The 233,204-nt window shown below is 38.4% G+C and overlaps 3 protein-coding genes across 12 annotated transcripts; 2 read left to right on the top strand and 1 right to left on the bottom strand.

Annotated features, from left to right (window-relative positions):
* Positions 1-2,304: 2,304 nt before the first annotated feature.
* On the top strand, positions 2,305-72,006 carry FYB1 (FYN binding protein 1). 4 transcript variants are annotated; one of them, XM_075020197.1, is made up of 19 exons: positions 2,305-2,384; positions 27,469-28,618; positions 44,810-44,990; positions 46,898-46,947; positions 48,070-48,089; positions 48,873-48,919; positions 50,388-50,505; positions 52,769-52,925; positions 55,108-55,252; positions 58,126-58,154; positions 59,337-59,406; positions 59,971-60,111; positions 60,779-60,810; positions 61,887-61,995; positions 63,376-63,481; positions 63,793-63,955; positions 68,454-68,487; positions 69,145-69,176; positions 69,292-72,006. In XM_075020197.1, exons 1-19 carry the CDS (start codon positions 2,382-2,384, stop codon positions 69,312-69,314), a joined length of 2,610 nt encoding a protein of 869 aa, XP_074876298.1. In that variant the 5' UTR covers positions 2,305-2,381; the 3' UTR covers positions 69,315-72,006. The 4 variants fall into 4 exon arrangements, with proteins under 4 accessions (XP_074876298.1, XP_074876297.1, XP_074876300.1 ...); XM_075020196.1 differs by lacking the exon at positions 2,305-2,384 and adding an exon at positions 2,619-2,720; XM_075020198.1 differs by lacking the exon at positions 2,305-2,384 and adding an exon at positions 21,621-21,750.
* Positions 72,007-81,637: 9,631 nt separating this feature from the next.
* RICTOR (RPTOR independent companion of MTOR complex 2) lies at positions 81,638-169,907 on the top strand. The gene is made up of 38 exons (XM_075021884.1): positions 81,638-81,776; positions 81,938-81,985; positions 100,563-100,660; positions 109,174-109,238; positions 114,792-114,923; positions 115,939-116,002; positions 120,308-120,434; positions 121,383-121,552; positions 121,802-121,869; positions 122,759-122,826; positions 125,294-125,376; positions 126,030-126,117; positions 127,087-127,177; positions 127,313-127,379; positions 127,485-127,565; positions 129,430-129,530; positions 131,998-132,160; positions 132,568-132,669; positions 135,135-135,181; positions 137,530-137,665; positions 138,241-138,440; positions 139,510-139,636; positions 146,459-146,623; positions 147,082-147,158; positions 147,274-147,352; positions 148,217-148,326; positions 151,070-151,157; positions 151,856-151,948; positions 152,841-152,947; positions 153,611-153,840; positions 154,586-155,615; positions 159,199-159,376; positions 160,524-160,608; positions 161,984-162,217; positions 163,653-163,805; positions 164,502-164,625; positions 165,543-165,681; positions 165,851-169,907. Exons 1-38 carry the CDS (start codon positions 81,728-81,730, stop codon positions 165,923-165,925), a joined length of 5,142 nt encoding a protein of 1,713 aa, XP_074877985.1. The 5' UTR covers positions 81,638-81,727; the 3' UTR covers positions 165,926-169,907.
* Positions 169,908-170,633: 726 nt separating this feature from the next.
* Positions 170,634-208,166, bottom strand: LOC142027529 (oncostatin-M-specific receptor subunit beta-like). 7 transcript variants are annotated; one of them, XM_075021887.1, is made up of 20 exons: positions 208,019-208,166; positions 205,228-205,324; positions 201,543-201,886; positions 200,785-200,881; positions 197,167-197,330; positions 194,308-194,467; positions 192,494-192,772; positions 191,742-191,871; positions 190,176-190,333; positions 187,939-188,075; positions 186,469-186,628; positions 182,181-182,257; positions 181,539-181,755; positions 180,749-180,931; positions 179,469-179,570; positions 178,841-179,020; positions 176,951-177,115; positions 175,312-175,390; positions 174,962-175,034; positions 170,634-173,952 (listed from the first exon to the last, which is right to left on the bottom strand). In XM_075021887.1, the coding sequence occupies exons 4-20, from the start codon at positions 200,855-200,857 to the stop codon at positions 173,515-173,517; spliced, it is 2,775 nt and encodes a 924-aa protein (XP_074877988.1). In that variant the 5' UTR covers positions 200,858-200,881; positions 201,543-201,886; positions 205,228-205,324; positions 208,019-208,166; the 3' UTR covers positions 170,634-173,514. The 7 variants fall into 7 exon arrangements, with proteins under 7 accessions (XP_074877988.1, XP_074877986.1, XP_074877989.1 ...); XM_075021885.1 differs by having other exon boundaries at positions 205,228-205,320; positions 208,019-208,153; XM_075021888.1 differs by having other exon boundaries at positions 201,641-201,886; positions 205,228-205,320; positions 208,019-208,153.
* Positions 208,167-233,204: the final 25,038 nt, after the last annotated feature.

The raw sequence follows: 233,204 nt of genomic DNA, 5'->3' as shown, positions 1-233,204 counted from the left end.
CCAGACATGCTGACCAAGCATCTTTCCAGTACAGTTAGTATTCTCCATCTGACAAACATCAGAATCCTTCCCATCCTGTCATTAAGTCTCTTTCATAAATTGTTCATGTAGCATATGGAAGCCTTACTGATCTCCTTCCTCCTCTATCTACTTTGGAAGATCATTATTGAATATGAATGAATATAAATTAATATAAAATTTTGTCTAATTCCCATTTTAAATGTAATCACAACCTGTTTATACCCATTTGATTTCAATCTTTTATTTTTTAGTATAAATAATCATTATTTCCTTGATAGTTACAGACCTTGTCATAGCCTCTTTCATCTCCACTTTCTTAAGTTAAGCAAGGCAAGCTTTTTTAGTGTCCTTTCAGAAGCCAGGAAGTCCTTCTACTCATACAAGAAGACTTCACCTCTATCTGTGTCAGTTTAAATTCATGGTCACTCAACATAGTTGACTAGAACTGCACACAATACTCTAAATAAGCTCTCATCGGTGCTCTGCACAAATTCTTTTGCTGCATCTCCTAAAAATTGTTTGTCTACTGTGCACTCGAATCACATGCTCTTTTCACATGTGCACGTCACGCTAGGGACTCATACTTACTGTCTCCCTGGCTCAGAGCAAAAATCCATGTTCTTAGCGCTAAGTATATGACTTTATCATTAAACTTTGGTTGACTTCTATCACTCCAATACACAAAGTCTTCTCATTCTTCCTGTGTAATGACCTGATTCTCCCCAGTATTAGGAGAACCATTCAGCTTAGTACATCTTCACATAACATTGGTATAGGCCCGGCTTTCGAACCAGGCTCCTGACCCAAGTAATGAGCAGGGTCAGTCCCATGACCTACGCCTGCAGAACACTGCTAGTAATCCCAGTAAAACTCAGGAATTCCCCTTTCACTTCTAAACTGATGTTGCTTTAGCCAGCTCCTTGTCTACCTTGCAGCCTTCTGACAGGTCGCATTCTCTCCCTATTCCATCACTTAAAATTCAAAAAAAGACATTATATGAAATACTCTGCTTAAATCTAGATAGATCAAGTTAATTATACTACCTTTGCCTAAAATGCCAGTTAAACTTTGTAAAACAGATACTAAGTCATTCAGATGTAATCCATCTTTAATGAAACCTACCTTTAATGTAGCTACGTACACCTAATAATTTCTCTTTCAAATTGTAAAAATCTATTCTTAGAGTTGCATAATATTGTGCTCAGACAAATAAGTCTGTAGCTTGCCTAGTAATTTTCTACTTTTTAGAAAACAGGTAATATGTTTGTTAATTGCCACTAGAGGTATCTGTAGTGGTAGTTGCTATTATCTATGTAATAGATAAAATTGATATATTGTATTGAAAGTTTAATTGAAAACCAGTGGTTTGGGACTTAGAGCAATGCAGCAACCCTTTCAGTGCTCTAGTAGTGAGATTATAGGGAAATGCTGATTTCACCAGAGAATGCAGTTTAAATCTTGCTTGTGGCACAGATGCTGTATTTTCTGTTACTTTACTATCATTTTTATTTGTCCCCCACTACTTCATACAGAGAAGCTTGCTTGTTGCAGACTCAACTGATTTTTTATTACATAGTTGGACATCACCCAAAATACATCAGTGGTGCCCCTCCCCTGCATTTAGCATGTAGTTCACTCCTCTTCTTCCTTCCTTCATCTCTTTTCATTAAGCCCTCTGTCTTAGCTTTTTTTGCTAGAACTAGCTCAGTGAGGTTTATGGCCATATGCCATTTCTTCCTTCAATTTTTGTGCATAGGAAGTCTGCAGCAGTGCAGAACTTTAATATCCTGTCAGACCAGGACAACCCTATTTTTTTATAATATCAGCTATGAAGAGCTGAATAGTCAAAGGTTAATTGACAGAAATATAGTTCAGCTTATTAAAGGAAGAAAATTACTTCAGATTTTAAACATCCATGAAAATCTGAGCTGGAAGGAGACGTTCATGGGGCTAATAGTGAACCCTGAATACACAAAAATTCAGGAACCCTGCGTATGAAAGACAAAAATAAAATACATTTGCCTTTTTAATTCAGTCAAAGATTAGTGAAAACAGAGCTGTATAATTTTCTTATCAGCATAGACTTGTTTTTCATTATAATCTTGGAGGTCATAAAATGAATGAATGCTCATAGGCTGTAATTTGTCTTTCACAGTGGTACAGTGTATCCCAAACAAATGTTAGGTCTCTGATAATATGCAAAACAAGGATTTTGCTGGTATCTTTTCCTATGAAGGCTGGATAGACCACATACACTTTCAAAAAAGGAAGTGCACAGTGAAGGACAAAGAACATTTTTTACTCTCTCTAGTACAGTACATACTCTTTAGCAGTCTTGTGGAGACAGAGAGCATGAAACTATGGTAAGTACAGAGCTCTATTAATTTACTTTTTATTACATGGAAGTATAAGATTTAGTACTAAAACTGCAGTGGATGTGACTGTAAAACTTTAAATGTATTTCTAATAGTTTTCAATTCAGTTCCTTGCAACTGACTTCCTGCTTTTGAGGGTACGAAGAAACTTTTTAGTTTTTTTAGCTCCTTCATCATGTGAACTGGTTTGTGCCTTACTGATTCTGGCATTCAAAATTAAGGAAGAGAAAACAGCTTCTTTCAAGGCTAAGCTGACAAATTAGTTTGTGTATCTAGAGGAATTCTGCAGTCAAGCGTCAATGAGACACCAAGCAAGAAATGGGAGTAGGTCAAGCATTTTAATTAGATTTCCAGAAAGGAATTGCAGTATCTTATTTTGATTCAGAAGTACTTTGTAACTAAAAAAAAGGGGGGGAAAAAACCACTCAAGATTTATGCATTTATATGTAAATCTTCAGTATAGTTGGGGCTTATTTACTAAACTCTAGAATTTGTTTCCTTAAAAAGACAGTTTCTTTAAAATTCCAAACTCTATATATGCATCTGGTTTGATAAGTATTTTATTAATAAACCAAATCAATAATTTCAAAAGAAGTGATTTCACAGACAAATGTTGAGAAGCATGAAATCTGAATAGCTTTTCAGGCCATCTTTGCTCTGCAAAATAGTTCAGAACTCCTGGAGTAGCTTGTATACTTTCATCATGGTATATGTGCCCAAATAAAGCAATCTTTCCCTGAAGGTAGTATTACTAAAGAGGTATTCTTTATTTGAAGCTGTCAATCTTATATCAAGAGAATAAAGGTATCTCATGAAACTTATAGAGGGACCTAAGCTATAGAATTCAGTATGCTTATGGGGAAAAAGGTCTGACTTTGCCCATTGCAAGTAGCACTTGAAAAATGGCAATGTGAAATACGGTTGAATGCAGAATACAGTTCACATTTTACAATGTTTCACAAAGTTCAGAGGGTTTTAGTTGAGTTTGTCTCTGTTTTACACAACGATCAAATTCTTCCTAAATCTGAAGCAATGGCCTCAAAGTGTTTACATAAGTAATATTTTTTTATATTTAAAATATAAAACAGATATTTCTTTCTCTATTTATTTCTATTGTAATTAATCCCACTCTGTAGAATCAAGTACTAAAGGGCAAAATACTATGTTTGTTTATGCCAATAATTCAGCTCAAGTCATTTGACTTACTCTGGATTTACATATGGATAAATGGGATCTGAATAGGGCCAATGGTTCTACCAAGCTAGCATCTCGCTGTGCTGTTGCCTGCTGATTTCTGTTTGCTGTAGAGATGCTTTAACTTGAGCTAGTTATTCAAGAGCCCAAATATACATAGGGCCTTTGTATTTGCAAAACCCTACATTAAAATTTGCAAGGCAAACGCACAGTTACTCTTCTGGCATGATTCAAATATCTAGCTGCTTTCACAAAAGGGTTTGTTTGGAAACAGTATGTAAATATGCAAATAAGTTGAACACAGGGCTTCGGCTGTTGCCAAATGCAGCTTGAAAATAAGCAACAATTAACAGTTTCACTTTTTTGTTTAAATCTTTTCAAAGCTCCAGGTTGTTTTCTCTAATCCAAATATGAATGACAATTCAAAGTAATGCAAACCATGAATTCATATGCTTACTATATTTCCTTGACAATGTTATATAGCACTATGGGGAAAAAAGTGCTTTCATCTTTGCATCACAGGCAACCCAGAAGCCTCACCAAGGAAGCAGGTCACATTCTTTGGTCTTTGCTTTGATGCTGTATGGGGCAAAATTAATATTATAGCAATATGAGAAGACAGGAAAAAAAATTAGGAGGAGAGCAAACCAAGTAACTGAAGAAGGTGATGTGAGGTGTAATGTAGGAAAGTTTGTTTTCTGGCAGTTTTACCGTAGACAGAGGTTAGAGTGGTTGGGAAGACAAACTTATTCCTACAAAAAAAGCCAATGAACCTTTTGAACATAAGAGTGGGCATAATCTGGCTGAGGCTGGCTCCAGTTTTAGTGCATACAGGAAGAGTTGAAAGGGCCAGAGGTAAGTCTGTAGAATCCAGAGATGCAAAGGAGGACTAAAACAGAGAATTCACTATTTCATTTCTGACCATCATAATGGAGCCAAGTTTAAAACAAAACACTTAGACATAATACCAGATGAAAAAACTACTAGATCTACAATAATAGCTGCTGGCAAGTGTAGCTTCATGTGATATTGAAGCTGATGAACATGAAGGAAAATGGTTGCATTTTCCTTTGACTTCAAGCCAAGCCAAGCTGTGTTGATTTCTGACCTAGAGAAACAGCCCTTAACATGCCTGTCTTCTTGCAGTGATACTGGTGATTCTCAGGTATACTATAAGAAGCAAAAGAACTTTTGAGACAAGAATTCAGATAAATCTTCTGAGGCAGATATGCAACCAAGGAATTTGGTTGATCTATTTGGATCTACTATTTGGTTTTTTTTAAAAAAAGGTGGGGGGGGGAGAAGAAAGAAAAGGAAAAGAAAAGGACTTAAACAAAATCTGGAAAAGCAGAGAGGACTGCTGGGATCTATTTAGCCATAACATCCTGTCCTGGTTTCAGCTGGGATAGAGTTAATTTTCTTTCTAATAGCTGGTATAGTGTTATGTTTTGGATTTAATATGAGAATAATGGTGATAACACACTGACTTTGCAGTTGTTGCTAAGTAGTGTTTGTACTAAGTCAAGGATTTTTCAGCTTCTTATGCCCAGCCAGCAAGAAGGCTGGAGGGGCACTAGAAGTTAGGAGGGGACACAGCCAGGACAGCTGACCCAAACTGGCCAAAGGGATATTCCATACCATGTGACATTATGCCCAGTATATAAAATGGGGGGAGTTCACTGGGGGGAACAGATTGTTGCTCAGGAACTAACTGGGCATTGGTTGGCAAGTGGTAAGCAATTGCATTGTGCATCACTTGTTTTGTGCATTCCAATTCTTTTATTATTATTGTTGTTTTTGTTGTATTTTTATTATTGTTATCATTATTATTTTCTTCATTTCTGTCCTATGAAACTATTATTATCTTCACCCACAAGTTTTACTTTTTTTCCCCCAATTCTGTCCCCCACTCCACTGGTGGGGGTGAGGGCTGAGCAAGTGGCTGCATAGTGCTTACTTGCTGACTGGGGTTGAATCCTGTCACATCCAGATGGAGCTAGAACAGCAGTTAAAAGTGAGGTACAGCACATTTTCCAGGTGTCTCAGTTTGGAAGGCATTCACGTTGCCTCATCAGTGTTACTATCTTTGCATCTGAGTTGTGACAAACTCTGTCACTCACCTCATATGACTATAAACAAAAAGTCTCCATGCAGGCACTTCCTGGAGAACAGCTATTGTACCATAACTTGCCATGAAATAACTCAGTGAGGGCTCAGTGCTGTAGTTCTGTAGCATTCATCTTGGAAAGGGTTTTGTGTTCTTCCAGGATAGTGAAAATACATTAATTCTTTGGGACCAAATTTTTCTCACACAAAAAATACGGCTACTTAGTGAAGGGGTCTACTTTAATGGATAGTCAGAAAAAGCTTCTTCCTATTCACAAGTAGTTACATTGTACATTATGTAGCAATTCTGGGAACTGACACTGAAGCCCATACTCCTAGCTGCTAGGAAGGGACTCACAGCCCTCTCCATCTGTTCTTTAACTGAAGAATTGCTTCCTTGGGCTATTCTTTTGAAAGAGGGGACCTAAGCATGCACAGCCAAAAGTGGAATAAGGCACTTATCCTTAGACAGGATTCAGGTATATGAAGTGACAGAGAGGAATGAGAAATCTATTAAGGGTTAATCTCAGAGCTAGGATGTTCGTTTCTTGATATGCTTGCTAAGATTGTCTGCTGTGATATTTTTGTGCACTATGTAACTATTAGCATTTTGAATGTTTCCTTTGTCAACCAAGTCTGTTATTCTATCCTGAAAGGTGCCTCCTTCAGCACCTATGTCTATCATTTATGCACCTAGGCTCACCATTTGGGAAGAATTTTCAAAGTTAATATTTATCTGCCACCTAATTCTGCATGCCTCAAGGGAATGTCCATACTGCACAATGCAAAGCTATTCAGAGGTACCCAAGGAGTTATACCAGATCAAAATCTCCTTAAACTGGAAATATAACCTTAACCAGGACTTGGGCCAACAGGTTCATGAAACATGAGGAATGGAGAAATGCCTCTAAAGAGGAGAGGTTTCTACATCTAGCACAGTGTGGACAAGCATATTAGCCTTCAGTGAGAACATGCTTTTTCTTAAAAACTTTCCCAGTACTAACTCACTTGCCCAAGTTAGGTGGCCCAGCTGAGATGCTGGTTTCTAAGAATCATTCTTTGTCTTTCTGCTTGTATTGTAGGCAAGGCCTAGAGTGAAAAAAAATCCATTATAAGATAGGGAGCAAAGGGTTTGGATACCTCCATGAGGAGCAGCATAAATCTTTGTATGTTTAAGAATACAGTGTCTAGTGTAGCCCATGTTCTGCAATGAACCTAATTAGATTTTAAAATCATAGCATTTCATCAGTATGCCATTCCCCATTTAAAAGGGCTTCTGCCTCATTCCATCAGGTTCACAAATAAGGCAATCTTCTCTGTCTCATCAGATTTAGCAGGCCCATTTGCAAAGGACTGCTGCATTACCTTCATACCAATGGTTCAATGGTTCAGTGACCAAAGCAGACATGTTGGAAAGACGTATCTCTGGTCCAGTCATAAAAAAACACCTAAGCAGTGTTTGCAGCAGTGCATTGAAACTAAGTCTACCCAATTCTAAGCGAGTGCTGTAATTACTAAGCTAGAGAGATGCTTAACCTTTCTCTGAACTGAAGAATCCTCACATCTTTCACGCAAAACAAATCACCATCAAAACACAAATGGGAAGTTCTACCATCAACCATAAATCAGCTTTGGTCTGGTGCTTAGGGAACTCTCAGGAGAGCTGTGGGTTTCAAACACCTTGGGCCCTGTTTTCTGAAAACTACATACAAATAAATGAAAGCAAAAGGCAGCTGACAATTTTTAAAAAGAAGGGACTCCATTTCTCCATGCACAGGGATGCCTCTAATTCTCTGCTGGCATGGGCAAAAGCAGGCACATGAGGGATATAAGGCCGTCATAATACATTTTAAGATCATTATTTCACCAGACCAAAAAAAAAAAAAAAAAAAGTCCTTGTCTTTCAATGTAATATGTTACAGCCAACTTTTGTGTCTCAATGGAGTCCTACTGATTCTGCACAGGAACACATGATAGTTGATTACATGACAGGCTGAAGGCCTAACCACACTCAGAAGGACCAGTCTCACAAGGAACCCTGGGTGAAGAGACCTCTACCTTCCTGCAAAGATCACTGAGGTCACTGGACCTCAGATAGCCACAGAAGACCAGCAGGTCCAGGTGTCTTGCATAACTGGGAACACAGCAGATTTTGAAATTAATTTGTGCAAAACACTACTCGCAGGGCTAAGACTAACAAAATGTTCAGAATACTCTTTGTGAGACAGACACAGTTTTCTGTTTGTCAGGCCCAAGTGGAGCATAAGAAGTAGAGAAACACTGAGGGAGAGAAAATTTTTCCTGATATTTAGGCTACTTTCAAAAACATTGTAAATGGACAACTGTCCCAATGAAATAAAAAAAAAATGCTCTTCTGCTCACTGTATAAGACACCAGGGAAAATATTGTAATGGTAAAACTACTCAAGCAGTGCAACAGTAGTGGATTGTCTACAGTACTAAATGACAGTTATGCTCTATGCACACATAATGCCCAGTGATGTTTCTGTATTGGCACAGAGGACAAAAGTGCACTCAGAACATCCCAAACTCTAGCATCCTAGTTATCCTACAGTGTCTTGCTGCCAACTTGAGAGCCCCATGACATTATTGCAACATATTAACGAGAGCCCCATGACATCACTAAGGAAAACTATTGGCAAACCAGGACTTGCTACATCCAGCCATGTCTGAGCTCAGCCCATTGACACTGAAATCAGGCAATGTCTTGGTCTATTTAAGAGGAGTGGAATGAACTCCAACCTTCCCCACCACTGTACTTTGCAACTTGAACAAAACACATTCTTGCAGAGACCTCTTAAATTCAGAACAACAATACCTTTGCTGAACTTTCATACAACCTTCATCCCTTGGGGCTTTTCCTATTCCAGGGCGGGGGCATGGGAGTGGGGGTGGGGAGTAAAGGCTAAGATAGGAAAATTTATTAGGTATATAAATTAGACAAAGATAAATCACATTCATAAATAAATGTAAATGTGAAGCTGATATAGAACATACCATGCTTGTTTATTTCACTCTAAGATACAAAAGTACCCCAATCTTTTTTTTTGCCACCTGAACTATAACATGAAAAATGTTGGATTTTATGTGTCAGCTTCTGCTACTCTAACAAAGAGGATTTGCACAAGTTAATGCAGGGCTCCCAGCTCTTCTTCTCCATTGCTGCCAAGCTATCTGCTTTTTTAAAAGCACCAAAGGTGTTTGAAGTAATTGGGGGGAAAAAAAAAATCCCAAAACACTTTGCTTTCAAGAAAAAGCTTCCACACCTTGGTTCCTTTCCTTGAAACTCTGTTTCGTCACCATCTGTTAAAGCTACTGCTGCTCTCTACAGTCACACTCTAAGGAAGGAATTAGCAACATTTGCTCTAATATACTTTTTCTTCTGATAAGAGACTCTCATTTGAATATTTATATTGATATGACACCTTTTTGTAGTCATTTATTCCAGACCTGTCTCACGTAAGTGTATTGTGAATGTCTCCTGATAGCTTAAGACAGATAACACAAGGATATCTACAGGTGCACTTTTTTTTTTTTTTTTTTTTGGTAAGTTGTAAGTGCAAAGTTTTAATATTTATCAGTGAGTCATCCATGCTTGAATCAACAGTCTGGGATTAAGAACCTGATGGGATTTGTGTGATCATTTCAATAAAAAGTCATATTTTTTAGCTATTTTTTCTTACAAAGACAACATTCATACTGTTTTGTATTCTCATTAAGAGAATCAAACAAACTAAAAAAAAAAAAAAGTAATTGCCCATCAGACTTCAGGACTCTTAACATGAAAAATCTGAAATGAACAGAAACAGCAGCTGCCTTCAGTAGCATCCCTCAAAGCACAAGTTGGAGTATATAGAAAATTAAGAATAGAAAAAATGCACAGAAATGTACAAAAAGAAAGCTTCACCCATGTTCTTGCACTGAAGTTGTGAAGAATGGCCCCTAAGTTGTAATGTCATCACTGAAAGGTGTGGAAAATTCATGAGAACAATTTATTACACGTTTGAATTTGGGGCACGTAAGGAATTTGCCAAATCCAATCCATAAATATTGGCCAAAAATTTTTTTAACCATTTTGGGGGGCTTACATTTTCACAGAATGAAATGGGGATTAGAGGATCTTGTGCAACTTGGATTTACAGCCATGGCTGGGTGTTCCTTTCACTTCTGCTGACACATCTCTAACAGCTTGTCTTCCCCTTAGTCACTTGTGTAACAAAGTTTTGGAGAAGTGTCACAACCTCTACAATACCATGACCCTTCTCTAAACCTCTGAGGGCATCTGCATTTTGATCCTGAAGATAAGTCACAGGGAGATTGGTTTTCTTATTCTCCTTAGAGAAGGAAAAATGTTTGGAAATCATGTCCCCAGGCTCACACTCATTTCTTTTGTACAAAGCCTCTCAAAACAACAGTTTAGCCACAACCATTGATCTGCTCCATCTCTTAGTAATTTTTAAAACTATTTTCCAAATCCTTTTGATAATCTTTTTTATCCCTTAAAGTGTTTACAGCCCCTGCAGTTTATCCTGAAATGGTCCAGTCCCTATGACTGGTCCCACGTTATCCTTTTTTGGACCTCAGACTCTAATTCATTCATTATTCCACAACTAGGTTTCCATTGATCTGAATGTTTTCCTTACATGACATGAGTTTTCCACCAAATCTCTTTTCCTCAGCCTCCAAGAGCAGCTGTTAGGGCTCAGATTTATGCAGTAGCCCACAAGAATGAACAGTCAATATATGGACCTCCTTTAGCCAACCACTGGTGCCTTTCTGCTTCCTGCTGCTCTCATCCCCACCATAGTCTGTAGCTGTCCTATCCTCCACAATAAAAGTATCCTGTGCAACTGATGATCTACCCAATGGCCCATCCTCTAATGGATGCCTAGCAGACTGGCCTTACCTTTCAATCTAGCCAGTGCTCAGCAACAAATTTTGCAGTGTAGACCTGCACAACAACAAAATGGAAAATTTTATTTTCCCTGTACACTTTAGCCCTTGGAGCAGAAAGGCTGGTACATGCTGCCTCCTTATCTTTATGGCCTGTAGCCTCTGTGAGGAGACAGGAAAACTGAAAGAGACCCAGATGAATTTCCCCCTTTCATTCCCACATACTCTGTAGACAGCAGATTCAAGTGTCTGCAAATAACAGACCTGATAAGCAACCAAATTTGCCTGACTAAAGTTAAGAAAGCAGCCATAACAACTGCGCTTCTAAGGCAGCAGGCAGGCACTGAGCAGACATAACAGCAACAACCCAATTCATTGTGCTCACAGTAGGTAATCAGGGAACTAGGACACATGATAGACAAGAAGCTGAGAGAACTGGGTCTCTTCAGCCTGGAGATAAGAATACAAAGCAGAAACTTTTGCTGTTTTCATATATCTAATGGGAGGGTGTCAGACTCATCTCAGAGATGCACAAGGATAGAATGAGAGGCAATGGAAACAAGAAGCATTTGGAAGCAAGATGCAAAAAAGGAAAATGCCAATTAATTTCTTCCCCCACCTCCTTTTTTTTTCCTTTTTCATTTAAGTGAGGAAAACCATATGCTGGGACTAGAGGGGCTGCAGATTCTTCATCCTTGCATTTAGCCAAAACCCAACTGAAGAATGCTCTGATCAATCTGAGGACTTTGTCCCTGCTCTGAGCAAACAGTTGGACCACATGACTTCCAGAGCTCCCTCCTCCCTACCTAAATTAATGATGTGAGGCTATGATTTGTGACGGGAGTGGCTCCTCCATTAGAGGTCACTGTTGTGCAAGCACCCGGGAACGACACCACAGGAAAAATATGAACACAGTAATTTTACAGGGAATGTGCTGCATGAATTAGGGTTCCCTTCTGCTCAATAGCTGCAAGGTGAGATCCATCTGGCTGCCGGGACGGTGTATGATGGAAGAGGGGACACATGGCCCATTCATCTCTCGTTTCCCAAGTAGCACATTCCAAGTATGGGATAAAAAAGGGGAAAAGTGAGGTTAGCAGAAGAGAGGGGCATCTTGGAAAAAGACAGGCGAGTAGGGCAGGACGGAGGAAGTATTCTTTTTGAAAGAAGAAACTCTGAGTGTACCAACAAGACTTCAGAATATGGGGTTTGTGTACACTCTCTGCATAAGCTGACTTTACCAGAAGGACTCTCAGCAGATGGAAAACTGATCCTGGTTTTCTGCTGTCATTGTCAGAGGCACAGATGAATGCATTCTTATTTTACATAACTTTCACTTTGTTTTGTTTATGGGTTTATATCACAGGTTAACCAGTCAATTTAAAGCCAGCAGGTTTAGTGACCAACCTGCTATCACCTGCTAAGGATCAGGGATCAGAATTCTCTGATAGTCAAAATAAACTTTTTTAAAAGTCTAAAGGATCAGACTATGGAAAGGATGTCAGGCATTATGCAAATCCTAGGCAGAAGTGCTTAGGAAAACTTTCATTGAAAAATTCTTTTTAAAGATGTTTCGATTAAACGGTGTTTTCATTTTTAAACTTTATCGACTTCCATTAAAACTCCCATGGGAACATTTCTGAAGTTATTTTGTGTTTTGAAAGCTTTATGCTGTGGGAGCATGCTCTTTGTTGTTATTTAGGCCACATCATTGTCTTTGATACTGATGTCAGCAATTGTACTAAATTAAGAAATCAATATAAAGGGCTGCATTTATTTTTAATTAAACATTAATATTCTGGATTGAACATTTTCCCAGATGTCTGATTTCATGTCTGACAATCCTTGAAAATGTGCTGCTGACACGAGGAAATTCACACTAGAGAATGTGAGATTGCTTACATGAGAGCAATTATGAGTTTTGAGCAGTTCTGTGACTGGCCAGATAGTCCAGGAAGAAAAGTATACAAAATAACAGAAGGTTTATATGGGACACCTAGCAGTACTGCACTGGGTGGGAGATGGGAACAATAAGGATTCTGCTTACGTGTAGCATACAAACTTCACTATGTTTGTATTATTTTGCTTGTTCCTGTCTAACCAACCAAGCTGTCCTGAAGCTACACTCGAAGGATGTGTTCCTACCTTCCTTTTACTCCACTACAACAGTAGTTTAGGGACTTCTCACCCAAGCAGTTACTCTAATCCTGTGTTTCTTTGTATTGCTGATATGAATTCTGTGTCCTGTAACCTCAGCCAGTGAAATGATCTGGATTGAAAAGCACCTCTCCACCCATGCCCCAGTCCCTTTCCTTTTCTCTCATTTTCTTTCCTTTCCTTGAATATTTTTAATCTGTATTTTTTTCAGTGACATGTGACACAGAACAGTCTTCAACTTCCATAGCGGCAAACCTGAGGGGACGTGGGTGAGGCACCTTTACAAACCACAGTGAAAAACAGTAGAGGTCATTATGCAGGCTTCTAGCCTTCTGGGGAAAGAGTTTAAAAGTGCAATTGTTAAGTATCCCATGCCCCACATCAACACTGAGAATGTAGTACTTCCTCAGAAGGTACATCTGAACAGTATGGTGGCTGAACACCATGACAGCATAGGCTTATTCTTTTTGTTGTGAATTTTCCACTGATGTGGTTAAACTGTTGACTTACAGGAGGAGTTGCAGAAACGGTTCATAGGATGTGTGGCAAACGGATGAACGATGATTTGTAAATAAGTAGAATGAGTCTGCAGCAAGAAAGAATGCATGCCAGGCCTACACAGGGGATTCCTAAAGTCTGTTTGCACAGTGGCAGTAGCTGGACACAAAATGCGTTCTTGTCTTCCTTTTCCCACACTTCTGTCATATATCTTCCCTTCCACAACCCAGACCATTATTCTACATCCTTATCCTCCTACCTGATACTACACACTAACTGGGATCCCAGTCTGTTCCCTACCTCCTTACAACACAGCTTTAGGTCTACAAAAAAGAACCCTAACTGCATCCTGTCACAGAGACCTGTTTCACTCTGCTTTGGCCACTGCTCAGAGTCTGCAGTGACTGAACTCATGGAACAGACTGTGGAACAGGGAGCTGGTAGTCCAGCTGCAGAGTCCAGCAAGCTATAGCTGATCGGCTGATGGGTAGTAACTGCCTGTGTGAAGGCTCTTTTCAGCCATGTGCTAAGAACAATATTTGCTTGCATGTAGACACTTTATCCTGCAGTTCAGGTAGGGAGGAGGTAGTGTTTCAACAAAACCAAACTGCAAGCAAAGCTGAGAGTCACTGCTATCACAGAATCACAGAACAGTCCAGGTTGGAAGGAGCCTTGAAAGATCATCTGGTCCAACTCTTAGTGCTACATCTAACATCTTTGAGCAACACTGAGCAACCTGCAAGGTGTCCCTGCCCATGGCAGGAGGGTTGGAACTAGATGATCTTTAAGGTCCCTTCCAACCCAAACCATTCTATTATTCTATGATCTCATTTTGAAGTAGTTTACAAACTGCTAATAGTACATGTCACTTTCCATCAACTGCTCTGTATGGGTTTGCACTGCTTATAAACCCTGAGAAGCTGCCTGGCAGAAAAAGACCTGGGGGTGCTGGTTGACAGCCAGCTGAATAGGAGCCAGCAGTTTGTGCCCAGGTGGCCAAGAAGGCCAACGGCATCCTGGCCTGTATCAGAAATGGTGTGGCCAGCAGGAGCAGGGAGGTGATTGTTCCCCTGTACTCGGCACTGGCGAGGCTGCACCTCGAGTCCTGTGTTCAGTTTTGGGCCCCTCACTGCAGGAAAGACATGGAGGTGCTGGAGCGTGTCCAGAGAAGGGCAATGAAGCTGATGAAGGGTCTAGAGAACAAGACTTATGAGGAGCAGCTGAGGGAACTGAGGCTGTTTAGTCTGGAGAAAAGGAGGCTGAGGGGAGACCTTATCGCTCTCTACAACTGCCTGAAGGGGGGTTGTAGCGAGATGGGTACTGGTCTCTTCTATGAAGTAACTAGTAATAGGCTGAGAGGAAATGGCCTCAAGTTATGCCAGTGGAGATTTAGGTTGGATATCAGAAAAAATTTCTTTACTGAAAGGGTTGTCAGGCATTGGACCAGGCTGCCCAGGGAAGTGGTGGAATCACAGTCCGTGGAGGTATTCAAAAAGCGCGTAGACAAGGCATTTCAGGGCATGGTTTAGCGGGCATGGTTGATGTTTGGACAAGATGATCTTAAAGGTCTTTCCCAACCTAAACGATTCTATGATTCTATGAATAGAGAATCTATAGAGAGGTCATTAAATGCTACTAAAGGACAAAATCCATGAAAGTGCTTAGCACCTTTACTTTTCCGGCCTTTGCAAATCAGCTGGATCTACCAGAGTCAGCAGTATTTTTCAAGAAATTTCCCAATGCAAAGGCCAAGAGATAGACAAAAATATCTGATGCTGGATTAACTGTAATTGAAATTGTGAAGCCTTGCTAAAATTAGTTCCTGTTGTGTGCATTTCTCATCTGTTGAAGTTTGCCGTTAAAAGATTCAGGATGTAATAGACATTTTTTGTAAATATTCCCAGGTGCCAAGTACTACATTAGTTACAAAAAACAACAACAACAAAAAGACATTACAGAATGATATCAGAGATCAGTGTTACATTGTGTCTTACTGAGGTGAACATAGTGTTTGTGAGCTCTACAGTGTAGTACCTTGTTGGACACTTCTTGTGTTATTCCTGGCACAAAAGCAGAAGAAGAGGAGCTCGAGCCTGGAAAGAAGAGTTTTCCTTCCTTATCCAGCTCTTCTGTGAGTCAACAGGACTTGCATGAGAAAGTAATCATCTATTTGCTGAAACCTGTTGATGATACACAGACAAAAATATACACTCTTTAGCTGTGTAACTGTCTGAGAAAACTGATTTGACAAAATAAGCCAAGAAGGTTTTGTTGCAACATAAATAAAATTTCTACTACATAAATAAGGCTAAACTGTAAAGCACTAATTTTTTATTTTTTTTTAACTTGGCCTTTCCCCTTTCATGTTTTAGAATATAGAAATACTTGTAATACAGCATATATGGTAACTAAAAAGTTAAAATTTGGGACCACAAGAAGAGACTCTAGAATTATTAGCTGCAGTTATACTAAATAATACTAATCATCCCAGAAGAACTGTGAAAGGGTGTAGAGGCCAAATGGTGAAAGATTCATGGCAACTGAGAATTTAACTTGAGCCTTCATTTTCTCTGTTTCAGATGTTTTCAAATTTGGCCCTACTTGTGACAGATACTTTCTTGAGAGTACATAAAGTACAGAAAGATGTCAACTGCATGTCATTAAAGCTCTTTTTTTGTCTTAACATTATCAGGGATTTCTTGACTTACCAAAATTGACCATGAGAATCCATTTTTGAAATTTTTTTTCTTTTTTTTTTAAGCAAACATCTATTTAAAGCAAAAGCAGCCTGACAACCTCTGGTATGATTTGAGCAATAGCTGCCAAACATAGGTCTGATCTTCCACTTTTTAAAAGGAAAACACTGAGGAGCTGTTGGTTAGAAATCACATGAAATTAACAGAGCCTAAATTGCTCTCATTGAAACCTTTTCTTCAGAGGTTTAAGGAGGAGATTTTGAAGGGTAAAGTCCCTTTGCTCCCCACTTCCCAGAGAAAGCTCATGATAACTGAGCTAGGTGAGAGCTGAAAAGGCTCAGACATCAGCTGTGAGACCTCTGTGCCCCCATAAGCTAGTGCAGAAGGGCAAACAGTGAGAGCATGGCCTTGCCTGGAGCTGGGATTCTTTTTAGGAAACATGGGTTTCTGTCTTGCTTCTCTGCACTAAAAGTAGATGAGACTTGAAGAGCTGATGGGTTTTTAACACACGAGGGGCCAGGAGATGAAGTTGTTAAGTTTGAGTGCGAAATCATGGAGTGTCCAGAGTTCCCTCTCTCCCTCCCACAGGGTTTGCACAACTCCTGGCGAAGTATTTGCACATTATTGCACATTTGTTTGCCTCCCAGGCAGTGGCAGGGAAGGACATGTTGAGGAGAAAGGGAAGTCAGGGGTGTTTTGCTGAAGCTGTCTGTTCCTCTTGCTTTTCCACTTCCTCTTCTTCCTGGTATCAGCAGCTGGGGGGCATGCTGAGGGGGAAGCTAGGCCAGTGGATAATCCCCTGCCCAACCGTTTACACGAGGGTATACAGGGAGGAAACTGAAGTGACTTCTTCCTTGAGAAGGTTGTTTCCTCCCTCTCTTCCCACACAATCTCCCCTTCCCCCAATGCAGGGTCTCTCTCTTCTCCCTCCCCCTGGGTGCCACAACGCTGCTGACAGCAGCTGCCAAGATGGCCGCCCCCAGGCTCTCAGGCTGAGCCCCAGCAGGGAGGCACAGAGCTAGTCATGGCGGGGGAAGGCACGGCACAGGCACGGCCAATACTGAGGGGCAAGAGGGAGGGGGCCCGAGGAAGCACAGCATTATGAGGGCAGGCAAAAGGCTGCCCACCCTCTACAGCTGCCAGCGCTCCTTTCCCCACACAAACTGCTTATGCCCAGCTCCCATTAGCCCTGCTGTCCTCCTCCGTCTTCTCTCTCACCCCAATCTCTACTGATTTCCCCTCATACGCAGCTTCTAGCAACTTCCCAGGCAGCCTGCTTGCTTGCTTCCTTCCTTGCTTGCTTGCTTGCCTGCCTGCCTGCCTGCCCACCTTACCAAGATGGCCACCACATCCCCTCCACGTCCCCCTTACCTCAGGCCAGGAGTTGGTGTCTACAAAATCAGCCATTATAGCTATGCACACATCACCTGCAACTTAGCTCATTAAATCACTTCATCAAGCTACCACTAGTAATCACCTTTGGCCCTCATTGAGGGCTACGCTGTGGGATGTGAGGGGTGATGGTGCTGTGGCAAGCTCTGCGAGTCCTTCCAGCTGATGCTTCATGGGTCTACGTTTGTATGCATGTGGGCTCTTGACCACCATGGTGAACTCTGCATTTTCAAGAGGGTTTTCTGGTGCCTGCAGAGGGTTTAGTGAAGGCCTGGTGTTACTGTATAGCCTGTGTTTTTTGCTGTCACACTGCTTTCAATTCCCCCTGAACTCCTCCTGCTGAACCCAGGCAGACAGAACACAGGAGCACCAACATTGGCAAGAACCACACAGCTTGCAGGGCAAAAAAAAAGCCTAATTCAAAAGCTGCTTAATCTGAGTCTCCTGCATGAGTGAGCTTTGCAGAAAAAGTGGCAGGGAAGAGCCTGTGACATGGCAGGGGGCACTGAGGGAGAGCCCAGGGGCAGAGCACAGAGTGGGGAGTGAGTGCAGGGCAGTGAAGATGAGCAATTTGGTGGAACATGACAGCTAATACCTGAACACAAGCTTTGTATTCAAAGAAGAATTGCTTAAAATCTGAGCCAACAGAGTGGTTCTAAGGTCAAATCACGAAAAAAGAAAGACTTCTGGCTTTTTGCGTGTGAGATTTTTTTACAGCAGGTGCTTTGCATCGGCTTTAGATGTCCACAGGAAGGACTGTGCTCTGGAAGGACTGATTTATTATCCCAGGGCCTACACCCAAGCAGAAAACCAGCAGCTTAACATGCACCTGACTGTGGTGCACTGGAGCACACTGGGCTTTCCTTCATAACAGAAATACATCCTTGGCAAAGCATAGTCGGGGTAAGGAGACTGTCAGCATCATTTGACTTCTTTCTTGAATTTGCCAATTCTGCCTTTCTCTAGTATAGAAAAATATAAATAGTGGAAACAGATTTCTGCACTCCTTGTTCAAGTAAATACAAATATAGTAACACTAGCCAATGGTTGTAAGATTATAGGGATTGAATTATGACAATTTAAAAGAGCCACAGCACTGACTTGAGGAGCTTTCAGGGAATCCTGTGTGTCAGCTGTCCACAAATAGTATCTGGAAAGCCCAGTTGTTCCTATATGCATGACAGTGCATGTGGACACCAGAGAATGCTGCTAATTTGCTCATGAGAACATCAAACTTCTGTCAGAAATACTAAAACCACCTTCAAATGGCAACCCAATGGAAATGCAACAGCACATTTTTCAGGAAGTCTCACCCCATCTGCAGACACAAAGATAACATACACTGACACTACAAGAAACGTTTGTTCCCATAGTGTGCTGTAGCAGGCAGAAGGTCCTGCCGGTGTTCAGGAATATCAAGTTTTTACTGAAAATCAGGTACTTTCCAAAGTAATCCTGTAACAGGATTGCCACTGCAGCAGGGTGGCACTTTTCCCCAGACCTCCTGACTCTGGGGAGTGGCACAGCATTGCCAAGCAGGACTGCTAACTCTTTGCCTTGCCCTCAGACTAAGCTCACATACTTGAAATGTTATCCCCCAGGAGCAGCATGAAACCACATAGACTGTAACTCTCTCAGTACAACTATGTACAAGAGATTATCAATGGAGAAACACGTCATTTCTGCTGCTGCTCCTAGTCTGCCACTAGGAGGCAAAAGCCCCATGAGAGTGAAGAGGAGGCAAGAAAAGAGGTTTCAGTGAAAAACTGGGCTAACATTGACTTTCTCTAGCTGAGCACTCTGCTTATTTGCATGTGTCATACACTACAGATATACAGAGCAACACTATTCTGACTTAGAAAAGAGATTGTCAAACTTGCTTTAGTGATATTAATGCACCTGTCCAAAGGTCTCCCATGTACCTTTTTTTCCCTATACATACATGGTTTAAGGGTTAGCTGCCCCAGCCAATCATTTCTGTCTTTTTCTTCTCCCACCCTCACTCACCACTAATTCTGTTATGCTGTCTCCCCTGTTTGGGATCATTTAATAGACTAAGATCAGTGAAATGAAGCAGGTTAAAAACACCATGGAAAGAAAAAAAGATATTTTTATTTTGTTTCATGCCACTTCAGTTTACACCACCTCCAAAAATGCTACTGACACAGCTGCAGGGGTAACAAGATCCCAACTATGATATACTTTGTGAGCATTGAATTGGGAAGCCAGAGGTGTTCAGATGGGAGTGCCCAAACTTTCAAACCATTTCAGAGCACAGGACAACATCAGTAGATGAAACATACCTTAAAAAGATGGCAGAGAAACTCACTGAGGCTCTTTTTCTCCCTTTTTTTCTTTTTTCTACTTCTGACAATTTTAATTCTCAAGCAGCTACTTTTCCTGGAGTTGCATGGAAACAGAAATTTGAATAAATGCTCTGATAAAAAAAAATACTTAAGGCTGCAGCCATAAAAGTTGCACACGGGAACAGTAACACATCATTGCTATGCTAGGATTTAGATGCTTGTTTTGGTCTACACAGAGTCTAGAATGGCATGCTTATACAGGAGAAGACATTATCATTATTGATATTCTTGTATTGCTTGAATATAATCTTGTGATTTTGTTGCTGCTGCTGTTGTTTTTATGAAAAATAAAAAAGGCAAAATATCTATATGCTGCTTTTAGGCTTGCGGGTCCTGTTCCTTAAAATATTAATTCCTTCAGATTCTTTATTCACCTAATAATAGCTAATTCCCCCAAATCACAGAAATAAGTGGGAAAAAACAGAGAAGGTCCAGGAAGGTGTTGCACCTGCAAGTGTAAAATGAAGCATATGGTAGACATTGCAGATGGGCAACTTTCAGAGCAGTTTCACTCCATAAATGGTTATTTTCATTGTGTTTGTTGCAATCTATATTCTCAGCAGCATTCTATCAGTTAGGGTTGTATTTATTTCTGTGTATTGGATGAAAGAGAAGATGACAGGAACTGCCTAATATTCAGAGTTGCAAAGATGAGCTCGCTCTTTGATCATTGCATGATTTGTCTAGCACTGATACTATGTGCAAACCCTTGCAGGGGTGTTTACCCATGCAAAATGACTATATTGCTACAGTTAGCACCTTAAAACAGTCATGAAGACTGCCAGCTAGAAAGAAACAGTCACAAAGTCTAATCTGCCTTAATCTTAATAATAAATGCTTCATTATCTGTGATGATTGTTTATTTTCACAAATAAATGTGATTCTTAAAATAAAATACAGTGTTTATGAGAATTAATAGAATAAAGAAATGCATTTCTCCCACTAAGAAAAAATGACATTGTGTTATGTAACAAAAAAGAGTTATCACTGTCAAGTGGCAAAAAAAAAAGCATGTGGCAGTGTTTTTAACTCAAATAAGCTCCATCCAGCATTCTAATAAGCTTCTGAACTAGGTGAGATAGGAATTCTTGTAAAATTAAGCTGGAAATATCAAGCACTTCCAGTGCTTTATTTTGACAGCCAAAAATATTTTGAAAAATACTAAGAAAGTTGTGTGGAGGAGAAGTGATAGACAATGAGGAAGAGTCAAACAACCTTATTTGAAGCTCAAAGACAATTTTTCTCCTGCAATCTCATCCTTGTGCAGAGCTGCAGCAACTTCCCTGAGCTCTATTTAGTAGAGGGTTCCACCTTCGTGGTTTGGGTTTACCTTCAGCACAAACATAAGTTTAGTATTTCATGTGAAGCTTACTTCTCAATATCATTTTTCCTATCAATAATGAATTCATAGGCAGAAGGGCAGACGAAATGTATGATCATAGTTTTTTAAAAAAATACCTCCATACAGCAAAAGCTTTAAAAAAGTGGCCAGCAGAATCTCTTGAGATCCTACTGGCAAAGGTGGGAGCAAGAAAACACGTTAACTGATACCTGATGAGTGGGAATGTATACAGTGGTTCTCAATGGTAGCAGGGGACTAGACTTGATGGCTCAAGAGGTTGGACCACTCTTGTCTTTGTGCTTGTCATTACCACACATATTTCATTAGCCATTATTCTGTAGCAACTCCAGCTTGTATGCACAAATACAGCTTCACAGGACTCTGAAATATGGGGTAAATGCAATACTTTTAGGTATCACATGGTGAATACTGCTGATGGCAGCAGTCAGTCTGAACACATTTTAGTTCCCTTTCCCCCCACCATTTCTTGCCTAATATCCTGAGGAGAGCAGTTTTCTCTACTGATCATGATACTGAAACCCACAAGCAGCATTCTTATGCAAACCCTCTCTGAGAAGCAGAACTCAGCAAACAGAACAGGCTGTTAAGGTGATAGACCCGTCGATTGTCTCATTGAGGAGGCCAGTTTTTCTGCCTGTATCAAAATATTGGAGAGCTTTGGGAATCCAGGTAAATTGTTGTACATGTTTGTCTTAGAAATAAACCTGCAAAGTTCCAGGAGAAATACGATCAGTACAAGGTATTACATATAACCTCATATAACCGGAAACTTTAATTGTAGATTTTACTTACTATCAGTTGTGGAGCTGAAAAGATGCCAAGCTGATGAAAAGGACTTTTCTCTCTCAAAGTTTTGTGTTTAGTTCCCTGAATTTTAACTAAGAGCAGTCCTAATTTAAGTGATTTTTGAATTTTGAATAATAACAGAAATGGTATCACTTAAAGGCAATTATTTTCTAGTAATTCCTTTTGCATTATTTGTGGCTGGTTGGTTTATGGGTGGGATATTTTTTAATATACCATACTCTGGATTGAGATATCAGTATATGTATTTTGTCTGTAGTAGGTCATGGAAAATATTTTTCTTTCCAGTGGTGAGTCAGAATGGTAGTCAATGTCTTAAAACTGCACAAAATTTCCTTTAAATCTTGTAATTCTGGAAATAATGGTAGGAACTTTTCAGTGGCAGGAACTCAAGTTTTTCTTCCTTGAGACTTGGAGACATTACATTAGCTTTAGTGGAATAATCAGAGTCAAATCAAAGACATCCATATGGCAGTCACTGTATACACTGTATATAAATAGGTTTCTGAGGGAAGAGGGATCTGTCTGCTTCATTTCTGGGCAGACTTACTAGAAAAGTTACATTATTCTGAAAGCTGTTGATTAGTATATGAGACAAATAGTTTCAAACCCCCAAATTAATTATGAAGAGTCATGAAACTCTGTGCTTATATAAAGCCATGTTTAAAAAAATCATAATCCTTTTTCAGGAAGGATAGAAGTTCTTGGTGGAAAATTGAAGCTGCCAGGCTTCTGTTGTTGAAGACTGAATTGCCAATGGTTGATAGTTTTTCTGATTTTGACATAGACAGGTACAAAAAAGAAGCAAGAAAATAAACATGAATCTTTGTGTTGAACTTATCAGGACATAGGATGAAGAGATGACCATGCATGGATAGATGCTTTAGCCTCATGCATAGGCTGTGACAGCAATAGTCTGGGACTCAGCTGGGATATCATCTGGCTGTTCTGGTCAAGCCCTATGCCTTCACTAGTCCTGGTCTCACACTGACCCGAAGTGGATGAACTATATTGTCCTGTCATGTTCCTGCAGTATGATATAGTTGGTCTTACGACTAGGTAAAAGATGAGAAAAAGTGACAAGAGAATGCACGATGGAAAAGATACAGAATACAGCATGATCAGGCTGGGACACTGTCTTGTTTAATTTTCACAGCCTCATGTCCTCATGAATGTGCTGGTTTTGTCTTGCTGGTCTTAGAGGGATGTTTGAAACGATGCTCTCAGGCTAACATAAAGGCTGTCAGCCCCTTACTGGGGAATCCCTTATATTTCTGTTTATCCTCTCCATCCTAGAGGTCTGCCTTTCAAAAAAATCCCAGACAGCAGAATAGCCTGCCTCTTCGTTATTTAGTATCTGATAACGGCTCATTTCTCTTGTATACCAATCATTGTATTAGCAAATCTATTTGTTTGGGCAGATGCTGTCCTTCTGCCTTCTTTTCATATTTCTGCTACCTACATTCATAGTATTGCAATTTCTTAACCCCAATTTCCAAATACTGCACTCACTATTAGAGGGAGTTTTCTTTAACTAGTAATTATAACTAGACTCAGGGGGGAAGAAAACCAACTTGAAAATGATTTATCTCTTCTGGAAACAACAAAGTTGCATAATGATAATTCTGAAGTCTCTCTGTCTGGAAAAGGAAATAGTCATGCAATAATTTATCACAAATTCAGAATGGCACTAGCATCTTGTGCAAGCAGCTAAACTCCCTTAAATCCATTAACTTCAGTAGAAGTTAAATCAGGCCTTTACAAAGTTGCCAAATAATTTTCAGATCTGCATTTCTCTATAACTTTCATATGTCATTTTCCTTGCCTTTCCTGTCCAGTTCCTTTTTCTTTATATCCTGTCCATGGGTTAGAGCTCAATTCCCTTAGTAGTTATCAGCTTCTCTGGTTATTTCACTGTCACAGAATTCATGAGTATACACACTTTTCTTCTTAAAGGAATAGCTTTATAATCTTTATTTCATTACTTTCTAGCAAACTCATCAAGATCTGATTCTGTTAAAAGATTATGAGGTTTTTAAAGGCCTGGTTAGATCCCATCACTTTGGAACAGAAAGGAAAAAGTTATAGGTAAGAAGTGAAAATATGGGGGGTTTCCATTTATAAATCAGATCTGCATGTATTTTGAAGAATTGCATAATTCCTTGTGCAATCAACAGTTACATATATTTCATTTGTTTAATTAAGGATCATATGCATGCACATCTCCTATTCCTTTCATTGATCTGGTGTTGCTGTTTGAAGAAAGAGCAACCACAAAGGGAAGTTGAAGTGAAATGATCTTTTGGCTTCACCAAGACTGGAAAGTAAATAATGAGAGCATATTTATGCCAAAGCAAAACAAATGGGTTTTGATCAGGCTGCTAGTTGAGTAAATTCAGGAAGAATACAGTTGGAACCTTTGTATTTCTTGTGTTCTCATTACACTGTACTTCTATACAGAAATGTGCAGTTATATTGTAAGCAACGAAGAATTGCACTTGTTTACACTGAGGTGTAATTAAGATCTAGTTGTGGAAGAATTCTTTACTGGTGTATGTTGGTATCTGTATGAGTCTGCTGAAGGCAGTGGGAGGGTGGGAAAGCACTGCACATACAAATCTTGATGAATCCATGGTATGGGAACTAAAACCTGGGTATTGTTCTAGATTTGAGCAAACACATTTGAATAATGCAACCAACTCATATCAAAGCAAATGTCACAGTGCACATTATGTGTTGCTTCCAGTTCAGATCAGAAGCTGAAAAGCCAAAATATTTTGCATTGAGCTTCCCAACAGAGTGCAAAGAGAAAGTTCAGAAAATAACCAAAGTACTTCTTGCATGAGACTCTTCTGTCCCACATGCACTTTGCACTTGAGAGGGGAAGGTTAGGGTGAACTTAATCTCACTTCAGAATCTTTTCAAGTTCCCATTTCATGATTTACAACCTATTGTATGTACTAATGGAATAGGTAATTGCTGTCGTTTCTGGGAAGGGAAACAGAAACTGCAGGAATTACTCTATAAGCAGAGCCACAAATAAAAGATTCTGTCTTTTTCCCAGTTCCCCATCTGTCTACCTGGCCAGTCAGGTTGTGCAATAGAATCCACAATATGGCTTCTAGTATAACGTAGCTTATGAAAGCAGGAACTGGTGACGTAGATTAAAGAGAAGCAGAAAAACTTCACAGAGTTTCTTACTCTCTTCTGATTCTTAGCATTACCTTTACAACTTACTACTCACTGTAACTAAATGAGAGAGGCTACACTGCTGATTGCAAACCCTTCCACATGCCCAGGAGCTTTTTACTGTTGAAGAGCTTGTAAATCTGCATGACTGGCAAAGTTTGTTCACGGTACTGGGAAGAAATCTATGAAAAGAAATCCACTGACAGTCCTAACATGGCAGTAGTGAATGGTTCAGTGCTTTTGAAAGAATGTATAAATGTAATTGATCTTGCTATTGCAAAGATGTAGAAAACTTCTCAGAAACCATATATCATAACAAGAAAAGTTTCTTCAAAGACACATTTCCAGCTTCCAAAAGGTCTACATGCTGAATGTCTCTTGTCCAGAACGTTCACATTACTGTAGTTTGACACAGTACTTTTTCTTAAATTTCAAATGGAAGAGGTAGCAGAAGAATCAATTTATTGCTATAACTTTCAAAAGAAATGAATAGCTGAGATGGCCAAGCAGCTGATTAGATTGTAATTTAAAAGTTCTGAAGACTTCAGACACTGACTTAAAGTTACAGTACCTCTGATGGTTTAGATTTTGTTACAGAAGTTTAAAAAAAAGTACACGTTAGTACAAAGTCAAAACAGATCAGAGACAAGAGGCTTTGTTATACTCTCTGGCATCGTGATTAGCTTAACTTTCTGTTTAAGTGGGTAAAATCAGTGCCTTGTGAGGCATTGTGGGAGAAATCTTGAATGATTAGTGATTTATATACGTATCTCCGCAGCGTAATTTTGTATGTGTGTGAGGGCATATGCGTCAACCTGCAGTAGATGACTTAAACCTGATAATCTCCATAGTAAATGTGTACTTCCTCCCTTCCTTATATGTGCAAAAAAGATAACAATATGGTGCTCTGGGGATAAGTTTCATATACATCTATCTTGTTTTAGCTGCATTTATTGTAAGTAACTTTGTAGTATAATACAAACAGTTTGGGAAGACTGAACTTCTTGGTGATACTGAAAGACTGGGAAAGTTACTTGAAGTTGCAGAAGTCACAGGTAAAACTATTCCAACATAACAGGCAATTCATGTAATCTGATAAAATCAAACAGAAGGCAAAAGGAGCAAACCCCTATTTAGAAGCTCTTGTTAATGAAGCAGAAAAAATTACTGAACACCCACTGAACTGTACTGAGTAAAGACAGTTCATTCTTCAACCTCTTTCTAAAATTTTTTTCAGACCTCTATTTATTTGCTTTATAGTGATATTCTTTTACTTCCAAATGATTCAGAGCCCTTCCTAGTTATAACATCCCTGCTTTATACCATTAGTCTTACATTTTAACTTCCACACACAAAACAGATCCTGCTTAAACAAGTTGTGAATCAGATACACCAGCGTATCTGCCCTAGCTGCACCCCTGCTGCCACTGTTGTCTGGGAAAGGGTTCCCTGTGGCAGAGGGCTCCTGGAATCCAAAAGTGGCCCCAGAGTAGTGCAGTGGGACCAGCTCGCATTGCCCCCATCCTTCACTGCACTGTGTTTTAATTGTACTGAATTCAAATGTATTGAGCTTTTGCGCTCAATTCATATTAAAGATGGGTCCTGAAAGGTATTGAATAGGTCTCACCAATTAACACAATTTTGAATGAAGTTGGGTTTTATCCACTATCCACTTGGAATTGTTCTTTTTTTTTTTTTTTTTTTTCCCCAAAGAAGTTAAGTATCTTTGACAGTATCTGGGTGTATTGATTGTAATTTCTTCCTATTTTGCTCCACATATTTTCATTTTCCATCCACACACGCACAGTTTTGTTCAGATACAAAATGGAGAAGATAAACAAGGACAAAGCAAGGGCAGGGGGAGCAGCAGGGAAGAAAACTGCTGAGAAGGGAAAGAAAAACTGACACACACACCCCAAACCAGAAGAATTTCTGTTTTCACAAAGGAACTTGCATTTGTCCAAAGAGTTGGCAGGAATAAAGCTAGTCTAGTACATAATCCAGGTTCTAGTACAGTCTATGCTTCTCACTGCAAGATACTTGTGGGTTTAGGGTTATATTACATTAATTTTAAAGTAGTATGTATTTTCTTATATTTATGAGGTGTTCTGATCCCAGTCACAGAAACAAACAGAAATTATAGCATGCCCAAAAGGACCTGCATAACCACTACCTGCACTGAAAAATGTAAAAGATTGTATAACCACAGCAAGGATATAACAATATGCTCAGCTTGTTTAACCCTACAGGAAGATGTGCTACAATATCTCCACAGCCAATCAGCAGTACTACAAGCCTCAGACCAGGAAACTCTTTAAAGTACAGTATGTGTGAACATTGCAACAGGGACTTTCTCATTGCTGCTCTTTCTTTTTCTCTTCTTTATGCTTATAGGATGTCAAGGCAGATGTGAAGGCACTCATGGCGAAATTTAACACAGGTAACAGCCCCACAGAGGATGTTTCTGGTAACAGTCGACCCTTCAAAGTCCCAGGACAACCTATTGGTACGGGATTACAGACAAGGAAAGCAGCACTTGAGAAATTTGCAAGTCAAGGGAATACATCTTCTCCTTCAGGACCCAGTACCTTTCACAAACCTGTTCATCCTAAGCCTCCTCTGGGTGTCAAGCCTTCACCTGATGATAAAACAGAGAAGGATCCAAAGCCCCCATATTTGAAACCAGTGGCACAAAAGTTTGGGGTTCAGCTTCAGGCAACTAACAGAGAAAATGATGGAAAAGCTGGATGCACTAAACCCCTTACAAAAACCAGTGACTTGGCAAAAGAAGAGCCAAAGCCTCTGTACCCAAAACCTGCAGGGAACAAGTTCCTTAACTCTGCTCCTCATGAGAAAGAAAAAAATCCTCTGGGAACAAAACCAAATTCAAATTTTGCACCACAGGAGAGTGAGGCAAAACCAGCATTTTCAAAAGTAATTGGAGTTAAGGAAAAGTTCATGTCTGCAACACAAGAAAATGAGCCCAAGCCTCCTTTCTCTAAACCACCTCTGGCACAGAAACCTTCTCTAAACCATGACATCTCCCACAATGAAGACACTTCTAATAAAAATGTTTTTCTGCAAAAAGGACCGTCGGGCCCTAGACCAAATATACACTCATTTAAAGCAACAAAGGAAATGGATGAAAATAGTAACTGTGCTGCAGAAGCTGCAGGCAGTCATTTTTCTAACGTAGCTCTGAAGCCTGCGGGCCACTGGCCCAGCTCTTCTCAAGGCAACCCCAAAAACATGGAGGAAAAGAATGAAGAAAAGGGGATTAGTGCTGCCAAGAACATCTTCCTCAATAAAATCATCCAGGAAGAATCAGGTTCTTCTTCTCCTAAGTTCCATAAGATGAACACAGCGCTTGCTGCAGGAAGGCCATCAGGTGGACCACAAGAGAAAGAGGATGGGGACAGGAGGTCAGGAACCCCCAAGCGAAAAGCCTTGCCGCCGCTGTTCAAACTAGGCCAGCCCCCGCAGAAGCCCAGCAGACCCCCCAGCGTGGACCTGGAAAGGTTCCGGAAGAGCAGCCCAAAAGACAGTGAGTCCTCTCTGTTCTTGCTTTCCTGGGTATTGGCTTTTTAGTGCATTTAGTAAGCAATTCATTTCAGGTGGAATCCCCTTATCTGTTCCAAAATGAGACTTGTGCATCAGACAGCCCCTTAAAGCTTTAACCTATGCTTCCATACAGGGCAGAAACATAAATTATATTATCCATCCCTGAGCAATAAAGTGTAGGATGAATGCTTTCTCTACTGGTTTTATTTGTTTTTCAAAACTACTTAGGTGTAGCTATAACTTGTGTCAGGGAGTTTAAGTATTTTTCTCAACAGATACTGAAGTCCTGACTTCCTATAAATGAGATCTTGATGTTGTGTGTCCTGTTCTCTACAGTAACTTCTTGAGCACAGCTTGAGGGCCACCAAAATGATATACTACAACCTCTAGTAACCACACTTTTTTCTTTTTTTTTTTTTTTGCTTTTCACAATGACTAATCACAGCATGACCCCATAAGTTGCTGTATTTTAAAGTTTGTTTAGAAAGTTGAACACTATGCAAAATTACAGAATCAAATGCTCCCACAGGGAACTGCATCAGTTTTATACCCAAATCTGAATCCAGATTCCAAAAGTGTCTCCTAGACTTAGTGTTTTCTGTTAGGTTTACGTGACTTCAGTAGTGTGGCAGTTAGAAACACCTGAGGCTCTGCCTCACTATTTTGCTGAAGAACCAAGCCTCCAAGCTTTCTGATGGTCATAATCCAGGCATGTATATCAAGGCTTGTGACTAGGTTTTTGTAAGATTTGAGATGGTTTTGTGTGTGATGAGAGCTTCTGTAAATACATTTGAAATATCTGGGAGGACAAAAATCCCTGTGGAAAAAAAAGAAATTGCTGTGACTCTACAGCAAAGAGTTCTGCTTCAACAGCTTCTGTTCACCGCATAAGACATGTTGCAACAATGATATAAGCAGTTTCTGAGGCACCCAAAATATGCCCTTGAAAATCTCATGCAAAAGTGTAGTTTCCTAAAGTTAGACCCACATATCCACTGTCATCTCCTTGAAAGAGAGATCAGTTTTGCAGAGGTTCTGCATGTCTTTAATTCTCCCTTAACTCATCTGTATTTCAAACTTTTGCATTCAGTTTTTCCTCCAAAGCTTTTAGGCACTCTTTGAGAATTCTAAAAAGTTCAAATCAGCCACTTCAGTTGGAATCGGTGTTGCCAACTGACACATTTCTATTAAAAGTTTTATAGTAACCGAAGGAGGCTTTCTCTTTTATCTTACAGCACCAGGTGCTAGAAACTGTGTTTGCATGAGAAATTCTGATCACATTTTAAAATCAAAGTTTTAAGTTGTATGGGTCCAGAGGAAAGCTGGTCTTGATCTTGGTGCATGAGAGAAACAAGGACAGAAATAAAAATTTATTATTGTGCTGGATTTCTATGCTGTTTTTTTCTTTTTTTTTCTTTCTTTTTTTTTTTTTCTTTCTTAACGTACTGCTGTCTGCATTGAGCTCAGGAAGCAAAGAATATATTTAATCCTCACACACATTATTTTAGCTCAAATAATTTTAAACAGTTATGTCCTGCAACTAATTGTGTCAGGTGATACACACAGCTAAGTAATTTCTGATAATGAGGAGCATTTCACCTACATTAGTCTGCCTTAACTGTCTGTCTTAGATTTAATTAAACAAATCAAACTTAGACTTTTAAATTTTTAGTGTAGTTAGTGGAAAAGGAGATGCCCAATGGTGTGATACAAAGCGCTAAAGTTAGATGTTTAATGTAGCTGACAATAGATGCTCTGAATAACTCCACACTGTGCATGTGCAGTACATCAGGTACATTCATGCAATTTAATTGATACAAAATTTGTTCTTGTGCCTTCCATATTTAGGATACAGTATAGCTTGTGCTTCAGCAGTTTTGAATGCACATAAGACTGGTGTTCCTGAAACAGAAGACATTCAGAGGGTTACACTGGATGAAAAAGCTCAGAGCTGACTTTCTCTAAAGACAAAAAGCCACACTAAAAACACAGAGTGTGCATGCAACTATACATTCTGTTATTATTTCCATTCAGAAATTAGGAGCATATCAATAAAATAAAATGTACATTCTTGTCAGCTACTACATTCTTATTTTCCTGTGTTACCCTACAGTTAGGGAAATGTTCTCACAAATCCATCATCAGGGCCAGATTCTCAAATGGTGTAAATTTGTGTACCTTTTTAAAAGAAATATGCCAATATACAACAGTCTGAGCAGCTGCCCCTTCTCCATAGAGGACTATTCAGCATGACTGGCTTTATTCAAGTGCCCAGAACAGTCTCAAAATGGAAAGGCAGCATTTTCAGCAAATGACACCAGCAAATGTTTTGATTAAACAAAACCAAGACCTTTACTAGCTAGAATTGTGAGAAGTCCTGATGAAGGCTGGAAACACCCAAACCTGAAATTAATTTTTTAAAATACACTTTTTAGTTTATTTTTAAGTAATTAATGGAGGAATGCTTTTATTTGTTCATTTGTTGTTTATTCAGTTATTTAAATTTTTTTTTCTGGTCCTCATGCAGTTACAGACACACAGCATTTTTTCATCCTCTTTTTAAAACTGGGGGTTAGAAATATTTAACCTATGCATTTAAAATGAATACTGTGAACAGGGCTGAAAGGGTAATACCAGAACTTTTGCTAGAAGGAGGATCTCCTGTTGTCACTAGCCAGCACTAGTAGAGCCACCAGCCTGAATGAGTCACACTGGGAACATGAGGTAAGTATGGAGCTGCCCAGTGTGGTGGCACAGATTGTTCTCCAAACATGTTGCAAAATACACACCCAACTAAGTAGAACTGCAGGGTCAGACATGGTCTTCTCTACTTCACAATCTTTGGGTCAGGGCAAGACTGAAAGATTTAGAAACCACATCAATATGAAGCTGTTCTTAGTGGCCCTGAACTTCAGCCTTCCCCTGTAGAGCTGGCATGTAGACCTTGATGTTCTGTTTGGCTTTAATTAATACAGCTCATTTCTTTGTGGCCAGAATTCTCTGTAGCACGGTTCTGGTGGAGAGACCGGATGTTCTAGAGTAAATCCTGAACAAACTCATTTTCAGCTCAACAAAGTTATTCATTGCTGCTGGGTTTCTTGGAACATTAAACTAGAATGACAAAACCTACCTGCTTTGGAAGGGCAATTAAATGGAATTCTTTTCTTTTCTTTTCTTTTCTTTTTTTTTTGTCATTTCAAGAATCAAAGTCATGTCAGGAAGATGCCACCCCCACAGCACAAATTCTTCCTGCTCATTAGTTTGTCCTGATAAATAGCAGCTTGCCATACTTGCTTAATTTGCTGCTGTGATTCAGGTGATGAGTAAAAAGAAGAACAAGCAAATGGAAATGGTTTTCCCATCCAACAAAGCTTTCTGAGATCTAACCTTTGGGGGTTTTGTGCTGTGCTAGGGCAAAAGTTAGGCTTTGTGTTGTCCTTTGAGAAGAGAAAAGCTCCACACATTGTTATAGTTGTTATACTTGTGTTAGGGACATGCGCCTGGGGTGCAGAAAACCTCGTATTGCCTGATTTACAGCAAGTGTTTGAGCTCGGCTTTCTCAGAAGTATCAATTCACCCCTTTTTCTTTGGTTGTTACCCTTTCTCATGGAAGCTGCTTTACTGTTTTTTCATAGTCAAGTATTCACTGGGCATGAAATGACTTTTAACATTAGAGGCTGAAGGATTTACCTTCAATGCAGCAGTCTTAGTCACGTGTGGGAGAAGGATTTAAACTGTCCACAATGCTTGCATGAATACTAAGGGATGCTGGCTTGGTGTTGGCCTTGCTTTGGATTAGAAATTTTCACCTGGTCCTGAAAAGCTTTTAGTGATAAAACTTCTGTAGATACAAGTGTCTTGCGGAGGAAAGTTTGACAATTGATGCATTACTATTTTCCAGTGAAAGCAGGCATTAAGGAATTCCTGTCTGGGCCTGTCTGGGCCTGTGAATACATGGCACTCTGGTAAATTCCTGTGCTATTTCCCATTTCAGCAATTTTCCCTGAAAGCAGATCATATTCACGTCAGCTCAGAATCAATGAGATGCATGTGCTTTCTAGATTCAGAAAATAATACTGATGATAGTGTTTTCTAATAAACACCCAAAGTGCAAACAGGGATTTGTTAGAAAAAAGAAGAGAAACAAAGTCGTTCTGCTGACAGTTTTCCACGTGAGGCCACAGCCATACCATTACTTTCAGAGAAGAACTGCACCTGGGCTGACCTCAGTGGGATTGTGCACATACAGATGGCCACCCACATAAAGTCAGTTGAAGGCTCAGAGTCCCTAGCACCCTAAACACCTCTGAACGCCTCGTGAACGATCAACACTGGGGCTTCAGGTAGGGAGAATATTTTGAGCTGTACTGGGAGAAACAAAAGGAAACTGTACTGAATCTAAGAGAAAAGAAGACCTGTAAGAAAATTCTCACGATTTATAATTTGGGTTATGGTTGTGTCTGCAGTACATATTGAGGTTCTGTTCTGTGATGGATTGCGTACCCACACAGTGGCATGGCTATGTGAGTTGAGAGAGACAGGAGGAATTAGAATTCAAGGTGCATTGTCAAAGTTAACACAACACTTTGTTGGCAGTGATTAACAATCAAGCACCACTCCCGAGGACAGTCAATGTCTTAACTGTCTTTGCAAAGCCCCTTAGAACCAGTCAGTTATTGCTCTTACTTGATGTGAAGATGAAACAGCAGCTTCCAAAGTTACAAAGAAGAGGGGATTTTTTTATCACAGGATGTCACGGCTCTTTACTGCAGAATCTGGACTTAAAAGGTCAATGTTGATTATCTTTTTTTACCTCAGTGCTAGACTGGATAAAGTTATGCAACAGCTCAGTATTAAGGTGTAAGTGGATAAAAAGAATTTTAACTTGATCCAAATCACCTGTTTCTAAGATAGATGAAACTAAAAGTAGGTGACGATATCAAACAACACTGTTCAGGGTGGGGTGAGGGTAGCTGCATGTAATGATGTCATGCCTCTGCACAGGTGAACTGCAGCACACCATAAAAACCTGTAAAGCTCAAAAAAGTGTCAAAATGATAATTTCAGAATAGCATGACGATTATGTACAACATAATGCCTTGACTTTGCTATACATAGCTAAAATGTTGAATTTTAAGTGACACCAAAAATGTACTGAAGTGAGACTATTTGTGGGAATTTGAAGACCTTCAAGGCTTTTTACCTACAGTTTTACTAGATTTCATGATGTTGATGTCTATTATTATTGGTGACTCAGACATTTGCTTGAAAACTGTGGAAGTTCAAATTATGATTACACAGATCTGCCAAGAACTTAACTTTGCTGGATCTGCTTGAAAGCAACTACAAAATCTGGATGAGTAGTTATATGTTGTTTTTAGTGGAAACAAATGTAAAAGCTCTTCAGCTTTCCTCTAAGGATGTTCCTCTCCCTCCTTCTCCTAAAGTGAGAGAACCCAAATGATTCTTGTTTCAGCAAGTACAGCAGTACAGCAGCTCTGTACTGAAATATTTTACATCTCTAAGAAAAAGGAGAATCCATTTTTGAAGTTCTAGAACTGAAGAACAATGCCTAGCTGAAATATAGTCAAAGTTGTGCATTTATCATGAAAATCAGGCTGCAGCATATGAAATCCCACACAATGTACATGGTTTGGTACAAGTGCAATGACATCACCTATGTGGGTATGACTCCAAAGGAGTTGTCTCACTCATGGGATTGGTATAAGGTCAGTTTCAAAAAAGAAGTTTTAATTCCTTTCTAATTTCAGTATTATATCTTCAGCTGTCTTTCAATTGTTCAACCTGTAAGTTCCAAAAGCCCAGTTGAATTAAATTTCCCTCACTCTTTTTGCTCACATCTTCATTCTCCAGCTATAATTACATGCACCATAATTATAGAATATGCATGTAAGACTAAACTTTTCAATAAGCAAAGAGTGGATACATGCTTTCTGTCTGCTTCAGTCAGAGAGCAAATTTTTCACATTTTTTTAAGAGCCTCCACAGCAAAGAATCTTAATGCCATGGAGGAAACCCTGCCACACTGAAGTTTTTGAAGCATTACCTTTAATTGATCAAGTGTTCGCAATATAATTCTGCTAAAATATGTGGACAAAACTACAAATTAAACTGCTAATATGGCACTGAAAAAGATAAATGCCTGCAATTTAAAATGAGTGTAACCATCCTGATAGAAATATGAATGAGACAAGTTATTTATCTGCCTAAGGAAATAGATAAATCTAATCCAAGTTATAGATAAAATGAGTCTTGAGGGAAACCAACATTTAGTATTTTCCTGGAGAAGATTGTTCTGGGTACAACTTGCTGCTGTTGTGCATTAGGAAGCAAAAGTACACAAAACTTACTGGAAATAAGTATTTAAACTCATTGCCCTTGATTATTTCCTTAGCTACAACAGTCTGCAATATCTTTCAAATAATATAATGTACGTTTTTAATTAAAAAAGAATAAAATGTATCCATCAATAAACCACCAGAGGACAGTCCCCATTTGAGAATTGTCGTAGGTTCTGCAATTGGCACATTCATAGATTTTCCCCTAAATATCTCTGCATTTGTTTGTTAGGCCTTATGTGGCACTCTTGCTCCCTTCAAGTTCATTTGATTCTAGTAAAATTAACAGTAAGATATGGGTTGTTTATATCATATTATGGAGGCATATAAATTTATTTTTCTAATATATACACTTGTCATAGTCTGCATATGAATTCTAGAGTCATTCCTGCAGTCGACTATGCTAAATCCCCTTGAGTCAGCTATAATCATTCCTGAGCAGAGACTTCAGAATCTAAGATGCAGAATTTAGGACTCAGAAGATAAACCATGTGAATGCACCTGTTAATTCTGTTGAGTAAGCCTAAATGATCACTTACTAGCAATTCCAAATACACGTTGACATGCAGTTTGAATTGTTTTTAGGCCAATTCTCTTTTGAGTCAAAGTATATGCCTAACATATTCTCTCAATAGGTCTGGACTTCTGCAAAGGACTGAATGAAACACATGACGTGTTATGTTGTATTAGAAGCCAGCACCCACCCTCCAGCAGGGTCACTGCTGGATGGGTTTAACACAATGTCTTTGGGATTACATCACGTATGAAAGTAGTCTTTAGGAAGGAGTGTTGAGAGCACTAGTTAGAAAGGAGAATTTATAAGGAGGAAAAAAAAAAAGACAGCTATGACTTTATCATGGAAGGTGACAAAAAGGAAACTACTAGAGAAAACCAGCAAAACTGAGGGAACTGAGTAATTCTCTCTGCTTAATTATGTTTCCTTATTTTAGTTTTTGAAACATTATTTCTTACATCTAATTTGATTCACATGAAGAAACACTTTCGATGAACCTGCATCATTTGGTTGCATTACATGGGTCACAGTACGCAAGTAGCTCTGCTGTACCAGAGCTGCAAGTATTCTGAAACCTGTCTGTATCCCAGAAAATAATGTGAATACAAATCATATTAATAATTTTAATTTACAACTCAATAAGAATGATACGAACTAGCTGAAAGTTTCCCATTCTTTAAGGTGATGCATATTTTGCTGAAAATGTACTTTGCTACTAATTGTAGCACGGAAGTGTATCCGGCACATCAAATTACTTTATGGACAGCTTTATGGTAAAGCTGGAAAAAAACCCCACTTTCTCCAGATATGTAAAAATATTGTGGTGATGAAGTTCTGGACATGTTGCTGGTACTGTTTTGGAAAATGCATCTTGAACCCTAAAGGTCTCGTGTTTAGCTAGCTCCAAAAAAATACTCTGTAGTCTGTTTACTCATAATTACAAGAATGCTTGGCATATATTTCTCATAAATTTGAAGTTTGATACATACTGTAGTTTCCCTTTGAGCTTGGAAGTCTGAATTTCTCTGTACGGTTTAAATAATATTTCCTTAGTGGCTCACAGATGTAAAACCCACACAGCATGCATAATGTTTGAAATGGAGACAATGCGTACAATAATGGAACAAGTATTTCCAAGACCTATCTTGGTTCACAATAGGAAATACTTTTAATGAATCTTCATCATTTGGTTGCATTACATGGATAACAACACACAAGTTAGTAAATTGACTAATTAAGTTAGCATCCAAATAGTTCATTATAGGAAACAGACGGTCATTCCTGAAAGCTTTGATCTTAATTATTAAATACTAAAGTAATTATGCAAAACTAATAGAGACAAACAAAACATTAAGCATTTCATAGTAAAGATATTAGGAAGCTTTTGAAGCAGTATACTAACAAATAATTTTATGCTGAAAATTTCATTTTGTTAATGAACATATCTGAGGTCATTGGTTTCACTCAAAACTGAACCCTCCTAAAATGTGTGCATTTGGAACAATGATGTTCCTTGTTAGCAGATCCTGAAGAGAAAATGTGCAAAACCCCACTATTTGAATGCAAGACTTTGTTGCATGAGAATTTTTTATGGAACTGATATTTTTTATATCAATGTTTATAATCCTATGATTAATTTTTAACTAGAATTGCATGCTATGCATGATGTAATTATTTTTCAGATTGAACAATAGGTTTATGAAATGATAACCCTTTCATCAATTTGTTGGTTTGGGAAATAAATAGTCACATTTTAAGTAAATTTCTTCCAGTACATTCTCTTTTGTTTGCCTCTGCATCATTGTACACATTTTTATTGCCTTCTCTTTCAACTATAAATTATTTACCAAAGATTTATTTTAAACTATTGCTATCTTACATGTCTTCCATCTCTGAATACTTCCAATTGCTGTTCTTTTTTCTTGCATATGAAATTATGCCATGCAATATAAAATTAACTGGCTTAAGTTTATAAATATTTCTTATAAAAAAAAAAGAAATAATCATTAAGGCTTTTTATCAGACAATTAAAAGTTTCGCCTGTAGTTCAACTGGGAATTAATTTTGGGTTCCCCTTTAGATAAGGATAGGCTTCTGGGTATGCTTACACATCTGTAGTTTAAATCACTTTCCTCATGCCAGTCAGCACTGCCCAGATGAAGCTTTCTGAGTATCTAACCTCATATTTAGTCACCATAAGGCTCAGTTCTTCAAGCTTTTACATATCGAATGACTTTGAAAACTGTGGGTTTTCTTTTGGAAGTAAGGTTACGTGCATGCTTAATATTTTTCAGCTGTCAACCTTAAATGTAGATTTAGATTCTCACTTTCAGGTGTTGTTTATCCTTCAACTGTTTGTCTCTACATTCTCAAATAGAATGGGAAAAACCCTCTACCATGTATGTGGTCTGGGACTTAATATGTCAACTCTGTGTCATTTTGAGAAAATAGGGCATTGAATAGGTGTTAAGTGCTATGTGAAATACCCTTGAGGTAGTCTGTGCATCTGCTCTGGAAACAAGATTTCCCAGTTGAGATCAATGAGAACTTCTGCTTAAAAAAGGACAAATTCTCCCTCTGCTCTGGTCATGTTTTTCATGATGTATGAGCAATGATCAGCAAAGTACTCTTAAACTGGATGGGGACCTGTACTAGGTCTCCATTTTACCCTTTCCCCTTCCTCCAAAATTCCCCCTTTTTTGAAGGTGATTTCCTTTGTACAAAGCTGAAAAGGCAGCTTTACCATCTAACTGGAAGCAGAATCAGGAGAGGTGAGGAGAATAACTGAAAAGAAAATGAAGAAAAGATTGTATGCAGGCATTTCTTGAAGTGGGGTCTGGACTCAAGGAGGGCAATAATCAAAAACTTTCTATGGTCTTTGTTTTCAAGGTGTGAGCAGCGTCTCAAATAATCTTTGTGTCTCTGTTACGGTATGTCTGACAACAGCATAATCAAAAGCACTGAGCTTCAGTAATGTTGTAAGTTTACGTGCTTACTTTGAGCAGCTCCAAAGCAGCATAATTGTGAAACATGAAACCATGGCTTGTATCTAAATGAATATACAGGTTAGGGAAGCGAAGCAGAAAACAGCTCTCTGCACATGATGAATAAAGTAGGAAGTGGGTGATCAGCTGCTGCAGATGTTGTTGCAGGTTCTTAGCAAAACCTTTGTAAAACCCAGAAAGCTTCCCAGATCTTGCATGTAGAATATTTTGCAGTAAAACTGAAAACTGATATTGCATTTGCAGAGTAGCTCAAAAGCATTTTGTTTTATAAAAGGATGCTTCCTTCAAAATGCAAAACTTTTGACTGTGTAACTGCTTGAAAAATCCTGATGATTTTTTTATGGTCCTTTTTTATGAAAACTGAAGAAATCCATCAAGAAATTTAAAATTCCTGGCATTTTTTTTCCTGCAGAATGTTTGCAGTCTCCTTGCAGTAGCTGATTATTGTCAGGTTTTCTTTATATTAAAAAAAGCAGAAGAAGTCAACACCTTATCAGTGAATCACTCCATCAGGAGTCAAAGGGAATAAGGTCTTGCCAAAGGCCATACTCTAGGCAAAAGAAAGAGAGGGATGGCCTGCTTTTTAGGATATGAAGTGAAGAAACAGTTTTTCCCCTGTATGTGCAAGAGACTGCCCTGTTATGGAAGGAATTTTTTTACATGTGTCTGTTGCTATGTATTTATGGTGAAGTAGGTGCAATGACAGTGAACTTGAAATGGAAAGTAGTGTGATATACATTGCTCTTCAGTTCCAGTTTTGTTTAGTATTCAATCTTTGACTAGAAATTTCTGGGTCAAGGCAATGGATGGCTTAGATGCTACAGTCTGATACCTTGAACATATTTAAGAGTTAAGTCTTTGCAGTTAAGTCTGGACTGTGTAGAGGCTGAAGCCCAGGCTAATGCATTTGCATGTGAGTGTGTTGCTGATAAGATGCAATACAGCTGTTCTGAGATAATTGGAATTTTTTAAGCACTCTTGACTTTGAGAGCAGGTATATATTATTGCTGCAGTCCAGTCAAGGTATGAGAAATAGATGGATAGCTGAAGCCAGACCACCCTCTGCCAGGATGGGGTAGTTTCCTACTTCAAGGGAGATTATAAAAATCATTATTTATCATTGTTGTCCATTAAAAGCTTTGTGCCAAGAAATCACATTCTATTCCAATACATGTTGAATTGATCATCAGGGTTTGTATCTTCAGCCAATGGATGTTGAACTGCAGGTGTGAGTGCTAAAAATGTTTTTCGTTTGACTGCTTCTGTTCTTCTCTGGTTGATAATTAGATATTGTTCTTCATCTATGTGCCAGTCTCTCATCCAAGCAGGAAGATACCCTGGTATTTAGGGAGGGATAAATAGAGACATGTCATTTCAGCTTTGTCAGTACTGGAGCCCATATCACCCTTGCACATGAGTGCAATTTATTTTACGATTTTGAAAAGGGCTGGGGAGAACTGGCCCTAGCCAAAGTACTGGTTCCCATAAGATTTCACTTCAGTTTGCCACATATTTCTGATATTAGCATCTCAGGACAGAGTAATACAGTATCTCAGCATAGCACTGATGATTTTAGCAAGATAAGAATGGGTATCTTTTTCTCATCCTGCCCTGAAACTTGCTTTTGAATACATAGAGTACATGGGTTCCAAAAAGATGGACTTATTTTGGGTTTTTTACTAGTTCCTTTTTGAGTTCACACAGGAGAGGCATGGAAATTACAGAGTACTGTTATATGGACTTTGATTTCTCCTGAGGTTGTTGAACACAGAATATCTGGACATGAAAGGAAGATGGGATCTTCCTCTTAGATGTTATGTTAGCTACCAAAGAGGTATCAGTATTTCCCTTTCACAAGCTAGGAAAGGCAAGGGTCAAAGTCATGAATTTTACATCAAGACAACTTCAGTGTCCTGAACTTCCTGACAAATAAACATTCTCAAAGAATGTAGGTGACCTTTTTGTCACTTCATGTATGGAAGTTGTTTGAGAAGGTTCCCCAAGAACACAAAAGAAGTGTTTGCAGTGTTCTATGCACAGTTCTGCTCTAAGTGCTGAAGCTCTGGGCATGATTAAAGAAGGTTAATACCACAAGCAGCAGTTTAATGGGATGTTTGGTACTTTCTATGGACAGTTTCTATGGCAAGTTTCTCTTAGCTGCTATACAGCTGCACAGGTTTTGAGGAACTCATTCCTTTTCATACATTCTTTCCTTTCTTCGTGAAGAGCTTCGATCTCTGCATGTTTCTTCAGTGCAGCACAGTGTGTGAAACATCTGGGAGTCCCAAGAAGAGAGGAGGCTATTTGGAAACTGAGATGTTAGTGGTCAAGGTACCACACAGTGATGGTCCTTAACACTGTTTCCTGTGGTGAGAGTGTTTTGGGTGCATGTGAAGCCAGGATGTAGTTTCAGTTTGATTTCTTGTTCTGAGTGTCTGAAGCTGACTTCAGTTCGACTACCCACACATAGCCTTTCTGTGTCTTCAGAGTATGAAGTGTCTTAGAGACACAAAAAGATGGAACTGGATTCAAAGTGAAATGCTCCATAAAAATAGGAAATGAAACACCACGGAAACATTATGATAGCTTTGGCTCTGTGGGCCTGATTATAACAGGTTTTTCATACTGAGTGTCACCATCCTAACTAACTCATCCCCTTATTTTCAGTATTAGAATTAAAGAATTTTACACCCACATCAGTCTCAGCCATAAGTGTTGGTAATTACAACTCTAAAGGCAGGGAAGAGTCAGTTCTAATTGTTAGAAAACAAAAAACAAACAAACAAAAAAGCAGTGATTCTATTAATATGGTGATCATTTAGTTATTGCTAGATTCCAGCAATGTACATAAATTAAAAAGGACAGGTTGTTCAGCCTTTATACTTAAAAATAAACACTTAATCTAAAATGCATGTGGTGTCCTTTCCTGGCTCAGTTTCATATTGCCTGGATTTGGCTCTCAAGAGACATCAGATGAAAGAAGTATTATGCACAAAGACTTGGGGAGAATTTTTACCTTAGTCCTACAAAGTAATCATAATGAAGTAACACTGTATGATGACATAAGGCATGTATGCATGTTGTGCATATACACAACACTGTATTATGGCAACATAAATATAACCACAAAAAAGCTGATTTAGGATTCTCTGTTAAAACACAAAAATTTTAGAGTATAATTAATACCGATTAACATGGCTTTTATGAAAAAAAACTTCCTGGCTTCTTTCTTTGGTTAGAATCTGCCTAAAAGAATTCAACTGCAGATGCATCCTTAGTTTGCCAGCGCTATTCATCTTTATCAGGGATTTTAGAAAAACAAGGGATTATAGCTGATAAAGTCTGTGGATTAATAAAGACTGTGAAGAGTTAAATACAAACACACAGTCCTCAGAGACTCAGATACAACAAGAGCGCAATCACGTGTAATCTTGGCTCACTTAAACAAAGTTTTTCTTTACTCAAATGCAAATATACTTGTAGAATGGAGAAATGTAAACCATACCTGCAAAATGAGGTAGTGTAATGACTTAGGAAAAAATCAAGACATAATAAACATTACAGTTGAGTAAGCACAATGATGTGACAGAAAAGTGTAATGCATAATGGTTGTTAGCCTGTAACCCTAAAGCCTTGGAGTTTTACCCTTAAGGAATCTTCATATAGTTACAAAGTTTTCGAATAAAAGCTTTTTGCTAATGGGCCTTAGTTTGATATTCAAGTGTCTGCACTTCCAAAACAGGAGGAGGGATGACAACTGGAGAAAGTACTGAAACCGCCTGGATGCAATCAGTAGAAATATGGTCAGATGAAGAATGACTCGTAATTTTAATCACTGCATGTGGCAGACAAGTGCATGCTGCATAGAATTCCGGTGCCAGATTTTTCACAATGCTGGAAAAGTTGGAGAGATTACAGAAATAGCTACAAATTAATTGTTAGATGAGAAAAGAAAAAAAAAAAGGCCTTGAGATTAGATTAAAAATGTTGGGTCTTAAATTCAGTGGTATCAATACCTTATGGGTAGAAAAGAGGGGTTATAAAAAGGCTTTTGATCTAGTAATTAAAGGTAGAAATAAAAGTAATAGAACCTGAAGTGTGGTGAACTTTGAAAACAATAAGATGCAGATTTTAACAGTGAGCAAACCTAACCAAACTCTGTAGTGGTACATTCTTCCTCTCATCTTCAAACAAGTGCGGCATCTTTCTGGAAGACAAATTTTAGCCAAAATGATATTTTAGTAGATCTTTAGCTGTTGGACTTAATATAGGGGCAAGTATTTTAAATGTAGTGCCTTATAAAATATAGCACAACAAACAGAGGATGTCATCATTGACTTGGAAGAGACGTAAAGGAGTTGTTTGGTCCATCCCTATGTGTAGGGCAAGAACAACTGTGCCATAAGTTTATCCTACTTCTTCAGCCTGGACTTCAAGACATGGAAATTTCACCTTCACTATTAGAAAGTGCCTCCTAAGAAATGTTGCTGGCCTGTAAACACATTACTTCTTGCCTTCTCCACCAGGGAAAAGAAAGAAAAAAAAAAATTATCCCTTTCTTCTTTGCCAGAGACTTAGGTATTCATTTTGTTCTCCCTCAGTCTTATCATATTTCCCTAAACAACCACAATTTGTTCAATATCTCCAGGAACTCATGTTTTCTAGACCTCTTATCATTCTCAGTCTTCTCCTTTGGGCTCTCTTCAGCTGGCACACATTAACCCTGCTGTAGCCTCCTCAGTACTAAGGATTATTTCACTTAACTTTTGGGCTACACTTTTGAATAAAGTGATAAAAAGGTATGTCAATAAAAAGATATGTGATACCATACAACTTTAATCTTGGCATATCTTAAATTGTAAGTGTCTGCTTTTGCCAGATTAATGTTCCTTAACAAAACAACAAAGAATTCATCTTTGTAATCAGCAGTGTTGGGACCATTAGTACTTTGCTATTTAAGTAATGGAAGAACTTAACAGGTTTCAAATGCACTGTTGTGATCACATATGTTGACAAGTTGCTCCAAGCAGCCATGAAGCCAAATCTATCCAGAAATTTTTGAGTTCTTTGTTAGTAAGCAGAAAAACTGTCAAGCCTTGGTAATTTCACTTTGACTTCCATGTGACACAAGAGGTCCTTCTAATAGTTATAGAATCCCCTTCTCTTGTCTATCCCAAGGACAGAGTTTCAGACTCCCAAGCAGCTAAAGAAAGCTCTTTCAGTAGTTTTTGTAAGGTTCAGTCTTGATATTAAGCATTACTAAATATTTGTCTTTGTTCTGTGTTTAAGCCACTTTTTTCCAACATGGTGAAAGTTTCTTTTTCTTGACAAGATTTTAATCTCCACTATACAGGTATGAATTTGAAGAAAATCTCAGGAGGACAAGGGGCTTCTTGTCGACTGTAATTGGTTTTAACTGAACTGTGAATTTGCTTCTTCCTTCTGCTCTACTCCTCCTTACATTTTGTTGGACTTTCCTCCATACAGCTGGGGACGATTCTTTCTGGGTAGCTTTTAAGCCACTTATGATACTTGAAAAAAAAAAATTCTAGGTTTAAAATCATGGTATCCAATCATTGATTTTGTTTGGTTGGGTTTGGTTGTGGCTTGTACATGGAGCATTAATTCAGTGCAGCACACATGCACACCAGCCCACTCTTGTAATTATGGCTTCTATGCCCGGTGTACTGCATCATCTTGTTTTGAAGGCTGCACCTGTTTTTTGAGGGTGTAGCTTCTGTGCAGCTTCTCAGACTGTAACTTTTCTAGTATGGGCTTGCTAGAAAATTAAGAAGTCCAGCCTTTTACAACTTAGGTTACAAATGTATTTGAAGATGTACAGAGACCTGTACACCTTTTAATGCCAAAATATCTTTTCATCTCTCATTCCATCCCTTGAAACTCTGTCTCTGAGCAAGGAACACTCCAGCAAGATTGCATCAGTGCTCATGTGAAACTCTGCAGCTGGGCTTTTCAGTCAAATTGTAGAATTCAGTGATAATTTAGTTTCAAAGCACAACAGCTTATATACTGGGTGAACTGGTGGGTTTGTGTCTTGTTCATGTCTTGGCAAAGACATTTTCAAGGCCTTCCACAGGCAGTACATTCTTCTAGGCAGACCCTCTCTACTCTGGTAAGATAAGGTACCAAATATATCTAAGAAGCAGGTTCAACAAAATATATTTGCTCTGGGGTGGGTGCAGTGCTGATATTTTGTGCCAGTACTTCATGTAAACAGTGAGGTTCCTTCCTCAGCTGTTTGCTTGATAAATTCAGTCTGTTCTGCTTTTTTACAGGCCCTAAAAATGAAGGTTTGAAACAGACAGCACCTTCCTCAGCAGCACTCTCCCCACCTGTACCTCCACCACATTCTGCTATGCAGTTGCCACCTACTCCACCAGCCTCTCACCCATCTCTGCAGTCCCCAGCAGCTCCCAGCCTGCCTCCCAGAAACACCAAGCCCAGCTCTGAAACAATGTAAGTGAACACAAATCCCAAGGTCTTTATTTTCTCACCTTTTCCTGCCTGTTCCTTTGCTCATGCAGCAGCAGATTAAGACTGCAGGTGCCCCACATTTCACATGGGAGTGAGGTCCCACACCACTTTCCTTGTCCTACCCTGTCCCTGGCCTCTTTGGAATTAGTCTTTATTAGCTTGAACCCCCCATCTATTCAGTTGTTTCCCTAAATTGTCTTATCTGTAACAACTTTTTTTTCTGCTCTGTTGGTACGGGGAGGGAGGGGTGGGAACAGACAGCTTGCTGTGTTTTTTTACTCCAGAACGGTTCAAAAACTTCATATGCTGGCAGAAAATGAGTTGTATCAACAACTGCAGCTTTCCCCTGCATTTTTCTGGGGGAAGAGGGCCAGGAGAGTCAGGCCTGTCTGTCGATACCCCAGGAAGCAGCTCTGCAAGCCGGAGGTACTGAGCTCAGTGCCGGTCGTGAAACTGCACCAGGAGCCGCGTCGCGGCCTGTTGCGATAACACTGAGAAGCCTCTGTCGCATGTGCTCTTTTCTCTACCCTTCTTCCAAAAGCTGTGTACGAAAGGGGAACCTCCCAGCGATGAAGAGTTAAAAGCACTTCGGTCTCGTGTCAAAGCTGACCGGGAACAAGCTGAGCCTGAACGACTAGCCGGCAGTTACTGCAAACAGCAGCAGGGAGAATATAGGAGGCATTAGAGAGGTTGTGTGTTAGCACGCATACTGTATTTCGGTACGGATGGTGTGACAACATCCGTCTAGCGCTGCTGCTGCTGCTGCTGCTGCTGCTGCTGCGGGTCCCGGTCCCGGCGGTGGTGGTGGTGCTGCTCCCGCTGCTTTGCTGGTGCTGCTGCCGGGGCCGCTGCCTGCTGCCGGGGCCGCTGCCGCGCTCGGGGCCGCGGGAGACGCCGGCCCAGCCCGGCCGGCGGCGGCCCCGGGGAGCTGCCATCACCGCCCCATCTAGCGGCCGGAGCGCCGACAGGCGGCAGCCGCTCCGCGGCCCCTGCAGAAGCTCTCCTGGAGACCCTCCTTGCCAAATGCTGGAGCGCCGAGGGTGTCCTGTTGGCCTTGAGGGACCTGCGAAGTCGACCTCCAGACTGCCCTTCTGCTCTCCCGCTCCTGCGTGCCCTCTGGACTCTTCCCTCCGCTGAAAATGTGTGCCTGGGTGCTGACGTACCTTTTCTTTCACCCTGCCTCGGTGCTTTCGCCATCAAGCCAGTTTTAAAACATCACATTCTGCTTTCAAGTCCTTTCTTTGGTTACACTTCTTTGATGACGACTGTCAGCCCTAGTTTTCTTTCAACCGTTAGAATGTATTATAAATTTAAGAGTCCCTGATGTTATTACTAGTTATATTCTCAATTTCTTGATTCTCTCAGTTTGACGGCACTCTTAAATCTAACATCAGAGGCTGTTTACCTGGCCTAACCTTATACCACTGTGCCTCTTGTCCCTTGTTTAGACTTTAAGCCCTACAAGTCAAGGAACAAGTCTTGGAGCTATTTTTAACATTGAGCAGAAGTCTGGCATACTGCTTGTGCATTGTGTATGAAGGCTGCACCTGCAAAGGTGGTTAAAAATCCCAACAGATTCTTTCCATTCAGTCAGCCCATCTGCCTATTATATTTGTCATACCACACTCATCTCCATGGTATGTGAGTGCCTTTGGCTCATTTTCTCCTTTTATACTTAGGACCAAGGTGTCCCCATGTGAAAAAATGAGTTGCAGTCAGGAAGAACAATTTAGGGAATCTCATGGGTACTTAAGTAGCATATAGGGCTCAACAGACTGTCCAGCCATTGTATAAAATAGCTGAAAAAAGCACCAGAACAATGGTGAATAAAAATGCCATCATAAAACCATCTTCATAGGTTTCACATGTCCACTTTTTCCTATTTACAGAAGTCCAGACAATGAAGAAAATTATGATGATGTTGAATTTGTTTCACAGGGTAAGATGCGTACGTTTTAATTAATGGCAGCTATAAGAAGCTGTAAGCATATTGTATTTATAAGATAAGCAAAAGCATATTGTATTCATGAATGACTTATGTAACTAATTATAATTATGCTGGTTCTGCAGTTTTATGGGTGAAGACGGTTGTCTCATAACACTAACTGTTCTATAATCAATATGACAGACTCTCAGGAGCTGCTTTAAATATATCCCCTCTCTTCCCACTTTTTTTGGTTACAAATATGCTGGGACCATAAATTCCCAGATTTTCAAATCTGAACCAAAATGAATGCTTCTGTTTCAGAGTTGAAGTTGTGTGCACTGGTGAAGCAGGCATTGTTTTATACTTGATAAAAAAAAATAAAATTGTCGACTGTGCTTCTAGTGTCGCTTTGTATTCTGCCTTCAGTAAGAGGCAGTGAGTCGCTGTGTTGTACCAGGAGCAGCCAGAGAAGCAGATTGTGACGCAAAGAATTTCAATCTGCCTTCTGATCTCTCCTCTGGAGGAGCTGGTCTGTGCCAGGCACAGTATGCAACTTTTAGTGTGCTAGCCACCCCTGTCATACAGCAATGTGGGCTGTAGACGTGAAACTGAGCCCAAGCTCCTTTCTTACCTAACTATCTGCAGAGTAGGGAGGAAGCAGGAGATTCACAGAGTTTCTTATCCTGCAGTCCAGGGTAGAAGCTGGCTTAGCAAAAGAGCCTTTGGCCTCTTTATTCAGCTGTTGGGCTGGTCCAAGCAAGTCCTTTGAGGTCTGTTTGGATTTATTAGGTTTTTAACAATTACTTTCTTACATAAACAGGCATTTTCGTAAACAAATAGCATAGGTAAATTCATCAATGTCACTAAAGAATCTTTAAAACAAATCTTCCACTTTTAATAATACGCAGTGAAATATGCTATTTCGTAGATATTTCTAGTTTACAGTGTACTACAAAAGTAACCTGGAAAAACTCTGATGTTTGCTTTCATACCCTCATTAAAAGCCAGGAGCCTGCACATATTTCTAGTTCTTATCACTGGTATTATTAGCAGTTTGTAAATAGTTAATGCTAGAATGAATTGTTTTCTGTACAGCAAAAAATAAATACCCTGTTTTTATTTTTTGTCATACAGGTCATGGAAATACAGAGGGGGTAAGTGTTATCCTCCATGATAAACCTATCCTTCTTAGCACAAACTTAAAAATTTAGTAAAATCCCTTCAATGCCTTAGAAAATTAATTGCAGAATGAATCCAGTATATTGACAGTAAATTGTAGAAGCACTTACTGTGAAGGACAGAACTAAAACGGGTAAGCAGAGCAAACTGGAACTAATTATCAAAACTAGCTAGACAACAAAAATTGATTTAAAAAAAAGCAAACACACCCTTTCTATTTCCACTGACATTTCATTTTGCTGAAATTTTCCAGAAACAAAGGCCCTGTTCTATTCTAGTAATAAACCACTTGTTTCAGTTAAGCACAGGTTCATATCCGTGTCTTAAAGTACCTGGCTGTATTAGGACTAAAACAGTCTCTGGGACCCTAATCTGAGTCCCATTTAGATCCCTAGCTTTCTAGTTTATCTACTGCTAAACCTGGCACCTTCATCATGGCAGTGCAATCATCAACACACATAAAGGCTTTCCAGGACTAACATTGCAATTAAAACATCCACTTTGGACTAAGCAATGTGCTAGTGTGATAGTAACAATCCAGGACTTTATAGTTGTGGTATTATAAAAACAAAGTCAGAAAAAAAGAATAGTGGGTTTGAATAATGTAGTAACTTGGTGTGGGAAGATTAAATTAATTTATATTTACATTTTGCTGTAAATGTTTTTATATAGTATGTATGCAGCTCACATAACAGGTCCAGTTTCTTCATGTCTTTCCAAATGTATCTAGGCCATTGAAAACTGAATTTTTCTTACAGGGCCAAGAAAGTGATGGAGAAACATATGAAGACATAAATGACATCAGGTAGTAATTTTATACTCTATAATCTGTTGTACCTTTATTACTAAAAGCTTGCTAACAAAGATACTTCATCTGGCACAAAAGTGTGATGCCACTGCAGTCCATGTCAGGCATTATTGTGTTCATTCGTTTCACTCAGAGAAAGTCAGGTTGTTCACAGGTTCTTTCCTACTTAGATCTGCTGTGCCCTGGGCTGGAAAAACTCCTGTAATAAAATCATGTGGTTACTGTGATTGAGATAACAGAAGTCTGATTTCTGATCTAAGGAACATGTCTGAATCACTGTTTGGAATTACAGCCTAGGAGGAAAAATAAGTTCATCCCCTAGGTACTATGGTCCCAGACAGATCTTTCACTGTGGTTATTTTTCTTGCTTTCTAGATAAATGTAGTTAAAACTCGTATGAGAGGCTGGATTTGAAGTTCTCATGGCCTGAGTCTCCTAGCATAGCTACAGAGCCAGAATTGGAGCTCTACTCATTCTTCTGCCATTTAGCCCTTTACTTTAAGGAGTCTTTTGCCCTGCTATGTCTAAATGTATGGAATTCACTGTATGACAATAACCAAAGAAAAGCTCTAATTCCCTTGGAATATGTAACAGTCTAAACTTCCTACACAAAAATACCTTGTTTCAGATGTGGAATGACTTTCAGCAAAAATTTATTGTTGAATTCGCTTTGAAAACAGATAATTTTAAAACTATTTAACCAAAACAAGGGCTTCTCATTCAGTTTTTCTTTTAATATAATTTGAGCATATCAAATTAATTACTTTAGCAAAAGTACCAAAAAAGGAAGAGGAGGGAGCCTTATTCAGTCAGTTCCATAAGGTTTGTAAAGCACAGCTCATCCATCTGAACCGTTGACAGCAAATGGCAGAGCTGTAGCTATCGTTCTAATTACATCCCAGGGCCCAGATCTCGGTACCATCCAGTACATGAGGCGCAGCAGGCAAGGACCCTGGTGTGATAGGCACATTTATGATGCAGTGCCAAAGACTGACTGTCATTTGTGTTGACTGCTGGAATAGGTTGCAATTAGGTTTAAAACCGCAGTCCAGTGGTAGCTCAGGCTTCAGTTCAGGCTGCATCAACCACTGATGCCCTAGGTAAATATTTAATAGCTGCAGCCAGTGCCACAACACCTAGACTGCTACTAGTTTCTGAGCTTGCTTGCCAAAATTAGCTCAGAGATGTTTGGACATGCACATGCAGAGCCAATCTCTTACCTTCAGACAACGTTTTCTGGCATACTGTCCTCTTGAGGACAGCTACTTTAAATTATATATGTCATGTAAAAGAAAGGGCTGCTTCCTCTATCTGTTGCAGCCACACTAGGGTTTAGAATCTGTAGCTTTGATTTCACTGGCAGAAGTCTTCTTCCATCACATGTAGTTCTTCGTTAACCTTGGGTAAGAAAGCTCTAGTGAGATCTGTGTCACTGCTACATTCAGTCCTGGCAATGCACTTTCAGATCACCAAAGGGAAGAGAGAAGAAGCGAGACAAGGAAGAAAAGAGAAGAATGGACCAAGAGAAGAAAGAACAGAAGGAAAAAGAAAAGAAAGAGCAGGAAATAAGGAAGAGGTTCAAAGTAAGCTTTTTGCTTTGTAATCTGGCCAAAGACATGTAAGAAGCTTTATTTAGCATTGTTGAGTTCAAAACACATTTTTCAGCTGGCTACAAAACTATTTGTTATGGTAAGTAGATCAAGCACCTGGATAAATTCTGAACAAAGGTTTAAACTACCCTTTTAAGTTTGGCAGATGCTTGACTTCAGACTCTGTACTGAGGGCAAAGACATTTTTTCAGTGCTAACATAGTTTCGTTAAATTCCTTTCTCACATTCTTTCTATGTAAATAGTCCTTAAAAACATTTCCTTTCACTTTTTTATTTAAAAAGCATTTACATTACTAGGATAGCATCAGAAGACCTTAATAAAACTGGGAATTGGATCCCATATATTTAGTGGGTTTTGCTTCACTGGAGTCAAATAGAACAGTATCCAGCCCTTAAGAGATTTCAACAACATATTGCAAGAGATTGCCCTTGCCTTGGTCTAAGGGGTCCTAGAGGGACTTCCAGCCTAAATGGGGAGGAAGGGAATAGGGCACGTGTAGGGGAGCTACAGTCACTGTCAAAGTCTAGGGGCTAAATAATGAGAAAGTTCTTTCTTTTTATATCATTTTTATACAGCTGGTGATCAGCATACTACCACAGTTTACAAATCTGCCAGTCATTTTTTGTTAACTAATGCCTGTTCACAATGCTCCGCTGTGCTTCCTTCAGTGTTATTGAACATAATGGGAAGCTTTGTTTTTCTTCCTATTATGCTCTGTACACAGTAAAGCCATGGTGATTCTCTCACATCTTGTTCTGCTGTGGAGAGACTAACATGAGTTGAGAAGCAATATTAAAGGAAAATACTAATAGTTAATAATAGTGGGTTAGTTGGCATTTGTCGGGCCCCAAGTCTGTTTTTCAGACTACTCCTGTGAAATGTAGGCATTAGTCCACACAGAATGCTTTCAGACTGCAGACTGCTCTCTTGCGGCCATTAAAGTATGTTATTATTCTTAAATGCAAACAAATATATTTTAGTGCACATTTTCTTTCCCATTTCTTCACCACATATACAGGATAGATACTCCTGAGCTAGTCTGTAAGTGTCAACATCCACATGCCTCTGCAAGATCACATATATCTTAAAGGCACAGATACTAAAATCCAAAGTGTTTTCTTCATAACATATACTAAAGATCTCCTAAAGAGAACCCAGAATTCCAGTAAACAGTGTGATCATCTCTTATGAGTACTTTGGGATCATTTATAGAGTAGAAATGCAAACACAGAACATTATGTGGTAGACTTATTTATGTTAATGAACATTTACTCATCAGTTTTGTATCAGAAACAGTGTGGCCAGCAGGAGCAGGGAAGTGATCATCCCCCTGTACTCAGCAGTGGTGAGGCCACACATCAAATACCGTGTTCAGTTTGGGGTCTCTCGCTACAAGAAAGACATTGAGGTACTGGAGTGTGTCCAGAGAAGGGCAACCAAGCTGGTGAAGGGCCTGGAGCACAAGTCTTATGAGGAACAGTTGAGGGAACTGGGGTTGTTTAGCCTGGAGAAAAGGAGGCTGAGGGGAGACCTTATCGCTTTCTACAACTACCTGAAAGGAGGTTGTAATGAGGCAGGTACTGGTCTCTTTTATCAAGTAACTAGTGATAGGCTGAGAGGAAATGGCCTCAAATTGCACCAGGGGAGGCTTAGATCAGATATGATGGAAAATTTCTTCACCAAAAGGGTTATCAAGCATTGGACCAGGCTGCCCAGGGAAGTGGTCATCACCATCCCTGGAGGTATTCCAAAGACGTGTAGATATGGCACTTAGGGACATGGTTTAGAGGTGGACTTGGCAGTGCTAGGTTAATGGTTGGACTTCATGATCTTAAAGGTCTTTTCCAACCTAAATGATTCTATCATTCTATCATTCTATGAGTAGTTCAGCTGGAACTACATGGAGGTAGCCACAGGAATTAAATACGTGTTTGTTTTGTGAAACTGTGTAAGGCTCCATAGGTTAGCCTGTTGGTTTTAGTCTTTGTATTTCTGTGATATTGCCAGTCACTCCTTCAGCTGCTCTACTGCTATGCTGTTGCCCTCTCTTTTCATTCCTGGTTATTAATTTAAACTGGGTAGTTGGGAACAGGAGTGATGCCTTTCTATTTATTTGCCTAGGCTATTTTAAATGTCAATGAAACAAATAATCATCATTACAGTTATTTTCTGTTTTGTCTGAATGTTTGGGAAAGAACTTCCATCTGTGATTTCTTTTGTTGTTCTTCTCTGCAGTTAACAGGACCCATCCAAGTCCTCCATCACGCACGAGCTTGTGTTGACCACAAGGGAGGGAAGAATGAGCTGACTGTCAAACAGGGGGATGAGATCGAAATTATTCGCCTCACAGACAACCCAGAAGGAAAGTGGCTGGGCAGGATAAAAGGATGTTGTGAGTTCTATTTCTTCACTATGCTCCTGAATGTTTTCACTGTATGACAGCAAATGTGTGCACTACACCAAGCAGTAGCCTTACCACGGCTGAGTCACTGGCCATCAAAGTAAATAATTACCACAACTCACCCTCCTGTCCTTAGCTGGCATGCAAGGCTTAGTTCATAGTTGGAAGTTATTGTACAACATAATGTAACATCTACAGGCACTAGAATAAGTTAGGAACAACATGTTGGGATCTTCAGGGGCCTATTGAGAGGTAATTCCATGTCGGCCTTCAAATAACATCAGAACTTGGCTCCGTGCAAGTAACAAGGATCACATTTTTTCATGTTTTTGTATTAAAAATAACACGGGTGTTCCTAAAAGAGAAGCAGAGAATATAAGGTCCTGTTTTAAGTGTTTGTCTTGTTCCTATTCCTATGGAAAGTTTCTAACTGATCTCTAGATTTTATTTTGTCTGAAATCCAAGATGTTTCTCTAATTGTATAAATATCATCAGTGGATCTATGAGTATGATAAGGGGTTGATGATCTGGCTCCTGGGTTATAGCAAAGACCTTAAAAGACTGATCCACAAAATCAATGGAAACTATTAAAAGCACTTGCTTGATTTTTAAGGAGACTAAAATGACAGTAAGTTCACTAAGAGAGTTCACACATGTAGAACTGGACAATACCAGCTAAGCACTTTGTAGTGCTGGATGTAAAAAGACATTAAGGAACTGGAACATGTCTCATGTGAAGAGAGGCTAAGAAAGCTGGGGCTGTTCAGCCTGGTGAATGGAAGGCTTGGGGGGATGGATCTTATAATTGTTCATAAATATCTAATGAGAGGGTGTAAAGAAGATGGAGCCAGGCTCTTTCCAGTAGTGCCCAGTGACAGTGCAAGAGGCAACAGGCACAGATTGAAACATATAAAGTTCTGTCTGAACATCAGAAAACACTTACTTACTGTGAGGGTGACCAAGCAAGGGAACAGGTTGCCCAAAGAGGCTGTGGAGTCTCCAGCCATGGAGATCTTCAAAACCTGATGGGACACAGTCCTGAGGAACCTGCTCTATCAGATTCTGCTCGGGCAGGGGAATTGGCCAAGACGATCTCAAGAGATAGGTTCCAATATCAGCTTTTTTGTGATACTTTGAAGTTTTGTACATAGGAAAACAAATCTTGGTGAAGGCTGGGAGAAGGGTATTTTCTTGAGTATGTGCAGTCATTTAATTAATTTACCTTTAATTAATTTATTTTTCATAAACCAGTTCTTGCCTCAGCAAAACTGCAAGCTGTACAAGTCTTCTCACTGACAAGTATCAATGGTACAGCCCAGTTTGTTTCACCAATGCTTCAGCCTTCAGTGTTCACAGGCCAGTAATGGTCTGTGAAGAAGACCAAATAACAGAGGAAAACCAGTTCTTATCACTTAAATAAAAGAAAAAAATCAATGTGTTACAGATTTGAGGGGAAGCACACTAAAAACTGTGTTCACCCAGAAGCAGTGCAGTGGAGGATTTTCCATTTTCAAGAAATGCATGAGCATTTTTCACCTTTGAGAAAATCCATTCCTGCTTTCTTCTGTACAGGGAGTACACCTGTCTAAAATTCCCCTCAGCAGAGAGACAGAGTTCCCAATCTCAGGCCAACTGCTCTGCTACAGGTTTCTTCTGAGCCATTGCACCCAAGGATATAAACAGACCTTTTTAGCAAAGATCTAGGGACAAGAGGATAGCAATGCAGCTGCAGCATGTCTACCAACCTGAAGCAAAATCAATGCCAACAAAGTGTCTCTCCCTCCTAATGACCTGTCAGAATTTTTAGCTTGTGGACTGCCCTGAAATATGCCATGAGACTACAGGGGTCCCAAGGTTAGCTGAGAAAGGGAGCTTGCCCCATGATTCCTGAGGTCTGCACAGAAAATTCTTCTACTGTAGCTGAGAAGCAAATAAAGGTGAAGTTAACACCAGCTAAGGAGGGCTTGGGGGGCGATCTGAGACAGATCTGAGATTTGTATTTGTGTAGACAGAGACTCAAGCTGAGGCTGCTTGGAATGAGACATTTCTTTGAAAGTTTTCAAAGATCATAAAAAACCATTCAATCACTGATTCCGAACCTTCTGTTAAACTCACCTCATTACCATGAGCTTTAAAACTATCTCTGCCTAATTATATGGTTTCATTCATTTAGATGGATACATTAAAACAACCATGGTGGAGATTGATTATGATTCTTTAAGAAGAAAGCAACAACCACCTACCAGAGCTGCTGTGACACATCCAGAGAGTGACCAAGAAGTATATGATGATGTTGGAGAGCAGGACATTATTAGCAGGTATGTATAAGGAATGCATGAAAAGGAGCCAGTGATTCACCCCAGTCAGCCTAGACAGGGGAAGTTTTACAAAAACAAAGCAGACTCTTGTCACAATAGAACAGCCATTTGTATCAGAAACATGTAACTGAGCTATTCAAACTGGAGTAGTCAGAGGAAGAAGAATTGATTCTGGAATCCAACATCTATAAGCACTCATACTCAGGAGTAATCCATACTATTGGAAGAGAACCTACAGCATTACAGTCCAAAAGAGAACAAAATGCACACCATGCAGGATTACAAATCACCTGCAGGAAGTTTATTTCTCTTCCCTCACTCTCTTTTCTTGTTCTGTCTTTTGAAGTCACATACTGCCTTTTCTAATATGCAAGAACAAAAGACTTTAAAAGCCATGGAAAGACTCACTGCAGTGGAGAACTGACCACCCTCATTGCTTTCGAGTATTACTATGAGTCTATGAGCCTTACTACCTCTTTCCTTTTGAAGAGAAGGGACTTCTGGAAGCATGACTAGGATGGCCCTTCAGAAGAGCATGTGGCTAATGTGTATAATCCTGTAAATAAGCCCTCTGAAATCCCATGAGATGGATATGAGCTATACTTTTCTGAATTCATCAGAAGCTTCTCCTCTATGGCACAGTCTCACATTTATTTGCAATGCAGTGCTACACTGCAGACTCTCTACTTCAGTGTCCTGTATTTTTCACATCAGATAGATCTGCAGCTAGAGGAGTGCTGTCTTCAGCAGTGTACCAAACTTGCTGGAAGGGAAATATCCCAGTGATCTTGTGACAAGAGTCAAGGCTATCTTATGACCCAACATGACGGCGGTACCTCTGTTACCTGACCTCACATAAAAGTCTGCTTCTGTCATGTGGTGCAACAAACCAGTGCTCATTCTCCATTACATGTTCTGATGTGCAGAAACACATACCCCAGCATGCAAATAAGAGATCTGCATACGGGTATAGAGGATTTCAATGTGTAGGACAACCATCTTGAAATATTGAGCCATTACACCTGCTTTTACTGCTTCCCAGCACCTTAACTTAGAGGCCTGGCTGGAATAAAGGGACTGCAGCTGGCTGCAGTGGATCCTCAGCTGCTAGAACATCCCCATGAGCTCCAGAAACAGTGCTCAGAAAGATCTACCTTCAGGCTGGTGTTCTTTAAGCAACCAATATAGTTTTGTAACTGATATATTTCCAGGTTGCTCAGTTTCAGTTTTGCTCCCTGAACATTGGTCTCATAGCTCGTAACCTAGCCAGAAGATTTCCTTTAGTAGTTCTAGGTTTTAGCTAATCTGAGCATTAGGTACTTCATTGCAGGAGTATCTTTGGCCAATCCTTTTCAGTATGGCAAGCATTACAATTAACCACCTCAATGCAAGGAATTTAGAAAATTTATTGAATTCAAAAGCAAACAAGAATACTTACCCTGTTGCATACTAAAATAACAGTGTAAGAAACTTGGAAGGATGAATGAATGGCTCAGATTTGTTAAATCCTTTAAGCTGTATTTTGACATTTTTATCTTCTCTAGTGATTAATAGCATTCTGTTCAGTTCATGACCATGAATTGTTGGAAGGTCTGACATACATACATCAACATGTTTTGAAACCACTGTAAGAATGCCATAGTAAAAAAAAGGCTCTTGATCAAATAGTATTATCTCATTATTGGTAGTATTGTTAATATTCCAAAATTAATACGTGACTAGGGCTGTTGTGTTTCAGGATTTCTTGGCACAAGAGTTTAACAAATATCTTATTTTGATGTGTAATTTTAAGTAAGGCTCTGACCTGGAAATAATCTCAGCTACTGTGAACCTATCAGGTTTTTTTTCAGTTATTGTTAGAACACTGGGCTACTATGGAATCCTTGAAATGTGAGAAACATGCAGTTAGAGGTTTAAAGCATCACCCGATGAAAGCTAGTTGAGCAACAAATTCATTGGTTTACCATTCCATCTCAAGAAAATCTCCTCATAAGGGATGAATCTAAAGGGTGTGGAGGCACTCTGTAGTGTTCAGTCATATTATATTTTTATTCCAATCAAGTTTGACTACATTACCTCCTGAGATCCCTTCCAACATGAATTATCCTATGATCCTAAGTCATATTTTGTACTTTAGTTTAAAGTTATCAACAGGAATATTAAATATATTCTCAATATATTAAAACATTACTGTAGACATCAATTTGCATTTCCTTGAAAATTACACTTTATTGGAAATTGCTAACAGTTGCTAACAATTACTAAAAATTAAGACTGAATGTTCTGCTCATATGAAAATGTGCACCTACATGGGCTTGAAATATCTGCATTGATTTATGCAAACAGAATTTGCTTCACAGCTTCACTTGCAAAATACTGTCTTTTTTTTTAACGTTAACTAAAGATGGTATTGATAATGTTCTCTCTTACTCCCCTTTGAATGACCGTGAATGGTATCTTAAAATCCTCTTTTCTGAACTGTTATGAATTCTTTCCAAGGAAAAAAAAAAACCAGAGTATTTTTTTCTGCTTTACCTGAATCTCTCCTCATCTAAGCGCTAGTTCATTTATGAATTAGATGACACATTTTCCTTAGCATTAGTGAGAATTAACTGGTATTTGACTGTAAGAAATTGGCATGAGTGTGGTAAAAACAGAGAGAAAAAAAGAACTGGCACATTTAGGTTTTGCCCATATAGAACACACAAGCACGTACCTGAGCTTTCAGTGCAGAATTTGTAGTGCTCACCTGGCAATGCAGACGAGTGCCAAAGCCAAAAAGTTTAGAATTAATAACTACATGGGTGATCATGGTGTTTTCTTTTATCAAAGGATGACTGTTTTTCTCTAAAATGTCTCATCTTCTTTTCCAGTCAGAGTGGTGGTCGCAGTGGAGCTGGAAGTAAGTTCTACATATACTTTGGGGGGGCAATTGTTTCTGTGTACTTCTTACCTTCAAATCCAGACCTCTGCATCTTCCAGATAATGCAGTAATTATCCATAAGCATGCTAGATGTTAGCTAACAGACAACAAATAAGGAAGTATAGTGGCCAAATTAACTTTCTTTCCACCTATGAGAACTTGGGTGAGACAGAAGTTTTGTCTTCAGATACTGTGAATCAGAAGCATGCCAGAAGATGACAAAACTTTAATTTTTTTGCATGTGAAGGTAAATCTTCCCACAAAACAGCACAGATATAATTGGCAAAATATTAACACAACCAAGAGGTTTTGTTCAGGATAAATCCAGTTCTGAAATAGTCAGTAATACTACCAATTAAAGCTGCATTTTGCTGACAGAGCTAAGGAGAACTTCAGTTTCAGCGATATTCTGGAGTCCTAACCAGTATCACTGGAGCAGTTTCACACTGTCAAGACCACACATTCAAGCCCAGTTTCCCCTTTGGCAGCCCATATATTTATGTAGCATTCTCTGTTGATCACAAGAGCACAGCTCATCTTCTCAGCTTAGAGTTTAGATACTAGTCATGGCAGAAGCATTCCCTGGCAGTGCTGAATGAAGCTGCTGCCAGCTAAGTACAGATTTCAGTGATTACTCTGACCAGTGGCTAGAATTGGACATGGAAACTGAGCTAACCCTGCACTGAAGGAGGTGGGGCTCAAAGGTCAGAACTGAGACCAAAATGGGGAGCTTACATTGCACTTGTCTCTGGCTTCTGTGGATAAACACAAGACGTCACTTGCTGCGAATGTTGGTCTGACATCTCCAAACATCACTCCAGTTGCACACAAAAATTTAAAAGTCATCAGTCATCATAATGACTGGGCCAAAATCAGCAATTTAGAATTTCATCGAATACAGTGTCAATGCATTTGTTTTTAGTATTCATGTTCTTGTGATTGGCAGTGCCCCATTTAAATGCTGTGGATGGCATTCCCAACTGGGATAAGTCTAAATCACTGTTTTAATAAATGGGCCATGCTCATTTACAGAAAGATTCCATTTGCAAGGATATTGCACAAACTGCACACACATCTGACATACTTAAGAGGCCAGTAATGAATACCCTCTTCAGAAGCATTAAATGTAAATGCATTAATTCACTGTTTGATCTGTTAAAGAGATGTTCCCACCTCCTCCTTCTGATCAAGAAATTTACGATGGGATTGATGATGAAGATGCTGTAACTAGGTATGTTTTTATATAATTTAAATAATTTGCTTTTTTAACAGAGTGTTTTCATTTCAGTTTTTAGTATTTTTGAATTAGGCATAATAATTAGCAAGTATTAGGATGATCAGCAAGTGGGTATACCTCAGGTTGGATTTGTGAAGCTGAAAAAAAAGGGATTCTTTGGTTTTTTGGAGGAGTTTTGTTCTGTAATTAATTTTGGTATGTCAGCAAAAGCAGCTGCAATCATGAAAATCCCCAAATCCCCAACTAGACAGAATAGCTCTGAAATGAAAACAACAAACTGAAATGCTAGCTTGCTGAGTAACAACATGGAAACAGTAAGCTACTAGATTAATATCTATACCTATTAATATCTATACCTATCTATACCTACAGATGACCTAACAAACATATTTCTAGTTTAGCATTTTAGTGTTTAGCATTTAGGTAAGTGTACTCACCTTGTGGTATATACATTGCTGGCATTAATGAGAATTATGTGCATCAATGGAGAATTTAAACTGGACCTTTTAAAAAGAATGTTACACTTTACATTGTGATAATTGCATGCATACTCCAAAGGTCTGTATCACAGGATGAAGATAAGAATGATATCTGGTCCTGGGGAATCTTGAAGAGGCTAAAGGTCAAAGATGGCAAAAAGAAAAGTGTACGAGAAAAAACAACCAAAGTCAATGGGGCAGAAGATAATGGAGATTTGTTGTAAGAGTCTGCCAGGAAATCACAGTACACATTAACTAATTCTAATAAAGCATTGATTACATGCTACTAACATGTTCTCACAGCAGCCTAATGAATCATACATCAAATTGCAGCTCAGGATGATACTTTTCTGCAAAAACACTGACCTCCTTTCTTCTCACCTGCATAATATAATTATTCTTTTAACAAGCTGTATTTGTTGCATAAGTCTGGTAACTAAAATACACCAAAATTTTTTTCGGTGAAGAACATCAAAATAATCCATTATCTTTGTGCTACTGTGGTGATGCAAGTTTGCTGTATCCTCAGTTAAAAAGTACTTTGCTCAGCATTACAACGTGGCTGAAATAAACTGGTAAATCTAGTTCCATTAATCCAAATTTTAGGAATAATATGCCGAATAGAAAAATGCAAAGATTGTCTTCTACCCACTTTGCCTAGAGGTTAGATCAGCAGCTGGTGTTTTTACTTCTCTCGTTCAGTTCTGAACCACTTTGATTCAGTGGTGAAAATACATGTAGTACATGAGTATTGCTGGTGTCAGCAGAGCTTCAAAATGTCTGGAGATTACTTGGAGTCCTTGTGTTGAAAGTTTTTTAAATTATTTAAATGATGCAAAAGCCTATTAATGTGATATAAATACTTAATGAGCATCTTGTTTTTCCAGCATGTCTCCTTCAACAAAGCAGTTTGGAAAAGGTAATTAATAGCCTATTGTTCAGTCTCCATATTGATTCCTGATCCTTTTTTCTGTATATATTACTCTGTATCATGCTAGTCACAAAAATACAACCAAGGAAGGAAACAGGATTTCCCATTGCTTAACCAGTTCCAGCAAACAAATTTCAAATATTGTGACTGATTTGGCTACAGACAAGGAGATAAATATATATTGCAAACTCTCTAGAAAACAATTTAATGTATTTTTTAAGAAGTAATGATTTTTCCATGTGAGATTTCCACTAGTTCATTTTATTTGACATTAATTATGAACAGATATACTTGGAAAGAAGCATTTAATGCAAGACTTCAAAAGTAAAAAGAGATGCTTGTTGGTTTTATTTATCACTTGCAGTGTCTTCGTAAGATAACATATATTCATAAATATCAGCCCAGCCACGGAAAAAGCAAGTTCTTACAATTTTTGAGGCTGTTGCCTGAACTGAGTTTTAAACCTTTTATCTCCTGCTTTGATTTTTCTAGCCATTGATTTGATGAGTTGAACAATTGCTTCCTCTCTACAAATATGCTGAATGTGATTCAAAGTATATTTTTGGGGTAAGAATTCTTTCCACTGCTTTGGCATTGCAAGATGGCCTAAAAACTAACATACATGTGATACATATCCGTGTATGAACGTTCTAAGCAACGTTGCATTGACCAGCATGCTATAGGAGTGCCTGAGTGCACATTAAAATCAGACTTCAAAAATATACTTTGATGCAACACAGTGGGAAATGAACTAATTAAAATTAAGATTAAAGGCTATTGCATTAGCCAACATGTTCTAAAACTTGCTTCAGCCTAAGAAGATTAAAATATCAGTGAATACCTATTAGTAAAGAGTCTTATTCTGAAAAGGTTGGCTGGTGGTTTTTTTGCACAGTAGATTGTGCAAAACAGAGAACTCACAGTTACTATAGATGGTAAATGGCTACAGTACTTGCCATAATTTCTTGTCAACTTAGCTACACTACCATAGATTGTAGTATAATGTATTTGCTACTCAAGGATCACATAATAATTTTCCATTCTTTTAAACACTATTGTTTCAGATTGTGGAGACAATGATGTTTATGATGATGTAGATTCTTCAGACTTCCCTCCTCCACCACCTGAACTCAAGCAAGTGGAAATGGGAATTATTCCCCTGATTAGAAATCTGTAATACACTGTAAAACATTTTCAAAGTATTTACTAGAGGCAGTTTGCTGCTAATGTATGCTTTATTTGGTGTTGTCAGGTTTTCTAGTTCTCATAATGCTACTATTGACAATGGCTGTTGATTGCTCCCTGCCTCCATTTTAGATTGAAATAATAACTAGACTACAGAATAAATAAGCATGCTTTGAGTTTCAACAAATTCAGTCCCTGATGGACAAGAGGTAGAAATGAATGCATGGCCTGAAGGTACTTCATTGTAGATTCTCTGCATACAGTCAGTCCTCTTCCTATCAAAATTTGGGGACTGTTAGGATAAGTACTTGATCTCAGCTGCTGCAGTATTTTAAGAGAAAAGGAGATAAAGGTGTTATAAGTATGAAACACATCTGGAGGTGTAAAGTTCAACTTGGAAAACTTTTATTCCTGGACCAGGAAGTTATGACCATTTCTGGAGCACAGATGTGTTATGAGCACAGATGCATCTGTGAAGATGACTGCAACATGTCACATTCTGTTGTCACTAACTCCACTCAGGTGGAGCTACAGAGTGCACTACAATAATCTAGACTGGAGGCATTAAAACAGAGAGAACTCTTTGAACTGTGTATCCAAAGGAAAAGACATGGCCCTCCTAACCTAAATCTAGGTTAGTTCACACACATACATACACTCATCATCAGTGAAACTGTCATCCACAACTCCTAGAGATCAGGAAGGATCAAAAAGTAGAGTCAGACTTTAAATTCCCAGGTACAGCATCAGGAAGGGCAGTTAGGGCGTGAAACCCTTCCATACTCATTGGTACAAGTCAACAGCATCAGGGATGTGGAAAAAGCAACAGAACTTGAAATGGGCCATGTACTGCGGATTCCCTGGTATAGCAAGGTTTTCTATGGGCACATAGGACTACATAGGACTAACACAGCTACTCTATGAAAGGCAAAGATGTTCCAGCTGCCTTCACAGTGGGACATGTTATTCAGCCTATTGGCCAAACGTATGTAGACTTCACAAAAATTGCTCCTTGCCTAGAGATTCTACAGTGATGGGTATCATTCACCTAAACTATTTTTGTTAGATGTAAAGTTCTCATTGCTGTAGCAACTAGATACTTCGAATAATTTTCCATATTCACTTATGTGATTATAGATATATTAACATCAGAACTCATTAAAAGAGAAAAGCAGGAAAGACAACCCCAACTTTTTATTTCTTTTGAAATCAAATCTGTATTGTATTATCCATATTAGTTTTGTACAGCAACAAAAATATACTAAAGACACATGAAGGCAAGTGCATTTTCACTAAAATTATCACAAAGGTTGCCGATACCTCAGATGTGTTGCTAATTTTGTTTTTATCTGTAACCTATTGCTTTAGTTCATCAAAATCACCAAGCCTTGCAAAAAGTAAATCAGATGAAAAAGATGCACAAAAGCTTAAAAAGATGGAAAGAGAAGAGAAGGAGTTCAGAAAAAAGTTCAAAGTAAGTTTTTTTTCACATAAAACATAAAGACTAAAATATCTGTATGCTGTCCTCTAATTTGTAACCCCTAATCTGTAAATAATCCATTATTTTGCCTTTGAAAGCTAAAGTATTACTACTTGTAAAATAGTGGTCTGAGCATTTGTAAGTCCAAATGGCAAGCATGGGCATATACTACATATCACAAACAAGTATTTGCCTAATTTTCAAAAATTTAGGAATAAATGGGAATATATTGGTCTAAAAAATACATGATCATAAGCTTTACATTGATGTTTTCAAACCACCATCTCTTTATTTTATTTTTGCAGTTTGAAGGTGAAATTAAAGTTCTGTACTCTACCACCACAGTCCAGGATTTGCCCCACCGAAGATGGGGATCTAAAGACTTACAAGTTAAACCAGGGGAGTCTCTTGAAATTATAGAAAGTACAGATGATACCAAGGTCCTGTGCAGGAATGAAGAAGGAAAATGTAAGTTTCATTAAAAAGCTGCAGTACAAATCAAATTATTAGATTATGATTGAGTGAGGACATGTAAAAAACCCTCTTCCTTGTCACATTAAAGCAGAGCCTAGTACTTGTCTTTTTCCTTGCCTGGTGGTTGACAAGAGGTAGATTGTTGTTGTTTTATTATTGTGTTTTAAAAGCAGCTTGCCTTGAAAAAATAAGAACTCTAATAGACAAGAGATACCAAATGTGAGAAAAAGGACAACTTATTTACTTTGCATCAGCTATGATTAGCAGATGTTTTTGTTGCTTCTGTCTCCCTCTATTTGACAAAAAGAGTATAGCTATGATAACACACAGAAGCTAGTAAAAGTAAAATCCTTGCTGCATCTCTGGGAAGCACTTGCCCACTGAGTGCAGCCAAGGGAAAATCAATTACAATATTCTCATTTTGGATTGCCAGAGATGGAGTTTAATATTTTCAACAGGCTGGGGATGAAACTGCTTGGGATTTTTCCCCAAGCTCCTAGCTGATCCAAGGCATATGTCGTCATTGGCATGCCTGCTTTTTTGGGGAGCTGTGCGATGCCTTTCAGTGTTTCTTGGAACCCTTGGCCAGGGTGTGCATTGGCAGAAGTTTCTGCATTTTTGGAGAAGTCTGGACCATCTATTGCAGGTTTCAGTATCTTAACGTGCTTCTGCTACAACACTTTTCAAATCTCCTAATGAAAATTCATTTTGTGTAGGAACAGGCTACATTCAAAGTAGCAGCATCCTTCCATTCACCTTTTCTTTTTACCTCTGACCCATGTAGAAAACAGTCCAATGCCATAAACCTCTGAAGGGGATTCAGTCACCTTCCATTTTTTACCCCTCTGTACTCCGCTGTTACAGTCCGGAGTATAGCCTTCTTCCTGGCAGGCCTGCAGACTGAGGAAGAATTTCTTGCATAATGACAAATATGTTTTTCAAAATATGGATTGCACTAGTGTAGCCACTTCCCAAAGAGCAGCTTTCAATGCTGCATTTTTTGAACCAAGCTAATAACAAAGTAGAAAGTAGTTCATGTTGGCTGTTTTCCTCACACAGTCTTCAAAGCCTTTCAAATAGTGACAGGAGCTACTGTTTTGCTATGCATAAAAGAACAAATAAAAATATTCTCCCTGAAAACCTCTGAATAGATCTCTGTCAATTTTCACATTAATTAGTGAAGTTTGAATCCTACTTTTGTTAAGTGCATGACAGTTTTGGTTATTTGCTCTAGTTGCTCTAGTTGCTCATATCTTAAAGGTATGATTTTACCTTTTGAAGGACAGATAGACTGAAAATCAACAATTACAGATGTTTTAGTTACTTTCTTGCACATGAATTCTTCCATTTGCTTGTTAACTTATGAAGCACTTCCACAGTTTCATGCTTCTAGTCATGGCAGTTAAACAAAATTACATTATAATGTTTTCCCACCTTTTTAAGCAAGGGCTGATGATCTTAGGAATGTATTCTGCTATTACTTATTTTATTTGTCATGAATTGATTTGAAATTTCAAAAGTGAAACAGGGAACTGACTCTCATTTACCTTCTCAAATTCCTTCTGTTGCCTTGGTCTGACCCACATACCTTTTGAAATACACGAAAACTTTCAATTCACTTTCATAGATTTTGCTTAAACAATAGGATATAAATGGACTTAAGTGCCTGAAAATTTAAGTTGTGTCCTCTCTAAGCTTCTGTTACACTGTCAGAGAGCAGCTGGCCCTATGTGTTAAAGCTTTCAGTGGTGCTAAGTAATTAAGATGGACTGTGCTGACCTGCTGCCTTTTTCCCTATTATGGAAGCCACATAAATATGAATAAATTAGAAACTGAAATTTTTGACATGTAATTTTGGATTAGTAAATTTGAAAGAGTGTGAGATCAGCAGGGGCTGTATCTCCCACATATTTAGGGGCTAGGGACTGTCAGAAGAACCTAGATTATGCTTTGCAGCAGGAGGAGGACTGTCACATGTACATCTTGCTTGCAAGCACACTGTGTTTGTACACAATTACTGTAAGCAAAGAAATTTTGCTTTCAGGTATGTGACATGAGCAAATGAAAAGAAGAAACAGAGAAGATTAGATTAGCCAAATGTTTTAAAATGATTCCCAGAAGACTTCAGGAGTTCTGGAAATTATTGGACTCTGCTTAAAGAGAATTTTAAAAAGATGACATCTTTAAAAAAAAATCAATTTCCATGCCTTTATCCCAGATAATCTGAGGAAAGACAACAAAGCTAAGAATATCCTGAATAGACAGAGCTTTCCCTATGTGTACTGACTTGCAATCAGCCTGAGGGAATACACAGGTGACTGACAATCCGCAGCACCGGGTTCTTTGACTATTGAAGATTACCTGCAGTCTTTTTAGTAGGCAAAAGTTATAATAGAATTTATGTAATTACCAAATCTTCATGACCCTGAAGATATAAAAGCAGGCAAATTAAGCAAATGTTATCTTATATTGCTGCAATCAAATATTAAATGCAAAGAAATAATTTTTTATTTATGTAACTGTTAAGTCTTAAACAAAAGCTAAAGCAATTAGTGTCAAATAAAATATTATCACATGAAAAGAAAGCATTTTTAGGCAACCTTCAGCTCTAGCACAAGACAGATGTTTTCTTTAAAAATGCAGTGTTTTTAAGGTATTATGGCCTTCACAAAGCAAATCACTAATCTACTTTATATATAACATATTCTGGAAAAAAACTTACTTGCATTTGAAATTTGTAGCAATATCTGACATGTACCTATTTTAAGACGGAAATACACCAAATTAAAATGAATTATGCAAATGTTTCATTATGAAGAAAAGCTGTATATAAGAATTAGTTACTACTATTTGCAGGATGATTTGGGATATTAGTCTTGTCAGACAACTTTTCCAATATTCCAATAGGAATCACAGGAAATTTTTATATATCAAAACATTGGCCAGTTGAAGACTGTGATAATTCAGCAGCTTTTGGGAACATTACTAGTTCATTGTGTCTGATGCCAATTTACAAGGGAAGGTTTCCCCTGCTAGTAAGGGTACAGATATTGAAAAGGGCAATTTCAGTTAGAATAAAATTAGGACTTGCATGTAAAAAATGCTTAACACAAAATATGAGATTCTTTAGCTGGCTATTACTGTGCATTTGAAAAAAGAAAAGATACTTTCATGTGTTTTGTATCAGAAAAGAAAAATTCATGTGAAGGAGGAAATAATTCCTTAAGGTGAAACAGTAGGACCTGGGGATTCAGCTAGACTGACCTGAAAGATCGCCACCAGAAACACTAGCAGAAAACTGATACTTTCTGTGCTATATAATGGTTCCTCTAAGTACATGGAGCAGTAGCAGCTCCAAGAATTCAAGGAATTTAACAAGTCAAGCTAATAAATTTATTCTAAGACCTACAAATTGTGTATGAATTACTAAACCCTGTCATTTTAGCATGACCATTTAAGCCTCCTAATGAATAAAAGAAGGAAACTTACCTAGTAATTTCAATATAACAGAAGATCATATTTCTTCCTTAGAACTGTCCTAATTTTGTACCAACATACTAATGTTTATCTGCAAATATGTAATTATTGTTATGGCTTTCTCTTTGCTTGTGTATGCTATACCAATTGACAAGTATTTCAGTAGGTATCTTTTACCAAAGACAGCAAGTAATTTTTTCAAGAGATTAAATATATTGAAGAAGAGTATGTGTAGTTTATCTGATTTCATTAGTAATGCAACAGAGTAATAGAATAATTCACCAGTGAGTAGCTTTTCTAAGGTATTTCCCTTATCTATATAAACAGTTCTTTTTATGATACAGTTAAAATTTTTTAAACAATTACAGTTAATGATAAATAATTGGTGTATACATCTTGAAAGATATTTTTGTTCCTGTAGGAAACTATACATATTTCTGTTATTCATTCATATAAATATTATTATGTGATTATTATATATATTAATATTAATATATTATTATTATACCACATTTTTGTGCTATAGTTTGTGAACTGTACTATAACTTGTTAACTTAATAGCTATTGTTTCACACCCCTCTCATGCAACCAGGAAACTAAAATGTAAGATGAAAACCTAATCTTGCATAACCTGTTTTAGTATTTTTTCCTTTCAGCGCTAGTTTTGTACACAATGGAAACTATTGCAACGAAACAAGAGAAATAACATTTTATGAATATGTAAAGTACCTGGCACAGTAGATGTCTAAGTGCTCTTGGAGCTACTGTAATATTCTGATTCCCTATCTAAGGCACTATGTTATACTAAACAAGCAAATAAGAATAATTAAAACTAAAACTGGACATACCAAAATTTTCCTTGAGTACATATCCATTGTATATTGTTATCTATCTTTTATGTCCTTGCTTCTGAAATACCTAAAAGAGGAAAACTGCATTTCACTAGTGCTAGCAACAGAAGAAATAAGATGAATATTTTAATTTAACTTAAATACATATAATTTCAATTTTACAGATGGCTATGTTCTGAGAAGCAATTTAGTTGAGAAGTAAGTACAAAGTGATCTTTTTGAAAAATTTGTTTTAACACTCAATTTTGTTCTGAATTATTTGTTAAATAAAAGTGAAATGTAATTATTTTAGTTTGTCATTCTAGTCCTGCAAATTAAGTTATTTTAATGGAGTCCAGAATTCTGAAGAACTAGTCACATACATCCATGCTGGAAATCTTCCAGGGCCCCATTTCGCTTTGCTTAACCATAAACTTTGGTTTAAACCATGAAAAATTACATAAATTAAGCATCATTGGTACTAGAATCTATTACTGAACTGTACATTAATGTGATTAAGTGTATTGATGTCATTTTCAAATGTTTAAATAAAATGGACCAATTTTTCTTTAGGTTTATTTTTATTTCGGTCTTATTGGGATTGAGCAGATTTGGCTCACTGTTGCTCTGAATAATTGCATGGAGTTCAGCATTTAGATTCTAATCCAAAACTCTTGTCAGAAAGCTTTTCCATTTTCTTCAGTGGGCTTTATGTTAGACCCTTAAATATCAAATCAGATATCACTTTTAGAATTGAGGCCTGCAAACCCTTATACAGACATTTAACTTTTAATGTTAATGTATCTGCCTGCAAATAGTAGCATATATCTGATGTCTCAATTTTTAAATACATTATTTTTCTTTCTTTACTTACAGTGATGGGGAGATTTACGATGATATTGGTGATGGTATGTTGAACATTTCAAACAATACAATAACTATATTCAATTACACCAAATAACATTATCTTTGAGTTGAAATACTACACAATATTAATATTTTTGCATTTTATTTCCATTTCAGATTGCATCTATGATAATGACTGATGCAGAATTCTATGCAAGTTAGAGCTTCATTGAAGATCAAAATCTACTTCGGACTTCCTAATGGTGAAAGCAAGAGAAGTCACTAAAGCTGATTACAAGTTAATTGGTTACACTCTTATAAATGTACCATTAACCTTTTTTAGGATTTCAGGTTTTTCTCCTCCCTTGCTTTGTATGACATTCATATTGCCATTTATCTGAGCAATTAAAATTCAGGGAACATGAGCTAAAGTTAAGGTTATAATTTTCCACTTCCTTTCCACATTTGTGACAGTCCATGTAAAAACAGTTCTTCAATTAGCTATACACAAAGAGACCAATTCACATCTACTAAGGGTATAGAGGACAACAAGCCCTGGGAACAGGTTTTACTCTGGCTCTGGTCTATTAAACACCAGAGACTGCCATCTGGGGAGGACAGTATCCTGAAAAGAAATGCTTCCTTTGGTGATAACATCCTGTTGTGAAAACAGGAAATCAAAAGTGGGCATCAGAGAAGACAATACATTGCTGACCTCCCATTCCAATTGCAACAGCGTTAGCTACACTGACATGTACAGCCATGTACCGTGATGGCTGAAATTTCTTTTTCTACATTGTACTAGTGATAGAAGACCATTTTCTAAAATTTATTTGACCATTTTGTAGGTACTTTTTGACTAATATTAATAGTAAAATGTAACAATGTTCTATGTGTTACATACAGCACTCTGAGATATAAACCATAGAAGAGTCTACTTCATAGTATAGTGTTGCTCAAAATATATTCAGAACATTTAGGTTAAGATTTAGTTTCTGCTTAGTTTGAAGATATGTTGTCACTATAGTAATTTAGGCATTAAAATGGACCTATAAACTGATGATAAACTGGTTGGGAAAAACATCTAGACTAAATATATTTATCACACCATTTTGATAATATCTTTTTCTTCTAAGTACTATATTTTACACTAGACTTGGCTAAATAAGAGTATAGAAATGAAACATTTCCATGCTTACCCATTGTAGAAACAGCATTTATTCCTAAAGATCATTGGTGATGCTGTTCTCTGAATGAGCAAGTAGCAAATCAAAGTAAAATGAATGGATGAATCATAATAACGATCACTTTGCACTTATATATCAGAACTCACTGAAAATCAAAAGACATTTACAGTGAACTCCCAATAAAGAGGATGAACATGTGCAGAAAATGGAACCTGTATTTGTAATGTGTGATGCTTTTGCTATAGTGCAAGATAATCAAAAACCTGCGATGACCAATGTGGCTGGATCAGTGTAAGAAACTCCTCTTGATAATCAAGTCTCCTATAACCCTCAAGGGAAGTAAGGTACTCTGTGCAAACCAGTGCAATGTAGCAAGCTAGTGAATTCAGCTTATAAAATATTTTGGCTCTGTTGAAGCTAGTGAGTTTTGGTCTTACCTTCAGTGGCGCTGAGATTTCATCTCACACAAGTGCCTTTTATTGATGATTCAAAATAGAGTAAATCTCTAAGGAGGTATAATGCTATGGGGATATCAAACATAAAATTAGCTGTAGAGATAATAGCCTATAAGCTATTTTATACTGTATTTAAAATCACTGATAATACACTGAAAATCTATATGCAAACTTGAGTTTCCTGTTCTATATCTGTTATTCAACCAGCATCCAGGCACACAATACCGATTTTATGTGTAAACATCAGTACCAGCACCCAAATTTAAAACATGACCTTGTATATTAAGTACAATGAATGTGTCTGGTTATTTGGCGATGTCACTGCTGGAGGTTTCTTTCTTTTTCAGGGGCATTCAAGAGGGTATCTGCATCAAATTAATGATATGCCAAAGAACTGAGAGGAAACACAGATATTTAGAAATACACAACCACTTGTCACTTAACAACAGGATAAACAGTTTCATGCTTTATACAGTTAATTATCTCAAAAAGAGTTTGTGTTAATTTCTAACATATATAACCAGTCTTGGTTTAGCTTTAACTGATAGTAGAACTTCATGCATTGCAGTAAGTCCAACAAAGGAACTTTCCTTTTGAATATAGTTTATCCTGTATTAAAGGACTTCAGTAGAACATAAACCTCTTTCATCCCCCTGAAAAAAAAGTTAGTTTTATTCTTTGTGAGATTTTTTGGTCATATATTTTGAATAGTTTTTCCATGTTCTTAGCCTTGGTGTGTTGTAGGTACTGTGTTTCCTTGCTGATTATACTGACTGAATTGGTAATATGATACATTAAATCATCATAAATAACCATAAGATGCTTTAAGCTAAAAATCTGTGCATCGTTTTCACAGATTCAATACGATGTGATTGTAACAGGGTGTTAAAATGTATTTATAGGTACTACACACTGAAAAATTACTGGTATTGTACATGTTTTCTTTTCATTATTTTACCAATGCCATTCACTGGATGCATTTTTTTCTTTCTTCTGAATAAAAGCGTGCTTTCTGACAAGAAATGTGGGTGCACCATCTTCTGCCAAAGTAGAACAACAGTAGCTGAACAATAACTTCTGAAAATCATCATTGAACTGTGGACATGGTGAAAATCATTTTATTATTGCTGCAAAGGCAGCATGACTAGCATGTGGCATTTGTTTGTCAGTAATTACTACCCAGAAAGTGAAATGTAAGCAGAAAATCTTCCAGACAGGAAAATCTATACTTAGGCAGTTTAATAAATCTGTATTTAAGGCTTTCTCACCTGTAATTTATTCTATTATCTTTTACAAGTCAGAAAGAAAGAAAAGGAAAGCTGTTCTCTCTTCTGATATTTTTCTCTCTCCAAACTCAGTCTATAATCCTGGACTATTTGGCTGTGCCTGCTAAAACATTCAGCAGTGAAAACATCAAAATATTGACATAAAAATTAGACTTCAGCATGAACACCCCAGATTAGGTAAACAGAGTTGGTCTCCATCTGTGTTGTACCTCTACACTGTCCCAGGAAACAGGCTAAGCAAAACAAAAACTAGGAGGGCAAAAAAGACTTCTCTAATTCAGGAGCTTTAGAGCATTTCTCTGCTGCTACCGCAGGCTCTGGACTGCAAGAATGCAGCTGATCTCCTGTGCATTCCTGTGTAAGAGGTTTATATTCTCGATCCACATAATTGCAGATCTCTTGGCTACTTCTCCCATGGTGGTAACAAAACCCTTCTCTATGTGTGATCTTGTTGCATAATCCACCTCAACTGTGAAGATCAGTGCTTTAGTATGGGGAAGGAAATTCAGTGGAGGAACCTAGATTCACTGTGTGAATTAGATTACCCCTTACCACTACATTACTTCATGACAGATTCAGGTGTACGCATGTGTGCATCTGTGTGTGTGTATGTCAAATAAGACAACTTCTGAGGAAACTAATGGACCCATAAAAGGACACCCTTATGACTTCTGTACAGCATCACCAGACCACCCTACACGGAAAGGCTTTTGCATGTAGCTTCACTAGAGAGTGCTAGGAGGTGCAAGAAATGAGTTTGGTTTTGCACAGCCTCAGTTCTGCCTCCTTGTGTCTTTAATGATGTGCGCAATCTATAATTACTTGATGGCTCAGTACTCTTTTCCACAGGATCCCCACCTCATTTAGTGCATGGGCTGGATGAGAGTTAACAGAAAAGGCAGTTGTTCAGCCTTGCTCATTCAGTTTCTGGCCACTCCTTTATTTAGTGCAAATCTCCCCAAGCCAATGCTGCACCCAGAATTATTAGTTTCTCATGGCACTCATCACAATGGTATCTCAGATTCCCATGAATAGTAATAGATTTATCTTGTGAGACAGGAAAATATTTTATCCCCATTTTTAATGTATGAAATGAAAGCAAGCACAGAGAACAATTTGTGGCACATATCCATTAATCCTGGATATAGAACCAAATTGCTAAAGCTAAATTGATTATATTTTTAGTACTTTCCTAGATTAGGACTCTCACTATTTTCTCCTCCTCTTCTTTGCCTCTACTTGTGGTTAAACACAAAGAGAAGAGAAAAAAACACCTTGTGTTTAAAAACTGCTAGCATCCAAAATGTATATTTTAAATATACCATGTTTACAGCACTAAAAAAGGGGGCAGATAGGGGATACTGATTAAAAGTTAATTTAAATAATAGTTTAGATTATATTCTGAAACTTAATAAAAACTGGGGAAAAATTCTAAAATTGAATGGTCTACGTTATTACCTCCCCTTACATCGTTTGCTGTCTCCCAACTCTCATGTCAACAGTGAGTTTGTTTGCATGGTTTTGAGTCAGGTCTATGGCTTTTGCCAGATTTAAATCCTTACGTGTATATGGTCTGGCAATATGCCAGGCTGAGACACCCTAACCAGTTCTGAAACAATTAACTTATTTATCAGAAGCCATTCACCCAGGGTAGCAGTGTAGCCCTCTAAGCCCTCTACCTTGACTACTTAGCCCAGCTAATAAATAAGGTAGTACTGCAGCTGAAGGGTCATCCTAAGCGGTTTCCAGCATCCTCATCAGCTGGAAGACATCTCTGTGCCGCTCAGTTAGCCACAGTACTGCAGAATGCCACTGCAACATGTTGTAGCCTTGTGTAGAGCAGCAGTGTGGTAGCCCCAGGTTCCCTTCTTTGCCTGGGTGGAGCAAAATTACAATGATCTCACAAAGCCTTTCTTCTCTGTGTTTCATTCTAGCTAGATGGCTCCTGAACACATGTAGAATTTGCTAAATTATCTCTATTTGCCTCCTTCTAAAGCAATTTGAGAGAGAGGATTAAGCTGCTATTAAATGTATAGAGTTTTTTGCTCCAGGGTTTTTATATTGTGGGGCTTGTTGAAAAGACCATGGGAAACTATGTTTATTTTCTTTCTTAACACACAGACAAATACTGCTTAAACTTAAAATGTTCGCTGTTAGGCAGCAAAGAAGTATGCAAAATGTCAACACAAACATGAATGAAATGTGAATTAGATGGATACCAAGGGTTTTAAGAAACATTATACGATTTGCATTACTTCAGTAATATTGCCAAATCCTACAGCTCAAGCATCATGAGACAGACAAAGAAAAGGAAAAACAGCACTGGCTTTTTTCCTGCCTTTTAATTCTTTTTTTGGCCTGATTCCTGATTTTCAAGTTCTTAGCAGGAAAAGCTGCCTGATCCTTCATTTGTGTGTGGGTGCAGTTCAGGTGGAAAATGCACACAAAACACAGACACAGAATCCGGGGCTCCCATCCCCTTTTCTTGCTGACAGAAGAAACATTCTGCCAAGCTCCCTTCCCTTCTGCATCTCAGCTTCCTTCACATTCTCCTGCCCTGGACAATGCCGTCACACACCTTCCAGCTCACACAGGTAAGCCCAGTTTCCTCTGTATTGATCCAAAGACATCCTTTTTTTCATGTTGTCACTGCCTCCTTTCACCACCTGAGATTTCTCTGTACTCTTCTACTTGCTTTCTTGATTACTTCCTGTTCCCTATAATTATTCCTCTTTTCCTTGATCCTCTGACCATGGCATTCTGTCCTTTGCTTTTCTGCTCCCTTCTTCCTTTCTCTTTTCATCCTTTTAAACTGTTCCCCTATTTCTGCATCCCTGCCCCTGGCACTTTCATTTTTATCCCATTTTTAAAAGCTGCTCTGTTTAAATGCTCATTTTTTGTGCAAGATTCCTAACTCTGTGGGTGACAGCAGAGTTTTTATGACTCACCAGCCACTGAGAAGACTTAAAATTCTTGTATTTTGCATTCTACACTGTTTATCCGTAGCATTTAAAATCAGGCCAAACATACCTTCCTTCTGCCCTCAGTATTTGGGGGAGTTTTTTCAGTACTTAAGTTGGGATGCTATATATAACTAAATCTTACTACTGCCAGCTTAAAATTACAAAAAAAAAAAAAAAAGATACCTTTTCTATCCTATCCTATCCCTTTCTACATTCATAGCAAGCTACTTGCTACCGCCCGTGTAAGAGACTGAAGCCTGTTCTAATGATATCCACTGACTGCTGAGCATCTCAGATATCCAAATATTTCAGTATGGATACCATGATGTATAACAGCATTGCGATTAAAATGTTAGCCAGCCTTCGTCAGCCAGTGCCCAAAGAAAATGTTAATGGGCTTCTTCAGTTTTTAAAAAAAGACCATGAAGGCTTAAAAAAAATAGCTTCTGCTGCCATATGGATTTTGAATTGGATGATAGATTATCTTTACATAGAGCTTCAGCACTATTACTGGAGTTTATTTGGACTGAAACACATAACAGCTGTGTTTTTTTAAAGTTTTTTTTCCTCAGGTCTAATTAATATGTCAACTATACCCAAACTCAACACCTGCTGCTTTTCACAGCTTCAATAGGATTATGCAGTGCAGAATGCTGTGAAAAATCTTACATGAATGGGTGCCTAAATGTGAGTTTGCACTAATTAACAATCTAGTTAGCAACCTGTCCGGTTAATCAGGAAGACTTGTTGCATCACTTGACACTCTGTTATTTTGCAGTTGGTTGTTGTTGCTTTAGTCTGATACTTATTGCTACCCTTGCATAATTTTCTGCTATGCAATGTATGTTCATTTTTTAATTTCTTCCATTACTGGATACTGAAGAAATATTAGCATTTTACCCGGTTGCAATCAATTCAGATTTTTATTAATAGTTTTTATTTCTACCTGGATTTAAGGGTGCTATATTAATGAACTAACTTAGATTATGATGTTTGCCAAAATCAGAGCAATTCCAGAAAAAAATGCTTACCGAGCTAGAAATTTTGTTAGGAATTGATATTCTTTAGCCAAATCATGTTACTTTTTAAAACTGTACTGCTGATACTGAAAATATTATCTATAGAACGCCTTTTCCACAACAATATATGTAGAAATACACCTATTGGCTTGTATTTGAAAAGGCTATCATAGGAATATATTAGGAATATACCATATCAGCCAGGAGAGCAATCACACCCCAAAAAGCAAATCCAGTGAAAACAGCCTCCCTGGGGAGAAAAATGCAAATTGCCCCTTGCTTTTTCTCCAAGCTGCTTGGTGAAGGTGAGAGCAAAAGGGACAAATCAGAAAACTAACACATGGCTCAGAAGTTCAACAAAAAATATTCAGCATCCACCTAAACCTAGTGGTTTCAGACTAGGGTCCTCTTTGCTTGACTTATTCTCTGCACTGTCCCAGTCTGAGCAGTTTGGTAATCCAGCCCTTGCCTATAACCAAATGCAGCCTAGGCACTATAGCTGCATCCATACTAGTCGCTTAAAACAGTGCCAGGGAACACTCCTGGGCACTGGACCTTGATGGTCTTTGCTGTCATGTTGGCCGAACCAGACAGTTTTGGCTCAGGAACAGTGCAAGGCTGTCCAAAGATGGCCCAACATTTATTTACAGGATCTCCATGTCACCAGTGCCCTCCCCAAGCAAGCCCATCAGCCCGCTGGATTCCCAAAGGAGCAGATGTGCATAAGATGCAATATCCATGCTTCCACATTGCACTTGTGTTTCAAGAGCTCTGTCCTTCCTGATACCCCCCATTCTGCTAGGTTTTCAACCAAGCTCTGGCCACATTCACATTTTCTCAGATCTTCTGGCAGGGTCCAGGGCAAAGAGGCACTGCTCCCAGGAGGCAGCTGATTTCATACACAGGAGGAAGGACCTTTCCTATTTCTGTTCGTTGCTGTGTTACAGAGACACAGAACACAAATCTCAAGAATGGCTCATGAAAGGACTTTGATTTATGTAGATTAAGCTGCAGCTAGTAGGGTCACCTTTTTCCCCTCATTTCCTTTCCCACATCCTCTGAAGATTCAGCCTTTTTAGTCTTGCAGCACAAACCTCTCTCTCCCTAGCAGATCCTAGCACCTTCCGTTGCACAACAGGCACGCAAGCCCTGAGCTGCAGCAGCATCCTCCCACAGACTGCTCTGCACCGCTGGATGGAGATGCGGTGTGCAGGCTCCTGCTGCTTTACAGCTGCTGTGTTAGCACTCGGAATTCTGAGAATATCACTGCGTGGCTGCCCACGGGCCAGGCATTGTGCAGGTCTGCTCTAGGGCCCGTGTGTTACTTCAGAGTGACTGTTGGTAGTACAGAGCTGCTGATAACTTAATTTGATATTATGCATTTGTCCAGCTGCTAAAAACACACTGATGAGCTGGATTTGCCTCAAACTGCAGAACTTCTAAACCAAACACCTACTAGCACCTGTTCTTGACCTGACTCTGAGCTGCTGCTGACCCAAACATTTTTACAGTCTGAGATTTTTTTACATAAGAAAAAAAAGGTTGAGTGATTCTTGCAATATCAAACGGACAAACCAATGTCTGGCCAGCTTTGGTGCAGACCTGTTGGTCTGTCGTATTTGGCCACTGATCACCTTCTGAGATACTTCATTCAATCAGTAATGGTTTCTTTATACCTTCCTTCTTTTATCCCTTCATTGCCAATATTTCTTGGCTGCAGAAAATAGAGCTTATGTCTTATCCTTTCCTAAGCAGTCTGATGGGCTTCACATGAAGAAAAAGGTTAAACAAATAGAATCATTACAAAAATTCTTGCTAACAATATAGATATAGCAAAAGAAGCAATGATTTTTTTTTTTAACCTTTTGATCTCATTCACTCGATTTTCTCCTCTTCCTGTTTGTCCCACTGTCATTCAGGATTTATCATCTATTTAAAACCAATTTTATGATACTGCAAATTAAAGAAGAGTGTTACAAATACATTTGGGTAAGATAAAATTCTCAACAACTACAAATCACTGTAGCTCAGTTGAATTCAACAGCTTAACTTGTTATCTGCATAGCTTGATTCAAGTTTATGTTTTTTCTTCTTCTACCTTTATATAAAGGGCAGGCTGCAGCTGGTGTAAATTGCATAACCTTATTAATTTCCATGGAGTTTAAACAATTTAAGCTAGATACGGCTCTGCCCCTAGCTTGTCCCTCATATCCATATTTCTTCATTTGACCCCAAACAAGTGGAAAGCTGTTCTCTTTGATCTTCATACTAGATTTTAAATCTTTAAGATTTATAATTCACATAGTGGTATCCTCTACAGCATATTGCAAAACCCTATTTGGTGTATAAAAAGGCTGTCACTGGCAAAATCCCACATGTGAGGGGGCAAAAGGGGATAACCTTCTGCTTGCAAAAGGATGGAACAAAGCAGCTTCTTCATGAGTCCTTTGCATTTATGTGCAAAAATGTAGCTCTAGCTTTAGAAGCCCCTATCCACCACTGAACATGTAGAAACATTTTAAAATGGTTTCAAGATTAACCTGCCTCTGCAAACCTCCAGATGACACTGGAGGTTTGTTGTTATGTTCTTTTATGTGGTGCTTTGCAGGTGGGAAAGGAAGTACGCCAGCAGCTCACAGGAAACTCTACTTTCACACTGTGTCCCCAGCTTTAGGAGATTTACTTATCTATATAGAGGAGTTATATTCACATAAGATTATAAACTAGGAAGTAAAATTGAACTAGTCTGATTCCCCGTTTGGCCATTAAAACATCTTTGATTTGATTTATAGTGATTAGATTTATTGTGATTTAGACACTGAAAGACAAAAATAATAAAACAAGGAGGCTGCCTTACACTGGATCAGCTGTAATTTGTGACACAGACAAGCCATCAGACCAGTGGAGAAGTTCATTTTCTCTTTGGTATTAATCTCCCCCCTCCACATGGACAAAACAGTTGGTTTTTTTTCCCCCTCCACATTTCTCTCTTCCTGCATACTCACGAGCAACAGTGGCTGAGGAAAATGTGTAGAAAATTCGATAGGTAAGGAACTTTTATCATTTTTTAGTTAAACTTTTGTGAGTCTTGCCCCACATTTAATGGGAGAACAGAACATGGGAAAACCTCCAAAAACAGATCCCAAAATGTCCTCTACTCTCACAGGATGAGGATGTCTCATACCAGCAATGACCATGCCATTTTAACGGCCAGACTCATTCTGCAGCACATTGGGTTTTTTGGTTGTTTTTTTGTGGGTTTTCTTTTGGTGGGGAGCAGGACGGGGAGCTCCCACATATGTAAGTGATAGTTAAGGGTAATGCATACTTGCTATTTTCCATTTCACCATAATAAAAAGTTAAAAATCTAATTTTTTTTTTCCCCCAGTTGTGGCAAATATTAATTATACCTCAAATTATCTTCAGCGTACCTTGTGGGTTACCACTTATAACTGACATTATGGCATTATTTTGTGTGTCATTATCACAGACAACCTCAATGTTGTTGGTATAATTCAAATATAACTAGAGTAAAAAAAAAAAAAAAAAGGAGAAAACTGGAGCCCAGTGAGTTAAGCGAAATATTTTGATTATTAAAGGGTGTCTGCAGGAAAAAAGCTGCAAAAGAGTACTCTGGAGTTTAAACATTACTCCTTTCTTACTTTCCTTTGTCGGAAGAAGATGTTCTGGTTCTTTTAAAATACATTGTGTCTCGCTGTATCTATAAGAGAAGACATAAGTGCTGTATGGAACTAGCATTTAGCATGAGGGTCCAAAGCATTTTTCACACAGATTACAGGTTCAAACCCAACCCAGAAGTTTAATAGTGGGCCAACACTTAGTGGTGCTTTGAAGTTTATGTGAAATTAACTAGTCCCAGCAGAATTTGAAGTAAACAGGATACAACATTACTACAAAAAGCAGCAGTTAATATGGCATTTTCAGGAAGTCAAGGGTTCCCTGGACATAAAATTTCAAAGGACAGCCCTGAGGTACATTGATGAAACTGTTTAAGGAACTTTGATATGCTTTGGTCCTGTGTTATGGATGGGTGAGATTTTATTGTTTAGACCTTTTGAGAACCTGGGGTTCCTCAAGAACATTAGCTTCATATTTAACAAGCAAAAATCAAAATAGGAAAGTTGTTGAAAATGGTGTTTTAAATTAAATATACTTGACGTAATCCTATTAAAACAAGATTCTTGTATGTGTGTCATGAACTGATATGCCAGAAAGTTCTTCTACTCTGGCTTTACAAGTAATTATTTTTAATCTTCTAAATCAGTATTAATGTTTTAGAAGTGCACCAATCAGTGTAAAAACTAATTAACCATTTTTGAGATGAAACTTAGTGCCCATGAATACTTAATAAAACCAGATTTTTATAAGTAATAAAGGATCTGAATTGAAAGACCTCAAGAGAGAGGAGGGAAAACTCAAGCGTGGAAAATAATTGACTACAGAACAGGAAAACAATTACGTGAGGTTGTGAAGCTATTTTTGCACGGCTTGCTAGTTCTACACTTCAATTTGATTATTACTTGCTGGTTTTGTTTCTGAGAATTTGGGAAGCCTGGATGCAAAAACTTGCCTTGTCTATGGCTGCCTGAAGTGTCAGGACATGATGTGTGCTTATTTAAACTTCTGCCTAAAGAGGACAAGAGCAACTACATATAAGTATACTGTTTATAATAGAGGGACTTCGGGTTGTCTTTTTTTTTTTTCTTAATATATACACACTTATTAGTTAAGCTCAACAACTATCAAGGTAAGAAGTAGATCAACACTTGAGACTGCAGAGACCCACTGCGTGTAAATCAAGAAAGCAATGTAAAGGTATTTTTTCCTGTTTTTAATTACTTCACATACTAAAAACCAGAGCGCAGAAAACATCCGGCGTACAAAGCCAATGGTCATGCTGTTACCCACGTGAACTACCCTCTCATCACAAGGCAAGCGCAGCTCAAAAAAAGGAAAACTAAGCGGGCAAACCTCATAAAAACAAAACCAAAAGAAGTAATTTCACTTGACAGACCAAAACCTTCAGATGTGGTGACAGAGCAGTTATGTAGGAAGCCAGTTCCCAGCAGGGCAAGCTCTTCAGCAAAAGGAGGCATTTCGCCACGTTTTCTGGCGCAGCGGGGAAGCCCCCTCAGACACCCCTGCGCTCCCGCCACCCTCCTTTCCCCTCAGCTTTCTGCCTGAGGGGAAGCCCCGCGGCGAACGCCGCCAGCGGACGCGGCCCTCGGGACCGCCCGGCTCTCAGGACACCGGTGTTTCTCCCTCAGCCACGCTTCCAGCGGCCCGGGCCGGCGGGGTGGGCCGCTCTTCGACACCCCGAGCCGCTGGAAGCCTGACTGAGGTGTGCGCCCAGGCAGGCGGAGCTCTCCCACCGCCCCGGGGAGGCTGAGGAGCGGCGGCCCTCGCCCGCCCTCTAGTACTTAAGCCCCCTCCTCAGAGCCGCCACACGCCGCACGGCAGAGAGCCCACGGCCGAGCAATGGCCGCTTAGCCTCCTCCCGCGCCGCCCCAGCCGCCCCCGCGCTTCTCCCGCTGCTGCCGGCGGCGGCGCGGTGACTGGGCGCAGGGAGGGAGGGAGGGAGGGAGGGGAGGAGACGGGGTGCCGGCCGCGGCGGCGGCTCCGCGGTCTTCTCCTCGCGAGAGCGGGCGAGGTTTCCGGTGTTGTGACTGCGGGGCCGTAAACATGGCGGTGAGTCTCCGCGCCCGCTCGTTGAGGCACCTCCGCATCCGAGGTAAGGGGCCCCGGCCAGGCCGCGGCGGCAGGCTGTCCCCGCGCCGGCTGTCGCGCCACGCCGGTGCCCAGCCGCCCCCTGCCTTCCTCTCCTCCCTTTCTGCTCCTCCGGCTCCTTCCTCCCCGCCAGCCTAACGCGCTTCTCTTTCCCCGTCCCCGCAGGTCGCAACGACAGCGGCGAGGAGAACGTCCCCCTCGATCTCAGCCGAGGTACGGGCCGGTGGCCGGCGGGGCGGGGGGGTCGCCGCCAGCCCCTCGCTGCGCGCCCGCGGCGGAGCGAAGCCGCCGGCGGCGAACGGCCTGGTGCTCCGGGGCGGCCGCGGGGGCTCGGTGGGCGGGGGGAGAGGCGAGGAGGCAGCGGGGTGCCAGTGCCCGCCGCCGGTGGGGCTGCCCGGCGTCCTGTAGTGAGCGGAGCTGCCCGTAGGTGGAAGCCTCCCCTCAGCCCCCCCCCCCGCGCCGGCTGCGGGGCAGCACGGGCACCCCGGGCACCGCCGTGCCGGGGCCGCAGGGCTGGCCTGCCACGGCCACAGGCGAGGGGGGCCCCTGCGTCTGGGCAGAGGCTGCTCGGCCGCTTCTGGGGTTGTTTTCGGAGGGGGCCGCTTACAGCGTCCGTTCGGCAGCGGGGCTGCCCGCGCCGCGCCCCTTGGCCTCGCCGGCGGGGCTCCCTCCGGCCGCCGCTCCGCTCGGCGGGGCGGGCCGCACGCCTCGGGGGAGCACCTCGGCAGTGGCGACCGGTCCTGCCTCCGTCCCTTGTCGTGCATCCCTGCCAGCCCTCGGCAGGCTGGCCACGGTGCTTCCCGTGAGCCTCTTGCTGTACGACCAGGAGGCACTCATCTCCCGTTTACTTGTTAAATTGCTCCAAACATCCTCCACTGCTCTCGGATGTATGGGGGGGGGGGTCGGGAATAAGAGGAAGGAAGTAAAGGTAACATCCAATACACACTAACTAATTTTGTCTTGGACGAATAGGAACTCGTTCCCTACCCAAGTGTGTAGCTCATCTTGCCTTGCTGAGGGCTAAGGTAAGGGGTAGACTCTCCCAAAGGGCCGAATAAAATGCAGAAAACAAACTGGCCCACTGGAAGCAATGATCTTCCCTGGGGCAGAAGGTCTTGGTCTAGGGGAGGGAATGAAGCTGATGCTTGTAGTATAACTGCTCTGCTTCAGGAGATCCAGGACTGCTTCTATCCTGAATAGATCTGCTTTATGAGGAAGTAGGCAGGCAGATGACAGAATCAATGAGATAAAAGTGGGCTATGAAATGTAAAGGAAGTACAAATATTAGCAGCATCCATAAGGTTTTCAGCTTAGTGAGAGGCTGTATCAGCAATTCCACCTCTAATTGTTTTTTCCCCCAGTATGATCTGTGTTTAGAATTTTTCTATTAAGCAGTTTTACTGTGGGCTGAAAGTTAGCTCTGTGTATACATGTCATATTTACAAGTGTATTTTAGTTCATGGGAAAAGCAGTGAGGTTTTTTTTAGTTTAAAGAAACAGGCTCTTATGTCTCTTCCCACCCTATCACCAAATGGACATGATTGCTTTAGTGTAGCACTGTTTAAAATTAAAACAAGTGAAACTTTTGCCAACAAAATATGGGACAGAGGCCTTAACAGTTCAAGCATGTGACACAAATACTACTGTAAGCAGTGTTACCTGTTCATGAAACTTACAGAATCAGGATTTTAATGAATGGGTTTAGTAACTTTTTTTATGTTGTGTAGCATACTGCAGTGTTTTGATGTGAAAGAGCAATACACAAAACTTAAATGCTGGAGTGGTAATTTTTAGATGTGGTCTGTTTGAAATATTTTACTCAGAATTCGATGGGCAACTATCATTATGATACTGTTTTTTGCCATGAGGTGTTTTCAGCCACCTACTGATTCCATGCAACCTGTAGTAGTAGCAGTATAGCTACTTCACATGTATCATATTGTAAAAGAGGCTCTCGGGTAAGATGCAAAAAAAAATTTTCATACAACAAAAAAAAGATGTTTTGCACTATGACTGTATATAGCCCCTGTTTAAAAAAAAAAAAAAAGCGCAGCTTTAAATATAGTTGTGAACCCTGTATCAAAAAAGTGAGGGGTTTGGTTTTTTGTCAGAGAAACTACAGCTAACTGATCAGTAATCATATAGTTATTCATGGTAGGTATTAACTTCATTTTAAAGAGAAAACAAAAGTAAAAAGTCTCAGCAAGACATTAACTAAGCTAGATGATAACTTCATTTCCACACTGAACACAATGAATGTTTGTTTTTACAGCTGTTACAAGAGTTATATAAGCAATTAGTTTAAATATTTTAAATTGTTACCCTAATTCTGTACTAATATACACTTGTTTTGATTCACTTTATTGAGTGGATCATATAGTTTTCCACAGGGCTCACGTTTTCAGTAACTTAAAAGATATTCTAATATTTTTTTGTTTCCCCAGACAACTGAACTTTATGTTGATTAATGTGAAATAACTGATTTGGGCAAAGTAAAGAATCGCCATAAACAGTGCCTCAGCAATATGCTTCTAGTTACAGTGGCCTCTTTATTACAAATATGTGAAATTATATTGGTATTGCCTTGTTTTCAACAGGTTCCTGATAGCATTGGCTTGATGAACATGACTTGACATACATGTTAGACCTTCACTAGTCCATGCCTATGGACTATATGCTCTTTCCATGCAAGAGGCCAGTGCTGTTACTAAGTATTTCAGAAGTAATAATAGATGCAGGGAGGGTGCTAGCCCTGTTTCTGCTACACTGGGTCCTACTTCTTCCTGGCTTTTTGTGCAGTAAGGCTTGGGGAGTGTTTTGCTGTTTGTAGAGCTGACCTACCTTTCTCTGCTGCTTTTTGTTTGCTCTTTTCTCTGTTGCTGTAGTTTGAGGGTTGCTGGTGTCTTCCCAGAACACACCATGTTCTCGTGTATTTTTACCATGGCTGGTATAGTAGGGTTTTACTCTTTGGAGCTTCTTGGTGCTCTGCCTTTTTAAAAATGATATATAGTAATATTTATGAAATGCATTTTATATGATGGTGCATTGTGTGTGTTTGTGTATGTGAACTCTTTATATACAAGATTAGCCTGGTTAAAAATGCTAATGTAAAGTCTGTGGTTTGCTGTTTCTGGCTTGGTTTTTTGTTGTTTTGGGTTTGTTTTTGGTTTTTTTTCCTCTTAAACTTCTGGGCCGCTCAGCCCTCGCTGTACCCCCATCTTTTAAGAGGATTCTGGTAAATCTTTTTTGGGGACAATAATTTTCTTAAAATTAGGATGATCAACTCTGGAAAAATTGTCCCCAGCCCAAATACTGTTGGGCATAGTGTTGGTACAGTAAGAAAAAACTGCAGATACAGGTGAAGTCTCATTGCTTTTGTCCACTTAAGGTCATATGTTGTATCTTCTGTTGATTACAAAATTGCAATTAATAATTGGGATTCAGAGTACTCAGCTTTTGGCCTTCTGTTTATATTACCTGCTCAGAATAGAATAGAAGTGGAAAAGGAGGGCAGACTCGCCACCAGTGCAACTCCCATTGCAGTCATCTGGAAGGAATTAGCAATGGGATGAGGCAGATTGGTTTAATTAGACTACTGAAATCAAGCATGTAACTTCTTAAGGCCAGAGCGGACAATTGGAGTTCTTGACCAGGTTAGTGCATTTTGTAGGAATTCTTGCATTGAGTCTGGTCATGGTTTTGTATGTAACTGTGCTACAAGTATTATATGCTTTTAGCATAATTCATCTTAATTTCTGACTGTTTTACAGGTATTCCAAGCTGAATTACAGAAGCTTATATATCTCCCAAAGCTCTGGGTATTGTAAAAGGCTTGTGTAATCCATGCTTTGTTTGCTGCTTAGTTCTTTGCTCACCTCTGTAACTGAGTCGCCTCGTCCTGTTGGGTGGCCAACACCTCTTCCTTTGTTGGAGTGGCATCTATTGCCTTTGGGTTGTGAAGGCCTAAGTAGTTTAGAACTTGCCTAGCTGGGAGCTGTGTCTCACAGTGCCTTATCTGTAGTCAGGCTCCTTTAAATGTCCTTCCTTCAAGGGATCCCTGTTTTCTTGGATTCCTGTAGCTCTGAGCCTGCAATGGATATTAGGAACTTTTCAGAGCTTGTTTGCTTGCTGAAGCTTTGGAGAGATACAGAAGTGTCAACTGCTGATGGTCAAGTGCAGTTCATGCCTGTAGGTCTTCATTTCCTCCTTTTTGAGGGTATCAGTCTTTGCTTTCTGATACTGTACTCTTTAATTAACTGAAATGTACCTATCTCCAACATCAGTACTTTCATTTATTATTCATAAACGTGCATTATGAGATCCTACTTTGATTTAGCAGCTTTTCTTGTACAGGCAATTCTATTTTGTAAATGTTGAGTCCTCTAGCTACACCACGAGGCAGATATGAATAAAGTAGCTGAGAAAACTGGTGCTTTTTTCTCCCTGAGAGTGAGTTTCACAGAACTGGCTAGTGTTACCTGAAAAAATTTCCTTTTTTCCTTTGCCTCCATTGTCCATCATTTTCTTCTGTCACGTAGGTAAAAATAAAAGATGCAGAAGTTCCATTTGACTTCACGAGATCTGAACTGTATTACTTTTTTTACTGTGCTTGCATCACTTTAAACCATATTGTATTTGATTCCATGTGCCCACATGGCAAATCGTTATGCATTGCATGCAGGGCAAACATCTCAGGATGCTATTTGCAGTTTACAGCCCACAAAAATGTCAGGCATTTTTAAGGGTTATTTGCGGGATAGTCAAAGAAGGCTGGATGAATTTTGTTTCCAAATTCAGCTTGAGATTTGATGACCGTGCTGTTTCTAACTTCCTTCATCAATATGAAAGAAGCAGGGAGGGATGTTGTGCACCTGTCTGATACTGAGAGCTCAAGTAATGGGGAAGGGGGAAAAAAAAACCTCTTTGGGAGTGCTTCCAGCAAGGCAGTAGGGAACCAGTGCAGAGATGGTAGCTGGTGTGTACTTTCTTGGTGGCTCAAAGGTAGTTCTTCAACACTAATGGCAAGACTGTTACAGAAAGCCTTTTAAGTTCTTCTTTGCGTACTCCTGCAATACATGGTCTGGCTTGAAAATATAAAGAAGTGGGGCTCCATCACACTGTAGAAACAGTATTTTAAAAATACCAAAATAAATAAAATGCGTGGGCACCTTTTCCCCTCGCTTTGTGGTATGCCATCATTGTGATGGGTAACTATAGCAGGATGCTTGTGTTAGAGCAGATCACATAGAGTGGTAGCTGGGTTTTTTGCCCCCTTGTTTGTCAATCTATAACAGAAGCCACAGTAGGAGCAAGAAGGTAATTAGTAACATGTTTTTTTCAGTTCTTCTGAGATATGAAGGGGCAACTTGAAAAATGGCTTGAGAGAGATCTTGTCTCGCTGTCTGAGGAATTTTCTGCTGCGTTATTCTTGTATATTTTTTTTATGTAGGGAGGCTGAAGGGGAAGTTATCAATGATGGTGGCCTGTTAACTTTTTGGTCAACATGTAACCTTTTAAGTAGGTTTTAAAAGTGAGCGAGTTAGAGGTGCTGAGTGTATGCACTCCAAAATTAAGGCATACTCTTAGCTTTGTGTCTGCACTTGTGCTTTAGTTGGCCGTTGTTTTGGAATTGTATAGTGTACTGGCCTGGTTAGATTAGTAACACTTGTGTACCTTTGGCTTTGCTTCCTAAGGTATTACTGCTTTTACAATCTTAAGACTTCTCAGAGCTACTAAAATGGTGTGTGCTTACAGTATTTTCACTTTTCATTTCTTGAAAACAGGAACAACATTTTTAATGAAGGAAAAATCTTAACAAAAGGCAACTTTAAAACCTTATGACTTGCTTACCTAGCATTAAGGTGTCTGTAGGAGCTGAGCACTACCATGTCTTTCAAGATCTGCGTTCGTATCTGTCTTTAAAGTTTCTGTGTACAGCATCTCTAAATTTGTTTTTGTGGGTGGGTTCTTTGTTTTTACTGCTGTGGTTCAGATTGGTCAACAAATGTCAGCACTTTTCTTCTGAAGTGCAGAGAATAAAATGACTGTTCTAATATCTTGTGGTTTCTATTTATATTTGACAAAAGAGATTGTTCTGCAATTTGGATCCATATAAATAGCTTCTTAGGTGTTTAAGCAATGCTGTGTTTCGACAACATTATAGAATTCTGCTTCCCCTCTCCCTGGTCATTTGAATCTTGCAAACTGTTGAAGTACCAAAATCTCTAGTCTCTGCCTTGGTATGAATGTTTTAGTCTTTGTCATAAATGTTCTTCAGGTTTCCTCCCCCCTGCCTTTGAGATTAATGCAATGCTTAGTTTCAGGATTTTTTTTTTGTCAGAGCCTATCCAGTGTAGATGCTGTGTAAAGAAACACAGCTCTTATCATAATTACAGTAAATAAGGAAGCTATGTCAACGATAGCTTTCCCAGGATGAAATACATCACTTACTTGCCCAGTCATGCATACTTTACCAATTACCTAGCAATCTCGGAAGTTTTGCCCTAATAACATAGAGATGTTCAACATCAGATAGAGTTTTTCTCTTTAAAGTGGGAAGAAGTGAAACAGTCAGTTATGGTGAAAACCTGTTGTTTTCCAACTCTTTATTTCCATACAAACACTGCAGAAAAGAACAGTGTTCAGGAGTGTTACCGGATGGCTTGAGAGTTGATGTTGAAGTGATGGCTGACTAGTTGGGGGGAATGTACTGAAAAGTCAGGTAAGCTTTTTATCTTTCATAGTAATTGAGACTCCTGCCTAAGACTTTTTAAATAATAAATGACACAAACCATCTACCTGAAAACCAGCTACCTTCTTACATCTAAGACATAAGCATGTGACTTGAGGCTTTGATAACTACACAAAAGGTTAGATAAAATAAGAGATTTGTATTTTATTGAAAGTGTTTTTAACTGTGTGCAGGTAGGCAGATGCTTATGCTGTAGTGCAGGTGAATTTGCACACTGAGCAACACTCCTGTGATGAGTTCTGATACAGAAGGGAAGGTGCTAACAACACTGCTACAGAAGTGCTGGCTGATACTGGACAAATTGTTTTAACTGGAGCACTCGTAACTTTCAATCTCACAATAAAATATATCTTGCTTTATTCTTGTTTAAAAATCTGTAGTATTAGTGTATTCATGTATACTGCAGAAAATATTTTTTTCATTTGCCAACCATCTGTTGTGGTGATGGAAAATTTGGGTAGAATGCATCAGGAAAAAAGCAGGACTTAGCAAAAATTCAGAGCATGATTAGCGAAGAATGTATTCACCAAATTCTTGCATCTGGTGAAGAGGAGGAACGTTGGTAAAGCTGTGTAAGTGAGAAAATGGAGTAAAAAAACCAGCACAAAACCCAATAAAAAAACCCTCAACCCCAAAGAACAAAACCCCCTATTTACAGTTGTGTTTTCTTAGTTGTGTGATGAATTTTACTATTATCACATACTTGAAAGCTCTGTAGGACTCACGTTCTTAATGGTTCTGTTACATTTATCAGAGCATAGCAAGCTGCATCTCAATAGGGGCCTAAATAGGTTTGGGTAACTAAATATTATGAGGAAGCCTCTTCTCCCAATTCTATCTGAACAGCAATATCCTTGGAATCAATATTGTTCATTAATAAATTAGTCTGAGTGATAGAGCCTTTAGGAAAGTGTTCCTAAAAGGGGAGATTTTGTTTCTAAATTTACTGGGTTTGTTCTTCTCTAAACTCATTTTAGTCCAAGTGCTACTTTTTGCTATGATTTTGGCTACATCTGACCATTTGTTCATGTAGGTCAAACATTTCAGAAAGCTACTTTTAAAATTATTTATTTAGTATAAATTAAATACGCTTAATAGTCTGAGATGTAAAATGAAAAGCACAAAGATTTTGAATTCCTTTTCAGTTGGAGAAATGCATAGTTAACAATATTTCATGCTGTTTATCAGTGATACTTTGAGTAACTGTGTGAGTCTACGACCAAAGGGATGGCAAAATGGTTAAGATGAGCTAGGGCAGTTACCCGTACTTGAAATGGCTACTGTTAGCTAGCATTTGTTTGGTTAAAATGAAAGATGTACATCTGTACCCCATTTGCATAAATTTTATTCATTGTGAAATGAACTACAGCTGCTGATTTAAGACTACAGAGTGATTAGTAGGAGATACTTGTGCATAGAAGTAAAGTATTTAAAGCAAAACAGTATGAACTTGATTTATGGAAAAATACATAGTAATTATAAAAGAGTAACAAAGAATATTTTCATTAATCTCTTCATGTAAACATGTGTGGTGATCAATACAGGGATTTTGTTTTTTTAGCTGTGTGAAAGATTGGTTTCCTGCTTCAGGTGTACACAGACTACAAATAAAACTATATATATTTTTAAAAATAATTATTTCATAAAAATAGAGGACTATCAAGAACAGCTGTTGCCTGAAAATTACTGTTTTTAAAAAAACTGATTAAATCTGTAAGTAATATTTTTCCTTTTTTACCTTCTGAGCATCATTGAAGTCAGAATTCACCTTTAGCAACCTCATATCTAGATAATTTAGAATGTGTTTATCTCCTTTATGCAAACCATGTGTGATTCTCATGGGTAGACTTACAGGTTGGGTTTTTTTTTTATTAAATGAAAAAAAAACCAAACAAAAAAACAACTTACTGTTCCTATAAATGTGGTGTTTCCAGCTCAGCTTTTTAGGTCAGCCTGTTACTTCAGTGGGATAGATTTTTCTAAGTTTAAATCGACCAAGGAATTGGGTGTCTTCTGTGTTTAAAGAATTGTACTTAGATCATATTGTGAAGTTTATAAGTATGGTGCTTCCTGTCTCTTCTCTGAGAATGATGTTTTCAGGAGAAAGAGTAAATGTCTTGAACAGTCACAGCTATGGATGGATGAGACTTGCCCTGTCCCTAGTATGAGGGACTGGAGTTTCCAAACATCTTAAATCTGTGCACTATTCTGAAATCTTCTGGTTATAGCATTTTAAGGGGTGCAGTTATCACATTGCAGATTTGCCACATTTTAAAGGTTTCCTGCTTCCATTAGTGCTGTTTATGAATTACATGTAGTTTCTGGTTGTGTACCTCTAGTAATGTTTGAATTTGAGGTTGTTAACTACTTGCTCTTTCCATGTCTTGCCAAATTGCCCTTCATGTCTTCATTGGCAAACCAGGGGATCTTACATCTGCTGTGTTGCTAGGCTTTTTCTTACATGACACCCTGTGTAACAGAGTGTTTCTGGGGACAGTGGCTGGCTCCTGACAGCTTAGAGTTTATCACGAAGGGCCATTTAACTGGACAATACATTTTTGGGTTCCTGAACAAATTAAAATGATGCAGAGAAGAATTAGAATGTTCATTGGGAAAATATTCTTGAATACGATCATATTTCTCCCTTTCACAAATTTTCTTCTGATGTCAGTGATATTATTATTAACTTGCTTGTCAGTTTGATAATATTCGGAGAAATACATGATCAGAATTCTTTTGAGTAGTTTTGAAAGGAGACTTGCCTGATGTGAAGCAGTCACAGTATATCTTTTGTTAAAGCAACTAAAAATTGTGACTGCCTTGAATTTCCGGTTTCTAGAATTGGTGGCAGAAAAGAAGAAAAAGGGTTGGAGGGATTGAAGATAATTTTCTAACCTTTACAATAAACTCATATTACTATTGAAATTTGTAGTTGATGTTCTGGAAAGTATTAATTTGATTTGTATACCAACATAACCAATGTTGTGAATCTGGGAATGGCTTATCCTCCAGCCTTATGTCCTGTCTTTGACAGTAGCTGATAATTGATGCAGAGGAGCATAGAACAACAGGGCAAAGAAATGTGTAGTCACGCCACAATGGAGTGTTCCCCAGCCTCCAGTGTTTTGTGCCTTTGTTTATGTTCTTTTTGTTGTCTTTTTTCCCCTCCTTTTTCTTTTAAACAACTAAATTTTTGAAAGTTTTAGAGCAAGTTCTTCTAGAGTTTAACTATGTATACTGGAATAATTTATACTTCTGTTTTGCTTTTAAGTGGTAATGAGAAATTTTGTTAGGAGACTATAATCTGGGCTTGGTTTTAGTTGTGATAGTGTGCAGTAGTTACAGTTGTGTATCTAATATTTTAGAAAGATGGCATTATGTTTTTCATGGGGGCGGGGGGCGCAGAATAAGTATGTAATACACAAAGACGGTATATACCAAGAATGATTGCTGAGATTCTTGGCATTAACATCACGTCTTCCTGAGAGTTGAGGACCTAACTGTAAATTTTAATGGAGGACTAAATCAAATGTTTGTTCTCTCTGAATAGACAAGTTACTTAAAGACCAACAGGGTGTTTTTTTTAAAAAAAACCTACCTTGGTACCTTATGTAGTCCTAACTTTAATATTATTTTCATAATTGGTCTTTGAGGAAACTCATGCAGGACAGTAGTTTGTTTTTAAGTAAGCATTTAAAGAATAGTTTGTTTATCAAAAGCTATAGGTAATTAATTTTCAAATCAACGTTGTAGCTATCCTTTGGAATGGTCCTTCAGATTTGTCCTTCTGTGTTCAAAGGTTAAAGATATTTTAAGTTTGTCTCTAGCAATCCAAAATAATTTGTGGCCAATCTTCAGCTTTGTTCTGTGCTTCTGTTTAAGTAGTAATACTGTAGCTTTAGGTACTAGAAAAGCTGTTAACGGTTCAACTATAAAACCTGTTTTGCAGAAGTTTTAACAGTAAAGCAAAGCTGTCTATAAATTTGGCATACAAGATAACACATTGGGAATAATTAACATAATTCCGAGGGTGAGGATGTTAGGATTTTTTTTTACAAATAGAATCTGTGTCTTGGTTAGAAGTAATATTATAAGACAGTAGTTTAGAAAGTGGTCCATTTTTGAACTGCTGTCACTGCTTCAAGCTGACTGCAACACCAGAATGTATATTTCCTGCCACCTTTATCCATACTTAGTAATATTAAAAAAAAATCCTTTAATTTACAGGATTTTATGCCCACTTGCAAAAGAGAAATGTATACAGTCACAGTAGGCATTTAAACTTTACTTTCCTGTTTACTTACAGAAGGACATAGTGCAAGTCTAGATATACAGAGCTAAATATGAAGGATTAGACTCATAAGTGTAATCCCAATACAAGACTTTCTTCTTATCTGAGGTTCTAGTGATTTCTGCATCCTACCTTGGAAATGCTGTCTTTTGCACTGCTTTCTACTTAATAGACATTTTTATAAATGTGAAGGTTAATTTCTACCTGATTGATGTAGGAAGAACAATTCTTTTACTTTCTTTGCTGACTGCCATGAAAGAGAGGAGGTGTGCTTTTTTCATATTACTGAGCCACTTCCATCTATTCATAGTTTTATTAAGCTGCAAGAGTGAAAATAGTAATGAGTTCTTAGCTTTTATTTTCTTCTACTTTCATGAACAGGAGTTACTGGAACTTCTCTGTATTCAAAATAAAGTGATTTATATATAGTTCACCTATGGAAGCTATAGGAATCAAAGTAAATAAATCTTTAGGTACATTCTGCAGAAATCGCCTCTACTTTTCAGGGTGATGCTCTCAATTGTTAAGATTTGTTATACATTGTGGGGTTTTTAATCTAAAATTTATGAGAATTATTTGGAAAAACTTAATACAGCACAGTATACTCGTGCAAAATACTTTGCACCTTACTGAATCAAGTGTGATAACATAATTTTAACAATGATTGTAGAGGATCTCTATCTGGCTTTGTATTCAGTACATTTTTCAACATAACAGTTACTACCTAAAATTGATACTACAAGTGAACAAGTATTTCTGTTTTTACTTTATAAATTGAGACATACTTTCAGTCTAAACATATATTACTGTGTTTATGAAAATCATAGGCTGAATGTAAACTGTTCATGTGCTAATTCTTTTCAATCTGGCAAAGAGGAGTTGATGTGTCAATATAAATAATTCAGGAGTGATCTCTGTGTCATGCAGTTTGCTTTTTTATGTAGGTTTCTCTTCTGTTGTTCTTAGAACCTGGTTCTTTTTCTTCTGTGCAGTTTCCACATTTTGAATTAGATGTAAATCAAGAATACTTCATGTTATGAGAGATTACATAATTGTCCTCATTTTTTTTCCCCAGCAAGTTGTTAATGGCAGGATATGCCTTCTCATTGGTGTTTCATTTCATTATTAAAGGTGTTGATAAAAAGTGTTTCAGCAGGCTGTCATCTAGGCTTACAAAGACACCTTCAAGTAACTTGATTTCTAATGTTTTGTTGCTTGTGATAACTGATATTTGATAACTATGTCAGTGGAAATGGAGAACAGTGCATTAATGTTTCTAGTTGGGGTGTGTTTCACTCAACTTCTTTGTTTTGTCAGCATGTAGTTTTAACAGGCCACTAAGAGCAGCTTTGCATTATACAGTTGCATAGCACTTAAACTTTAAAAAATCTCTGATAAATGTGGAGGTGTACAGTGAATTCACCAGAATCATCAATTTATATTGTGATTCTTTCCTTTAGTAAGAGGAAGGCATTTCCTGTGTTCTTAGTCAAGGATGAAATGCTTGACTGTATTGAAGTACAGTTTCATTCTTTAGGAGAAGTCTTTAGGCGTATTTAGTCTCTTATTTCACTTTTTTGCACTATGATTCTAGTAGGCGTGATAGGAGCTGCTGGTGCAGTGTCTCACTTGAGAGTTTACTACTGTGTGCGTACACTGATTGCTGTGTACATGTACTGTCCTAGCATCTACTAAGTGAAGCATATAAAATACACGCTCCTCAGTTTAACTCATTATGCCTGACTTCAGAGTTACTGAATTATTTGTGTGCTAAAGCCTACCATTGTTTTTGTTTGCTTTTTATTCACATGTGCATAACAGAATAGCAAACTGGCGTGCTGCTAGTGTACTGAATGTGGTCAAACAATGCTGCTAAATCTGTCAGGGGAAAGGAGTTGTCAGTTGTGCTAATATAGCTATTGCTGGTCCTGTTTCATCCCAGCATTAGATGGAGCACTAGCAGGTTTGTGTAGCTGGAGCTCTGCGGTGTTCTTTCTCTCTAGAGAATGGGATCTGTCAGAATGCATCATGGTTCTCACTGGGGAAAAACAATGTCACAGTCCTGAAGGGGTGAAAAAGTGAGTCAAGCCTGAAAAGGCCATGAGAGTCTAAAAACAAACACCACCCCAACTTTGAAGATTTTTAATATACATGCATCTATGAATTACTTTAAGGTGTAGAGAATTACAGCATTCTTGAGGCTAGGGTTTTAAAAACACCAGTTTTGCTCTGCGCTAAAGATTATTGTTATATGTACTGGGTGTTATCAGTGCAGACAGTTGCGGGTGAGAAACTGTTTGGTGTAACAGAAGTAGACAGAACAAAGGTATCTGCTACTTCAAAATGCTTGCTATCCAAAAAAAGAAGACAGATACACAGAAAATCAGACAGTAATGATAATCAACCAAAGCTATTGTTGCAGAACACAAGTGTGCTGGCTTGAAATTTTTTTGTATATCAACAAGTTTTTGATGAGATTTGAGGCAAAGTGGCTTTGTGTACGTTAATTGGGACAATTTGCCAAGTGTAAAAGTGCAGGTAAAAAAAAAAGATGGTCTGACTTTTTTTTTCTAATGAGTCCCTTCTGGAAGGGGTATGTCCTGCTTCCACCACTCTACCTGTGAATGGCTCAGTGGCACAGCCATTTCTGCATGGATTTTTGTAAGACTTCAGTATTTAGTTTGACTTGGTAACCCAGCAGAAAAGTAACATAACCAAAAGAATGAAAAGTATTCTGCTGAGTTAGTTAGCAGAATTGTTTTAATGTGAACTTGATGGGTGCCAGAGTAGTGTAAAGGATAGGGTGTATCATATAGTGGGATGGGGTAGCGGGGAGGAAAGTAAGGGAGGGGTTTATACATCTTTTGGCAGGAGAAAGCTGTAAGATCAGCTCAGTCATTTTGCGCAACTCCACCCTCAGAATCACCATGGGAAAGAATGTGAAGATACTTGGTTGTCACTATGGACCAGCTTGAGATGGTAGAATCATTTATGTTGGAAAAGGCCCTTAAGATCTTCGAGTCCAACCGTAAACCTAACACTACCAAGTCCACCACTAAACCATGTCCTGAAGAGCCACGTCTACATGTCTTTTAAATACCTCCAGGGATGGTGACTCAACCACTTCCCTGAGCAGCCTGTTACAATGCTTGACAACCCTTTTGGTGAAGAAATTTTTCCTAATATAAGTCAGCATCTCAGTAATAAATGAGGTAAGTCAGGAAAGAATAGACTTTTGAGGGGTCTTGAAGTTATACCAAGTAGCTTCTCGTGCTTGTCTTCTTTTTTGGATAGAAAAGCAAGAACTTATGAAGAGCTAGAGTAAAGGTTAATCAGAACAAAGAAATCTCTGCAGCAGTGGTCTGAACTGGGGTCCTTTAAAAGAGACAAAAAAACAACCCCCCCCCCCCCCCCCCCAAAAAAAAAAAACAACCCCAAACCAAAACTCCTTGTCAACACCAACATGAGCTGTTAAGCTTGATAATGAAATGTTATGGCCATGATATTTCTTCCTTTGGGAGCTCAGTCTCTGATTTTGTCCCGTGTTTTTTCCATTGCTGCATTAATCCATGTTCTTCCATGCTGTTGCATGAGTTTGTGACAGGAAGATAACACAGTGCTGTTATCTGATCTTTGATTACAGGAAAGCCACATGGCTTAGGTAGTGAATCCAGAATGTATTTAGTCTATTTTCAAGCCTATTTTAATGTAAGGGACAGACTAGCAAGAGACTATCTCTCCATTTATGAAGTGATGTTATTTTGTTTAAGTTCTTTTACATCTGCCACATGTGAGGTTCTGTTAGGCCTGCCTACTTTCCCTGTTGGCTTTATTTTTAATAAAAATGACTCACAGTTGAGTAACTAAGTAAATTTTCTACTTCTTTCTAATATGTGATGCATTTCCAGAAGGGGAAAAACAGGACAGCCAGTCTTTCCTTGAAGTTAGTATGACAAAATTCTTTTGGTAACTTTTGTGGAAGAGATTTTTTGCAAGAAGGTTCTTCTGAACTTTAAAAGAAGACTTGAACTGACAAGGCTTGACCAAAAAGGCTTCTGTAATCTTAGTTCTTTCTAAGGGTATTTATTTCTTTACTATCTTGTTTTTTTCTACAGCAGTAGTGTTGATATAACCAAAGTGTGAACTAGTTAACTTGCTGTATTCATATTACCAATTTGATAGTGGAAATATCTGTCATGTTCTCAATTTTCTCACAGTGTTTTAGAGGTCATACTGGAGTCCCCAGTTTGCTTCAAATTACTTGTCTGCTAGTGAAGCTTCTGGGAAATACCTGGCTGCTCAACTAGGCAGTACAAAGATGGGTTTTCCTCAAACTTTTCTGTCTCTCTATAAATGAGAGTTTTTCTCAGCAGAAAGAGGACAATGTGAGGAAAAGTTGCTATAAGTGCAGTTTTTCATACATGAGTAAAATGGGTTTAGTGCAGATTTTAATTAGCAAGCCTTGTTATAAAGGTCTGCCATTGCTACAGAGTTGTTAACATGGGAATTGGTAGCATCATCATGTCCTGGTTTCTTCACATCCCAATTGTCTGCTTTTCTGCACAGCACACCTTGCTCGCTTCTGAGTTAGTGCCCACTCTGTCAGGTAGCTGAATAGAAATGTTCATTGCCAGTTGTTGTGGTTTAACCCCAGCCAGCAACTAAGCACCACGCAGCTGCTCACTCACTCCCCCCCCATCCAGTGGGATGGGGGAGAAAATCAGGAAAAGAAGTGAAACTCCTGGGTTGAGATAAGAATGGTTTAATAGAACAGAAAAGAAGAAACTAATAATGATAACACTAATAAAATGACAACAGTAGTAATAAAAGGATTGAAATGTACAAATGATGCGCAGGGCAATTGCTCACCACCTGCCGACCGACACCCCACCAGTCCCCGAGCGGCGAATCCCTGCCCCCCCTTCCCAGTTCCTAAACTAGATGGGATGTCACATGGTATGGAATACACCGTTGGCCAGTTTGGGTCAGGTGCCCTGGCTGGGCATGAGAAGCTGAAAAATCCTTGACTATAGTCTAAACACTACTGAGCAACAACTGAAAACATCAGTGTTAACATTCTTCACATACTGAACTCAAAACATAGCACTGCACCAGCTACTAGGAAGACAGTTAACTCTATCCCAGCTGAAACCAGGACACCAGTGATGTACAAGAGGCTTCCTGGGCTAGTCTCGTGGTCTTTCCTGTCCATATAGTGAGCTTAGTTTTGGTAGAGGTTTAGCTTGAGTATGTAGCCATCTGCACTTTCAAAATTAAAACTTACAAGCATATTTCCAGTCATTTTGGAAAGTTATTGTTGCTGCTTGTTTTCCAGGGAATTGAAGTATAACATTTTGAAGAGCTCTAAGGCTGCTCACCTGGGCTCTTTCTTGTGGTGTAATGGAGTGTGTTACAGGTCCAAAAGAGGTGTGAGTCGGGGAAATTCCCACCCAAGGCAGGCCAAAGTGTAGAAATCAGCCAAACTGTATTTTCAGAGAAACCAAATTACGAGGAAGTTTTTTTCCTCTCCTATTATGTTCCCTTGAAATTAGGGGCTATGATGTAAACTATTTGTAGTGCTATAACTATCCCAGCCTACTTGTCTTCAGTGTTTCTCTTGTTTCTATGGCTTGTGCTATTGCAAACCTCTCAAACTGAGTTAAGCCCTGGAAAAGTAAACTGTACAGAGGAATCCTAAACTTGGGATGGATCTACTAAGATTTTCACTGTCTCTAATTTCTGTGATCATGTCAAATTTTTTTTTTTGCTTGGTTGGGGGTGGGTTCAAAGAGATGCATGCACATGTTCCAGTTTAAATTCAGAGTTATTGTATGTTTGATTTTTGCTATGCATACAGTTCTGTAATGCAGGGTAGCTCTGTCTGTACTTGTGGCTGTCTATTCAAAGCTGACTTTGCTTATTGCTGTGACTTAGGTTTGTGGAAAAGGTTATTTCACACCAAGCTGGTGTGACTGAGATCAATGCCCACATTTAGGAGCCTGTCTTGTTTTCCCAACATCTCACTGATCCTTTGTCTGAAAAAAAATCACAATTATGTGGTATGGCAGTAGCATGTCTGTACATGTGTTATAGTTTCATTATAGGCAGTATAGTCAGTACAATTGATTCACCTTACCCTTGAGTAGGCATCTTGCAGCTGGTCAGGTTAACTGTTTTTGACTTCATTGGCTCACAGATGAGATCTCCATTGACTTACACACCTTAATTGAGATGTCTACCTGTAGGTGTCAATCTTTAAATACTGTCTTGTATTCCTGATGGTAGTGCAAGTACAGGGTCTTGTCTTTCCAAATATGCTCTGGATATATCCTGATGAGCTTGCTAGTTATGTCTGCTTTTTCAAATTTGTTGCTCTTAAAGTTTTTAAACTATAGAAGGTGATAAACTCAGCTTGGCTTGTGGAGAGGTGGTGAAGAAGGTGCTTTCTTTACATCTCTGAAACTTTTGATTTCCTTTGTATAATGAAAAATATACAAATATCCTTTCAGGATGAACAGGGAAGTAAAAGACTGTATGCCACAAATTCAGCTGTAGATGTTTGTACTGCAGTGGGAAGCAGGTTTCTTTTACTGAAGTGAGTGTGGGGCACCACACACAAAAGCCTTCTTGCTGCTTTCCATATGTCTGGGGTTTGGACTTCTCAGGCTTTTTCTAAAGACTTCATTTTATGTAATGCATTTTTTTCTTTTTTGGTAATGTAATACTTTCTAACAGTTCACATCCCCAGTATAGCCTTGCTATTTCATTTATTTCAAACTACAGTGCTGTTGATAGTATTGTTGTAGTACCTATTACACAGTGTCTAATCAGACTGCACGAGAGTCCTGCAGTCAAGCATCTCCCTTTGAAAACTGTCCTGCTGCAATGCCACCATGTACAGAGCTTACTGCAGTTTCTGGTACAGTAGCTCTGCGTGCAGCTCTCTGCGCCCAGCCCCACTCTGTGCTGCTTGTCCCACTCTGCCTCAACTCCCAACCTTATTCTGCAAGGTGGGGCAATATTGTCTCTTCTCACCGTGTTTGGTAGTCCTTTTCCATCTCCCAGAAGAATGTAGGGTCATCAATTGGTGTCTGAATCCTGGTTTGTGAGGTTTAGGGGTTTTTTGCTGGGATGGTGGACCATTAGGAAGAAAGGAGAAGGCATACTTAGTCTCCCTGTTTACCTTGTAGTTAACTTCCTTTGTGACTGAAAGTCCTAGCCCTCAAGTATGTTTAGGGTGATTGTGGACAGGGATTAATATGGAGAGCAGAAAAGAGTCCCATCTTCCGAAAATCCCACCAACCCTTTGTCTGGAGGGGACAAAGAAGTCGTGGTATGGCAGTAACGTGCTATCTTTTTACTGCTGTCTTTAAGTTTACTTCTTGTCTTTAAATTACAAGGGCATTAAGGATAAAGCTGTTCAGTTACAAGGTGTTAGGATTGGAGTTTCAGACACTAAATGTTTTTCTTTGTCAATTGTAAATTTAAGATGTGGATTAAAATCTGCTTTAAAATAGGAGTCTTGCTCCTCCATGGGCTTTAGCATTTATTCTAGAGAACTTGGGTGTGCCTGGTTTTGGTTCTAAGCATAAATCAAATTGATGCTTCTTGAGGTAAAAATTATCTGCATCCTTAATTAAGACGAGGAGAGTACCTGTGATACTTGGGAAACTGCATGTTGAATGCACGTTTAGATTTTTTACTTTATTTTTCAACTGTATCCGCTAATAACCTGTTTTCTTTTGTAGAACCCTGTGATAATATGAGAGAGATTCTGCAAAATGTGGCCAAACTACAAGGTGTTTCAAATATGAGAAAACTAGGTCACTTGAATAATTTTACTAAGGTAAGAGTTCAAATGGTATCATAGAACAAGTCATTACCCAGACAAAATATTTTGCTTGTACTTTATCAGACATTGGCTGAGAGATTCATGAAACAGCTTAGTATCATGGACCAGTACTTGAAATCTATGTACTGTGGGAGAGGAAAGGAGCAGATAAGGACAAGCAGATACATGAATGCAGGCTTATGCTGAAGTTTGTCTGAATGTCCTACTGGCTGAATTTTTGTATTGTTTTAGTGTTTAGCAGCCTGAAATACCTCCCAATTAATGGGTTAAGTTGCACAAAGAGAGCTAAAGATTGGTTAGTGCTCCACCGAATTGAATCAAAAATGCGAAATGCCAGACACTCTGGGTGTAAGCTGTCAGAAGTATGGTGAGGGCAAGTACTATATCAATGAGCATCATATGCAGTGGTTTGGACACTAACAGAACAGCAACCATCAACTTTCACTGCAGTTTTCATAGCGAAAAAGATTTACAGGGGTGATTTCTAGAAATGGTCTGTATTGCTGATTTTTGAGGTGCTTTTTATCAAATATCCAAACCATGGGAATGTGACAGGTACTTGCCTGAAAGTATGGTATGTTGGAAGCTGTCATTGTGAGCTGACAGGAGGCAAGAATTAAAAACTTACGTCAGGATGAGAGTGTAGACTGAAGAAACAGGCCAGCAAAGGCCTTCAGAAGGAGAACAAGTACCCTTTTTTGGGGTAGATGAGGAACCTGTGGAGAAGAGCAGAGAGGACTGATGGAAGGTGGACAGGAAGTTAGGAAACAGTTGTTGTAGCATACTTGAATGGTTGTGGTTCGACCAGTGTTCCATTTGTGAAAGGAAGGGAAAACTGCATTGCAGTCAGTGAGCTAGGAGAGATGGAGCTTCGGTGCGAGTGTTACCCAAATGGATGGGCTGATACTCAGGAGCTGGTAAGTTGTATACCTTTCTGATAGAGTACCACAGAGAGGGCAACATGCCTGAAGATAACACCCAAGTTTTGGTGACAGAGGATGGATCCTGCAATCAGCAGCAGCCAATAAACAAGGTAGTAGTGGAGGATTTTGTGGGTAAAGTAAGGTTTAAATTATTGTTGTTGTAGATGAGCTGGTAACAGGTCATTGAGTGAGATAACCAGGAGGCTTTGACAGTTTTGAGACTTATCTCAAGTGAAAGAACAAATGCTCAAGGGCAGGTTTGGGGGGCCAGTTTATATGAGAAAGACAAACATGCATGCTGATCTTTGAAGTAGGTGTGCTCCTTGGGTGTTAAAAGCATTCCTTGCAAGATTGAACAGCACTTCAGTAGTAGTGTATGAGATTTGGTTAGCAGGGGGGTGAGTACTGAGAACAAAATCACAATAGCAAATACACTGGTCTTCTAGCGCATTAATAATAAATCTGTAAGTGCCCCATTTTCTGAGTTGGTTCAGAGCACATGTAGGTGCATAGCATTCACTGAAGAAATGAACTTACTTATACTGAAATCTTTCATTTGGGTTATTGTCTTGTGTTTGTTAGACATCCACCATTGACAAAATGCTACTGTTTTTACTGAGATTCCAGATTGTGTTCCAAGAAAGCCATTATTCTGCTAGAAAAGGCCAACACATAGATATGTTTCCTTTTTGTGCTAATCTGGAAACTTTCAAATGTGAGTGCCTCCAAATTCTCTAGTTGCCTTAAAATTAAAAGAACTGGATTAGGTTTGCAGATGCATGATTCCTAGTGAAAAGTCAATATTTGAACCTATGGATCTTAAAACAGTGTTGATTTTTACTACTGAAATCAGATGTTAAACAGCTCTAAATGTGGTAAACTAGTAAATATGCACACTGTAATTAAAGCACGAACCCACAATTCTTTTTAAAAGATAGCTTTGAAAAATTGAATAATTCCATAATTGAATATTTGAAGAATTTGTCCTTTATACTTAACCTCGTGTTAAAAATGGAAAATACTTACAAAAACACAAGGAAGGTTTTCTAAATTGGACTTAAAACTGGGAAGAAATGATTAATTTGTGGAAAGCAATTTTGTAAAATTAAATATGACTTTTAAATACGGAGACAGTAGTTCATAACCTGGTTTTGATCCTGAATTAGAGTGACCCTTTATAAGGGAATCATCCTACTCTATTTAATATTTAGCACTTGTTCTTATATTCATCTCCCTGGACTACCTGCTTTATAAATGTGTAACTTGTACATTTGGTTTTGAAAAGTCTTCCCATTTTTGTTTAAATGCAGCTATGAAAATAGAATAAAAGTTGCAAATTGTATTGTACTGTCTGCCTTGTGGTTGGAACAATTCTGCATTTTTCATTCCAGTGAAAAGCGTGAAAGCCTGGAGCTTGGGGGAGATGGTTTTATTTCCTTTTTGCACTCTGGTCTTCTACCATGAATTGATACAGTCACAGTTCCCCTTTTGTGAGATAGGAGTGTGGGCAAGATAGATACGCTAAGAGCTGAGGTTGTTTGTATCCTGTCTTGAAATTATACTGAAGACAAACTTGATTTGTTTGTAAATTCTTGCATTTTATGGTCCATTTTTGAAAGACGACTGGTTATCTAGGATATTTGTCCTATGGACAGGGAAAGGACCTGTGAATTTTTTTATAGCATATTTCTCATAAAATAATTCAGCAGAAAAATCTATAAAATTTAACTCTCCTGCTAGGAATATTACTATACTTAAAAGAAAATGTCAGTACCAATCTAAGAAGTTGCTCCCCACTGCCCCAGATTTTTCCTTCAAAGATGGGGCAAATCTCGCATTTGGAAGAAATGGTGGGTTTTTTTGGTCAAGGGAAGTAAAATGTTTGTATTCATGTGGAAATAAGTAACGTAAGTTAAGGTGGACTTTCCTGATGGAGATCATGGTAGACATTAAGCTTTATATGAGTTTCAAGATATCTGAGGTATATTAGGTTCAGGTTTCTTTCCTTGAAAGAGGACTAGATTTTTAAGGTGGGCTTTGTTCCCCCTACCGCATTTCATTTAAGGAGAAAGAGAGTAATCACCCTTCTAAAATTACTGAACTGGACTCCAGGATTTTATGCACAAGTTGAATATTTCAAATAAAATTTATTAAAATAATGGCAGTCAGCAGTCAACAGGATTTGTTACTTTATCTGCAGGAGTGATACCATAAGGCAGATATTTTGTATGAAGCTTGACTCCCTTTTCACTTGTTTTTGCCTTCAAGAGAAGTGTTAACTAGTGATGTTCAAGTCTCCACAGCATCCATACTTAGTCTGCAAAGTATGCTGTATATATGATATTTTACAAAAACTTGCATTTAATTCATCAAATTTTAGCTAGTACTTCTGAGTAAAAACCTTTGTGTTCTTGGCTCTATGGCTGCAGAACATGGGTTGTTCTTGCCCAACAGGTGCTGTAAGTCTTCTCCAAGAAATTAGCATCCCCAGCCTGGTGATACTCAGGCTGTGGAAAGGTATGTTTAGTTCTGAACTGCAGTAGTGGCAGACTTGGAAATTTTTCTACTTATCTGCTGCTCATCACCTAATAAATGAAGCTGCAGTTCTGTGGGCAAAAATGTTTATGAAGTACTGCCTAAACTGTATCAGGCAAGTATTCTTGTTCCTTTCAAACCACCTATATCACTATTTAAGCTAACCTGAATTTTGACCTGAAAACTGAGGATTTGACCTCTGATAAATGGTCAGCAACACTTTAAGTCACCACAGCAGTTCACAAGCTCGGTATGTGCCTTTGGCTTCAGTAAACTGAGTAGGATTACTCATCTTTCATTTATAAGGCCAGCTACATAAGGCAAGCATCTTGAAGTTTCCCAACTTCTGCTGATTAATACCAGAACATGATGGTTACTACTTTGGGGTTTTCCCCACCCCCATGAGAAGTAGTAAGTGATAAATTACTGAAAACCAGAAGGAACTGTACAATTGCATTTACCTAGTGGAAAATATCTTTTGGATTTGAACTATTTATTTAGAATCCTTTATTATAGAAGGTTTATCCCACTGTTAGCTTCTGAGGGATCCTTTATACCTTTTTAAATCTAAAAGCATATTTAAATAATGAATGGAAAAAAGATCCACAGATGTTGTTAATAGGGATTTCTATTTTTTGTTCAAAAAGAAAGGTGCTTCTTTAAGGAGAAAATGAAAGTGAACTAATTTTAGCTTAAACTTAGCTGTTTAATAGCATCAGTGTTATGGAAAACTGCATTTTCAATCTGCTCAAAACTAATTCTGTCATTATTTAATGAGGCTCTACTAGTCTGCTTTACATATCTGTTAGCTTTTGACCATGCTGATGAGTTTCACTGGGATATGGATTGAGTTTGGGACTATAGAGGCTTTCATGGATTTCATCTGTCTGATTCATAGTCCGTCATTTTAAGAGTCTCAACTGTCCTTTGCAAAACCCCAGTATCCTAGAATCTGAATGTAGTATTGACTGACTGTAACATTCATCCAAGTAGCTCAACTACTATGGCCAAAACTTGAAATCTCATGATGAAGTGTGTAGCAGAGAGGAACAGAACATCTGCTTAGGGGCATTCAACTATAGAACAAATCTGGAGAGCTCATGGGTCTAAATCCAGAGTCTGCAGTTTCGGTAGGGGCTTCTCTTAAGACTAGGATCTACTAAGTAGTCTCCTCATAAATATTACCAGTGATGGTTCAAGCTGTATTTCCAAAATTACTGTATCATAATTACATTTTGGATGCATAGAATAATGTCATACTTTTACCTAGTAATTGCTGTAACTATCCTGTTAAAAATAAATTTGAATGGTCTCAGTGTGCACTCAACTTCTGTATGCAGTTGACCTCCTGTGGTTTTGTTGGTTTGAGCTACTGTTTCCAAGACATGCTGATGTGTTACTTGTATTGCTATGACTCATCCAAGTAGTATGAAAAACTCATAGCTGACAGTAAACATGAAAAAAACTGTTTTGTAAGTTAGTCACTGTCTGGCCTAGCGTAAGTACCATTTTGTCCTAATATTATATCATACCCTCAAAGAGTCTGTGCTATTCCCATTCATTGCCTATTATATAAAAAAATTTGAATTTTAGAGGTGACTTATTGGCAATTTTAACAAGCGAAGTATACTCTGTATGTATAGGTATAGACATACATAAAATTATTGTGTAGATATAAAGTATATACATTTTATATATTATATCTATATATTGGAAAAATATAAAGTATATTTGCATAATTCCAGGCATTTATATGATATGAAAATCGATTGCCATTTTAGTGAAACATAGCAATGTATAGCCAAAAGCAGATTTTAGTATTCTGGTACTGCCTGCTTACAAACTTGTACTACAATGATATGCATGTTAATTGCTAAATGTTACAGTCAAACATATGACAGTTACTTGGCTTTGTCAGGAATTTAGCCATCTACAAAAATCACTGCATTTGGGCCAGAATCATTGACCTGCTTAATGTTGTTTGAAGGTGAAGTGAGAAGAAAGTGGCAAAGTTTTCCCTATAATATATATGAGACCAGACATTTCTAACTGAGCAAATACTAAAAGCATTGAGAGCAGCTGAACAGTGTCGTCTTCATACCAGCTTCCATGACTTTTCCCTGCCTGCCCCGCCCTCCCCCCAACATATATCAATCCAACCTTACTTTTGCCAGGGCTTTTTTTGCGAGACTAAATAAACTCAATGGCTAGGCCTTCATGGGTGTATTTTCTAGCTACCTTGTACAGTATTTTAGTGTTTCCAAAGGTAAAAATTCCTTTTTTTTACGATATGATGTCACATTAACTCATTTAGCTTATAGTTTGATGTAACTTATAGATCTTGCTTTCTTTTTGAAATTTGCTTTTGTATTTAACATTCTGAATATTTTCTGGACATTTTGTATTTCTCAGCTGGACTCTTTCAGTTTTTATGTGTCTATTAATGTGTGCTACCGTGAAGGATATGATATTCCTTTTATTTAATTGAATTTTCTTACTGAGTTTAGGCACTCCTTTCAAATCACTGAAACATTTTGAATTCTGATCTTGCTGTCCATCTTTTAAATTCTTTTTTAGCTAGAAATCCTGTAAGCACACTACTGTGCATACATTGCAAAGAGAGCTAATACACAAGCAATGAGGGCCCACTGGAGTGAGAGTAAACTAACAGCTAAAGTAGCTAATCTTGTATTTACATTTTTAGCCAATTTTATCAGTTCATTCTCTGTGAGAAATAGTTTACGTGTATGCACAGACATCAAACACTTTAGAAATGTGTATTGACACAATGGTTAAACTTGATGAAAGTTACAACTATTGCCAGGTTTACATGACTATGAGTTTCAAGATACAGTCAAGTTTCTTTCTACATTAGTGAAAGTGGCAGCATGTATATAGAGGAAAACAGTTGGTATTGAGGAGCTAATAACCAGACTATATGTATTTGGTAAGAGTAGTTACTGACAACTAGACTAGAGTTGGTCCGGTGAACTGAATGGTCTTTAGCAATTGCAGCAAGTTACGTGGGTTCCTGGAACACGTCGTCTGCTGTAGTTTCATCTCAGGACCACTCAAGAGGCAAACCAATGGTAAGTGCAATGATAGAAGACTTGCTTCAGAAATGCGCTAGTGCATACAATAGCCGCTTTCTCAAAAATGTTTTTTCCTACATAAGAATTATAATTCTGGTTTTTTTTTAAAGTAGGAAAAAAGACTGTTGAGGATAATCTACTATGTTTAAATTAGGATTTCTCATTTGTGTCTGGGGTGGAATGATGGGGAAGGGATTAGATGTATAAATGATTAACCTAAACAACTATTAATGTACTTGTCTGAAACTGAACAATGAACTGTTTTTACTCACTATCTTCTCACACTGTTTTGCTTACACTCTGCCAGCCAATTTTTACAGTTCATAAGATGTCAATAGAAATGCTAAAGCAGCAGTGGTGGCCTTAGGCAGTCCAACAACATGGCATAAAAATAGATTGATGTTAGGAAGTGACATACTGTCATAACCAGTTAATGCACTGATTGTCTGGTTTTATTATCACTTAAATTTGAAAGGTGGGGGAAAAGAGGTTATATAATAACTTTCCTTATGCTTTATAATCATCTTTGGTTATAGCTACTGTTAAGAAAAATGCAAAACTCAAAATATTTCAATTAACTTGCGTTATTTGAGCCCAAATGTGGAGCTGATCCAGGCCAATATAATCTCTTTCATTAACAACTTCGGATTTCAGCGTTATCACTATGCATGTTTCTCACAATATGGAAAATAATTTCTCAAAATGTAATGTGATCCTTGGAAGAATTTGTACTTGTTGAGCATAAATGTAAGTATTGTTTGAATTTAAACCATCCTGCTAATAAAATGGGTTTACTTAAAAGCAGAGTTTCTGTGCAATATGCTGCTTTTTCAGGTGGAGGTGAACAGTAGAACAGGAGCATGGAACTTGTCAAATATTTCAACTTACAGTAGCCTTAATTTCATTTATTATAAATTTCTTATTGTTAGCAATAAATATCTATAAAGAACATAGCATGGGGTATTCACTAGTTAGCACAAACACTTCCTGAATTCCTCACTGGCAAACTGTTAATACCATGCTGGCTCAGAACTGAACACATGCATGTTTCGAAAAGAGAGGACAAAATGCAAAGCTATTGCAATTAGTGTTAGTCACTTGAGTTTTCAGAAGTGCTTGAAAAAGCACTTTGGGATTTGGATGTGGTAATGAAGTATTTTATAATTTTAACTAGGGGTAGTAAATGAGATTACTAGGAATTTCTTTGCTGCTATAGCAAAGGAGAACAGCATCAGCTTTTCTTAGAGAAGAGACTGTTTCCCTTTCCTCAAGAGACTAAAACGTTGCAACGCACTAGATTACTCCTTTGAGATTGCTTTTGGATGTAAAAACTGCACTTGCAAATCTTCAGTCTTGTGTTTAAAATGGATAGATATGGTTGAAATGTTCAGAATTTACAACAGTTTATAGGTGTCTTCTTGTGTGCATAAATTCAACCTTTGCACTGATTTTTGAGGTACAAGTTCTATGGAATAGATGGCAGGCCAGACATTTATGGGACACTTACCATTGGCAATGCCTGATGATGTTTTTCTATGCCTGTGTTGCTGTGGCAAAACATGACAGTGGACCATCAGTGTCAATCTTTGATTCAAAACTCTCACCAAAGCTGTCTTTTTGAATGCAGATGTACTTTGACTTCAGTCTTTTTCATCTCTGCTCAGGTTACCAATTGCCCAACTAGCAATCTGGACTTGAAAAACTGACCAGTAGGTAGCTTACACAATTGTACAAGCTTTTCTCTGGTATGAGAGGCCAGAGATTTGTGTGTGTGTCTGGCGTATATAGAAACAGAATACTGACAGCAGAAATTCTCAGGGAAGTCTGAAGTTGGTATGCTTCCCCTTGCCATGAATTAAATTCCTCAGGTTTCTTTGAAAGCATTGCCAGAAATCTGCAGTTTTACATAGTAATTTTTAAAGACTTATAAGTAATAGATGTTTTCTTTTATTTTCAGCTTCTTTGTAATACTGGTCATGCTGAAGAAAAGCTAGGTTTTACATATGACAGCATCATAATATGGTAAGTAGTAAGGAGCACTAGAGCAATACTAGGGTACTTTAATTGTTCGAAGTGCAATTAAATAAAGTTTGTTTGTACTTTTGAGCTAATATGTTGTATTTCTAATGTGTTTGACATGTCATAATGCAAACATACACCTTACAAATATTTTAATGAGTAAAATTAGAAATACTTTATTTGCTTTTGGGCAAAGAAAGGGAAAAAAACTCCAAATTGAAAGGTGTGGATTTCTTTATTATATTCCTCAGATGTAAAAAAACCCTTCTAAATATGTCAGTACTTGCAGAAAGCACTTTTAGTAAAAATGTGCACCTACAGAATTTAGAGCATACTCTTGATGTAGAATCAGGATTTAAAGACAAACATTTTCTGTTAATTTGGTGTGTGTATATGTCTTCGTAGCATTGCTTTCCCTGCTACTAAAATGACCTGTGTATGTACTTTCAAGTAGAATTTTCCTGTTTTGTTGCGGTTTCTAACAGTCAAAAGTAACTACATGCTCTTTTCCAGAACTTCTGTGTTTTTACACAGACATTGGTAAATTTGTCCTGGGGCTCAGCATTGGTGACGGAAACAACTAAGATCTAGTATTTAGTATGATTTTTTGTTCTTTCAATTTAGTTATCTGACTTAGGAAAGCAAGCTTAGAAAAACTAGTGACTCTTTAATTAAAATGTTGGGAAAACTTCCGTAATTTTTTGTGGAAATCTTTAAGTTGTTTTCTTGACTAGAATTGATTTTCCTTTTCCTTGCTAGAACTAAAAAAATTTAAAAAGTCAGTATATTTTTGTGAATGTATATTTTGCTGTAAGTTTTAATAGGTTATCTTCTGATCTTATTTATGTAATCCATTATAGTGATTTATGATAGCACTAAACATCACTTAAGAGTATAACTTCAAAATTCAGTGTTCTTCACCAAATATTTTTAAATACAAGTCTTAAAGGGGTGTGCAAATACTAGTGTTTGTTTTTTAGGAAGAAGCAGAAAGATCTGCTGATCTAAACTCAATTATGGATATTGATAAGGAAGAGATAAAAATGTTGTTCTCAGCAGACACATGAAGAAAAACTGCCCCCTACTTAGAAAAATGCCAAAAATGGCTTCTCAAAAAAATAAGACCTACAGCAGGAAAATGGTTTTGGTTGGTGTCATTACTTTGGTCAGTCCAGTAGTTCCTCTGTGTGTGTACATGAGAAGCAAATTTTTATGCATATATGTAGGTTATTCTGCTATACAGATAATTTTGAAACTCAAATACATTTTAACAACCATAATCATGCTGATTGGTGGTTCTTCAGAAATATTTATAGGGTGGATAGTTTTTGTGAAATACAAGCTTTTCAGGTAAACTTAATTTTGCTCTACAGAGTTAAAGCCATTCTGCAGTAGTACTCTGCAGATTATTTTGCTATACAGCCATTCTGAGTAACTTGCAAATACTGAACTCTTTAATTTCGGAAATGACCTTCAGGTGTAGGCTAAGTGGAAATAACATGCAAGTTCTGTATTTTGCTCTGCTGATGTTACCAACTTTATCTTAGAATCCCATAGGGAAACATTTTTATTCTACAGAACAAACTTGTTTTTCTTTGAAAACATGAAAAGTTATTTGGATGCAAGAAATACTTTGGGTTTTCTGCATTTGTGAAGTATGAATGGCTAACCTTAAAGCATTAAACTATAAGGGAATCAATGGTTTCAAGAATAATTACAGACTTCCTATAAAGTTCTAGGTTTGGGGGTCAGTAACCTTGATAGAACATTTACCCAAACCAAAGACAGTTGCAGTCTGCAATAATTGTTATTATTTTCAAGTTGGACATCTGTTTTTCAGAACCTGTTCTCTTCTTAGAATTGTGTTAGTCCAGGTGCCTGAATAGAATTTCTTCCTGCCAGCAGATGGAGATGCTAGTGATATTTGGTTGTCACTCCCAGTGTAGGTGGGTCTTCCTGGTTCCCAGAGCAGCCTACCACTGACAGAGGAGAGGAAACCTTGAGCAATGAAGAAAATGGAGTGTTCGTAAGCCTCAAACTTTTGAGGTCTTTTAGTAATGTGCCAAGGGGCTTTGGCTGTAAAAGCAAAATTCAGAATATTCACAATTACCTGGCGGGATCAAACAGATTTGTCCAAATCATGGTTGTCTTTCTGTAGTACGTGGATGAGGTGCTTAGAAAAAGGTGTGAGAATGGCCCTGCAATAGGACTTCTTATCCATCCTTTCTTAGTTCTTCCAGATCTTGCATTAGTCTTAATGTTTATCAGCCTTAATGCTGTCTTAGAAAGTTATTTTCATTTATGTAGTGACACTTGAAATACTGGGGCAAGTGGTATTGTGCTTACTTTTCCTCTTACACAATCATGATGCATCTGTGTCTGAAAGTGCCAAAAAGACACTTGGAGCGTTTGTATCAAAATAATTGTCTTGATCTGATGGCTATTTTAGAATCATGCATTATGGGTTTATAACAGTTTGTCTTGATGTGCTTTATGTCATATCTAACAATCTTGAATTTTATTCATGTTGTTAACTATGTATACAGATAATTTTTAACTTCCCTTGAAGTTTCTCGTAACCCCATCCTATTCTTATTAATATAAACTACATTGCCTTCTGTATCTCTGCCACCCTGCCTCCTCCAAATCAAAAATTGTATACTAAGTACTGCCTACAAAAGGAGATTGTGAGCCTGGATAAAAAGCAGGACAGAAAATTGTCGGGATAAAAATCTTCCATTCACCTCTGCTCTTTGAATTCATCTTTTCAGATCTTGATTTGTGAGACTCCTTTTCATCACTCTATAATCTCTTTATAACCCTTAATACTATCTTCAGCGACATCTTATGCCTTTTTATATGCTATTGTAGTAAGTCTTTTCAAGTCTTTCAAAAGATTAGTAGAATGTGCTGGGTGCTTCACATGGCTAACCAGTTTTATTTGAAGATAATAAACAGTCCTCTGGATGCCCTTTAGAATCCTTTTTGTATAGACCTCTTTATCACCTTTTCTCCATCTTGGCCACTACTGTTTATAATACAGTGCTAGCAAATATATGCAGGTAGTGCATGTTAATATTCTTTCCAAACACTTAAAATGTGAACCTTGGTGGGCTGCTGACAATACTTACTGATAGATTTCCTCCAGTTCTTCCATCATTTTCACTTCTTAGTCTAACTTGTATTTTGTATAATAAAATTAGGATAGGAATTTTCATGCAGATCTCTAAAGCGGTGACTTTGTATGAAGAAAATGTTTGTTTCTGTCATACTTCTGTCAGTCTCATTTGCTTCATTCTTTCTTTTCCTCTTGGGTTTTTCAGTAGGTCAGGTTTAATTTTTCAAGTTTTCTCCTTGTGGTACAGCTGAGTCAGAACAGGTAGACACATTCAGATGCATGCACATAGGTTTTCCCACATATTTTGCTTCTGCCTGCTGAAGCATATCTTCATTGTCTTTATAAAGTCATGTTTCTCTCAAGTTTTTGCAGTTCAGTCATTGAGTGGTGTTTGGGGGTTTTGGTTCGTTTTTTTTAATGGAGAGATTTTTGTTCAGTGTTGTACACTTCCGTGTTGTTACTTTCAATGGACCTCTATGGATTTTTATGGCCTTTATTTTAGGTCTGTATCTTTCTAGCTAGCTGTATGTTTTCATTGTATTCTTGCTATTTAAAGGTAGTGACACATCCCTTTTTGATACCTTCTGCTTTTGTATGTTGAATCTCATGATAGTGTTGTCCTTTGTAGTGGTTTCATTATTGCCAATTCTTAAATTAACTTCTGTCTACAGTTTAAGAATATCTTCCTCTTATGAGTTGTAGAACAAGCTTTCAAAGCATTGATTGCTTTTGAGAAACTTTGTCTAAAGATTGTTTTGGTCTACTATTCAAAAGCGTTTTCCTTGCAAATATAAAAGTAATGTACTTGATGAGGGGAAAAAAATCCAGATTCAGTATTTAGCTGTCCTAGTAAGAAATGTCATGGATAGCAACAACACTATTTGCATGAGTAATGGATAACTTCTGCCCTAAAAAGAAACTCTACTGAAGTGTTTTAAACTGGCATATCCAAACCAATTTAAAGTCCACATAGAAAAATACCATTGAGTAGAACTGAGTCTTAAGTGCTCATCCCTCAGAATTCCATCTCTGCAAAGCTGCAAAACTAGAAATGAAGCATGATTCATCATCTAAAGAATACCTATTGTTTACTCAGCACAGTTGAAGAGTTTCTTGTCTGCTTTTCTTGAATGACTTTGGAACTAAATCCTCCTCTAGTACAGCTTTTTTTAGAGGAAGAATTTTTCTTAACTTCACAGTATTGAGAATCTGTTTCTTATTGGCTTCTAGCTCAGCTTAAAGTAAATAAATAAAGGCAATTAGTGGCACTCTTTATGTGAAGAATTGTATTTGATATTACAGCAAAGATGGTCTTCCTGAAGTAATTCCCTTTTTGGTGCTGAAAGTAATAATCAGTTCATCTTTATTTGCATATAGTATTTTAGCCTTTCTACTTTGTCTAGATATCACCTGGAATTAGGTTCCTGTTTACAGTGACTTTTACACAGGCCAGTTAATCTCCAGAAAGATTCAGAAGATTTTTGGCCTTGGAGTAGCCGATTACCATGCATGGTAATCCTAGAATAAGAAAAGAAAAAAAAAAAGCCATTTGTGTAGGCAGAAATTCAGTCTCACTGGCTGAAGTATTTACATTCTTAGATGTCCACTGAAAGAATCCTACTAAAACATGTCACTGGGAGGTTGGGGGTTTTTCCCCTGCTGTGTAGTCAAGGAAAAGGGGCAAATCTTTTGAGAGCCTTGAAAAGGACAGTGTGTCACTTAATACTTTGAAACTGCATCTCTGGAGGCCTTCAGTATCTCTTTTCTTTTTACTTAGTGAATTTAGGAAATTGAGTTATGATGATAATTCTGTTAGGAAAGCTCACCTCAGTGCAAGCAAAATGCTTTCAAAATCTGTCTAAAGAGAAATACATTTTGGTTATATGTTAAAATGAAATCTGTGCTGTGTGGGGCTGCTTAAGTTATGACTCTCATATTTTATGTGAACATAACACGGTGCCATAACATCTTTAGTGAGAGGTACATGCAATTACTTACGGTGCAAATTTGTCTCTAAGTGTCAAGATATTGTGTTGAGGACTCATGCTTACAGGTTGGCATTCTAGCAGAGGAAGCAATGCTCTCTACCTGTTAATTTTCTTGGACTAATATTGTGCTCAGCTGTTCTATCAAATAACAAGTCGTAGTATACAGGTCTTGGTCATGTATCATTTAATGGATGTACAAGCTGTTCTTTGAGGGGGGGGAATGGTTTGTGGCTTTTGCAGATTAATACATTGTCTACATCTACTGGCAGGGTGGAGGTTTGCCTTGTAGTCTATAGAGGTGAATATCTCAGAAAACTAATGCGGACCATTTCTTTTTAAAAATCAGACTTTTTATTTTAAAGGAGTAGGTAGGTAGTAGCTGCATGTCAGATGGTGAAGTCAGATTTACCTGCTGCTAAATAATTGTCTCCCTTGTTTTCTTCATTGTAGTCTGAGGTTAGCTTTACTAAATGAAGCAAAAGAGGTGCGAGCAGCAGGATTGCGAGCCCTCCGCTATCTCATTCGAGACTCCAGTATTCTCCAGAAGGTGCTAAAGTTGAAAGTGGATTACTTGATAGCCAGGTAATTTTACTCTTCCTTCTTGTTGTAAATTGTGCAATTGTAAATCACTTTTTCATAGTTGAGACAGGCGAGAAAAGGCATTTTCATATCCTCTTACGTTCTCCATACATAGTTTTATAAAAGCTGTTTTTCTTCAATATGAATAATGTCCTTTAAAAATAAAAGGATAATACATCACACCAGCTAATCCAAATAAAATGCTATCCTAATATATGATGTACTATGAGTAATCTAAAAAAATTTGTTTTTCTGTCATAAATGCCATTACTCATAAATTAATCTGTGGTATTAATAGAAGGTTGAAACATCAGTAATTTTCATGTCTTAAGTTGTTTTATGGGAGTTGTTTTGATTATTTCTATTATCATAGTGCTTTGGAGCCTCTACGACAAAGTCAGGGCTAAAAAGTAGTTCATGCCCAAGAATTTGTAGTCTAAGTATAACCCATGACATGACAGAATAATCCTAAAGGGCAAGCTAACAATGAGATAATAAGATCAGCATGATGAGTAGATGTAAATATTAACATTTCTAGTGCTTCCTCTGTTAAAATCTTGTTGGATTTAATATACTGATACAGATGTGCGTGTTTCTGTTTATATATGCACATAGTCAGTTTTAGTGTGCTGTTTAATTTTGTTGGAGCAAAAGGACTTTTCTGATCTGAGAACACACACAAAACATGTTGATGTGAAACATTACAAATACTTTGTTTAGTCTCATTTGAAATGACAAATGCAGCTAGCTCAAAATATTTGTTGAAGCCCTTATGCCTTGATGTTGTATATTTGAGAATGCTCCAGTGATTTAATTATAATGAAGATAACTGAAAAAAATACAAACTGAAGCTAATTGACCATTCATAATGAGTGTGCTGAAAGGCAGAATTTTTAAACAATCGGTCATAATACTTGCTTCTGTTTATTCAGTTGCATAAATATTAACATGAGATGTTACCAGTTAAGGTGAAAGTTAGTGTTGTTATAAACAAAATGTGTTTTTTAACTTACTTTAGGTGCATTGACATACAGCAGAGTAATGAAGTAGAACGAACACAAGCACTTCGATTAGTCAGAAAGGTAAAATCTAGCTATATATGGTCTTATTAGCTATGCCAGTCAGTTGTGCTGACTCCTGGTTTTCTCCATCAGCAGTTTTTTCACACATTCTGTAATACCTTACCTTACTTTACCGTATGAGAAGAAATTATAGCTTATAATTCAAAAGAGAGAAGGAATGGCAGTGCTGAGACTTGTTTCAATTTTAATCTCGTAAAACTGAGAATCTTGAGTGGGCTAGAAAAACACTGCTAACTTTCCTTTGATAGAGATCATACTGGACAAGATTTGGGGAAAAATTTATCAAATGATGAATGCAAGGGTATAAGAACCATATTATTAAGTTTCATCTAATGATCTAACTTTATTGTATAGTGTGTTTAATCATCTGTGAATCAAGGATGGAAGATTTTCTGCCATTTGAGAAATGAGGCAAATTGCCATCACTGGAATAGTCAAGTTGAAGGAATGCTTCTAGCCTTATTGCTTTATCCATAGAGGATGCTATCCATCGTTCTTTTCTTAGATACACCATAAGACATAGTTAGTCTGTGGTGGTTACTGTACTGTGTACCCATGGATATGAGATGTTTGAAGCTGTGGTAGCTGCATTTTCAAGTTCATCCTGGAGAAATTGGCATACACAGCTACTGAAGGTATTTTTTTCAGGCAACACAGTATTCTGCCTTTGTACTGGACTTTACTGTTCTTTATCGTGCTTATATTCTTCTACTGAGCATCTTAGGAAAAACTACCAAAGCCCTAAGTAAAGTTTGAAGTAGTTGGAAGAATGGTTCCCCAGAAGCACTGTGTGTTTTTAATCTGTTTTGTGTGTATGTGTATTTTTTTTACATATATGTATAGGTTGAAAATATGGAAGTTTGTGCAATTTATTTTTCTTATAATGACCTCACTTGGTTTCTGTCTTACAGAAGAGACAATACGGTTGATTAACAGTTGTGCCAAAAAGAGCATTTTAAATCTTAAACACTACCCCCAAACAAACAAAAAAAACACCTTAAAGAAATGGATCCTTGAGGAAGTTGAAATCTGTAAAAGTTCTTTTTTAATCTGCTTTAAAAAAAAAAGAGCTTCAATGTAGAGCCAGAATAACTTGAATCAGGCAATAGAATGGAAACACATTTGTAATTGGTTTTATTTGGATCAGAAATTTGTCCTCATTCCTGGGGTTATTTGAGCATTTCCTAGTTGAGCAAAAACTTCTGTCCTGCTTGAAAGAAACAAGAGGAAGCAAGAGAAATAAATCCATTCGTTTCATTGGGAAAAATGATCCTGAAAGATAAGCATTAAAAAAACATACAAAATCATACAGCTGACCACCAGTGCTTTTCTCCATCGTTGTACAAGGATGCTGTGAATGGAATGTACATTTTGTACAGAGATGCTCATGATTCTTTGATGCTGAGAACTATGTTGATGAAAGATGTTTCCTAACATCTTTTGCTGCCTAGAGCATCCTTTTTTCTTAAAAGACAATGTCAGACAAACAAAAAGCCACCCGACCTGGCTACCAGTAATGTTAGTACCTCTTTCATGTTCTGTCTGAGCTGCATCAGTTAAGCATGCATGGGCCTAGAGCAGTTAGTACTTGAGAAACTCTCTTATAAGGAATACAGTGACACGCATCCTGAATTGCGTATTCTGGATTTTCACACTGTCTTTTTGTTACCCTGCTCTTGCCCTTTTCCCATCTCTCTTCATCTCCCTCAATATCTCAGACTCAGTGGTTTGATACAGGATTCCTAAAAGGTTATATAAAGGTCTAGAAGAGGAGAATGAATGACAAATAAAACATAATTCATTTGTGTAGGAGGTGATTTACTGTGAACCATGGAAGAAGTGAACTGGGTTCTATCAGCGTTGTAAAACTGTTGTTCTCAGCTTCAAAGTCTGGATGCAATTCTTTAACCTCATCTTTGATAGCAAAAATGCCTGTGTAAGAACAGTGTAGATACAAAACTTTAAAATATTCTCTTGCTTTCTTCTCTTCATGGGGTAGAAGAACAAAGTACAAAATACTAGTCCTGTTTTATGAATTCATAAAAGGCACTAAATGATAAACTTGTTTAGAAAAAATGTGCAGGTTAAAGTAGTATAGGAAGAGAAAAGAAAAACAACTTTACAATTTTTAAACTTGGTTTCTGATTTTTTTTTTTGAAGGCTTTGAGTGCTCCCTGTCTCTTTTGACAGTAATCACCTGTACATTTCCTAGGAAGAGCTTTGCAATTTGGCAGTGTCTTCAGCCATGAAAATAATGACATAAAGTTGCTTTGGAAAGCGTTTTTCCATCTAATAGAAGTCAATAAACCCACTTTTTTTTATAATTTAATAGGCAGAATGTTTTCTTGTAAAGCAGAAGTCAGTGTTATGTACAATATGAACCACCTTCTTTCTTCCTCTTTATTAGAGGAATCTTTAAAGACCAAATTCATAGTCTCTGTTACTTCATCATAGCTGCTTGTAAATAGCCTTGCATCACCTGTCCTTGGTCTTTAGAACTGCATTTCAAAACCCAAAGCAGAATGGAAGCAAATGAAAAGTTTATAGTTATTCTGATGTACTTGAATATTAAAAGAAAGAAATCTTTCATTCTCATGTCTTAAAACCAAAGAAAACAATGAAGCAGAGCAGCCTTGAGAGGCTGCTTGTGTCCTCACACTAGGTACTTGTCAATATCAGTAGGAAAAAACATTAACAACTTTGCAGAGTGGATTGGTACTCCCTTTCTATTGCTAATTCTTGTTACTTTATGCCCTTCTAAAAGTGAGACCACATGGGTGGGAAAGAGTTTGTTTTTTCTTTAGAGTCCTATCTTAAAACTTCCTGTTTTGTGTGTGACAACGCTATGTATGACAAGAAGTTTCTCAAAAAAACAACTTAAAAATAAACTTGTTAGTGTTCTAATACTTTTGTCATAATGGTTGATCTCATTTTAACATCCTCTGCAAAGAAGGTAAAACAACTAATAGATATTTGTTCAAATGGGATAAGACATCCAAGGGAGCTGTACAATGAATATAGGACAAAAGAATTCTGGAAAAATAATGAAGATAAGCCTGCTTTTGTTGGAAACAAGATGGATATTAAAAAAAAAAAACCTTGGAAAACTAGCCTTAAGTTTTTAGGTATTTGATGGATATTGAGTAATTTTTTACATCTCACTGCTATTTATTAGTAGAAGATGATGTGACATGGTTGAGTGTGCTATAACACATTATGTTGTTCCCTTTTTAAGCAGTCAGACAGATAAAAAGCTACTAAGACATCTGTTTAGTGATGTTCATGTTCCACGGTATAGAGGATATGTATATTTAATTTTTGCAAACTATGAAAAAACGTGAACAAACAGCTAATTGGCCTTTGTAGTCAAAGCCTCGTTTGGGGCAAGGTCAGGAGTGGTGGTGTTGGGTTGGTTGTTTTGGACTGGGGGTTTTTGCCTTTAATGTGTGCCCAGGTTTTTGCTCCTTAATCTGGTTTAAATTCTGATTGTCCTAAACTAGCAGCTGAGGATTTCCATGGTGTGGGACCTCTTCAGTAGTGTAAATGAGCATTGGCTATTAAAATCTGTTCTTTTATTCTGTCTCAAATTTATTGCAAACTTTTTTCTAATTGAAGAATGTCTTCATTAATGGATGCATGTCTTGTTTTCATCTTTGCTTTTCAGTTTACTATGTTTAAGGTGTGTATGTCTTTTGTGCCATAGCTATATAATTTATGATGGAGTTGAATTAGGTTGCAGTTCTAGGAAGATCAGGTACTACGCAAGAGGATATAGGGGTGTTACTGACATTTGCTTTCTAGATACTATAGCAGCTTCTTCTGTTGACTGTCCTTTTTTGTAGTCTGCAGCAATCTAAGGATCTCTCTCCAAAAGAGGAGATTTTAGTCCTGGCTAATTAAACAGTTGAATAGGTACTGAAGAATCTGCTGCAGTATGAATGAATCTTCTAGAAGAGTTTGTAATCTACTCTGTGCCATTGGATAGCATTCCTTGTTGGTAAAGAAATCTTGGAAAAAATATGAAAAAGGTAGCTGTAGTTCTCTCTTTAACCCTTTCCTATTACAATAAAATGATACAAAATACAAAAAATACCCCCAAACTAAAGTGGGAAGAGAATGGCAAAGTAAATTGACAAAGAATTTCAAGAACAAAAGAAATAGTTTTGAGGATTCACCAGATACAACCAAGTAAGATGGAGTGGTCTGTCTGGTTGTATCCAGGAAACAGAATGCTGGTGAATCTGTGAGTATATTTAGAGAAATATTGCGAAGAAACCAGAGGGCTTTTTCTTTCATTTTTGGCAGATGATCACTGTGAATGCCTCATTGTTCCCCAGTTCTATTACTAATTCTTTGATAGCAGTTGGAAACGATGGTCTTCAAGAAAGAGACAGAATGGTTCGAGCGTGTATAGCCATTATCTGTGAACTAGGTAAGATAACTGAAAGCTAATTAAGAAAAATTTTGACATGGTTGTCATCAGTTTTCTAAGAGATTCTCTTCTGTGGATTAGTATTAAATAGATTTTGTTCAAATACTTAAGGATATTTGTTTAATAATGAATTAGATGTTAAATGTTCTTAATGTCAGTTTCATGGATTTTAGTCATTAGTTTGACATAAACCAAAATCACTTTAACTTAAAACCAAAGTCTCTTACATGAAGTACCTGAAGATTTCAGGTGCTGTTCTTTCCTTTAAGACTTGCCAATTCTTGATTTACCTTAAAAATGTTTCTCTGCTGCAGTTGATGTTTCTAAAACTAATGGATTGGAAGTAGGGAGAATTCCATACTTGAGATGCTGACAAATGTACAAGAGTTTAGAGAACTACAAAACATCCTCCTTTAAAAATTTCCACGGTGGCTTCTGGAAGTCAGTATTTGTGTCCATGTAAAGGCTATCTGGACAGTGATTTATACTAACTCCCTATGCTTGTTAAAAATCAGCACCCACACATGTTTTTTTGAATTCAATAAGAAGTAATTTCAGCAATGTTTTCAACATACAAACTTCTGTTTTAAAGAAATAAATGATCTGTTGCTCATTTATCTTGTACAAATATTTTATCCATGTCAGTCCAGTGAAGCACAAAATCTTTTTGCAGGGAAGTCTGGAAGCTACTGTATGGAAACATGGTTGGAAATAAATTGGGAAATTGCTGCCAATGGTGACTGACTGACTGTTCATGATAAATTAATCCAAAATCTCAATTCTGACATTGCTGATGTCAGTCAGTTCCATTAAAAGCTTTACATGTGTCTCAGCAGTGTTCAGGTAGAAAAAGTTACATGTCCTAAAGAGGCAAGTTTGTTATATTGGAAGCCATGAAATGTTTTCTTTCCTATCACTAGCCGAAGTGACACGTTTTTCTTTATTTAGCACTTCAGAATCCTGAGGTGGTGGCTCTTCGGGGTGGTTTAAGTACCATCTTGAAAAATGTGATTGATTGTCAACTAAGCCGGATAAATGAGGCTCTGATAACTACAGTTTTGCATCTCATCAATCATCCAAAGACTCGACAGTATGTGCGAGCAGATGTAGAATTAGAGGTGCGTTCAGTTTTACTTGTTTAGTGACAGAAATTAAACACTATATTACTAATGAAAATGTTTAATTATAATCTCAGATTTTACCCTCTGTGTTTGAGCAAAATTTTTAAAATATAACATTTTAGGCTAAGAGCATAATGATTTATAAAGCGGGAATAACATGACAGATTGGAGTGGGACTGAGGAAGGGACAAGACCTGTTTAACTGTATTCTCATGTGAAAGTAATGCATGTCTTTCTTTTGTTTAGAGAATTTTAGCTCCTTACACAGATTTTCACTACAGGCATAATCCAGACACAGCAGAAGGACAACTCAAGTAAGTGTTAGTGCTGCTACTTGTGCTACCAGTTATGTTCATGGTATGGGAATTAAGGGGTTTTTCTTTCTGAAGTGAAAATAAAAGCAATGACCTAATACTAAAGTACTTGAAGTTGAATACAGTGGGTTGGAATGCAACTTCCAAAAATACTATTAAGTGTTTAAGGTTTAAAAGGGCTTGTTTAGCCTGGAGAAGAGAAGCCTGGGGGATACCCTGCCCTGAATAACAGCCTTTCTAATACCTATGAAGATGTAATCAAGAAGATGTAGCCAGCACCCTTCATGGTGGTAAAAGGTGGGAGGACAAGAAACAACAGAGAAATTGGAACAGGCTGTCTGGAGAGGTCCTGCAGCCTTCATCCTTGTGAGTTTCTAAGACCCAGCTGGATAAAGCCTTGAGTATAACCTGGGCTGGTCTGATAGCTGACAACATCTTTGTGCAGGATTCTGGACTAGAAACCTCCTGAGATTGCTTCCAACTTGAATTGTTCAGTTTTTTTAATTATCAGATAGCATTAGATGCTTAGGTCTGGGTAACTGAATAAGGTCCAACTCTTTATGTCCCTGCTGTAGATTCACTGTCAGTGGAGGTGCAGAGTGATTCATCTGACCATACATAAGTGTTTACTTTGTGATGATATACTCCTACCATGGAAACTCCCCTGAAAAAGGAAAAGTAACAATACTTAAAAATTCTAATCTTTGTGTGTGTATACACAGTGTGTAAATGCATATACATGCATATATGCACACATAAAGGCCTTCTCTTACTCTGGGTTTTGTTCCCATCTAAAGTCTCAGTTAACTACTTTTTACTTGCTATGTTAGTAACACTGTTTGTTTTATAGTAATGAACTGTATTGTGTCATCTGTTGTTTTAATGACAGAGAGGACAGAGAAGCACGGTTCCTAGCTAGTAAAATGGGAATAGTGGCAGCATTTCGATCATGGGCAGGTAAGATTTTTTTTTCCCCTGTTTGAAGCTGGATGATTGGAAGGGGAATTTTACTTCCTAGTATAAAAGTGGTTTGTTTAAACACAGAATCTGTCTCATTTTGTGTCTAATTTCTATCAATACCTTTCTACGATGCTACTAAGATGTGTTTTGATATTGTAAAATTGGAGGATGCATACGTAGTTTGACTACTGACAAGATGCAGCTTTCTGCCTCCCCCGCCCCCGAATACCTTGTAAGTTGTACTTCTTGACATTTGATGGGTAAGAGGATGTTGAAAATAACATCATATCAGAAGAATTTGCCTTTGACATGGTTCTGCCACTGTAAATAAGAAATTTTTGTCTATGTGAAGAGATACCAACAGAATAGTTTCATTAGCACTATCTTTTACCAGGTGCCATAGCTGAAGAGAAATTGCAGACGGGCATAGTTTGGGATTTTTCATGTAGAAGACATTTCTAAATCAAAAAAGCAGGTTTCCGCATCTTTCTAAATCCTTTCTCTGCAATATTACAATATCTAACATGAAGATACTGCCTCTTTCATGAGGGACTGCTCATTCTTTTAGTTAAGACGGTGTCTTGCAAATAAACTAAATCAGTTGATACAGCCATTTACCAAAATTTTGAGGATTTTTACAGGCTATACTTAGGAAAGATTCAGACTGTATAGAAAGCCTTTTTCATTGTGAGACTGTTTGTTTTATTTTTTTTTGTGTTCTGAAAATGATCACTAAGCTTAATTTAATATCCAGGTATCAGTCAAAAGTTTCTCACTTGTTTGGGTAGGAAGCTTGGGAAGTTTGTGACAACTTTGAAATTTCTAGGAAGCAGTTTCTGGTAGGAGTGTTGCTGCATCTTCCCTTACTCAGAACTATTAGCATATGCCTGAAAGGTCAAGTGACTGAAGAAACAATTGTCCTGGAATATGTTACTTGCCATGGCACTTTCACTGTTACTCATTTATCCTTTCTTTATATTGCTTGTTATGTTGGAGACTAAAATCTTAAATGTTTTTAGTATAAAAATGTCCTTATAATGTCAGTCTTGTCAAAGGGCATGTAGCTAAACCAGGCTTGAGGGTGTTCTTGGGTTTTGTTTTGGCTTTTGGGGTGGCTTTTTTGCCTGTCTGTACCATCTGCTGTGTTCTACTGTTCTCTCCTTATTTTCCAGACTGGGTTATTCTTCAGAGCTGATGGTTACTATGTCCTTTATTCTCATGTGTGATCATGTCCTTAGAGATAAAATTGGGGCATGGAGCAATGACTTGCATGTACCCAAATCTCTTCCTGTATTGCAATTGGGCCACTATATGCTCTTGGAAAAGGCCTGTGAGGTGCGCTGTGGAACATATTTAAATGCCCTTAGTGTGTCTGTGGCCACATGTGCGTGTCTTAAGTTTTTGTGACATGGAAGTTTTTAAACTGAGGACTTTCTTCAAGTTCATATAAAGCACATGTCATTAAAGTTAAATTTGTATTAGTGAAAATAAATAGATGAGTAAGTGATATTTTTCATCTTTTAGTAATTTTTAAAGAATAATGGTTTGGGTTTATTTATGATATGTAAGACAAAAAGGTATGTAAACCTGGATTCTTATTACTGACTTAAAGTTGCATTTTGGAGTAACTTGTTTGTTTTCTGGACAACGTGTTTCCATAAGTTTTAATTCTGTGAAGTATGAAGGAAGTGGTCAAGGAAATCAGTAAGGTTATTGTCTTTGCAGCCACATTTTTAATGAAGAGACTGTATGTAAATTGAGCCTGAAAATTGGTGTAAGCTTTAGGTGGTATTCTGTAACATTTAGAAACAATTTGAAGGTTTTCCCTATTAATGTTGAAATATTGAACTAATTGAGTGGAAGTACAGAGTAAAAGGACAAAATTATAAAAGAGGCTCTGAGATTTTATGCGAAGTTAAATCGAACACATTTCAATGTGGTGAAACTTCTGAAGACAAGCACTGGTCATTTAGGAAAAGATGGTTTAAAATGGTGCACAGAGAATGTTATTCCAAGTATGTTTACACTTGCTGTTTAGAATTTGCCTGAAATTAAAAGGAACTGAATAAACTGTTAGGTTAAGATACAGCTTTTGATGGAGAAACTTCTCATAGTTCTACCAAGATGATGCAGATCTTTCAGGTTTAAGACTCATTCTTTATTGACAATTTTGTCTTGTCTTTTCTGCCATTTCTTCCAAGTAAACGTTGTTTCTGCAGATAATTTAAAAATACTGTTCACAGTAGAAAGGACAAAAGTAACTATAGTTTTTAATGAAGGAACAAGAGTTTTGCGATTAGAAAGTTTTTGTTAAATATTGATTGGAAAGGAGATGACAAGGTGAAAATATTTATGATTAGTAATTTTTGTCATCTGTGCTTGTAATCAAACTGGAAATAAAATTTAACAATGTCTAATGCTTTTTCTGTTTGAGGGAATATTACTATGTATTTAATGTTTCTAGGTATTATCAGCCTGTGCAAACCTGGAAATTCTGGGATTCAGTCTCTTATTGGGGTACTCTGTATACCAAATATGGAAATACGGGTAGGTGGTAAATATTCAGTACTGATGTAGGAATAATAATGGATGCTTTACTTAACATATTCTTAACATTTTAACAATTTAGTGGTTTAAACACAGACTCCAGTTACGAGACCACTATCCTTGAGTTTATTTGGCCCCCAAGTTCAAGTCTGTAATTCCATCATAACATTCCTGTGAGAATGGCAGCACACCCTTTATAACTGAGAGGAGGGAATGAAGGAGAGAAGAGTACATAAAATAACTTTTACTCTGGTGACAAGTCAAAACATGTTCACAGTAGCTGCAGTTATGAGTTTAAAGCAAATAACCAGAGCTGAATCCAAGATTAAAAAAAATGTTTATTCCCAATTAACTATTAAACAAAGAAGTTGATGGTGGCATCAGTAACTGTTCTAAAAATCTGTAATCCAAGTAGCTTGAGCTTCTGTAGAATTCATAGTGACAATAAGGCACAGTTCTAAAGTAAACAGGCCCCTTCCCTTCTCTTCTCCACATGATTTCAGTTTATGAAAATGAGCATGTTATCAAAAAAAGAAACACTGAAACAAATACACCAGTTAGCTCTCTATAGAAATACCAACTTCAACATTAATAGTGAACAAAAGGACAATTTTTGTAAATCTATAAAATTCCTTTTGTGTTTTTTCTGGTAGCGAGGTCTGCTTGAAGTTCTCTATGATATATTTCGCCTTCCTCTTCCTGTTATCGCAGAAGAATTTATTGAGGCACTTCTCAGTGTAGGTAAGTATTTAGTAGCAGTTCACATAAGAATTCTGTCTATTAAGCTCTTTTACAAATTTGAACCCTTCACTGCCTCCTCTATATTGTAAATTATGTCAGCATTAACTGTTTAATCACTGAATTAATTAGGTGCTCTGAAGTCCTGTTTAAAATTCTTTATCAACCATTAAATGTTGTAAGTTTGATAAAAGATCAGCGGTGGAGCACAATGGAACATTTATGCAAAACACTGTGTAAACACATTACTACAAATTAGACTTATTTGAAGTGTCAGAAGTATTAGTAATGTAAAAGTGTTAGCTGAATGTTACGGAAAAGTTCTTGAACAGTCTTTTCTATATATTGTGTAGCTGCTAGCAATCTCCACTGCACTTTAGCAGACTTTTATTTTTTCCTGGGGCAAGTGTATTCTTTTTCATATCTCTATGTTTAGTAGAGTTAGTCTTTTATCTTTAGAATTACTCCTTTGTGAACCCAAGCGTATCCTCTGCTTTGTATCGCAGTGCAAAAGTATGAGCCCAGAAGGAGTAAGTTTCAGCCTTTAATGTTCCAGCAATTCTCTTCTCTGAACTTCGATTATAAAAGCTTAATCCTTGTTCTGCGTTTAAGTAAATAAATCATTCTTTGTTGCAAACTTCCTGCTTTCTGACTTATGGATGTACATTTTTAAATGTTAGCTCTTATGATATTTTCTATTAAACAAGTTTAATGTGCTTATGAATTGGAAGTGTCATTATTTTGGTTGATACTTAGATACAATCTTTGTTCTAGCTTTGAAGTTAGCCTTGCTTTGTTCAGCAGTGTGGATTAGATAACTTGTTAGGGATCCCTTCTGACAAAATTTTCTATAATTTGAAACCTGAAATAACATTTGTTGGCAATGACTATTGTTTACCTACTGACAACTATTAAAATAACACTATGAAATCCAATGTTATAATTACCATTGTCCATATTTTCTTGTTCTAGATCCAAGCAGGTTTCAGGACTGCTGGAGACTTTCTGATGGCTTTGTAGCTGCTGAAGCTAAAACTATATTACCCCATCGAGCCAGGTCAAGGTGAGCATTTAGTGAATTTAGTCTAAACCCTTGTTTTTGTTTTGTGGTGGTGTTGACAAAATACTTGTTGCTTTCTTGCAGAGACAATAAGAAATGAACTCTCTAAATTGTTTCCATACTTTTTTTTCTCCTTAGGCCTGATCTTATGGATAATTACTTGGCTTTAGTGCTTTCAGCTTTTATTACCAATGGACTTCTAGAGGTAACTAGTGACTTTAAGTTTGAATAGATGCTTGCTACTTTTTTCCTATAAATATTAAAATAAGATGTTGTACATTAAATGTAATAATTTTTTAAATTTTTGAAGGGTTTGGTTGAAGTGATCACAAGTAGTGATGACCATGTATCTGTCAGAGCAACTATCCTTTTAGGAGAACTTTTGCACATGGTAAGTAAAACTTTTTGCTGAGAATAAGTAGTATTGGTAGCTAGTTGTAAATAGATATTTCCTATTATAGCTTTGTATTTATGTTATGAACTTGGAACATCTACTTTTCATCAGAATAGTGGGTTAATTTACATTGCATCTTTAGGCACTTCATATATTAAAAGCAGTATGAACCAATAGGAAGGCTGTTTGGAAAGTATTGAAAGTGGGGTTCTGCTCCAAGGATAATCCTCAGCTCTCAAACTCTCACCAATACACTTCCTTGCCTCAGTAGCCAGTTGTATTTTTAAGCTGGAGTCCTGCAAACTCACCCATCAGTTACCGTGTTTGGGAAAAGGACCATTGCAGATTTTTGCTTTTTTTAGAATGATGATAGCCCTCTGGCAGTGTGTTTAGCTTTCTGCCTCACAGGCTAGGCAGACAGAACTTTTTTCATGTTCAGCTTCGTGTGGCTGGGGCACTGGATTTATTCATTCAGGCAACTCCCAACTTGGTGGAGTGCTCTTTTAGCCTCGTGTGGGTAGCCCCTGCTACAGAGAAGCTGAAGGGACCATGCTTTGTTCTGCTTCCTTTTACCTAACAGCTTTTACAGCAGCTTCTCTCTCTTAACCCAAACTATTTTGGTATAGAGATGATATTACTGTTTTCATATATACTCCAGTGCTACCTTTCAGCTTCCCAAGGAGCTGTTAGTCATATGTGAAGTGGCATGATTTACCTTTCTTGCAAAATAGTTCTTTTATCTTTCACATCCTGTATTGATGACAAGAATAGCATATGTAGCAGAGCATTTTTGGATTAGTTTTCTTGTGCTTGTTCTTTTAATCTTTTCTCCAAATAAACTATTTTATGAGATGGTAAGATCTTGAAGTACAACTCTGTCTTATAAAAATTTGAAAATGAATTTTCAGAAATAATCTGCATCTCAGGACTATCCACTCATTTCAGTGGTGCTTAATGCTCCAAAAAGAAGATCTGAATCTTCAGATACAAGATTGCTTATTACTACCATGATTTACAACATCTCATCTCAGCAGCAGGTGTCACAACCACAACAAATCTGTTCTGTAGTCTCTTCAGTGACTTTTCTTTAAATTATTGGTGGAATTTGAGTATTCAGTTAGCTATGTAGTGTAAAATGAGGAATCTGTAACAACATATGCTACTTTTCTGGTTTCTGGAATACTTTTGAATGGGAGTGACTGTTAACTGACATTTGAGTATGCTGCAAAGCATAGGTATTTTTTGGTTTTCTGAAGAGGTGATTCATTAGTCAGAGATGACTGTTTATCAAAATACTGCATAAATATTTGTACTTTTACTTAGCTTTAAGAGATTGAAGTATTTCTTTATCTTCATTATTCCTTAGTTTCCAAAAACGTTTGCAGAACTACCTATGTTTCCCAAAATGAAAGCAATTAAATGTCTAGTAATTTAGGAAGTGATGGTAATTAGATTTTTTTTTGTGCAGAAAGCTTTTAATAGAAATCATCAGCTTAAATTGTATTTCTGATTTTGGATTTTTTTAGCACTTTTGTACACGTGACATGGGTATCTGATGCTTTGCATGTTTTTACATATTACCACTTAAAAACCACCAATGCAAACAATACAGATTAGAAGGCTCTGAGATCTAAAATTGTCTTAAGTTATTTTCAGTTGTATTTCAGATTGATTAGTTAGATCAAAATTCAAAATAGTATGTGTAATTATTGCTTTTTAATGTTATGCAAAAGGTAGTTTTATTGTTATGTCTTTGTGAAAGTCTTGTGAAAAGTGGTAGGTAGTTCAAATGTTGATCCTAAAAAGATGGCTGAAAATGTTGTAATAAATTATTCTAACAGGTCTTCTGTTGTTTTTTTAGGCAAACACAATTCTTCCTCATTCTCACAGCCATCACCTGCACTGCTTACCAACGCTAATGAACATGGCAGCATCTTTTGACATCATGAAAGAAAAAAGACTGTAAGAATTCTAAGTTACTAAGTTACACTTAAAAATACACACCACCCCCTCCCCCCCCCCCCCAGTTGAGTGAAAACCTACGTTACAAGCTTTCTGGTGGCAGAAAGTACTTATGTCTTTATTTAAAATCAAACAAACGCATGCGTATAGAAATGCTGTGTCACAATTACTACGGAGATAGTCTCCAGTGCATCGTTCCAAAAGTGTTTACATTAACAATTTAGAAATTTGGAAAGAAAGTTTTGATAGTAGATTTCAGAAGACTTTTGCATGGATTGCAGACTTTTACACAGAATTTTTCTTAAATGAACTCTAAGGCACTGTTCAACGAAGCAACATCTGAGGCGTATTCTGGGTGTTTGACCTCTCCGTTGTTTCACACTTTTTTGGCATTTTGATACAATTAAGCTTTCAAAACTAAAAAAGCCTGCATGAATTTTGTTTTCTTCTGTTGTTGTTTATCTCTAGTTAATTAAATAGTAAGAGACCAAATCAGTGAGTCATTATTAGTGTGAGCAAGAGAAAAAACGGTAATATTGACATGGCGCTGTTTTTTTGTTGCTTTTCTTTTAAAACCAGTTTTTCTTCAGAAGAAAATGGTGATTGTAACATTAGTAATGATGTTAAAACTTTCAGGTGCTTTTGTTCAAATTTTGCACTGATAATTTTTTTAGTTCTATTTAAATATAAGAATGTATGAACAGAAATTTTAAATTTAGTGCAGCATTCTGCAGTGGTATGTATTAGGGAACAGTTTGGCAGTCATGGTGCTAATCAAATGAGGAATATTTAGATATCTGATTAGAAAAGAATGTTTATAGAAGCCATTTATTCCTCTTTGAACTAGAAATACCTGAATTTTGAGATTCTAAAAAACTATGGGCTTTTTTATTTTATTTTACTTATTTTTTACTTATTTAGAATTTCTCTGTACATCTTGCAATCTTGCAATTTAACCTCTGAAGTGCTCTGTCATAAAATACCATCTCCTGGGTGCTTCACACAATTCAAACCTCCTGCAAACCTCCTGAGGGGAAAAAAGTCAAATAAATTGATAGATTCATGTGTCTTAAAATATATTTCTGTAACTCAGTGTTCTCCATTTCTTTGTGGAGACCCATTTCAATTGTGTTGGCTTTTTTCAGTATTATAGGAAATGGTTTTGTGAATTGCTCTTGTCATTCCTGATCTGCCTTGTCAGATCAGTATTATGATAAATATGACTTTCTATTTTGTCTTTCATTGTGTTGTCAGTGATAAATTGCAGAATCATTCTGAGCTGCTGCTGTGAAATGATAAATGTTTCTTGTAGAGTGCTTCCAAGAAATGTAGTGCTCTTCTGCTTTTTAGTTTTGAAGTTTTCTTATGTGTCAGTACAAGACTTTAATATGTGAAAACACAAGTTATTTTTCAAAAAAGACATATCTGAAACTCCATCACAGGTTATTTCACTTGGTCAAAGCTGTGGGATGAGAGGAAGGATGAAGAACAGAAGGGATACGTTTGTGTATCACGTGCAGTTTTTTTGCTTCTTTGCATTTGTGGACATACCTGAGAGAGTAGTAGAATTCCTGGTTTTGTTGAAAGAAAGTGATTTTGTAGAAGTAATATTTTTTTTTATTTGGGGATGTTGGTCTTGGTCAACACTCTGCTTTGTTTCATACACTGAAAAACTGTAAGCCCTGTTATGGATTAAATTTATGTAATTCAGATAAGTGACCACATTGAAATGTATTTGTTGGTTTGAAGTTAATATAAAAACACTCTCCTACCCTATGAGAATTTTTGTTAATGGGGAAGAAAGGTAGACGTACCTCCTCCTTTTAGACTTCCTTATTTTATATGCTCAGCAGTTGTTTTTTTTTTTTGCTACCACTATTTTGTAATTAACTGTTTCTGCCCTTGTCAACTGTCACTTCTGTTAACTTCCTATCTTTTCCTGGAAAACTTACATGCTGTTGCTGAACTATTCAGATACAAAGAGCAGGAAGCATACTACTGATACTCCTGCCACCCTTGGGGGCTGGGGGGGGGGGGTGGGGGTGGAGAATTTATGAGAAATACTTCGTTAGTCAAAGTTGAAGTAGCCTCCTCAACTCTCAACTTTACTACAGAATGTTGATCTACTGTGACATCTCACAATACTCATCAACCTTAAACTTTACAAATCTTCTGTGAACTGTGGTAGACACCAGTAATTGCAGAGTAGAAGGAAAGGTATCAATAAGGCTTATTCTTCAGTACTAGAAGTTCTGAAAGGTAATTTTCTGTACAATTTCAGTACAAGACTGAGTCCTATGTATTTATGAAAACTTGTATCGAGAAAATTATTTTCTTTTTATTTGCTTTGGAATTGTTAGTCAGTTTTTTCTTGAGCTATGTTTGTTTACTCAAGATAGAGCAGTGGTGCTCTTTAGTTGGATAACAGTTGCCAAATACTGATTACAGGGGTTTTTTTTCCTATTAGACGAGCAAGTGCTGCACTCAACTGCTTAAAACGTTTTCATGAGATGAAGAAAAGAGGACCTAAACCTTACAGCCTCCATTTAGATCATATTATTCAGAAAGCAATCTCAACACACCAAAAAAGAGATCAGTACCGTGTGCAGAAAGACATCTTTATTTTAAAGGTATTACCATTACTGAGTTTCCAAAACTGAATTTGACTTTGTATTTTGGAGACTTCTATCCTGCCTACCAAGCTTCACTCTCTCATCTAAATCAGAGCCATTTAAGTGATTTCTTTATAGTATTTTTTTCATTTAATTTGTCTCGTAGGTACTTGTGGATACTATATTGCATTTCTAGAATTTGAGGAGTGAAATTACAATAATTCCTCATGCTTTTTAGGACCAATTGTGATCTCTTACTATTGTATTCTTAATGCAGTACTATAACAATGCAATTTACTTTCAAATGCAAATTACTGTGGAGCACATCTCTTTTAATGATTGTTACGTGAACAGTAAGTATATCGTGTGACAAGACTGAAAAAAATGGTGCAAAGCAACTGTAGTTTTTTGTGTCTGTATTCCAGGATACAGAAGAAGCACTTGTAATGAATCTTCGAGACAGCCAAGTTCTCAATCATAAAGAGAACCTTGACTGGAATTGGAATCTAATAGGGACCATACTGAAGGTGAGCTTAAAAAGGGTGTGATACTACTTTTATGAAATTGTTTGGAAAAAGTCTCCATTTCATATGAGAGCTTTGAATTTCTAATATTAATTCCACAGTACATCCCATCACCTGTTTTATTTCAGAAAACTAGGATCTCATGGATTAATCAGTGCTGATACAGTCTGTTTACATACAACCCTTAAACTATATACAAAAATACACTACAGTTACATTCACAAATTTATTAATAAGCATGTATTAAATTTTATATAACTTTATTTGTATAAAAATAGACTTTAAAGAATTAGCTGTATTGACTTTAAAGCTGCTAATATTTTAGACTTCAGTCCAAACTATACAGGGATACTGCCTTGTTCAGTTTCATACCAGAATTTTTTTATGTAATGTGAGCTAAAGGTTAAGGCTGCAGGTGGGTTATAGATCAAACCTCAGATGCTTCGTCTGAGCCACATATCAAAACTTCAGTAATATGCAATCTCATTGTATGTTCTGAACTAGTACAAATACTCCTATAGCATCAAGTTCATTACAAACTTAACTTGTTTTTACAAAATAAAGGATGTATCTCTGACAGGGAAGGCATTATCTTAAATATATTTAATGCACAGTTTTTAAGAGACTGCCTCTTTTTTAAGCAGAAAACTTACTTTCTTTGAGTATAGAAAACTTTGAGTACTCAGTATAGTTTTCGAATCAAAATAACTCCTGTCATTCTGTGCATCAAAGCCATCCTTCTGTTGTTACCCCAAGTAGTAACATTTTCTTACTGCCTCCTTACTGTGGTGTTATAAAGATGGTTAAAGTCTAAAAAAGGATTAATGGTGACAATAATCAAGATTATATTTTAAGAAAAAAAAAAAACAACTAAATATTTCTGTGCATTTTTTCAGGGACTGTTAAACTTGAGATAGCAAGTATCTCTCTGGTGTAAAGACCTGAATTTGTATATGACAGAAGCTTTGCTCCACCAAATTTCACTGTTCACAGGCTTTTTACTGCAATTACTAGATTTACTGGATTACTAGAGATCTATAATTATTAATCATAGATATTTTTAACTTTGATTCAGTATTAAAGATATCAAGAAACTGTTTTTCAGAATCTCACTGTTAATTAATCTGTGTTGTACTTTGACAATGGAAGTTTTACTACAATTTTATGTAGTTGACCACTAAGGTTTTGTTTGTTTTTTGTTTTTTTTTTTTACCTGAAATTTAGGTCAAACTGTCAATTTTCCTTATATCTCAGACCTCCCCAGCAGTTTATTTCTAGTGTCCTGACAAACAGTTTATAATGTCTCAAAATCAGGGACTTCAGTCTTTCAGAATGAGAAGTTTGTGTGTTTTCTGATTTGATTCTAACCGCTTTTGTTCCTGTTAAACTGCACAACACCAGCATATAGTAAGATAATGTTGTCAGAGTGGTCCATCTTTAGTCCTTGTATGAGCAGGATCCAGATTCCAGTGTCTGGACTTCACTATCTCATGCGGCTGCTCACCTCTCTTTTGTCTCTGTCACAGCCTTACAGCTTTAGAGCATCAGCTTTCTAACCACCTTACTACTTGCATTTCATGTGATCCCTTGCTGCCTTTTTAACTTGCTCAGCTTGCTGTCTAAGCTGCTGAAAGAGCAGCAAAAGTGGCAGCAGTCAGGATGGAGGAGTTGCAACTTTTGTTCACAGCAGAGCTTCATACTTTTTCTGGAGCTGTTACTAGTGTAGTCAGTTTTACTAATCATTATCTAGTGCACTATACATCATAATACTAGTATACCAATTGGAAATGTAGAACTGTATTGCTTAGGTAGGAAAGAATGCTTGCTGCACTTTTCTCCATCCATTCCAAGAAGATACTAGTAGCAACAAAAATAAATCTGAAACTGTAGAGACAACAGATAGCTATAAAACAGAGGAAAATATAATAGGAAGAAAGGATAGGTCCGGAAGAGAGTATTATGACTTCATGTGATCCCTCTTAAAACCTCTTATGAAGTATCAACAGAAGAGTTTAAATACCATTTTAATAAGTAGTGTTTAAGTGAGCTATAACAGAATAATGATTATTTTTAAATCAAATCTGATTAATAGTGAAAACAACAACAAAGATTATTTGCCTATTAAGCATATAATTTTTTTTATTTTTTAGAGAAGAAAATGAGAAAAATGTTTATTTTTCATTAGCTTTTCATAGTTTGAAGTTTTCATTAGAATTGTGGCCTTGTACGCATAGCATGTGACCAACATACCCTGTCCTTCTCTGTAAAGAAATCAAACAGTTCTTGGAGCAAGAATTGTGGGATTTTCAATAAAATAAGGGGGGGGTTGTAGCTAGCATTAGATGCAAGGAAACTTACACCTCTAATTTTTAGGTAAATATAACTATAATAGAAATGAGTAAATTATAGTGACTAATCAAGGACTGATGTGCAAGTTTCATATAATGCTATATTTGCTGTTTTTCTAGTGGCCAAATGTAAATCTAAGGAACTACAAAGATGAACAATTACACAGGTATGTAAAAAATTATGTAGACTTCCTTTGAAGAAAGAAATTTGGAAAAACTGGGTTTTAATATTGCAATAAACTATTCTTGGATATGTCACACTGCTAAAACTTAATCTTTAGATAAGCAACAAAAAGTCTGGATAATTAAGTTGCAATATTTGCTTTAAATAAACAGGTCTTTAAGCTTCAGTGGTTTTTCTATGTACAGATAGTTTATGTATTTATTCCCTTAACAAGAATCATACCAGCTTTGCAAACACCTTATTTGATTTTAAACTTTAAAATTATTACTGCTTTGATATTTTGTACATTAGTATTTGATATCAGCACTTGACAAATTTTGACAGAATAGGTTTACAGTTGTACAGTTATATAGTTACATCTTTCATCAAAAACCAAGAGGAAGTTATTTCTATTTGCTATGAATGGCAAGGGAAGCATGTGTGATTCTGGAAAAAAACAACAACAAAAAAGTACTGTTTTGGTTCCTTTCATGTCTGTTGGTGTTAAGACATTTTTATTACTTTTGTGCATGTGTGGCAATAGTGTAACTAACTCATTGTTAGATTTCCCTTTTAACATGCCTTTGACAAATTCATTTGATTAAATTATTTTGAAGAGTAGTTCTGTATTTGTAGGCATGGAAAGCTATCTCTACATGAATTTGAGGAAAAAACTAAAGCTAAAACATGCTGAAAGGCTCACACTGTTCCACTTTAAATTTTTACTAAAAAGTAATCAGGCTACTTTATATAATGTTCCCAGCATAAGTGGTAGTCCTATTGTAATCATAGCCATAATTTAATTTTGCATTTGTATTTATTCTGGGTTTTTTTTCCTTCCCTAAACTTTGATTGCCAATCTGTACTTTGACTTTGTGGTAAGGGATTATTTTCTAAATCTGGTGGTTTATAACATTGCTTCTGTAAAGTAATGTCTGCAGTCCTGGCTGACACCCACACTTCTACCTACCTACCTGAGATGGTGTTCCTGTTCCTTGATTTTGTGCTGCACTCAAGTGTTGTTCAGCGCCTAAATAATTTAATTCCAAATAAACTGAGAAAATCTAGGATTGAGTTAGTATAAAACTTCTACAGTTCATTGATCCTTTCTGCAGGATTGTGCTAGACGCTTTAATGGCTCTAAAACGCTGTTGCTTTTGTTTAATAATAACTAATTAACCCTGAATCTCTCTAGTTTCACTGCTGGTTTTAAAAAATTTTCAGCCACTTTGTTTTTGAAGTGTAACTTCCATATTTATTTGTCCTTCAATAAGTTGATTTTTTTTTTAACTGTTAGTGTTCTTGTGATTATCTCATCTGGAATTTCACTTTAACAGCCATATTTCTGATACAGATTCCTTCATGTCATAGGGATACAGTTAATGCAATATGTATATACACATGTATGTGTATATACATGCATATACACACTTAAGTATATACATATCTAAACAGACATAAGTATGTGTTAATATATATAATATATTTATTGCTAATAACCCAGAATAAAATACATTTCATTTGACAAAATTTAAACAAGCCCTCAGATTTCCATTGTAATTGGTCCTGTGTTTGGAGTTGGGAATAGTGGCTTACTCTCACTTTAACTAAAGGTGCAGTGCTTTAGTTAAGTTTTTGTAATGCTTGACATATCTACCTTCAGACAGAACATTCTGTGTTACTTTAAAGCACAAATGTGTGTTTATTTTTTGACTAACAATTGGTGAGGGGAAGTTTTTTGCTGAAGACTTTATTCCTGCAATGCAAAACTCAAGCAATACTGGTCACCATGATTTCAAAAAGGCTGAGTGAAGAGTCTGCGTTTGCAATTGCTGTGTTATGCTTCAGAAATGCTTAAGTGAGGTGGATGAAAATACTGTTGCTGAATAAATAAGGCCTTTGCCTGGAAGAACACAAAAATATATTTTTTCACAGCAGCGTTAACTATAATAGCTGAAGAAAACTCAAGTCACAGATTCTTCTTTAGCCCTTTGTAAGTCTAGATAGTATAGTCTTTGAAACTCACCACAGGATAAATTACAGCAGAATAAATTATAAGCATGAGCATGAAAAGGAAGCTATGGCTTCTAAGAGCATAGAGATTTTCAGTTCCTTTGCTTATTTTAAGTGATGGCATAGAAAACCCTTTATAACATACAGTACAGCTGCATCTCTGAAATCGTGTCTGGGTAGACTCATTACTGCAACCTGCTACTCTTTTAATAAATTTTGAAAATTTATTGCCAATAATCTAATTTAATGGTAACATATCTTTTGTACCAGCATCATTTTATATTGTGAGACTGTCCTTGTCATACTGAAAAATAGCAAATTCTTCATTACTTTCCATAGGTTTGTAAGGAGATTGCTATATTTCTACAAGCCTAGCAGTAAACTGTATGCCAACCTGGATCTGGACTATGCCAAGGCTAAGCAGCTCACTGTGGTGGGTTGTCAGTTTACTGAATTTCTTCTTGAATCAGAAGAGGTAAGAAACTTTCAGCTACAAGGCTGGAGGTAGAATGAGTAGTGCTGCTGTATGCCACTTAGAGGAAAAAGTTTAGTAAAGACTTCCATAGTCTTCGGGTGTTAAATCTAAAGTGATCAGTGTAATTAAGAAATATAACTTAAAATCTTGAATTGTCCAGATGAGACACTAAGGAAGACAGCTGTGTTTAAGTCAAAGTTGTATTAAATACAGATTTATTAAATGTGACTTAAGGTTTGGAGGTTTTTTTAGAAATTTTTGCTATGAATATCCTTCCTTTCTCTACCTCCTTTCTTCTTGTGTACTAAAGACTTTTATGCCTCAGGCCAGGGGAAATTGTCATTGAACAATTCTTTTCCTGGAAAGAATAGAATTGGTCCCAAGATGTCTCCAAGCTAAACTCTTTTTCTTTGCCTTGAATCTTTTTTCTTTAGTCTGAATTGTGTTTGCCAGCCAGCATGTTTATTTTGTGTCTGTATTGTGTTTGTACATTTCAAGAAATTTAAAATGATGGGTTTCAGTAAAGGAGACACAGTTCTGTTACTAGTAAATGCTATTACTCTTTGGTTTTTTAGGATGGACAAGGCTACTTGGAGGAATTGGTTAAAGATATTGTACATTGGCTCAACTCTTCATCAGGAATGAAACCTGAACGTAGTCTTCAGAATAATGGGTTACTAAATACCCTTAGCCAGCACTACTTTCTGTTTTTTGGTACTCTCTCTTGTCACCCTCATGGAGTGAAAATGCTTGAAAAATGTAACGTGTTTCAGTGGTGAGTGTTTCTATTGTGTTTGAATTGTGCTTACAGGTATAATAGTTAGGAAAATTATAAACTGTGCATGAGGACTACTGTCTGTAAAGCTGAAAACTTGAAAGTTCTTTTGATTTACTTACAAGTAATGATCCTTGGTTGTGGGGGGGTTAAGTATTTTTTTTAATAAAGGGTCTTTTAGTCTGTCATATCTGAACAGATATGGGTGATTATATCACTAAATAGCTTACTTTTTCCTGTCCACACATATCTGACAGAGATCAGTATCAGGAAGGATGATGCTGTACTGAAAAGACAGCAGGGGAAAAAAAAAAACCAAAACCAAACAAAAAACCCCACAAACAAAAAAAAAAACCCAAAAGAAAACCCACATAAACCTTGAAAAACTGGCTGGTATCATACTGTTTGTAAAATGTGATGATGCATGTTGTACCTAAACTTCAGTCCAATATATTTGAGTGAAGCTGTGAAGTTCAAAATTCTGTTCAGGTACAAATAAACTTGCCTGCCTTTGGGAGTAAATTGGCTAGTGGCTAATACCAGTTTATTTTAAATATAGTAAACTTTAAGTGAAAATTCAGGTGTTTTGATGGACTCTTTTTTTTTTTAATTATGTTGTTTTCATTGATTATTAGAATGCAAATTTTTTACTGGCTTCAGAAAACTTGGTTTACAATAAAATCTAGACAGTAGTACTAATGTTATGGCAAGCTGTATACACAGAATGTTTTACAATGAGGAATTGTTCGCAGTTTCATGAATGCTAATTTTTATACTCATAATCACTAATTAAAGTATGCTGACAAAATTATTACAGAGCAATTACGAAAACTGTTGATTTGGGGTTTTTCCCCTTGCAGTTTAGTGCATTATTTGGTCCCCATTTGACTTTTAACAGCTGTAACAGTTTAAAGTTACTCCATTTCATGTGAGAACTTACTTTGTATTTTGAGTTTATAGAAATGAAAGTCTAATTCAAAGTACTTAAGTTTAAATTACTGATTGAATAAATAAATGGGTGGGTTCAAATACTAATTTTTATTTTCTTCTCCCTCCCCTTCCCCCCCAGTCTTCTTAATCTTTGTTCTTTGAAGAACCAGGATCATTTATTAAAATTGACTGTTTCTAGTTTGGATTACAGCAGAGATGGGTTAGCAAGAGTCATCCTTTCTAAAATCCTGACAGCAGCTACTGATGTAAGTTCAGTTCGATTTATGTTCAGTTGTTAATTGCCACTAGACATTTATTTTCTTATTCAAGCTGTATGACTTTATTTTTAAGCTATTATTTATCCAGAAGGGTTTTTATTTTTGTTTCAGAGAAATGAAGCTCCTACTCACGTAGTTTTTGAATTTGCTGTGAACTTCACACTGTATATTGTATTTGTGCACAAGAAATTGAGTCATTCAAATAGAGGCTTCTGTCATGTATTAAGGGGGCTGAAGTCTTTAAATGCATATACCGAGTGTTATTGTCTAGGTCAGTGGACAGCCTAAATCAATTGTGAAGGCATCATTTTCACAAGCAGAAATGTGTATTTCTAGCAGTAATAAACCGGTTAACCTTCCAGTGGTAGATACTGTTTTGATAATGATTGAGGTTACCGCGGTGGAACTGAGTAGACACTATAGCTGCTGAAACAAAGGGTTGGTTCAGAAATAGGCATTGGGATTTGTACTTCTGAATCAAAGAATATGAGTGAAAATAAAACAGCCTTAGGTAGACTTGGGAGAGGAAGCTCCTGAACTTTTAAGAAAAGAGAAATCAATCAGGTGTAATGTAGACAAGGAAGCATTGATGTCAGGGAAATGACAATTAGTAAGTTGAAATCTAAATAGGAAAGAACTTCCATTACTTCAGGGAGAGCTATTCCTCTGTTGTCTGGACAAGGCAGAATATATTCTAGAGTGGATAAAAGAGGGAATAAGGTAGATGCTAGCTTTAAATATCTCACTGTCTTTTGGAAGAGGAGAAGGAAGGAAAGAAATTCAGGATATTTCTCCAAGACCATCAAAGATACAATGATTCTTACAGGTAAAGAGTGGAGTCTGAAAGTAAGAGTTTGAAGGAATGACTCATTGAAAGTGAAGCTCCCTCCTGAATAATTTTGAAGTAATTTTTCAGTGAAGTGATGACTTTGATATCCTTTCTTCAAAGTTGTTTTATGCCTAGTCTGAGCAAGAAAACAGAAATTAATATGTTGTGAGGATGCATGCCTATGTCTTTATTAGACTTCTAAGGTCCTGTTAGATGACTGTCACTTAAGAGCAATTTAGGCTGTGGAACTTTATTTAGCTGTTTCTACTGAGATTTCATGTCAATAGGTACTGCCCCCTGCCCCCCTCCACCACCTCCCAGTTATTTTTACCTCAAAAAGAGGCTGTACATGGAGTAAAGAGCACTCCAGCATTTCACTTTCTTCCAAATGCAGCTGGTTAACAATTAGAAAAAAGTCCAGGCATGCTGTCACAATCTCCTCAATGAAGTATACGGTTACACTAATAATTTGAGGCATTTTATTATGAATTAGTGTTTGGGTTTATATTTTGGGAAAGATTTCTTGATTCTAATATCTAAGGGATGAAGACTTAAATTCTATTTTGAGAGAGGTACTTCCAAATGTTTTCAAGTATCCAGTACACTACACTAGCAGCTTTATGTAGGTAGGAATGGGTTGATCTCCATCCAAATGTTCTATAAAGACCTAGTTTTGGACTTATTTTTATCTGGCTGGGGGGGAGTGGCACACGACCAAAACAGAATGCATTCAACTCTGATACAGGTATCACTAGCTGTAAGCAGACTGGCTGGAAGTGGGGTGCAGATATTGTCTGAACATACTTTCCCAAGCATATACAAAGCCAGAAAACAGGTGATGGCTACTGCTGTTCTTAGTGATGATAACTAAAAATACAATTTCCACCTATTTGTAATTCAACTTAATGAACAATAGATACTAAACACTTCTTATACTTCGGATGTGAATAGAATAGACATCACTCTCTGGCACCTTAGAAATTAAGAAAGCTTGTAGAGCCCTCAGGCTCACCCATTTCAGTTCTGGTCTGTTTGGGATTATGAAAAGGATTAGGGATAATTATCCGATGGTTGGCATTACCTTGACTATTTAATGTCAGACCTTGACAGATGTCAAAGTAGAACACTCTGGAGAAAGCTAAGAAACATTCTACAGGCTCAGAAACTTAAGAATGCACATTTTGGAGCTCAAACCTAAATAATTAGTTTTGAAGTTAGAGGTCCTTTTTGCCAGATACACTGATAACTTCTTGTATCTGTGATGTTTTAAGGTCTTGGCCTATGCTAGCAGCCTGTGGCTACTGAGTTCTAATGCTTCAATGTCCCAGTCTCACATTGATGTGAGGTCTAACAACCTAGGGAAGGGGTTGTCTAGGGAAACAGCAGAGATTAAGTAACTGTCTGGTTTTGGCAGTCTCCTGAAATCTAAAAGAATATAAATTATTTGGATATATCTTCTTAAGACTTACTCTAAAAGTGTAACCTTTCTCATATGTGCACAATATGGGTCAGTGGTCCTTAATATCAGTTAGGTGTGCATTCAGGTGTAGCAGGTCTCTAACCATAGCTATCCCCAGGCAAGTTCATAGCTGAGGTGTGTTGTGACTTAAATTCTGCTCCTTAGAGTTCAGTGTTGCAGTGGTTGAGACTGTACCCTGATTCTTGTACACTACAATACCATGAGAATCCCTTCAGTATTTTCTTATTCAAAAAAAGAATTTATGATAACAATTTTACGAAATATAAAAAAATTAAATCTTGTTTGTTGACGACAAATGTAAATGAATCTTTTACTATCAGAATAGTAAAAAAGAAGGATAAGTTACTGTTTGAACCTCATAAATAGAGATTGACTTCCTTTGTGAAACATATTAAACCATTGTACAAAACTACTTCAGGGTGTTTCGTTTCCTGAATTAGTTGACCTACTTGGAATACTTGAAATTCATAGGGAAATATTTTGTATATTTCATCTAAGAGAGGAAAATAACAAATAGAATGGACTGTTTCAGTCAGTAGAAGTGGGTCTATGCTTGCATCAACCACAGATGATTTCATACTTGGATAAAATTTATTCCCTTAAGAAATTCTTTCCCTGTTTTACCATGTGCCCAACCCCTTAAGTTCTTAGGATGAAAACTGAAATGATGGTATTTTGAAGAGAAAATTTCACTGAGTACTACTTGACAAAGAGTCAAAATGTTGACCTGTCAAAGAAGCCTTTGGCAATGCTTGGTGTACACAGTATTGCTAGTATCATCTTGTGGATAAAATGCTTGTCTTCAGTGTTTCTGATGTTCATGCTCCCAATACAAGACAAAGGTGTAAAAAGCTAATCCGAAGGATAAAACCTTTTAAGTCAAGTATTAAGTCTATCCTTAGTGGTATAAGTGGTATTTTTGAACAACTGCAATGGGCAAAACTACAAGTCTTCTCCAGAAATTAAAATATTCATGTGAGGTGGAAATTGTTGTCAATTCTGAGAGGGTAAGATACCTGAAAGAATATGGAAATATTGAACTGAAAGGTATTTGCGTGGACAGTTCCACTGACTGAGGAGTAATTTGGAAGTACCTCTGTTTAGATGTTAGGGGAAGGTGTATCTGCCATTTTCTGGGTTTTATGGTCTGGAATTCTGAAATAGCAGCATTGTCAACAGCAAAAGAAAATTTACTCAGTTGTATTTAGCAGGCATGGTAGGAAAAAATTGAAACTTGGAACAGTTATACCACTCATGGCTCTGTCCCATGAGGAGAACATTTTTAATTACCAGAACTGACATTCTGTCACCTTAGACAAGTGAATCCTAAGATTAAAAATGAACATGCAGTTCAATTCAAATAAGGCACTTGCAAGCCCCTTCCACATTACCTTTTCAAGGACTTGTGATGAGGACCTCGTAGGATGAGTGGAGCCTGTAAGCCTCTGGAAAGGGTTTGTATTAATTCATAATCCAGAAGACAAATTGTGATTTTGATTCTATATGCTGCCTCTGGCATCTAAATGCTATTTAAAAGCAATAAAAATATATGGGACTGGTCAATTTCTGAAAAGCTGTGTTTGTAAGTGAGAAAGACCATCTCCAGCAGGGCTTCTTTCCTTCAGAAATTTTAATTCCCTGAGATATTTGTTAATGAAATACCTTATCTGTTCATTTCAAAAGCTGAAGTTGCTCTTTTTCTTGGCTTAACTGAGATTATAGCTGCATACACCTTTTAAAGCTATCCAGAGCTGTGAAGCAGGCTTGTTAGCTGTTTGCTAATGAGTGTCTCTGAACAAGGAAAACTAATTTCTGTAGCCAGCTTAGCGTTAGACAGGGAGAGTAGCATTTTGGGGTGACTATATACAATGAAAACATTTACAGAGCAGTATCTATGTAGATCAGTGAAGCAGAAGCACATCTTAACCTGCTTCTAGGTGTGCTTTGGTCATTTGTACTAGAGCAAATTAATACTGCCTCAGCTGCCTTTCTGCCAGTTCATGGTAAAAACACAGAGTACCCATGGTGTCCTCAAGTGCTGCAGTTCATGACCTAGAATTTCAACTTCATAGGTGGCTAAAGGGTAGATTTATCCTATATGTACTGGCATCTATGCTATGCTGTATGTAATCAGCTGAGCATAGTGACCTGTGACTTGCTGTTTCAATTCTAAGGGTCTCAAAGCCATTTGATAGTAAAAGAATCTTCTGACAGATTTAGTACAGGGCTTTGTCTGTTTTGTAATGTAGTTCATGCATGAGTGAAGGAGGGGAATGTCTGTTTCCTCAGATATCCTCTACACTGCTTTTCCAATCAGTTCCCATCAAAAGTAAAAACATTCCAGCATTTTGCTTCATCTGGAAAAGCAATGCTGGGCTTTGCCTCTCTCGTCTGGGAAATGCATACAGGTGATCTTGCTGCACAAAGGTTGTGACCCTGCTTGAAGACTTTAGGATTGTTGGAAATGCATGCAGTGGTTTTGCAGCCCCTGTTCTGAGGTTTGAACATCGTAGTGTGAGTCATTCCTTGTTGTAAAGACCCTTTTCTGTACCTTCACTTGCTTAAAACCCTGTTCTTCTGTTCTTTACAGCTTTTTAGTTGTTCTTTTTATTTCTGATGGTAGGAAAACCAGAACTGCACACAGTGTCCAAGATGTCAACGCCCAGTGGATTTACCTAGTGACAATGCTGATGTATTTTGTTCTGTTTACTTTCAGTGGTTTTGATTGCCATTGAACTTCTCTCTAACGCTTCCACAGAACCAAATAATACTAGCCCCAAGATCTTTTCCCTGGGTATAAAAAGCTGGCTCAGAGCCTGTTGGGTGTGTAAAGCTGGGATTATTTTTTCACTTCAGTTCATTGTTTCAACTTTATCTGCAGTGAATTTTATTTGCCACTTAATTGTCCCATCAGAGTCATGAATTCCTTCTTGTCTTTTCCATCTCTAAACAGAAAATTAAAAACTGTTCTAATTCTGTACTAGTTATCTGGATAGATTAATTCATGTTCAGCAAGTATTTCAGGAAGTGAACATTGTTCTCTTTCATTCTCTGTATCACACTCAGTGTAGTTGTAGCAGTAACAACAATTCTTTATAGACAAATTCTAATGCACTACACGACACTGAATTCTGGTTTCATATTATTGTGTTACTCTGTAGGCTTAACATCTAGACCAAGTGATCATTTCAGCATAATAGCTTTTGTTCTCATCTTTAATAAATATGCTGCTAGTCGTCTATTCCATGTTCAAGATATACCACTAACAGTATGCAAGCCACTTCAAAACGGTTGTGCAGCCTAGGCCAGAGTTGCGAATCACTGTTCCACGGTCTGTCTTCATACATGTGTTACGTCATTCCTGCATCCGCTCCAAAAAATGAGCCTCTCTGTATTGAATAAGTAGAAATGTGCACATGATGTTTGAAGTTGAAATAATGGGACAAGATTTTTTACATGAACTGTGCACATTCACATTTCCTACTCTCACTTTCTTTCAAGTACTGCTTGCCAAGTATTTCTGGAGGGAAAAAAAACAATCCAGAAGATATTGTTAACCTAGGTAGTAATGTCCAACCTGGACCAATTCACCTATCTCTTGGAGTACAGATATTCACATGCATCCCAACATCGATCATTTATATTTTAATGTATAGAAAATTTACTTGGTTATAGCTATCACAGCTTTAAAGGTGTAAGGACTGAAGACCTGAAAAGGATTTGGGCACCTGATTTTGTCTTTTCCAGCTATGCTTGTGTAAGTATAGATAACACCTTTGCTAGTAAGCATATATTGTAAGGGTTGTTCTGTGCTTGCTCCAGAACACTGCAAATTCTTGTAGATTAAGCCTGTTTGCTTCTATTTTGTGTGTATTTTTTCTAATAGGAAATGGTGTTAATCAATTTATGCTGTTTATTCAGCAAGTTCTGAACAGCAGTACAGGAACTGACAGGGTACTTCTTTCTGCTGTCACTTGGAGAAATTCATAGTAGTAAACTAAGTATTGGGAAACTGTCTTATTACAGAAAATAACATTTTTCTATTTAGAAGGTTTTCTGAGACGTTTTGAAGATCGGATATTTTTGGGAAGCAATTTAAAATGTATTAAAATAAATTCCCCAGAGGTTCTAATATTTGCTTGTTAAAGCTTTTTGCAAAATATTGCATACATGAAAGTATATGCAATAGCACTGGCCATTTACAAGGTGTTTTTCCTCCTAATCCTGATGACTTTGTGTAGTGCTATCACAGCGAATAACTAATTGATAACTGCTTTCCAGGGAGACTTGCAGTGACCAGATTACTAGTGATCTCACACTCAAATTTCCCATTTGATAAGAGAGAAATAGCTCTCAAATGGACTGTAGTTTTAATACATAAGGTGTGTATCACAGCTACTTGCTGTAAAATATGGTAATTAAAATGTATTTTTTGAAGTGGTAAATCATTGACTACATTAGCTATTTTTCTTCCATTCAGAAAAACATTTTCCTTTTGCAGAGCTGCAGGCTGTATGCAACAAAACACTTACGAGTATTGCTGAGAGCAAATGTCGAGTTCTTCAGCAACTGGGGGATTGAGCTACTGGTGACCCAGTTACATGATAAAAATAAAACTATATCTTCTGAGGCACTTGATATTCTAGATGAGGCATGTGAAGACAAGGTGAGCATCCTTTCCTTTTTCAGTCTCTTTTTGGTATGCTACTCTGTAAGCTATACCCCACTCCCTCCCCCCGTTAGCAAAGTAAAAGTATCCAAGAAGTTACTGATGGTTTCCTTCTTGATTGTCATTGATGGACTTCGTAATAGTTTATAGACCCCGTTGCTGAAAATACTGCAGTATTAATGATAAGATGATGTAGACTTCTGGCTTATGCCTACTTTTAAATATGGATTCAGACTACTTCAGCTATTTCAATCATTATACTTCTTGTGAAGTAATATATATATTTAATGACAGATGGTACCTAAAGTGGATAATACTAGAATGAGGTTAGTGCTGTTTGGTACTTTCTTTTGTGAAAAACTTGCTGCTTCATTGCTGGCAGACTATTGTAGTTGCTGTAGTTTTCAGGATTATATAGTGCTCAGATACACTGTATGCATTTTTAATTATTTTAGGCCAATCTTCATGCCCTCATCCAAATGAAACCAGCTCTTTCTCATCTTGGAGACAAGGGTTTGCTTCTACTCCTAAGGTAAATGTTGAATATGCTGTTTGTCTTTACAGTGTGAAAACAAGTAAGTTTGGTTTTATTTAAATTACGTGATTTGTTTTAAGTGGAGTACTAACTGTCTGATGTTGCTTTACAGATTTTTGTCCATCCCAAAGGGGTTTTCATATCTAAATGAGAGAGGTTATGTAACAAAACAAATGGAAAAATGGCAAAAGGTAATGCTAAGAATAAAAAGTGTGCTTGATACTAGGTGGAGAAAGGGTGTGAATATGCAGGTTTAGAACATCAAAGATTCTTAAAAATACTGCATATTTATGTATGTGTATTGCTAATGCCAATACATTTATTGTCTCAATGACTTAACAATTTTGCTGAAAAAGGTTGACAGGGACTCACAGGAGCTACAGAACTGTATACATGTGTGCTTCTGATTTACCCAGGCCTTTTATATAATTTTGGCATTTCAGCAAATATTTCAGGATTGTAGTGACTTTCTAAAATAGGTTGTTGTGTGAGGTCCTATTTAGAGAAGTGTGTAAAGGAATACTACTTTTCAAGATACCCATTACCTCTGGTTGTTGCTAATTAAAGTGAAATCTAGAGATCATGAAGATAGAATTAGCTTATGCTGTTAAGAAGTAAATAGAAACAGCAGACCACTGAGAAAAAATGCATCATTGTCATGACTAGGATAAAACTCTTTATACGTTATTTTGTTTTCATAATTGATCATAAATGCTTGGTCTTATTCCTGTTAGCGTTTTTTTACTAACTTATAAGCTGTGACTTCTCTAGGAATACTGAAATGTGTGGTGGTCTGTTAAGATTATTCGGGTTAAAGTCAGATGTGAAGTATTTCCTTCTTTCCTTCCTTTCTTAACAAATTCACTGAAATAATTATGGAATCAGTTGTCAACTCTGCAGACTCATTGTATGTATGAAGTACAGTAATTCTGGTGAGCCCCACCATCAGATCACAAAGAAATTCAGCTTTCCTTAATTATTCCTTCCTTATAAAGTACCACATTATAAAAACATACCGCTAAGTGTATTGTCAACCTTTGTCTGTCTTATTCTAGGAATATAACTTAAAGTATGTTGAATTGATTGAAGAACAACTTAATGAAGCACTTACAACATACCGCAAACCTGTTGATGGTGATAATTACGTTCGTCGGAGCAACCAAAGGTAAATTTGGGAAAATGTGTCTTTGGGCGTAAGCTGGCAGGACTGGTCAAGAGAGCTTTAAACTAGAATTGATGGGGGAAGGGGATACCAACAGGATTGCAGTAGGTAAGCCAAGGGTTAGCATGGCATCACCTGAGGGTGGCAATGATAGTGGGAATATTTATACTGCTCCTGGGAGCCCAGAGGGCTCAGAAGCATATCTGAAATGCATGTACAGCAACACATGCAGTATGAGAAACAAACAGGATGAACTGGAAGTGTTGTTCAGTTCCCAGAGCTATGATATCCTTGGTATTAGTGAGATTTGGTGGAGTGAGTCCCACAGTTGGAGTGCTGAATGGAGGGTTCCAGGCTGTTCAGGAGAGATAGGCAGGGCAGGTGAGGTGGAGGTGTCACCCTATATGTAAGGGAGAGGTTTGACTGTACGGCCCCTACAGTTAGTGATGATGTTGTTGAGAGCCTCTGGGTGAGGATTAGGGGGATGGGAAACAAAGGACATGCTGTAGTGGGTGTCTACTACTGATCGCCCAGCCAGGATGTTAGCACTGATGAGTTATTCTGTGGGCAATTAGGAGAAATCTCTGGATCGGTAGCCCTTGTCCTTATGGGAGATTTCAACTTCCCAGACATTAACTGGGAATACTGTGACAACCAGGTCTTGGAAATTCTTGAAGTTTGTAGGAGGTAACTTCTTGTGACAAGTACTCAGTGAGCCAACTGGGAAAGATGCCTTCCTAGACTTAAAATTTGTGAATAAAGAAGGACTCGTGGGAGATGTGATGGTAGGTGGTTGTCTTGGCTATAGTGATTATGAAATGGTTGAGTTTAAAATTTTCAGTGTAATGAGAAAAAAGGATAGCAAGAGTTGCTACCCTGGACCTCAGGGAGCTATTTAGCAGAGTACCCTGGGAATCTGCTTTTGATGGCTTAGGAGTCCACGAGTGCTGGTCAGTTTTTAAGAACCACCTTTTAAAAGCACAGGAGCAGGCAATCCTATTGTGTCATAAGTGAAGCAAGTGGGGTAGAAGACCAGTTGGCTGAACAGTGAATTCCTTGTGGAGTTCAAGAGGAAAAAGAAATTGTGTGATCTCTGGAAGCAAGGTCAGGCTTCATAGGAAGATAATAGAGCTGTGGTTCATATATGCAGGGAGAAGACACAAAAGGCCGATGCTCAGTTAGAATTGAAACTGGCCAGTGTTGTGTCAAATAACAAGAATGGCTTTTTTAGGTATGTTAATAGCACGAGGCGGTCTAAATAAAATGTTAGACTGATCCTTGTTGAAGACTGTCACCTGACTAATAGGGATGAAGAAAAAGTGGAGGCATTCAATGCACTTTTTTGCCTCAGTCTTTAATAATACTGATAGATGTTGGGCTGCCCAGTCCCCTGAGTTGGAGGACCACAAGTGTGGGAACAGTGACTTTCTGTTTGCAGTCACTGAAATTGTAAGGGACCTGCTGTATCAGCTGAATGTTCACAAATATGTGGGCCCTGACAGGATTCATTTTGGAGTACTGAGGGAGCTAGCAGATGTTACAGCAGGACCCCTTTTGATCATCTACCAAAGGTCTTGGGAGTCTGGGGAGGTCCCTGCTGACTGGAAGCTAGCCAATATTATTCTAATTTACAAGAAGGGTGTAAGGGAAGACCCAGGAAGCTACAGGCCTGTTAGTCTACCCTCAGTTCCTAGAAAAATTATGGAGAAGATCATGCTGAGTGCTTTTGAAAGGCATTTAAAGAATAATGCAGTTATCAGGCACAGTTAACATTGGTTCACAAAGGGAAAGCCCTGTTTAACTAAATTGATATCCTGCTATGATAAGGTCACCCACCTAGTGGATGAAGGGAAGGCAGTGGATGTGGTTTTTCTGGATTTTAATAAGGCTTTTGATACTGTCCCTCACAGCATTCTTCTGGACAAGTTGTCCAACTGTGGGATGAGCAGGTTCATGTTGCACTGGGTGAAGAACTGGCTGAACAGCAGGGCTAAAAGGATTGTAGTGAACGGGGCTACACCTGGCTGGCAACAGGTCACCTAGCAGTGTTTCTCAGGGTTTAATTCTGGGGTCAGTGCTGTTCAGTAAAATCCATCTTGGAATACTGTGTGCAATTCTGGGCCCCACAATTCAAGAAGGATGTGAAGGTCCTTGAATGCATCCAGAGGAGGGCAACAAAGCTGGTGAGAGGGCTGGAAGGAGTGTCTTATGAGGAGCAGCTAAGGACTTTGGGCTTGTCTAGTTTGGGGGGAAGGAGGCTGCGGGGCAACTGCATTGCTCTCTGCAGCTTCCTGAGGAGGGAAGCAGAGAGGAAAGTGCTGGTCTCTTCTCCCTGGAATCCAGCAATAGGATGCGTGGGAATGGTTCAAAGCTGTGTCTGGGGATGTTTAGACTGGACATTGGGAAGCATTTCTTTACTAAGAGGGTGGTCAAACACTGGAAGAGGCTTCCTAGAGAGGTGGTCAATGCCCCAAGCCTGTCAGTGTTTAAGAGGCTTTTACAATGCCCTTAACTACATGCTTTAGCTTTTGGTCAGCCCTGAAGTGGTCAGGCAGTTAGACTATGTGATCATTGTAGGTCCTTTCCAACTGAAATACTCTGTTCTGTTCTATTCTAAATTCTCCAAAAGAATCCCCTTTGTCTGAAAAAGCTCAAGAGTAACTTACTGCATTACACTGCAGTGTAATTTATTTTAAAAGAAAATGTCAGAATTACCTGGAAAGCATATGTTTTCTCTTTCTGCCAGATTACAGCGACCACATGTGTACCTGCCAGTTCACCTTTATGGCCAACTGGTGCACCATAAAACGGGCTGCCATTTATTGGAGTCTCAGGTGAGGATAATAACTATTTATAACTTGAAAGATTTTAGAGTACTGTAATCCTTTTTAAGTACGTTTTAAAAGAGATGACATTTAAAGTCATTGCAAAACAAGTTGATAAAGAAATACCAGAGAAATACCTTGCAACCTTTTTCTTAAAATGGCTTGCAAAATCTTAGAATAGAAAGCAACTCGCCAATAGAAATAATTTTTCAGTTTGTGTGCGCATGAATTGTATATTGAAAAGTAAAATTGTGCCTGTCCTTTTATACATACAAAAATGTGGAGATGAGAGAATAAAATCTTATTTCTAATATCCTGAAAAGCTAAGAAAACAAATCCTAAGCCAATTAATAGTTGCTTAAATGAATATACTTTTAATGTGAGTTTGCAAGATGATGTAATGAATATGATAGTTGAAAAGTTCAAGAGAAAGCTTAGATATTGCAGTTTGTTAGTCTGATTAATGTTACCTTTATAAAATCTGAATTAACTTGATGCAGTCAGTGCTTACATCAAAATTTTCTACTTGCATTACCATTGCTGTTAATTTATGCTTATTATTCCAGAACTACCACTGTTCACTTTAGAGTGCATACTTTAAATTAGTGCTTTACCTTTTATTAAAAAGGCAAGAGAGCCTGTTTGACTGAGGTCTCCTTTTCATTTTCAACTGAGTGGTTTTTTTTTCTTCTGTTTCTCTCCTTCAGAGTATTGTTACAGATCTAAGTTATACTGTTCGTTCCCCAATGCTGGATAAGTGGGAAGGAATTAAGCAGCTGAAAGCAGCCCTTTGGGCCTTGGTTAGTAATAGATTTACAAACTTTTTGCAGTTGTTTGAGTTCTGTTATGACTCTTGATTCTGAAATAACTAAGCAAAATCCTGTAAAATCATTAATTAGGTTTTTTGTCATAAAATGTGTGGGGTTTTTTTCTCCAAGTTGGCATTTTGTACCCTAACTGGACTTTCAGTTTAAAATGGTTCACTGCACCTTTTTTGTTCTGTGTTTTTTAATAGTCACTTTGTCTTTTTTATTTTTTCTTTTTTAACAAATAAAAAGAACAGATTGCCACGTGCAGCACCAATATTAAATTGGAAGCAGTAGTTACAAGCTGCTGTGGTCTGATTTTTATGTATTTACTGTAATGGTCCAAAATTCAGTGTTTCTGGAAGAAAGTTGGCTGCCACTGTGGATGCATGTGAATATATGTGGTCCTGACACCCCCTGGTACCTGGGATAGGTGAAAACCTAGTGTCTGTACTTATCCAAGCTACACTTCTAAATTTGCTTTGCCACCTCAGCTGTTTGTCTGCTTCTTTCTTGTCTTCCCCAAAGCTTATTTAGGAACATTTGTCCAAGGTGACTATAACTGGAATATATTGTAGGTATGTAATATAATGTATGTAAAATGAGTAAACGAAGATCATACTGCTGGCTGTAGCAGAATTGGTAAAATGAGGAATACACAGTAGTTAGCTGTGAGCAGTTTTAGGGATTATACGTAGTATGCCAAGTCCGTTTTTTAGATCTACACGACTAGGAAATGCCAAAAAGGGTGCTAAAATCTCTTAATTGCTTTGAGAAGATGTGACTTGAAACTGTACTACCAACAAACAAAAATGTTAAAAGCTTTACACTGATAGTACTGCAGATCACATCAAAATCAAAACTTACTCGAAAACTTTTATTTTAGGGCAATATTGGATCTTCAAATTGGGGTCTTAACTTGCTTCAAGAGGAGAATGTAATTCCCGATATAATGGCACTTGCCCAACAGTGTGAGGTTCTCTCTGTCAGAGGGTATGTGTATCTGCTTTATATATAAAATTTACAGATGGTAGTTGCCATAGGTTTTCAAATAGCCTTACCTAATTTACATGAATATAGTTTTGTACTTACTTGGAACTCAGTTATGAAGATCATTCATGACTGAGTATCTATCTCAGTCCTGTACAATCACAGAATTGTATAGGAAGTCTGAAAGAACATGCAGTAAGCAAATGAAAACTATGAAAAAAGATACACTACTCTTCTTTTTTTTAAAAAGCAATTAAAATATTTGCTACTTATATCTCTGTTGGAATCAATTTATTATTCCATCACTTTTATTCAATATCTTTTTTGAATCTTTAAAAGCATTAATAGATGGTCTTTTGCCTACTATTGCTACTTCATTAATGTCCTTTTATTATTTTTTTTAAAAAAGGTGTTGTTCTACTTTATCTAATCAGGCTCTTGTAATAATTAGTTTTTATTTTTGAGTAGTGTATTGTTCTCAGATATTTTAGTCCATTTCTTAAGCTTCCATTGATTTACAAATAAAAATGAACAAAAAGCTACTTGGCAGTTTTGTGAAGTTTCTGCTGAATTGTTTTGAAACTGTTTCCTTTCAAAAGAGAAATAAGTTTAGTTAAATTAGATTCTATTATTGTTGCTCTTTTTTCATATATGCATTAAATACAGAACCTGTGTCTACGTGCTTGGTCTAATAGCCAAAACTAAACAAGGATGTGACATTTTGAAGCATCACAACTGGGATGCAGTGAGACACAGTCGTAGGCAGCCGTGGCCAGTGGTCCCTGATGACATGGAGCAGCTCTGCAATGAACTTTCTTCTATACCCAGCACTCTTAGCTTGAACTCTGAGTCCACCAGTTCTAGACATAACAGTGAAAGCGAATCCGCTCCTTCAAGTAAGTAACAACAAAACAAACAGGAAAAAACCACCACAAAGCAGCATTTTGGTGTTCTTACCAACCTTTTGGCAGGATGAGGTTCAGGCAGATGGTGTTATTGCAAGGAAGAAGAGTGCAAGCAAGGGTACAGAGTTATATGCATTGAGAGATGTAGACAAGTGAAAGGGAAGAGAACAGTGTCTTAGGTTTACATTTGATGTAGAAGTAAGAAGTTTTAACATCAGGGTAAGTTACTAGTTCTTCTGTCAAGTCATGGCAGCTTGCTGTAATACCCGGCAGAAATCTCCATGCTTAGGTATAAAGATACACTTACTTGGTTGTCCTCAAAGGAATATTCTAGAAAATAAATACATTCTGTGTGTATATATGCACACACAGAGTATTGCTGTATTTAAATTCTTGTATATTTTGAGTATCTAGTACACTTTAATTTTGCTATGGATATTTGGAATTTAAATCCAGAAATATACCCTATTTAGATATTATTAGAGGAGTGCATTGTTTGTAATCCTAGTAGCTGGATGTTTGCACTGAAATAAGATAGTGTGGCTTTTCTTTTGAAGCAAGGAGACCTTCAGCTCAGGTACTCCTCAAGATACTTAATTTACTAAGTTCTACAGAAAAAATGCTGAATTAAAATTGCAGTAAATTGCATAGCCTCCCATTTTGGCTTCTATAGAATTGCTTTGTTTTCGCAGCATGAAATGTCCATTTTCAGTGACGAAGTCTCATATAATTTCAGGTATGTTCATCATGGAGGATGACCGTTTTGGTAGTACTTCCACTAGTACGTTCTTCCTAGATATTACTGAAGATGCAGAACAAATATTTTATGACAGACCTGGACCTTCAAAGGACAAAGACCGTAGTCCCTTTCCTTTTTTTTCTTCTAGTAGACTTGTGAAAAATCGCATTCTAAACTCTCTTACTCTACCTAATAAAAAACACAGAAGTAGCAGTGATCTAAAAGGAGGAAAGCTGACATCGTCTGACAGTAAATCAGGCCTGAGGCGAAATCGTACAGTAACAGAACCTTCCAGAAGCATAGACTTTCCTGCTGGGGAAGAATTCAACCCTGTTTGCAAAGTTCCTAAAATCCAGACTTTACGATTAGAAACTTCTTTTGTTGGAAGTAAGCACATGGAAGATACTGATAGTACCCCAAGTATTGGAGAAAATGATCTGAAGCTGCCAAAAGGTCTTGGAAATGAAATTCACCGGGAAAATGCAAGCCGAGAAAGGCTAATAGGAGATGGTACTACACAAACACATTTCAAGAGTCGTAGCTTAAGTTTTAATACAGATACCACAACAAGTGGCATAAGCTCAATGAGCTCTAGCCCTTCAAGGGAGACTGTAGGTGTGGACACTACAAATGTAGATACTGACTGTGGAAGTTTGAGTACTGTGGTAAGCACAAAAACAGTTAAACCAAGTCACTGTTCAACACCACAGTCTAACCACCTGCCTCTCTCAAAATCCAGCTCTGTATCCCTGGTACCGCCAGGGTCTTCTCATACGCTTCCCCGAAGAGCCCAGTCTCTTAAAGCTCCTTCTCTTGCTACGATAAAAAGTCTTGCTGACTATAACTTTAGCTACACAAGTTCTCGAGATGCCTTTGGCTATGCTACACTAAAACGCTTACAACAGCAGAGGATGCATCCTTCACTGTCTCATTCGGAAGCCCTAGCATCTCCAGCAAAGGACGTGCTGTTTACTGACACTATTACCATGAAGTCTGGCAGCCTGGATTCTCGGCTAACCCCAAGCCGGTAAGAGATTATTATGTGCTCATTTCTTACTTCAAAGCTGTAAGACCAATTAAGTAAAAAAAGTATCTTTTTAATACTTTTTTCCAATTTCACCTAAGAGTGAAAATTGTTGCAAGATGGTTCATAACTTCACTGAAAGCAGTATCAATACTAGGAGCATAATATAGTAGAACGAGAATCCTGAACTTCGTGCATGGTGTCAGAGAAGCCCAGCTTTCATAGCTGTGCTCGGCCCCTTTAATGCTGTTAGTGACAAAGGAAAAAATTTCCATTTATCACATTTGCTTCCTGTTTAATTTTTTTTAATATTTAAATGCAATTACATTGCTAACATTATTAAAGTTGCAATCACACAAAATTGCCCGTGTAGTCAGAGCTATTTTTCAGAAGAGAATTTTCTCTTTGTCACTTGGTGAGGTTTTAGGACAGGGACTCCTGCCAATATGCTATATTCGTGTTCACTGTGGCATTGAGGTCAGTGATGAGATACTGGTACCACTGATAGGAATGTCAGTTTGGCTTCATAGCTACAACAGAGCAAAGATTTTACTCATAGCATTTATTTTTAGATGGCAGTGTCACCTCTTTATTTTTGAGTCATATTAGATATTCTGAAGACTAATTGGATAGTTACGTAAGATATCTAGCTCATGACATTGACACTGTTCCCAGCAGCTACAGTCACTGCTTAAGAACTTTCTCTTAAAAACTCTTCTACCAAATTTTGCCTTTCAAATCATCTTTTAGCTAGTGCATTGGATTTTCACATTAGTATTGAAAGTGAAAAGACCTATCTGTTTTTACCTAAACATAGTCTCTCAGATGAGAGAAAGGGGAAAAGCTACCAATACATCAGTCATCTGCTTACTACACAGAACAGCAAATGCTAAGTCCCTGAACTGCACTCTGCATACCCAGTTGAGCATACATAGTGCCTGTTTATTAGCATGCATTCTTTGTCCTGATGAAGAGCAAAATTAATTTGTAGATATGTTCACATGATTCTGCAAAGATGCCATAAAAGGTAAGTTTTGTTCCCTTTGTTCAATTCAGTTAGAACTAGACTGACTGTGCTGATTAAATTAAGAATGAGTCAGTAATTAAGCTGCACTATCCTGGAAATCAGAAGTGCTGTTCCTTGCTCTGTCACTGTCTTCCTGTGCTAATGCAGGAAAAAATCAGTGTGATTTCAGTGGCAGTACAGGTTCTGTTGTGGCTGTAGTAATGTTGTACCATGCCTTGCCGTCATGCCTTTGATAGGCAAAGCAGACTTGCAGCAGTGGACTTTCACCCCGAAGTAATGTAATGCTAACAGTATTCCTGGTGCTTAGCTGTTCATCATCTCTTACATTGGTGGTCAGGCTCAAGGATTTGAGCTGATCTGTTTAACATTGAACTGAAGTGGCTGTAGTGCTTGTATCTCAGAAAGTTAAAAAATTGCAGACATACGTATTACAAGAGAATATCAGATTGTGTTGGTTACTAATATAATTGGTTGGAAAGGCTGTGATATAACTAGTATACGGTTTTTTCTTACTGGTTACAGCTGAATGTCTACACTGAATAATTGTGGTCCTTTTAGTTTCAGAGTACATTATACTTCTAGCTAAATATTGTCCTTAACTGCTGTTTAAGTAATAAATCGAAAAGAGATATTCTGTCCTTTTTGTCTGCTGAAGCTATTTTTCTGTCAGTTTTAGAAGAATTTCTTTGATTCATGCTTCATTGACAAACTCATTTGTTCTTAGCAACTAGCAGCTGTAAATTGATTTTTGTGATGTTTCCAGTTGTTTCCATTCAAAAGGTTGAAAAGCTTATTTCTTTGCATAAACCATTTTGTGAGGCTAAATTTACCACCTTTGTCTTTAAAGACCAACCAAAAATGTTAATGTGCATGTCTCAGATAATGGTCATGGCTCTCACCCTATCACCTGCAGACATGCTTTCATGAAAACTTACTGGTGTTTATCACTACTAATGACATATCTGTTAGCTTTTCCAGGAAAAGCAGAGACAAATGTTTAGGATTAATACTTCTATCTTTAATTTTATATTGAGAGTAATTGTAGAATGTCTTTTTATGAAATAACTAATACATTTGGTAACTCTCTGGGTTTAGAATCATAGAATCATTTAGGTTGGAAAAGACCTTTAAGGTCGTTGAGTCCAACCGTAAACCTAATGCTGCCAAGGCCACCACTAAATCTCATGGCCCTAAGTGCAACATCTCCACATCTTTTGAACAGCTCCAGGGATGGTGACTCCACCACTTCCCTGGGCAGCCTGTTCCAACACTTGACAACCCTTTTAGTGAAGAAATTTCTCCTAATGTGCAATCTAAACCTCCCCTGGTGCAACTTGAGGCTGTTTTCTCTTGTCATTTTGAAATATGGCTTGACTTTTATTGTAAGTCCACTGCTACTGTCATTAGCATCGGTCAGAATTAATTAGTAGTAAGAAAAGTATTGAAATCCTATAATTTGTGTTCTGCACATTTCCATCACATAATAATGTCTTGAACCGTAGATTGTCAAATCCTGATAATTTAATTTTATCTCAGTATAAATCTGTTAACCTGTTAGGGGTAGGAAGGCATTTTAATTGCCCACCTAAAACAAAAAATGATAGAAAATTATTTCTAAGGCAGGAAGTCAAGAAATCAAACATTTACTGTACTTTACCTCCCAATGTATAATAATTTGCAGTAATGTAATAAAAATTTACTGTTCCTGAGGTTTGTCTCTTTTTAGTAGGAAGCTTTAAGCCACTGCGTATAGACCATCTACATAGGTTGATTAGCAGAAAACATTTGTAGGTTTTTATCTGCAATGAGAGGTAAAATGGCAGATGGCCAAATGTGAAATTTCCATCATCAGGACTCTGATCAGCACTGAGGACTTGTTCTCCAGCCTCCTCTTTCCTGTCTCATTTTCCCAACCTATTTCTTTCTTTGTTCCTTGGGCTGCTTGTCACAGTCAGCTCTGCTCACTGTGCAGGTTCAAGTTTGTTCTTTGTGCATTCATGTTGAGCAAATTCTTCCTCCATGCCTGGGTGACCTAATGGGTGGCTCCTGCAGAGTACAGGAAAAAAAATCTTCCTTGTTCACATCGCTAATACCTTAGCAGGCTCAAGCTTTGCACTTGCAAGCATGTGCCTGCTCAGCTCAGAGTTTGTAAATATCCAGGGAAGGTACATTTAAAAGTGAGGCAGTTAGTTTAAAAGCCTAAATAAATCTTTACTGACCATGTATGGGCTATAAATCTACTAAGTCTGCTGAGTTGGAGAGAATTGGTGGGTTTGCAGGGTTGGCAGCCCCTCAAGCAGAAGTTACATACAGCCATCTTTCAAGTCCCCATCCCAGGACTTTCAAAGAAAAAATTTTTACCCAAGGAACTGTCAAACCATGCAATACAATGAGAGAGAAAAAAGCAGTGAACTGATAGCTGCTATTTGACAGAGTTACAAGCTCTGTGTTCTACAATGGGAAGATGAGGATAGCCTTTGCATCAGCAGTCCTTCTTACTTTTAATGTACCAGAATAAGAGATTTACCAAGTTTGTGATGTATTATTTCAATGTTACAGGTTCATGAAAGCTTTAAGTTATGCCTCATTAGATAAAGAAGATTTATTAAGTCCTATTAACCAAAACACACTTCAGCGTTCCTCTTCTGTTCGCTCCATGGTTTCTAATGCTACCTATGGTAGCTCTGATGATTACATTGGCCTTGCTCTTCCAGTGGATATCAATGAAATATTTCAGGTATGTATGTGATAACTTACTGGGTTCATTTGCATTTTCTTAGTGAAAGATAGTCAACTGTTGCATTTTTATCAGAATAGATTAGATCTAGAGAAATGAGGAAAAACTCCTGTGGTACTTTCAAGGAATGCATTTTGGAGATCAAGAGTTTGTTTTCTAACCCTGTTTACAGAAAACCAGTAGTCTGTTTCGTATTATTAGGCAAATAATGACACATGCTGGGTTAGAAGAGTGTTAACAATGGTAGCATAAGTTGGGGTTTTTTTTAGTTGACAGCTAGCTTCTATACTAAAATTAGAATAGTCTGTGGACATTTGTATCATCATACCATTAAATTATATTGTCTTACTTAACCTTACAGATATATCTATATTTAAGTTAAACCAGATCTTTTTAATATCTTATCAATTGCTTTCCTCTTTCTACTTGGTTAAAACACTTTCCCATCTATCAAACTGATGCATCACAGAGTTTAATATTTTGTTATTTCATTGTCAAAACCAGGATGTGATGTATGTCAAGGTTAAATGAGTGGGCTTCCTTATCTTTAGTTTATGTAGTCTTTGCCTTTTAAACCTAAATGGCTTTCTTACTAATCTCAAAAAAATTACTAAAGCTAGAGTAAAGGCAAGATTTTTCAATCATACCTGCTTCTATTCCCCCTTTATGAAATGACTAGTTTTTCTTTCTCCTTTACAGTCTTTGTGGCATATTTATGTTGCCTCATTTCTTCTCACTCAACTCTTTTTCTAGAGTTGATACATGTCTTGACTCTGCAACATCTTACAGGCAACTTTTTTTATGTCCTGGGTGTTTTTGCACTGCTCTCCCAAGATCTCCATTGTAGAGTGATTGTGGACAGATCATTAATAGCAACTTCTGTGTCACTGGTTTCCTTACAGCCTGTCACCACTGTTAATGTTTGCTGACTGTTCATAAGCCTTGCTTAATAAATGTTCATTAACAAATGTGTGTTTTTCTCATTGGCTTTTTGTTAGTACTCAGGAGCCCATTCTTAATTTCCTCCTCTAATTAGATCTTTTTGCTGAAGTAAAAAAAGGACATTTTATTTCCTCCTAAAAATCTACTTTTCCGTTGTGTATGATTATTGCCTGTGCTAATTTTAATTTCCACTTAAATATTCCAGGTAAAGGAAACTCCGTATTTCCAGAAGAAAACCACACTTCCATTTGATGACCATGGAGCTAGGGTCTTCGCATCTGATGCAGGAGGTACTGTTTTTGTTCTTCTCATGTACCTTTTTGTTGTGTATTTGTACATTTGGTGGGGTGTTGGTTTATTTGGTTTTTTTCTTTACAGAAAAGGTTATTTTTAGCTGTTAAGTTTTGAGAGCTGTGTTCTGGATTCTGGATGGCATGCCATTAATTACCTGTTTATTTAGTTTGAGATAATGTGGTGTTGCTGCAAAGTAACATAAGCTTGGTCCTCCTCTAGTAAACAAAGGAGGAAAGTCTACATATCATTGATTATAATATGAGCTAATGCTAATCTAAGGCTGGTAGTGATATTGCATTAAAGTAAGCAGCAAAATTTAAGCTAAGATAAAATACGTATGCCACATATTGAGCTGTTACATTTTGACTTCCCTTTGATTACATGTGAATTTATAGGACCCAGTGAAGGTGTTAGGTGTGTATTTCAGAAGGTAAATTTTGTCTTTTTGTGATGTTTCCATGACAGTTGATCAGCGGAGTTGATGGGACATTGTACAAGAGAATTGCAAGTGTGCTGTAATGCCCAGCTTGTTCTGAAATGCACTTCCTTTTTACTTGAGAGTAGTCAGAAATCTGTATGGTGTCAATATGTGTCTTTTCAGTTTGACAACTGAAAAAGCAGTGAAACTGGTCCTAAAGTAGTATAGGATAGCTGTTGTCTTGCCTCCTAGTTAACTGGAACTTTATTACAAGCACTTTGAACATGCAAATAGACACATCTTACTGATTTTTATTTTTATTTCATGTTGTTAATGTAATATATAAAGCTGATTTTCCTGAAAGTATGTTTCTGTAGTTTGATAAGTTTCAGTGTAAAGTAACTCTTGTTCAAAACTGTATTTGGTATTTTCCATCCAGGGAAGAGCACGTCACTAGAGTGTCTTTGTCTTGTTTCTCCGTTGTTGAGTCTAGTTTCTTCCTATTACAGGCACTAAGTTAGGTTTTTAAATTATGTTTCTGTGTTTGTTGGTGCACCTGTCATTTAACCATCTGGTATATTGTTGTACTAATCTTGTTTGACACTATGAAATTTGACAATGTGTTAGTGTTGCATGAGTATTGCTAATGTTGATACAATGTCAGGATTTACCACACACCTTCTTACAGTATGTGTGTACAGTGTGTGTGTTTAGAGGTTGAATTCTGTCCTTTGCAATATTTTGTTATATATGAGAAGCCGGGACTAAAATGTTATGTCTGTTTCCCAAATGCCAACAATCTTGGGAGCTTAACCACTCAAAAATAAAAAAGTTTCTGGATCTTCACACACATGTACCCTTCCCAGCCTTAAGAGGTTTAAAAGGGGAAATTTAGTTGAAATAACGTTACTGCTTGGTTTTCTTTTTTCTCATGTCTAATTGCTTATCTACAGGCCTTCCATCAGGTACAAGTGATGTTGTCAAAAGCCCTTTTCAGATGCTCCGACAGCAGATCAGTCTCACAGAAATAATGAATACTAGCCGTTCAGATGCCTCTCAGTTTTTAGAAAATACAGAGGATACAGGACTGCAGGAGCACACAGATGAGAACTGCCTTTACTGTGTCTGCATTCAGATACTGGGTTATCAGCCTAACAACAAAGTGAACTCTTCATATAGTCGTACAGGTTAGTGTTCCTTGTGGGGAAATGTGATAAAACTGAATGAAAATAGTAAATTTTGTTCATCTTTAAAACTGATTAATCTGTAAGGGGTTTTTTCTTACTACTGACCTTGACATTAATGCTCCGTAATAAGCTCACTGCGCAACCGATGGTATATCTATGGTCATTTCCAGCTTTTTGATTTCTAGTGGTGTTAGCATGACTGGGTCCCTGCATGTTTTGTGGGGGGTTTTTAATATTTTTAAGAGCTTATCAAAATACAAAATCTGAAACCTTATTTAGTACTTAAAATCCATGTCCTGAAAACTGACACTGTCAAACTCATGAAAAGTCTGACTTCAAAGCCAGCCTGTGCCATAAAACAAAACAAAGGAAATCTGAGGAGTCTGAAGTTGAGCTGTAATTTCTGGGATTTAGTCATCTTCCTTTGTATTTTGAGATTCAGATAGGATTCAGAATTATTTTTTCTTATCCTTCTCTGCAGAGCTTGCGGTTACATACCTTTTTGCAATGTCTGTAATAAAAAGATAATCCAGTAATGGCTGCTTAGTAGGAATCCTCACTATTTTACAGCGGTGCTACACATTCAGGTGGTAGCACATAGCGTAATGTTGGCAAGGGAGATGATGTACAAAATGTGAGGAATGGCCCAGAGAGCTAAGCTTGAGCTTGAGTTCAGTATCAAGAAGGGACAGCAAATGAAATCCCAACTCTAGCCTTCAAATAAGGGTGTTAGAGGCGTGGCAGAGCCAGGATCTTGTCAGAGGCACACAGCCAAAGGACAGGAGGCCATGAACACATGCTGTAGGAACAGAAATTCTGGTTGACCATAAGATGAAACTCTTGACAGTGTAACCTAATGTCATTTTGAGGTGAACCCTTCTTTGAGCAAGGGGGTGAACTAGGTGATCTCCAGGAGTCCCTTCAGATCTATTGTTTTTCTGTGGTTCTGTTAACTGTGCTACAATTAAAAGCTTGGATTTTATATTCATCTCTTTAAATCCAAAACGCTGAAGGCTGTGGATAGTGAAACCTCCCAGAAGAATCTTAACTTGTCACATCTTTCTGTTGATGAAGATAGAACCCTTTCTGTAACACCTCTGATAATTGTATGAACAAAATATGTATATGCAGGAGCATCTTTATTATGTAAATAGAGCACAGATATATCAATAAGAACTCTGTGTGATGACAGTTTTTAGGCTTCCATCAGTGTCTAAGAGAGTTGATTATTTTCAGTCAAGTATTTTAAGATTCAAAAAAAGTGATTTTTAGACATTTTGTATATGATTTGTCCAAAATCCAACATCTGGTTTCCAGCTGGTTTATATGCACAGTACTTAGTGTTATGCATGCTTACCATTGTAGAAAAATAACAAAAGCATTTGAAGTGAGGAAAAATGTGAATAACAAAGTTACAACAACTTGTTTATGTCAGATTTTTCAGACATTCCATATACTGACTGGTGTGGGCAGACCATACACAATCACTTAGATGTGCATTCCTCCAAATTTTCTGGAATTTCAGGCTGTAGTGATGCAGTATCCCATGGTTCAGCTAGCAGCACCAAGAGTACAGAGCTTGTACTAGGTAAGTTTGAAAGCCTTATGATTATTAGAGACTGTAACTCTTACAGTATTTAAATACTGTGGAAAAATAATACTTATACATACTGCAACAAAGTATTGCTTAGTATTTAAAAAAAGCAAACAAACCCAAACCAAGGATAAAAACAACCACCATTTCCAGATGAGAGAATATAATTTTAAACTTTTCTCCTTTTGCTGTACAGCACTTCTGTGTGTTATTATATAGCTCTGTATCTGACATGACAAGCAAATTGATGGCCTCTTTTTCCACACTGGTGTTAGTTTAAAAAAAAAAAGACTAAATTTCTGTAAAGAGAAAGACGCTTCTTTCTTAGGCTTGTGGTTTACATTTTGAGTTACCATAATTTCTTAAGTAGCTGGTTGCTAACTTCTCCAGCATCTGATAGAAACAGAGCAGGTAATCACTCACCCAGACAGAACTGTAATTGAATCTTACAGGTTTTTCCATTTATGAAATGGTAGTTTACCTTTTAAAAATATTTCTATGTTAAAATTCCTGAAAATCGTATTTTTTCTGTTTTAATTTCAATGGAAATATTTGTTGATAATTCAGAATACATACATAAATACGTGTGTGTGTATGTGCTTTTGGAATGCTAAAACAGATTTACGTGGCGTAAGATTAGCACAAAGACTGTTCTGTTTAAACTCCATACTGTTTAATTTGTTTTTCCAGGAGTAAAAGCAATCCCAGATGATACACCAGTATGCAGAATACTTCTGCGGAAAGAAGTCTTACGTTTAGTAATCAATTTGAGTAGTTCAGTAGGAACCAAGGGCCATGAAACTGGACTCCTGACGTAAGTTCAATACATTTCAGGTGTTTTAGCAACATTTAGTTGTATGTATTCTTGAAGATCTCTGGGATAGTGATTAACCTTATTTCTGACTTGTCAGAGAACTGTCATGCAGATATTATTGAATGTATCATAAAAGCTAAGCAAAGAATTTTCCTTTAATATTTTTGCTCTGTCTTTAATTTCTTACTCTTCCCCAGTCTTTTTAAAATCAGTAATTCAACTGTAGTGATACTTCATTACATACCCAGTATATCATGCATCTTTAAAAAAGAAACGATAATTCTTTTTTGTTATTTGTGCCAAATAATATATATCAGATAAGCAGAATAATGAGCTGAAAGTAACATCTTGAGAAACACAAATCTGCTTTGAGAGAGAGTACAACTACTGGAATTAATTTATAGAAAAAATCATGTTAAAATATAGGAATATAAATCCAGGGGCCAAATGTTATAATAAAACCTGTAGGTTTCTAGGCTAGTGACACTGGAAACTGATGTACAGCTGCTGAAAGAAAATGCAGAAATGCTCATTTTAGTTTCAAAAAGGCTTGCAGGTAATTAAGTTAGCTTTTTTGTATTTTTTTACTGTGGTACATGTGGGTGCCAATTCTTTGATACACTGTTCTTTTTCTACATATGTTATTTTAAGACTAGGTGATCTCAGCAATTCTGTACAACTTTCAAATTATATATTCTGTTTTACCTCATTAATATAGATTTCTTCCAGTTTGGTACAAAATAATGCTGTCTGTTCTGATTTTCTTGCTTCATCAGATCCAGAATTTATAATGCCTGTTACTGAAGAATTCTATTTTTGTTAATGATGACAATCAAAATCTAATTGAACAGTGTTTCAGAATATGATGGAAGTCTGTTCAAGACTTATGAAATCTTGGGGTTTTTTCTGTTTTTCAGAATTAAGGAGAAGTATCCCCAAGCATTTGATGACATATGCCTTTACTCTGAGGTGTCCTACTTGTTAGCACATTGTACATTTCGACTTCCATCTCGAAGGTTCATTCAGGAGCTATTTCAAGATGTACAGTTCTTACAAGTAAGTGGAGGGTCCAAATGCATTGAATGCACCGAAATGTGCCACCTGGATGCAAGTTTCATGTTCTGAATAAAAGATGTTTTCAGATATATCTTCAAGGAAACCATTTTATAGTGTTTCTCTAGTAAAATCTCTAACATTATTAATACTTCATGTGTTTTTCCTGTAGATGCATGAAGAAGCGGAGGCTATTTTAGCAACACCAACAAAACAGCCAGTAATTGATGCATCAGCTGAATCCTGACCTCTGTCTCGTGCAGTGCATTACATACAGACTTTCTGAAATCCTCAGACAACCTCCGACTGACTGGATAAAAAGCTTGGAGCACCATCTTCTAAACCGTTCCAGAAGCTACTGGTACCTGAAGACTGAACTGAAAACATTTTCTTCCTCAACCAACTACTGCCCCAGTCTTTTGAGCCCTTTGGGGAGTTATTAAACATTACCATAGTTTTAATAATAGTAATTACCAGTATATGCAAGAGCCGAGCACTGAACACCTCCACAAGTTTTCATTTCATTTTCTACCATAAATTTAAAAAAACAGGACAACATGCAGAGACATCTTTTTTGATTGAATTCTGATTCTGTTCCAGAGAAGCAGAACGATGCCTTCCTTTTTAAATCCTGGTTATCAGGAATCAGAGAGATGAGGGTGCATTCCATTGCCAGCAATGGGGAGCCATGCTGTAATTGTGGACAACGGGGGATTAATGTTAACCCTTCTCTGTTGTTTTTTGTACTGTTTATAACACTACTTGGGGGTTTGTAACTTCAGACAGAAAGAAAAGCCTCTGTGAATCTGAGGTTTCCTTTAAGTTATTTTAATATTGCTATAGTTGTAAATCATTTTATTAGCAGTCTCTCCAGTTTCAGTACATTTACATACATACATGTATCTTATCTGAACCAGTTAAGGATTTTCACTACAGTTTGATTTTAAAAATAACAAATCAGTTAAACTTAAAATGCTGAAATCAGATTGTTTTCCCTGAATGATATGCATGTGTTTGCAGTTTCTACACTCATGCTCATATAGTACGAATGTTGGTCTTACTCTAAACTAAAATCCTTTAAAAAGCATGCTTTGTATCAGTTAAATGAATATTGTATAAACTAAACTTGAAGACATTTAATCATTGCTGCTTTTGTGAGAAGACATAATACAAGTGTTTCCCAAGTTCCATGGAAACAGCCTTTTATAAAAACAAAGGTTTATTTGAATATTCAATGGATGAGTGATCAAGCATTGGATAGTACTAATAATTGTAGTGAAAAGCCTTAAGTACCAAAATTTGGAGCAGCAGTACTTATAATTTTATACTGGTATTTAAGACTTGTTCCAAAAGTTAAATGCTACAGTGACTGAAATCATTGCCTCTATCATGTTACTAGTGAGGTTTCTAAATTAATGAGTGCAAGCTTAAAAAAATAAAGTAAGAATCCCCATCACTTTTATCATGGATCTAAAGATTCAGAAGCCTTTATATGAAGGTAATATAAATATATGCAAATGTGTATATACAGTAGCATGGCCACCTTTGTTAGAATGCCTGTAATAGAAGGGATTACCCTTTGATTTTGATATAGGTGAATAATTCAGCTGGACTGTACTAAGTAGAACATATTTTTATCCATTCACTTTTACCATTTTTTATAATTGTCAGATTAATACTTAAGTGAAGATAAGTGAAATTTATCCTGATGCTCATAACTGTTCTTACTAGCTATGCTACTGGAGATATCAATTAGTTCTGTGAACAGGAAAACACAATTCCTAGTGAAATGTAGAATTTCTTTGTTCTCACTGGAGATTTCATCTTGCCACATAAGCACTGCTTTGCAGCTATCACTTCACTGAGTTCTTATGTGCACTCCATATCATCAGGTTCTGGTAAAGCAGATTGTAAGTTGCTGCTCATAGTCAAATTTAGTTCTTAAGATTTCCTTTTCATGAGTTTTCACTGAAAGAAGGAGCAAAAAGAAACTGATTCAACTCTTCTGTGGTCAGTGACACAAATATTATCTGTGTGTCAAGGCATGTTTGAAATGCTCTGAAAACATACCACACCAGTAACTATTGGACTTCTGTGGTCATAAGAAAGAAATACTTCTGTAAAACCAAAATGTCAAATCACAGTAGACCAAATAGTGGTATAAACTCCAAAGGAAGTAATGTAGTTTTCCCAAAAAAGGGGCTAGCATATCTTATACAGTAGTTTCAAACACTACCTCAGTTAGACTAGAGTATAAGAGATTTGTTTTAACAGCTAGATGGGGTTACATCAACAACTCCATGTTATTTTTCTGCAGTTAAAGCAAAGTAAGTTTTATCACCTGTACTTCAAAAACCACCTTTCTTCATTTGTTACCAGCTTAACCCATAGCACTTAATGTAGAAAGCACCATAAGAAGGCCTCTGATTATAAACAGGTAAGCGAAAGCAATGTCAATACACTTTTGAAAGAATCTCAATCTTGAAATGTGTATGTGTTCTGAAGTACTTGCTTGTGTGGGGATCCATGACAACAGAAACTTGACATACAAATTATGGCCTGAAATTCAGTTATGAAACGTGATTTTTTTTTTCTGAAAGTGTATGAGTGTCAGTAGATTTCAACAAGTATGCATCAAGGATGTAAAGTCTGTACTGTACATAACATACAACATTTCTAGAATTAATTTACCTATTTACATTAAGCTCACATTAATGTTTCATTTTAATTGGCAAATGAAGGGATTCTGTAATTGAAGGAATTTGATATTGGCCTAGTTGCAAACTGTGAATTTCTAAATCTATAGATTTCTTTTTTTTAAATATCCCTTTTAAAGTTCTTATTTTGGGGGTTTTTTTGCTTCATGATAAAACTTGAAAAAGAAAACTTTAGTAAATAAAAATTGTGCTTATATTAACCCTAATAAAGAATCCTTCCACTTCGCCTAGAAAGATTTGCAAGGGAAGCTGACAGACCACCTGCTTTGTATTTTTCCAGTCCGAACAATTGGTGATACTGTCAAATAAATGGTAAAACGTAGAGCATTCACCCACACTATATACAAATACACTTTGGTTGCTGTGGCAAAGAAAACTGACTGATTCAACATGCTAACACAAAATACTCAGCTCTGAGGGGAAAGCCTGTGTGGGAAGGAGAGGCCGGCTGTGAAACCAGTCGCATTTAGTCTACTACATTAGCTGGCTAATTTTCTTAGTCTCCTTTTACAGTCAGTGGAAAGGGATGGCCCTTTCCAAAGGGCAGAGAGCTAACTGAAGGGCTCCAGATTACTTCCCTGAGGGCCTGTTTCTCTCCATTGAGTGGGAAGGAGGAAAAAGCTGGGTGCTGTGAGTGTCCTTTTGGAGAGAGAGACCTTTCAGCTGTCTGAAATTCAGAGATGCAGAATGCTCCCAGCTGTCCTGGATGTCACTTGAAGCTGGAGATGGTCGGGCTTTGAGGTGATTAAGTTGTATGTTGGGCCCCTGGCATGTTGTGCTTGAAACAGTTCTTTTTTCCTCATCTGACAGTTATTATTTGACCTGACATATGTACCCTAAATGTGCTCTCATTGGGTTTTGTTGCTGTTTTTTCCCAAGACACAATGAAGTGCTAAAGTATTTGGTAGTGTAGGGTACAATGGCTTGGCACCCTGATGTACGTTGCCCTTATAAACATTTAAAAAGGCAGCAGTGAGAATCCTGCTCATATTTTTGTCATTTTAATATGAAACATATATAGTGGTCTTGAATGAGATTTGTAATTTGCAGTGAGAGACTGAAAAAAACCTATAACACCTTTACTAGACACCTGAAGAGAAAAGTAGCTATTTGAGAAATAGGTAATCAAAGCCTAGTGAGAGATGGAAGAGTTGTTGCTGCTTCTTTGTCTGTGTCTTGGACTTGGTATCTGGCTGTTTGCATTGCAGGAAGCTGCTGTTCTATTGTAGGTGAACATGAGCTCAAGCTGAGCAATCGCAGTGGAAGAATTCTTGCCAGGCTTCAGAGCATCTCCAAGGTTTCTGCTTGCCTCCCAGCAGGGCTGCACAGGAGTCCTGTTACTCAGCTTCACTGGAGCCAGCTGAAAGCAGGTCCTGTAACTTTTTAAGTTAAACTTCTCTATTATCATGGGCTTATTAAAGGTATACTAGGTGAGAGTAAAATCTGAGAACTGTAAAAGACCTTTTGGAACATACTAGAAACCATGTTTGTATTTTTCTAGAAGCCCCCCATCCCCTGGTTTTTTTTTAACTCCTGATTCTGGTTCCCTGGATCGTTTTGTTTTCAACAGATGTATGTTCAGTAAAGAATGTGGATTTTCTTTGGACTTTTTTGTAACATGGATGGACAGCAATGCCACAGCATGCAGAAATTGCACATTTTGCTTGAGTTGCTTTGTAAAATACACTATTTTATTTGAGAAATGTAATTTATGCCAGAAAGTGTAACATGCCATTTTGCCACTGAATACTGTGTTTTAGCACAAGATGCAATGTCTAAGGGAGGAAAAGCCAGACATTTTGTAGATTTATTAGAAAAATTGTTCCAATACTGGGCTGTCAGCATCCCTAAAACTGCATTACAAGAGATTATCTAAATTAACCATTCTGAGGAGGGAAGGGATCAAGGAAAATCTCAAGACTTACTCTCCCTGTCCTGTGTGGTCTTTTAATTTAGTAATACGCTGCTACATATTTGGGGGTTCTGGTGTTTTTAGGTCACTGAACAGACATTGAAATCTGATTTATATTGTATACCTGTAACATAGAAAGAAAAAGTATTTATATATTTTCCGTAAGAATATTGCATTGAGCTGTGTATAATTTAAACAGAGGCTTGTCCCAAAATGGTATTACCCACTTTGATTTTTTTTTTGGTTTTTTTCTGGGTTTTTTTTGTATAGTGTGTACAGTTCATGTCAATGGGCATTAAAAGCCTCCTGAAGCGTAATCTTGTCAAAGGGATGCATTGTTAATAAAATGTACTTAAACTTCTTATAGTTGTTCTGGTCTTGTATGTACCTCGTGGTACTAGAAATGGGTTGGAATTTTATTTATATTTGTAAGTTACTAATTAACTAGAACAACCTGATATTTTTGTCAAATTCGTTTTACATTATTGCTTTGTAAGATGTCTTATAAAAATAGAAGGGGAGTCCTTGTACACCATTCTTATTTTTAAAATTTAGCATACTGATTGATACTGAGAATTAATAATTTTCCATTATGTGATGGTTTAAGTATTAGCATTTCAACAACTACTGTGAAAGTTGAATTATGAACCAGAAAAAGTTTAGAGTTTTGAACTCATTCAACTATTAATGCAAGACAGATGTCTTAAAAATATGAAAACTATACATGCCTCCCCACTGATGTAAAAATACTTTTCTAATCTTTAGTTCTAGTGCCTGGACTGTACTCTTTGACTGGCAGGAAGGCATTGTCCTCCCTGGAATCATCTGTTTGTGTGCTTTTAAGCACAGGTGGTTTCATGAAACACCACCCATCAGGGCCAGCAAGGGGAAAGGCTTATAGATAGAGAGGAGCTAACTTCTCATCACCTCGCCAGGCAATCTGGTACTGGGAAAAGTGTTTCCTTGTTTCCAGATAATGAAGTTTCACCAGTGCAGGATCTCCTGCAGAAAGACCAAGGGAGCTGAGGTGGAAACTCTGCACAGGCCAATGTGTCTCACCCCACCATTGGGAAGGCACAACTGGCCACATTGTCTGCACCCTCACGCATACCTCCGCTCACTCCTGGGGCTGAATTACCACAGCCAAGCCTTGGTGGAAGCCGCTTTTTCAGAAGTAGGAATTTATGCTTTGTTACAGCTGTCCTCTGGTGTGAGGAACTGCAGCATGTTGAAATTTAAAATGTTTCATGGGATAGTCTGATCTTTTTGACCAACTTCTGTATCAGAATTCCTTAGATGTGTAACTCCTTGATTTAGGATACCTTTTAAACCTTTTAAAATAAACAGGCCTTTCTTTGAAATGCACAGCTACCACGTTGCTACTTTGGTAGTGGCAAAACAGCTCCTTTCTGTTTATTGGCCTTTTTTCCAACAATAAAGCTTTTAAACTACGCAAGTACATGTGATGTGGTGAAAACACGTCAGAGAAGTTCTAAGTCACAAAGGTACTGTGGTATCAAACTTTGAAATTCACTGTAACATAGAGGGAAGAAAAGCTTCTCTGGGATGTCTCCATTGAATAGCATCAGCTTCCTCTCTTACTTCCTTATTCTCTGTCAAACTGCAGTTCAGCTAAATGGGACCAGCCGTGTTTCCTTACTCCACTGTCTGAAGGCTGAAAGGAAGGACCATGCTGCAATTTATATTTTTTTCAAGTAAATCTATGTGTGACCTACACGTGGACACAGGACAGTGTGCATTGACTGGGTAGCTAACTGTGGTTAGAGGTGTCTGTGTGTTTGCACTCCTGTTTGTACCTCTCCTTTGCGTCTCTGAAGACTTCTCCCCCTGCAGTCCATGTGTGTCTCAGCCAGTCTATGTAAGGCCTTAACTGGTCTTCCTGTTGCAACATTACAGCAGCATCTATAAACAATAGTATAAAACCTAGATGTGGTTGAGTAGCAAAACTCGTTTCTGCCTGCAGCTGCTTAGTTTTTAGGAAGTATGATTAGCTAGTTAATGCACTTGTCTTCCCTATATTTGAACAAGTTAGCTGAAGATCAAATTGTAAAAAAAACTTCATTTTTTCCCTTTTGAGAACTGCTTATTCTGTACTCTTGTTGCAGATGGAGTTATGCACTTCACTTGCAAGAGAGAAGCAATGATGTACTTTATTGATAAAGACAGTGAGTTAACAAAGCTCAGTGGTAAATGCGACAGTGGTTTACAGGATTTGAGGGCAAGATATGCTTCAGCATTTACCGCATAGAGGATATTTAGCTATGACTTCAAAGTTTCAGTGCTCTTATTCCCAATTCACTTACTGAGAATCTGTTGTGGCAAGGAATCTCTCAACCTTGAGGAGTAACCTTGTGAGGTGTCCCTGCTCAAGGGGACACCCTGCTGTGCGGTCTACTGCACAGCAGGGTGATTCTTCCAGGCAAAGAAGGCAGATGTGTGAGGAATCCCAGTTACCAGAAATGGGAGCAGCAGCCCACTAACAGGGGCCTGTACTACAAAAATCTGTTTTTAAGTGTAGTTAGAAGACAGGTAAAGTAAAAGCAGGATGACCTCGGATTTTGGTGCACAGGGTTAACTTCTCTAGGTTCCTTCTAATCTTTCAGTAATGCACCACATTGAATGCAGGTAACCTTCCATGTTGATTCCTTACATCATTTGAGAGAGAGAAAACACAACCCACCATCCCACTGTTACTGGCCTGAGGCAGACTCTGAGCTGGGTAGTGCTCCATGCACAGCTGCACAATACACGCTAGCTAGGGGTGGCCAGAACACATAGTAAGTGCACACAGAATACTGCAAGTAGAATACCTTCCTTGAGCACAACAGCCTACCTGCTTGTTTAACTTGCTCCTCTACTTCCTGAATAAATTTTTAATCACTGCAAAATATAGTAGTTCTCAGCGTCAGGCTATGAGAAACTGCTGTGATCTAAATTCATACATAATACAGGCCACAAAACAGCCTGCAAATCTTACATAATCCCATAAATTGTGATGAAACCATAGCATACATCACTCATGTGCACCAGTCAGTATTTTTAAACTAGTCCTGAAGCAAGAGCATTGCAGCATTAACAGAAGTTGGGCTTGTGAAAGCCTTCATCAAAAGAAGCTGTTGTGGCTTTAGACATTCTTATTTATATTGTGTAATCAAATACTGGATTTACTCAATGGAGGAGAGGACATCAAAGCCTCCTCCCTAGGCAGTGCACATCTGTTTGGGAAATATATCTCAGACTGGTCTTTCTGCCAGCTGTTGAGGCAGCATCTTTATTAAAAATATCAAAGTAGTAGTGTGGCTGGTATAGCAGTGCTGACAGTTCTGGCTTGCTTGGTTCTAGTGTCTCTGGTATATGACAGGGATCAGATTCAACTGCAAGATGAGAAGAATAAGCAAAATTTTCAAACCAAGTATGAGTCTGAGGTGTAGGTGTGGGTGTAAAGTCTCTCTCTCCGTTTTCATTAGGGTAAATCCAGGAAGAATTGTGACCACCAATCTTATCTTCTGTTGCTGTTGAAGACAACTGGCTCCATGGATGTAATTTCTGGTCTTCAGCCTTGTTGTCCACTGCTAGCATGTCAGGAATGCAGTCACTTATTTTCAATACTTTCTCAGAACCGATCTACAAGAGAATCATTAAACAAAAAAATTACTCAATGAAAGAAGCCCAGAGTAGAGGAAAGTGAGTGATTACTTCAAGCACTTCTAATATCTTACAGATTTTTTTAGTTTAGATTTTTCAAATAAATGAACAGAATTTGAAGGAAAACAGGTGCAGAATGTTCAATGGAAGCTGCCTTTTATGTGGAATTTTTCAGAGTATTTATTTAGAGATTTCTTTTTTAAGTTAGTTCCATATGACTACATTTGAAGAAGGAAACATATCCCTCTGCTTTAAAGACTTTGCCAGGTTTTTGATGTGTGTGGTTTTTAGTCTGAACCACCAGCAACTACAAGGCAGCAGCATGGGCTGTTAGGTTGTGCAGACTCCTCCCTCTGGTGCTACCGTTCAATGAACACCCAAAAACAGCAGCAGGCCCACGCCTGCCAGGGTAAAGACATGCTCCTGGTTTTGCGACCCCCTTACACGCAGCGTGGAAGTAGCAGCTCCCAGTTTAAAGGGCCTACAGAAGAAGTTGAAGGCCTTTTGGCAATCCTTTCCTCCCAGCCAGACCTGGCAGAACCCACTGTATCCTCCCAAGGGCCAGCAAGTGCATTGCTCTGCTGTACCCGACCACAGAGGGTTGGATGTGTGGGGCAGGAGGAGTGGGTGGATACAGTTCACAAGCTGCGGGGAAGTAGAGTATCAGCTGGTCTGTCGTGTTCAGACAGTGCTGGGTTTTGAACAGCAACACTGGAAGAATCGCCTACTGTATCAAAAGATTTCATTTATTCTCCAATTATGCTTTCACTTTTTGCAGTAACAGACTGCAGAATATAAACTGATCACTGCAGAGTCACACAAATATCAAAAGGAAAATTTTCCACTAAATGATGGTATTAAATTATGTTAATTTCTGTATGAGTATCACTCATTTTTTAATGTAGTCAACACAAGAAAAATATTTTTCTCAAACTTTACCAGTCAAAGGATGGAAAAATTAAAATTACCAGATTTTCGGTGATCTTACCTTAACCTCTTTGAATGACAGCACTTTGCTCTTGTTAGGACTAGGTATTAAAGGACAGCAGCACTCCTTCACCCTGGAAATCAGAGAGCAAAACAAATGACATTTTTGTTCTCTCATTAAAGCATATTCTACCAGCAGAAGCCGCACAGAGATGTGTACACAAAAACAGCAGCAGATGATGAGTGTCTCAGACATGCCACAAGCCAAATACTTAAAACATCCACACAGTTGGACAGCCAAAGGAAAAAATGAATGAGGCCTTACAACAGGCTGGAAGGAACAAGCTGCAGCTGCCGTTTGTGAATTACGCTAGTTACGTTCTCTGTAATGAAAAATGCATTATAACTTACCACTTCATCTTCCAGCGGCATATAGCTGCTACTAGTGATGGAACTATCACTAGCAGGACTAGAAGGTACAGCACGTTTGCTGTGAAAGAAAAACACTTTAAAAATTTGTTTTCATCTTCTCACCAGTTACAGTCAATATAGCCTGAGTTTATGGGACAAAAATAACATCAAGCCCACATGGGACACCTGCCACTAACTCAGCAGTAAAACCGTGTGGTCCACGGTTGCAAGATGGTTTGGCAAAGTTCTGGGATACAGCTGTAAGTCTTTGGACCTTGATTTCCTTTACCAAAATTGAATTATTACTAGATTGCTTTTATTTGACCTCATGTTGGCATCTTAACTATAAGGGTAAATTTCCAAAATGAAGATAATGATAACCTCACTTAACGATTTGGTTTAGGTTTTCTCTCAGATCTCCAAAGACGAGAGATTTTTACCGTGAGATGTTGACAGAACATCTGTACCTCCAGTACGGATGGACTATAGCAAGACAGACACTACACAAGTATTCATGCTCTCTAGGATTTATGCTGACACAAGAATCTCAGTATTTCCTTCTAGCTGGAAGACACAGCCTTGGGCTATGTTTTTCACAAACAGTTGAGGCTGAAGTAAGCAGGCCAAGAGGGAGCACTAGTCAGTGCTCACTCTCCCTCTGCCCTGGCCAGGGCCTTCTTACCCTGTGCCAGCAAGTCTATGTGTCCCTACCACACACCACAGCAGGGAAGGGACAGGGGTTACATTCTCCTTTTATCTTTTCTGGGTTAATTAAGCTCCCATTTTGATTCCCTGTGTGGCTGTACAAGCGTCTCTGCCTGCACAAGAGAAGGCTGGCTAATGGGAGCTGGAACACAGGTGTAAGAGGCAGAACTGCCTCTGGGAGGGTACCATGAAGGTTTAGACACTGTTCTGCTAGTTAGCCTAAAACACAAAGTCTCCTTGCGTAAGCCAATGCTTCACCCTTTCCTACACCCCGCCCCCCTTCACCTCCACCCCCAACAAATTTTTCAAAACCAGACAACTCCCATTTGGATCATAAGTTTCACAACCGTGTCCGCTGAGTGGTATTTTCAAGGGAACAGAACTACAGGCATGTGATTTTCCTGTTCTGCTTTGGTGACCAAATCTGCCTAGTTAGCAAACTACAGTGCTCAAGCCAAAAGCATTTTCTTTCTGAGTTATGAAGGATTGAACTTGGCAATGGATTTAAAGACTGATGAGAATAAGAATCAACATTAGAAGTTCAAGAGTCTATACAGAAATTACTTGTTTGCACACAGGTCTGTAGTTTTTCCCATATGAGAAAACTAGTTAAATGCAATGCAATTCTTCAATGCATTCCAGCAAACAGGACTCACTAGTCATGCAAATGTGCATATATTAAGCTATTTCCCAGAAAGATATAAGACTTAAATAAGGATGTAAAATTATTTTCATTCTAAAATAAAAAAGCCATAGCTACTTAAAAGTATCAGAATGCTGTGTTAGTATGCACATTTCATTTCTCGGTTGGATCCTTTCTAAGTGCATGTTACATTAAATTAAGTGTTTTCCCTTGAGAAAGGAAGATTATTCTAAGCTTTTAAATCATCCCATCCTTCTGCTAGAAGACAAATTTTCCACAGACAGTACTCACAGTTATACGGTGTATCTATGTATATAAAGTTAACGATGGGAGTCTCTCCTCCACTTGTATATGCTTTAACCACTAGTTTGTATTTTGTGTTTGACAATAGGTGTTTCACGGTGTATCTCTTTTCTTCTGGGTTTTCAATTGTGTATTTACATAGCACTGAACCATCTAAAATGAAACAGATAAGCTAGAATCACAGAATCACAGAATGGTTTGGGTTGGAAGGGACCTTCAATGATCATCTAGTCCAACCCCCCCTGCCATGGGCAGGAACACCTTCCACCCGACCAGGTTGCTCAAAGCCCCATCCAGCCTGGCCTCGAACACTTTCAGGGATGGGGCGTCCACGGCTTCACTGGGCAGCCTCTTCGAGTGCCTCACCACTCTCAATGTAAAGAATTTCTTCCTTGTATCTCATCTAAATCTACCCTCTTTCAGTTTAAAACCATTACCCCTTGTCCCATCACTACAGGCCCTGGTAAAAAGTCTCTCTCCATCTTTCTTATAAGCCCCCTTTAAGTAATTAAAGGTTGTGATAAGGTCTCCCCAAAATACTATGAATCAGCTTAACTGAGACTGTTAGACCACTGAAATAACAGAACATTTGCAGCCCACTTTCTTTGTAACTTGCACAGTTTCTTCTGAGAAGGATGATGCATCCTGACTCACTGCCCCCGGGCTGAACTCGCATCCCTTCTAACTGGACTGTCTACAGCATTGCCCATCTTCTGGCAGACCACCTTATAACTTGCTGTCAAAAGCTGCAACTGTTTGTTTTAATTTCCTTTTACTAGAGCTTTTTTAGAGAATGATTTGGGGTTTGCCATTTCCTTTTTCAACAGAATCCTGTAGCCCTTAAGCTTAGGTCAAGTTCTTTGAAGATAATTGAAAGCAAGAAATCTCTGCCTGAAAAAAAACTTTTGCCTCTGTATTGTGCAACTCCCAGACCCCAGGTAGAAAAGGGTTAGCTTATTCCTCCTGTTCCCAGTCACACCCCTTATCTGCTAGCTCAGGCAAACTGGGAAGCAGGAAATCTTCGATTTAAACATTTTAAAGTCTAACTGGGATTACTTGCAGAGTTATGGTACTTCTATGGTTAGTTTAGTTCTGACAGGAACTCTTACATAAGCCTCCTCCAGTTCAGACTAAGATTTTCAGCCTGGTACTAGTCTAATCAGCAGAAGGGTCTGATACAGGACATGCCCCATAAGAGGCAAGGAAAAAAAAAATCCTTGAATATGTTGAAAACATCTGAAAATTATAATGGAGCAAAGTCATCTGGAGAAGTTTTGAGTGTGAAGCAGGAAAATCAGACATAAAAGTTTAAACACGGCTTTGTGCCACCCTACAGCTCACTTCTACTGAAGGAACTCCACTGTAGAGCACAGCCACAAATACTTTCACTATAAAAGAATTTAAACACAGAATTTACACAGTGCTGCAATTCTGAAGGAAATAAATTGTATCCCATCTGTTTCTAAAATACCCCAAATTTTAGTAAAACTAACATGCTTCCTATGACTGTCATCCAAGTAGACCACAAACAGATGTTTTCGAAATTCATCCAGAAGTCAGATCACAAGAGGCAGAAACTTGACTCCTCCTACAGTACTGCAAGAATCTTTTCTGGAGCTCACACTAGAGTTAAAAGGAGCTATGGACAACAGGATGGGAGCTATAAATCTGTATAAAGCCAGGACCCACTTCTGCCCATTAGCACCTCAAGCATTACAAAGGAATCAAAAGCAGCAGGTGTTGAAATCTATATATTGCCTAATCAGCCAATTTGCCTGCCTAATGTGAACTTTCTAAGAGGCTGCAGTATCAGCAACAGCCTCAAAGTCTTTCACCCATATCAATGACACAAATTCCTAAATCCCAGAGCTCAGTTACCTGGAAGAACATGTTTTTTGGATCCTTTCAAACTGCAGTTCTCTTGTATAGGTGACAGGTAAACATGGTAGCCTCTTATGAAACCAAACTGTGACTTATTTGTGGGGTAAGAATCCCAAGATAGTGTTACTGCATTGAAAGTCAGTTCAACTTTTTCCACAACAGGGTCAAGCAGAGTAGCTGGAAGAAAGGAAATTCAAGTTAAACTTGCCATTATTCTTGAAGAATGTTTGTCTTCTTACTTGGAAAATGGCTAAATTCCCATGTGGTGTTTCTGTTTATATCTTACTTGCGTTTAAAAGCTGAACAAAGCCAAAGTGCTCCACACAAACTGTCAACTTCACAGAGCCTTCACATACTCCACATTATACACAAAGCAGTGATTGCTAATCACAGCTTTGTTTAGCTGTTCTAATTGACATAGACTCTACCTGGTCACTGAACTAGTCAAATATCCTTGATGTAGGATCATGTACGTTGTTGTACAACTTTTAAATGCTTCACTGATGATATAGAAACAACACAGCAGATATAACATTTTTAGCTAGTTGCAGGAGGAAGGCTGTGGAATTCTGTTTGACAGGTTAATTTAGCAAATACACAAACCCTAAATATGTTGCCAACTTACGTAGCTCCCTGAGATAACCAGTCTTCTTCTCCAGTAAGGAGGCTGTATTAGCAACAGATCCATAGACGTGGAAGTTGTATCTCACCCCCGGAACAAAAGCAGCTAGAAAATAGTGGAACTGATTACAAAAGTAGGTTATGGCTTGTCTTTTGGTTTTGCTTTTACTTAACTGCTTTCTACAGAGGTCTGTAATCCATTAGAAATCATCTTTGTGTGCTGTTGTGCTATTAAAGCAACTGAAGGAGACACAGGGTAAACCAATTCTTAGTGTGCATAATGCGAATTGAACATTTATTCTGTCTGAAAGAGAGAATAGAGGGGTGGGAATACATTTTTGTTGCCCTAGAGTATTCAAGATCAGTGCACAATAGACTCCAAGTGCATCAAAGAGCAAGATAATTTCATTTCTGCTTCTGGCACAGACAAAGGTCGTGTTTTGGACTGTTTAATCTAGACATATACCCATGCATCAGGATTCCATGTTATCCTCATTAACATCACTCCGGTTCATATTAACCAAGTGCAAGAACTGGACAACATTTTTTCCAGTGTTACCACACTCTCCTCCAGTAAGGACTCAGGCTCCCATGTGTTTGTATGAATTGAAGTGCAGTTCCTTTATTGCATACCGAAATGCATTCAGTCAAGTTTTGATCAAATATGTTTCATTCCAGAGTAAACTCTCAGCTTGGGAGACTCGAGGAAGGCTATGTTCTTGTACCTGTGGAAGTGTATCAGAGCAACTTCCACACAGCCAGAAAGGATTTAGGTCTAGTGGCCACCACTGGGATAAAAACCACACAACTGGTCCTAAGCAAGGACTGGTGCTGAGACACATGATTTGTGCCACACTGACAGCACTAAACCTCTCACTACACAGTGGGTGTTACATTGTCCGAGTCTAATTTTCTGACCCATATTACAGATAAGGCAGAGCTCCATTTTGCATCTCTCCTGCTAAAATATTTTTAACTCCTTCATCAACCTTACCATCCTCCTTCAAGATGTTACTACAAGCTACTCAAAAGACTTTTTTTTAAAAATACTACACTGACTTTTCTAAAATACTATGCTGACTTTCAAGGCTTAATTCTGCTGGCACATGTGTGGTGTCTAATGCATTTGCTAGGCAAAACATGAAGCCACATGCCTTTGCAGAATTACACCTCCACTGCACAGACTTCCGTATTCCACAGGATTTGTTTCCTAAATTCAATTAATGCCCACAGCATGAAGGACTGCTGCACAGACATCAGAAAGAAAAATTGTTTGGCTTTCACCTGAGTTAATCAGAGCACTGGAAGTGTTGGGCCCAAATCTCTTCCACTGCAAATCACAGGGCTGCAACATTGGGAAGTTACACCAATCGATAATGTAACTGTCATATATATGTCTGGGCTCCCAGGAAATAAAAATGCCATCATCTGTACCATTAACCTGTTCTTCTTTAAGCTCTTCGGTGCCTACAAATGAACAAAATATAGTGTCTGTTATTTTCCTACATAAGACCTCAGATTCATAATTGAAGATCAATATAGTTTCCATGCTAAGCTGTTAAAACAATAATAAAATAGTTGCGTTCCTTCACTATCAGACATATGGCATCTTTAACATGCTGAAAGCTGATCTCTTTGTATGCTGAAAGCTGACAGCTCAAAAAACATCCAGTAATTATTACTATATATTCATAAAAAGAACTGAACTGCAGAAACCTGGAGTCACAAACAGAAAGTCAGAAGCAGCTAATCGCACACAGGAGTTCCCTGCTAGGCACTGGCTGCACTTTACAGTACCTGCCACAGGTCTGAGGCCCTAGTTTAAGGCTAAATGTGTTTTGCTCTGCAGAAACTCTCTGCAAGGGATGGATGGAGGCACTTAAGCTTAACATACATACAGTTACCACCCTGTAGACAAAAATAAAGTACAGTAACAATTTCCAGATAGCAGTGATGTGAGTTAACAGGCCAGGTTAATTTGTTCCCCCAAGATGATAAATTATCACTTCACTTAAAATAGGTAGAAACGAAACTCTCATAACGGAAATCTAACTGAAAATACTCCTACTGTTACCTGTAGCTCTCGGGATGATCAATACTGAAGGAAGTGAATAATTAACACTGTTCTTTGCCATGATACTGATTCTGTAGGAATGGTTATCAATAGAAATCCTTGTGCTATTGTAAACTGATGAAAAGGAGATGCTGTCAGGCTTAGAGCCATCTTCTACTTTTTCCCAGGTTACTTCATAGGAAATACTTCTTGCATTTGCTCGAAAGCTTGGTGCTTGCTGGGGAAAAATTTATGGGGGTAGACATCAATTACTTCATAAATTTTGCCAAAAAAATATGAAAGAAGCATTTAGAACTTTAAATAACTAATTGGATATATTATTTCTGTGAGAATATAAACACTTGTTTCCATACATGCATACATATACTGGTTGAAACGGAAATGCAGAAATCTTAGTAATGGAATTTGTCATGTTATAAAACTTGGAAAAAAAGAAGTGTATGTCTGAAATGCCAGGACAGCACACCATCATACAGCTACATACATTCTAAATTACATTATATATAATATTTGTCTTAGATTCTTAGAAGACATTTTCATACTGAATTGCTATTAAGCACACACAAACTTTTAAAGCTCGTGGGAGAAGTTTCCAACCTCCTTATGAAGGGTTTTGATGCCATTTCTGTACCAATGTCTCACCTTCCAGAACAAGGTCACATTCCGCCCCCCCAGAACTGGTGTAATTTCTCTCCAGATGTCCAGTTTCCCTGATGGACCTGCAAAAAATACAGCAAAACAAAGATGCTCTAGGTGCAGAAAGGATAAACAGTTTAATTGCTTCCTCCCATTTGAAGAAATTCCACTCCCAAAACCTCTTTTTCTCCATCATTCCCAGGTCTTGCCAAAACACTACCCTGTAACTTCTTCCTCCCTTCATTTCTTTTTCTGAATGAATGTCTGGTTCATTTCCCTAGATAATCTTTCTTTGCTTGCAGTTCCTAGGTGCTTGTTCCCTACCTCTGCACTGTTCCTCCAGCCCTCACAGAACACTGTAACTCAGTCTGTCCATCCTCCCAGTCATCTGGATTTCCCACTGCCTTCACTGGATGAAATGGCAGAGACTGGCAGGTAGGATGAGAGTTGTTTAAGAAGCCACCTTCTTAAAATTTGCTTCTACTTTTATGTATGTAACAGGTCTCTGCTTTAGCTACACAGCAGAGGAGTAGAAACAAATAGCAAACAGAGATGGCAAGTGAAGAACACCCTTCAAGGTTTCCTTCTCAATAGGCTGGTGTCCTGGTTTCAGCTGGGATAGAGTTAACTGTCTTCCTAGTAGCTGGTAAGGTGCTATGTTTTGACTTCAGTATGAGAAGAATGTGGATAACACTGATGTTTTCAGTTGTTGCTCAGGAGTGTTTAGTCTAAAGTCAAGGATTTTTCAGCTTCTCATGCCCAGCCAGCGAGAAAGCTGGAGGGGCACAAGAAGTTGGCACAGGACACAGCCAGGGCACCTGACCCAAACTGGCCAAAGGGGTATTCCATACCATGGGACGTCCCATCTAGTATAGGAACGGGGAAGTGGGAGCAGGGAATCACCACTCGGGGACTAGCTGGGTGTTGGTCAACGGGTGGTGAGCAATTGCCCTGCGCATCATTTGTACATTCCAATCCTTTTATTACTACTGTTGTCATTTTATTAGCGTTATCATTATCATTATTAGTTTCTTCTTTTCTGTTCTATTAAACCATTCTTATCTCAATCCACAAGTTTTACTTCTTTTTCCCTATTTTCTCCCCCATCCCACTGGATGGGGGGGAGTGAGTGAGCGGCTGTGTGGTGCTTAGTTGCTGGCTGGGGTTAAACCCCGACAGTCCATTTTGGCGCCCAACGTGGGACACAAAGGGTTGAGATAACGACAAAGCTGACCAGAGCTTGTTAAAACAATTTTGTTATAAGCATTCAGTATATTGGTCTAATAGTCGCTGGTCATTATGTTGATTTATGCGTTCTTAGAGTTGTTGCTCTGGTTTTTAAAGTTCTGTTATGTATCACCTCGCTTGCTGTATGTAGTTCCTCTTCTGCTGCTTATCATCCATGGGAGGTGGATTAAGGTTTTCGCTTTGATGTATTGTATAACACTGGTTTATGGTATGATAAAGTCATCAGCTGTGGGATTAATCTGGTATTTGCACTCAGCATTGTCACCTTTATACTGCGGGAGCCATCTGTGGGAAACTGTTAATAATTATACCATTTACCTTTCCTCCTGGGAAAACCAGTCTATGGGTGGGGTACCTTTCTTCCCCTCTCCTTTCCCTTTCAGTCCAGTTACAATGGTGTTTGAGAATTTTGAAAAATTTGAATACTCTTGGGATGTTGGGACTAGCACGGTCCTAGCCCTACTGCTAGGAATTAGCATGCTTCTGAATGTGTTTCAGCTCTCGTTTAAGGTTAAACAACTATTTAAGATGAGCATCCAGAGATCTGCCCCAAGGCTGGATAATTATGAGTGGCAGGGTATGGCAGGTAGTATGGGCAAGTACTTAGAAAAGTGGGCACCTCCAATGTTTTGGAAATTCACCCCTGAACAAGTTGCAGAAACTGCTGAAGGAGAAGGTGAATAGAGTCAGTTTGCAGAGGTGAAAGCCATCCAGCTAGCGTTAGATATTGCTGAAAGAGAAAAGTGGCCAGTGCTCTATCTCTATACTGACTCATGGATGGTGGCAAATGCCCTGTGGGGGTGGTTACAGCAATGGAAGCAGAACAACTGGAAGCGCAGAGGTAAACCCATTTGGGCTGCTGCACTGTGGCGAGATATTGCGTCCCGGCTAGAGAATCTGGTTGTAAAAGTGCGTCATGTAGATGCTCACGTACCCAAGAGTCAGGCCACTGAAGAACATCGAAACAACCAACAGGTGGATCAGGCTGCCAAGATTGAAGTGGCTTAGGTGGACCTGGACTGGCAACGTAAGGGTGAGCTATTTATGGCTCTGTGGGCCCATGATACTTCAGGCCATCAGGGAAGAGATGCAACATATAGATGGGCTCGAGATCGAGGGGTGGACCTGACCATGGACACTATCGCGCAGGTTATCCATGAATGTGAAACATGTGCTGCAATTAAGCAAGCCAAGCGGTTAAAGCCCCTGTGATATGGAGGGCGGTGGTTGAAATATAAATTCGGGGAAGCCTGGCAGATTGACTATATCACACTCCCACAAACTCGCCAAGGCAAGCGCTATGTGCTGACAATGGTGGAAGCAACCACCGGATGGCTGGAAACATAATTCTGTACCCCATGTCACTGCCCAGAACACTATCCTGGGCCTTGAGAAGTAGGTCTTGTGGTGACATGGCACCCCAGAAAGAACTGAGTCAGACAACAGGACTCATTTCCAAAACAACCTCATAGACACCTGGGCCAAAGAGCACAGCATTGAGTGGGTGTATCATATCCCCTATCATGCACCAGCCTCTGGGGAAGTTGAGTGATACAATGGACTGTTAAAAGCTACATTGAAAACAATGGGGGGCGGAACTTTCAAACATTAGGATACACATTTAGCAAAAGCCACCTGGTTAGTCAACACCAGAGGATCAGCCAATCAGAGTGGCCCTGCCCAATCAGAATTTTTACATACTGCAGAAGGAGATAAAGTCCCTGTAGTGCACATGAAAAACATGTTAGGGAAAACAGTCTGGGTTACTCCTGCCTCAGGCAAAGGTAAACCCATTCGTGGGATTGCTTTTGCTCAAGGGCCTGGGTGCACTTGGTGGGTGATGCGAAAAGATGGAGAAGTCCGATGTGTGCCTCAAGGGGATTTGATTTTAGGTGAGAATAGCCAGAATTAAACTGTATGATATTAGTTGCTATATAACCCTGCTACTGTATGTTATCATTACTATAATTGTTATATGCTATATCCATAGTACTATAGTAAGAATCACTTAGATCAAGCAAGAAAGAACTGTGATAAAACTGAGCAAAGCGCAGTAGTGATGGAACCAGAACTGACTCCAGCATGCAACAATCCAACAGTGCACACCATCCTCCTGCTGCATCAAATGTCATCTGCTCGTCACACCACACTGAAGCCCAATTCTGCTCTACCGACTGAGAGGACTTTGCACCATCCCTCCTGCCCAGACAGACTGGTATGACAGATGGAGCCCAGAGTCGGAAACTAAATGAACTCAACAAACTTTTTATGAACATAACCCATGAACTAAAGGAATGATATCTCTGTGTGTGTATACATATATATATATATATATATATATTTCTCATTGTTCATATGTCTCAAAGGGATGGAAAGGTGATGATGATTGATCAGGATGTAACTAAAGGTATGGGAACTGAGCATGACGTCAATGGTATAGAATAAGAGGTGGATACTGTCCTGGTTTCAGCTGGGATAGAGTTAACTGTCTTCCTAGTAGCTGGTAAGGTGCTATGTTTTGACTTCAGTATGAGAAGAATGTGGATAACACTGATGTTTTCAGTTGTTGCTCAGGAGTGTTTAGTCTAAAGTCAAGGATTTTTCAGCTTCTCATGCCCAGCCAGCGAGAAAGCTGGAGGGGCACAAGAAGTTGGCACAGGACACAGCCAGGGCACCTGACCCAAACTGGCCAAAGGGGTATTCCATACCATGGGACGTCCCATCTAGTATAGGAACGGGGAAGTGGGAGCAGGGAATCGCCGCTCAGGGACTGGCTGGGTGTTGGTCGACAGGTGGTGAGCAATTGCCCTGCGCATCATTTGTACATTCCAATCCTTTTATTACTACTGTTGTCATTTTATTAGCGTTATCATTATCATTGTTAATTTCTTCTTTTCTGTTCTATTAAACCATTCTTATCTCAACCCACAAGTTTTACTTCTTTTTCCCTATTTTCTCCCCCATCCCACTGGATGGGGGGGAGTGAGTGAGTGGCTGCGTGGTGCTTAGTTGCTGGCTGGGCTTAAACCACAACAGCTGGACATACTTGCTTCCTTTGTTCTGACGGTTAGGGCTTCGCTCCATTCACTCCACCTCCAGAAATGCTTAGCTGCCCCACAGTGTACTCTAGCTGTGTATTCAGTGTATGGCTGCAGTCCACTCAGGGTGGTGCCACCAGAATGGAGTTGCGCATCTGAACTATTATGCTGCAAGACAGAAAAACATAACAGTCAGAGCCCAGTTCAGCTTCATTAGCAAAAGTTTTAGTCTGAAAAAATAGTTCTAGTTCTTCCTCTAGATCCTACAATAGCCAGTTAAGCTTGACTTGGAAAAGATAATCATGGAACAATAGTCAACCCCTGCCCCTCCCCGCCCCCCCCCAAAAAAAACCCAAACCCAACAATATGCACAAAATCAAAAGACTGGGAGATCCAAAAAGAGGTCTGCAAACCTTCTCTGTGCAACTGTCTCAGTAGGAGTCACTCACAACCTGTCAGATGACTATTCCTTACATCAAGGAGGGAATCTGCTGAGATCTTATCCTCACAGAGCCTGGGTCTCTTACTCACTTCATGTAAGTAGGATGCTGTTCCAGATCAAAGCACAGCATCTACAGCTACCTTTTCTTTCCATTTTATCCCCAACCTTTTCCCCTAGTCCCTCCTAAAAGACTGGCTGAGTTCTGGTTAGAGTCAAAAAGTGAGCATGCTTTTAAGCCTCGCCTCCAAACTGTCTCCTGCAATGGTCAGCTGCGGCAGCCATTTGATCTAACAGGTCTTGAGCAATACTTAAGACAGAACGCAGCTTGATCCTGATCTTCATAATGCCTTTTTAATATGCTAGAGGCAAGCTGCCTTCCTAAGAAAAGGGCTACACAGAAACCACAGTACATATGCAACGAGTCAGTCAGCCTCAGTCAGCAGTTTGTGAAAGAGATGGAACAAGACAAGGAGTCTACTCAAATAATCTTCAAGGAGATGGAAGAGGATGGGAAGAAAAGCTGTTCTGGGGTTCTCTCACTAGAAACCAGACACACTACCATCAAGTACAGTCAATAGCACAGTCAATAGCACACAGAAAGCTCCTGGACTAACATAAAAAAACCTTCAACACACCTCTCCACCATTTGTGTGTAAGACGATATGAGTAATAAAAATATGACAAATTAAAATTAGCAATAGCTAACAGCAATTATAAGGCCCATAAGTATTTTCATTTACTTCAACAAATCTCAGAATCCATCCAGCAGAGGACAGAGCCACATACACAGACCAGTCACACTGTACACTTTGGCCAGCAGTACAGGAACTGTTGGGAGTGTGAATTACTGCCAGCAATGGCTGCCCACAGGGACCACATCATGACTGTAGAGCTTGGGAGCAAACAAATCCAGAAAAAGACACATCAACATACTCACAAGATTTAGAGTGTATTCATAGTGCTGGGAAATTGTTTTTTAATCTCAGATCAAAGAGATATTTGCTATGGTTTTGTTTATGAAATTCAGATTTCATACCAGTTCTACTTGCCCATCAGGTTGGAACACTTCAGTCTGACAAAACAGTTCAATTCCTTTGTTTCGATGTTCCCAATATAATGTGATTTCTGTATCTGTGCATTCTTCCCACAGCTGGAAAGGTGCAGCAGGATAAACTGTGAATGGAAAATCCAAGTTAGCTCTTGTAAAACATAAAATACATGCAAAAGTATTTGAAGGTATTTTAGCTGAGTAGTAAATGAAAAAAAAAATACATATTTTTCTGCCAGTCTAGGAGAAGCAGATATAAATTAGTAAAAATTCATTTCAGAATGTAAATGTAAGTAAATGTTGTGCAAGATTAAAAAATACCCTTGTGCCAAGTTGGAAATATTTTAGAACATCATGAACAAAAGAAAGTCAGAGACTTTTATTGCAAATCCAGTAAAATTCTCTAATCCTGGGCCTGGTGGAGTTTCTGATGTAGCATGGTGAGTAACATTTACCACATTTCTGCACCCCAGAATCCAGCCTCTTCACCAGAAATTTTATTCACAACTCTTACACTGACTTCTGCCAGTAGTCACCCTCTGGCAAACAGTGCCAATGCTACTCCTTCCAAAAGATTTCTGAGATCCTTTACTGCTATGTAAGCAGTATTCAGTGAGAGCAGCAGATCTCAAACTGTCCCATGTTATCAGTCCAATTGTAAGGAATAAGACATGGCAATGCAAGTGAGTAGTATGTTTACAGCTTTGGCCATTATCCTGGAACTTCAAGTACCATGAATTATAATTTCCAGACTCAAAGGAACTTGTGTTTGATACGAAGGTCCCAGCTACCACATGCAGAATTGGGAACAATGGACTTCAGTTTTCCTTTACATGCTGACATCCTTTAAGTAAGGAAAATTCTGCTGTAAATACGTCCAGGATCAGAGAAAACATAAAGGGACTTTACAGCAATCACTATTTAAAAGGTTAACTCATCATAAATACTATATATCATTTCTTTAACTAGTAACAATCACTAGAATTGGAAAAGAAAATTGTAGTAAAACATTAATGTATTTAGCACATTGAATGTAACCTATTTTAGTCTGATTTCCCATGAAAACTTAGTTTATAATACTGTGTTGTTTCACTACAATCTGTCAGTTTACTCCTCCACTTTCTTCCTGCTCTATGTCTTCCACCCCCAAACAATCAAGTAATCAACTTTTAGAACTCTCATGCCTCTCTGAAACAAATTTAACAGACAGGCATTTAATGTATGTTCCTACAAGTCATATGAAAAAGCATGGCTAGCAAAACTGTAATCAGTGCCTCTGAGGAAGGAAGTGCTGCCACAATGCAGCAGTTACACCAGCAGCCTCCCTGTCCATCAACCTGTCAGCTTCAGAACTAAGAAAAGCACATGTTGCCTCCTGCTTCTTCAAACAGGCAAGGCAGCCACAGGACCTTAGGAACACTGAGGTGGATGTGGTGAAGCTAGAGGACACAAGGAGAACTGGAAATACTGCTGGAGACATGTGAAATACCCAGGCGTTTTGAGGCAGGAGTAGGTAGGAACTTACAGGACCTGGGGCACAATGTGATAAAGGACACAACTAATAGGGAAGACAGAAAATCAGCCATCAGTTACCGCTCACAGAATAACCTGCTTTATTTCACTGATGATGAACTACTCTTCTTCCCTTACAGTAGCACAGCAGATGTTACTGTCCCACATTAGCACCAAGACAAGTTAGCACTATCACCTCTTTCCTGGCAATAGCTGCTTACACCTGTATTGCTTCTCATTTGGAGAGGTGTTAGTAATTTTATTTACCCACTTTTCAAAATGTGCAACTCCATTTTATTTTGGAAAGACAATAACATCAGCAATAATATTTTGGAGAAAGAACTGAATTCCCAAGTAACCTACATAGATATTTTTCTTGAACTCCCCATTTTATGTCCTTGTATCATATTGCTTCCTATGCTAGGAACCAGCTTCAGCAAAGCAGCAGATTTTGAAGCATTAAGGGGTCATTTCAGTAACCAAATCTGACCTTTGGAGTGAAGCTGTTTTCTACCATTAACACAATTTTGCAAAGCTGAAACTGAAGAGACAGCACATAGCTATAGCACAGGGACAGATAATTAATAAAAACTGTGAAAATAAAAACCAACCACTTCCATGCTTTAAACTACAGCACTCAAATATTAAGATCAGAAGGAGGACAAGACCTGCAACAAAAAAAAAACTCAACAAAGACATAGAAAAGACCTTACTTCTGTGAGTTACATTAAAAACATCCGTGGCAGTTTTCTTTCCCAGTGGGTTTTCCACAGTCACTGTGATATTACAGATCCTTTGCTGGCCTATATCCCAAGAACACGAGCACTGCTCAGAACAACTTACTGTGCACGGAACCGTTTTTTGGGAAAACCTATCAAAGAAGGTGGGGCGAAGGGGGGGAAAAAAAGAGAAAGACATTTTTCCATAATGTACAATCGATATAGGTATTGCAATTTTTGATGCCCAACAAGAATACAGGACCATCAAAAATAAGGCTGAGTGGGACTATAGGAAGCCACCCAGTTCTTTCCGCTACCCTGAAGTACGGTAGGTATTCTTACAATTAGAAGAATGTTTTCTTCAAAGTCTAAGTTTACTTCAGCCTTTTAAGATACAGCTAAATTGCTATCCTTTTAAGATACAGCTGAATTGCTTTAGTGATTTCCTCATGGAAATTCTGAACTAGGGACTTATTTGCCAAGAATTAAACCATTCAGATGTCTGCCATTATGCTTTTAAATGAAGCAGTAATTTCAAGTGCATCCTCTAACCTTCCATTTTTAAACCATCATAATATCTCAATGGAAGTGAATGATGCAGAAACCATGAAAGTATATGCAATGATGACCAGCCTTCTGCTGAGATCTTTTGATGAATGTTTGTTGTGATGATGAGGTATCTGTCCTGCTTTATGAGTTCCCCTTTCTCTGCAGGCCCTGCTGTAAAGTCCCTCTCCTCTTCATTTAGATACCTCTGTAGCAAGGAGCCAAGGGCCAGGTCTCGTATGCCACAGCTGTGTAACCTTGACTCAGACTGCTAAGAAAGAGCTGAGAAAAAGTCTGCAGAAAGATTTTACAAAAAACCCAAACAAACAAACAAACAAAAAAACCCCAACAAACATCAACAAAAACCAACCAAAAAACCCTACCAACCAACTGCCCCCAACCCCACCCCCCCAAAACAAAAAAAAAAAACAAAGAAATTATAGACAGAAGTAGGATTTTTGATATAGGACTGTCAGTAGCTCAAGGAGTCAAGAAGGAAAACACCAGCATGTAAAGTTGTAAAATCCTAAAGAAAAAAAAATAGGGAGGCTAATTAGGCTAACAGAGTTAGCTGGGAATCATCACTTCGAGTCAGCATTAGTGTCAATGGATTGTGAACAAACTAATATTCAGCCTACCAGCTAATTAAGTCCTAATTATATGTTATGTGTGTTACCAAATAATTACATTGTACTTTTAAGTTATCTGTTGTGATTGCATGCTGTCTTCATATCTACTGAAAGATATCCAAACAAATTACCCCAAAAGAAAGGTTAGAACAAGCTTGATCAAGCAGAACCTGGTCTGATGGAGCCGCAACTTTGTTATAAGTAGCCTAATTCAGAGCATTTCTGCACTGCTCAAACTTTGTTAAATAAGCTGATCAGTGAGCTGGAAAGAGGAAGGCAGCTGATTGCAACAAGGATAAGAAACACTTCCACAGATCTTAAAGGAAAGAACGTGACTGTTCTGTACAGCACAGGCCAGAGTTAACATAACAATAAGGAGACATACTCTTCAGACAAGGTGTATTTTGGTGAATGACGTCCATAAAGATGGGTGTCTCCTCCTTGGCTCCAAGTACATGTTACTATTCTCATGTCTTGAGTTTGGCAGGAAAAATCATTAGGTGTATCAGGTGGTTCTTGTCAGAAGGAATAACCAAAAAAACACCAACAGCATGGCAGTCAAGGCAAAAGTCATCAACCTTTTTACTATATTAACAAACTAGAAATAATGGATATGTACGAAGTCTGGTTTACTACAGATGTTGTTATTTCAATTATACTTATTCAATGACCACTCTGCAGGGTAAATCAGGATAACACCATAATTTAATTGCAATCCAAACACTTCTGTATGTTATTATTTTTTTTGTTATATTGATATATCCATTAATTTAATCTGTACTGTTTTCTATCTGTAAAAATTGCTACTAGCCTTCGAAAGGGGGTCTGTGCTGAGTTTTTACCAGATGCGCACAGACAATGAAGCTGAACTCCTAAATGGGTAGGTATATTTAAAAATCAGTCACCTGTACTAGGATTAATTAATGAGATTAATCTGAACATATTTAATGTTATTCTTTAACGCTTTCTATATACAAGTGTACAGATCTGAAGTCAGACAGTAAACAGAGTTCAGCTGGACATGACAGGATAATGACAACTTACAGCAAGGGGTTTTTTTTCCTCCCTCTGTTCCCCACAACCATTCTTGGCTTAATAACAACAGGAAAATATAACTGTAATAAAGCATTCACTTACTACCCACAAAGAAAATTGCATGATCATAGCATTGCTCTTCATTGCAAGACTCCTGACAGTAGACACTGATGTGAGGCACTTGATGTGCCACATTTTTCACCGTGAGAAGTCCAACTTGACTGTTTGTGTGACTGGAAACATGAACAGCTGGGACTAGAAAAAATTCCTTAATGATTTGACCTTTCCTTCCAATGCAACAAAAAGTGATGTCAGAGCCTTCCTCTACAATTTTTTCATTTGGAAAGATTTGTGGTCCACTGTTATTTGAAGTGTCCAGGCCTGCAAATCAATACATAATAAACTATTTCAAAATCTGCTCATGGCAGCAGCCTTCAACCAGAACACATAACTGAGCATTTATACAAGAATCTGTTAATATTATATTATCCATTCATGGACTTCTACTTAGTATTCTTCCCCCTACAGAGATCAACTTCACATGTAATCATACCTGTATTTCTCTTAAACCCATAAACATATGATGTAGTCCAACGAACTACCTAAGAGACGAAAACCACTTTCACTTAGGTAAAACAAAGAGGGTACGTTAAGAACTGCCTGTACAGATGAACAGTACCTCCTGCACCTATGAACAGGCTCTTGAAGATTATGAGCAGGGGGCTAGAAAAACATCATGTTCTGAAGCTCATGCAGAGCTCAGCTAAGAAGAGTCAACATTCAATGAATGACATCAGTAAGAGGATACTCAACTTGGAATGAGACTCCTATATTTTCAATGTTGGACTCCTTGCTGGAAGCAAAACTTAGTGGGATTTAAGTGACTTACAGGCTTTTGCACAGGTTGGAGATAAAAATCTACTCTCAAGAATCTGATCCAAAAATCTGATGAAGTCTAGACGCACTGTCTCTCAGAAAGCTCTAAATCAGATCTGTAATGCAGGATCAGTTTGTGACAAAAAAATAGTATATCCAACTTCAGTTGAAAAAATAAAATCTCCAAGATGGAGGTTAGTGAGAAAGAAAAGGGAGTCTTGCATCCTATTTCCCATTATACAATGTGATGGAGATGGGCAATTTATGTGCCACAATCCAAGCATGCAGACCTGTGATGCTTCTACTACCCATGATGTTTCCCATAAATAAAAGCCCTTGCTGCTCCAAACAAGAATAGTGTTTCTTTACAAAATCACTATAGCCTTTTTTTCTCAAGCAGTGATGTATTTTGTTTAAACCAAATTCTCTGGAAACCAAACTGTTCTAGTAAGACATTGTAACCTGAAAAAAGGGCGTTTGTGATATCATTAATTATGTTATTGGTTCTCTCCCTGTTTACTCTCATATAATTCACAGAAGTTTATTCCAAGTGACATATGGAGCTGACTTGCTCCTCTCTCTCTGCTTCTTTAATACTAATCAACGCTTTGAACCCCAGACAACAGCAACATATGCATCAAATGATGTAGCCAGAGCTATGCACTTCCTCTTCTTGCCTCCAGTCTGGGCCAGGGCTGCATCTGACCTTCTGATAGTCTATGCTAGAGCCTATCCAAGATCCCATGCCACTCTATGTACTGCATTTTTTTAATATATGAGCAAGAAAAGTTTTGAAACTTTTTGTCTGCTAGCTGAGGAGGATAGCCTGTAATTAAAACAATGGCTGAAGCATTGCTATTATTGCCAGCAAAAGAAAAAAAAAAGTTGGTTAGAGCTTAGAGATAAGAGTTCAAAATGGATTCCTGACTTGATGCCACCTCTCCTGAATTGGACTTCACTGTTACAGTCACCAGAGAATTACAATCTAGCTTTGTACTGGAAAAAATAAAACCAATATTGAAAAATTTTGTTTTGCTTACCTGGGACAGTCTCCCACAAACTCCACTGACTCCAGATTTTTGATGCTTCTGCTTTGCTCCTGATTCTCACTGAGTGAGACATACACTCCAAAGGTAAATCTGAATCCCACATCCAATGAAGAGGCTTTCCTGATTTGTCAAGTGTGACATTATGAAACTCCTACAAAGGCCAGTAAGGCAAAGTATTGAAAACACAGCTATGTGTAAACACTTTGGAAGTACAATCAAAAGCAGTGTGAGAGAGAGAAAGCTCAAAGGACGAAAATGCTCTTGAAAAATGAAACTCTAAAATCCCACTTGCTACACATGATCTAGCACTAAGTAACTAGTAGGTGAAGTAACTGCTTACAAATCTGTACTAGCAGTGAGGGAGTGACTGATGTGCTGGCAAGACTACTTGATTCTGAGAACAGAGTTGTGAGTCAGGCCCTGCTTCTCATGAAATTGATTCACTCTCAGAGACTTTTAGTGGGTTATTTGTGCCTGCTGTTACATAAGTAATAGCATAAACAGATGCTGCTGCCTGCAAGTGCACCTTGTCTAATGCTCCACGTTACATATCCCTGGCTCTGAATTACAGCAGGAATCTGCACTGGCCAGTAAAGATTTATGCAGGTGATATCTCATTGTAGTTCTAAGGCACAGGATCTGAGGTCAGTACCACCATCAGTGGCAGGCAGAGTAGGAACATATCTGCTGATTTCCCCAAAATGATTGACTGCTGTAATACGCACATCTAAGAAACATGAAAAAATACGTCCAAAACTGCTAGAGCTCCATGAAAGTAACAGAAGGACAGCCTAAAATGTAAAATGGAGTTCAAAAATCATGAGAGCTAAATGCTCTGTAATTTGGCAACTATTTTTATATTGAATTATATAAATGCAGACAAACAGCAAAAAATATAAAATGTTCTGCTGCTCTCTAAGAGAAGATATCCTACAAATTTCCTTCAGCATGTACTACTAAGGCCCACCGGGGCATTGAATGACCTGCACCAATACACAGCACAGCAACTCAAACTAACCAGGGTACCATGTAGTCAGACAGACAGACAGATGAAAATGTACCCCAGCTGTGAATCTCCCCTTACATGAGAGCCTGTAAGAAGCAGGAAAAAAATGGCTCAAAAAATTCTATTAATCACCTGTAATTATGAATACATTTTAGAACACAATATATATTTCGGTACTTCTTAAAGCAACCAAACCAGATTCTCAGCCTATAGATCTGTGCTGCTTGTGTGAGCTGTACCAGAGCCCTGGCTCACACTGACAAGTACAGAACTGCTCTCCATTACCTCTTTCCATCAGCAACACCTGCACTTTCATAATACCACCACTCTGAGAAAAACTCTGCAATCAGTTTACAATGTAATTTCTCAGTTACAGCACTGAGGAATGTAGTCACTGCTTTGGAAGTTACATAGACTGTCCATGCTTTGGTATGAGCAGACTCACAGAGTTTCTTTATCGGTACAGATTCTTCAGAAAAACACAGAAGCAAACACATTGCTCTGTGGTAGTGACATCCAAAATACCCTATTTGTTTTCCTTGTCATGTTTATTATGAGTAACAGAACAGACTACATCCTTGGATTTGAAAAGCTCTTTCTCTTTTCCAGCAAGTTAGTAAGAGTTTGTTGGAAGGATACTCCCAAAAACCCCACTTAATTGTTTGTAGCTATATGTACTCAGTTTCTGATTTCAGGGTTAGATCTAGTCATGGGGTGTTAAAAATCCTACCCCATGTATCAAAGTGGTCAAAATCTTCTGAACTGCATAGATCTCATCTGCAGTGAAGATGTGGTTCTTCAAACTCGGAGAAAAAATAGTACCAACTTGGCTGAGCAGAGTAAGCTGTGATTCTTAACAGTGCCCATCTTATTGTCTTCTGGTTTCAGAAAAAATAAGCCCTTCTCCACTTTATGTGCTTTGTCACAAATAGCAGCTTTAAATGAGCTAGAGCCATTTTCCAGTCTGACTGATTTTTAACATGTGCATTTCATATTTTTCCATAGTTCAATCAGCAGATGACTCATAATAGGTTATAATATCCCTAAACCATGCATTAGCTCCCAAAAGATTTTGTCAGATCCAAAGGAAAGGAAATTTTCTTTGGAAACAAAAGTTCTCACACTGAAGTCACAAACTGGGGAAAACATCAGAGGCAGGCCTAAGCCTACGATTTGGGTGATCTCCACCTCTTTAGAAAATTTGGCTGATTTAGCCGTTAAGGAAAACTAGCAGGATAGGGACTTTGCAAAAGAGACATCACTACTTCTTACTTAACTGGAAGAGGTGGACATAAGGTAACTGCTAACAGGTCCAAGCACAGGGCTTAAAAGGCTTCTCTCACACTGAGACTATCGTATGGTTCATAAGGTGAGAGGACCTGCAGCAACATGACTCATGCTCAATTAGTCCCCAGTGACAGGTAGTAATCATGCTACAGAAAAGACTGCCTTTAGGAGCAATGGAAGGGAAGGGATGATTCTGGGAGGCCACTTAAGGGATGTGCACCCTGGAAGGGAAACAGAGACCTTCAAAATCAGATGTCCTAAGTCTGCCCACCACAATCCCTCAATAAGGGTGTGCAAGGCCTATCTACATTCTGCGCAGGTGGAAATTACTTCTTCATATGAGACAGTATTTTTTTTGCACAAAAACTGGGCATAACATTACATCAAGTCTTGCACCTAGTGAAATACTGAGGTATTTCTAGTACAGTTTTGTAAATATTATGTTGTAAGTTGTAAACCTATACAGCAAAGCTATCTGCATATGTATCTGAACATTTGATTTTCTGTTAGCTTCCTTTGTATTGTAAATAATATACCTTTTTCAAAAATACACTTACTGTCCACACAGTAGTATTTTCATGTGTTTGACGGACTTGTATTTCAAAAGACATTGCCAGCTCACTATCATGCGCTGACTTGCCAACATCCCATTCCACCAGCAGCCGCTGAAGACCGAAATCCTTGGAAATGTTAAGGTACATTACTGGAAACACAATGGATTCTGTGAGTACAAAAAGGACACAAAAATATTAACATTCAGCTGCGTTACAATGCAGATCTGAAACAACAGTGGTTAGAGGTAAGATAGGTTCCACACCAGTTCTGAAGGAAAAAAAGAAAGAAAGTGATCAAGACCCATGCTGTTGATATCGAAAGCAAAGATAATCTTTCATCTTAAGGCATCAGCAGGCTAGAATGAGGTTCCTGAATCTACTCAATAGCCCCCCACCATGACATTGGGTATGCTATTTACTTTCTTTATGCCCTCAATTTACTAGCTACTTTATGGGAATATTGATCCATCCCTATAGTCTTATGAAGAGGGACAACATAATGTATTAACAGGGACTGAAACCCAAGAAATCCCAACCCCCAGCAAGCTTTCTTATCATTAGGACAGAAAATCTAGGCTCAATTTTGCTCTCTGACCTAAAAAAGATTAAATTAGTTAATGCAAATTAAGTATTTGAACAGGATAGGTTAAGAGTTTCCCTCCAGTAGCTAGCTCAGAAGGTAGGCTAGTATTAGGCACATTCCTGGTTGCTCTACACATTACTTAGGTACTTTAGTCAGGGTTGTGGATTCTTCTACTGGAATTAGACATCTAGTTATAATGGCACCTCCATCCTTTTGTGGGTCTGAAGTTAATTCTCAGAATAAAATAAAGTTTAAAAGTCAGACTGAAGTCCCTTTTGGCGTCAGGAAAGGAAAGGCTCCTTAAGAAGACTAGCCTGCTGAAAACTACAGATCACCCTATGAATGGTCCCCCTTTTTAGATGTTTTCTCTGTCACCCCTCCCCCAAAAACCTAACTCTTGGAAGAGATGAAATATGGTGCTCACGGATCTGTATCTTCTCTCCTTCCTGAAAAATAAACAAACAACAAAAAAAACCCCCTAAACTTAATCTGTTTGATAATGAAGTCAGGGAACTGAAACGGCCAAGTAACTAGGATTTTTCTTTTGCCACAGTTGCTTTCCAACATGCTTCTCCTTATAACAAATGACACAGTCAGAATGCTTATACTGACCAGGACACAGAAAACAAAACCAGAACTCATTCTGGGCATTCCTGCCTCACTACAGCCACAGTCCTCAGGGACATATGCTGAACTGAAAGACCTCAGCATCTCCTTCTCACAAAAATGCCACCTCCAGACATTTCTCACGGATGTGCTTCACCCACTGACCCAATGATTATCTGAGATTTTTACAGAATATTACTGGCAGAAACACAAAATAACACTAAATTCAGGAAATTTAGTTTGAGAATCTACATTTTGGTAGATGCTTCTGGCAGCAGTCAGATATCCAAGCCATTTTGCAGTTTATCTTGTGGTGCCTGCTCTGCACTAACTTCTGCACAGCAGTTTCCCTACATATGGATCTTTACATTAACTGTAGGAAAGTAAAGGCTCAAGAGAAGCAGCAGTTATAACAATCCCTGATCAAAGGAAGCAGATAATACTTTATAAGCATATTTATTAATTACAAGAATACAGACACTGACACAGCTTAGTTGTTTATACAAGTCCAGCCTATAAAGAATAAATGGAAGAAAGTAAATATTGTACCATCAGTAATAACTTATAAAAAACTGCTGAAAGAAAGGATTGTTTCTCTTTTGCAAATCATCTACAGACTCTGTTGGTATATTTTAATTCATTCCATTTTGAAAAGTAGTGGAAGTCAAAGCAAAATGGAAACCGTATGCTTTCAATCTAGAGGAAACTATTGGCATAGGCTTCTTCGGATATACTTGGAGGGAGAAATTAAGGTTTAATTGTTCAAATGCTTGGTCTCAGAAACAGGATTGTGGTATCCTGAAAAAGTTTTTCAGGAAGAAGTACACACACACATATATGCACACTGCCTTTGATCAATTCTTACTGCAGCCTTAATATATAATTACTGGAAAAAGATGAACGTATAAATTACATGAAAGCAGAATTTGACAGCATTAGTGTCTTCTGTAAGGTAAATGCAATCAAATCTCATCCCTTTTCTCACCATGGAGAGTATTTTCACCTGCCACATTTAAATAACTTGACAAAAACCCCAAAGGTCTCATTAGTTTCTGTTTTTTCTCCATCTGTACGAGTGTCCCTCCACTATCTCCTTTTAGTTAGATGACATATCACTTCAGACCTCACACAGTTTTGTTCCTTGGAGCCTGACATAAGACAGTCTAGATCACCAGTCAGGGCTTATACACAGTACCAAACGAACAGAAGAAATAATATAGTTAAGGATATATCCAAGATCTTGAAGACCCCTGAGTTACAATGTGGGACTTAAAGACTTTTTTAGTATAATTTACACATGTAGAAGGATTTGTAGCATTCACAGTTATAATCTTCCCCTCCTAGCAAAGTTAAATAATCAAGGCGTCTTAAGACTTGTTTTAACTTGAAGGCTAACTCAAGACCATATGAATAGCTTTATGATTAACAACAGAGACTGATTTTATTCCTGAACAGCTGCATGTGAAAACAAGTGACCAAGTTATTGTAATGCAATAACTGTTTGGACTTGCCTGCATTACAAAGTTTTGCTACTTTAGGGGCATTGGTAACGCTGAGGAACCAGCACCTTGGGTGAATGGAATGTGAACATACGAATTTCAAAGTTGAAGAGAGGCAAAAAAGTCTGAAACAGATATATTATCCTCTTCAGCATGATAACAACTACATTTATATAAAATAAAATAAACCCACCCGTCTCCCTCCTTCACCAACTTAATGAAAGCAATACAACTTCTATAATGCAGACTATAGTCTGATAAGTTCTGCCTTCTTAATGGTGGTCACAAGAAGTCCATTAAAAATATTAATTCCTTTTTTTTTCTTTTAATGGAGTCATGCCCAATGTTATTGCCAGCAGCAAGTGCACAAGCAGTACTTTTACCTTATAATACACAGACTTCTGGAAAGTTATAGTCAACTTTTTGCCTCCAAATATGCATATTTACTTTTTTTCGTTGTATTGGATACACATGTGAAGTGTAAGAAATAAAAATCTGATCCTGGAATCTTGTGGCACAATCAGAAAAGAGCAAACAGAAGTTCTAAAGTTTTCATAGGTGAGACAAACAAAAAAGAGAAGGTGAAGGGAAGAGGTAGAAAAGCATAAAAGTTGTCAAAGAGGAAATAAATTATTTGAAGATGACAGAGTACAGACCAAAAACATATGAGACAGAGGGGGAGAAGATAAATAAATACACTCGGGCTTCACATCATTGCAAGTTATCTCTTCAACAGGCAGTTTGCAAAACGGCAAAACTGATGCAGTTACAAAAGGTAATTATACAAGTTGCTTCATCACCTTACCAACGGCAATCATTTGATTAAGCATGTAACATGTTGCTTAATCACAGCAGACTTACAAATGAGCAAGTCCAAAGCTCCAGTTGCTGTAGATTGTTTCCAAATAAAAAAGCAAATGTTCAGACATTTACCTTGCTGTGAGTATGTAGCATCGCAAGTCCTCAGGAGGAGCAATACTGCCAGAACCATGAAGGGTTTCATCATTCATCCAGCTTTTCCTGCACAAGACTTACCAGGAAAGAAGAAATTTCTATTTATTTGGGTTTTTTTTACAAGAAATGCTTGCCAGACAATAGTCCAAATAATATTACTGTATTTAAGAATGAATAAATAAAAATCCAACCACACAGACTCCAGACAGTTTAAGAGAAATTCAGGAAGAATGGACAAAGAAAGATAAGGAATGAAAAAACCCTCTTGTTTTTAGGAGCTGGTTATAGCATAGGGAAAAATACACCACACTCAATAAGTTCAATTTAACCTAAACAAATAAAACAGACAATAACTTTAAAGTTTTCCCGCCACTTATTTCTGAGGAATATTAAAACAAAAGTTTGTCCTGATATGTGTTGGCTTTCCTCCTGCACAAGTAACAAGATATCCATACTAACAAGGAAAAAAAAAAAAAAAAAAAAAAAAAAAAAGGGCATGAAAAGTGCAAAAGGCCTTGTGGTTTCTACTCCACCTAGAGCCTGACTGATGAATGCAGCCGACTTCGGCAAGCATGGTCTTCCCCTTTGCCAGCACCCAGGACACTATATGGAGGGCTTTAGTTAGACCGGAGTTGAAATACACGTATCAGTGTATTAGCAAGTTCCATTCCTAGGAGGACCATCATCTCAAGCACCACACAGCTATCTAGCATTCCTGTTATAGCTTTTACACTCACATTGTCACAGGATGAAACTCCGTGACTTGCACAGCCCAGTCCTGGGGGGACTGATCGTATGTCAGATCTCACAAGGCATGAATCACCTGCAAACTCACCTGTGTAGAAGGGAGAGGTAAACATTCAGCAGCAGTGTGGTTAAAAGCACCCAGGCACAGAGGGTACAGGAGTCCAAACAACAGGAACAGGACTATGGATACAGCTATCTTTAACTTTCAGTTTCCACTTTTTACGTTTCTGGAGCTGTGTAGAATACTGATAAAGAGAGTCTTCAACCGCTGCTTCCATAATAGAAGTTGAAACTGCTCAGCAGGACAGATAACCAGGATGACCTTCTGTCCCCACTAAAGCCAAGGACAGGACATTTACTGATTTCAGAAGGGCCAGGAATTCACTCCACAACTTCTTCCCAGCACAAAACCTCCAATTTTAATACCTCAGAGCTACATACACTTAAGTTTAATGACCCTGCCTTAGATTCATTGGTTTTGAGAAGCTCTGAATTTCTCCAAAGGATCAAAAGAAAAGATTTCGACCTTTTTTTTTTTTTTTTTCCACATTTCTAAAGGTCACATGGAAAATGCATGCAGCACTGCAACCCAGGGCTCAACGCCCACAAGCACCCTTGCTGCAGTGTGCCCCAACTTTTTCCTTGTGAGCACAAATGCTTAACATGGAGGTCCCCATATTTAAAAGGTAAGTGTTGCCTTGCCTGATGTATAGGTTTCTGTGTTCTTTCTTGCCATTATACCAATATCCTCAAAAGTATTTGGACAACACTAAAGAATCTAAATATTTTTGACAACCTAGGCCTAATTCACAAGCAAATAATAGACTGTTCCAAGCACTGACTTAGGGAAATGTGCTTCTTTATGGATTTTCTAAGTTTAGACTTTTTTTATCACCTGATCAAATTTAATATCTGAAAGGAAAAATAATTTGATATGTTTTTTTCTGGAATAAACACAATAGAATGGCTCTTTGTTATAGACCAGTGAGTAGGAAGTAAGTGACACAAAAGGAAGTCTTTCCAAGGCAGATTGTGTTAAAACTTCTAGTAACTCTTCAGTAGATTGTTATTCTTTTGAATTATATGAAATGAATATTGATACACACATCCAAATCTTGCATGCCCTCTTTCAGGAAAAAAGTGAAAATAAAACTGCCTTTAAGGTCAAGGGAATTGACTCTCTGCTCTAAGACCAATTTAATACAAGGGTCGTCAGTTAGGTTCAGTGGCATGACTCCTGACTTAACTATATCACCACGATGAAAACCTCGCCCCATGGGACTCCTGATCTCCTGATTTTGTAAACATCTCTGGGGTTGGACAGAAAGCTATTTGCCCTATTTGTTACATAGCACTTAAATCCAACATTAAATATAGCGGCAAAGTATTGTGGAAGTCATGACATATTAGACTATTTGTTTAAATTAATTCCTATATGGAAAACAAATCCAAACTCTTTTTTGCTCTTAAGAGGCATTCTCAAATATTGTATTTAAACAAATGTCTAATTTAAGTATCTCTCTCCAGTCATTTACACTGTCAGTTCACTAATGACACAGCCTAGATCACTTTTATGGATGCATAGTACAAATGCCATATGCTACTAAAGGGCAGTGTAATATAATAAATGACCATCAGAATATAAACATGGTTTGGACAGCTACAATGCCTTTCAACTATTCAGTATGTTAATAATCTAGTTTAATGCTGTATAGTAAATTGTGATAATATGTATCACAACTGTATCAAACCATTTTTCATGGGAAAAGTTCTTGAATTCTCTAACAAAAGAAAATATGAAGTAAATTTAAATAAATGCAACACCAGTCAAGAAAAAAGAAATACAGTCCTTAATATATGACTTAAATCATCTTTATGCAGAAACTTCTGCCTATGACTATCAAATTAATCACATACAGTAATTACTACCAACTAATGTCAAGCACTTATTCTGCATTATCAATAATTAAGTACTTTATAAAACCATCATTTAATAATCTGTGTCTTGGTTACAAAGATTAAAAGAGATTCAAAACAGTTGCACAAAATACATTATCAATTTCATTTTAAAAAAACCCAACATGATGATAATAGATTATCTATGACCTTGCCAAAAGTGCAAATAATTGAACAACAAAGGGAATGAAGACAGGAAGCCAGGGAAGGTTTTTAGACATCTAAATAATTCATCACCCTGAAAGAGGCAAAGTACTACCTCTGAGAAATAGGAAGCAATTACCAAATGCCACAAGAGAAGTGACAATCATGGCCATTGTTCTGGTGAATAGCTTGGTTTAGATTTGCCAATCTGAAAAGATATGAATACCGCACTAGTATGGCACAGTTCTTCATCTGAGAATGAATCACTGCTGACTCTTTTTTTAAGCCTAAGAGAAGTCATGTTTTGTCACCATCCTCCAACCTGGAATGACCGTGTGCTTTGTTTCCATAAATTGCGGGTAAGAACAGGAATAGGCTCTCGTGCCAGTGGTTTTGAATATGGACTGCAGGCACATAATTTGAATACTTTTTCCTTTCTGATTACTTTTGTCATTAAGATAATTTTGCAATGGCATTTCTCTAGTCTATCACAGAATCACAGGGCAGTTTGTCCAACTGAGTTTTGAAGAACTCCAGGGATGGAGATTCCACAGCTTCTCTGGGCAACTTGTTCCAGTGCTTAACCATCCTCACTGTGCAGGTTTTTTCTCCCTATATTCATATATGCATTTTTCTTCTTACATTCATATAAGCAGAAAATCTTCTTTTAGTCTCCTTATATTCATCTATTCATTTTTCTCCTTATATTTTCTTTGCTACAATTTGCGTCCATTTCTTCTTGCCCTTTTGCTGTACACCTCTACAAAAAGCTTAGCTCTGTCTTCTCAGTAACTTCCTATTTGTTAGGCAAGGACTGCAGTTAGAGCTGCTCTTACTTTTCTCTTCTCAGTGCTAAGCAAACGCAGCTCCTTCAGTGACTCCTACATGTGCTCCAGTCTCCAAGGCCTCCTGGTGTCTCTCTGCTGGACTCAGCCCAGTCTGTCAGTCTTCTTTGTACTGTGAGCCCCAGTCTGGACACAGTAATTTAGATATGGCCTCATAAGTGCCAAATAGAGGGAAATAATCACCCTCCTAAACTCTAATTCTTTGCCATCATTAACAGCAGTTACAGGCCTAATTTCTATGATGAATCTGGTAACGGGAACACATAAAATGGTGGATAATACTAAGCCATAAGTTGAGGATGATTGGGCACAAAATTATGTCAGAGCTATAGAAGTCAGCTGAGCAAGGTATTTTTCATTTTACCCTATATTCTTCCCCCTTCTAAAAATTCAACATCTATGGGGGAAATAAAGCAAACTTGCTTTGTCTTGCCAGGCTGTAGCCTGAATCACTGATAGATTTTTTTAACTCATGAATATATAGTCTACTTGCAATTCTTCCTCTTGGAAGAATGTAACCTGGGGTGTAACTAATCAGATAGAAATGGATTCAGGACTCCCCAGCCTAACTTGAAATTAATCAGTACCGATAGATACATCAATAGAACAGAAACCTTTTGGAAACCTGGTAGCAACTGCAATAGCATTCAACAGCAACAGGAATTGTTCAGAGACCTGACAATTAAAGAGAAATCACTCAAGAAGTGAAGACAGCACAGGAGTGAATTACCTTGGGAAGAGATGAGATCTCCTTCAGTAGGCAGTCTGCAAATGATCTAGATAAATATCTCCAGGTAAACTATTTCTCCTTCAGAGCAAAAGGCTGGCTTAGATGATCCCCAAAGTCCCATCCAGGCCAATGATTTTGTGATGCCATAGATGACAGGAAGAAGAAATTGCCATTATTAATCTGGTAAACATGCTTAAGATAAACATCATCAAAGGCATTACAGCACCAAAATTCAACTGAAACCTCTTTCAAGATCAGTTTTATAGTATTCAGGAGTCATTGGTGGGGAATTGGAGTTGTACGGTACACATACTGCTGCAGTACCTGGGACACCCATGTGTGTAAGAAAAGGAAGCCCCTGCTATGAACGTCTAGTATTAGTTGACCACAGAGTCAATCTGCTTTGTATCAATCTTCCTAAAGCTGCATATTTCAAATCGTACTTCATACAACTTTTGTTTCTCAGTCCTCTTTGCCTTGCTTATTTAAAACAGCTGCCTGTCCAACCCACATCCTCAAATGAACCACAGCCTGTACACAGGCTGGGAAAAGAAATGTTTTCAGCTGCTAGGATCCAGAAAACTTCATCTATTTAAAGGAGTGTATTACATAGGGACACTAAATCATAAATACTATTGATCAAAGAAATTTTCTAAACCAGACATGGAAGACAACTGTCAGCAAGGCAAATGCAGTACTAATACTACTTTGGATTTATATCATATTTTTCACCTTTTTTCACCCTATGTTCTCATTCTCTCTACTTTTTAGACAGACAGGCTGAGGGTGGGAAGCACAATTCAAGCTCATACCATGGTGGGAATCACAAATCAAGCTTATACCATGCAGTACAAGGTCACTAACAAAACTGATGTGTTTAGTGCCAAAACTTAATAAACTCCTTCCATAGCCACCAAAGAGAAAGAGGCACCCCTAGAAAGTAAGCCAGAGCATAGGTAGACTAACTCATCTTCCAGAGGTGGTTTTTTTCCTCTTAAACAAACAGTTAACTAGGTGGGTGCCAAAATGAGCTAGAATGCCCTAAGTCAATGATTGTACAAAGACTCGGCACTGCAGTGTGCCTCCGCTCTTGTGATTCCTGCAATTCCCAACATGATATCCCTTGCAAAATCAACAGTGCAGAGCTGATAACTGACTGAGGCAGCTTTACTTGAAAAAGGGAGCCGTGTCAAGCCATCAGAAACCTATTGAGTGTTGGTAAAATAGCATCTGCCAAAACATCCTACAGTTACATAGATCCCTCTTCAATATAAACATCACACTGTTTACAGACAATTTAATTTGCAACAACTCTGAAAAATAAGAATAGCTGAGACACCAAATTCTAAAGTGGATGAACCCTTCCTTTAGTCCTTGTAGTTAGGCTTTCTTCTCCCAGGCAATTTTAAACATGGTTTCAATTACGCTTAGCACACAAAATACATCTGTGTGTAAGACACTGAAAGCTCCTAATAAGCCTTTGTGATTTAATGGGTGAGCAACAAGTTTAAAGCTGGACATGGAAGAAATTAATTTCTGTAATTAAGGTCTGATAGGCATATAACCATTTGATCACTTAGGGATAACTTTATCCCCTGTTTGTTTGGTTTTGGTTTGTTTTTTGGGTTTGGTTTTTTTTTTTGATAAATAGAAAGCTCTTTGATGCATGCTGTTGATTTTCTAAAGAGCTTTGCCAAAACAGGAAAGCATTATATACTTCATGGTTCCATGAAGGCTGGAATCCAAACAAAAAAGCAATTAAATAATGAAAAAAATGGGGTCTAAAAATGTAAAGCACTCAACAAACTGTGTAAGACTACTCCTGCCCCATCAGAAAGCAAATGCTAACAATTGTAGGGAAGAAATCACATAACATGGTGGCATGACTCATGCCAACAGGAAGAATAATTTTACCATGTTTTTCAGGCAATATCTACTTGCAACACTGTTAGCATCTGGTTTACTCTGCTGGACTAGGGACTGGTCCAGGCATGCAATATTTAGATAAAAAGAAAGAAAAAAATGGTTATACCAAAAAATCAGTCAAACTCCAAGAATGCAGGAGCCACGCTGGAATTTATGATGTTTCCTCACTTACTCCAATGGTTTTGAGATTAAAGAACAGATTTCAACTACTTAAGAGAAAGCAGCAGCGTGATGCTGGATTAAAGGTCCGGGCTTGCACTTCTGAGCAAGTCAACACCTTCTCGCAGTAGCAGGGACAGGGGATGTTAAAACTAAACCCAATCACCTGGCGGGAGCAGCATCCTCATCCCGCCACGCACCTCACCTCACCTCAGTAATTTTTACTCAGGTCAAACCAGCAGCTTTTACGCTGCAGCTAAGCAGTGACATCTTGAAAGCGGATAGGGCTGGGGGCTGTCGCCAACCGCGTTAAATTCAACGGTAAGTGGCGGTGCTGCCGGGGCGACCTGTTTTCTGGAGGACGAGGGAGCAGCTCGATGGACGGCGGTGCCGAGGGTCCAGCTCCCCTCCCCTCCCGCCGTGCCCAGGGACGCCTGGAAAAACGGGGGTGCAAGGGCAGGCAAAGGGCGAGGAGGGCTTAACGGGCACGGGAAGGACTAAACTTCGAGGGAGAAACTCCACAAAGCGTTTCACGACCGGCGCCGGGGTGGAGAAGGTGGCTTCTCCTCAGCGGGGCTCCTCTCAGCGAGGGCGGCCGGCATCCCCCGGCGGGAGGAGAGGGCGAGGGGGGACCGCTGGGGCAACGAGGGGGGACCCCTGGGGCCACGAGGGGCTGTCGCGACAGCGAGAGACCGGCGTCGCTCACCTGCAGCCGCCGAGCAGCTCCCTCAGGAACGAGACGAGACCCCGGCCGGGGACAGCGGTCGGCGCCGGCTCCCCCCAGTCAGTGCTGGGAAGAGCTGCGGCGGGGCCGCGCTGGTCCCCCGCCCCGCTGCGGGCAGGGCGGCGCCTTCTCCCACCTCGCGGGGGCCGGGTGAGCAGCGCCTCCGGAATTCCCCCCCCCCCCCCCCCAGCCGCAGACTCCGGGAAGCGCGGCCGGTTGCCTTGGCTGCCTTCCCAAAAGCAGGGCGTGGGCCGGCCCGCCTCCCTCCCGCAACGCCTGCCGCCATCGGCCCCTTCCCTGAGGGAGCCGGCGCCCGCGGAGGAGGGGCCCGGCGGCGGAGGCCGGGCAGCCGCGGTGCCCCCAGGGCGAGGAGGGGCTGCCGGGCCTGGGGTGGGCCGGGGGCAGGGGCCGACCCCGGGGTGGCCGAGCAGGGAGAGGGGGACAGGCAGGGTTAGCCGGAGAGGACCGTGAGGAGCAGTGAACAGACGCTTTGCTCCAACGGACGCTTTCCCCATCGTCGCGGCCCCGAGCCGGTCAGAAACTAAACCGCACGTAGGAGCGATGTCTCCAGGACCCCCGTGCCTCTGGTGCCACGGCCGCAGGGCTCCCGTGTCTCCTCGGTCTGGCTCCGGGGGACGGGGGCGGCCGGTCTGGCCACCGAGGCAGGCGGGGCGAGGAGGTGGCCTGGTGCTTGCGGCAGGGCCTGGGTCCAGGCCGTGACCAGTCTGGTGCTGCACCGCTGTCTGGCATGCAGCTGGCTGTCTGACGAAATCCCACTCGGAATCCACTTTAAGGAAGGTTGTGGCTCACCGAGTCAAACTCTCCGCTCCCAAAACCGTAGGACCGCAAGGCAGGAAGGGAGACCAGGAGTTCACGGCGTCTCTTGCCCTGCCCTTCAGCTGTGGGTCCCCATCTGACAGGCCTCGGTAAGACATTCAGAGAGGTACAGTGTGCCACAAGCTGCCTCGGTTACTGCTTCCATCGGAAGACGTAGCCATGAGATAGTTTTGTTTAAACCTGATACTTTTCAGGGTGTTCGTGGTGAAGGTTTCTCCAGGTTGTTGCACTTTTACGTAAAAGAGGTCTCCTGCCACTTTACTTTCCTTTTCCTAAGCTACGTTTGTAGGTTAAATGTAATGTATCGATTAAGACCATGTTTTCCTTGGTCTCCTTTGGATTGTCTCAAATTCTCGAAGCTTGGTTGCTTTTCCTCGGAGGGATGTATTCAAGGTATTAACTAGTACCCAAAAACCTAACAAGTTATTGAATAATGTCTATAAGGAATTTTCATGCGTGGTCAGAAAGTGTTTCAAAAAGCAAGTTACCAGCTTGCTCATGTTTGAGGTGGGAAAACTGAAATAGAAAGAAAAGAACAAAGGTAAATCCACAAAAGAACTTGGCACTGCAATGTGTTGAGTGTCACAGCATCTACAGAATTCAGAGTCCCAAGTTAGGTGCCAAAGTTCTTTATATACCAAATCATAGCAAAGTGGTTTGGAAAGACCTAGAGAAGAAGACATCCAATCCAACCTGAGACCTTCTTTCTCTGTAACCACAGCCCTGAATTTCACCCCACCTCTCCTAGGTGCTTAGTTGTCTGTTTACATATATCCAAAGCCCAGCTCTGATATGGCACAGCTGCATAACCTTGATCCAGACTGCTATGAGAGAACTGTGAGAACATCTGCAGAGACATAAGAAAGATGAAAGTGCAGACAGGAGTAGGGCTGTGGACATGAGATTGTTGGTAATTCAAGGATTTCAGAGGGAAAGTACCAGCATGAAAAAGTGTAAAATCCTAAAGGGAAAAATCACCTGCGGAAGCATGGTCAAACTAGCCAGTCTTGCTGGGGACTAGCTGGGAATCGTTGCGTCATGTTATCCGCGTTGATAGAGCTGGTGGAAGATGGCAACTTGGCGATGCTGGGAATCCTCTCCAGAGAGCCATGGGAAGTGACCCTTCCTCTTTTGACTCATGCCTGCCTGCCCAGCAAAGACTTCTTGTGTAGCTTAACGTGAGTGGCAAGTATGCTATCGTTTACTTTAATAGCTCATTAAACCCTAGCTAGCTGTTCTGCATGTTAGCTAGTAACTAACTGCTCTATTTTGAATTGTGTGAATTCTTCTTGCAGAGTATCTGTGTCTGGCTAAGACTACCGGAATAAACTGACCAGGTGTGACAGATGCACTCAGCTTCTTAACCAAACTAGCGGTGGTTGGGTACAGGCTCCAAAAGAGGTAAAGGCCTAAGTCGTAACCAGGCCAAGAACTTCTCTAGTTCTAATCTGTTCTCTGAAAATCCACAAAGGGGCACAGTGACACAGTGAGCATCGATGCATACGAGCTTGGAACACTGATCATGTAATTAACACATGAATAGCAGGTGGCTTTTCCCAGACTCATTTATCAAGGAACAATGAAAGTTGTGGGTACAAGGAGTCTCATGCATACCTTTCCCATTGCATGTAATTTGACTGCAAGCCAACTGCTTTGTTCCATAAATACAACAGCCTAAGTGAGCTTTCTTTGAGCTCTCCCTGCTAAGCAGCTGCCTAGCTCGCTGCATGGTGATCTCCCCTTGAGCTGGGATGCCCCTCAAGGTTGCTCCTCCAGGCAGAGAGACCTCCCACCAACTGCAAATCTTTGGTAAGTGACTGATACCATGTATAACTCGGTATTACACTGCACTAAGATTTTTGCATTGGTAACTTTGATTCTGTCTTGGTAACTTTGAATCATTGTTCTATACTTTGTGCAGTAATAGAGTGAGCCTTGCCATTGAATTTTGTTATGCCATCGAATTTTGTTAAGTCGCACTCTTACAACATCATACTTCAATAAAACCACTTTTGCTGATACTTTTTTCAGTGGTTCTTTAAGCTGTCTAAATTGCCCATCCGTGACAACAAGAGGGGCCATAACAGACCTCCCATCCAAAGGAGGACTTCACCTGTCTGTTAAGTCTTGAAAGCCTCCAAGAAAGGCAATTTCAGAAGCTTCCTAGGTGACCTGTTGTAGTGCTACACTTCCTTCCTAAGGGCACAGTTTTCCTAGTATCCCAAATGACAACTTGTCACTGTTGCCTCATATTATCTTGTGCCATCTGCCACCACTAAGAAAAGTTGCCTGTCTGCTTTGTCTTTCAGGTAGTTGTAAGTTGCCTTTAGTTGGTCCCTTAGGCCTGCTCTTTGGGAAACTAACCAGGCTTCTAGTTCATGTTCTCCAAGCCACTCACAATCTTGGTATGCCTTTGCTGTATCTTCTGCATTTCTCAACATCTCTCTTGAACTGGGGTGCCCCAAACTGGACACAGTATTACAGTCTCCTTGCTGCTAATTAGTGGCAGTATCATAGCCCTGCATCAGCACACAGAGCTCTTGAATGCCTCCTGTTTGTTTGTTAGCGTAGCATCATTTCAGGTGGGCACCTGGGTATGACAATTACCCCCCAGTGTATGAAAGCTTCCCCCATAATGCCATCCTTTCAGCTTCCTTATTTTTGTGCATAAGCTTGGGGTGGCATCCTTTGATTGCCAGCCCAGTTCACCTCCCCTCACTTCATAGTCATCATCTGTCTCCTCATTATTCCTAGTTTAAAGCTCTTGTCAGCACAGCCAACGTGTTGGCGAAGATTCTTCTTCCCCACTTAGTCATGTTGCTCTCATCTCCTCCTAGCAGTCCTCAATGCTCAGCAAGAGTCCCTTGGTCATAAAAGCTGATTTCTTAATGTTGGTACCAGCTGTGCAAACATGTATTGACCCACAGAATTCTCCATGCATTGAGGGCACCTTTCCCCTTGTCGTGGTTTCAGCCCAGCCAGTAACAAAGGACCATGCAGCCGCTAACTCACTCCTCCCCACCCCGGCCACAGTGGGATGGGGAGGAGAATCAGAAAGGAGAAAAGAAAAAAAAAAAAAGGAACTTCATGGGTTGAGATAAGGACAGTTTACTGGGACAACACAAGGAGAGAAGTTACAACAACAACAGCACTAATAAAAGAGTATACAAAATGAGCGATGCACAGTGCAACTGCTCACCACCTGGAACCCAACGCTCTGCCACTTTCCCCACTGAAAGCCGAGAGCTCTCCCCCCCAGCCCGGTCCCCATTTATATATACCGAGCATGACATCACATGGTATGGAATAGCTCCTTGGCTAGTTCAGGTCAGCTGTCCCAGCTGTGCCCCCTCCCAGGTTCCTGTGAAAATTAACTCTACACCAGCTGAACCCAGGACACCCCTTCACTGGCAGGGTTGAGGAGATACCACCTGAGTTCCCTTGCCCTTGGGTCTAACCTCCAGAGCCAGGTGGTCACGCTTGATACACTCAGGATCTCCCCTCACAGTATCATTGGTTCCCACACACAAGATCAGCACAGGATACTAGTCTTGGTGCCCAGAATATCAGCATGGGATACTCGTCTCAGTGCCAGGCAAGCCTAAGCAGTCTCTCCAGAGTGTCCTGGATCCAAGCCCTCAGCAAGCAGAAAGATGTCCCTAGACAGTGGATAAGAGCCTCCATCCCCCACAACAGGCAGCCTCCCACTATGACTCACCCTCAGCATGCTTAGGCTCAGCCGGCTCTTCTGACGCTTTGTTAAACAGTTCCCAGACCCTCATCTGCTTCCAGGACACAGAGCCTGTTCTGTTGCTGCAGATCTGCAGGCAAAGAAAGAGACATCCTCCTGGTGACAGAAGTCATAAGCTTCCAGCCTTCACTATCATGGGAGTCTCTGTTTCCCAACCCAGTACACACAGGTGCTGCCTGTCCCTGCTTCAGCACACCTAGGGATTCAAGCTTTTGTATCTGTAGAATCTTTGAGTCCTGGTGAGCTGCACTAAACTAGCTCTCTCTCTAGCATCCTCCCTAGTCAGAGTCAGCTGGAGACAAGAGCTCAACGCACCCCTTTACCATGAATAGCTGACGGAACTCACTAGGAGTTGCTAGACCTTGTTAGAAGTCAAGGTCTGTTGAAGCTGTCTTTTCCTGGCAGCAGTAGACAGCCTGAAGTTCCTGAAAGGGTTCCCAGGAGTTCTCCAGTGACCCAGAAAACATTCCCATGAGACCTAGAATACCCACAGGCAGAGCCTGGAGAGTGCCTTGCAGACTGCTGTGTCTGTTGCCTGCCTCCATTAGCTGTCATCATTTACTCATGTCTTTTTTCTTCTTTGCGTTCTCCAGATACAAATATCTGCAAGTTCCTTTAGTAAGAACACTCAGGTGAAGAGTGTTGGGCTTCTGCTTTAGGAAGGCAATTGCTGAAATGATTGCCATGCAGGAAACTACAGCATCCTTATCGGATTGGTGTAAGAAATCTTAACCAGCAAAACACCAACACTTGGGATTTTGAACAGCAAGTTCACAGAATATATAACACTAGAAAAATCACAGCAATGCTGTTCAGAAGATTAAATGCATCAGATAAATAAGTGGGGAATGTGAAGAGAGGTGGGGGGGATGGGTGTGTGCGCGTGTGCATCTTTGTGTCTTCATTCAGACAGGGATTGTGCCATAAATATTTTTGCTAGCAATATTCCACATTGCCTACAATTCAGGCACTGTAGGGCTGTGCTCACTAAAAATTCTCCTGTACAGAATTCTGGGGTAAAAAAATTGAACAAGTCAGGTGAAAATACTCAGATTTTTTGCATATTTTGCAAATCCTATTTGCTGATATTTGGCTAGACAGAGAAAATAACCTGGCCTAAAAGGGAACAATAACTTGGTTAGGGCTGTGAATAGAAAAACAGTCATGCCACTTAATCTCCATCATTCAGTTTTCCTTTATTAACTTGAAGTAATAATATTTCCTTTTTTTTTTTTTTTTTTTTAATTTCTCTTGTCAGTTTTACGACCAAAGACTGCCTCTAGTTTTTGCTGTTGTGCTATATAATGTAACTGGCCATGAAACCCAAGAGGATATTTTAGTCCCAACTTTAAAATAAACACATAAATAAATTCATTAATGAATAATTAAGGGATAAATGAATGAATGAAAAAATAAGTGTATTCACTAGCAGAGAAGAGAGAAGCTGCTGCTGGTGGTGTTAAGCTTGAATTTTCTTTTTAATTTTCTTAATTTTAGCCATACTAATTTTAGAAAGGCTTTATTCAAGTTACTTGTTTTCAATATTTTAGTATCAGCTGTAACTAAAATAGAATATTTCCCCTTTCACACATCAAGTTTTTGTAGCCTCTCAGCATCTAAAACTAATTTTTCTCTATTGAGATCTGTGTTTAACAATGTGCTTGTAATGTTACATCATCTAGTTCCAGCATTTACAAAATCTACCACTGATGTTTGTATACTAATAATTTTTACCCATACTGACTTACACAGTGCAGTAAATGTGCCACTTAGGAGTAATAAAAAGATAATTTTCTGATTTCTCCATCCTTCAGGAAGAAAGTAAGCCACTGGAACAATGCTATCTACAGGACCATTTCAAAGGAAAAAAAAAAATCTGTAAACAGAATGTACAAAAGAGAATTCCCTTTGTCAGGCACTGAATCAAAGACTTGAAACAAGAGAAATGGGATAGTTAAAAGTTCCTTATTAACCAATGCAGTGAAAGACTTTCATTTAGTATGATATTTAAAGTAGAAGCAGAAGTATTAGTCTATTTTGAGAGTTTCTGATTCCACTTAGTTAATGATCATATGCATGAGTTCCTGGACAGTTTACTAGAGACCTTGACTCTCTTATTAAAAGCCAGTAATTTGTATGAAAAAGCCTGAAGTCCTTTCAGTTGTAAATTTATATTTAATATAGTGTGAAAGAGGCTATCTTTAGCCCCAAAGCAGAATGAATCACATCCTGATTCTCAGAATTTTTTCTGAAAAACTTCCACTGCCAGAAACTCCACTGCCTTTCAAGGCAGTCTCTGGCTAGGACCTAACTGTCCTTAGCAGTAGAAAGTTCTCTCATATGTAAACCAAAAATACTTACTAACTCTTTATACCCACCACTGTCTGCCTACAAACTAATAGAGACCATGTTATTCCTTTCTGTTTTGCTGCAGGACCCCCTCAGCCCTCTCTAGGCTAAACAAGCTCAATTCCTTCAGTGATTTTTCATTTCACTGCTACTCACATCTCTCTTGAAAGTTCTGAAAGAAGAAATGGAGGACACAGCACTCTCCACACTAGCCTTATCAACACTGTCTTTACTTACAGATGACACTTCTGTTCCTACCTATGTATTTGCTGTTTCCTCAGAAGCAGAATTTTGTTTAAGATCCACCCATGATGTTCTGTAAGCCACAGATCATTTTACCTTGCCAACACTTCTCTTTCCTGCTTATTCAATTATTGATGTTTAACACTACAACCTTGCACTTTCCCTTTTGAGGTACAATTTCACTAATTTGTCAAGATTCTCGTGAATCTTAATCCTGTTTTCTGATGTGCTTTTCTGAAGTGATCCGTCATAGCTTCACGTCATTTGGAAATCCTAGGCATCTTCTGTTTTATCAGACAGATTTTTGACTGCTAAAAGCCAGGACAGATCTTTCCAACTCCACTCAAGACATTGTTCCTTCTTAACAGTGAGCCACTGCTAACTGCTTTCTGACTGCACAGCGGCAACTTCCAAAACCAAAGTAAAGCAAATAATTGTTTTCCATAAACCATGTTCCTCATGCAAGATATAATTCCTAGCCAGGAACAATTTCTATTTGGAACTAGTAGTTGCAGAAGTGCTGTTTCAAAGCAAAGGACAGTGAAGTGTTCTTGAACTGGAACTGCACTGGACTGAATAATTTCAGGTGTGCTCTTTAGTGCAGCCAGAACGACAAGAGGTTTTCAGCAGTATTCTTGGAGTTCTCCTGGGAGTAATTTTGGTCATCCCACATCTGCAGAGGAAAGTCATTGAAACTGTATAGCCATATTATTGTTGGACTGAGCTAATATTCTTTGCTTCTCAATAGGCCTCTCATCTTGGAGACAAGCTAGGATTCCTCACTGCCAACCTGAACGGTCTCAGAAATGTAGGAGGGAGGAATGGAGTAACTGTCTGCACTTCTTTTGCAGGTGCATCCTGGGTGTCCTGTACAAATAAGCTTTGAGCTTTTTGTAGACATTTTCATTGTGCCTGTGGTAGGTCACTGTAAAGGGCAAGGCCTCAGTTTGTATTGAATTGCAGTGTATTGTACACAAACTTGTGTGGTTCCAGCAACAGTCTCTCCTCCAGGCACATCTCTTTGATCAAGTAGTAATTGTGGTTCCTAACAAGAGATGGTGCAGGTGTTGTATAGGTATAATCTGATATGACCTCAGCTAATATATAACAAGTGTAGGTTTGTTCTAAAAAATGAAAAGCACAGTAGCATAAACAAATTACAGGATTACTGAAGAAAAAATGATCAGTTATTTGTCATTAACTAATAATTGCAGAAAAATCCCTATGTTAATTGTTATTAAGAAGAAAAAGCAGTGAAATGTAAGGAAATACCAACATTAGAATTAATATGTAACTTCAAGTGACTTTTTTATGTATATACATGGTTATATAGTGCTTAATTATTTCAGGTCTGGTTTTACTCACAAGGTCCATTTCCCCAGTGAACACTGAGATACATGAAGTTCACTTATTCTGTAGGTCTTCCATGTTTTATTTTCTTCCAGTTACCAGGTGGAAAGACTGCAGCTTAGTTATTCTGAAGTATTAAAACCCAGCTCAGAAGCTAAAAAAATTTCTAGTCTTTTTGCTTAAGCTAAAAAACTTTATAGTCTTTTTGCTTTTATTTCTTATCCATGATGTCATATAATCCAAATTTATGCACATGAATTTAATCTAACAACAATCTCCCATCTTTTCCCCACCTAACTTACATGGAAACTAAAGATGCCAAAGCTACCAAAATTAGAAATGCAGTCAGGTTCAGCTGAGCACAGTAATAAATTCATCACTAACTAGTGAGTATTTACACCATTTAGGTACTTATTTACCCCTGAGGGTTGTTTGGGGTCTGGAGACCAGCATCTTCCAAGTACCTTCAAAAGCCCTAGCTTCTCCACTGAGTAGATAAATTCTGACCTGCTCACGTCCCAGAACTATTCTTTCCGTCAGATTGCACGAGGCACAAGTAGGCTGCCTCTCCAACTCCCATGAGCTGCTGTGTCTTTCTGAACAATGGCATAGCCTTAACTGGAGAGCAGTGGCTGTCTCCATTTACACCATCCTTAAATCTGCACATTTAGTTATGCTTTGGGGTTGTTCCAAGCATGTATTTGAACTTATTTCAGCTGAAGAGAGAACTGAATCCTTTTCTTTACTTTCAGGTTGAGCACTCTGGTCAATAGGCTATTATAAAAGGACTGTGTGCCTTCACATTTTAAAAGAGAGTGTCCTCAACATCTTCCTGTGAGGGACAAATATGTGCAACATGCAATAGTCATACCCTGAGAAATGAACTTCCTGGGAATTCCCCCACCTCGTTTTTGACCCCAGAAGCATCTGTGCAGGCTGTATGCTCCTCACACTGAAGGAATTCTGTGCATATGAAGTCTAGGTGCTCAGGGAATTTGAATGAAGAGATGCCAAGTGTATTCAGACTTTCAGGTTAATGCATAGCTAGACAGGATTCCAGAGGGGAAATTAGCTTCTGCCTAAGAGCCTTTTTAGGTGACTCGGTGGTTCACTGGCTCATCCCAAAGACATTAAGTTCAAAAACATCCACCCTCTGGGTTCCAAATTTGAGACACTTCCGGTATTGTTTTCAGATTAATTTTTTTTTTAAGAGAAACTCTCTGCTACCATCTTGTGGTAAACTAGAGGAAGAGGCATCAAGAGCAAACATTTTTACTTACATGGCAGTCACGGGTTAAAACTCATTCCGTATTTGGAGCGTTGGACTAATAAAATGTCGAGAGTGTGATGGAACATTTCAGGATAGGAGAGTAAACAGCGCAGCGTGCTGGAACAAAGTAGTTGTTCCACTGTCATATATTGAGATTGTGTGCTCAAATATTCTGGATACATGCCTTTTTTCTGTGAGAAAGGTTACTAGGATGAAAAAGGGGCCCAGAATTTCTGTCTGTGTGATCAGAACATTAGTTACAGTGGTAGCAGGGCTACTGGATTGCCTTTATGGTTACATCAGGCTGCACTTATTCAGGCCATATATACAACACTGTGTCTCATGTCCAGAACAATTGCCCATTTCGAGTGATTGTGTAATGGAGTTGAGCTTATCCAGAAGGAGAAGGCGGCAGCTCCCTGTGGACTCTTGCTGTACTATGGACTTTCACTCTGATGTAAGAACAGATGAGAAGTCTTCTGTCCTGTGTCCGATAGAGAAATCAAGGGTATTTCCCACTGAAGCCAGTAACAACAAAGGAACTCTGGTTAATACCCATTATTATTCAGCACAGATGAAACTAGGGCAACCAGAGGAGAACCAGACAAGGCACTGGGGCAAGAAAGCACTGATGGATTATGGGCAGTAATGCTTTCAGATGCAAAATCCAGCATTCCAGTTGGAGATAGCAGCTAGCAAGAGATGACACACAGGTTATTTGTCTGCAAAAGTCCCTCTGGTGGCATGGGACTAGCCTAAGACCATTCCTGAGTTCTGGGACATAACAAGCCAGTGACAGGACATGATGTAGTACAGGCGTGCTCCTCTGCCAGATAGTTACACAGATGAGCGTGAGGCAAAGGACTGTTTCCCACAGGGTGAGTGTTGGCTTGCTGCAAAAAAATAGTTGTTTCCATAGGTGTTCCACTTTCCCAAATTAATACAATGCTATTCTAACTCATAAGAGAATTATTTGGTTTACATGCAGTTTCAGACTATGTCTACTGTAGACCAAATTGAGAAGTCTGAATTAGCAGGCTAAACAAGCCTGCTGCAGTCAGATGCTTTCAGGTCTCTCTACTCATTATTTCAAATGAGTGTGGTGATTTCCGCTTTATCAAGCATTGGGAGTAGTGGAACAGCTCTAAACAGTCACCAGGTTTCCTTTAAATATCATTCTCAGAAACTGATAAGTCATTTGGACTGAAGTTTAAAAAAACACACAGCAGCCTACAACAGACAACTGGCATAGAAAATTCCAGCCCAGCTGAGTTTTTCAACTAAATATACAACTGACAGTAGCATCTTCAAATGGTAACGCTACCTTTGTCTACCTGCTTATATGTCAGTTCACAGTAGTCAATAAAGTGAATTGGAAAAGGGCTTTTTAAGTCCTCTGGTGATACAAATAAAAAAATAAAAAAATAATTTTAAAAAAAGAAGAGGTTTGCTTTGTCCCATTCTTTGGCTTTGGATTGCTGTATTCAGCTGTCTTGTTCCTGGAAATTCTTGTTCAGTAGAAAGTCCATGGAAAGCAGAAGCAAGCTCTAGAAGAGGAGGTAAGCTTTGTCGGATACTGTATCAGAATAATTTCTCTGTAAGGTGTTGAAACATCCTGGATGACAAACCTAATGCATTTCATGGAAAAATGAAAAATGCTGAGTGTTAGGTGGATGTGCCAGAGGTAGAAACTCAAAGTCCCACCACTGAGAATTAATAAGTTATCACTTTCCTCTTGCCCCCAAATTTAGAGTCTGGCTTAGGATGCATGAAATTTAAAGAAAGAACAAATTGGAGTGCAGAAGGTCTTGAAATTTTAGGTACATTAGTATCGTGTACTATTTCTTCAGTAAGCTGAGATTCTTAGATATTTAAGTTATACACCATGAATAGTGCTATTACTGGTTGAAACTTGAATGTGTATTTAGTGAATGAATAAGGTAATTAATCAATTAGAAATTCATCATAAATTCACAATAGAAGGTGATATAATGTGAAGGCATGATGTAATGTATAAAAGGCTGCCTGGAAAGAAAATTGAAGCTTGGATTCTTTGGATGGTTAGACTCAGTGGTTTGATGGCTGACATTTAGTGCAGTGTTTCCTAACTGCCGTACTGAATAAAAGAATCTCCATGGCAAAGCCAGTGTGGCATTGAGCAGTGCATCTAGGCAAGGCTGAGGAAGTCTAGCTTGTGGAAGAGGAGGCATTAGAAGCCCATCCTGGAGCAGTTGACTGAGAGCACTAAGCACTCAGACACTGCATGGAGTACCAAGAATTGGGATCTCTGTGACCGATAGTGCCAGTTAATGACCATTAAGTAGGGAGAAGGTAGACTTTGGAAGGAACAGCCCAAAGAATATGTCATTAGAGCTTGTGAGTGTATTCACAAGTATTGTCCATGCTTCATGGGATTATGGGCATTCCTACCCCACCTATTCTGGCCCTAGTGTTGTATTAGCAAGCCTCTGCTGGTGACACAACTTATACTAGAGAGAAGTTCTGTTGTCTTCACTGTCCACACTGCTTCCCTGAGAAAAATAAGTGCTGCCAACCGGTGCTTTTCTGCTGTTATAGGGTGTGTTTGCACTGGGCTGTAGGCCACACACAAGGTTGGCCTTTATCACTTAGCAGTATGATGTTTTTTAATCTGCTGACATACGTAGAGCAGCCTGCAGATCATGGCTTTTTCAACAAGGGTAGCTTTTCTGATTTAGCTATGCAGCTTTCCAAGACAAGAAACACAAACTAGAAAAATACCACCCTTACACTAGAGTGTTTTACTCAGGGAAGTATTTCAGTGTGCACTCAGTATTTAAATACACTTGATGGATACATCCACAACAGATTGCAGGGGAAAATGTCCTCTAGGCAAGGCTAGGTGGCGCAGTAGGTTAATGCATTAAAGTTTTTCAGACGTTTTAAGGTCTGCAAATTCCTGTAAATTTCCACAGCCTACTATGTTTATTGACACATCGATGCACTGATTAATGTGGGAGAACCTCATTACTTTTTTGTGGCTTTTCTGATAATGATTTTTCGTACCTATCCAAGTAAAAGTCCACATAGAAAAGCTTCCAAGGTACTTTCTGGACAAAACAACACAATACTTTTCTCATTTTTTTCACATTGCCTTCCAAGCAGAAGTGTAGCTGAGGGCAAACAGAGTCTGGCTGCTTCTAATTTGGGAAAATTAGAGTTTATTTTATTCTTACTGCCCTCTTGAATACCACAGGGGTGAGTTTATAGATGTTTTGTATACTAATAAACCTCTGTCTCCAAATACTTACCAAACATTGAAGAAATCCTCAATGTCAGCTTTTTCTTCCACAGAAAAGGAAAAAATTCCAAAAATACATTATTAGTGTGCCCTCAATATTTCTTCTTTCTACCATAAAAGAGATAGCTGAGTCTAGGAGTGAAAAATTGCTGTTTTGCTTGGAAAAACTCAGAATTACCTGGACAGTTTTGTGAAGCTACTTAGTAAGCATTAAATAGAATAATTTTTGTTGCCAAATTAGGTTGTAGCAGACTGCTAGTTTCTCAGATAGAGAATATTGTTTACATAAAAAGCTCAAGATAAGTGTCCGTCTCATGTATTGTTATTTGCAGAAGATAACTAAGTGATGATTAATGAGTTATTTATATTCTTTAGAAGAGGTCAGGAGAGGAGTTATCAATATTTGAGCAGCAGTATGTGGCATTTTAAATAACCCCAATTATCAAAAAGGTTGAGGGTAACAGTCAGATGGTTAATGTACTGAGCATTTAGCATCTGCTCCTGTGAGGTGTCAAGTGCCTTTGCAAGGCACTGAGTGCACTCAAATTACATTAAAATAATGAGGGAACTCACTTCCTTCCAGGAGATTCTCAGCCACTGGCAGGATAAAGCTATTAGCATCCAGGCAGTAATGGATAGTAGGAAAAATCCATTTCCTTCTTTCAATTATTTATTTTTTTTATTTTTTGTAGATTTCTACTCCTGAAATGGCTTGCAGGAGTTACCAATGCTCTGTAAACACCAGGCTGAGAGCTGAGTGCCTGCAAGCAAAATATCTTCTGTCTGCTCTGAGACACAGGGTATGCACAAAAGCTGAAGACAACAGAGGGAAATTGAAGAGAGTGAGAGGCCATGAAAACCTTTATGTGGTAGATTTAAGCCCTTCACTACAATCTATTTCTATAGCATAGGGAAGCTTCAGGCATCTCAGTGTGATGCGGCTTGCTCCTTTGTGTGCAGACACACTGGTATTAGCTCTCTGCTGCCAGGGTCTACCCTGAGCTATAAATGCAATTGGTTAAGAAGCTAATTCTGCACAAATCCCAAGAATCATAGCACAGCTCATATCAGCATTCACAGCTCATATTTGTAGCTTGTTCCAGGATAATCTGCTTGTACCATCATGGGGTTAAGGAAGGAGCTAGTTTAGATCCACTTTGGTAGTGTTCTCTTAGGGTTCCTACTCTTAAAATTACCAGAGCTGTGTCAGCTTTTTGTGGTATTTTCAACCACTACAAAACTGTTTCTGGAAGATTTAGACCAGAGGAAAGTAACAGTAGTATTCCACAAGAGAGCAAGAGCAACTTAAAGAAACTGGGTGGATATAGAAGTGTGAACCAAGATGCTGCTGCTTTAGAACAGCAAATACATCCTACTTAGGCATTTTTATTAAGACAGTTTTACTAAGTCAGTGTCCACACACTTTGTATGGTGTAGTCGTAAGAAATATATGCAGAAAGCTGTATGAGGAAATATTCTGGAGTTTGAGTGGTAAGGCACCCTGATGAAAAAGCCAGCAATAGGCAAATGTTTAAATTATTGAGGAAGCTCTCTCCTGAAACTTCAATCTCCTCTATGTCAGGTCCTGCACAAATATTGGACAAAATAAATGTGAACTCCAAACAGCTGTGGAAATTTAAAGTAAAAGACAGCTGATGAGTATATGCGGAAAGAGAAGCACAAAGAAACAATATTTGTTATGTGATAAGTAGTGGTAGTGGGATTATATGACAATCTAGCTATGGTTGAAATTTCAACAACTTTGTGATATTGACTGTGAAGGTGCTCTGGGAAAACAAACATATTACATGCATTTCTCAAGCTGTTCAAGCATGGCTTCCATTCTAGGTCTGTGTCATGTCACCAGGGCTGGGCTGGAACAGGCTGCTGAGTATTCTCAGCTCCTCCCTGTGGGGGAAAGTAAGCCAGCAAGGGTTTCTGAAGCTGGCACTGTGAGATAATGCTAGGACCCAGCTTAAACCCAAACCACAGACAGGATTGTGAGTCTCCTGGGGAGCCACTGTCATCTTTGTAGAACTATGCTTTTTCTCCACTCAGCTCTCTGAGGTATATGGCGAGTGTCCTGTGGTTCCTAGCCCTCTGGTTTAAGGGTCAGTAAGGTTGTCTATGCTTGGGTTTGTCCATGAAAGGCCTTGAAAGAAAAGATGTTTGATATCACAAAGAATGGAAGTCAGTGGTGTGGTACAGGAAGAAAGGTAACCAGTCAAAATGAAAGACAAAGACAAAATGCTGGCAATAGTATACTGAATAGACATGAGCAGGTCAAGCTGGACAAGTCTTGAGAGGGGAATTCCTTAGTGGCTGACACAGGAGACAGCAGTCTTCAGAAGAGTTTTAGCTAGCTATGCAGATAGAGGAAGCTAAGTTGTAGAAATGTTATGTGGAAAGGATGCTTAAAATTTAGACCTAACCTGCAGGTGAAGACGTGGGATGTGTAGTCAATGATAATTCCTAGGTTATTGACTTGAGAGACTAGGTGGTGTTATCTCAGAAATGGAGAGTGTGGGAAGTGTAGTGGATTTCTGAGAAGGTTCAGAGTGCCATCAAATTTACCAGCAAATGGTTCAAGGCTGGAAAAAATCTATGAGTAGTATGGTGAATTAAATACCAATTAAAAGAACTGGACAAATCATTAGTATATCTGGGTTTATTCTCCTGCATGGGCCATACAGTGAGCTTGTTTTTACTGATTGGGTAAGGGGCCTTGGCTCATTGTCTGTCTTCACTAGGAATTGTTCTTCATATTCTATGGTACGTGGTAGCCTCAAGGTTGTACCAGGGAAGTCATGATTACTGAAGGTTTGCTACCATGGTTTATGACTCAAAACTTAACTGTTAAACCCATTGACATAATTGAAACACCAAGTCTTACTCACTGATGACACAATCGTGTGGAAGATACTCTTCTTTCACCTCCCCTTAAAATCTTTCTCCTTCCTCTTTTGTTTGCTACTCCATGTGATTTTCTGATCAGCTAGGGCAATCCGTTGTGTATCATTACTGATCCACTGCTTCACTATCAACTTCTGTCTCCTGTCCCACACACTGAATGACCTTCCAATTGCCAGCTCATAATTTTACATGTGTAATAGTTTGTTCTATTCCTAGCAGACATAGAGAAGAAATCAAGAAGTGCCCTCATTTTCATGTAAATTCCTTTTTACACCATTGCAAGTGATAGCTTCTGTATAAAAAAAAAACAACCAACATTTCTTTTGCTTTCTCGTACTTGTGAGGCATTATCCCAGAAGAAGGAATACAAAATTCATTTGATCAGCCTACATAAAAGAAAAGTACTCTTCAGCAAACCTATGTTATCTACTATTTCTGACCATAATACCACCTCATCTGGTTTCTCACCAATTCTATTCACCCAGAAAGTTTTCTGAAGGATGCATAAACCCTACATGAGAATACATGAATGACAACTTGATGGTATCAATTTTTCTGTTTTGGCCTTAGTGAATGTTATCTTGTAGCTATCCCAAACATCCTGTGTGGAAGGAGAAAAGGAATGGTGAGAGACAAGTTATTTCTTTCTTGTGTAGTTGATGTTGTTAATCCTTTGAATGTCTAGTGGATGCTTAGATGTATTTTGAAGAGTTTATGATTGTACTGGGTTTGGCTCATTTTGACTCACAGGAAGGGATCAGAGGTAACTCTGTTGTGCTTGCCCATAGCTGCACGTTTTCTTTGTGGTAATGTGCAGTAATAAAATGCCTTGAAAGCTAACTATGAAATTTGCCCCTTGGCTTACCTAATGGTGGATGTGTCACCATACAGCAGTGAAAATGGAGTGTAGCTGTGTGAATGTTGGGCAAGGAGGAAACCATGGATGAGAGACAGGAGAAAATGACGATGTTGTAAGTTGACCAGCAAACAGTGAGAACAACATCTGGGATATTTGAACTAACGATTATAAGGAAATTCATTAGATCCAGAAAGTTTTTGATCTGCAGGATTATATTCAAACTTCAAAATCTGTATGACCTCATGGGTTGAAAACTCTTAAATTTCTTAACTTTGTGTGATCCAGGTTTCACTAAAGCATAATTTTTATTTTGGCTAAAATATGTCTTCATCCGTCACAATCACCAGTTGCAATTTAAGGATATCAAAAGATCTCATCTGTGTTACTTTTCCTGTGTCATTTGAATCCTCTTCAGGTTCACGTAGTGTGAATAAACTATTAGGTTTTTATTACTACCATGGGTACTCAGGCCATCTGTAAATGGCTTGCAGGTTACATTCAAATCCTTTGGGAGTAAGAGGTGAGTGGATCCATGTTCTGAGCTGCTTTGAATGGCCCTATGATGGTGTAATAACTCCCTCAGTATGAGGTGTTTCTACCACCAGTCAAGGACTATTTGAGGTACCTTTCTATAGCCTGTCAGTTCCTCAAAATTCTTGAAAATGTGGACTGTAGAACTGTGTTATTTTGACATAGATCTCAGCAGTTTACATATAGAGGCAATATTACTACTTCCCTCTGAATTTTTCCTTCTTGTCACATCATCTTTACTGTTCTGTCACTATATCACTGACATTTCTGTGGAGTTCCTTGGACCCCTGTCCATTTCAAACTTGCTGTTTCTAGGAAACTCTCCCTCCTGTTCATCTAAACCCACTTAAATTTCTAGTTTGAAGGAATCCATCTCACCCAAGTGATTTGTGCCTGTTCTCCGCTTACCTTTGTTTTTACTTGCCACACCCCTAATTTTGTGTCATCCACAAAGGTGATTTTATATTTTCAAATGAAAATTCTTTCTGAAAGTGTGGGATAGCATCCAGTCCTGGAAAACTGATGACTGATGATTTTCCCTTGAAAAGTCCTCAAGCAGTTATGATTCCTATTGACTGCAGCTTTCAGAAATCTAGGAAGTTGGTATTTCTTATCCCTGGTAGGTATGTACTTTATCAGTGTTTTTTCACTCAACATTCTCTCTCTTCCAGTTTCCGAAAATTCCTTATTCTTCCAAGTATCATTAGAAATAAGTATCAGCAGGCAGAATTTCTCCTCAACTAGTCTTCTAGAAGGATTAAATCCATCCAGAAGTAAAACTATTACACCAAGAGGGTTTCTTCTGTTTCAAATACAATTGTGAAATCTTTTCTATGTTCTTCATACTGATAGCTATAGATTTCTTTATAATCTTCTGCTTTCCCTATCAGCTGTATGTATTTGCTAACTTCTAATTTATATTAATTAGTCCCCTTTTCATGCTTATCTTCATTCTTCATTTATTTCTTATGCTAAACCAGACTTTTAGCAAAATAGTTCATTTTCTTGATTATGGGAGGATGAGAGGTTTTTGCTACATAATAAATACCTCCTGGAAACTTTATAATTTGCATTCTTATTCTTCAGTCTTCAATTTTTCTTCTAATAATAATTTCTTTAAGTTTGGTATAATAGTACTTGTGACATAAGGCTCTTATGTATGTCTATAGGTATAAAACTCATCTTGACAAATGCTTGTCATACTGGAACATAAGGAGGTCTGATAAAGGCTTCTAGTCTCAGCTTCTAATTCAGTGATTAATCTTCTCTATTGTTTAAAAAAACCCTAGCTCATGATGAAAGCAGTTTGGTGTAAGGTTTTGGTATAAGAAAACAGTATTTTCTCTGCATCTGCAGAAGGCATCCAGCATATATCTCCTAACACGGTATACATGCCTAACCATTAAATTAGTTTCTTACTAAGCTGAATGTTTACAAAGAAGTGTTTCATTATAATTTTCCAGGACGAGCACTCCTTCACTAGTACCTTCTATGGGGTTATATTAGTGAACTGACTCGTGTGTGTATTCCTTGGTGCATGAGGTTTCAGTAATTCCAGAGTGGTCGATGCCTTCTGCACAGGCCTTTTCCATAGGCCCTACCAGTCATAGGTTGGTTTTACATTTCAGTCATACAAACTAACAACAGAGACTGGACTGTTCCATCTCATCCAGGAGAATTTCCAGTCCTGTTTATTAGTTACCCAGAGTTCCTGCTTTAGCATGTGAGCAGTTAAGAACTTCATAGCATTTGCCATGTAGGTTCAGTTTCTCTATTAAATATAGATTTTTATCTTGTACAGCACTTGATTCCCTTTCCCCATTCTCCATATTACTGCACTTTTCAGTGCTACCAAATGTATCAGGTTCTACCAGCAGTTTGGACCAGAAGGATTTTTAAGCAGCACACTGGAACAAGGCAGCTGTGTTTGGATTTCACTGAAGGCCTTTGGAACATTAAAGCACAGGGAAGCAGGTTCTGCCTGTAATTATAAACCCAAACACAAACAAAAAATGCCCACAGTAAAAACCTTATCAACAATAGTCTGATTGTACTGTATGTGATTAGAGATGCTAAATTGAAAGAAACACTCTATTTTTCTTCTTTTTAGTACACAGAGCAGTGACAAGGCAAGCAGAGTTTTCCAATGGTCATACTGTGCTTTGACACATAGACAGCTTGATAATAGTGAAGGAAAGTGATATTAGAGCTCATTAGCTTTTCTTCAAAAGTTGAAAATCCAAACTATACAGAGAGCATCTTGATTGTGCTTCTCAAGTAAGATATTAATTTGAACTTTAATAACCATATTTCTGTCTCCACAAATCAGCACTGCAAGCATTTAATGATGCCAGGCTAAAGCGGGAAGTGTTGCATCAGTTTATTTACTAGAGTAGGGTTGAAGGAAGTGTAACAGGTCACTTGCAAACCTTCTGAGAAGTTAGGAGTGGTAAGGGCTGCCAGAAATGATTGAATTTTTCATCTTCAGTAAAACTCCCCTGCACAAATGTCAAGTCTCATTTTTATCTCTGTGTGTGAGAGTAGGAGATATGAAAATGAACCTAAAGATGCTACAGGATATGACTGTCTGTTTCTAAATTGAAAACATTAAGAGAGAAGAGTAGTACTGCCAAAAGTTGTGGAACTTGTGTGATATCGTGTATTCAGCAGACTCATCACAAGTTGTCCAGTCTCAGCAGGATTCCTGTGCATTTGACCAAGCTTCTGGAGATTTCTGACAATTTTGTCCAGGTCTTTACCCAACAGGGACAGGTGCAGCCTTTCTATCTTTTTAGCTAAGAAAAATGCAAGTCAGTGCAGTCATGCAAGAGTCAAAGACAGGCAGGTATGGATCCCTTGCCCTCTGCAATAAGATTTCCTCAGAAACTCTCATACTTTGCACCTTCACAGCGGCTCTCTCACTGCCTAGCTAAGCATCCACCCAAATTTAGAGTTTCAGATTTATGAGGAAGTGCATTTGTACACATGAAATCACAGTTTCATATGTAGCACACAACTCTCCAGCAATAGGCAGAAGACTCTACAATTTTTCTTTACCAGGTTCAGTCACAGGCAGACAGGAAAGCCAGAGGTAGGAGGCCAACACGCAGACGTGAAAGACATATCTTCAGTGCAAAAAGAAATGGTTGCAGCCTCTTTCTACATACTCAGATCTTGCCAGCTCAGGCATGGTTAGGGTGGAACAGGGAGAAACTGCTCAAGTTCTCAAAGTTGCATGTGGCATAGACCCAGTTTTGTCTTGTGCTTAATTGGTCCAATCTTTATGCTTGGAAAATGAAAAATTATGATTTTTGTAAAGACTGTGTTTCTTCACTGTAGTGCCTGGAGCTCTCCTTTAGGAGCACATGAAGGAGAAGTGCAGGTAATGGTTGGGATTTGTGTGTCAGATCTGAGGTTGCAGTGGGGCAAATTCTTCTCACAGTCCTGTTCTGATGGCAGCATTATAGTGACTGAGCTTGCTTTTCCTTCTAAGCACACTGTGCACTAAGATGCAGGATTTCTTGCTGTAAACAGTTGGGAGATCACACCATTGCTGTCTCTTCTGAGGCTGAGCTAAGAATGGAGGTTTTTTTCAGCACTAGTCAATGCCACTATTTGAGAAATGCAGCCTGCCTTTTGACGTGCCCCTTGTTGTAACCATGGGCTGCCTTTAAAACAGCAGATCTCAAGACCATAAACCTTAGGTGACATGCTCATGATCTGCGTTTGTTTAATTAGTCACAAAATCCTTCAGCCACTCTCCCCATTTGCCATACAGCAGATGAGATTTAAAATGCTATGAGCCTCTTACAACCTGCTAAAAGAGTAGGTCTGAGATTTTTAAACAAAAAAAAGGAAAGTCATTTGGGCCTCAGGCCCTACTACAATGACTGAATTTCCTGTTTCCACCCTAGTACTTGTAAACCAGTCATAAGTGAGCACTCCTGAAGGGCAGCGTGTGGGAACTCAGCTAGGAGACTCAGGACTACTATGTGGGACTTGAATAAGAAAAGTGGAAACACACTGGTGACAAGAGTTTGGTTTTCTTTTCTTTTTTTTTTCTGGAAAAACTGGAAAATGCATATAGGAAATATTTTCATTTATAACAGAAGGCAAAAGGTAGGCTAATTTTTAAAGATACTGCCAGCATTTGTTTTTTAAAAAGTTGTAAGAAATTGATTTGAAGTTTATTTCTAAGTTTACAGTATTAGACAGACAGTATTTTTAAGCAGTAAGGCCTACATATTATGTAGAGCCATATAACTTCCTCATCCAATTATAAAAATACATGTATGGCTGTCATGTTTATTTTCCAGTTTTTTCCTCAGAAACATGAGTTTCTTTTTTATCTTCATTCTAAAAGCACTTCTTTCACTTTTTATTTTTGGCCACACAGATATAACCTTTTTTTGGCAGTCAGCATTACTAAAAAGTTCCATTTTCCTAGGTCTTTATTTTCTTGCCTGTATCAACATGAAAATAATACACCGCAGTATGCACAACAAATCTATTGTGGTGGAATTGTGGTCTTCATTCATCAAATAGTTCTATCTATTCCTTTAATGTATCTATTAACACTTTTTGAGTGCTGACTACTATACACAATACCTTTCTGATATTTTAATAAGCAAATATGGTCTAATTTCAGTTATCCTTTTGCAGATACTTTGATTTCCTCCCCACTCCCTGTGTTTTCTTATGGATAGAGGGAGGAATCAGGGTTATATTTAAGGACTGACCAGTTTTTGATTTGCTTTAACTCTAATTAGGAGATATGGGTTGTCTTTCTTACATGACCCTGAGCAAGTTGCTTTCGCTCTCTATTTTAATCTTTGTAGATAAGAAGTTTTGTAGTCCTTACCCACAAAATCTCTATTAAGTACTTAGGTTTGTGGGACCTGAAGGTTCTTGGAAAATAACATTGATACCAGATCTGACAGTCATTGAGTGTAGGTTTTACAGCAAGACCTGACGTTGAGCTTCCAGCTGATGAATGTCTTTGCAAGCCCTGCTTTTTTCATTCCATTTCATTTTTTCATTCCTTCACTGGCTGGCTGTGTTATGAACATGAGGACTCAGTCATGTTCTTATCAGCATGAGAAATGTTTATTTTGCCCTGATAAATAGTCTCCAGCTTCTGATTCTTAGGAATTTACAAATTAATTTTCTATTTATACCTAAGAAATTTTGCTACCCTGGAGCAGCCAGGATTTAGAAGTGTTCTAAATGTCAAACTGTAGCCATTTGGTTTTTGCAGTCAAACTCTCTGGAAAAGAGGTCAAATGACTTAGTACAGGTTACAAAGAAAGTTATTGATTGATCTAGAGTGAAGTCCTGACACTTTACCTTCGTTTGGGCCTTTTCTCTGACCAACAGTCAAGTTCTTTCTCTCATAGTAAGACAGGTTTATCTGAAAATGACTGTGATCATTAAGCTCTGAAGTGTTTAAGTCTTTTGCAGCACCAGAAAAAACAATAGTGACTTTTATACCAGACTGTAATTTGTTTTGGCAACATAGCACAAATGCACATTCCAGCAGTTTAACTGTATCGCGAGGATAAACTCGTTAATGGAACTACTTTGCTGTACTCTTTGGCTGTAGCCAATTTACTCTTGATATAATGAACACCATTCAGTTTACTGTTAACTGGAGCTGGGTAAATTTGTTCAGGCTGTGTCATAGTTCCGTTTTTCTGAAATTGTTAGGTGAAGAAGGCAGCCTTCCTTATTAATCAGTGTAATTGCAAAAAAGAAATGTGGGAACGCTGTTAGATGTCTATAAACTTTCTATGGAAAAGCAAAATCATTCCCATTGTCCAAAGAGATGATCAGGAGAAACCTCATTCAAATAAATGAGGTTCTTGAGTTTCTTAGGTTTTTGAAAGATCTTTTGTAACACTCAGAACATGTAAATAATTTAATGAAAATAAAGTTTATACAAAGATCCTGACAAAATAGGTTTTCACAGTCATTCTGATAGTGTTCTTGTATCTCTCAGTTTGGACTGATTTCAAGGAACCTGCACTCTCTTCAAGCAGATGACAAAGAGTCAATGAAACTCAGGGGCAGCAGCATAGATCCTAATACTTCCCCAATCCTAATCCTAATCCTATTTTCTGCTTTTTTGTAAGACAGTCTTTGGGAAATGTCCGGATTGAAGGAAAAGAAATATGAGAAAATGGTTCAAAAAAAAGCCAAATTGTCATTTGATTGAAAGTGCAGTTGATAGCAAGTCAGACTTCACTTTGCATTCTGACAAGAAAGCACAGAGAGCAGAGGAGGCCTGAAAAATGTATTACAAAGACTGAAAGCAGGAGGGCACTCAGTGGTAGGGAAGAGGAGAGAAAATAGCTCCAAAGGAGGAGCATTCTAGTTTGAAGAGGTTAAGAATGCTTGTGATTCCAAAAGAAAAAAATAAATTTAGAAGTTGCCTGCCCCAAAACCCAAGCCTTGTTCCATGTACGTGAAGGCAACAGGAAAGGTGCCTGCGTGGGAGTAGCCAAGTGTCTATAAATAAATGTTGAAAAGGGAGATTTTAAACAAAATCTCATCTTCCTTTATAATATTCCTTTACAACAAAATCTTTATAGAATAGACTCTTGTGTTTACATCTTAAACACATCCACTTTTCTCTGCATTCTTTCCTTGTAATACAGCTTTATTTTTTCTGTTTTCTTTTGCTGCTGAAGTGAAGTACAGACACTAGTCTCAAAAAGGAGTAATAACTACCTAACAGTCTTTTTTTTTGGATGTTGAATCTGAATTTAATAGCATTTGTTCCTTAGATCGTCATCTGAGCAGATATAGGTGCTTACTAAGTGTTGCTGCTGTCAACATTCAGAAACTGAGACAATGGCTTGGTTAAAATCCAGCTGTCATTAGAAAAATCTTTCTAAAAAGAGCTCTGTGGGATTTTCTTTTCATTCCATCTGCCCTTCTTCATGACTTCAAACCTACCAGTATTTCTAAAAGCCAAGCTGAGTTCCTTCTAGGTCAGTCATGATCTCCAGGGACAAAAGTCAAAAAGGAAAGCTTTAGATGACAGCTCTATCAATGATATATGAGGCAGAATAGAATTCAGTGTTGTTTTCTATAGCTGTGTCAATTATGCATTGCTGACAAATATCATTTTCAGCAGTAAAGTAAGCTAACACAACAGTTATGGGTGATTTCTTATCTGTTGAAAAGCTCTCCCACACTGGTGGACAGTAACCACAGCACAGCAGCAGCAGATGACCTTGAAAAAAAGGATTTGCAAGGCGGTTAAAGGAATAGACTTGCATGGTTGCATATGTAAGCTCAGAACACTCATCTGAAAATTGACCAAGAGGTAAGGAGACTGGTATTTCAAACTAATCAGCCTTTAGATTCTGAAGAAGGGATGGTAAATAAGGAGGGAACAGCCTTTGAAGTGACAAGAAACAGTTTACTGTCACATAAGAGAAAAGCAAGGAACTGGTTGAAGAAATGCATGGGATAGGATGGTCAGAATCCTGGCTGGACACAAACAGAGTTAAAACACTGCCTTGTACTGGGGACAGATCTCTCTACAGATAGTTAGAAAGTGATGACCTGGGGAAAGATGGTAGAAACTCCAGTGGATTCCCTGGGAAAGGAGCAAAGAGGCTCCTCTGAGCAAGGGCTGTATGTGGGGTGTGTAGCTTCTCCAGGACCCGGGAGCAGCCTGCTTGTGCCATACATGTACAGAAAACAGCTGGGGTAGAATGGGGTGTTCTCTAACTGCCTTTTCTGCCTGATGTTGGTGGGATCCCTGACATTGGCTCT

Source organism: Buteo buteo, chromosome Z (assembly GCF_964188355.1).
Source record: "Buteo buteo chromosome Z, bButBut1.hap1.1, whole genome shotgun sequence".
Taxonomy (NCBI): Eukaryota; Metazoa; Chordata; class Aves; order Accipitriformes; family Accipitridae; genus Buteo; species Buteo buteo.
The sequence above is the reverse complement of the archived record's forward strand: the minus strand, read 5'-3'. Positions and strand labels throughout refer to the sequence as shown.

Excerpts from the sequence above, each read along its gene's own strand:
- FYB1 (XM_075020196.1), top strand. Across the intron at positions 48,090-48,872 it reads GTCATGGAAATACAGAGGGG|GGCCAAGAAAGTGATGGAGA; the intron begins GTAAGTGTTATC and ends TTTTTCTTACAG. Across the intron at positions 52,926-55,107 it reads GGGCAGGATAAAAGGATGTT|ATGGATACATTAAAACAACC; the intron begins GTGAGTTCTATT and ends TCATTCATTTAG.
- RICTOR (XM_075021884.1), top strand. The coding sequence starts at position 81,728 with ATGGCGGTGAGTCTCCGCGCCCGCTCGTTGAGGCACCTCCGCATCCGA. Across the intron at positions 109,239-114,791 it reads TATGACAGCATCATAATATG|TCTGAGGTTAGCTTTACTAA; the intron begins GTAAGTAGTAAG and ends TCTTCATTGTAG. Across the intron at positions 162,218-163,652 it reads CTCTTCATATAGTCGTACAG|ATTTTTCAGACATTCCATAT; the intron begins GTTAGTGTTCCT and ends TGTTTATGTCAG.
- LOC142027529 (XM_075021887.1), bottom strand. The coding sequence starts at position 200,857 with ATGATGAAACCCTTCATGGTTCTGGCAGTATTGCTCCTCCTGAGGACT. Across the intron at positions 191,872-192,493 it reads TGCAATTTTCTTTGTGGGTA|AACCACCTGATACACCTAAT; the intron begins GTAAGTGAATGC and ends CCTTCTGACAAG. Across the intron at positions 175,391-176,950 it reads CATAGATACACCGTATAACT|CAAACGTGCTGTACCTTCTA; the intron begins GTGAGTACTGTC and ends TTTCTTTCACAG.